The 226,751-nt window shown below is 41.0% G+C and overlaps 4 protein-coding genes across 11 annotated transcripts; 2 read left to right on the forward strand and 2 right to left on the reverse strand.

Annotated features, from left to right (window-relative positions):
• Positions 1-23,692: 23,692 nt before the first annotated feature.
• Positions 23,693-91,988, reverse strand: NUDCD1 (NudC domain containing 1). Of its 2 annotated transcripts, XM_042464629.1 has the most exons (11): positions 91,813-91,988; positions 86,148-86,302; positions 74,544-74,729; positions 67,552-67,599; positions 67,416-67,428; positions 63,880-64,065; positions 58,378-58,585; positions 47,879-48,023; positions 40,235-40,360; positions 26,765-26,921; positions 23,693-24,864 (listed from the first exon to the last, which is right to left on the reverse strand). In XM_042464629.1, the coding sequence occupies exons 1-11, from the start codon at positions 91,928-91,930 to the stop codon at positions 24,572-24,574; spliced, it is 1,635 nt and encodes a 544-aa protein (XP_042320563.1). In that variant the 5' UTR covers positions 91,931-91,988; the 3' UTR covers positions 23,693-24,571. The 2 variants fall into 2 exon arrangements, with proteins under 2 accessions (XP_042320563.1, XP_042320562.1); XM_042464628.1 differs by having other exon boundaries at positions 67,416-67,599.
• An 893-nt stretch (positions 91,989-92,881) lies between these two features.
• Positions 92,882-101,792, forward strand: ENY2 (ENY2 transcription and export complex 2 subunit). Of its 2 annotated transcripts, none has more exons than XM_042465949.1 (5): positions 92,882-93,025; positions 94,861-94,958; positions 97,524-97,594; positions 99,601-99,675; positions 101,470-101,792. In XM_042465949.1, the coding sequence occupies exons 2-5, from the start codon at positions 94,891-94,893 to the stop codon at positions 101,544-101,546; spliced, it is 291 nt and encodes a 96-aa protein (XP_042321883.1). In that variant the 5' UTR covers positions 92,882-93,025; positions 94,861-94,890; the 3' UTR covers positions 101,547-101,792. The 2 variants fall into 2 exon arrangements, with proteins under 2 accessions (XP_042321883.1, XP_042321884.1); XM_042465950.1 differs by having other exon boundaries at positions 92,930-93,029.
• Positions 101,793-106,254: 4,462 nt separating this feature from the next.
• EBAG9 (estrogen receptor binding site associated antigen 9) lies at positions 106,255-130,992 on the forward strand. 2 transcript variants are annotated; one of them, XM_042466048.1, is made up of 7 exons: positions 106,255-106,437; positions 113,293-113,390; positions 118,979-119,057; positions 119,184-119,342; positions 121,685-121,792; positions 123,247-123,338; positions 130,467-130,992. In XM_042466048.1, exons 2-7 carry the CDS (start codon positions 113,308-113,310, stop codon positions 130,585-130,587), a joined length of 642 nt encoding a protein of 213 aa, XP_042321982.1. In that variant the 5' UTR covers positions 106,255-106,437; positions 113,293-113,307; the 3' UTR covers positions 130,588-130,992. The 2 variants fall into 2 exon arrangements, with proteins under 2 accessions (XP_042321982.1, XP_042321981.1); XM_042466047.1 differs by lacking the exon at positions 106,255-106,437 and adding an exon at positions 107,888-108,096.
• Positions 130,993-133,423: 2,431 nt separating this feature from the next.
• SYBU (syntabulin) lies at positions 133,424-190,930 on the reverse strand. 5 transcript variants are annotated; one of them, XM_042466044.1, is made up of 7 exons: positions 190,722-190,930; positions 186,712-186,919; positions 158,766-158,966; positions 143,545-143,647; positions 140,219-140,326; positions 136,909-137,058; positions 133,424-135,242 (listed from the first exon to the last, which is right to left on the reverse strand). In XM_042466044.1, the coding sequence occupies exons 1-7, from the start codon at positions 190,749-190,751 to the stop codon at positions 134,132-134,134; spliced, it is 1,911 nt and encodes a 636-aa protein (XP_042321978.1). In that variant the 5' UTR covers positions 190,752-190,930; the 3' UTR covers positions 133,424-134,131. The 5 variants fall into 5 exon arrangements, with proteins under 5 accessions (XP_042321978.1, XP_042321976.1, XP_042321977.1 ...); XM_042466042.1 differs by having other exon boundaries at positions 136,909-137,091; positions 140,120-140,326; XM_042466043.1 differs by having other exon boundaries at positions 140,120-140,326; positions 190,722-190,874.
• Between the last annotated feature and the right edge of the window lie 35,821 nt (positions 190,931-226,751).

Raw genomic sequence — 226,751 nt, forward strand, 5'->3', positions numbered from 1 at the left:
TTTTATTTGTATATCGCTTTTCCATAGATCAAAGCGGTTTACAGACCATATAAAAACTATTAAAAACATCTCATAAAAATAGATAAAAATAGATAAAATCCACTAATACAAATTATACAAAATCTGAACACAATCATTCAACAGCGTAAGGCAGAGAATCGATGGGAACGGGAATACACAGCTTCATTTTACAGGGGGGAAGCGAATAGGCAGCCAGTGGAGATCTTTCAGAATAGGTGTTATATGGTCAAACCTGGATGCACCAGTGACCAATCTGGCTGCCATGTTTTGTACTAGCTGAAGCTTCCGGGCTTGGTACAAGGGTAGCCCCATGTAGAGCGCATTACAGAAATCTAGACGAGAGGTTACTAGAGCGTGTACCACAGTTTCAAGGTCCCTTTGGCCCAGGTAGGGTCGCAGTTGGCGTATCAACCGAAGTTGATAGCAAGCACTTCTGACTGTCACATCTATTTGAGATGTCAACTGTAGAGACGAGTCCAGAAGTACTCCTAAACTGTGAACTTCGTCCTTCAGGGGAAGTGTGACCCCATTCAGGACAGGTGGATAAACTTCCTTCCCCGGGCCTGGGGAACCTATCACAAGCACTTCCGTTTTCTCTGGATTCAGACTGAGTTTGTTTTCCCTCATCCAACCCATTACCAACTCCAGGCAGGCGTTCAGAGGAGAGACTGCATCCTTAGTCACTGCATCAGTCGGAGAGACAGAGAAGCATATTTGGGTGTCATCAGCATACTGATAACACTGTGCCCCGTGTCTCCGGATGATCTCTCCCAGCGGCTTCATGTAAATGTTAAGCAAAGTGGGGGACAAGATAGCTCCCTGAGAGACACCAGGAGACTGTACTACATGATCAAGAAGAAATAAAAAAGAAGATGGAAACAATACATTGAAAAACTATATAAAAGATGAAAGGATGTCGGATTCATTCAAGAAGAGCCATTTGGATAGGAACCCACAATTTTAGAAAGTGTTTAGAAAGGCACTTGGGAGAAATAACCAGGAACAGATTGCACACCAATGGAGCTGTTTCAGGCTACAGAGCCAGAATGTACCCTGCTTCTAACTGAAAATTATCAACAGATATGGAAAACAAAACCTATTTTTTAATAGACAACCCCCACCCCATAGGAATATGAGAGCATTTTTATCCCCCCTCCCCCCCAGCTTTTTTAGGCTAAGGGAGCTTTTTACAAAACTGGAAATGACTTACTGGGAAAAATAATTCACCTGATTATTAAAGAGAAGTTCCCTTACTCAGATAGATTTGAAAGCATGCACATATACATGTACAACGCACTTCTGAGAGCAAATGAAATTGATTTTTCTTTTACTATTTACTACAAAAACCCACACATTTGTCAACATCTTGTATTTATAACCAAACTATAAACTGGAAATTAAGGCTGCAATCCTAAACAAGATCTCTTGAAAATTAACTCTTATCAAAATCAATATAAATTATTTAAGGGAAAGTTCTGTTCCCTTATACGTCAGACTGGAGCATTCTATGAAATAATCACTTTTTTTTTCTCCTTTAGAAATGTAATATAACATGAGATAAGACTATTTTTAATGGAAAGTTTGGGAAACCAAGAGGGACTAATCAGATTATTGGAGATATATAAACAAACTGAGATAGATTTTCTGTGGTTTTTTGGGGCTATGTGACTGTGTTCTGAGACTTTATTTCCAATGTTTCACCTGCATCTGTGGCTGGCATCTTCAGAGAATGGTAGCATGGATGGTGGCCATGAAAGCCTTCAGCTGCACAAACTGAGGTAGAGCTAGATCTTAGCTTTTGGCTGCCTTCCATCTTGATTGTGTCAACCATTATATCTGCTTTTTTAGTAGTCAAATCTGCTCATATCTCAATGTTGATAGAAATGCAGATGCTCTAGCCAGAATTAGGATGTCTCTTTATTTCCATTATAGGATGAGTGTCCTTTTTTCAAAATACTCCAAAGTCCAAAACGTTACTGAGTGGCTGACATAGTGACACCTTTGTTCTCTGATGGTCCTGTGTACAAGAATTTTGTTTCATGCACAAAAAAATTAAAAATACTATATATAAAGTGGCCTTCAGGCTGTATAATATAAGATGTATAGAAAACATAAATGAATTTCATGCTTAGACTTGGGTCTCCAAGATACATCAAAATTTCCAAAATCTGACAAAATCCAAAATCCAAAACAGTTCTGGTCCAAAGCGTTTTGTATAAAGGAGAGTCAACTTGTAACACATCTTCTAACACATATAGTTTCCTGCTTTCTATTTTAGATCTTATTTTAGCTATCTCCTGAACTCATTGGCGGGCTACAGACCGCCGAAAAGCGGCGCTCTGTCGCCGCTGCCGGTTGCTGCGTCCGGGAACCACAGCAGCCAAACCGTGCGGTTCCTGGACGCAGTGAAGAAGAAGCGCCAAAATGGCACTTCTTCTTGCACCCCGTATGGGAAGCCGCGAGGCGCTACTCACACACTCGCGGCGTCACATCCGGGGTGCAACATGCGGATGCTATGCGTCCAAAACGTCAAAATGGCGGTGCCCATGTGTATGGACGCTAGGTCCTCGGCCAACCCCTAGCACGTGACGGGGGCGCCGCAAAGGTCCGTTTGTAAAGGGCCATTATTTACATTTTCAGACCTTAAATAACCCAGATTAGCATCCAAACTGTATCAGAGTACCTGTGGATTCGTTCTCATCACTGTTGTGTTTTTCTGTCTCCCTTTTTCTGTTCATTACCAGACAATGATCCTGGTGTCTTTTGTCTTTGAGCTCATGTCTAGGTGCATTGCTGCAGTGGTACCTGGCAGGATCCCTAGAGAAAACATCTGACTTAAACCAAGATTGTCACTTATGCTTCTTTGTTAATTTCTTTGACAATGGTGCAAGATTAGTTATTAAAACATGCAAATTAACAATGTAATATAACATTTTACAGTTTTGATGTTGTGAACCTTCAAGTTGCTTCTGACTTACAGCAGACCCTAAGGCAAACAGGGGTTTCTTGGAAAGATTGATTCAGAAGAGGTTCACTATTGCTTTCCTCTAAGGTGAAGAGAGCATAACTTGCACAAGGTCACCCAATGGGTTTCTATGGCTGAGCAGGGATTTGAACTCTAGTCTCCTGGACTCCTAGTCCAACACTCAAACCACTACACGCAGTGGCTGTCTATTTTATAATTACCTTGTACTTTAAATAACTTTGATTTTTATTAATTTAGAAAACTTCACAGGGTGCCTGGTTAATCATTTCCACCAGCTCAGACAATGGATTTTGAGCAAAACATTGTCTGTAAACATGCATTGTGCTTAAATGGTTCTTCTCCAACCTTGAAATTTATCGTAACTGACAGAACTGAGGAGTGGTTTTGAAAAGTTTGTATCACTGCAGCAGCAACCTCTTCAGAAGTTAGGCATCAGCCTTTATTTCAGGGAAGCCATAGTGCTTGACCCATTTGTTTCTTTATTGCCTGCAGTTTCACTTTCTAGTTAGGCTTTTCTTTCTTCAGCGTAGCTTGAAGTCACTGGTACCCCCACCCCTAGTGTCACCCAGGTGTGTGTGTGTGTGTGTGTGGTGGGGGCTGCCAGGGTTGTGGCTGCAGCCCAAAGGATGCGTTTGGCCCTCTCCTTTAACATAGTGGCAGAGGTCTCTTCTTGAGGAAATCTCCATTTCCATGGCAAAGCCAGGATAAGGGTTCTTGGCTCTCTCTGCCACTGTAGTGGAGGTCTTCTCATGAGGAGGCCTCCACCATGACGGCAAAGTCAGGAGAGGGATGTTTGGCACTCCCTCACTCCCCTGGTGACACTACTGCTTGAAGTGCATTTGATATTCAACAACATTAGCAACACTGCACTAGTTTTCTTAAGGCTATGGATGTTGTTGTTGGTATTATTATGATTAGGTAGGGAACATAATGACATGAAACAGATTAAAAAACGTATATCATCTATACACAATAAAGCAAACAATTCATAATTTTAAAATGTAGGCTAGTATGCTAAGCATATCCTCCACACTCCTCTTTAACCTAGGAATGAGCTCAATGAAGTTTAGACAATAGGAGGTAACTTGAAGGTACAAAAATCTGTAACAATTTGCATAAAATATGCACATGTAAAATAAAAAAACCAGAAGGAAACTCCATAGTAATTATCATTCCCTCTAACCCATGACTAACCCCAACCCCCAGCTATCCAACCTTTCACACTTTTCTGTTATTTTTTAATGGTTCTTAAGTTTGCATTGATTTTGTGTGTTTGCAGGCACCTTTGCATATTTCTAAATAAAATTCTTTTATTCATTAAAACCAAAGTGTCTCTGCAGTTTGTTTTGGTATATATAGGTGGAAAGTTCTCTTTAAATTCTCTATTTCTCACAGGCCTCCTTTTGAAGTAATAATTTACCCAAAACACTGAACCCTGCAGTCACTTTGTTCCAGCAACAATAAGTTAGCTTCATGTTCCTTTGGTGGCTACAGTTGGCCAACTAAGGCATTTTAATCTGGTTGTGGATTTATAGACAAGAAAGGATTACTATATATGGGCTAATGGCTTTCAGTCTACTATAATGTTAAAATGGCTGCCTAAATTCCTGCTGCCCTCAAAATTACTGTCAGTAACAACACATGTGGAAACAGAGTCAATTCTTCCCTACCTCCTTTGTCCTTTTAATTTGAAACATACTAATTGACTGATGTCACTCTAGCTGGCATGATGGAAAATTCTGTTTCTGAAGTGGCATTGGTCAATACCATTTTTTGTCTGAGTTTTCTTATACAAATTAGCATGGATGTCTGAGGGAAGGAAGCCTTCCTAGGTAGATGTCCACATCAATAGGGGTCCCTAAACTGGAGGCTCTTGATCGTATAAGTCTAGCCAAATAGATGTCTCTACAGGTTGGTTTCCACATGTGACATTCTAATGTATGGAGCATGTGTCTGCTGGAGATGGTAGCTGTGCATCATCAAGCATGAACTCTTGTAGTCAATTTGTCATTTCATATGAGTACTATATGAGTCAGGATCTCCAGATGGTAATTCATTCTTCCAGAGTCCATCTATCTCCAGAGAAAGGGGAACTGACTTAAAAGGAAAGTGATGAAGTTGTAGGAATATGTGTGAAGAACATGAACAAGGAGAAGCTTTGCTCCTTCTCTCAATAGTACTAGGATCATCCACTAAAGCTGACTGTTGTGAGATTCAGGTCATGTAAAAGGAAATGCATCACATAGTGAAGAGTTAAATAGTGGTATCTGTCAGGGATGATGGGAGTTGTGGCTCTTCACCTGGCCTGGAACTCACCACCTGGTTGTGCACCACGCTGACCAGTTTTGGCCAGTTGTTGTATCTTTGCAAGAGTTGCAGAGAACTGGCTGAAGACCCCGACAAACTCTCCAAGCCTTCTCACTCTTGCTTCCACAGAAGTCTTCACCCTTCTTCACCAGGGTCCTGCTGGTTCTTGTAGCTTCACCCAAGACACCAGACAACTCAGTAGTCTTATATAAAAGATCTACTTTATTCTACTATATACACAGCTCCAAACAATACTCAACTCCTCACTCTTCAATCCACTCTACAACCACTACTCCAACCCACAAAATGCACTGGGATCTATAGTCATTATTATAGCCATATCATGGCACCACCTACTGTTTTCTGTTTCCACCCAGTAGGCGTGTACAACATTCTCATTGGTTCTCCTTGTTCATCCCACAATTAATGATTTCATCATCTCAGCCTTGACCACTTAACAATTGTCAGGTGTGTCCAATTATCCACTATGCATTTCTTGTCCTTGGCATTCAGGACCTGTTAATTGCTTTACCATTCACACCTGTGTGGTTCTCAATTGGCTTCTGCTGAGTCACTCTGACTCTCACATACAAGTTTTATTTCTCTTACTGTATGTCCCATGTTGCTTTTTCCTTAACAGTATCCACTTCCACAAAAAGTACAGGCATATCTCAGTGCCTCTGACTGTAAAGCACAAAGGCTTTTTACACCCTCCATGGCCCCTTTTCCTCTTCATTCTCTGTCTAGCTGGAAGGGTGTATGTTTGTTTGTTTGTAGCATTGACATAGGGAAGATGATAAAAGTGAGCTGGAGATACATGCACTTTCAGTGTCAGTAAACTCTGCAGTAAGCAATGCAATAAAACTTGAGTTGAGAAAGAATGAGATTCTGTTGTAGCTAATGCCACTACAGTTATCTGTGTCTGTCTACACCAGGGGTGGGCAACCCGCGGGCTGGAGGCGGCCCGCGGAGGCAGCAGGACCGGCCCCAGCCCGGTCCTGCCGCCGCCGCCGCCGCCGCCACCACCACCACCTCCTCCACCTCCTCCTGGGCCGCTTGACCGCACTGCCCTCCTCCTCCTCCACCACATGGAGGAGGAAGAGGAGGGCTGCGTGGCCTGGGGCAGAGGAGGCAAAGGGGGAAGCCCCGTGCCGCCCTCCCTGCCTCCCCGTGCGGGCCCGCGCCGCCCACCTCCTTCTCCTCTGCTTCCTCCGCCCCGCCCCCAGGCCACGCGGCGCATGGAGGAGGGGGGAGGAGGAAGAGGAGGAGGGGGGAGCAGAAGGAGCAGAAGGAGGAGGAGGAAGAGGAGGAAGGAAGAGGTGGTGAGTGGCCAGAGGCCTCAAGGTTTTTTAAATTTTTATTTTGTGTGCTTTTAATGCTAACAAGTCTCCCTTGTTTTGACAGTGATAGTGTGGTGATGATGATGATGATGATGATGATGGTATGAGTCAGCTTGAGAGGCATGCAGGCACTGTTTCTTAAGCCGAGAGTGTGTCACCTTCCAAAGTGTGTTTTGGGTGCTTTTAATGCTAACAGGTCTCCCTTGTTTTGACAGTGATAGTGTGATGATGATGATGATGATGATGATGATGATGATGATGATGATGATGATATGAGTCAGCTTGAGAGGCATGCACACACTGTTTCTGAAGCCAAGAGAGTGTGACTTTCCAAAGTGCCTTTTCTGTGTCTTTTTGGTTCTTTAATGGTGATATTGATATCAGAAAGCCTCTGAGGCAAGGTCCAATGTAAATTGCTGCGATTTTTACAAACTCATGCGCAGTGAAGAAAAACCAAAGTCCCTTGACCAAGTACACACTTCTGAGAAGTACACTTGGTGCAAGAACTGTGAAACCACCTTGACATGTCCAATATGCATAGCCATGTGAACCCATGTTCAGTGTGAAACCCAAAGAGTTTGGTTATGCAATAAGCCTCTGAAATATGCAAGAGGCCATCTTAAGTAAAGCCATGTTCAATGTCCAAATGTGCTGTTTGGAATGGGGGGAGGGGGGGTTGGCCAGAAAGGGAAGTACATTTCTGCCATCAGTCTAGGAATAATGCCCAAATGTCCTCCATTTTGATCATGCCTAAGAAACATGCATTTATATTAACATTTTTTAAAAATCATCAATTTTTTGTCATGTCCTCCATTTTTAAAAAATGTGTCCTACATTTGAAAATGTTGTCCTATATTATTTATTTATTTATTTATTTATTAGCGCCCCCCCCCCCGTTGTCTGGGGGACACCAACCCGGCCCCTGGCTCAAAAAGGTTGCCTACCCCTGATTTACACAGGCAAAGTAAACAGCAGTTGCATCCAGAATCCCTTACCAAGCATGCATGAGCAGCAAAACAGAGAGAACAGAGGTGGACAGATAAGTTTGCTTTATCATTTCCCCCACAACATGTTCAAAAAGCAAAATCTAGAAATTTGCCCACTATAGTAGTAAACAAAAGAAAAGTGAAAACTGGTGGGGCAAAAAACCCTTATTTCTGGGTGAGTCTTTAAGTGGTCTCTAGCTGGTTGAAATTTTTTTCTTTACTTATGCAAGGTTTATCTGACCTGATTGTTTCATTTTATGTGTGTGTGTTGTTAGTTTAGAACCAAAAACTTGCTGAAACATGATGAACAGCTCTCCATTTTGTTGTGTAGGAACCTATCTCTATTCTTTCCATATTATTTCACCCTCTAATTCCAAATTGTCTGTTAAAGATGTAATGCCCAGCAATACGTTTACTTTGTTAACTGAGGTGTATCTGTGCTAATTGCTCCCAAACTGGATGGCTTTAAGAGGGAATTGGACAAATTCATGGGAAATGGCCTTATCAGTGACTATTATGTCCCACTGGTGGGATTTCCATAAGCAACTGACTAGCCACTGTATGAACAGAATGCTGGTTTGGGCAGGACTTTTGTTGTGTACAGACACAAATCCCTCCTATAATTGTTCTTTATTATTCTTTATAATAAAATAAAATACCCCCCCCCCCCAATTTCTTGCTACATTCCTTGCAATATTCAGTGCCTGAAGCAGGGCACAAAATGAAACTTTCCAATGAAAATCCTCCAGTGTCTTCCAAACTGTACACAAGCTGACTTCCTAAAAGACTAACTCCGATATTGAACAATAAAAACAGCATGACAAATTCAAAAAGTCAAGAACACATATGAAGACAAGTCAAGCAGCAGAAAATCCTTTATAAACATCAAAATTCAGTACAAATCTCAACATTGTCTGAAACTCTGGGGAGACTTAGAACTAAGAGAGAAAAGCCCTAAGAGAAACGAAATGGGGTTTCCAAGAACAATGTTCCAAACTCAACTATAACTTTAAAAGATAACTTTAAAAAAAGAAAAGAAAAAGAAGGGATTGAGATTTCTTTAACTGTTCCTATTGTAAAAAACTGTTTTCATGCTTGTCTATTGTGTCCTCCTTTATACAATCGTATCAGTAGATGTTTACCTAGTATTTTCCTCCCTGTTAATTTATACATGTGTTTTCTTCTATTTAGCTACAAGATGCTTTAGAGGTAGCAGTGATAACATCACCTTCTTGAATGCCAGTCAAGGCAATCCTTAAGCAAACTTTGGAGAATTATTTTTTTAAAAAAAATACAGTACTAGTTTGAGGGCTCAAAGAAGTAGTTAATTACTGTTATAGGTAGTTAGAATTTCAGAAAAATAATGCTTCCATTAAAAAAAAAATGCAATTAAAATAGTTACTTTTGGTTAAGTTTTTTAATTTAAAAAAACATACCCTGAATGCTACAAGTCACTACTGTATGGTACAAAACATACTCTCCTCCCATCCACCTCTTTGTCAATTCAACACCCACAAGAAAATACAAAGCAGCAGCCAGAAACACCTGAAAACCAGCCCTTGAACTATTAAAAGGTAAGAATTAATAGCTAGAACTGAATAAAGTTGCTTTTTCAGCTTCTCAGAATCCTCAACTGGTCATGCTGGCTGGGGGGGGGGGTCTGGGAACTGTAGTCCAAAAAAGGACCAGAGATACATTCTACTGCCAGCTTTTCAGCCTGGGAATCACTTGGAGAATGTAAGGGAAATGGCATGCAAACTAATTTATGTGTGTGTGTGTGTGTGCAAGCAGAAAACTGGCTTGACATTTAATGTCAGTCTAGGGAAAATATCAGATCCACTGGAATGTAAATAAGACAAAGGTGACCAGAAACAACCCTGTCATCTGGTACTAGATGACACTAGAGGATAAACCATATTGGAGAGCAGCAAAAGAGATCAAAGTGCACCATGATCACTAGATAAAGACCTCTATTTCATTTGGATAAGAGATAGTGAACCCTTTAGATGTGATTTATGTTCATTGGCCAGTTGATAAGTGGAGTGTGCTGAGGAGATGATAGGAGGAGTTCATATAAAGCTCAAGTCAGACTACCTTTGGGTAAATCTGCACCATATGAAAAGAAGGCAAGCCTGTCTCATTGAAGGTACTGTATACTATTCCTGATAAACTGATAGCCCTATGATTTGCCCAGCATGCTTCACAAAAATGCTGATTTATGCTGATATTGATAAGGCTATGCAAGATGCCTTACATACAATGTAATACAATATAATGAAATTATACACGCAGACATTGCCATGTCTGTTTCTCCCTAAGGGGAATATCATGTTCACATACCTATGTATGTATATATAAATAGCCTAAAGAGTACAAAAGAGTCTGTGCACTTCCCATATAAATATCCAGAAAGTCCAATATTTAAGAATGCTTAAGAGGAGTTTTGATAGTAACTCTGCCTATCTGGTTTAACCATTTTCACAGTTTAGATGCACAGCTGTCCATAATGGGGATGACCCCAAACAGAATGTAGAAATAGCTGACATCTGGCAGTGGGGTGGGGAAAATAATGCCCGTTTCAAAAGGAACTTTCTTAAAACTAATAAATAGCCAGATCCTTAAGAGTTAGGGATTTGAGTTTGATCCAGAACAGGTTTTTACTTGGTCTTCACATTCGTGCCTGTGGGAAGCCAACCAAGGAGGAAAAAGGAAGAATTCTGATACTTTTTTTTTTTCAGATCATAAGAGGCAGAGATGTTCTCTTATTTTGCCTGTTCTGGTCTCATGTATTGGAGCCAGGTTTGCAACTGGGTATATGAGATGACAGTTGGCTATATCAGATGATAGAACAACCATTTTTTGACCCTTGGTTGAGGAAAACAAATGAGACCCCCAATTCATTGTTGTACCATCCCAGGCTTGTCCTGTGCCATCCAGTCATATCCTTAAAAATATGTGTGTGAAACAACTCCCCAGAAGGTCAACTACTGATCCTGGAGGCTTTAAGGTATGGTGGTTGATCTTGAAACTCCTACACCTCCACTCAAAAAAGTTGGAAATCACAGCTAGTCAACATTTCCATTTGCAATTAGAAGATTTTGAGGCTTAAAATGAGGAGGTGTGGCCTACAGCAAAAACTATCTCCCCACAGTGCAGTTGCCCACCCATCCAAGGCAGCTTCGTGAATGTGCTAGAATGTGCAATACCTTCTACACCAGTGGTGGGAAGCAGGTGATACTCCAAATTTTGTTGGACTTGCAAATCACAGCATTCCTTGCCATTGACTATGATGGCCAGATGGAAGTTGCAGTCCAACCAAATCTGGAAGGCCATGTACACACCGTCCTCGCCTTACGCGGGGGATCCATTCCGGATCCCTCCGCATAAGGCGAATTCCGCCTATGCTCGAGCCCCATTGGAAACAATGGGGCTCGTGCACGGCGGTGTGGCAGCGCGGGCGCGCGCAGGGCACAATGGGCGCACACACCCATTCAATTGAATGGGACGCGCCGCCCCTTCCGCCCCGCGCGCACCCCACGGCTTGAGCACGTATGCTCAAGGCCGTGTATGGCGCGCCCGCATATGGCGCGGGCACGCTGTAATTCCCACCCCTGTTCTGTCACAAGAATGAGATCTGTTGTGCTGGCAGAGGGTCCAAATTAATAGAAGCAACATGAGCAAAGTATAGGGGGGAAAGTTTATTATCCAGAAATAGGTCCATCTAGAAAGTTCCAAACTGAGACAACTGAAAGGTTCTCAGAGTCCGACTTTTATGCCATTTTACAGCTTTGAAACAGTAACATTTTAGACCAACACATATCCTCTCTGTCTGTCATTCATCAACGCCTTTGGGTTGTCTAGAGATGGCTACGTATGTTCTATAATAATAATAAATAAATAAAAGTTTAATTTATATCCCGCTTTTTGTTTCCACAGTCAAAGTGGTGTACAACCTTTAAAAAATACAATATATACAATATATACAATATATACAGTCAAAGTGGTGTACAACCTTTAAAAATACAATATATACAATTCCCCCCTTAAAAAAGGATTAAACAATTCCATCCATTAAAATTACAGACAATAAAAATCTAAAAACAATACTACAATAATAAAATAACGGTGGGCAGAGTCTTCGCTTGTATATGACTGTGGGGGGAGCGTTACATGCCCGGGATCTATTTCGGGAAGAGATCCGTCTTGACAGCTTTCTTGAAGCTCTCAAGGTTGGCAATTTGACGGATCTTGTCTGGCAGGCCATTCCATAAAGTGGGAGCGATCGCGGAAAAAGTCCTCTGGGAGGTCGCCATCTATCTGGTCTTTGTGGACTGCAACAAATTCATCCCAGAGGATCTGAGAGTACGGGGCGGACTGTATGGAAGGAGGTGATCCCTTAAGTAGGTTGGGCCAAGCCATGGAGGGCTTTAAAGGTAACGACCAACACCATGTACTGTGCCCGGAAACGAATAGGCAGCCAGTGGAGTGATTTCAATATAGGTGTAATATGGTCACTCCTAGTTGTTCCTGTAATCAATCTGGCTGCCATATTCTGTACCAGTTGAAGTTTCCGGACTAGGCACAAGGGTAGCCCCATGTAGAGCGCATTGCAAAAATCAAGTCTTGAGGTTACCAGTGCATGTACTACCGTTTCAAGGTCACCCCGTTCCAGTAAAGGGCTCAGCTGACATATCAGCCGGAGCTGATAACAGGCACTCTTGACCGTTGCATTCACCTGATCTCTCATCTGAAGCGATGAGTCAAGAAGCACCCCTAAGCTGCGAACACAGTCCTTTGAGGGGAACGTGACTGGAGGTTGCGGCCCGATACCTGGTTTGGGGGCCCCTACTATAAGTACTTCCGTTTTGTCTGGATTCAGCTTGAGCTTGTTTTCCCTCATCCAGTCCATTACTGCTGCAAGACATTGACTGAGGGGAGAAATGCCATCTGTCGTCATTGCTGATGACTGAGACATGGAGAAGTATATTTGGGTGTCATCAGCATACTGATAACACCCTGCTCCATGTCTATGGATGATTTCTCCCAGCGGCTTCATATAGATGTTGAATAAAATCGGGGACAGGATGGCGCCCTGAGGGACGCCACAATTAAGCTCTGTTTTGAAGAGCAACAGTCCCCAAACATCACCCTCTGGAATCTACTTGAGAGGAAGGAACGGAACCACTGCAAAGCAGTACCTCCAATTCCTAGCTCTCTCAGGAGTTCCAAGAGGATGTTGTGGTCTATTGTGTCAAATGCTGCTGAGAGGTCTAATAGCACCAACAGGGTCATGCTTCCTCTGTTGATGCATAGATGAAGGTCATCAGTTAAGGCGACCATGGCAGTCTCCACTCCATATCCCGTCCTGAAGCCAGTTTGAAATGGATTTAAAAAATCGGCTTCATCCAAGACCACTTCTAATCTGTTTATCGAAATAAAAGCTATGTAAAAATCAGTCAACAAGAACTTTGGATGTTTACAACAAGGTGTCTGTGATTTAAATGACAAATGTCTTGATTAACATGTTTTTGGTGGGTTTTTCAGGCTATGTGGCCATGTTCTAGAAGATTTTCTTTTTGACGTTTTGCCAGCATCGGTGGCTGGTGACTTGATTAACACTTGTGAATCCAGCAGGAAGTTTACCTCCATATCTCTGTTATGTGTGTGAGAAGCCAAAGCTCATCCATTACCTACTACTGAGTTACCCACTACCAAATAATGGAGATTTCAGTCCAGTTTGAGAATAGGAAAAATCTAACTAGGATTGAAGGCTTCCATTTTTATTATTTTCATCATAGTTCTATACCTTCAGCTAGCCCTGACAGAAATTTTTGTATATGGAAAACCACATATAGGAGAACTGGCTTTCAGCATAATGCGAATTTATTGTGAGTAACTTCCTTTTGCTCACTGTTGTCAGCTAGCAAGTGAGCTCTTGAACCTGTAAAGAATACAGAGAGCCAAATTATCTCAGAGTACCTTGGCCAAGCCCATCACTCTCCTGTTAAGTAAGAAACTAGCTTTTACGATTAATCTCTTAAAACAGGTATCTGTATGAGTGCACAGCTCTCCAGTGATAACTAGGCTACCAAAATGCATCATGACCTATAGAAATAATTCAAAGAAGACAGATGTTTCTACCTGCAGATGTAAAATCTAAATTAAGCATTAAAAAAGCAGGAATTGTGGAATATGTTGATTCAAAGAGAAAAAGATATTTCACTCCTAATTGTCCATAGAATTATAGAGTTGGAAGAGACCACAAGGGCCATCTAGTCCAACCCTCTGCCATGCAGGAAGACACAATCGAAGCACTCCTGACAGATGGCCATCCATCCTTTTTAAAAGTAGCCAGAAACCTTGAGTTTTCTAGCATTACCAAGATCTCTAGCACTGGGCAGAGTTTGGTGACTGCCTCAGGCAGCGGATTTAGGGGGCAGCACAGGAAGCTTCAAGAACTTCCCAGCTGTTTTTCTCTGTTGGAGGACAGGGCTGTGTATGGCAACCAACCTGACTCAGATTGTGATGTTGCTTCAAGTGTGATGCTCTGCAGTCTGCAATGAATTACCAGTCTAGTTAGCTTCCATCTATAGACTGAGGAATGAGTACCCTCTTGTCCTTAACCCGAGGCCACAAACCATCCTGGGATGACCCTGTTTAGCAGGCACCAGTTGGAACAACTTTCTCCCATGTCTTTTTAAACCCTTTGCCATCTGCCCGGCAACAGCCATTAAGAAGAGTATTAATAACACAGTTAACAAATTATACCTACTGCTGAGGTTATTTTGTAATGGCCTCTGTTCTCTTCATGGCCTCTGCCTTACATGGTTTTTTTTTCCTGCCCTCAGGACTTCCATTACAATGCATGCCCTCTCAGGAAGCAGCTAGAACATGTTTGTCTGCAGTTTATAAATAGGCTTAATGGTGGGTTTGATAAAATGTCTACAACTTGAATAGCGCTAGGCAGTAATGAGCCTGATACACATCCAAAAAGAAGCAATAAAAGAAAAGAAATCAGAGAGAAAAACATCTGAGAAGATTCAAGTGCAGGCATTACTTTATTAGACAAAGGTCACTTTGGGGGATTTTAGGTATTATATAGGCAAGTTTTTTAAGTCAAAGGGTCCTAGCAACTGTTTTAAAGGTATGTTGAGGAGCTCAACATTTGCAGATAGGTTGTTATAGATTTTGCCTACTTGCAGGAAGACAAATTACTTTTTGATCAAATGTCGTGCCAACATCCATAAATATGAAGAATCTTACAAACCGAGTGCATACTCAGAAGGGCTTTCTGTGTGTTCTGTGTAGCTTACTTCCAAGTAAGTGTGCATAAAATAGATTTCATGCAGCCTTTCTTATTCCGGGGGGGGGGGGGGTTCACTAACAGTTGCTAAGTTAGTATTTCTTAGAGCTTTATCATTTACTGCCTTTCCAATTGATAATTCCTGAGGGGCCTCAAATACATATTGTATATACTCGTCTATTGTCTAAAAATGTATGCCCAAAAATTGACCCCAAAATCCCAGGTCAACTTAATTACGGGTCACTATGGTAATGTGTTAACAGCTCTTTCAGATTTCTATGCAGTTTATTTCTCTCTTGAGCCAGGCAGAGAGTCCTGGGTGACTGATGGAAATTGCTGTTTGTTTAAGAGTCTCTCTCCTGCCCACACACCTCTCTATCTGAAGGCTGCAACAAAAGCTGAACACTGGAGCAAAAAGTCACAATGAAAGTCCCTCCTACCACATGCACACATACACACACTGAAGGAGTCTCCAAGTTTTACCCTCAACTTATCCATGGGCCATGGCAAAATCCATAATTTTGGCCCCAAAACCTGCCCTTGACTTATACATGAGGTTGACTTATAGTTGAGTATATACGGTAGACGACTTGGTGGTGGAATGTTGCCTGATCATTTCAAGGGGAGCTCAGCAGCCCCAGCCTAGTTTTGGGGAGAAGAATGAGCCTTTCTGCACCCCATGTACTGAGGTCCATGTCTGACAGCTGAGATAACATGTAGCTATCTTGACTAAAACCATAACCCTTATTTTTCAAAACGGCACTCAATGTTCTGTAAGAATAATAGTCTTTTTGGCTTTTTTTTTCTTTGGAAGTCTTTAAAGAGAGGTTGGAAGGCCATCTCTTGAGAGTATTTTCATTGTGTATTCTTGTGTGGCAGAAATGTGGACAATGGCCTTTCTATCATTCTATGATTCTATAATGATGATTGCTTTACTCTCTTTAGAATATATAAGTGTTTTTATGATCCAGTTTTGCCAGATTTTGAGCAAGCCAATTGTTAGGGGGTTGACTTTCCAGTGTCCTTATCTGCCTCCCTCATTTCAGGGTTGTTAGAGCCCAGAATGCAGATTTCAGGATTCCACTATCCCCAGATTTAATATCTTGCAGAGGGATAATATCTTGTAAGGGAAGACTAGATGTACTACTGTTCAGCTTCCAAACACAGCCTATGTTTTGCCATTAGCAAAGTTAAATGAGCAGGCTTGATATAAATTGAGTATGACATATTTCACAATAGATAGCAGCTCTGCCAACTGCAGGGTAACATTTCCATATTAAATAAACCCAATTGGGTGTTTTGGTGCATAGTTTATAACTTTTTTGCCAAGTAAAGATGTGGCCCAAGCACATATAAAACACTGAAGCTGAAATAGTTGCCGACAACATCATTTGCCTGAAAACCATTGCTTCCTGCAGATGTCACAAAATGTAAACCAAATGACTAAGAAATCATCAGAACGTCTGATCCTGCAGGCCTCTCCTTCCTTTGGTATAATATTTTGTCTCCTTCGAGCACACTTTAATTGATGCCGCCCTTGTGGCTCTCAAATTAACCTTCCACATGATATGTAACTGCAATTATGAATCACATAATGAGCTCTTTATACCATTTATGGACAGTACTGACTAGTGGCTCACATGCCAGTGGGGTAATAAATCCACTATGGGTTTTAGTTTGATCTTTATAGCTATCCAAGTTGGCAGAGTCTGAACCTATTTGAGAAATAGGATTCAGCACTTTCAGTAGAAGAATAGAATCATAGAATTGGAAGAGATGGCAAGACTCACCCAGTCCAACCCCCTGCCATGCAAGAGCACAGAGTCAAAGTACCTGACAGATGGCTATCCAGCCTCTGTTTACAAATCTCCAAACAAGGAGGCTCTACTACACACAGCATGTTTGCTGTCAAACAGCTCTTACTTTCAGGAAGTTCTTCCTGATATTTAGGTGGAATCTCTTTTCCTGTAGTTTGAATTCATTGCTCCGGGTCCTATTCTCTGGAGAAGCAGGAAACACGCTTGCTCCATCCTCAGTATGACATAGTTTCAAATATTTAAAGAGGGCTATCGTATCACCTCTTAACCTTCTCTTCTCCAGGCTAAACATACCCAGCTCCCTAAGCTGGTTCTCATACGGCATGCTTTCCAGTCCTTTCATCATTTTGGTTGCCTTCATTGGCACACATTGCAGCTTATCCATATCCTTCTTGAATACCTCCTTTGGACAGGGTGGATTCACCACTGCATTGAAACAGAAGCTATCAATAACTACTGTTCAGAAATGCTTGTTTTTACGCACTCACTTCAATTAGTGGAAATATGAACTTGCTGTTCCAGTATTTTGATGTAGGCATCCTGATAAACCTGCCCCCAATCCAGTCTTGGCCCAATGCATTTTAGTACATGAAGACCATTGCAAGAGACCCTTCTCATGTCCATTCCATGTGTGAAAATGAATTGGACTGGTACTAGAATTTTACCTCAACAATGGCAACAGGATAGCATGCTCCATTCTACCACTGGGTGGTTTAGGGCAACCTGTGCAATATAAAGCACACAAGGAAGTTGTGCAGCAAGACTGGTGGGGGAATAGTTTCCCACTACTACTGCTCAATGCAGGGTTTGGCATATTTTGGAGCCCAGAGGATGCCATTTCTCCTTTGTTGACTCCCCAGGAGCTCCAGAGGGCCACATGACCACCATTTTGATCACCTGGAAGTGACAATGTTGGCACTTCTAAACCCTTCCTAGACCATTTAGGAGTTGTTGCTTTTTGTGTGTCCAAGGTGGGGAGCCCCTTACCCAAAACAGCATGTAACAGCCACACAGATTTTTAGAAAACATTTTAATCCACTTCTTTGCACCAAGAAACCCTGACTTTCCTCAGTCAGGGCATTCAGAGATTTTTCTGAGAATCCTCAGGGCTGCACTGGACCCATTCCAGGGCTCTCTGTGGACAAAACAATTTCCACTCTTGGCTAATATTAGAGCATGCTCTGCCAGAAGCATTATATTTTTGGATATGCCCCTTAAATTGCATGAATGTGAGTTTGATGATTCGATACAAGATGTATCTTGACACTTTCCTAGCATTTTCAGAAAGGGTCTTTGGGAAGCACAAAAAGCTAAGATCTGAAGGGATTCTTATTTATTCAATATATCCCAACTAACCAAATTACACAGAAGGTGTCAGAAAATGGATTGCATCTGTAAAAAGCAGCATATGACCATTGTTGCAAAGTATTTGCCTTGTAAGTTAAATTGTTCTATGGGTTTGGAACCACTTTTCTTTTTCAGTGGCAGTTCCTGAAAAATAGTCATAATAGCATTAACCACTCATACAAATCTATTTCCACTTGGTTGGAAATAAAGTAAAAATTCACATAATGAAAGCACTTATCAGAGTTGTGAAGAGCTGTTGTGGTTATACCAATAAGTCAAAAAGTCCCTGGTTTCCCATCTAATTTCTATCATGAAATAAGTCTCTACATGGCCTTAAACAAGCCAAAAGGACAATTTATAGAAAAATAAAGGCAAGACAACTGCTTTAACTTTAAACAGTTGATCACTTCCTTCCATATCTTAAAATAAGGGATTTTGAGTTATGGGATCTGAATATATAGTCTCCTTTTTTGGTTTTAAGCCTGCCTTCTGAACCACTTTCCTGGGTGTCCCTGCCAAATAAAATGTGGCAGATGGCAACAAAAGGACCTTTTGAGAGGTGGCACCCTGGTTGCACTTTGTCATTCAGAGACAGGACAACTTCCTTGGAGTCCACACTCTAATAATTTTGGAGCTAAATAAAACATCTTTTCATTTTTCCAGCCTTAAAGAAAGGTAGATGTAATTAAGAATGCAAGTCCCAAAATACTTTATGAATCAAAGGGAATCACCATTCATGCAATGACACTCTCTTACACACACAGCCAAGAACTAAATGTATAGAAGTTGCCAGCAGACAGTGATTTAAGGGGTTGCTGGGAGCTACACTGTACTATTTCCAGATGTGGAGCTCCAATGGGGTGGGCATTGTGATGTGGAAGCTGCCTGGGAATTGTGATGTGGCCAGCAATGCTGAGGAGTCAAGCAAGATACTGACAAAGGCGGGATACAAACCGCCGCTTTGCGGCGGTCTGCCGCCGCCGCCGGTTAGTCTACAGGGGAGCCGGAGCCTCCACACGGCGCGGCTCCCGTGCAGACAGAAAAAGAAGCTCCAAAATGGAGCTTCTTTTTCAGTCGCGTTTGCGACGTAGCGAGGCGCCTGGGGCGCACTCGCTACGTCACAAGGGACGCGACGCGTACGGACGCTCAGCGTCCGATACGCAAAGATGGCGCCGGCCATGTAGAAGGGCCGGCGCCATCTTGTACGGACGGAGTCCGTATTAGGCACAGGGGCGTCTATAAGAGACGCCCCTTTTTTAAAATAGGACGTCCTCCGGACGTCCCAAATGCCGGTGCAGAAAGCACCTATGTGTCTTTCTGACCTCAAGCAAGACCAAATTGGTACTGCAAAAACTAAGCTGGCACAGGATTCAGTTGAATGGATTTTCCAAAAGGGAAGAATGGAAAAGGGAGGTAGCAATGGTTGGGCAATCCATGCAGAGGTCTCTGGATAAAAGAATATCCCTTCCTGAGTCTCTGATTTTGTTTCACTTGTAAACACAGAGGCCAGCTCCGAGGACTACACCCATATATGAAAGGACTATGCAGATTCCAACCTTAATTAGTTGCTTCCTGGCTATGGGCTCTGCATGGCTGATTTCTCCAGGTGCCAAATATGGTCCTGGATCTCTCTATACAGTAAGGAGGCTTCCTCTGCGCTGAGAGTGCTTCCATGGCTACGTGCCTCAGCTAGCCTTTTGATGCCAATGTATCAGAAAAGGAGAGGGTGCATGGTGACAATCCACTGTCCATCTTATCGTCCCACTTGCTGTTGTAAGTCTTATACCAGCTAATGATTACAAACATTCCAGCTGTGTTTAGAAAATTAATGCAAGTGTAATGGATCAGAGCCAGTATATACTTTATATTGGCAACAACCTTATGGGGAAAACAATAGGACTGGCTGAGAAAGACTGTCCGAAGTTTACTCAATAAATTTGGTGGGAACTAGATCCTGGATCTCCCATATCCCAGTCCAACATTCTCCACCAGACACAACCTGCTCTCTTTTTTGTTCAGTGTTGCCACAGTACACTGTTATGCCCAATATGCTAGGTTTATAAGCTAATTTGTCTGGTTTTTATTTTGAGGTATTTGCTGAAGATTTGCTGAAAGCAACACTTTCTTTTAATGTGAAGTCGAAGGCTTCCATAGCCTGAAAAACCCACAAAAACTTTCATTTAAATTTATTTTTAGTGAAACACATTGGAATAACAACATAAAAAAGCCAGTAGGTTTACAACAGGAGAGAAATAGAGAATGTCTAATAATAGTTACTGTACTATCAAGTTTTACATGAAGAAACTGATCCAAAAAGATTTGATCAGAAATTATGTAGGGTTCAGAAGGACCAAAGGGAGATGACTCCTGACAAGTTTATGTACTCAGGCTTGCATCCTTCCGAGGTCGCTAAAATGAGTACCCAGACTGTTGGGGGCAAATTAGCTTACTTGCTAATTAGCTTACTTGCTGTTCACCGCTATGATCTCTGGAATAGTGGTATATATATAAAACAATTAATTAATTAATTAATTAATTAAAAGGATGCTAAATCAAAATGAAATTTTCTTTTTGGTCATTGTTTCTAGAAGAAGACAATTGGGACGACAGCTTCTCTAGCAGAGAAACATTCTAAGTCCTATTTATCTGATTTTTGAAAGACAAATTGCTTACAGACCTCCTGTTTCCAGCTATCCTAGGGTTTATCCACACTGCAGAAATAAGGTAATTTGACACCACTTTAACTGCCATGACTCTATACTACTGAACACTGGGATTTGTAGTTTGGTAAAAAAAATTCCATGATAGAGTCAGAAAAGACATGAAGGCATACAACAACAACAATGGCATCAGAACTCTATGACAGAACCAGGTGATCCTCACCAAACTAGAAATCACAGGATTCTGTAGCATAACATCATGGTAGTTAAAGTGGTCTCAAACTGTTTTAATTCTGCAGTGTGAATACATCTGTAGTCTTGCAGTAGAAAGCAATAAAGATATTAAATATTTACTAGACAGAATCTCAAGGATCAACACTTTAATTTCAAGATTGTACTACAGCATACATAGTGTATTTTGTCTGTAGCCTTGGCTTTAGTCTAGTTTACAGGCCTGCATTCACCTCTTGGACATGAAATATGACTGAAATTTTCAGTGGCAGCCTATTCACTGGTCATCCACAACTTCCAATTGCATCCTGTCAAGGGCAATGGTTTTACAAATGATAATTAATTAAATAAGCATTATCCTACTGGCACAGATTTCTTGTACCTAGCTTGTCAAATGTCCAAAGGTAGGGCTTACTTTCCCTTGTAATACGTGTTTTAGATCACTTGATTCAGTTTAATTGCTTTACTAAACTATCCCATAAAGTGGCTAAAGAGCTTTTGGAAATGTGACTACTCCATATTTTCCTCAGAGAAATTTAGTGCATGGTGTAGAGTTAAGTTTGCTTGGAAAACTTGGATTGAACTCCTGGTATCCCCCCCCCCCATTAGATTCAGGGGGGACAAAGCAGTCCTTCACATGCAAATGAACTGTCAGTCCCATCAGTCCTAACAAGCCAGTCATGAGGACTATTGGGAGTTGCAGTCGAACAACATGTGGAGATGCACACTTTTGAGACATTGCAAAACCATCATTCATTGAAACTACATATCCACTCTCAACGAGTGTGCAGAAATATCATTAAGAGAAAAGAAAATCCAGTTCTGTTTAGATGTGCTTTGTCAGTAACTTCCTTTTGAAGTCAAGGTACATTTACTGTGTTTTCCCTTTATTGTCTGATATAATAAAAACTGTGTGGAAAAAAGAATAGAGTGTTGCTTTGCTGTGTTTAATCTGTCACAGGAGATAAAGAAAATTAGCTTTCCACAATTCCTGACATATAAATGCAATTCTAGACGAAGAGGAATCGTTGTATAATAAATGAATTGTTTTTTTATCTTGGAACTTTTTTCCATATCATGAAATCTAGTTTCACAGCTAGTCAAGCTGACATGCTGAGTTTTACTTAGTCTGTAGAAGCTGATCTTCCATGCATTACATCTACAAACTATAATTTTTTAGGATGTAAAATGAGATATAATAAATTTTCTAGATATGAATTACTACACCCTTTTGAGAAGAACAACCACAACTGCTTGGTGCCACACCATGTTATGAAGAACATACAGCTAGTTTGAATTCGGAAGCTCATTTATTCTCTTTTAGTGTTTTTCATCTATCTTTTCCATAAACTCTGCTGTAAATTTTCAGACTTCAACCCTTCAGAAACTAAAGTTACGTAACAGGTTAATTGCATCCATGTATATTCTTCTCAATAATACTCTTCCCTCTTTCTTTTACTTGGTTGAAATGTATCTTGTTAAGATCCTTAAGGCAAGAACTTTTTTCTCTTGCTATGCAGTGCATCATACACATAAATAGCACTGAATAAAAATATATAATAACCATAAAAGCAAAATATGTATGTGCCAAAAATTTGCAATAATTCTCATAAATATGTAGAGAGATCTTGTAGCACCTTTGAGACTAACTGAAAGAAAGACATTGGCAGCATAAGCTTTCATAGACTTAAGTCGACGAAAGCTCATGCTGCCAACGTCTTTCTTTCAGTTAATCTCAAAGGTGCTACAAGATCTCCCTTTACATACTGATTCCACAGACTAATATGGTTATATCTTTGAATTCTACCTCATGAAATTGGCTAGTGGATGTTTGGGAAGTGGGAACTTAAGTTTGAACTTGAATGTGAACTGATAGGTTTAATTGACAGTAATTCTGGGTAGAAGGGGGTAAAAGGACAGAGCAGAATAGGGCATATAACAACTTTGTTGTTTTTTTTAACCTCAGAGCATCTCTCTAAGAATCTCTAGGTCTTCCAGAGCAACTTTATGGTCAACATCCACCAGAGGTGACCACAGAACTGTGCTGAAGAACCTACAAATGCCTAGAGAAATGTTTCCTCTAGGAATCTCTAGGGCCTCCAGCGTGACTCTACGGTCAACATCTGGCAGAGTCACATTAAAGTACCTAGGGAGTCCTAAAGAAAACATATTAATGAAATCCATGAATAATCAAATTTGCAAAAGTCAAAACCAAAAATGTGGAGGGCTGACTGTATTTTTTAATGAGATATCTTGGAAATGGGACTCAAATCTGAACACAAAATTCATTCATGTTTCATATACACCTTATAAGCATAGCCAGAAGCGTTATTTTATACATACCATAATAATTTTAATAATTTTGTGCATGAAACCATCAGAAAGCAAAGGTCTTGCTGTTTCAGCCACCCATGAAAAATGTTTTGGTTTTTGGAGTATTTCAGATTTCAGAATTCCAGGTACGGGAGACTCAGCCTGTATAGCTTTTATGTTGTAAATCATATATTTCTGATGTCTGCACATTGCTCTTTCAAGTATGCCACATTTACACTCACCTACAGTAAAGTTTAAAATAACTGCCTCACACCCTTCCAAGAGTGTTAACAACTGCACAACTGAGAGACTTCAAAGCATATAGACCTTCCAAATATGAACTTCAGTCTCACTGTTTGACGGGAGAAAACCACTGGAACATTTTTTTTAAAAAAAGAATCCCACTTTATTTCTAAAATGTTTATAGATTTTCATAAGGAACACAATCCACATATGATTACCACATTTGCACATAATGAGAGTCTTTAGCTTACATTAAATGTATGCCTGAGAAAAGAAAATGTTCATAGCATCATTTATCCAATGGGCCAATGCAAGAATTAAATGAAAGCATTTAAAAGGAAATGAAAACCCAAATTTAAAAACAGTCATTAGTAAGCTGCAAATTAGATTTTAATTATTTGGTAAATTTCCATTACAAAAAACCCCCAGTAAGGAACTGAATTAATGTGAAGTTGAAGGCTTTCATGGCTGGAATTCATAGATTTTTGTGGGTTTTTCAGGCTATGTGGCCATGTTCTAGAAGAGTTTGTTTGGCGAAATGTCAGAAACTAACTCTTCTAGAACATGGCCATATAGCCCGAAAAACCCATAAAAAACTATGAACAGATTTAAGTTAGGAGGCCAGACAGAAACTAGCATGACAAAATTTTTAAAAAACTGAAAGACATACTATTGAAAAAACTGTGAAGTAGAAAAAAGAATATTTGGAAACACAGAAAATTATCTATTTCATAAAGGCAAATTCTACCACTAGTACCTAGTAAGGAAGGGGAGGATTGCTTAATATTCTCAATAGAATTGAACTGTTTGCACAAATTATGACCTGTTTATTAAAATAAAGCAACATACTTTATTCTTCTTAAGTATAGGCAAATGTAAAGATACATGTAAAGATACATTTTCGTCAAACTTCAGAAAAGGGTACATATGACATGTTGCTTTTGCACACCTCTGCACTTTCCTACTAATTTATAGTCATTATTTCAGCCAATTTTGTGTATAGGATGTATTTAGTCATTAATTCTCGGTGCTTACTTTTATTATAAACAAGACTTTTGTTGTGAGAACAAATAATCTCTCGTTTGTTGCCTGAAATCCCAAAACAGGATCATGGGTTTCCAGAGTTGCTACCAACTGCTTAGCAACTTGCCCGACTTGTCTTCCCTCCTTTCTGTTGTAGAGAACAGTAGACAAAGGAGCTGGTTGCCGATAGATGAACACTCTCCGCACACACTCACACAGGGCAGAATAAGAATGATTTGGGGCACAGGCCATGAATTTCTTGTCTTGCTTTGACGCTTGCACATAACCTGGAATAAAAAAAGCCAATAAAAGCGCATTCATTATGGGATAGTAGTTTAAGTGTTGGACTATGACTCTGGAGACGGGGTCTGAATCCATGCTTTGCAATGAAAATCCACTTGGTGGCCATGGGCCAGTCACACTTTCTCGGAGAAGGGCAAGGGCAACCCCCCTGAGCAAATCTGGATGACAAAACCCTATTATAGGGTTGACTTAAGAGTTGCCATAAGTCAAATAAGACTTGAAGACACACAACAACATAGTTAAAACATGCTGCACCCTTTCTGAGTTAGAAGTCTGCAAGTCTCACTTTTGGCATCGGACTTGCTTATAAGGAATCTAGCCTTCAGGACACCAAAGCACAGAAAATATTTATAGTGTCATCAGGACTAGATTTCTATAATGCATTGCAGGTAGTGCTGCCCTTTAATAATACATTGTATACACAACTGGAGACAGGACAATGTGGTGACTTGCACCCTGATAGGGAAGAGCAGTCAGAAAAATATCATACCAATGTCCACATGTCTCAAATGCACCTCTGCAGCTTTTGAGTGTGCCATTTGAATTTTTTGACGACTAACTGCTTAAAACTGTCCACATTCTAGTTTAACGTAGACAAAAAGTCAAAGAGATGTCCCATATTAAAGAGAAATACATTTTTTATATTTGCTACATTTTGGCAAGCCCTGGTTTTACACAGGTGGCAAGGTGTTTCTAATGTTTGGTTCTTCACAGCTAAATTGATGTCATGTTTTCCTCTGAAAATAGTAACTGAAGGAGATTAACATGAAAGTGTTATTTTGATATGATATTGCAAAATGGAACCAAGTAGGAGAGCAGTGCTACATTTTGAAAAGTACTAAAATGAATCCAGTATGAGAGCATCAGGGGAGCCTAAAAGCTTCACTAGCAAACTTAAACTGGTAATGGGGGGAAAAAATCAACAGTGATGGTGGAGGGCCAGTTTGGCTGGTAACTTCCCAGTGCACTCTGGAGCCAAACAGTGACTATTCTGGTCATGAGGGATGGGTTTGTGTGTTTTGCACTGTATCTATGTGTTTACTTCACTGCAAGCAGGGAACTGTTTGAATAAGAGGGTACAAGACACCTTTTTAAGCAAGTCTGTTAAAGGCTAACTGCTACTGCAACCAGGATTCCAGCCTCAGATTCCTTTGCATCTATTTGCAAACTAACAGAATTCCTAATGATTTGATAATAAAAAGCATACTAAAAGGCCACCTACAAAATCTGAGCTTACTTATTTTCTGTATTTCTTACTGCTTCTCTGTGTCAATCTCCCCCACTAAACCCCCCAAAGCAGTTTACAGTTTAAAATAAACAATTCCAAAGATAAAATATCACAAATATAATGACATAAAATATTAAGTACTGGCAACTTCAACTACAGACAAGTATCAGCAAATTAAAAGCAGATTCAGTAATTCTGAATCCTACCCAATGAAACAATCCCTAGTGACAAAATCAACCAAGTTTAAATCACAGAACTTTTTGTCATAATTTTTATTGGATTTTATTACATATAATGCATAAAGGAAAAAGAAGAGACAACTCCAAAAAAGAAAAAGGGGAAAGGGAGGAAAAGGATTATACATTAATATATGCTTGTAATCTATAACATGAGTATTCCTAACCAAAAATAAAGAAAATTATACGTATACGTATATATTTCCATAAATTATGTGTCTGTATTTATAGTCATGTAATCCAAAAAACAAAACAAAACAAAACAAAAAACTAACATTGGTTATGTTCTTCATTGTTTCATCTTTAGTCTAATCTGTCCCTGCAACTTCTGAAATCACAGAACTTTGATGAATGAGAGCAAGGATGATTGAACTGTATTTTGATAAGGAAGAGAAATACTACATAGGCTTCCTTCCATACCTAGTGCATTGAAAGTAGAAATGTGCTCCCATTTGTCCTGCTGATCAGGGCGTGGCTGCCAGAGAAGAGCATCAACATCGTGGCGTAAGCAGAAACATGGCATTTCCTTAGGATCTACCACTGTCGAGAAAAGATATTGGTTGCTTCCAAGATTTACCTGTGCAATAAAAACAATAAATAAAACAAAATTCAGCACCAATTTCAAATTCATCTTTTTTATTACATCAACCACTTGTGGATTAATTTCATCTTTGAACAAAATAGCAGAAAAGCAAATGGTCCAGCATAGTCCAAGTCCAGGCTGCTAAGCTTTGCATTACTATCAGCCTAGCTGTCATCTGAATATTCCTGAAAGCGAGATCATTTATACCTAGAAATGTTTTAACACTAGATTTTATCTTGGTGGTTCCAGGCTTGTTCAAATACTGTCTTCATGAGCCAGTGTGGTAGAGTGATTTCAGTGTTGGAGCAGAACCTGAGAAATATGTTCAAATCTCCGCATGGACATCAGATCACTATTTTTAGGTGTATTCTTCATCACCAGGCTGTTTTAAGATTGTGAGCCTGAGAGCAGGGAACTGTTTTTGTGTGTTTGTTTGTTTTTACCTGTAAAGGGCCATGTATAGTGAAAATGCTAAATAAATTAATAAAGATAATATATAAACTTGCCCAAGCTCTTCAGATGAATGGTGGAAAAAAAACCCTCTAATTGTTCATAAAAAATCATTGGCACGTTTCCATTATTTTCATACACTTAGTTTTGGTATTTTTGCTCTGTATTTTTGTTTTGTATGTTTTGGAATTTTCTGGGGCATACTGTAGAACACAATGGCTGCTTATACTTCATGAAACAGAGATGTCATCATAGGTTCCTTTAAAAATAGTCATACACATCAGAATCTCTCATTAGCATCTCACACAAACTTACTACATACATTTAAGAGCATTATAATTATGATACTATTGTTTACTTTTGCCAGAAATAATATTGTGTCAAGATCGCATCTAAACCAATTTAAACACATTCCCACTTTTCAGGCTTAATAGTATAAGAAATAAATCATCCTGTCTTGCATGTGAAGAAGGATCTAAGTTCAGGTAGTTCAGATAGAAACAAAAGCTATAGAATCAGCAGATAGTTTTAAGGAAAAGGGCAATCTGATCACTTCAACCCTGAAAAGAATCTGTTCTGAAGGGCAGGTTGTTAAGCCCAGAGAAAAAAGAATACTGTACCACTCATTTGCTCTGGGACTAGTTCATTATACAGTGGTCCCTCCATATTTGCTGGGGTCAGGGTTGAAGTATCCCCATGAATGTGTGTGGGGGGGGTGGAAACACACCATTCTTTTACACCTCTCTAGAAATCTCCAGGTCCTCCAGTGCAACTCTGTAATCAGCATCTGTCAGAGGTTGACGAGAGAATCATGTTGGAGGACATACATATGCCTAGAGAAGTGAATTCTAGGTCCACTAGCACAATTCTATGGCCAACTTCTGGCAGAATTGCACTGGAGGACCTTCATGCCTAGAGAAGTGCTTTCTTTCATAATCTCTAGGTCTTCCAGTGCAACTCTACGATCAACTTCCAGCAGAGTTGCGCTGGAGAACCTAGAGATTCCTAGACAGGGCATATTAATTGAAATCCACAAATAATCAAATCTACAAAAGGGCCAATTGTACTGAATATTAAGAATTTTTGGCTTCTCTTAACTTTTGCTTCTGAAACATGTTTCTTCTTTGGTTGCCATGCATTTTTCATTTGTTTGTTTCAAGAAGCACAATGAATTCCCTGGAGTGATAGTAAAGACACTAAGGAACAAGCTGTCAATCAGGGAAGAGGGGGAAAATATGGTAGATAGGAGGAGGTGGAGAGGAAGTAGAACACAAATGAATGATGGTGTGGGAGTGAGGACTTGACATATTCGCTAAAGCTGTGGATATCCCTCTCTTCAGTGATACCTCATCATTCCCTTGGCTAGCCAATAAGATCTTGAGGAATTACATGTGTGGAAACATAGCGCCCATCTTCAAGTTCACCATCCCCAGCTGTAAATGGAAAATTCATGGAGTGTGAGACCTCTGCTGTGTTCATGGTGTTAATGGTGTCTACTATGATGGTGCCTTTATTAGTGACTGGACCTACCCGAGATTCAACACTGTAAAGGAACAGTATAAAGAAACAACATATGGTAGCCACAGCATACTTTAACTCCCTTTTGGTATCCTTCCAGAAATACTCTTTATATCTTTGATTTCTAACTGTTCTTCCCCACTTTTGCTGTTCTCAATCTTTCTTCTAAATTCTTCAGAAGCTTCCCCTAAAGTTCTACAGCACTTTCACTTAAACTTAAGAAGGAGAGAGGGAAGGATATAACTGACAAATATAAAACAGATAAATGTATCTGATTCTAAGGTGCTGTTAGATCCCTCCTTTTAATTTTTTAATATTCCCAGTCTTACATTAGTTATGAAGATTTTTTTTACACACCAGGTACAGAAATGTTACACAGAGCATCAGTGTACAGAGAAAAAGTTGTACTATGCTAAGGAGAATTTCTGCAAGTGGTACCACACCTATTATTGATGTTAAAGGTCCCCAATTTGGGGCAGAAGTGCTATTAAGACTAATTATCCAAGTCCTGGCATAAAATTTTAAAATTGCCATTTATCAAGGGAACTGTTTAATCTATTTCCTCTACAGAAGTTTATAAAACTATGGAGTTTAATTTCAAGCAGTTAATTGTAGTTTCAAAAAAGTCCCAAGAGCCAGACTGGTATATTGCACACAGTAGTCGATCAAGAATCGATGGTGGTGGGAGGAACAGATTTGAATTTCACACACTCTCATCCTCAGGGGGAAGAATTGGCAAACCCTCTCTGAACAAAACTTTCCAAGAAAAAACTATGATAGGTTTGTCTTAGGGCTGCCATAAATCGGAAACGACTTAACCTTGGGCTGGTGATTGTCTCTTTGCTTAAAGGTACTTCACAGGGTTAATGAAAAGAATCAAGGGAGGGGCAGAACCAGGTATGGCACCTTGAAGATTTTCAAAGGAATAGTGGAATATAAGTAAAAGGACTCTTCTGAAAAGATCTAATGTGTTTTTAATTCACACTTCAGGATTATTATAGGGAAAAAAAAGATTTGTTCTTGTTATTTGCTGTCAAGCTGGCTTTGACTTATGACAACCCTATGAATGAGAGACCTCCAAGAGCCCTGATCATCAGGACTCCTGATCAGATTTAGCAGACTCATGGCTGTGTCTTCCTTGATTGAATCAATCCATCTGTAATGAGGTCTTCCTCTTTCTCTACTGCTTTTCGTTTTACTGAGAATTATTGCCTTTTCCAACAAGTCATGGCACCTTATGACGCATTGAAAGCACAGTAGTCTAAATTTAGTCATTTTGTCTTCTAGTGAGAGTTCAGGCTTGATTTGCCTATGTATTTATCCTTTCTTTTTTCACAAGCATTTATCCTTTCTTTTTCTTTTCTTTTCTTTAGCAGTCCATAGTATCCCTAGAACTCTACTCCAGTACCAGATATCAAATGAAGTGAATCTGTTCAATATTTTATTTGGATCTCACAAGGTAGGGCACAGAAAGAACTTAATACGTTGAATAAAGATAGTAGTTGAAAAAGGATTCAGGAAATGTGACTGATAGACTTACAAAACTATTAAAAAGTTGGTTCTAGGTATTTGCCTATATACCTTACAGGCACAAGATCCTGTCTGGTCTTGGAAGTGAAGTAGGATCAGCCCTGGTTATTAGTTGGATGGGAGACCACCAATGAAAACCAGATGCTGTATATTTCAGAGGAAGGAGTTTGCAAAACCACCTCTTAGTATATTTAGACAAATATTTGTTGCCTAAGAAAACCCTATGAAAAATTCATGGGGTAGCCATAAATTGACAGATGACTTGAAGGTACATATGTGAAAAAACATACACAACTAGACATGTTGTACACTCTGATCTAATTTTTATTGCACTTTCACTGTCAGCTCAAGAGAGTATCCTGCATTGACAAAATCACTTTTGCTTCTCGGAAAGAGCACTCCTGACTGTTTGCAGATTATTCCAATGTTTCATAGTTTTTGCTGCAACAGAGCCTTACAGTGGCTTAAACATTATGAAGTGGTTCTAGCTACTTAAGAGTCAATTTATTAGATTTTAAGGACCTTGTGTAAGTCACACTCTCTAAGCCTCAGAGGATGGCAATGGCAAACCCCCTCTGAACAAAATTTGCCAAGAAAACCCTATGATAGGTTTGCCTCAGGGTCGCCATAAGCTGGAAATGACTTAAAAGCACACAACAACAAACTCTCTTACTTTCACTGCTGAGCGATTCAGGAAGGCAGAATAATTTTTTTTCAGCATTCCAATTGTCTTCTCTGACCTAGTCTCTAAAAGTAATCACAAATTCAAATCTTTTACAAGAATAATCCCACAATTAATTCATTGGAAAAGTGTCTCTTAGAATGCAATGCGGGTACCTGCTGAGCATGCAAGAGCCAATTTGAACTTTTATTCTAATTTTTAAATCTCTTCTGCCTTCAAGACAAGACATGGGCAAAATCAGGAACTACAAATGTGTGAAAGAGGGATACATAGCCACTGCTACTGTTAAGTTTAGAAAAAAGACCAAGAGAATTTGAGCAGAGGCAGCACACAGAGCTACTTCTCTGCAATACAGCCGTTAGGATAAACAGATTCTTCAGATTCTGTCCATGCATTTATTTGTTTGTATCTGTAGCCCACTACATGGTTCTAGTAAGCCCTCCAGGCAGCTTATAACTAAAAGCACAGTATGAATAGAGGAATTAAAACCAGAGACCCAATCAGAAAGGCATAGAACAGTATATTACAGGCTGGGAAGAAACTGCAGAGTAAAAGTCACCTTCCATGTATGCTGGAAAAGGAAAATGTGTCTGACTGCCTAAAGATAAACAGCAGAGCAAGCCTGCTGAGCTTCTTTGCAGGAAAAAAGTGCCATAGCGCATCAGCCAGCAGTGGAAAATTTACACCCACTCTCTCACCCCATCTTATCAGGAATATATGTGCTGGAAATTAGTCAGCCTTTTCTGAGAACAGCAAATTCATCAAAGTATTTATATATTTTAAAAGGATGCAAAAAGAATGATCTTTTCAGACTTGTGATGAAATTATGCACAAATGGATTGTATTTAAAAAAGGGACTAAAATGTGATTATGGGAAGTGGACCACCCAAGTGCTGGGCATAATGTTGGCCTGGATGCCCCCATATCAGTGAGGCTATTTGCAATGAAGAAATTTACATGTGATCTTCATGGATACAGAAGGCTCACACTATTTCTTGAAGGGTCAATTTTAAGCCAAATTAACAACGAGAAAAAAACACAACATTAGATAAGCAGATTGGTTTTAGCTGACTTGCTATTGCTAGAGTATAACTCAATTAGTGACTTAAGCAACAATGCCATCTTTGCAATGGCCCTGTAATACCTCAACATTATTAATTATTGTTTATTAATTAAACTATTTACATCTTGCCCTATATTGTAGAATTGCATGAGGGTATACAGCAAAAATTTCTCTTTACCACAGTAATAATATTTCCATAAGCTATAGCCTGGCATCTTGTTAGTGACATCTGCAGCCATTAAGTAACACTACTCATGCAGAGTCAGGGTGACCAGACATCCAAACCACAAAGGAGGACAACTCACTGTGTAATGTAGGACATTCAAGAGAAATGTAGTACATTCCAAAATAAAAGCTAGAAGCACTCATAGAAATGTAAATTTGTACTTCTTAGTCATGCACAAAATGGAGGGCATTTTGAAATTCCTCTTGGACAGAAGGTTGAAATGTAGGAGATGTCCTGGAAAATGAGGATGTCTGGTCACCCTGTGCAGAGTGAATTTTTTGCACAATGCACAATAGTCGTATCCATAAGACATGCAACCATTGTACATGTAGTAGCACTTTAAGTATGCAGAGTAAATTGTGAAAGCCATTTACACAATTCCACAATAGTTTGCAAGCCATGTACATTGACTACTGACCCACATACATTGTACTATGCTAGTATTCAATATAAGGGTTGTGTAATGTGACTCCTCTGATAGATGCTACTCTGAAGCAATGTATTGTATGTGTAGTGTAAACTATAGGGTGACCGATGTTTTTAATGGGATGTTGTCTCTGAATTACCTCAATTTAACCCATTCATTTCTTCTTTCAACTGGTTAAAAAACAGACAAGACATAAGATAAACAATGAAAAATATCTTGACTGTGATGATGGTGAAGTTCTGCCATGGAAACTGAATCCATCAGAAAGAAAGAGAGAAGGTTGGTGTAGTAGAACAGCAGAAGTGATTAAAACCATATTCAATAGGCAGAGTTCATGGGGGCCTATTTTCTTGCCTCTGCCATGCTGATGCAATTTCTCTTCCTTATGCGAGAAATACTGTACAAATGAACATAATATGGTGTCAGACCGGACTGCCTATCTTATTTAGACATATTTATGAGGGACATAAAACAGGAGATAGAATGAGGTGCAGATGTACAAGGGAGTGCAGAATGATGGGAAAGAAGGAAGAAGCTTGTCACCAGGGACAGGAGAAGAAAACACGATTATCAACCTACAGGAAAAGGCAGGCAACTTTGCAACTGGAATTTATCAAATGAAACAGTGGGCTGAAAGCCTCTAGCTAAAGAACAGAAGTTCTATGAAACAGAAAATGTTCTAGCTAGTCTGCAAATATACAGTTATACACAAGAAAGTAATAGCCTATTTTTGAGACATGAGGGGGAAAATGGAAGCAATCAATATGAATGCATTGATCACCATGGAAGGGGGAAGAAAACATCAATAGCCACTAATGACTGCTATTTCCCTTCATCTCTCAGTAAATGGGGATATCTGTTGTGAATATATATATATATATATATATATATATATATATATATATATATATATATTTTTCTATTCGGAACATCACTTAAATTGTATGCTGAATAAATTCAATTACATCTAAACTCTCTTTTTTTAAGAATGGTCTTTAAATTGAGGCACACTTCATTTAATTGTTAACTGCATCAACAACTTAATTGTATTTTGCTATGCCTATTGCATTTAATAGTGGGGATATATAACTGAACCACATTCAAAATTTCCACCTTTACTTTTGTTTTGTTTGGTTTTTTTGTTGAGAAGTTAATTCCAAACTAAAATATGGAATGGTTTAACTGGGGATCTCTCATATGTAGCAATAATGCATAGTATCCTGAATTAATTTTTGTTCCTTTTCTTCAGTGAATGTGCACTCACAGTATAAGACAGCTGTTTCATACGATCAGTACTTTTTGGGGTGGCAAATCTTTATTCTACTAATAAAAGGTTGTCAAAGCTCTCCTCTTATATTTTTTTCAAAACCCAACCTGGATTGACAAGGGCATGTTGGACACACACTGGAGAATATTCTATGCCAAAGGTGAGCTGATTCTGAAGTAGTAGGCTTCCCTTTTAACTATGCTTATACAAGACTGCTGATGCTTAATGTTAAAAAGACTGTTTGTAAGGTATATGAACTAAGAGTGATTGAGTCTTACATATTTGGTTTATTTTTAACCCCTCCCTTCAAGATTAGAGACATCTACAGAAGAACATTCTATTCACAGTTGGCTATAACAGCTTCAAACGCTATTAAGTCCACAGATAAAATAATTTCAATTTCAATTTCAATTATTACATGCTAGGGACAAATATTTGTTATTAATCTTGGCAGGGTTATCAAAATAATCCAAGAATGACAATGCAAATGAAAATATCCAACACTACAGGGCTATGCAGACCGGCAGGAAAAGCCAGGTTGGGGGCAAAGTCGGGGCATGACATCCACATGACGCATGCCCCAGCTCTGCCCCCAGGCCAATGTGATGCTGCACACCATGGCACATGGCGTCATGGTGCTCCTCAGGCACTGCATCATCATGATGCAGCACTGAAGGAGCCATGTAGAGCTGCAATGCCGTGGCTATCGCGCCCTTTGCAGGGAGCAAAAAGGAGCCACTTTTTGCAGGTCCTTTCTGCACCCTGCAAAGGCCAGATCAGCAGCATGTGGTTGACATGGCTCCGATCCGGGGAAAATGGAGGCAGCTGCAGGCTGACCCTTCAGGGGGCTGTCTATACAGTGTCTTAGTTCTCATAACTGTATGCAGCAGAGATAGAGATAGCAAGGACTTGGAAGAATTTGGGTTTATCCATCTGCCAGTACCTTGATAGAGTCTGGAATGTTACATGATTGGAGAAGTAGACTTTTAAACTTTTCCTTGTTAGAGGCAGAATAGCTAAAGATACTTTGGGGCTCACATGACCCTTGTGGTCTCTTCCAACTCTATGATTCTATGATTCTATGACAACCATTTGTATTAAAATGTATTCACAGTGGAAGAATGAAAGGAGACAGTCCCACACGTAATTGTGAGACTTTGCCTCCTTTCATTCTTCATGTAACTTCTGGTAAAAACAAATGGGGAAGGTTCTCTTTGCAATTTCCGTATATTGTCCAACATCAAAAGATATGGTGCTCTGGAAGCTTTCACAGTTAGCACTTTTGGATAGCAGCCAGGGTGTGTTACCTGGTTTTGCTTGTGATTTTTTAACTGAATTTTGAATTCATGAAATGTTGCATGAAGGAGAGGGAAAGGTGGGGAAGGGATAATTTACAATTGTTCTATGCAAATCTTTAATAAAAATAAATAGTAAAAATATTTTCCCTCAGTATTCATGCTCTGCAATATTAAACTAATAACAATTACAACCAGTTGGAACAGCAAATGAAAATAGTTTTTTTAAAAAAGAAAAAATGAAATAAATTATCCTATTAAAACAGCATCAGCTGAAAGGTCTGCAATCCCCACTAAAAGACTCTTTTTCAGCAACCAGTTAATAGCCAAAGGGCTATCTCAATAAAAATGTCTTTGCCTATTGGTTAAAGGAGAGGAGAGGTGGCCAAACCTAGTGTCCCACGGGAGGGAGCTCCACAGCTCAGAAATAGCTGTGATGGTTGTATGTTCCCTGTAACCAGTCCCAGTTACCATTGGCTGTTAAAATTACAGAGAAGAAATTATTTAAAAGGGGTCTGACTAATGGATCTATATCCTAGATCTATAATTTCATAATCAAAACAATCTCCAATGCTGTAATCTAATCTGACCACTTAATTTTATTCTTAACCTATGGTATTTTAATGTATTTTAACCTAATCTCTTTATTTTATATTGATTTATATATTACACAACCTTTCCATTTATGTGTTCTAAGTTACTGTATGCCTTGACAGGTCTACTGATCATTAATAAAGATTGACTGATCGACTGATTGATGGTACATCTCACTGAACTTAACAGTGCTTACCTGGGAAAAGATAAGGTTGCATTCTATGAACCCATGTTTTGCCTACACAATTTAAGAGAAGCAAATGCCATTAGAATCAGACACTTTAAGCAACTTGCTTGGAAGGAGCCTATTTGTGTTCTCTCAAAAATTAGCAAACAGGTATTAGGAACAAAACTATTTGCATTGAGCTTGTCTTCCTTGGTTGCTAAGTGGCAATTATTTGATCTTGTGCTAAAAGATGAGCTCACTTCTCTTATGAAAATGCACTGGTTGTTATCCATGTCAGCGCCTCTCTGTTTCTGTTGCAGTTAATGATCTTTCTACATAAGGTTTCCCCCCCAGTAATGATTGCAACAACCTTTTTGGCTTAGATGCAAACAAGAAGAGGGGTTATTCTCACATACAACTACTTAACAAAACAAAAAGAGAAAAAAGACATTGACTAAAGTCTTGTAAAAATGGTGTTGATGTGGAAAAGAAGAAGTCTACTTTTGGATAGCAGGTGTATTTTATTTAGAAAACTATGGACATAATAGAGCACAAGGGGCTTTGATTAATTGTGGAAATGCAGCATGCCTCTAAATTAGGAGGGTGTTAAGGTGCAATGCTAGCCCGGGCTGAACATGAGCCACTTTCAATCAAGGAAAAAAAGGAGTGAAGTGTCCTGAAGTGTAGCTAAACTGAATTAAAAACAGATGGCTTGGCTGATTATGTTCATGTCTTGGGACTGCTGTAGGCAGATAAAATATTAATGGGAAAGTACAATCCTCTATGGGCCAAACCTTAGACGAACAGCTCCAAAAAGGTAACAGTCCATAAAAATCAAAAACCATCTCACCAACTCCAGGAATTGCCAATCAATACATGCTGACCAATGAAGGGAACACCTGCTTTCTCCCTACTGTTTGACAATGAGCTCAAAAATATGACAAGGAGTGTTTGAAGTAGTAGTATCGTGCCATTTCTCTTTGTCCAGAGCCAAAAGCCTGTAGGAGCTCGACACACATAGCATTTCATTTACAGAGCCATACAGTCTATTTATATGCTATCAATTTCAACTTTTCCATGCTGCCTTTTAGGGCAACAGTTCAAAGGTAGCTCATGACAAACTAAAACCATAAAATTAATCACAATGTAGCACAAAACCATAACAATAAGACACCACAAAAATACTGCCACAGTAGCAGTTCAAAATAGTATCAACATTACTTGTATCAACAAATGCAGCTAAAAATATGACATTAAGAAAGACACTAAAATATCATCTGTTTAAGCACAGCACATTAATGTGGTTATTTAAAACACTGTGAAACAGAAATCCCTTTAAAGAGTGTATTGTTCATAAGATCCAATAGATAAAGAACCATATTCTGTCTAGAGAGGGAGTTCCATAAAATATGAGGCCACAACTTGAAAGACCTAATTTCTGTGCTCAGGTGAATCCTGAAACCAGCACACTTTAAGCTATTCTTCAAATTTCTAAACTCTATCTTTGAATTTTAGTCTAACAATAAACCCTACAGCTTCAACATTAGGATTTTGGGACTCTTGTTGTTTCTCCCATTCTCAGAGTCACAGATAACCCAGAAAGACTTTGAAAATTGCCTTTTTAAGGATATTTTAATGGTCCAATAAAGGTATTCCTCAATCATGGTGACTGATTTTGTTCATGGACTACATGGCCCTATTTCTTTTTCTTTTACATAGGCGGGGTACAGACCGCTAGAAAGAGGCGGCCAGTGGCCACCTCTCTTTTCTGCATAACAGCACCGCAGCAACCAAATTGCGCAGTGCAGCTACGTGAAAACAAAAGGACAGCTAAAAAGCGGCTCCTTTTAGCGCTGCCGCAAACTGCCTGCGGCGGCACGAGCACATAGCTGCCATGCGCGCCCATCTGGAAGGCGCGCAGCAGTGATGTCACAGCTGTGCATGCCATGTATACGGCGCCGCACAGCTGTGATGTCCTGGTGACGTCCTAGGGTTGTGGGGCGTCTGGAATCTGTGGCAAGGAAGGTACACATTCTCCAGTTACAGGCTGGTAATCCATGCAAATTGATAAAATACACTTCTGCTCACCAATGCCCTCTGCAACTCTAATGAAACAGCAGAATCCATGAGGATCTTCAAGCTGGGAACATGATCTTCTGTGAAGAGCATAATCCTATCAAAATTTGGTGGCAAGAATCCTCCCAGATGAGCTGTTAACCCGCAATACCACCACTTATATAGATTAAGTTTCATATTATTTGTTTTTATTCCTTCCCAAATTGTCTCCAATGTTTTCATTTGAACTTCTAGATGGGGATAAGAGGTTGAACAGAATGTCATTCATATGGCTTTGCCAGTGATTTTATGTAGACGCTAAAGGCATGGGGGATAAAATGAAACCTGCAAAATTCCAAAGATCTCTGGATATGAGATAGAACAATACCCCAGTACCACCTAATCTTGTCCCTCCAGAAAGGGCTAGAGTTACAGCAAAACCATATTTTCTAGCCCAGCCTATAAGAAAACCACTGTTCATGGTAATCTTTGGTCCATAGGGCCCACCAATTAGAGAAAATCTCTATCACTGGGTGTAGAATCTCCATTCTTACTTCTGATCAATCAACTAAAATAAAAGAAGCATTTCCACTTCTAATGCTAGAAAATGGTAGTCTTATTTTTTATTTTTGCTAAGAACTGGTCCTCAATGCAGAGAGAACAATTGCTTTACACCTTTCTCTGCAGGTGAAACAAGATATTTTTTTTAATTTATTAAAAATAATATTAGTAATACAACATTATTACATATATACAATCTTTCAAATAATAACAAAAAGAAAAACTGATACACTAATAATATTCTTATTCTACTTTAAACTACTATATCTTCCAGTCGGTTCTTCGGTGTTTCTTACTTCACCTCCTTCAATAAGTGCTCCTATGTAATTTCCAATCTCATCTTCATATACAGTGGTACCCCGGGATACGAATTGATCGCGTTACGAAATTTCCGGGATACGAAAAAGTTCCATTGGAAAAAACTTTTCCGGGATACGAAGGTTTTTTCGGGTTACGATTTTTTTTTCGGCGCGAAATTCAAACGCGCAGCTTGCCAGCGCTAACGGAAAGCCCTTTTCGGCTTGCGAAATGCATCGGGTTACGAACGCCACGGCGGAACGAATTAATTTCGTAACCCGAGGGAGCACTGTACAGCGAACAACATTGATATTATTCCTCAATGTCCATAATTATAAATACTCTCCCATCTCACTGTAATATCTATTCTTTTTGCCATTCTTCTGTGCAGTCTATGTTACCCTGGCTTTATTTATTACTATCGCATCTTATTCTCTTTTTGTTAAAGGGAAATTGCTTTTAATCTTCCCCTTGTCTTCGAATTTGTGATGTCGTATTATAATTTATATATACACTCATCAATTACTACGGAGCGCCTTTATGTCAAATTTGACCATTAAAGAGAATGTATACTTCCTCTGATCAATTGATATTCCCTCTTGCCTCAGCATTCATTTCCAAATTAAGCCTATGTTCATCCTCCAATGATCAATTACAAATGCATGATAATACAAGATATATAGGTGATGATAAACACATTACGATAAACTGTTCTTTCACACTTGAGGGAGCATCTCTTCTAAATACATGCTAGATATATATTATATTTGACCTTTAATGGAGAAAAAAGCCAAATTTGCTGCACAAAAAGGCTTGGAGCGTTCAGTTCATGATTTTCTCTGTATAGATGGGCCAAGCCCTTTCTGCACAAACAGAGAGGCATCAGAAAATCAGTCCATGGCTCTCTCTGCATATAAAAAGGGACTCCTATGCGGCCGGGGGAGTGGCATGATTCTTATATAATTTCACTTTTAAGATGTGAACTGGAAAGTAATCCAGTCTTAACAGGTAGAACCTTTGCCCAGCCCACTCTAGTCAAAGGTATGTCCAGAGGAGCAGTGCTGTATTTCACTGCATTCATTCCCTGGCCATGGACTGCCAAGTGGATACAATATATTAGTGGCACAAGAGAGACCAAAGTTATTAAAAAGTTTAAGAATGTTATTTTATACTTACCACATGAGTGACATTCAATGTATTACCATCAAATCTACACAAACTTGTGCTGTCCTCAAGGAAAATGTCACATTCTTCCAGCTCCTGGGCATTACATGGAGGATTTTCTTTGTTAGGGTCTGGATTCTGAAATGAGAAATTTATGCTCTTTAGATTTTGAGGCACTCCGAACCTGCATGAAGGTAACACTGCTGAAAAACAGAAGAACTACACAGTAAAGCCATTATGATAACATATACACTTATTATTATATGGTATGATCTTAATTAAATATTTCAAATGTAGGTCAAACAAGTTCTTTTATAATCACTTTTGAAAGAGGATTGATTCAAAATGAGCAAAGAAAATACACAGCAACCCTTCCTAAGGGTATGTCATTTCAGGCTGAAGATCGAAAGACAATTGCTTCTTTTGTTTTTTGTGGGTTTTTCGAGCTATGTGGCCATGTTCTAGAACAGTGATGGTGAAACTATGGCACGCGTGCAAGAGGTGACACTCAGAGCCCTCTCTGCGGGCACGTGTGCCATCACCCCAGCACAGATTTTGCCAGAGTTTGTTACTAGAAAGCCAGAGGGACATGGCAATTTGCAATAAATAAGTGGCTTTTGGGTTGCAGTTTGGGCACTCGGCCTCTAAAAGGTTCACCCTCACTGTTCTAGAAGAGTTTATTCGTGACGTTTCGCCAGCATCTGTGGCTGGCATCTTCAGAGAATGTTTGCCTGGAAAGGAGTTGGGCATATATATATATATATATATATATATATATTGTGTGAACCTGGGAAGGCAGCAGTGCTTTGCATGTGTATTGCTCTGTTGCTAATGGCAGGCCTCAGGGTGGGAGGGTCTGCAAAAGAGGATTAGTGTCTGCTTGATTAGTGCTCATTGTCTGCTGGGAAACCCCTGACCCTGGGAGTAGACAATGAGCTGAGACTGCCTTGGATTGTTCTGGAGGTCCTTGGTGATGATGTCAATTGCTGTGTGTTCAGCTATAGGAAAATAGCTGGCACTTTTCTCTCCCACACCATATCTCTTGGCCAGGAAATGAATATGATATTGGGGAGCTGCAGCAGAGGAAAGGTGGGGTGGGGCCTGAATGGGAAATGTACTTTAGTAACACATGGTTATGTTACCCACTCCTGGCTTTCAGTCATGATTTTGGGAAGGCAATTATGTCATCTTAGCTCTGCAAATTTCAACCAGTTTTTAGATACTTCCAAGTTTGAAGGAAAACTCACAGCTGGAGAACAAACTCCAAACACATGTTTTCTATTATACAGAATGGGAGCACAGAGAAAATATTGCTCCCTGTGAAATTCTGAATTCAAGATTTACAACAGTAGGCTATATCTACAGTTTCTAGGGACCAATTTTCTAGGACTCAAACCACAATGCTGCTGCAGGATACAAAGGCATACCCACCTCCATTAAGACTAGACAGTTTAGATTCTCAAGACAAAACAGTAAGCAAGCAGTTAGTGCAAAGCAGACTGGGATTTTGGCACATAAAAGTGCAGAAGACTGAAAAACAAGGTTATAAAAGCAGAGGTGATGCAGCATCTTACCGTGGCCCATGCCTGCCCACAGATTATACAATCAGCCCTTCTTATACACGGACTTTTTATACACAGATTCAAGCATCCACGATTTGAAAATGTTCAAAAAAAAGTATAAATTCACCTTGATTTTCTATTTTTTATAAGGGACACCATTTTGCTATGTCAATCTATTTAATGGTACTTGAGCATACACGGATTTTGTTATACACGAGTGATCTTGGAACCAAACCCCAGCGTATAACAAGGGTCCACTGTACTACCAAGGTGCTAGAGTAGGGGAAATGCTGCCCTCCAGATGTTGCTGAACTGCAACTCCTAGTCAGCAAAGCCAATGGTGAGGATGCTAGAAGCTGAAATTCAGCAGCACCTGCAGAGCTGCATTTTGCCCGCTTGCAAGCAACAAAGGTGTTCTGTTGCAATACAACCAGCCACCTTCGAATGTTATGTTGTCAAAACAGAGTACTCAAATAAAAAATCAAAACTGGAGATTTAAAAAAAGGATGTTAGATAGAAAAGTGATGTGGACAACTGCTTGTTAAGATCCAAAACACATTCTGCAGTTTGCCCCAGCTAATTAACTGCAATTATCAAACTTATCACTTGCTTTCACTGCTAGTGCTGCATTAATGTTTTGATGTCATACCTGGAAAAAAAGGTAAAGTAGCTAAATAGTCCTTTTTTCTCTTCAAGGCGTTCCTGTTCATCATGAATAACGGATTTCTAATGTAGAATATCCTGCATCTCAAACTACAATCCAATAGATTCTTTGGCAGAAGTTGGGACAATTAAATGGTATGAAACCCAAGTTTACATAATGGTATACATTATGAATGGACAATCCATGGTCCTCCAGATGTTTTTGGAATATAATTCATAAAATTATCTGCAATGTCCAAAATATTAACTCAAATTCAACCTACCATGTGTAGAACAGGGAGGACACAGCCACAGGTTTACAGAAGAATCATAGAATCATAGAGTTGGAAGAGACCACAAGGGCCATCCAGTCCAACCCTCTGCCATGCAGGAAATCACAATCAAAGCATCCCTGACAGATGGCCATCCAGCCTCTGTTTAAAGACCTCTAAGGAAGGAAACTCCAATACACTTTGAGGAAAAGTGTTCCACTGTCAAACAGCCCTTACTGTCAGGAAGTTCCTCCTAATGTTGAGGTGGAATCTCTTTTCCTGTAGCTTGCATCCATTGCTCTTGGTCCTAGTCTCTGGAGCAGCAGAAAACAAGCTGGCTCCCTCCTCAATATGACATCCCTTCAAGTATTTAAACAGGGCTATCATATCACCTCTTAACCTTCTCTTCTCCAGGCTAAACATCCCCAGTTCCCTGAGTCTTTCCTCATAGGGCATGGTTTCCAGACCCTTCACCATGATATAGCAGTTTGGGAAGAGATATAATACTGTGCTAGAGCAATGAGCAATTTATTAACAACAGCACATGAACATATCAATCAGCTGTTAAATGAATGGTTACATTTTTCACTCTGTATGTGTATAATGATTTGCATTAAGTGTAGCTGACATTTAAACGCTTCAGTAAGACTCTTCACACTGACATTAAAAAGGATAATATTCTAATTTTGCTTATGAACAGAATAGGAATGTGAATAAAAATCAGCACTGTTTGGATTGTTTACCACTTACCATGCTTACCTTATCTGAATATTCAAAGGTTATATAGTAATAGGCAGTTACAATATCATTTTATACTTGTCTCGGTAATTTTAAAGCAGGCAACTATGACAGATCCATTGTACCTGGGTTGAAAAAGATTGTGTGGGTGGATGCCAGTCATCAAATATAACCTTCACAGCCATGTCTGAGAGTACAGTCATGAACTCTGTCACCCTGTGTACAACTGCACCAGTGGAAGTGTCTGCATTACACATGCAGCTCATTTTCTGATTTTCATTTTACTGAATTATTCCTCTGTCTTTATTGTGCAAACTTCTCTGAGTACCTAGGGCTCCAGGAAACTTAAAGATTTAAATCAGGGGTGGATGATATGAGATCCACATACAGTTCCCTGGCCATTTTCATGAAATTTGGTCACTTCCAAATCTGATGGCATACCACCACGTTAGTAAAAGAAGCCATGCTTTTTTTCCTCATTTGAACAAGATGTTGAGGGAAAAGGTTTCTTTTTTTCAAGGATAGTATGATTATACTCTAAGACAAGGCATCTACTCTGAGCACCTCATTTTGGCAAAAATAAATAAGCTTCCAGCAAACTGGAAATTGATTTCCAATGTCACGCTGCCAAATTTCAGTGGCACAAAATGGAAGGGCAGAGTGTAAAATTTGGCCCCAAACTTTGCAAACTGGCTCAGCACTGGGTTAAATCAACTTCATTACCCTCAATGTTGGCTGACCTATTATAAGTAAGACAAGAATTTTCACCTACATTGTTTTATACAAAAGTGCTAGGGGGGAAAGAGAATGCACTTACCCAGCACCTGATATTTACTAAAAGAGTGTAGCTTTCTGAATTACTCTCAACTGCTCCAAAATGGAAAACAATTTCTTGTAAAAGGAAAAGATACTTGGCCAAAGGAGATTATCTCAGACTGAAAGACTAAAGTTAAAGCCGAAGGAAGAATTTAGAAGACAAGCTCAGGAAAGACAATATAATATTTTCCTTCTTTCTTTACTATACTGGACAAGACACAAGGGGGGAGGCATGGCTTTGGCTCACACACACACACACACACAGCAAGAAACAATTCTGTCCTTTACTTTTAATTTACATGATCAGCCATTTTTGGCATCACTACATTGCTATGGTTCAATAATTATTTTTAACAGTGTAAAGATATTTAAGGTCAGTAACAGATTTCATAGATATAATGAATTCCTTGTAATATTGTTGATATAGTGGGCTCCTGGTATCCACTGGCATTTGGTTCCAGGAGGATCCTTGGATACCAAAATGCATGGATGTTCAAGCCCCTTTAAATACAAAAGCATAGTAAAATGGTGCCCCTTATATAGGGTTGCCATAACCCTCCTGCCGGCAGGACAATCCCGGTTTTTCACCACTAGGGGGCATCCCTGCACGGTTTCCTCCTTGACTCCTGGCCTGTTGCCAATCTGGTGATTTTCACACCAAAATGGGTACTTTTCAGAGCCTTTGGTGTGATTTTGGTGGTTGGTTTTAATGGTAATTTTGAGAGTTGAAATAAGTTCCAATTATTTTTATTCAATTAAGGCTACGTTTTATTGCCATATTAACATTACAGGGACTTTTCAGGGATTTTGACTGAATATTTGATGAGATACGGGGGATTTGGTAAGTTTTGGCCAAACGTTTGGGGAATTATCTTCGAGGCTTGTTGGCAACAGGAGGTTGCCAGACTCAGGAAGAAGAGCTCCTCCTCTGTTTGGTCCCCACCACGTGGACCGGTCCCAGCAAGGCAGCAGAGGGTAGAGGGCCATTTCCTTCAGCACTGAGGCGAGGATGATGATGAGGAGGAGGAAGAGGAGGAGGAGGAAGAGGAGGTGGTGCCCCTGTGTATTTTTTCTAACTATGACTGCCAGGGCTCAATGCTCTGGAATTCTGGTGTCTGTGAGGCATTTGGCCTTCTCTGTCAGAGAGCTCTGGTGCCACAATAAACTACAATTCCCAGGATTCCATAGCACTGAGCCCTGGCAGTCAAAGCAGTGTGTTTTGGACACAGATATCCTCCTTTTGTGAGTTAATGAATGAATCCAGTCCCTAGCCTTTCTATCTCTCTCACACACTGCAGGAGTAATAACCCACTTTGAGACTGCTTTAACTCAATGGTAGGGAATCCTGGGAATGCTAGTGTTTGGGAGACATTGAGACTTCTCTGTCATAGATGGCTCTGAGGCCACAATAGACTACAATTCCCAGGATTCCCCAGCACTGAGCAGTCTCAAACTGGACCATTTCCTCAGTGTGGATGCAACTGGTGAGGCATTCTGGGCACTGCAGTTCAACTACGTTTGGAGGGTTATGTGACTCCCTGTCAGAGATAGCTCTGGGGCCACAGTGTACTACAATTCCTAGCACTTCCCAGCACTAACCCAGGACAGTTAAGTCACTCTCGAACTGGATTATTTCCTCAGTGTGGATGCAGCTTTGGTGAGGAACTCTGGGCATTTCAGTCCAGCTATGTTTTATTTATGCAGTGTATTTTGGACCAGAGACAAGGTGACCAGACATCCTCCTCCTTTTCCAGGACATGTCCTCTTCTGTCAAATTTCAAAATGTCCTCCATTTTGATCATGCCTAAGAAACATGCATTTATATTAACATTTAAAAAATCATCAATTTTTTTTGCGTGTCCTCCATTTATTAAAACTGTGTCCTACATTTGAAAATGTTGTCCTACATTTGTCCCGGTTTGGAGGTCCTGACTTATGGCAACCCTACTCTTATATAAAATGTCAAAATCAAGATTTGCTCTTTGTGTGTAGACAGACAGACACACAGACAGATAGAGTTCAACCTGTAGATAGTTGAATCTGTGGATAAAGTATCCATAGATAAAGAGGACTGACTGTGATTTAATTCTATTTTAATGCTGAAATCTTTAACTATGGTCCAAAACTCACTGCAGAAATAATCCAGTTTGAGACTGCTTTAACTGCCCTAGCTCAATGCTAGGAAATTCTGGTTATTGTAGTTTTGTGAGACATTTAGCTTCCTCTGTCAGTGAGCTCTGGTGCCACAATAAACTACAATTCCCAGGATTCCTTAGCACTGAGCCAGGGCAGTTAAAGCAGTGTGCTTTGGGCCTATATGGTATTTATTTTAATTTATAAGCCATTTGACTCACGTTCTGGGGGATAGGCAGGGTATAAAGAAAATCATAATACATTTACTAAAACTCTTGGTTGCTTTTAATCTGGAAAACCTTTCTGATGAACTAGGTTGCATCTATAAAAGCTTATGCCAAATAAACTTGGTTAGACTTTCAGGTACTGATAGAGTTATTGTTGTTGGTTTTGTGGCAACATATTCATACGGCTACTTCAATTTCTAAACTAACTAACACTAAGAAAAAGCTTTTGTACCATTAATTTCATACCTAGGTCTTTTTAGTTTATCTCTTCCAGAATGAAGAAGAGAGAAGGGAAGCATGACATAGCTATTGAATTTTTTTCTGCATAAAGGTTGAATTTTCTTAAAAGAAAATGCTCCTATCTCCATCTGTTAAATGTTGGAGCTAAGTTATCTTTTCATCTCCTGAAGCAGTGAAAGAGACGTCTGGGCCACAACAGCTAAATGCCACAATAGATTTGCTGGCCTTTCAGAGGTGCCATGAGAGAGGCTCTCACAGCACTATCAGCATCGCTTGAAGCCCTGGAAACACAAAACCTAAATTGCCTTTCAAGCAATAAAGCAATCACTGATGAAGGAAACAACATCAAAACTACTGCAGAGCCGTGTTGTGCTCAGTCACTACAGCTTCAACTGCTGTCCCTATAACTCTTAGAAGAAAGTAATCAGCACAAACTTCTTGTAATTTAGCACTGTAATCAAGACACTCATCTCCTCACCAGCTCAGACTAAGCAAAAGTGAATTATCTTCTGTGGGCAGAATTAGATATGATGAGAAACACATGGAGGCTACTGAAGACAGTAAGCCTTCCCCATCCTAGTCTATGATGCATAGTTATAGAAATATGTGTGCCCATTCCCCACCTGCACTCCACATAATACACCAAGAAAAAGTGGAAGGAGCAGTGCAGTGATACAATTACATCTTTCCATTACCATACATCATGGACAGAGGAGTTGCTTTCAGCCACTCTTTGTGGTCATCAAATTCTACCCTGTTTTGCTTGATTTATAAAAGTAGGATAGATATATCCCATAGAACAGATTCATGTTTACAAGATGCATACCAATAGGTAAGATCAATAACACATCCATTTCTGAGTCATGTTAGATTCAACAATTACTAGGAAACAAGATGCACAGTGACATAATAGGCTATTTCTGCAGACTATGCTTATGTAATAAACATGCAAAAGACTGAACTGTTATCTTGCATGTCTGCAGTTCTCTCTTAAAAATCAAAAGTCTTATTTTATTATCATTTTACCATTTCATCAGAGGTAAGATGCATCAGATGCTCAGCTATTGCAGCACTCTGGGTTGGGTCTATGATCAATTCCCCTTGTGAGTCACCAATGATCAGTTCTGGCCATAAGCATCCCTCTTCCATTTTAATCAATGAAATCTCCAAACTGGGAAGAGATAAAAGATGGACAAGTTGGAAGATCAGAAACATGGGTCTTTTACTGAGGTCTGCAGTGTTTAGTCAATCAAGACGATTAATCTCACCAAGACATTTTGGGCAACTTAAAATATTTAGATTGATAGGATCAGTTAGCAGGCTTTTATTTAAAAATATAAACACTTTCATAACATTCAAATTGTAAGCATAACTTTAAGCAGTATTTTCTCCCGAGGAAGATATTAAAAAATCCAAGGAATAGTATTTCTAATATGCCAGCAGGGACACATGCATGTTTCATGTAAAAAGAAAGATACGGGCTGAGTTTCACTTGTCCAAAATGGTTAGTACTAGAAGTGTTTTGGATTTTGGAATATTTGCATACATATAATGAGTAGTCTTGGGGATGGGTCCCAAGTCTAACATTAAATTCATTTATGTTTCATATACTCCTTATACACCATAGCCTGAAGGTAATTTTATACACAAAGTTTTTAATAATTTTGTGCTCTAAACAAAGTTTGGCTACACCATAAGAAAGCAAAGGTGTCACTATCTCACCTATCCATTTGGGTGATTTTGGAATATTTCAGATTTCAGATAAGCAAGACCCAACCTGTATATGCTTCCTCCAATCCCCTTCAGGCAATTTTTCCCCTCGTTCATAAGATTATACAGATATATAACATTCAGCTGAGGCTTTTCCTAACTGGAAATATTGTTTAACCACCTTCATACCACTATTAAACAGCAAGAACAGAGGAAGCTGTTCTGTTTTAAATACAAACCTCTCTTTATCTAGCTAACCCTTGTCTATACTGACTTGCACAGACTGTGTGTCACTTCAGACAAGAGGTATTCCGACCTCTGCCCCAACAGTGTCAAGGATCCTTCTAAATGTGATTGATTTTACAGCAGTCCACAAAGCCCTAAGAGATCTGTGGAGTTTCAGATCTCAAACACCATGAGCAGGTTTTAATATTTAAAGAGGGAAAAAGTACCACTTGATTGCATTCAAACAGAGGCTAGGAACAGTTAATAAACATATTTTTTCCACTGAGGAAGAAAGCCTCTCTCACTGTACTCCAAATCTTAAGGACACATTGATCCAATGGAACCATCAGATGGGGACTTGTTTAATGGCAAAGAAAAATACTTTACTTGGCACTTCATGACAACCTGATCATTACAGAGCCACTCTGTTTTACATGTAAATTCATCATTTAGATAAGTTTCTTATGCTCCCTTCCCCACATCCATTATAAAAAATAATCACAGGACTTTAAATGCATCTAGCTTTTCATCTGTTAACTCTCATACTGGCAGTGAAGAAAAGAGAAACTTTCAAACATCCCACTTTTCATGGGACTGCAAAAGGAGAAACCGAAAGCTATGATAACAAAAATTACTATGAATGGGCAAAACACAGCTGCAGCATGATTGGTACTATGCTGGTAATCTAGAACAATTCCAAATCAGTTATGAAAACAAGATGAAAACTTCTAACAGGTAACATGAACAGAAATCTAAAAACAAGGAAGATAGGTCCTCTAATCTGCACCTTCCCACTTAGTTACCCATCTTCATCTCAGCTGCCAAATTAGACCCAGCATTACTCCTCCTTCTGACTCCCCATTATTCAAACCATCTCTAGTCCCTTAGTTTTTGCAGCTGCACTCTAGATTTAATGACTGAAAATAAGAAGAGAAAGAAAGCCATCAAGTCAAGCATGCTGTTTGGTATAGTGTAAAGCCAGATGCATCTAGTAAGCATACAATCAAGAGCCTGCCTTCGCTGTTTGCATCCAATAACTGGAATTCAGATCTGAATTTCAGATTTAGTGGTAAAAATATCTTGTAATAAAACATGAATCCCTTTGGGAAGGTGAAAATGTTTACTATCGGTATACAGTGGTACCTCGGGATACGAATTACCCAGGTTACGAATTTTTCGGGATACGAATAAATCCCATAGGGATTTATTGTTTCGGGTTACGAAGGTTTTTTCGGGTTACGAAAAAACCCTGGCGCTGTTTAAATGGAGCCGCGGCGGAGCCGCGGCTTTTTTTCCCATTAGCGCCTATGGCAATTCAGGTTACGAAGGTTTTTCGGGTTACGAAATTAGCCGCGGAACGAATTAATTTCGTAACCCGAGGCACCACTGTAATAGCAAACTGTTAGTTCCAACTAAACTAGACTCATTGAATCAATGTAATTTACTTTAGTGCTGACTCACCAAAGTCCCACTGATTCAATAGCTTTACAGTTGTCCCTCCATATTCGCTAGAGTTAGGGGAAGAAGACCCCTGTGAATATGGAAAAACTGCAAATAACAAAAACACTGTTTTTACCTGAGAGGACACCTCTCTAGGAATCTCTAGGTCCTCCAGTGCAACACTGTGGTCAATGTCCAACATACACTGACCACAGAATGGCACTGGAGTAGCTACAAATGGTCTTTCAGTGCAACCTTTAGTTAAAGTTGACTACAGAGTTGCACTGGAGAACCTAGAGAGTCCTAAAGAGAACATATTAATGAAATCCGTGAATAATCAAATCCGTAAATATCAAATCCGCAAATATGGAGGGATGACTGTGCTCTGGTATGCCAAGAGCACAGCTTTTCTCCTTTTAATCTTCACAATCAGAATGTTATTTTTTTTAGTATAGCATCTATGCGAGCTAGGCAGGAATAAATGTCAGGATCCATTGATAGACCCCTAGGCAGTTTCCAGTAAATTGGTGAGTTTCTGATTTCCAAGTGTTTTAACAACAGCAGCTAATAAAACTGTTTTGTGACACACACACATACACACACATTAAATGTTTTCCTTTTTCACCTGGCTCTGGTTGGTGGACCTGGGGTTCTAATAAACAATCCAATAAACCCCAAGTTTCCTCACCCCAATCTACACAGTGTGTACTTTTTGTTTTTATTTTGTTTAAATAATGTATTTTCAATAGAGAGATTTCAATACAATGTGTGACCTGATCTGGGAGGCTCTTGGGAATATAGAATACAAATCAGCAATCTTTTGTGAAGCTATATGTTAAATTAAAATGCTTTACTTTAGAAAAAAATGAAAGCCTGTGATCCATATGCAGAAAGTAAATCTGTAAACCTGAGTGTGTGTAAACATATTTTTCCTCTGATTTACACCTGTTTCACTCTTCCTGCATCTTCCCAAATCACACTCTTCTGGAAAAAGGGGTGGGGTGTAATGGGAAGTTTGTGCATAAGCAACTTTAGAGGGAAGGAAAAGACAAGAAAGCTCTGTTCTGGAAAGAGAATTCATTCTGTGAACAAAACAGATAAAGGTTTTCAAGCCAGACCACTAAATTACTGCAATGTAAACAACACTGCACAAGGAAATCATTACATGAGAAAATAGGAATAGTTAAAGAGTTCCCATATCTAGGATTAAACACTGGTCAGAATGGTGATTGCAGTCAAGAAATAAGAAGAATAGGAATGGGAAGGGCTGCTATGAAAGAACTAGCCAAGATGCTAAAGAGTGAAGTTATACAACTGAGCACTAAAGTTAGAATCGATGAAGGCATTGTTTGAAGGTATACACAGTGTTTTACTCAGAAAATTAAAATCTAAGAAGAAATGAGGTGGCATTATTAGTGAGGAGAGATGCAAATACATGACCAGGGGCAGACTGTGGCAAAGACAATGAAATGTCAATTTAAAAAATTAGAATAAAAATAAAAATAACTCTAAATCAACAATCATGCCAAAATATAACTTAATGGACATCCTTCCAGAATAGTGATTCCCAACCTTTTCTATGCCCCACAACCCTAGAAAATGTTTGATTAATGTTGCTCATAAAGAAATGGTTGTGCCACAATATTTGATTCTCCTAATGTCTTGACTGTCAATATTTGATTGTCCTTGTCCTGTACTAATAGGCTACCATTAGGACAGAATACCGAGAAATGGAATGGTTTCCAATTGGCAAGGGGGTCAGGCAAGGCTGCATATTATCACCCTATCTCCGTGATGACGAACCTATGCCACGTGTGCTGGAAGTGGCACTCCAGGCCATTTTGCTGGGCACGGGGACCGGGGAAAGTAAAAACAGGCACGTGCGTACCCATTCCTCCTTCTCCCCACCATTTTCGGACCTCCCGCTGTCTCTCAGAGACAGCGGGAAGGCAGAAAATGGCACTGGAGGGAAGGAGCCAGAGGCATGCGTGTATGGCTCCTTCTCTCAGCCTTCTCCCGGCGGCGTGTCACGTCCTGGGCTCGCTCGCGGCCCTTCCAGCCCCAGACTTCCCTCCGAAGAGAGAGGTCTGGGGCTGGAAGGGCCATGAAAGAGACGAGGATAGCGGCGTGCCGGGTCCTGGGCTACATCGCGGCCCTTCCAGCCCCAGACCTCCCTCTGAAGAGAGAGGTCTGGGGCTGGAAGGGCCGTGAAAGAGCCCAGGATGGTGGCGTGCCGGGTCCTGGGCTACATCGCAGCCCTTCCAGCCCCAGATCTCACTCTGAAAGAGAGTCTGGAGCTGGAAGGGCCGTGAAAGAGCCCAGGACGGCGGGGTGCGGGTCCTGGGCTCTGTCGCGGCCTTCAGCCCCAGACCCCTCCGAAGAGAGAGGTCTGGGGCTGGAAGGGCCATGAAACAGCCCAGATGGCGGCGTGTGCCGGACCTGGGCTCCGTCGCGGCCCTTCCAACCCCAGACCTCCCTCTGAGGAGAGAGGTCTGGGGCTGGAAGGGAAGTGAAAGAGCCCTGGACGGCGGCGTGCTGGGTCCTGGTTCCGTCGCAGCCCTTCCAACCCAGATCTCCCCGAAGAGAGAGATCGGGGGCTGGAAGGGCCATGAAAGAGCCCAGGACGGCAGCTGCCGGGTTCCTGGGCTCCGTCGCGGCCCTTCCAACCCCAGACCTCCCTCCGAAGAGAGAGATCTGGGACTGTAAGGAATCCGAAGGAAAGGGCCTTGGATGGGTGCCCAAGGCCTTCCGTTCGGCTTTCCTTCCCTTCGGCCAAACGGGCCCCTTGGAGCCCGTTCAGCCGAAGGGAAAGGAGGCCGAAGGGAAGGGCCTGGGATGGGTCCCCCCGAAGGGACTCTCAGAGGCCAGCAAGCCTTGGAGGATGGAGCCCAACGGTTCCTGCTGCTGGGCGCCATCCTCCGAGGACTGTTTGCCGGTCTGTGACAGCCCCAAAGGGACTCTCAGAGGCCAGCAAACCTTGGAGGACGGGCGCAGTTCTCCAAGGTCTGTTTGCCAGCTTCTGACAGCCCCAAAGGGACTCTCAGAGGCCGGTAAACCTCAGAGGATGGAGCCCAACGGCTCCCGCTGCTGGGCGCTGTCCTCCAAGGCCTATTTGCTGGTCTCTGAGAGTCCCAAAGGGACCCTTAGAGGCCAGCAAATGCCGGGGGGAGCGAAAAGGGGGACAGAAGCTCCACCTCTGGCACCCAGCCCCCATCCTGAGGGTAGAAGCCCCGCCCCCGGCACGCGAACTAAAAAAGGTTCACCATCACTGCCCTATCTATTTAACCTGTACATTGTACAGTCCTGTTAAGCAGGACTAAACTTGGAAGAAGGAGGCATCAAAATGGTAGGAAAAAACAGTACTAAAGTTAGGATTGTCCAACACCATCATTTTTCCAATATCTACATATGGCTGCGAAAGCTGGATTGTGAAAGCAGGACACCAGTGAGCCCTAGTGATGCAGTGGTTAAATGCCAGTACTGCAGTCACAAGGTTGTGAATTCGATCCCAGGCAGGGCTCCACGGTCCACTCAACCTTCTATCCTTTTGTATGTTGGTAAAATGAGTACCCAGTTTGTTGGGGGCAATTGGCTTACACATTGTAAGCTGTTCAAGGAATGTTAGTTTACTGATAAGCAATATAGAAATGTACTTGCTATTGCTATTGAGGAAATCTGATAGGAAGAAAATCAACTGATCTTAAATGTGATGCTGAACAATTCTACAGATACCGAGGATGAGTAAAAAGACAAGAAATGGATGCTAGAATAAATGAAGCCCAGAAGCCAAAATGACTAAACTGAAACTGTCATACTTTGGAAATATCATGAGAAGAGTAAGCCACAGCCCCGAGTCTGCAAGATCTAAGCGTCCGTCGCGTCTGTCACATGCTAGGGGTGAGGCACGTATGGGTGGTGCGCCCTCGGCCAACCCCTAGCATGTGACGAGGGTGCACTATAGATCCGTCTAGATTGGGCCATAGAGAACCATATTTGGGTGTCATCAGCGTACTGATAACACCACACTCCATGTCTCCAAATGATCTCACCCAGCGGTTAAAATGCAAGGAAGTCCAAAGCAGAGAGTGGTCTCTACTATCTAACAGTCTTGGCAGTACCCAACAGTCTTGGAAATTATGTTGAAATCAGTTGCTAATATGCCTGTAGAATTAGAATGTCCAAATGTGACTGCATATGTGGCTATGTTTCCTTACCTGATAAATAGACTGAGGAAAATATGAAATGCATGCAACCACAGGAAAAAAACCACATAAAGTGATTTGTTTTGAAAGTTCACGTGAAAAGAACCCTAATTTAGTATAAGCTTTCAACCATAACAACTTTCAATGCTGTATCCATTTCATGAAACTGACTTATACTGAATTAGAAGGCCCATCTGGAGGACCACAGTTTTCGCATCCCCAAAGTCTGCAGTGTGTCATACAGTGGCCATCCCTAGCCCTACTTAGAAATCTGGGCATTGAATACCAGACACTTTCTTCAGTTCCTAAACATGAAAAACCATTACTACACGTTTATTTTCGAATGGTTATATTGGGAAATACTGTTAAAGCATGTTTGTTGTCAAAGCTAATCCTCACAAATGGCATAATTGGCTGTACTGAAAGCAAAAGCTAGCCAAATTATACTGGAACACTGACAGCTGAAGGAGATATACTGGTGACACGAACAGCATTAACATACTACTATTACTTTCAGCAAGTGAATTTAGATAAAGTGTTTTTGTAAGCAAAACAATTACAGTACAATAAACTATTATTCATTTTCCATGTTTCAGATGATCACACTTTAAGAGAATGCATACTCTAAGTGATATATTCAATCTCACTGTGATAAATTCTGCCAACATTCTAGCAATAGTTAGTCAGAATGCAGAAGCTGGATAATTTTAGTCACACCATCTGTTCAGCCATAGGTTACCTGAGTGGTTCTAGACCAGTGGTCCCCAAGCTTTTTTGGGCTACCGGTCCCTTTCTTCTTGGGTGACAACCCTAATACCCCCAATCAGGGACGTAGCTAGGATTTTAGGAAGGGGGGGTCCAGACTAAGTGCCACCATTATAATGGGGCTTGGGTGTGGCGGCACAGCAGCATACACCATTCATTTTTCTAATGGAAGGGGGAGTCCGGACCCCAAGAACCCCCCCCCCCCGGCAACGTCCCTGCCCCAATGCTTATTTCTTGATATTAGGTTTACTGTTTGTTCAGCAACCAGCTGGCCAGTGGCATCTACCTCAGCTATGCCCAGCTCACCACTGCCTCTTTCTCACCTGTGCTGGCCTTACAGCAAAAAGAAGGCTGGCTGGTTGGCTGCTTCTCCCAGGGTGACTGAGTGCAAAGTGAGCAGCAACCAAACAGCTGGTTGAGCAGTGACCGAGATAATTATTATTATAAATATTGTGTATAACATTTCTTTCAGGCTATGTGTATAAGGTACATGTGAAACATAAATTAATTTCATGTTTAGATATGGGCCCCATCTCCAAAATATGTCCTTATGTATATACAAATATTCCAAACTCCACCCACACCCCAAATACAAATCAAAACCACTTCTGGTTCCAAGCATTTTAGATAATGGAGTCTCAACCTATATTATCAGGCATTTCTACTTAGGGCTTGGAAAGAATCCCTTCTGAGCCCTGGAGAGCAAGTGTTGGGTAAGATAGGCCAATAGTCTGATTTAAAAGGCAGCTTCCTACATTCCTATGCTTCTTCCTCTGATTTTTTTTTTAATCTGTGTCCAGGATCTCAAAGACAGGGCACTGAATAGCATGGATCTCTGGCAGGAATAGGAAAGAATCCTACTGAAACTCTGCAGAATGGCTGACAGTCAGACAGGCTAGAAAGACCAATAAGTTGATGCAGTATTAGGCAGCTTCCTCTGTCCTTAAGCTACTAAAAATGTATGCCTGATTGGCCTGAGGGATGCAAATTGCTGGAATTGCTGAACTGAGAGACAAATCGAGTTTCAAGTTAACAGCTGGCTGCAATGTTAAATATTTTGGAAATAGCCTATGCTTAATCTTAGCCAGAAGGACAAAAGCTAATAGAGTTCCTAGACGGCTACGGTTTGAATTTTTATAATTGTGACTGTTTATTTTATACACTAATGGGGCTGCTGTACCAACCAGCATAAAAGTAAAAAAGATAATTATATTCCTACTGTAGGGACATATTTTATGAATAATTCCAAACCAAGAACAAATACCCTGGAAGAGCTTTAGCCTTTATAGGAACTCTGGTCAAATTCCATCCTCTTTCTAAGGCAACAAAACAATCAGCTTTAAGTTAGGCTTTGTGTGACCACTTCTCTTTCAAAAAATCACTCTGGGGAGAAAAAGAGCCAGCTTTCCATGAAAAGAAAAATCAAAAGAAGTATACTCCTGCTTGCTTAGTAGTGGAAAAATTGTGCTTTTCTTTAAGAAAAAAAGTGTCTTTCAGCATTAAAAGATGGTTAGCCATGGGTCATTCATGAAGACTACCAAAGGACTAATTTCCTCTTTACTGTCACAACACCACTTTGAACTGTGCCTGGAAACAGATCAGCCAGTGAAGCTCTTTCAGCAAGGGAGTTATATGCGCCCTATAGCCACGCTGTACATATTGGCCATTATGGCCAGGGCACCAGAAGAATTTTAGCAACAAACCAAGTAAACCAAGCTCCCTTCTAAAGCTGTAGCTGGAGAGGGAAGAACTGCACAACAGTCAGAATGAACACCTCCTGGTTCAGCAGGTCAAAAGTTGGGAAGAAGTTGCTCATTATAGTCAGATGCAGGAGTACATTAGCTATGAAGAGCAAGTGAAAATGTAAAAGTATTTTATAAGGATGAAGGACAACTGTTATATTAATTAAAATCATTTATGATAATTCAGGGAGCTGCCTTAAACCAAGATACCAGTTTTTGTTCTTTTGAGGAAGATTTTTAAGGTCAGATCCTGTGCTAGCAGGACAGGAAGGAAATCTTCATCTCCTCTTTCTGCTGGAAGCCCCTGTAAATCTTATTTCACAAAATGGGAGACCTGTGACAATTACACATAATGAAATATGGGATGCTACTAGAGGATGGGGAAAATCCATCAAAATCAGCCTCTGCTTGTGGAAAAAAGAAGCATGGGCAATTTTAGGCAACCCCCCCCCCCCCAAAAAAAAAAAAAACAGGCACTAATCTGATCCCATACCACTGTACAGGTTTCCTAGCACCCAGGAGAGGCTTCTTAAGGCCACCTAGAGAATATCATAAGAAGCAGATTACTTACTTGCACAAAGCTTCTCCAATTAGCATTAGATCCAACCCATTTTCCCATTATTTTGCAACACAGTGCTTTTGAAACTTTCCTGATTTTCAAAGGCAGCTTTGCTTGCTAGGAAGGTGTTCACATAGGAGAGGACAAAGAATTCAGAATTTATTCTAGGCATATGCAGTGATATTGTAGTTGTCTTAAAAGTGGCCATGGAAGGAGACAGTGCTGCTGGCTTCTGTAGCTCTGGTACAAAAAGGCATAATTTCAAACTGCTAAAATCTTGTTCAGTGCAAAGGATCAGATGTTCAGAAATTATCAGCTGACTGGTGTGTCTAGAATTCAATTCTACCTTTGCTTTACTGGCCATGTAGGCTTAACTTTAATAACTAGATCAATTATGTAGTACCAGGAGGGCTTTCTCTCAGTTCCGTCACAATCACAGGTATGTTTGGTTACAACAGAATATAATCCTTTTAGTGGCTGCTTCTATATTGTGGAACTCCCTTCCACAGGAAGTCTGACTGGTTGCCTCCCTGCTGTCTTACCACTGGCAAGCATTTGGCTTTTAATTTGTTGCACCTGATACAGATAGGGGACGTATTTCTATTTACTATGTTTTTAAACTGCTTTTAACTTGTGCATTTTAAACAGAACTGTGGTTTAATTCTTTTAACTTTTGCAGTAATAGTATCCCCCCCCCATTGTACCTTGTTTTAAATGGTTATGAGCTGCTTTCAATCCTGTGCTGAGATAAAGATGGCATATAATTTAAATTAATTAATTAATTACCTTTTTATTAATTATTATGGATAATAATGAATTATAAATGAATTATTTATAAATTAATCCATTTAATTAATTAATTAATTAAACAGCACTAATTACCTATTTTCTTTTATGAGCCATGTGGAGCTTTCATGGTCAATCAGTGAAAAAAGGGAGCCTTCTAATACAGGGTGAAGTGGATCTTTCAGCGACACGCTAAGACGATTAGGAGAAAAATGCACTTGGATATCATCTTTGGTGAAGTTTTCACATAGGTGAAAAGTGACAGTCAAATCATCTTCAGTCTGTTGCCAATAGTACAGAGGCTCTACACAAGGAAACATAAGAAGTAAATATGAAATAGGTTCCAGATGAAATATGAATTAAGTATACTTGCAAGAGTTATCTGTGGAAGTATGTTAATAAAACCAGCTGTTTTCACATTGAAGAAAAAAGCAACTAGAAAATAGTAGTTATTGGAGTGTGTTACATTTATATTCTGTCTTTTCTCCAATAATGTCAAGGTGGTGTAGATTAAAGTGGTCTATGGATGGGGTGCCAGTCCATGAAATGTGGTCCTTTGTGAGTTTCCATGAAAGAACCAATTGTAGCCAATGGGAACAAATATGGTATCAGTCCCTAGCATGCTGAGAAAAAACAGTACATGTCCCTCACACCAGACAAACAAATAAGCAAACAAGCTTCATACCGCCTAAGCAGTGTCTAAGGGGTTTACAACTGTAAGCTAATTTGCCCCCAACAGTCTGGGTACTCATTTTAGCGCCCTCGGAAGGATGCAAGCCTGAGTCGAGCTTGAGCCCTTTTGCTGGTCTTGAACTCGCAACCTTATGGTTTTGAGTGAGTGGCTGCAGTACAGGCATTTAACCACTGCGCCACCAGGCATTTAACCACTGCAGATGGTTCTCCTATTCATTTTCCTTTACAAAAACCCTCCATACCTCTTATCATCCTTATTGCTCTTTTCTGAACTCATATCTAAAATGAGGCACCTAGAACTGAGCACAATATTCCAGATGAGGCCTAAGCAGCACAGAATATAGTCAACTATTACTTCCCTTGACTTGAAACCCATGCTTCTGCTAATGTTGGCTATAGTACCATTAGCCTTCTTTGATGCAGCATCACACTGCTGGCCTATGCTCAATGATCTATGATCAACAATAATCCTGAAGTTTTTTGTGGTTTTTTTTTGGGGGGGGGGGCTATGTGGCTATGTTCTAGAAGAGTTTATACCTGATGTTTCACCAGCATCTGTGGCTGACTTGGAAGAGAGTGGATATATATATATTCTGTATATACTGTGTGATCCTGGGTAAGGAGGAGTGATTCCCATATTAATCTGTGTATTGTTCTGTTGTTGATGGCAGGGCCTCAGGGTGGGAGGATATGCAAAAGAGGATTAGTGTCTGATAATTGGTGATCACTGGGAAAGCCCCTGAGCCTGGGTGGTTTCTCATTTGCATTTGCTGAGTGCTGATTTTGCTATTTTGCTGGACTGGTAGCCAAACTTTGTTTACTTTAAGGGTCTCTGTGCATTCTGACCTGATAGTTGTTGGCACGGGCCAGAATTTCAGTGTTTTCAAACAACATTTTGTGCCCAATATGGTTTATAATGTGTTCTGCTACTGCTGACTTTTCTGGCTGACCTAGTCTGTAGTGTGTCTCATGTTCCTTGACTCATGTTTGAACACTGCATTTGGTGGTCCCTATGTAGACATGTCTGTAGCTGCACGGTATGCAGTAAACTCCTGTGGCTGTGAGAGGATCTCTCCTGTCCTTTGCTGAGCGTAGCATTTGCTGTATTTTCTTGGTCAGTTTGTAAACCATTTGGAGGTTGTGTTTCCTCACCACTTTCCCTATTCTGTCTGTGACTCCTTTGATGTATGGTAAAAATACCTTCCCTTTGGGTGGTTGCTTGTCTTCGCTCCTCTGGTTTTTTCTGGGTCTGGCAGCCCTTCTGATGTTTGAGCTGGAATAACCATTCGCCTCTACAGCCCATTCAAGGTGATTTAATTCATCTTCCAAGAAAGGGGGTGGGTGGGTTTCACAGATGCGTTTTGCCCAGTCTACCAGTGTTTTGATTGTGCTTCTTTTTTGTCCTGGGTGATGGTTGGAGTTCGTGTGCAGGTATCTGTCTGTATGTGTAGGTTTTCTCTATATTGTGTGACCCAAACATTGGTTCAGTTTGCAGATGACTAGGACATCCAAGAATGGCAGTGTTCCTTCCTTTTCTCCCCCCCCCCTCCTGAAATCACTGTATCTTCCCCATGCCTATAGTACATTATCATCCATAGACATCATTAGGACTACTGGAATGCACATCACAAACTAAGGGCATGACCAAGTCATACCAGATGCTACAGAATGGGGAACAGTTGTCACTTTTGACTGTAATTATCTGTATGCTGCCAATTCCAACTTTAGAAGAATTGTGCCTGAGAAACAGAAAAACTACTGAAATTTCCTGCTAGTATGAGAGGTCACTCATACAACAGAGATTGGCTCTGATACATGGGACAAGCATTTATTCACACCATGCAGACCACATCCTGTGCTTCACAAATATCAGAAAAACAACTGAATTAAAAGCAGATTGAAGACACAGCATGGTGTAGTGGTTTGAGCGCTGGAGACCAGGGTTTGAATCCTGGCTCCGCCATGCAATAGCCACTGAGTGATCTTGGGCGAGTCACACTCTCTCAGCTTCAAAAGATGGCAATGTCAACCTCCCTCTGATGAAAGTTGCCAAGAATATCCCATCATAAGTTTGCCTTAGGGTCACCATAAGTCAGAAATGGCTTGAAGGCACACAACAACAACAAAGACACATCGGTAAATAAGTACACCAACCCATTGGAAGCAATTCTTGAAGTACGCTGTCAATGGCCAAAAGCTTGCCTACAGAAAGACAACAAGCCAGCCTAGCATCCTTTGCAGGGAAGTTCTAAACCCTGGGAACAGCTATGGAGAAGGCCTTTCATTAGCAGATTTGGCTAGTATGTCAAAATGATATAACATGGAAGTCAGCAACTTCTGGTATGTCTGGCAGCAGCTCTCCGGGATGCAGGCAAGAGTCTTTTGCAGCCTTGTCTGGAGATTCGAAGGAGTGAATCAGGGACTTTTCACATGAATAAGGCATGCTGCTGTACTGTTAAACTATGGCCCTTCCCAGTTACAGCCTGGCAGAAAATCACAATCATAATTCATAGGCCTTGCCATGGACTAAAACCCATAGCTCAGTCAGCTGGATGGAGATTTACCCTCTTAGAAGCAATTGAGGTTAAAATGCATGTTACTAAAGTGGGTCTTTGGCATCTGCTGGGGTTTGATTGCAGGACCCCCATGAACACCAAAATTTGTGGATGCTCAAATTCCATTAAATACAATGGTTTAGCGAAATGGTGTCCCTTATGGAAAATAGAAAAATCAAGGTTTGCTTTAATTCAAGCTGTGGATGGTTGAATTCATGGATAAGGAATTGGTGGATACGGACGGCCAACTGTTCTTACATGCACTGAGCTGAGTTTCAGCCCCAAATGCTGACTTCTGTCAAGACTGTGAAGTAGCTTTACAGCTCTGTAAGACACATACACACCTCTACTCTCTACCATTTGTGGACAAGCAAAAAAGCCAAAATTTAGAGGAGACAATTTACATAAAACAAATCTGTGCAGGATTATCCTGTTGTGCTGTCAAACTATCATCCCAACTACTCCCTGTGGCTTTAGAAGCCAACACTGTTTCTTCTAATCAATTGTATGAAATGCTGTGCATGTGGAGAAAGGGAACAGTAATTTTTTCTAACCCCCCTGCATGTTATCAGTTTATATCTTCAGGCATGGCCTTGTTAATCTGCCATATCCTGGGGTAAGAGTCTGCTATACCCTGAGGTAATGGCGATCAAGCTGCTCAGCTTTTATTCAAGTAAAAAGTATTTTGTTCATTTCTGAAGTTGGTTTCTGCATAGGTAACTTTAAAAGCCTTCTCCTAAAAGTGAACAACTGCAATGAATGCACAATGCCCTAAATTTTAATACAAATGCATGACTTTGTTCAGATTCCCTAATAAAAATTGTAACAAATAAATAATTTAATTGGGTGTGGGCAAAGTGCAATTTGTGGGTAGCATGGACTTTCCAAGTCCTATTTGCAGGCCTCCAGAGCCCTACAAATGTTTATATATATATATTTTAATGACATTAGAGTTTGCTGAAAAAAATCAGCAAGAAACTGCAAAATGCACTACAATCTATAAACCACTGTGAGGTAGCGGTTTAAGCACTGAATTACATACATCTCTGGAGAAAAGGGTTTGAACCCCAGCTCAGCAATGGAAACCCCCTAAGTGACCTTGAATAAGTCACATTCTCTCAGCCTCAGAGGCAAAGGTAAATCCCCTCTGGACAAATCTTACCAAGAAAACCCGGTGGTAAATTCACCTTAGGGTCACCGTAATTTGGAAATGACTTCCAGAAGGCACACAACAACTATAAGCTAAATGTATTCCATTAATGGGGAAGGGAAATAAATGAATTATGGATCAATCAATATCACAGTCATTTTTAATTCAATGTTAATAGTAACACATTAAAGTCAATTTAAGTACATTTATTTATTTGTTTTTAAAATGTGTCCTCACCATTAACAGGAAGATCTTGAATTACTAATTGAACATTGTGTAGTGTCTCCCTACAGTTTTTTGGATTTACTTGTTATAGATTGTGGCATATAGAGGCGGTTCTTCCCATCCATAGATTTTTTTTTTATCCACAGATTCAACTATCCAGAGCTTGAAAACATTTTTTAAAAATATACATTCCAAAAAACAAACCTTGATTTTGTCATTTTAAATAAGAGACACCATTTTATTATGTCATCATATTTAATGGGACCATTTTATTATGCCATCATATTTAATGAGACATCATATTTAATTGGATTTTGGTATTCACAAGGGGTCCTGGAACCAAATTTTAGCAGATACCAAGGGCCCACTGTAGAGCCTTGTACTGATAGAGCCTATCATGTCTAGAATACTGAACCAAGGAAGGTTCGGCTGGAAAACTCTTTCCCATCACAGCCCTGAAGTCTTTCCATCATCATATAGAATACTTTTTTTTAATTCAAATAGGCTTTTGACAATAGGTGATAGCTGAGGACAAGACCTGTTACCAGCTGAATGCTTACTTTTCCTTGTAATGTGTATTTTCAATTCTGTTTTTAATTTAATTTTAATTGTTTGTTTTGTGTAATAAATTGTATCTTTCTAATTAATGTTACTGTGAGTCACTTTGAATCCCATGTTTGAGCAAAAGAGAGAATATAAATCCAATCAATCAGTATTTGAGAGATTAGACTGTGGAGTTCAGTACATCAGTAACCTTTACTTAAACTTAAAATAAGTACAGTACATCAAATTAGGGCCACAACTCTGAAGCCAGAATACTTTTTGGAAGGTGGTTTTGATGGTCTAAGATAGGGAGACACAAAAACTTTTAACCTTTTCAATGTCATCTGATTGTAAACACGTTTTCTACATGGCAGCTTCAGGACAGAAGAGATGGCAATGGAAGAAAACAGCTATGGTCAAATGCAAAGTTACCTTTCTTATTTTCTTCTGCTTTCTCCTTGTCACTTTCATCATACTTGCTCTGACTGTCCTGTGCAAGTGTGTAAGGCTTATAAGAGATAACCATTAGTCCATCACCACTTGGTTCTAGAGCCGCATAATGAGGAACTGACTTTCCTTGAAGTACTCTCTGTTTGCAGATTTCATAGCCTTGATCACCTGATTAAAAACAAACAAACCCCATTTGAATGTGTTGATTACCCTGTTTTTAAAAGGGCAAATATTCATTGAAGAAATTGATTTGTTTTCTCACCATGCTTAACTTAGAATGTCTTGATCATAGTCAGTCAGTGCACAGATACTGAAAGAAATGTCTTAAATTTCCCTGTATAACACAATATTCTTTGCATTAAGTGTAAAAGATTTCTTACAATTTTTTTTTAAAAAAAACTTACAATTTTTCGTGGTACCAGCATCGACCAGGTTAGGTTAAAAAAGAACAAACTGAAAATCCTGCCCACCCTAGTCTATTCTGCTCAAGCCATCTTTGCACATAGGTAGTGTTGGAACTCTTATGACCCTCACCTGCAGGGTTACAGGGAGGACTGTTTCTATGCAAATGGTCTCCAGAGTAATTGTGCTGTTCCCACCTAGTAGCACTGATGTTATTTTTAAAGCTTGAAATGGGCTGCTGTTTCACTCAATAAATGGGAGTCAACCTATTGAACATTCATTTTTTCTGTTATATTTTACAATCACAGAGTTGGCAGAGACCACAACGGCATCCAGTCCAAACCCCTGCCATACAGGAATACACAATCAAAGCACTCCTGACAGATGGCCATCTAGCCTGTTTAAAACCCTCCAGAGGAGGAGACTCCACCACTCTCTGTATATCCCACTGTTTGATAGTATATCCCACCATCAAACAACTCTTATGGTCAGTGGTTCATCCTAATGTTTAGATGCAATCTCTTTTCCTGTAGTTTGAATCTACTGCTCTGTGTCCTATTCTTTGGAATGAAAAAAACAAGCTTGCTCCATCCTAAATATTACATTCCTTCAAATATTTAAACAGGACACCCCTTAAACTTTGTTTCTCCATGCTAAACATATCTAACTCCCTAGGCCACTCCCCATAGGATATGGTTTTCAGACCTTTCACCACTTTGGTCGCCCTCGTCTGGACATGCTCCAACTTGTTAACATCCTTTTTGAATTATGTTGTCCAGAACTGGATGCAGTATTCCAGGTGAGGTTTGATCAAAGCTGCATAGAGTGGCACTATTACTTCCCTTGATCTAGACACAGTACTCCTATTGATGCAGCCTGGAATTGCATTGGCTTTCTTAGCTGCTGGATTATATTACTGATACATGTACAGTCTGTGGTTTACTAAGACTTAGAGATCCATAGTTTTTTGTGGGTTTTTCGGGCGATGTGGCCATGTTATAGCAGTTTCTTTCTAGAAAGAAACTCTGCTAGAACATGGCCACATAGCCCGAAAAACCCACAAAAAACTATGGATGCCGGCCATGAAAGCCTTCGATTTTACACTTAGAGATCCCTTTTGCATGTACTGCCATCAAGCCATGAGTCACCAATCCTATATCTGTGTATTTCATTTTTACTGTCCAAGTGTAGTATCCTACATTTCTCCCTGTTGAAATTAATTGTTAGTTTTGGTACAGCTTTCCAGTTGGTTAAGGTCATTTTGAATTCTCATCTTGTTACTCTGGGGTACTAGCTACCCTTATTTGATGGTGACTAGTACTACGTAGCATACATGGAACACCTCCCCACCCATCCTTTTGGCATCCATGCTAAAACTAGAATATTAAACTTCTATTAAATGGCAAATTAAATTTTGGTGTCTCTGCTCTAGTGAAATATGAGATTTGTCTTGTTTCCAAAGTGGATTCCTTGGACTACTGCAAAAGAGCAGCAGAACTAATCTGAGAAGTAACTCTCTGTTGTCAATCAAAAATCAAAAGAAAAGCTTCCTTAAATATACTAATTTATGATGATAGCCAGACATGTCCAATTAGTGTGGCCTTAAACTATTTGCAGACAACTTTGTGACATCTACATTCATTTTTACAATGAGAGGCAGTTCTGTAATCACAATGTAACCTCTTAAACCACTCAGGAAGGCACCTTGACAGGTTGAAGGATCCTACAGTGTAGCATTTGATGCAACGTAAATGGCTGTAGTTATAAAATGGTCAAGTACTTCTTGACCCCAGTGTTCCATCCAATAGTTTCCAGGCCAGGGCTGTGTGCACACCAAATGCATGAGGAGTCTCATACTCCTACATTTTCTCATTAATGCTGAATGCAGTCTGTAAAGTTGGATGACCTCATAGAGATGTTGTAGTGAAAATGAAACTTTGTGAGTGAGAACAAAGAGGCCTGATTGATAAAGGCTAGCTGCACAAATTGTTTTCTTCCTAAAGAAATCGATACACAGCTCTTTCAGTAAGCCTGAATAACCTTGTTGCCCCTAAAGAAAAATAGTAATACCTCAGTCTGCTAGATGTTCGCTGGATTTTTCCTTTTTACATTTATTGTTTGTAATTAAAATAATCTTCAGTGCATTCTTGAGAGAGTAAACATTATTGTGTCTGAAAGAGCTAAGAAAATGTGTAACATCAGATGCCAACAATAGCTGCCAGACAGAAATATAAAGACGGCATTAATTTTTATTCCAAGGTTCCTTGTATCAGCAGGTCAGCTATTTTACAAGACAATTCCCCAGCAACAGAGAAACTCGGTTCTAGGCAGCAAGAACTGGTGCCTGAAGGCATAAGAATGGGGGAGTCAGATCAACACTACTTTGATCTTGGTTATCTTCTATGTGAGATGCACAGGAGCTATGCACTCTGTTTCGTTTTGTTTTTTAAGTACAATTCAAAGAAAGATGGTAGTAACAGTGATGGGAATTATCAAAATATCTGTACTGTGGACACTACGGTCCTGTTTTTGCCTCTGGAATTCTGAATTAAAAATGCACAGATTGCATGGTGTAGTGGTTTGAGCACTGAACTGTGATTCTGGAGACCAGGGTCTGAATTCTAACTCAGCCATGGAAACTCACTGGGCAGCATACCTGGCTTTTCTGCTCCAGTAAAAAGGTAAAGGCATAGGTTTTCCCTTGACATGAATGTCTAGTCGTAACTGACTACAGGGGGCAGGGGCTCATCTCCATTACTAAGCCAAAGAGCCAGTGTTGTCTGAAAACAACTCCACTGGTAATGTGGCCAGTATGACTGCACAAAACACTGCTACCTTCCCACCAAAGTGGTACCTATTTATCTATTTGCATTTGCATGCTTTTAAACTGCTAGGTTGGTAGAAGCTAGGACTAGTGACAGGAGCTCACCCCATCATGTGGTACTTGGGCCTCAAATGGCCAGCCTTACAATTGTCAGAACTGGCATCTTAACCACTAAGCCACCACATCCCATTGTTCCAGTACCTAACCAGAATCAGTGGAATAGCAACTTTATAAATATGTATGATTTTATGAGGTGTTTTTCCTTACACAAGAAATCAAGTGAAATACTCACCCTCCTTAGCCATTTTCACAACTGTAACCCATGCCAAGGAAACGTGGAAACCACTGCCTTGTACATCCATTTCATCTTTTTCAACACGGAGAAGTAACACACCCACTGAATGTGCATCTGACTGCAGGAAGGAGATGCTGTGAACTATAATGAAGGGAGTCTCAAATTCTCCACTGAATAGTATCTAGAGGAGAGAAGGGTTCTTGTAAGCTACTGAAGTTTCTGAATGCACAACACATGCTTCCAATCAAACAATAAACTCAGGGTTAAAAGATGATTATACTACTAGAGAGAAAAAGATGACATCCCAGATTTCTAGTTTGTTCGTTGTCAAGAATGCTTTGATAGCAACCTTGTGCCTGCTCATACTGCCCAACTTCAACCTAGGTTTCGGGTGATTAACTACTTTTAGGAGTCATACTGATGAGGTACATACCGTAGTAACTATTTTAAGATACCCAGACAGGCCATGAGGATGATTATTTGAGGCATTTAAAACTTGCTTAAATTTTACCATGCTTGGCCATTTTTTTCATCCTAAATTATTATCTCTGCTCCATTTTTACACAGACTTTACACCTACATTTTAAACAAAAAATGTGGTCAATTTGTTCTTATGAATTTCACACATAGATTAATTTCAGTTAGTCCAAATATATAATGAATTACTAGGCAATATATGACTTGCAACAAAAAAGATGTAACACTGACAGATAGATCCACATTTTCCTTTCCATAATCAGGTTATGGATTTGCAAATGAAACCTGAGGTATCACCAGCTTTAATGTCAACATAGGTAGAATTGGCTGCAATTGTTCACTAACAGTAATTTGCCACAATAATTTCCCATGGAACAAATGTTTTGTTGCTAGAGTTTCCAGTCTGACACATAGTTTTAGTGAACAAGTGGTTGGCATCACACCAAGCAGTATGTCCACATCAAATTGAAGACACTGAAACTCAACCATCAAGCTCATATTTCAATTACATCCTTAGAATCTACCCTTAATGTGGACTCCAGGTCAGAATGGATCCAAATGTTTTCTTTTAAAATGTTTTGGAAATTCATCACAGAGAGTTTCTGAAGGCGCCTCTCCAGAATGAACTCTATGTAGAACATAACTTCTTAGCCACACAAAGCAATTGTACTGAATGATATTAAATGGATACAATGTAAGCACCAAAGAGCATGGTTTTGGTTTCCTTTACCACTGTCAGATAGCCTCTAATCCCCTTTCCAATTGGACTTGTCTCAAGTCTTTTTCTAGTCATTCAGCCACCCATAAAAGCCCTTTAATGCTTGAGCTCCATGGAGAATCAAGTATCCCATGCTTTGCTAAAAAGGATGCTTAGTAACCTAGCCCACACACATCATTCAAAGAAACCTTTTTTGACAGAAGGAAAATGCTATTCCAGTCAAAAGCAAACTCCTTCTGAACAATCTTCTCAAAGAAAAATTCACCAAGATCACTCAACATCCAGAAATATAACTAGCCTACCAGAGCCAATGCTCACACTATCCTAAAATGCTCTACAGAAGAGATGGGATTGGCCCATCAGACATTTTAGAATATAAATTCCATAATAACTTACAACTGGCCATGCTAATTGAAGCTGCAGGGTGTTGGGAGGCCAAAACATAGATGGGAGGAGTTTCCCCAGCTCTGCTTTGCTTGTTTGGGCTGACTACAAGTCTCTTGTCCACTGTACTAATCCAGCCCCAAGGCATATTGTGAATCTTTAATGAATATATTACCAGCAGCTCAACTTATTCAGTGGAAGAAGTTCAACTGCTCAGTATTATACAAGCTTCCAACATATAAATGTAGTAACTTTGACATAGTGTCTCCTCCTCAAATTTCAGCTCACTCACAAGGCGGGCTTAGGCACAACACTGTATAATTTCTCTGAATTCCCATTTTCAAGAGAGAGGAAATATTGATTTATACAACACTGTAAAGTAAATAATAAACACAAAGCTCACTGAACTCTGCAAAGCATTATATAGTGTTGCATGTTACAAGTACTACTAGGTTTCTCGCTGTGAAGCAAGGAAGAACAATAGTTAAAATTTCTGTCTTGTATTATTCTCTCCAAGAAATGGTTGAGGTAATCATTTCTGATGAAATTGCTCAGAGAATTTAGGCTGTTGGGAAATAAGACAAGCAAAGAGTATTTGTCAATGCTCAATAAAACTACTTCTGGGATACTATTATGATCAGTGCCATCAAAATTCAATGTATGTTAATATGATATTCACAAATTACTTCTGCTGTATATACGTATTAATATCTAATTCTCCCAGTGAGTTCAGTTGCAAATTTATGATGTGTGAACAAAATCAAATTTCACATTTCAAGAAACAACTAAATTACAGAACACACTGAAAGGCACACTTCAAAGAAGATCAACCATAACAGACGCCTTAGAATTTATTTCTAAGGTTCATAATCCTTTACATTTAATGTCTTTTAATTTGCTTCATTTCTTGTCAAGTACAGCTTTGTCACAAAATAATTGACCTAGGCCCTTTACAAACTGGCCTGAAAGGCCAACATGGGGTCAGAGTCGGGGCGTAGTGTCCTCACAATGCATGCCTGACTCTGCCCCCCCCCCCCAGGGCACCCTGATGCTGCACGCTGCTCCACACGGCTTGTGGCATCATGGTGTGCCTCTGGTGCTGCGTCCAGATGATACAGCACTGAAGGAGCACCAGACAGCCATGCCACAGTGGCTATGGCACCCTTCCAAAGGTGCAAAAAGGAGCCGCTTTTTGCGCCCCTGAAAGACCGGATCAGGGCCGCGACATAAGGTTGCCATGGTCCCGATCCAGCAAGGAAAGGCGCGGTCTGTCGAGCCCCTTAGTACCATTACATGTAACAGGAGAGGCCACTAGTCAGTAGAGGAACAGCAGTATTACATGCAAAGGTTCTACTCATAACACTGAAGAAGTGCTCTTAGCCAGAGTGGGCAATACTGAGATACCTATTTAACTTAAAAGAAGGTAGCCTCATATGTAAACATATCATTTTGAGTAAACAACTTTCTATTTGCTATGTTAATGGTCTCCACTCTATTGTTAATCCCTATTGGAGCAGATCCAGTGAATCAGTGGGATTAGTAAGTGTTGACTCACCATTCAATTGTTGATTCAATACGTCTTCCCTAACTGAAACTATCAACAGCATTCAGGTCCACTGAGTAAAAATTCTAATTTGAGTCATCTGCATATATCTGTATTTACTAAGCAGATGTGCAGTTAACCTCACTATGCGCACACAACACCAACAGCTAAATAGGACATCACAGAACATTTGGAGAAACTCAGTATCCAGTGCAAATGTTAGCAGCCCTGCAAAGTCTTGACTATGGGCCGGAGCAGACGGGCGGGAATGAGCAGCCTGAGGCTGCTCCAGCTACAGGTGGCCCGGGATTGTGGCAATGGCAAAGCATGCTCCCAAACAGGGCAGCTGCCCCAGGACTCAAGCCAGGTTGCCGGGAGCTGAATTATCCTGGCTCCTTTTTGCTCCAGTCAAAAAGGACCGGAGTGCGGCATTGAAGCAACTTCAGGTCATTTGGGGGGGCATTTGTCATGTAAATGCCATGCCCCAAAGCGGCCAGAAGTTGCTTCATTTGGTCTGTCTGTTCTGGGCCTATGATATCACAATGCTGTGTAGAGGGACTCCAAGGTCCTATGGGAGCGAATAAGCCCCCCAACCTAGTTCCCAATTCCAACTTTGGCATGTGTAAGGAAGGATAAAGACTCACTCCATTTCCCTGAAAGACACTGTTCCAGTTCCTGAGCTCTCTGAGGTTCAGTACAAAGTGAGACTGTTCACCTTTCTTTAAGGTTCAGAATTTTAAAAATAAAATAAAATTGCCTCTGGCTCCCTGTTGAAATGAAATTTGCCCAATCAGAGGTTGTATATATGGGTTATTGTTGTGTTTTTCCCTTTTAAATTTCATCTTTCGGGCCGTTGAGGAGGAGCAGGCCGGCCCAGCGTCATCAGGGGCTGGCCTGAAGACTGAGCGCCCTCCCTATAACGGTCTCTTTCGGCCGTTGAGGGAGAGAGCAGGCCGGCCCAGCGTCATCAGGGGCTGGCCTGAAGACTGAGCGCCCTCCCTCCATAACTGTCATGTCGGCCGTTGAGGGAGAGAGCAGGCCGGCCCAGCGCATCAGGGCTGGCCTGAAGACGGAAGCGCCCTCCCTCCATAACTGTCATCTTTCGCCGTTGAAAGGAGAGAGCAGGCCGGCCCACGTCATCAGGGGCTGGCCTGAAGACTTGAGCGCACCTACACTCCATAAAACTGTCACTTTCGGCCGTTGAGGAGAGAGCAGGCCGGCCCAGCGTCCATCAGGGCTGGCCTGAAGACTGAGCGCCCTCCCTCCATAACTGTCATCTTCGGCCGTTGAGGGAAGAGAGCAGGCCGCCCAGCGTCATCAGGGGCTGGCCTGAAGACTGAGCGCCCTCCCTCCATAACTGTCATCTTTCGGCCGTTGAGGAGAGAGCAGGCCGGCCCAGGCGTCATCAGGGGCTGGCCTGAAGACTGAGCTCCCATCCACTCCATAACTGTCATCTTCGGCGTTGAGGAGAGAGGCAGGCCGGCCCAGCGTCATCAGGGACTGGCCAGAAGACTGAGCGCCCTCCCTCCATAAACTGTCATCTTTCGGCCGTTGAGGAGAGAGCAGGCCGGCCCAGCGTCATCAGGGGCTGGCCTGAAGATACAGTGTATCTTAATTGTAGATTTTTCTTGTATTGTTATATAATTTTCTTGTACACCGCTATGATCTATTTGGAATAGCGGTTTATAAATAAAACATATTATTATTATATTATATATCTGAATGCTAGATAGTGAGTGACACTACAGTGAGTGGCTCCTGCCATATGTTGTTCTAGTAAGTTTCACATGCATTATGGAAATTCCTCAACCCTGAGCTGTGCATGGCTTAAACTCTAATTTTTTCAACTTATGTAGTTTGGATTGATTTTTGTTTGAAATTTAAAGAGCCAAACAGACTGCCCCTTTTAGTGCCAGATCGGGGCCATGGCAACTACATGCCTTGGCCTTGATCTGGCCTTTCTGCGGTGCAAAAGGAGCCACAAAAAACTGTGGAAAGGGCACCATAGCCACCAGAAAAGCTGTGGTGCCAGTGGCTATGGTGCTTTTTGCAGCTCCTTTTTGCACCGCAGAAACGTCAGATCAGGGCTGAGACATGTAGTTGCCAAAGCGTCGATCTGGCGCTAAAAGGGGCAGTCTGTTTAGCTGTCCACCGTGTGGTGGGGCACTTGGTGTCATGCTGGGATGGGGCGGAGTCAGGCCGTGCGTCATGCAGATGCCATGCCCCCACTCTGCCCCTATGCTGTCCTTTATGACTGGTCTGTCGAGGCTCTAAGTTTTTCAATTCTAATTTTAACATTAATAAACTATACAGAGCTTTGACATTTTTGTTTGTTAGGTATTTTTTGTTATATTTTAACTGACCAATGCTTAAACCATTGTTTTTGTACTGCTTTCTAATTATTGTAAATTGGTTTGGTGATATTTATTTTTACCATCATGGGAATGATCTTGCAAGGACTATTTTCCAAAAGGCAGTCTATCAATACTCACATAAAATAACAAACAACAAACCTCAGTGGCACCTATTGGAAACTGAATGTTGTACATTTGATCTAGAATCATAGTGCTGTAAAGAACCACAAGAACCTTCTAGTCCAACTCTAGTCCTGCAAAACCACACAATAAAAGCACCTGTGAAATATGACTATCTAGCCACTGTTTAAAGATCTCAGAAAATGTAGAGAACCTCATCCTGCGAGGCAATAACAGCTCTTACAGTAAAATAAAAAAGTCGTCCCTCATGTTTAGAAGAAATCTCTTTACTTGGCTCAGCAAGTCAAACTTGTGCCAGTTTAACTTCACTTTGCACAAACAAAAAGCTTGGTTAAGTCACCATGACTAGTCTCACTGGATTTGCTACAATTTTCATGGAGCATGCTGCAAAAATAAAACATATTGCAAAGTAATGCATATGCACCAGCGAACCCAGGAACTCCTGAGAATGTGTTGCTTCAGTTCCAATCCCATTCTCTCAATTTAAAATGGAAATTACAAGGCATCTTTCATCCTCCTTAGCCCATTTCAGCAGGACAGTTCTCATTCTATCACAGTCTGTTTTTCTCTTCCACATTCCTAGTTTTATAACTGAATCTGTCTTCTCCACACACAGTCATAGCCTTACTAAAAAGTTGCTTTGTTTTAAAATGTTTAACATTGCAATTTTTTTGTCCTTTAAGCTGCCCAGAGTATACATGTTCATGGGCAACCAAATAAATTTCATAAATAAATTTATCTTCTCAGTTTGGAAGGCATTCCCAGGCTGTTGACAGATTGTAAACAACTTAGAGAGTGCTGAGTTCACTGATACGTGGTATAAAAATGTTAATGCTATTGCTACTGCTGATACCCTTGCAGCCATGAAGATAGCATAGCCTAGCTACCATATACAGTGGGCCCTCCACATTCGCTAGCATTAGAGGTAAAGGGCCCCTGTGAATTGGACAAACTGCAAATAAAAAAACCATGTTCTTTTTACCTACGAGAATACCTCTCTAGGAATCTACAGGCTCTCTGGTGCAACTCTATGATCAGCATCTGCCAGAGGCTGATCATAGAATCATGCTGGAGGACCTGCAAATGCCTAGGGAAGTGTTTTCTCTAGGAACTTCTAGGTTCTCCAGCACAACTCAATGATCAACAACCAGCAGAACGACACTGGAGGACTTAGAGATTCCTAGAGAGAACATATTAATCAAAATCGCAAATAATCAAAGCTGCAAAAGTCAAAGCTGCAAATGGGGAGGGCCAACTGTAGTTGTATAAAGGAAAGTCATGATCTGGAGGATTGTGAATCCTTATCAAGAAAGAGAAAAAGGGAACATACTTATCCAAAGAGCTATTACAAGCACATGTAAGAAGGCTGACCTGCTCATGCTAAGGCATGGAGGAGGCAGTAGCTTTTGGCTCCACCAAGCACCCTCGAACATCTCAAAAACACAAAAGATAGAATCCAAAGCATATTCTAAAAGTTTATATAGTTGGTAGAAACTTGCAATGCTTACTTCCCACTTTTCACATGAGTCGTTGCCACGCTTGCCTGTCCGAATGAGATACAGCCTTCCTGTTCCATCTGAAAGGGTAACCCAGGTGGAAGAAGTGAAATGTATCGATGCACACAGGCGATTATCACAAGCTGTTAAGTCTGCAGGGAGCCTGAACACTTCTCTTGCCTTTTTAAAGGCAGTTTCCTGTAGGAAGAAATTAGAACACAAAACTGAAGTAGCAAGACAACTAACATGCATACATTGATGAGAAGTAGGTTGTTGAGCCTATTGTTGTGTGTGTGAAATAAATGTTCACATAGTGCTTGGAAAATTTACATTTTTGCATTCCTCAACCAATATGGACACTGGCTGGATGACTCTGGGGACTATAATCCAAAGAAGTACTTTTTCCATATTCTTATTTTCCCTTCCATGTATCTGCAAATTTATTCACATATAATTTGGACTGTGAGAAGAGAATCCTCCACCCCATCTCAAGAGTATCAAGAAGGACAATCTATGAACAGAACAACAGAACCATAAGAAATGCATGCTACAAAGAGCACTGCATTTAAAGAAAATATTACAGCTAAATTACACTCAAATGAATTTAAAAATTATCAGTAAAAGATAAATATTCTAGAGGTGACTTCAGCACTCTTAGACAGGAAGCTTTAAGTTCCATGCTATCTAGGAAACAAGATTGGCATATAAACATTCAGTTTAGCATGTTTAGAAGGAATACTAGGATTATATGTGTGTACATGTGCATGTTTTGCAAGCACTCTTGTACATGTTGCACTTACATTGAAAGAGGGACATAAATATTTTAAGAGTAGAACTAGAAAAATTACTTTTAGAGACAACAAAAAAGTCATGCTGGCTGGGACGTTCTGAGAACTGCAGCCCAAAAAAGTAACTTTTTCTAGCCCTGGTTAATATAAATTTGAACATGATGTACTTTTTTCAGAGAGAAAGGAAATTGCTTCATTGTCATTATTAATACCTTTGATTTGGATTCTTTTTTTTTTTTTACTATTCTTTTAAGAAATCTAGTACTACATATTCTTCAAATGTGTATTTTTGTCTAGGATTAATTAACATCTATTTGAGTTTAGGATTAAGCCTTGTTAAATAGCAATGACAGAACAGACATTACTAAAATTGACAGAGAATTTATATTGCTCTAAAAATATCACTATGCCTATTTTCTATTCCCTCCTATCTAGAGCATTAAAAAAATCCCTTTTGGACTCCAGTTCCCAAATTCCCCTAGTCAGCATGGCCAAAAGAGTAACTTTTCCAAACTCTGGCCTCATCGCCAGATACAAGAGAAGACTTCATGTCCTCTCTCTCAAAAGCATCTAGGTAGCCAGCCAGTGCTGAAATCAGAAAGCTGGAGTGTATAGAACCTTGGTTTGATCCTATGGTTCTAGCAAAATAGAAGGCAATCTACTAGCCTCTATCCATCATAACTCTCTTCAGATGTGTTGGACTATGGCTCTTCTCACTAGCCAGCACGACCACTGACAGTATAAAATAAGAGCCAGCTTGGAGAAGGGCTGTATTACATTGCTTACCAAGCTGTTAGGTATTTCTATCAGTGTAAACTGACTTACAAGCATATAAGATGAATTCCAGGAGTCAGTATGGGATAGTGGTTGGAGTGTTGGGCTACAATTTTGGAGACCAGTGTTTAATTCCCAGCTTGGCCATGAAGCCTACTAGGTAACCTTGGGTGTGTCACATGCTTTCAGTGTCAGGGGAAAGTAATGGCAAACCTCCTCTGATCAAATCTTGCTAAGAAAAAAACATGATAGGGTCGCCATAAGTCAGACATGACTTGAAGGCACACCACCACCACCACAGTACCAACAACGAACCACAATGATTTGCAAGATTTGTATTATCAAGAGGGGAGCATGAATCTAGCTGCATCTTTGGGACCGCTGCACAAGTGGGTTACAATCAAAGAATCATAGAACTAGAAGTTACCACAAGGGCCATCCAGTCCAACCCCTTGCCATGCAGGAATTCACAATCAAAGCACCCTGACAGATGCCCATTGAGACTCTGTTTAAAAACCTCCAAAGAAGGAGACTGCACCACACTCTGAGGGAGTGTGTTCCACTGTTGAACTGCTCTTATTGTTAGGAAGTTACTCCTCCTCCTCCTCCTCCTCCTATTATTATTATTATTATATTTTATTTTAACAAACACCAACTTATAAAACATAATATGCAATAAACAAAAACAAGCCAATCAAGCATAAACACAAACCAAACAATTACTAATCTACAAGCATGAAGTCCTTCCTTCCCATTTATCACAGTGTCTAAAAATACAGTAACAAACATGTACGTTTCACCTCATTCATTCTAACTGATTTCCTGTCCTATTTATAGACTGATTCTGTAAAAACTGTTAAATTAAAAAGTTATTTTCTCCTTCTAAATTGTTACTATTGCAAAACATGTTACAAATAGTGACACAATATGAACCATCATATTCCTAACATTTTCTTTCTATTAACTTATTTATCTGGATAGAGGTGGAATCTCTTTTCCTGTAGCTTGATCTGTTTCCAATTCTCTGGAGCAGCAGGAAACAATATGACACCCTTTCAAATACTTTAACAGGGCTGTCATATCACCTCTTAACCATCTCTTCTCCCAAGATAAACATACACAGCTCCCTAAGTCTTTTCTCATAAGGTATGGTTTCCAGATCCTTCACTATTTTGGTCGCCTTCCTCTGGACTCACTTCAGTTTGTCAGCATCCTTCTTCAATTTCTTCAATCTTATGCAGTGACCGAGGATGGCGTCTCTCCTCTCGTGGCGTGCCTGGAGTCAGTAATGGGCTGGATGAGGGAAAACCGACTCAAATTGAATCCAGAGAAAACGGAGGTACTTGTGATAGGTTCCCCTGGTCCAGGAATGGCGGTGGTTCGACCTGTCCTGAACGGGGTCACGCTCCCTGTGAAGGACTCCGTGCGCAGTCTGGGGGTGCTTCTTGACTCGTCGCTTCACCTGACTGCTCAGGTGAATGCGACGGTCAAGAGCACCTGTTATCAGCTTCGACTTATTCGCCAGCTGCGCCCATACCTGGCCCAGAGGAACCTTGAAACTGTTGTACATGCTCTGGTAACCTCGAGATTGGATTTCTGCAACGCACTCTACATGGGGCAACCCTTATACCAAACCTGGAAGCTACAAATGGTACAGAATATGGCAGCCAGGCTGGTTACTGGTACTTCCAGGGCCAGCCACATAACACCGGTGCTACAAGATCTGCATTGGCTGCCTATTCGCTTCCGGGCACAATATAAGGTGTTGGTAATGACCTATAAAGTCCTAAATGACTTGGGCCCAGGATACCTGAAGGACCGCCTCTCCCCGTACATTCCGTCCCGCACCCTCAGAACATCTGGGCAGCAATTACTTAGGGTGCCAGGGGCTAGGCTTACCTCAACCACAAGGAAGTCTTTTTCAATCGCAGCCCCGGCCCTTTGGAACACGCTGCCCACAGAGCTCCACTCGGCCACCTCCCTGGCCCAATTTAGAAAGGGTTTAAAAACCTTTCTATTTAAGACCGCATTCCCCCAAGCAGAGTCCTAGTAGGCCTCCCCTCCTTCGTATTCCGCAAGAGGACCGGCTAACGGGGCTTTTATCCTGTTTATTATTTGTGTATTTTTCTGATGTTTTTTATTGTGAGTGTGATGTTTTATTGTAATTGTAAACCGCCCTGATCTCTGGAAGGGCGATATATAAATAAAAATATTATTATTATTATTATTATTATTATTATTATTATTAATTGTGGTCCCCAGAACTGAACACAGTACAGTGGTACCTCGGGATACGAAATACCCAGGTTACGAAATTTTCGGGATACGAAAAAATCCCATTGGAAATCATTGTTCCGGGTTACGAATGTTTTTTCGAGATACGAAGAAAATTTTTGGTGCTTTTCGGCGCTTTTTCGCACGAAACGCGGCTTTTCCCCATTAGCGCCTATGGCAATTCGGCTTACGAAGGCTTTTCGGGTTACGAAAGCGGCCGCGGAACGAATTACTTTCGTAACCCGAGGCACCACTGTATTCTAGGGGAGGCCTGACCAAAACAGAAGAAAGTGGCACTATTACTTCCTTTGATCTTGACTCTATACTTCTATTGATGCAGCCTTAAATCGCATTGGCCTTTTTAGCTACCACATCACACTGTTGACTCATGTTCAACTTGTGGTCTATTAGGGTTTATGTACTCAAGATGGGGATGACATGTTTATTGTACCATGAGGAGTTAAGAGCCGCTGAGGCTAGGATAGGCTGCTGTGAGGGGCAGCTGGAAAGAGTTTTTAGGTATCCAAGATAGGGATGAGGAAAGTTTGCAATTAAATTGTTGTGGTAGTATCCTGAGATATAGTGCTTGGTGACTAGTGGAGTCACAGATAACTGAAAGGGTTGAAAAAAACAGAAGATAAAAGCTCTGTGAGAACTTAGACCGTAAAGAAACATTTATAAGGCTATAAAGACATTTACAAAAATAAGCTAAAGAAACTGTTAAACTGTGTAACTATTAAAGTATTTATACATTGTATCCATACTGAATGCCATCCACTAAGATACTGTTTTCAACCTGATTTGTAAATAAAGTCCTTTTGTTTTTTGTCTGAAGTGCTTAAGGAAACATATTCAAAACTCTACCAATAGAGAGAAAATACTTTTATTAGTTGGGTCACATCAGAGATCGGGTGTGTAGTTATCTATTAATAATTGGTGCCAAGCTGTTGGGATTTTAATAACTCAGAGGGCTAGCATGCGAAGGGAGTTACAGTGTGGGAGACATGAGGGTAGAGATCTGAGTTCAAGTGTCACGTCACAAATCAGGTGACAAGCTGGTGGGCTAGTTGCCATCCTATTACATATTGACGGCAGAGGTGGGATCTAAAAGACCCATTGGGCTGCCATCCAAGAAAAGTAGTTAGGTGGGTGAGTCTCACCTTCACACTTCCAAATACTTAAACAGGGCTATCATATCACCTCTTAACCATCTCTTATGGATCCTGTTGCATGTTGGCCATCATATTGCTCTCGGTTCCACTGCACAATGGGATAATTCATGAGATGCCCCTGTACATATCATCACAATCCACTAGTAGGGTTATGTATCATGTCGGGGATGTAGCTCACCATTGTAAAGTTAGGTGCCACTGGCTCTGATGAAAGATCTTGGCCATACTATTTTGCTCCAATTCCAGCAACCTTAGAATTGAATAGGAATACTACCTTCTTTAAGATGTCCCTTTCAGTTATGGATGGGTCTGAGGACAAGCTCCTGAACAAGCTCCCACCCACTCTCTTAAAATATCGAGCTCCATCTTGAAGTCAGCTCCCATTTTTCAGGGACCAAGAAGTATTTCCATATCATGGTCTCCTAGGCAACAACTTTGCAAAAGCATTACTACGAGTGGAAGGTTTCTGGTACATACCCACACAGGATGACTTTCTGACCTTTTTTTTTAATGGCTTACAAATAATTCTGGGGCAGCACTTCACTCAGAGCTGTAATTTCCAAGTCTATAGCAGACATGATGAGGAGAAATCTCACATCATCAGGGCTAGAAGCATATGTATCATGTTTTGAAAGTGAAAGAAAAATAGCAGCTTCTTTTTCAGAGACATGATTGATATGTGCAGGGAGAAGGAGGAAAATTAGACTATGGCGGGATATAGACCGCCGCTTTGCGGTAGTCTCCCGCCGGTGCCATTTGCTCCGCGCGGGAGCCGCAGCAGCCAAACTGCGCGGCTCCCGCGCGGATCAAAAAAGAAGCTCCATTTTGGAGCTTCTTTTTGCAGCGCCTTTATGACGTTGCGAGGCGCCGCTGGCGCATTCGCGACGTCATAGGCGCCGCGACACGTCTGGACGCTATGCGTCCAGTACGTAAACATGGCAGCCCCCATGTGCAAGGGGCGCCGGCATGTTGTACGTATTCTATACGTACTAGGGTTAGGGGGGTGCGGAAGCACCGCCACTTCCTAACCCTAGTACGTATAATAAATAAATAAATAATAAAGTTTTTATTTATATACCGCACCTTCCATAGATCAGGGCGGTTTACATAAATTACAGTACGCGTACAATAGTTAAAAACAACACCATACAATATACAAAAAATAAAATAAAACCAGCAAAAGCCCCAGTAGCCCATTTTAGACTCAGTTGAGGCCTTCGACTGTTCCATTTCACCCAGCCTTCCTTGATCTTCCTGACTCTGTTCTTCTTTCAACTCAAGGCTTTGCTTCTGGCGAAGGCATTCTTCCTCTAGTTTTTTAATCTTTAAGGTTGTTTCTTTCTCAAGATCTCTGAATGATTCTCTCTCTGTTTGTATAGAAGACGTACTATATGGCGGTTTGTATCCCGCCAATGTATTGCATCTAAAAGGTTCAGACAAACATCCCATTTTATATTTTATTCCTTTTACTTATTAGAAAGCTATCTGGCAAAAAATTACAATATTTTTGATTTCTCTGCAGATATAGATTCTTCTCATTGACAATCTCTTTTTTTACATATAATAATAATAATAATAATAAATTGTTCATTTATTAACTTCTTTTCCAACGATCAAAGCGGTGTACAGAAATTGTTAAAAACAGACAACAAGAACAGTAAAAACCACATCTTAAAAGTAGATAATTAAAATAGATTAAATGCGAGCAAAATTTTAAAACATCCAATGACATTGTTAAAATCAAAAATCATAAATACTATACATCAATAGGGGAATATATTCTTAAACGGGATTAGGAGGGAAGGCTTGAAGGAAGAGATGAGTTTTTAAAGCCTTCTTAAAGACTTCCACTGATCCACTAAGACGGATCCCTTCAGGTAAGGCATTCCATAGAGAGGGCGCCACGGCCAAAAAGGCCCTTTGTTGAGTGGACGCCAACCTCACCTTAGGTTGGTTAAGAGACAGTTTTCCAGAAATTCTGAGTGTGCGGGGAGGATTATGCAGGGAGAGGCGTTCCCTCAAGTAACCCGGGCCCAAGCCATTTAGGGCTTTAAAGGTAATAACCAACACTTTGTACTGGGACCGGAAACGAATTGGCAGCCAGTGTAGAGATTTTAAAATAGGTGTTATATGATCAAATCTCGTTGTGCCCATAATTAGCCTGGCTGCTGCATTTTGGATCAGTTGAAGTTTCCGAACCTGATACAAAGGTAGCCCCATGTAGAGCGCATTGCAGAAATCCAAACGAGAAGTTACCAGTGCATGTACTACTTTTTCTAGGTCCCCTCGGCCCAGACAGGGACGCAGCTGGCGTATCAGCCGAAGCTGATACCAGGCACTCCTGGCCATCGCATCTATTTGAGATGATAAACATAGGGATGGATCCAGGAGTACTCCCAAACTACGTACTTTGTCCTTCAGGGGAAGTTTAATCCCATCAAGGACAGGATGACAAATTTCCCTGCCCGGGCCAGGCGAACCTATCATGAGTACCTCTGTTTTCTCTGGATTCAATCTGAGTTTGTTTTTCCTCATCCAACCCATTACTGACCCCAGGCAGGCGTCCAGAGGAGAGATGCCATCCTCAGTCACTGTGTCAGTCGGAGACATGGAGAGATAGATCTGGGTGTCATCAGCGTACTGATAACACCGAGCTCCATGGCTCCGGATGATCTCTCCCAGCGGCTTCATGTAAATATTAAATAGCATGGGGGACAGAATGGCACCTTGAGGGATGCCCGATGTAAGCTCTCTTTTCCGAGAGCAGCTGTCCCCCAGCCTCACCATCTGGAACCTTCCCGAGAGATAGGACCGGAACCATTGGAGCGCAGTGCCCCCGATGCCTAATTCTCCCAGGCGTTCCAGAAGGATACCATGGTCGATGGTATCGAAGGCCGCTGAGATGTCCAAGAGCACCAACAGAGTTATATCTCCTCTGTCGGTGGCCAGACGGAGGTCATCGACTAAGGCGACCATGGCAGTCTGAACTCCGTAGCCCGCCCTGAAACTAGTTTGAAATGGGTCAAGATAATCGGTTTCATCCAAGACCGCCTGGAGCTGAAAAGCGACTGCCCTCTCAATCACCTTGCCCAAAAATGGTAACAAGGAGACAGGTCTATAATTGCTCATGGATAGGGGATCAAGGGAAGGTTTCTTCAGCAAAGGCCTTACTATTGCCTGTTTCAGAGATGTTGGTACAATGCCTTCCCGAAGAGATGTATTTATTATTTGGTGGAGAGCAGATGTTATAACATCTCCTCCCTGTACGGTCAACCAAGAAGGGCAAGGGTCAAGAGGGCAAGTCATCTTTTTCATGCATCCAAGAAGCTTGTCTACGTCCTCGGTACTCACAAACTCGAACTGATCCAGAATAACCTTGTTACCAGAGGTGCTGGATACCTCTACTAAAGGTTCTGCTCGAAAATTGGCGTCAAGATCAGCCCTTATCTGAGAGACTTTATCAGCAAAGAAGTTGTTAAAAGCGTCACAGCAGGCAATAGTTGGTTCAAGCAAAGGGTTCTGGGTGGCCGGGGTTTGAGTTAATTCCCTGACCACCCTGAATAGCTCTGCTGGACGAGACTCTGCTGACGCAATCCGTGCAGCACAGTATGCATCCCTGGCTGCACTGACTGCCACTCCGTAGGAACGCAACAAGTTCTCATGGAGTGTTCTGTCAGATAATTTCTGATGTTTCCGCCAATAGCGCTCTAGCTATTGCGCAGCCCGCTTCATCTGGCGAAGATCTTCTGTATACCAGGGTCTTTTCTTTGGAGCAGGCCGGCAAGGGTGCTCGGGAGCAATACTGTCTATAGCCTCGGATAAATTACTATCCCAGTTATCAACCAGGGTTTCGACAGTATCACCATCGTTCCGAAACACAATACCCTCTAAGGCGTCTTGGAACCTTTTGGGTTCCATCAGCCTTCGAGGGCGGACCATTATAATAGGTCCACCAACCCCGGGGGTTTTTTGGATAGTGGCATCCAGTCCTATCACGACTAGGAAATGGCCCGTCCATGACAGGGGGGAGATGGCATTAATTCCCACCCACGGACGTTCTTGGACCATACTGAAGACAACATTGAGTGTATTACCAGCACAGTGTGTTGGCCCTGAAACCAATTGGGACAGGCCCATGGCTGTCATGGATTCCATGAACAACCGAGCCGCACCTATTGGATCTGTTGAGCCGGCCTCGAAGGGGATGTTGAGGTCCCCCAAGACAAGAAGCCTGGGGGACTCCAACACCAGCTCCGAGACCAGCTGTGTCAGCTCGGCCAGGGAGTCTGTTAGGTTACGGGGTGGACGATAAACCAACAGAATCCCCGTACTGTCCTTGGCTTTCAGGGTCAGGTAGATGCACTCGATGTGCCTCAGTTCGGCACCGAGTTCCTAGTCAAGGTGATGTGACTTTTATGGACCATTGCCACTCCCCCCCCCCCCCCCCGCCCACATTCCCTAACCTGTTCTTTCAGAGTATACCTGGCTGGGAGGGCTTTGGCCCAAGTTACAGAGCTATCCTCCCCCAGCCAGGTTTCTGTGATACATGCCAGGTCGGGAGCTTGCTCATCTAAGAGGTCGTATATAATATGAGATTTGTTCTTCACCGACCTGGCATTACAGAGAAACAAGGTAAGGGACTGTGGTATGTTTGGGACGATCCTTGGTTCTTTTGGGCTAACAGAGGAGAATTTTACAAAGCCATTGCCACTCACTATCCTAGGACAGGATTATTGTCACTGTCCTCATCAGTTGTCTTAATTCTTAATCACATTACTTTGAAAAGCACTACTGGGATGTTATATAGTAACAATGAACTTTATATTTTGCTGTTTGATCCAACCCAGATATAAAGTTCCAAGACCATTTTTGGTATTTGTTTCTTTGGCTCTCCTACCACACAGATCCCACCAAGCGGCAGAATATCCTTTCTTATGTATTTGCTTCCTATCAGTTTCATTCCCAGAAATCCAACTATTTCCATTTCTTTTCTTTACTTTTCTACCCTCGTGTCTTCTTCTACCTGCCTCTTGCATCCAGGCTACAGTAGTATGCAGACTACTGTATATCAGTTCTGTCAAGCATCAATTGGGCAAACTTCAACCATCATGCCTGCTTAACAATACTAAATCTTCTTTCTCCTTCTTCCCAGGATTGCACAGCCCTACACAGTAAGACAAAGAACAGCCTTGGGGTTCAGACAATTGCCACCAAAACCTGCCTCCTCACCTTTACCTTAGCTATGAAGTTGGGGAGGGCCTCCATTTTGGTTTGTAAAAATATAACATTTTTTTAATTGTCACAATTTTGAAGGGGTTGGAAATGATGTATGCCTCCAGAAGCTGTTAGATCGCGATTACCATGATCTCCCATCATTAGCTATGTTCCCAATACTTGATGAAAGTAGAGCCTAACAACATCTAGAGGGCCACAAATTGCACTTTTCTGTTTTAGAAGAATATTAATACAGTACCTCATACGTAAGCAGGTTTGCTAAAACAAAGCTTCTAGGAATAAAAAAACTACAGAGTGATAAATTCGTGGAATTCATGATGTTCACTTGTCTTCTGGGAGTGTTTGAATGTATTAATCTTAGTAATTAGCAGAATAGCCAATTATCTATTTATCTTAGTAATTAGCAGAATAGCAGTCTATTTTTCAAAATAGAAATAAGAAAGAAAATGCTCCATTAAATTATGAATTGGTCCGTGAAATTAATAGCAGTGCAATCCTGAGAAGCCAAGATGACCAATGGCCAGTTCAGTTCACCCCAGGATGGTTGAAGCCTACTGGATCCAAACATTCTACCAGCTTACAAGTACTAGAACTTACTTAGGCTTACCCTTAGGCAATGGCCTACACTTGTGCCAGCGTGGTGGCTGTGTTCCTGGAGTGTAAGTGGTTTGGATATGTCATTACTCACTCCACTCCTTCTCCACTCACGTTTTGGCTCTCATACCAGCAAATCATAGCCAGCAAAACACTTTTGCTGGCAAGCTGCATTGGCAGCAGAACTCTGAGATGAGATAACAGATGAGGGTTCTGCTAGCAGAAGAGTATTTCTTCTTAACCTCCTATAGCTGGGAGGTCCATATGTACAATGACCAGCACAGATACCACAAAGAACATTTGGGTTCATTTCTTTAAAACAACAAACAACCCCAACAATATCCCTTTCTTTAAAGTAAAAAAATATCATCAACTATGACTTAAAACTAACATGACACTAACTGAAATACTGAGCCTTTCCACCCTGTCACCCCCTAACTCTTTGTACAGAAAACCTGCTCTCGATCACTTCTATATGGCATTCCCTCCCTTTTTCTCATCAGTGTGAGAAACTGCTAGGCAAAATGAACAGAGATTGTTCAACTAATTGAGGGAAAAGAAAAGAACAAGCTTCTGAGCAAACTGCAATTGATTTTTTTGCTAATCAAGTTCAAAAGAATTCATGTTATATTTGGAAAGTAGCAGAACAAAACAGAAATTGCCACATTAAAAGGCCTTGTTTTGCACTGCATTACCTACAAAGAAGCGTAACAGGTAGAATCCTTGCACCTTTGGCAATCCTACTTCAGGTATCTTATTTTTTTTAATTGTAGTCTTACCAGAGTAACACTTAGATTCATCACTCTTCCAAGTTGGTCAACATAATAAACGTTATCTTGGTACCATGAATCAAGGTGTAAATAATTATACATCCCAAAGGCACGCATGTGGTCCAAGGTATACTGATCATCTCGAAGTTTGACTTCTGCTACAGCTGCAGGGAACACACACACACACATAGAGAGACAATATGAGACTGCATACCTATTTTAAGTTGAGTGGTATATAAAAATGAGGCTGCATCCACACTGCAGAAATAATCTAGACTGACACCACTTTAACTGTCATAATTATAATATTTACTAGAGAACCATTCTTTGTCACTGAGAGTTAAAAATAAGAGATGCTGTAAAAATTAGATTTTTCTTATAAGGAATTGTGTTCTGCTTAATATAAACTTTTTCCAGAGCATTTAAAACACACAAATACTTTGAAGCTGGTACATAATAACTTAAAAAGGAATATCAGAGTGCCACCTGCTGATTATGGCAAAAGTTGCATTTACAGAAGACGTAAGTTGGTAAATATTTTAGAGACTTTTACCTATTGTCTTCAGGGATTTCATTTTCTTGGCAATGAATAATATTACAGAGCCATATTAAGTAAAGGCTGGCAGATCTTAAGTGTTTTCCATTTGGCAACAAGTCATGCTTCCTTATCCATGGTATTTTTACAGATTCAGACATAACAAATTATTGCAGATATTTGGGCATGTACGTTCACTGACATCCCAAACCCAATTTATATATACATCAACCATTTTTAAAAGAGTGCAGTTCAGAGCCAGTATGATGTAGGGATTTGAGTGCTGGACTAGGACTCTGGAGACCAGGGTTTTATTCCCAGCTGAGCCATGGAAACCCAATGGGTGACCATGGGCAAATCACACTCTCTCAGCCTCAGAGAACAGCCATGGCAAACCTCTGAAGAAACCTTGTCAAGAAAACCCGATGATAGGTTCGCTTTAGGGTTGCCATAAGGCGGACATGACTTGAAGGCACACAAAATCAACAAACAGTTCATAATAATAAATGTGCATTTTACAACTGTTGGAATAAAACAGAAAATAGCATATTTAAAATTAAATGATATATTAATTGTTCAGTTCTCATAGCTCTGTTGATACACAATCCCTTCTAACCATTAAACCTATCAAATGGAATAGCCCCAAGTATTCCAGTTACCCTGGAAAAAAAATGTCAAGTCAACTTGTAAAGTAAGTACATTATGCTAACCAGGTTATGGGACCAGATGCTCACTTATGTTGTCCTGTGGCTCATGGAAGTCATTTTATATAAACTTGCCGCCCAGAAACAGAGCTAACTTTCTGCTGAATACATCCCAATTTATGACCCTTTGGCATTCCACTCCTTGTTAAAGAAATATAGGATGGCTTGTTAGGTTTTTTTTAGTTGGGGCAGCATTAGGATGTTATACTTTTTTGTTGTTGTAACACCCAAAAGGTTTTCCTGATACAAAGGCATAGAAGCTTCCTGAGAAATACAGTGTTCTCTGCCTAACAAAGAGGCTTCTAGCCCCACAAAGAGCACCAGCATTGCGTAGTGCAGGGGTAGGCAACCTTTTTGAGCCGGGGGCCGGGTTGCTGTCCCTCAGACAACTGGGGGGCCGAAGCCAAAAAATAAATAAGTAAATAAAAATTTTTTTTAATTAATTAAATAAATAAAACGGGACAAATGCAGCACAAAAATTTCAAATGGAGGACACTTTTTTAAAATGTGGAGGACACGCTAAAAATTTGCTGATTTTTTAAAAAATGTTAATATAAATGCATGTTTCGGAGGCTTCTATAGACAATTGCTCCCCTTGCATGCCGCTTGCCCCCCTTGCCCGCCTCCTCCTGATAGGCCAAAGGCTCCGGCGGCAATTGGTGGCAGGACCGGGCTGGGGCCGGTCCCAAGGCCTTGCCGGGCCGCATCCGGCCCGCGGGCCGCAGGTTGCCTACCCCTGGTGTAGTGGTTTGAGCATTGGTCTATGGAGAACAGGGTTCAATTCCCAGCATGGCCATGAAACCTACTGGGTGAGCTTGGACAAGTCACATGCTCTCAGCCTCAGGGAAAGGCAATGGCAAACCTCCTCTGGACAAATCTTGCCAAGAAAACCCCATTGCCTTAGGATCACCATAAGTCAGAAACAACTTGAAGGTACACACCACCACCAGCAGCCTCACAAAAGGATGGAAACTGGATCTCAAAGGGAGTGTCTTTTTGTCTTGCCAATTTAAATTTTATTTCCTGGACTTTAATCTCCCAGTACCCACATGGCTAGGAGGAGAAGGGATCTTTCTGCATGAATACCCTTTCATGCCATCTGAACTGAGAACAACCACCACAACATCTGGACAAAATGCAAGCCTATGATTAACATCATCATTTCCCCCCCTCCTGTGCAATTTTAACACCTTTGTGTGGTGAAGAGGCTTGCAACATATATATTGTGCATTTTGATTGGCCCCATAAAAGTATCACTGTTTTGTGGATTCTGGGTGTTATTGTACTTTGCTATATGGCCAACACTGCTACCCTGGACAAAAACACAAAGACACACCAATGGATAATTTTCTCTCTTAACTTTTAGCATAAACTAACTAGAGCATTAATGATGCTTCCAAAGACTATTCATCACTTTATAGTGACACCCTGTGGATAAAATCTGTCATAGCTATAAATACAGTGATTAGTAAAATGCAATATCACAGACATTTCCACTATCTGTAGCACAGGTCCCACTATTTGAATCATAAACTGATCCCCCCCCCCCAGGTCTATATGCTTAATAGAATATTAAGATAATTCAAGAAAGTATATCACATGGAGCTTTTTGGTGGTGTTGTGGCTCAGTTCCAGACTTCTGAAGTGACTGCACTTCCAATGATGCGGTTTCATGTCATAAACTGACTGTTTTATCAGACGCCATTGATTTCTGTGGGAGCTGCTTGCGAATTGCTTCAGCAGTGTTTCTGAAGTCACCCCTCATTTTGGTAAAAAGGGGGGGGGGGAGTGACTACAGAGAATTCGCTTCCAGGCTGCCTTCGATTGCACTGCGATTTGGTCTGGTGTGGAAAAGCACTCCGATGCCACCCCCCTTGGCCCCTGCGTCCTGCTCTGTCATCCCCCTCCTCCTCCTTCATATCACCTCCTCCTCTCTACCAACCAGCCGATCCCATCATCCCCTGCGTCCCCTGTGTCCTCCTAGACCCCGATCTGTTCCACTCCTTCAGCCTCCCACCAATCCCATCATCCCTGCCTTCTCCTAGACCCCAATCTGCTCCACTCCTTCACCCTGCCACCAATCCCATCATCCCCTGACTGCTCCTGCATCCCGATCCTGGCCCCAGGGACCCCCAGCGACCTATCCCATCATCCTGACTGCTCCTAGACCCCGATCTGCTCCTCTCCTTCAACCTGCCACCGATCCCATCATCCCCTGCCTCCTCCTTCACCTTGATGAAGGATGACAGCTAAGGAGGGGGCAGGGAAGGAGTCCAGAGCCCCACTGAGCATGCCCAAGGGTGCCGGTTTGAATCGTTGAACCCTCAAAGTATGCTCTGGTGTGGTAATACAATGTGCACTCACTCCCCTTTGCTTGAGTCCACATCACGTGACTTGCTTGGAATCGAACTGACTTCGCTTGCCCCTCACTTCGGAAGGACAACAGAAAGGCAACCAGGTGTGGAAAAACATCACATTTTAACCTCAATCCGCATTGCTAGGGAAGAGTGACTCTGGATCTGGTGTGGAAAAACATCACGCTTTGCATTGCTAGAACAGGAGTGACTGCGGTTCTGAGCTGCAACCCCCCCCCCCCATGTGTGATAAGGTCCAATGTGATTTCAGATTACAGCTGTGTTTTGCTGTTCTGTTTTAATGCTGCAATAGTTTAATTCAATTTTAATTGTCATTTTTGTAAGTTATCAATTGTACAGTACTCTGTTTTTAGACATTTTTGGAGAAAAGTGGGATACAAATCAAAATAAATAAATTGCTGTTGTTGCTACTATTACTAACAAAGCATACTGGTACCTTGCATCAGAGATTAGCCCATTTCCAGTAACTGGTTCACAAGCTACTGTAATGCAGAGACACAGAATGATTTCAAGTACACCAGTGGCCTTTTAATGTATTTTAATTTTACAAAGCCAAGTGGCATAACCAGGATCTCTTCATATTTACAGCAAAGTAATAGTAACAATAATATAAAAATAAAATCCTTTTGACATCTGAATGGCTGAGGTCAAAACGTTTTTAGTCACCTTTGAAAGAATACATTCTTAGGTAACTTTCCTAGGTCCAAAACAGACTGCAGAAATAATCCAGTTTGGATTATTTAACTGCCATGGCTCAGTGCTAGGGAATCCTGGGAATTGTAGTTTATTGTGGCAGCAAAGCTCTCTGACAGAGAATGCTAAATGTCTCACAAAACTACAGCTCCCAGAACTCCCTAGCATTGAGCCAGGGCAGTTAAAGCGGTCTCAAACTGGATTGTTTCTGGAGTATGTTTTCGACCATAATAAGCAATGACAGCATGCTCTGAACCCTCTGGAGAGCATAGCATCTAGAACCACACAAATATCTCAGGCTTTTTTTACTAACTCAGAGCCCATACAGACAGGCCAAAATAAAGCTGCTTCGGGTCACTTTGGCGGTATCTTGTTTAAATGACACGTGCATCTTAAGAGGCCAGAAGCCGTGCCAAAACCACTCTCCAGGCCTAAAGACTGGAGCGCAGCTTTGGTGCAGCTTCTGCCCTCTTAAGATGCATGTGTCATTTAAACAGCATACCTCCAAAGTGACCCGAAGCAGCTTTATTTTGGCCTGTCTGTATGGGCCCTCAGGTAGGAAATGAGCCACTCCTGGGGTATAAGAGAGATTTCTGATACTCCTCTTTGTTGTGTGTATTCAAGTTGTTTCTGACCTATCACAAGGTTTTCTTGGCAAGTTTCTTCAGAGGGGGCTAGCCCTTGCCAAAGTGAGGCTGAGAGAGTGTGGCTCACCCAAGGTCACCCAATGGGCTTCCATGGCTGAGTCAGGATTCGAATCCTGGTCTCCAGAGTTGTAGCTCAAACCACTATAATGACACGTGACATGTTCATAAATTATAAAAGTTTCTACATCTGTTCCATGCTACTTGTGTATGCGCCAGAAGATGCAGGGGAGCATGGGGGGAGGATAATTGGTGATGGTCACAAACAATGGTTAGCTAAGAAACTGAGGCACCATTTGTGGGCCCCAGAAATGTATGGCCTGAATGTTAGACTAGGACACTGGAGTGGGGTGGAGTCTCTCCTTCTTTGGCGGTTTCTAAACCGAGGATGGATGGCCATCTGTCAGGGATGCTTTGACTGAGAGTTCCTGCATGGCAGGGGATGGAGTTGTGGTCTCTTCCAACTCTGTGACTCTATGAGACACAGTGGGCCCTTGGTATCTGCGGAGGTTTGATTCCAGGGCTGTCTGTGGTGGGTAGCAAAATCTGTTAAAGACAACAACGTAATATAATGCTGTCCTTTATATAAAGTGTCAGAAACCAAGGCTTGCTCCGGGAACGTGTGTGTGTGTGTGTGTGTGTATACACACACACTTGCCTTCCCCAGGGGCTGAGAGAGTGTGGCTCCTCCTTCTCCTACTCCCCCAAGTCACAGCAACTTACGGGCGTCCAGTGCCACTTGGTAACAGGCCAGAGGCTCCAGCGACAGCTTGTAGCCCTCGAACTTGGGGTCCAAAAGCGGGCGGTGGACCCTCAAGGAGCAGTTGGCCGCCGTCTCCATTCCCTCCTCCCTTTGACTCTGGCGCTTGATGCTTCCGTCTCTCTTTGACCCGAATCAGGTTGAGAGGCGGCCGCGGAGGCCTCTGGGTAAAGTAGTACCGCGAGGCACGCTGGGAAAGGTAGTTTTTCAGAACTACTCTGCTCTTGGATTAGAAAATGGCCGCTATGTTTTATCTTTAGCTCCCCAAATTCCTGGCTGTTGGCCAATCTAACTGGGGCTAGGACTTAAAATCCAAAACACCTGGAGGAGTGGAGTTTGGGAACCAAAGGTTCAAAACACACTGCAGAATCCAGTTTGAGACTGCTTTAGTTGCCCAGGCTCAGTGCTAGGGAATTCTGGGAAGTATAGTTTTGTGAGAAATTTAGCCTCCTCTGTCAGAGAGCTCTGGTGTCAAAATAAACTACAATTCCCAGGACTTCTTAGCACTGAGCTAGGAGAGCTAAAGCTGTCTCAAACAGAATTATTACTGCAGTATGTTTTGGACCTACATCTGCACAGCAGAAATAATGCAGTTTGACGTCGCTTTAACTGCCCTGGCTCAGAGCTAGGGAATCCTGGGAACTGTAGTTTGCTGTGGCACCAGACTGACAAGGCTACATGCCTCACATAAATTTTGTGACCAAACTACAGTTCCCAGAATTCCTCAGCATTGAGCCAGGGCAGTTAAAGCGGTCTCAGACTGGATTATTGCTGCAGTGTGTTTTGACACTAAAGTGGTCACAACAAACTGGATCATTTCTGCCTTGCGGCGGCAACCTAACAAAGCCATAAATCTCTGAGTCCTAACCCCTATAACAGAATGGGGTTATGGGAGTCGTAGTTTCATTGTGAGGTAACTGGAGATGGAGACTTAGGAGGCGATGATGGGTAGAGAAGACGGCTTTCTGAGACTTGTAGTTCGCTTAAGGCGCTCAGGGCCGGGAAAGGGTTGGTGAAGGACTACGTTTCCCGAAGTGCTCTGCGAGAATGGAACGTTGCGAAGGGGGCGGGGCAGCCGTGGGCGTTTCTGCGGCTGCGCGACTGGCCCTTGGAGGCTCCTTTGGCTCCTGCAGCCTCTGAGCAAAGAGCCGGGAGCGGCGAGGAGATCTTTGGGAGGCAGGTTTGGGGTCCTTCCTCCTCCAGACGGAGGGTTTCTCTGCCTCTCGGTCACTGTCTTCCATTTCTAGTCCGTTGGGTTGCTTGGGAAAGTCTTTTTGACTGCATCCACACTGAGAATTAATGCGGTTTGGCACCGGTTTAACAAGCTGAGTTAAGATGGGGAACATTTGGCTCTCCAGATTAGTCCCCCACAAACCCATGGCGTTGTCCACGGCTGCATCCACACTGCAGAAATAACCCAGTTTGACACGACTTTAACTTCTAAGGGTCAGTGTTATGGAATTCTAGGAACCGTAGTTTGTTGTAGCACCAGAGCCCTCTCTGACAGAGAAGGCTAAATGTCTCACATGACTGCAGTTCCCAGAATTCCATAGCACTGAGCCATGGCAAGTTAAAGTGGTGCCAAACTGGGTTATTTCTGCAGTGCAGATGCAGCCATTGAGTTCTGGGATTTCTAATATTGTGAGATACTTAGAGCTCTGGTGCCCCAGCAAACTACAAATCCCAGGGTTCCATAGCATGGAGCCATGGCAGTTAAAGCAGTATCAAACTGCATTAAAAGTGCTAGAATATGACATTCGGATTCATGCGACCGCTCTCTTTCTTTAAGGGACTTTTCAAAATGTTCCTTTGATTACAGTTTAAACTAAAAGGTAGACAACTGCAGTTGAAGATATATTTTTACAAGAGGATGTTTTTCATCTGGGCGCTGCATCCGCACTATGGAAATAATCCAGGGTGACACCACTTTAACTGCCATGGTTGAATGCTATGGAATTCTGGGGCTTGTAAAACAGTGCGTTGAACCTAGGCCTAATCTGCACTGCAGAAATAATCCACTGCTTTAACTGCCATGGCTCAATGCGATGAGATTTGTAGGAGTTTTTTGTGGCAAGGGAGCTCTCTGACCTAGAAGACCAAAACTACAAGCCTCAGAATTCCCTAGCATTGAGCCAGGGCAGTTAAAGCAGCATCAAACTAGATTACTTCTGCAGTGTGGAAGTGGGATAGATCACCTCGAAAGGATGGTGGACTCCCCAACTTCTGCTGCTGCTGTTGTTGTTTGCCTTCTAGTCATTTCCAACTTATGGCGACCCAAAGGGGAACCTCACATGGGGTTTTCATGGAAAAGATGTGTTCAAAGGGGCTTTGCCATTGCTATCCTCTGAGGCTGAGAGAATGTGACTTACCTAAGGTCACCCAGTGGGTTTCCCATAGAGGAGCTGGGACCCTCACCCTGGTCACCAGAGTTGTAGTCTAGCCATCGTGCCACACTGCCTCAGAAATACCCAGATTGATTTATGAATTTAAAACTGAATCTTATCTTTTTCCAAGTAACAGTTTGGAAGTCATTGGCCTTTATTTTTATAACATTGTTTGTGGTTCTTTGAATCGGCAACAGGCATTGATGTTCCGCTGCTGGGGCCTGTGTAAGGTGGAAGGATCATTTTATTTTGATAGGGCTGGGGGGAAATACAATGAATAAGGCATTTGAAAGGCTTAGAATGAATTCATACAGGCCATCCAGCTGTGAACTTTGGGCTGCCCATGCTGGATAGCCTCTCTTTTAGCAAACTTCTGGCAAGCAACCTTACATAGTAATCAGTTTGCAGTCAGTATCCTTGGGAGAGTTTGAATTGCAATTCCCAGAATCCCCAACCTACAAATAGTTGTGTTGGCTGGGGATTCTGGGATATGAAATCCAAACTTCTCTAGCTTTAGTCCTGGATCCCAAATTGTACCTACCTGGCTTAGATGGAAAGTATGTTTTCTATGAAAATAAGACACACCTATGTGTTCCTCACCCTTTTTTTCCTTTCCTTTTTAAATAGATTGATTGTGTTTGGCCTTAGGGGGGAAAAATGAACAAAGATGCACAAATGAGAGCAACTATTAACCAAAAGCTGATTGAAACAGGAGAACGAGAACGGTAAGTAGGTTTTAATTACCTATAAAGCCCTAAATGGCTTGGGCCCAGGGTACTTGGAGGACCGCCTCTCCCCATATAATCCGCCCCACGCTCTCAGGTCAACCGCAAAGCAACTGTTGAGGGTTCCAGATACGAAATATTCTGTGACTGCACAGAGGGCATTTTCCAGCTCAGCCCCGCAGCTTTGGAACTCTCTTCCCGGTGAGCTCTGCTCAGTTACTTCCCTTGACTTATTTAGGAAGAGGTTAAAAACCTTCCTCTTCCAACAGGCTTTCCCCCAGACAATGTAATACCTGCTCTCTCCCCGCTGTACCGTTGCACCTGCACTTTAGGCTAGTTATTGTTGTGATTTTAATCTGTAAGTTTTTATCTTGTTTTTATTTGTATTATTGTATTGTTCGGGTTTTTATATGATACTGTTTGTAAAATCGTACATCGCTGTACTTCTGTGTAACCTGCTTTGATCTATTAAGGAAAAGCGGGCTATAAATAAACAGATGATGATGATGATGATGATGATGATGATGATGATGATGATGATTTCCTGTTCTAGCAACAGCAGTATATTGCATTATTTGTATCAGGTCTGTTGGTGTTTGTGGGGTAGGGGGAGTTGTTCCCAATGGTTGGACACAGGTTCTTCAACTCTGTGGTATTCATTTTCTGAGAGTAAGCCTGACTTAACTCAGTGGACAGTAAGTAGACAAGTATAAGATGGTGCTTTTAGTGGCTATTGTGTTTACATACAGAAGGTGTTTGCCTTGATCATCCTTAAATTCTGTAATCCCCACCTGCAGCCCACACTATTCCCAGCTGTCCCCCAACATCCAGAAACAAATTTGAAGGAGGAACAGAGGATGAAGGAAAAAACACTGTCAGGTGAACTGTTTACAGATGGACAGTTAGGATCAAAAGCAATATCTTCTATAAACATCCACAAATAATAATTTACACAGAGAAGTTCATCTTTTTTCCTTTCCCTCTTTAAAGTTCTCAGGTTTGATCTGGTATACCTCTTTCTATCAAATCAAGAGTATGTAAATCTGAGACAGGGAATGTGCAACCCTCTGGGTGTTGATCTATTTCTGCCCCTATTCATGCTAGCTATTCATGCTAGCTGAATTTTGGATTCCTAATGACTATTTGCCCCAGCTAGAACAGCCCGTTCTAGCTGGGGCAAATAGTCATTAGGAATCCAAAACATCTGGAAAACCACCAATTCCACATCCTTGAAGCTTTACAATTGAAGGAGACCGCAATTGTTTTCAGAATACAACAGAAACATTGGGAGTAGAAAACATTTACACTCAGGATTTTCAGTTACTGTTTGTTAGATTTATATCCAAGCCAGTTTGAGAAAGAGAAGAGTTTGCAATAAGTGCAGCTGTTAAGATGTGTTGGGGATCAAAGAGTTCCATGACCTAAACAACAAGTATGCTATAAGTAAAAATGTCTCCTCCAGATCACCTGCAACAAGTATAGCAGTGGTTAGAGTGCTAGGACTGAAGAGATCTCAGCTGCTGCCACACTGATGAATTAATGCAGTTTGTCACCACTTTAACTATCATGGCTCCATCCTATGGAATCCTGGGATTTGTAGTTTGTTGTAGCACCAGAGTGCTCTAACAGATAAGGCTAAATGTCACAAAACTCAAGTCCCAGATTTCCATAGCATTAGGCCATGACAGTTAAAGCTGCAGTGCAGATGCAGACCTAAATTCAGACTTCCTACTCGGCTATGAAATTTTGTGGGTGACTTTGGATAAGTCAACAGAACATTGTGGGAACTCTAGACTAACAGATTTATTTTAGCATGAACTTCATTTATTACTATCCATCACAGATGCATGAAATATAATATAGCTTTGTGTTTATATGTACATGCTCGAGCATAGGATCAGAGTGGAATTGGACTATCAGGATTGTTGTGAGGATAAAACTGGATACTTTGTATGCAGATGTGAACTCCCGGAAAAAAATATAAATAGCAACCATTTTTATTTTGTCTTACTAGCTACTTTTTAACCACATGTTGTAAATAATTTATTATAAATGAATATGGTGGCTCTAATTCATTAACATTTTCAAAAATAAAATTTGTTACTTTAGTTATTCAGTGCCAGTGGTATTACATTTCTGAGTACCAATTAATGTTTCACATCTTAATTCATTAGTTTAGTGAGGATAATTTGGGAAGGGTTTGGATCTTTAATTTCATTGTAAGTGCTTTTATTTAGTGCTTTTATTTAATTACTTTGTAAATAACACATTTAAAGATTGATGTTAAATTAAATAGTTTATGGTCATAGAATTAAATTTATTTAATGCTTCAACATTAACACAGTAGGGCTAACACTTACTGATCTTAGCTTCCCAATTACTAGAGTTTAGTATGTAGGTGCCACATCTTAAGCATTTGTTTAGGATAATACCTCTTAGGTATGGAAGTTTCTATTTCTATGGTTCAGTAGTTTTAGAAAGCAAATTAAAGTTGTCCTATTAACTTTTGCATGCAGCATATATTAACTGACTCCCATAAATCTCTAATTCAATGCCTTTTTACAGCCTTAAGGAATTACTGAGAGCCAAATTAATTGAATGTGGTTGGAAAGACCAGTTGAAGGCACACTGTAAAGGTAATTCTGAGTTAATCTCAATCTCAAAAGTACTGGTGAATTTGTCAGTCCAATATGTGTGAATACAATGTGTGTGGAACTTGTAACATCAAGATTTTTATTATATATTTATGCATTTTAACAAAATTAATATCCAGCCCTTAGGCTAAACAAGGCATTGCAAAGGATTGCAGAGCCAGTACTTTGCAGAGCAAAATTTACATCTCTATCCATCAGAACAAAAAATACAGTTGAAATTTCCATATTTAAAAATGATAATTTGTTCCCTTCTTTACTGTATCTGGATGGGGCAGTACTAACTCTGCATGTTAATTGATAAATCCAGTAATATTTTGTGAGGATATCAGTATTGTGTTGGCCTAAGCTTCCTCATTTAATACTTCACAGAATTATAAAAGTAACTAAAATTGGAGCACCTTGAGTTTGTGGTCCAGCTACCTGAGAGTAAGCCCCACTAATCTCAGTGGAATTTATTTCTATGTAGACATACATAGGATTGCACTGGAATTCAAGTTGCTGGGGTGTTTTTTTTAAACATTCTGTATAGGTGTAGTGCACACATAATGCTTCTGGTCTCTTAAACCTGGTTAAGTCAGGGATGTCCAGGGAACATGCCGTCAGTTATCTCTCTTTTCTATTATCTGTGTATTGTTAGCATTATTTGTGTATTTGTGTATTGTTTGCATGTACCCTGAAGGTTATGCAAACCATAGTTACATACCCTCCTGCATTTCACAGGTGAAAACTGGGACACATGTATGGTCCGGATCACAGAAATCATTAATGAGGAAGAATACACAAGCTAGGAGGGGCCAAGCGCTTTTCTTTTGCCTGACTGTACTACAGACAAGGGCAAAATTCTGGCCCCTCCTTTCCTCTCTCTCAGCCGAGTTAATCAAATGCAAAGTGCTTTTGCACTTTGAAAATAGTTTGCAGAAACTGAATTTAAGCTGAGAACAATGGGGTAAAGTGGAAGGAGGAGAGAGAAACTGGGACCTTTTAAAAAATATCTGGAAAAATGAGATGATAGAGGATTAATTTAGATCAGTCCTGCTGAATCAGGACAGATGGACGATAAGCAATTAATGCTGAAAAAATGGAATGGAAATGGAGAGTATGAACCAAAAAAGATTTTGATTTAAATTTGAGGAACCTTTCACCAAGACATTGGCCTGTTACAGACTGCCAAAATAAAGCTGCTTCGGGTCTCTTTGGAGGTATGCTGTTTAAATGATGCACGTATCTTAAGAATCCGAAAGGTGCACCAAAGCTGCACTCCAGTGCTTAGGAATGGAGTGTGGCTTTGGTGCGACCTTCCATCTCTGAATGCCTGGAATAAAGTGGTGACAGCATGTTTTCTTTTGATTTTTTCGGTGGGGAGGGATTCTGGCACAGATTAGTATAGGGAGTAAATTCTAATGTAAGGGTGAACCTCTCCTAGTGAAGGTGAACCTCTCCTAGTTCTCCAGATGTTGCTAGACTGCAGCTCCCATTATTGTTACCTAGAAGAGCCAAAGGTGAGAAATGATGGGAGTTGTAATTCAATGTATGGAAGATCATGTGTTCACCATCCCTGTTTGAGTTACATGTACTGTAATAGTGTATGCTGCTTGTAATTACAATATGCTCTAACTCAGTGGATCCCAAACTCTGCTCCTCCAGGTGTTCTGCACTTCAGTTCCTAGAATCCTTGACCAATGGTCAAGGCGACTGAGGTTTCTGGAAGCTGCAGTCCAAAACACCTGGAGGACCAGAGTTTGGGAATCACTGCCGGTACGTTGAACATGCTGGAAGGGAAGAGGGCTGCAACGCACCAGTTGTTATTGGACTCTCAGTACCCATCACCTTTGACCTTTAACCTTGCTGGCTGGAACTGATGGGATATGGTAGTCCAGTGACACCTGGAGGGCTATAGCTTCCCCAGTTCTATTTTATACATGACATGAATAGGCCTCTTATTTCAAGTCATTTAAAAACCTGTATGTGGTTCTGTTGACTTTGCTTAGATGTTATCAAGGAGAAGGGATTAGAGCATGTCACAGTTGATGATTTGGTGGCAGAAATCACTCCGAAAGGCAGAGGTAAGAAAAATAACATTACTTTATCTCAGGTTCATACATCAATGGTTTGTATGTTATCTATGTCCTGGATAAGCTGGGGAAAGTTACTTTTTATTATAACTCCCAGAACCTCCAACCAGTGTATTCATTGATCATGATTGTTGAGTTGTAGTCCAAAAAAATAATTTTCCCAAACTTTGATCCTGGCTCCCCACCTCCCTTTCATAGAACGGACTTTGGTATGCACTGAGTTCCCAAGAAGTCTGTCCTCTGGTTATTTGACTCATATCCAGGTGCCTACAGTGCAGCTTAGCATTCATTTACACTGTGTTCTGGAATTTGGACTTCAGCTAAATTTGTTTACTATTGCATCTATGTGATGATCAGAGCTTTTTATAAACAGGTTCTCAGAATCTTCTCTTTCATTTTGATGCATTGTTAAAATATATTTATCAACTAAATGGCTAAGAAATACGAGTCCCATATTGAGAAAAGGGAATGATATAAATAAAAAATAAAATAAACCCTTTTGGCCAGCATCAGTCATATGCTATTGCAAAGAAGAAAGAAAGAAAAAGAAAACTTACATAAGATACTAAGAAATAATAAGTAATATAAAATAATTAAAACAGTGGCACCAATATAATTTTAGTTACGGATAACCAATTATGCATCTTCAGTCATGTTGGAAGAACCATGTATCCTGTTCAGTAGTAACCAGGTGACACTTGTGTTCTGTACAGGGAGATGTATGTAGATGTACATCTTTGGTGGCTACACATATTTATGTTTATATTATTTCATTCATCTTCCAAGGAGCTGAAGGTGGTAAATATAGCAATTCACCTTGACAATAAATATCTTCAGGAGAATGGCTATCCCAGCTTCATCCAATAAGATTCATGGTTGAGTTGGGGCTTTGAACCTAGATCTCCTCAGTCCTGGTCCCCTACAATAGGGGTTCCCAACCTTTTGACTCACAGAGCCCTTATTTCTATCTATGGTGGACCCCTAAGGCCTACCTACCCTATGTCATAGAAGCTAATGATGTTTAGGGGCATATATTATAATATAGTCTTACTCTTTAATTTCATTCAATTTTTATTTAATTTTCTCGGAGCAGCAGCAGAGCACCTGAGAAGTGCATGCAAGAGCCCTAAGGGCTCCTTGGAGCGCAGGTTGGGAACCCCTGCTCTACTCCATGCAGGGCTTCTGTTGTGGAACATTTCTTCCAGATTGTGATTTCACAGCATGAAAGTATTTTAGACTTTATTTCACAGCTGTGGGTTTCTCTTGGAAGAAACTTTTCCAAATATGGTTTCATGAACCTATTCAGCCACAATCTGACTGCCTTTTGTAACCTATCATGTGCTTGACAGTTCTGCCTTTTTATTTTTGCTTTTCCAGGCAGGCAGGAAAACAGACGGTATCAAGTACATAATGGGCCTCAACATATTTCTGTTGGGGTTTGTACAGCTTGTTATGCACAGGTTGTAAAAAGCTTTCTTGACCAAATGCGTGGTGCAGTGGTTAAATGCCAATAATACAACCACTCATTCACAGTTTCAAGGTTGTGAGTTCGATATCAGCCAGGAGCTCCAGGGTTGACTCAGCCTGGCATCCTTCCGAGCTTGTTGGAGACAATTAGCTTATACATTGTAAACCAGTTAATGAGTGCTTAAGTGCACTGATAAGCAGTATAGAAATGTACTTGCTATTGCTCTCTTGGGATTGCTAGCTTGGCTTTCTGGTATACATGTGGGAATTGCATTTCTGACACCTTTGACTCACCCCCTGTTACTATTTATTTTTCAGCCTTGGTACCTGACAGTGTAAAGAAAGAACTTCTACAAAGAATAAGAACATTCCTTGCCCAGCATGCCAGCCTTTGATTCTTTCATTTGAGTTGTACTGTATTCTTTTGAGTGAATTATGCCAGAAACTGGAAGACATTTTTTCCATGCTTTGCAGTTAAAAATTCACTTTTTTTTAAATTTTCAGTTACTGGAAGCATACTTTGTTACATTGATTTCTTAATCTTGGTATTTTAATAAAAAAATGAAATTAACCTTTGGGGTGTATGTTGGAAAGAAATTGCATTTCTTGCCATTAAAAGGATGTTGCATGGGTTAACACAACTGGCATGTATCTGTATTTTTTCCCATTTCTTTCAAAGATTCTCAAAATGCACCAGCAGAAATGGTAGCAGTACAACACTTGTTAGATTAACTGTTTGGGCTTAATTACAAAATAGTACAGTAACAGAGCAAGACAAAAGAACTGAGTCTTTGAGACAGTCAAGAGCACAGAATACAGGGGTGCATGGGGGGAAATATCTTATGTTTCAGCATTCTTGCCAGATTCTGTCTGTTTTCAGCCTCTTGACAGTTACTGTCTTTACCAATTAGTACTTTGGGTGAGGATGAACTTAAAGCGGCCTTTCTAAAGTAAAGCAATGAGATTCGAAGGGATGTGCAGTTGCTATGGCAACAGAAGCCAGATTCTGTGATGTGCACTATATTTTTAGCCATTCACTAAGTTGTTATCCCTGTGTTCAAGACAGATTGGAAAATGACCTCGGAAAGCAAGTCTTTCTCTAACATTCAAAGTCTGTGTCACCAGGACCAAGGGGGCATTTAGATAAAAGAGTTGTGTGTTTGAGTCCTGGTGTCCCAGAAGCTTTAAAACATAACAAGTCCACAATCCTGTTTACCTAGACCAGAATCCTGTGGGTGACATACCCTATGTAATTTTGGGGGACATTTTGGGAGAAGGTATTTAATATCCCCCCACAAGGCATCTTCCCGCAAACATTTAGTAAATAGGCACCCAGACAGCATCCAGCTGCAATTCCAAAAGCTTTAGTTCAGAGTGGAGAGATACTCGGCTTCGCCAGATATGTGAGCATAATGCTGCAATATTTCCAATCTTAGTACATAGGTAGTTCTCATTGATTCAGTGGATCTACTCTATTTTATATTATCAGCAAGATTCAGGCTATAGTGCAGTGCAACCTTTCTTTGTAATAGAGTCCAAAGATGCATTAGATATACTCAATTGACAGGGCTGAGTACAAATGTATTTCTGTCTCTATAGAAACAGAAATGAAATTGAAGTAGCTGTAATGAAGAACTGAATTGCCTCTTCCCAACAGCAGTTACTAGGATAAGTACATCTGTAGGTTTTAGTTTTTTTCTTTTTGTGACCAAGAAAAGGGATTGTGGCTAATTTTTTAATTTTTCTTAATTTTTTTAAAAAAATTATTAGCATTGACATGGTCCAATGGGGACAATCTTAAAAGCCTGAAATCTTACATACCTTGGCTTGGTAACTGAACTCAGCTCTGAGTGAAGACACATGAGGTTAAGTTCTTGATGTGGTCAGGATTGCAGTCATGTATTTCAAACCATTTTGCTAGGGAAGAATGGGGACAAGTCCCAACTATGACATTTTTAATGTTTGTTTTGAGCAGTTCACAGTGTATGAGTGAAGTGTGTGTGAACCTAAGAACCTATGCTTGTGGGGTGGGAACAACTCCCAATTTTACCCTTTTCTCATCTTTTAAAAGTTATTGGACAACACCATAGCTACACATATAAATGTGTATGTATATATTGTAGATATACATACCTACCTGTTTTATCTGGAGATTGTAGAGAGGAGAGTGAAATGTCTTCCTATAACACTCCAATAGTGATACTAACAAATACATATTCCAGGGGTGTAGCTACAGGAGAAAGGCAAATGAGAGCTCTATTGCCACAAATTCTGCCTCGTGACATTTTCCTTTACTGCCCAAATTTCTATAACTGCAGGAACTAAAAACTTCATTTGAACATTTGGAAATACAATTTAGGTATCCCAAAAATTTTTAGCTAAGCAAAGTTGCTAAGGGAATGCAAACAGCAAAATAAGAGTACTAGGTGGTAAAGAATTGAAAAGCACAATAAATATATCACACCACACAGTACTTTCTCAAAACTGAATATTTTTAATCAATGTGTTACTTAGGCCCGTTACAAATGGGCACCCTAGGATGGACTCAGTCCGTGCTAGGGTTAGAAAGGGGCGTCTCTTCCAGATGACCCTAACCCTAGCATGGAGTGAGTCCGTAAAAAATGGTGGTGGCCGTTCCACATGGCCGCCGCCATTTTGACGTAACAGACGCTCTGCGTCCACACGTCACGCAGCGTAAGTGACGCCGTGAGTGTGCGACTAGCGCCTCAAGGCGTCTCTTCCGGGCTGCAAGAAGGAGCGTGATTTTCGCGCTCCTTTGCTGCGTCCGGGAACCGTGCTGTTTGGCTGCTGCGGTTCCCAGACACAGCAACCGGCGGCGGCAGCAGACCGCTGCAATCCAGCGGCCTGTAACGCGCCTCAATTTCTTTCCATACTCTATGGATTTTTTAATTGCTTTTAAGTGGATCTTTGTGTTTCACATCAGTGTATTAAATTGTTTTTAAAGTCTACTGTAACCCCTTTCTTAGGGTGCATCTACACTGTAGAAATAATGCAGTTTATTCAAACTTTTAAGTGCTGCGGATCCACCCTATAAAACCCTGGGATTTGCAGTTTTACAAGGTCTTTACCTTCTCTGCCAAACAGTGCTGGTGCCTCACAAGACTATGGGCCCATACAGACAGGCCCAAATAAAGCTGCTTTGGGTCACTTTGGAAGTATGCTGTTTAAATGATGCATGCGTCCTAACAAGCCAGAAGCCGTGCCAAAGGTGTGGTCCAACCCCCTGCCATGGAGGAGTCAGGACCTCTCAATCAAAGCATCCCTGACAGATGGCCATCCAGCTTCTGTTTAAAGACCTCTAAGGAAGGAGACTCCACTACACTCTGAGGGAGTTTGTTCCACTGTCGAACAGCCCTTACTGTCAGGAAGTTCCTCCTAATGTTGAGGTGGAATCTGTTTTCCTGCAGCTTGCATCCATTGCTCTGGGTCCTAGTCTCTGGAGCAGCAGAAAACAAGCTTGCTCCCTCCTCAATATGACATCCCTTCAAGTATTTAAACAGGACTATCATATCACCTCTTAACCATCTCTTCTCTAGGCTAAACATCCCCAGCTCCCTCTTTCCTCATAGGACATGGTTTCCAGACCCTTCACCATTTTAGTCACCCTCTTTTGGACACGTTCCAGTGTCCTTTTTAAATTGCAGTACCCAGAACTGGACACAATATTCCAGGTGAGGCCTGACCACCTGACCAGAATAGAGTGGCACTATTACTTCCCTTGATGTAGACACTATACTTTTATTGACACAGCCTAATATTTCATTGGCCTTTTTAGCTGCTGTGTCGCACTGTTGACTCATGTTCAACTTGTGTTCTACTTGGACTCCCAGATCCCTTTCACATGCAGTCTTGTTCAGTCAGATGTCACCCATCCTATATCTCTGCATTTCATTTTTCCGCCCTAAGTGCAGTACCTTACATTTCTCCGTGTTGAATTTCATTTTGTTAGCTTTGGCCCAGCTTTCTAGTCTATTCAGGTCATTTTGAATCTTGATCCTGTCCTCTGGGGTATTAGCTATTCTCCCTAATTTGGTATCATCTGCAAATTTGATAAGTATGCTCCCAGTTCTGTCATCCAGGTCATTGATAAAGATGTTGAATAGCACCGGGCCCAGGACAGAGCCCTGTGGGACCCCACTGGTCACTTCTATCCAGGATGAAAAGGAGCATTGTTGAGCACCCTTTGGGTTCGGCCAGTCAACCAATTATGAATCCATGTAACAGTTGCCACTACAATTCCCAGAATTCCCTAGCATGTTGTTTTTATGTACAGCGCTGTGCAAATCTACAGCGCTATATAAATAAATAATAATAACAATGAGCCAAGGCAGTTAAAGCGGTCTCAAACTGGATTATTTCCACAGTGTGTTTTGAGTTTAGGACTCTGGGGACCAGGGTTCAAATCCTGGCTTTGCCACTTGGGCAAGTCACACTCTCTCAGCCTCAGAGAGCAAAAACCCTCTGTGAAGAAACTTGCCAAGGAAACCCCAGCATAGGGTGGCCTTAGGGCAGTGGTTCTCAACCTTTTGGACTTCAGTTCCCAGGAGTCCCAGTCAGTAGGCTCATTGTTCAGGAATTCTGGGAATTGAAGTCTTAAAAAAAATCTAGAGGATCAAAGATTGAGAACCACTGCCTTACAGTCTCCCTAAGTACCCCACTGCACTCTTATGATGCGGCTATTTCCACTTTAACTGCCTCCTGTTGCATTATGGGATTTGCAGTTTAGGGAGAGGGGCGTTTAGAATTCTCAGCCGGAGAGCCATTCGGCTTCGTTGAACTACAAAGCCCAGAGTGCAACAGGAGGCGGCCATAGAGCAGTTAAAGGGGAACAGCAGCAAGAGTGTAGTGTCACTTTAAGGCTGTGCCCTTTAAGAGCTATTGGACTTCAGCTCCCAGAAGCCTCAGCCATGTTGCTCAATAGCCTGGGATTCTGGGAGCTGAAGTCCAAAATCCCTTAAAGAGACCAGCTTTAAAGGCCCGAGAAGAAGAGGAGGCGGGTAGAGGTGTCTCCTGTGTGCGCATGCGCAAGAGCCCACTTCCTGACATCTTCCCCCTTCCCCGTTCGGTTGACGGAAATGGCCGACCCGCGTGGCCGGAAGAGGCGGGGCTAAAGCAGCGGGTCTCCCCGGCGACAGCGAGGCGGTGGCCTAGGAGTGGGAGGCTATGGCCAAGCCCACCGCAGCGGCTGAAGAGCGGGAGGCCGCGCCTGCCTTTGAATGAAGGGAGCTCGCCGTCGCCGAGGGAAGCGGCTCGTCGGAGGGCAAGGTGAGGAAAGGAAGGAACGAGGGAGACGGAGAGGGAGGGAGAGAGAGAGGGCGCAGTCCTCCAGAGGAGTCGAGTCGCCTTCCTAGAGCGGACCTCTCTTCCTGAGGGGAAAGAAAGAAAAGGGCTCCTGAGTCAGTCGCTCCAGGTTCCTCAGGAGGCGGCTTTAGGCAGTGGCCTCTCCTCCTGTGCCTTTCGCTCTTTCCCCTTTATTCCTGGCTGCCTTCTTGTTTCCGCAGAGGCTGGGCGGCCATCTGTCATCGGGATGCTTTGGCTGAGAGTCCCTGCATGGAGGGATGCGGTGGGACTCTTCCAGCTCTATGGTTCCAAAGCCCGGAATCCCACAGCACTGAGCCAAGCGCGTTCAAGTGGAGTCACGCTGCATTAACTTCTGCAGCGCAGATGCACTGATGCTTTCCACCTCAGGGGCCCCTTGAGAATGACGCTTGGGAAGCTTCTCTGATGGATGTCGCTCTTTGTCCCTTTGGGGTCTTTCTCAGCCCCCTTCTCTGGAATGCAGATCTATGCAGGACCAGTTAGGGATGGCGCTGAACAGCCTGCTCTGGGCTAGCAGACACATATTGGACAGGTCCTAGCCCAGTGGGTCTCAACCTCCCTAATGCCTCAGCCATTTAATGCAGGTCCTCATGTGGCACTCAACCCCAAAATTATTTTCACCTCAGTTCCTAAGACCATTGGAAATATGTGAAAGGGTCCCAAAGGAGTCGCAACCCACAGGCTGAGAACCACTCTTCTAGTCACACAGATTCTGCTTTCTATTTCTAGAGATATGATCAGGAGAATTTGCTCTGGAGCAGAGGCGTCACATAGGGCCTGAACAGACAGGCCAAGAGAAAGCTGCTTCGTGTCACTTCGGAGGTACATGCATCTTAAGAAGCCAGAAGCTGCGCCAAAGCTGCACTCCAGTCCTTAGGATTGGAGCATGGCTTCCAGCCTCTTAGGACGCATGCATCATTTAAACAGCATACCTCCAAAGTGAACCGAAGCAGCTTTATTTTGGCCTGTCTGTTCAGGCCCATAGAGAGAGAAAAGTCCCTGGGCTGGACCTGTTTAGATCTGGCTGCAGACCAACCCATATTTCTTTAGATGCATCTGAGATGTACTCACCCAGTGTCTGAGAAGCCACGCTTCATCTACCCTGTCAGATGGTTTTGTCCTGCTATGTTGTGGCATATTAAGGACACTGGGAATTGGTGGACGCTTGCTTTGTTTCAGTCCAGCCAACAAATACAGGGGAAATTGGGTGAATCCTTTCCCCCTTCATATTATGCATGCTTTGTCATACCCACTCCTGACTTGTCTAATCCCTAAACTTAACAGCTTCAAATACAGTAACCAATAACCTTCCTTCATTAGGACAGGTGTCCCATTCCCTGGTCATCTTGATTGCCTTTTTCTGCATCGTTTGAAAGTCTACATAGAGATTGTGTTGCTGATAAACAAGATTGTTGACATTCTCAATAGAGTTCTGAATGGTTCCTGAAGTAGGGTTTACCTTGAAGAAACCATAATGACCTTTTTCCATCAAGACCTGCCCTTCTGTTCCAGAATCAGGCTGACCATGGGCTACATCCCAGGCAACCAGTTCCTTCTCATCCATCAAAAATGAATAAATAAATGAGAGTTGCCATACCTAGAAAGGTAATCTTCAAGCCCTTAGGAGGACTGATTCTCCTTTAAAACATGACATAGGCGCATTACAAACCGCCATAAGGGACGTCCTCAGGATGTCCTAGGTTTAAAAAGGGGCGTCACTTCTTGACGCCCCCAAGCCTAATACGTCCTGAGGACGTACAAGATGGCAGCACCCCATCTACATGGGGGCTGCCATGATGGCGTCATGAACGCGCCACCTCCAAACAAGGCGGTGCGGACATGACGCTGTTGCACCATGCGATGGCGCTTAGTGCGCCCTTTCGTCAGAGCAGGAAGGAGCTCCGAAACGGAGCTCCTTCCTAGTCTTGCATCGCTGGGCACAGCCTTTAGATGGCTGCGCCCAGTGACGCAAGGGAGAAAGGGGTCAAGCGGCCCCTTTCTTCTCCCCGCCACCGTGAGGTGTCCTTGGGGCTTGAAGCCCCAAGGACACCCCTTTCCAGGCCTCGGGGAAGGGGCCTTTTGCCGCTTACCTGCAGCCTGGAAAGTGACGGATCGGGGCCTCAGCGGCTGCTGCTCTGGCCGCTGAGGCCCCGATCCAGCAGGGAAAGGGGCAGGTGTAGGCCGCTGCTTTTCGGCGGTCTGTAACACGCCATAGTCACCGCTTGTCTAAATTCTTCACATTCCCTGCCTGCTTGGAAAGCACTCTGTACAGTGGTACCTCGGGTTACGAAATTAATTCGTTCCGCGGCTAATTTCGTAACCCGAAAAACCTTCGTAACCTGAATTGCCATAGGCGCTAATGGAAAAAAAGCCGCGGCTCCGCCGCGGCTCCATTGAAAATAGCGCCGAGGTTTTTTCGTAACCCGAAAAAACCTTCGTAAGCCGAAACAATAAATCCCTATGGGATTTTTTCGTATCCCGAAAAATTCGTAAGCTGGGTAATTCGTATCCCGGGGTACCACTGTACATGGAATTTGGCAGAACAGTGGGGAGAATTCATTGTTATCCAATACTGCCATGCACACTTCTTACTGACTTGCCCAAGATTTTGTAGATGCACCAGAAATTAGCCTTATGGATGTTTATAGTTGAACTTATATGAAAACCATTATATATTTTAGGGTGAAAGCTTTGGGAATTACAGTTGTGCAAGTTAGACTTACCATATTGCAGCTCACTTTTTTGGTTGTGGAGTTTTGCATGTTGTTCTGACCGTACAATAGCCAAAATCCTTTGCAAAATCAACCTTGTACAAACAGCATAGCACTCATGTGTCATTTCTGTGTCATAGGAAAACAGTGGGACTTACAGGGCCACTTCCAGCTATTTTCCTCTAGCAGGATGTGCTCCATGAATGTCACTTGGAGGGATGCTACATGTCTCCCAGTGCAGAATCTCAACCAGCATCTTGGCTCATAAATTCATGCAACATCATTGTGATGCCATGGTGAATTTGAATTCCAGTCAGTTGATTGATAGAAAGAAATGCTTGACTACCAGGCTGAACCATAATTTGTTGGTTATAATTTATTAATAAAATGCTCATTGGTCTTATTGATTCAACAACTATTTAGTTGTAATGAGAAACTGGAAATATTAGTTGCTTTCAAAGCTACAGACATAACTTATTTGCTAATTCTTGACACTTTATATTGGTGGAAAGCAGCTTTGTGTAATATTTGAGCGTTCTGAAGTTAAGTATTCATATTTTATTATGTGATTTGCCCGTCGTCCTTCTTTTATTGACTGCACATTGCTGCAGCTGGTAAAACCTGTTAGTTGAGAAAGGTTATTGACATTGAACAGTTTCATGCTTGTTAAAACTCTGTAGAACTCTTCCTGAGCTTTGGGATTTGCAGGGTATTTGCTATGAAAGATTCTGAATTTGTCCCTAATTTGTAGGACAGATTAAAGATACCTGGGTTAACTGTATCAGCTGTTCCATTTTCACAGACTTTCCTGCATGAACTGTATGACTGTACTACACAACAGGGCTAAAATAGTCCCCCCCCCCAGATGTTTATAATACCTTTTATTTAAAGGAGAAAAAGACTTACACATGTCTGTGTGCCTAATAGCATGCCAGCCAGTGCGTGCTGAAGTAAATGTGTTTGTCTTTGAACAACTGATGCATAATGTAGACATGCCCCAGGCTACATCTACACTGCAGAATAAATACAGTTTTGACACCACTTTGACTGCTGTGGCTCAGTGCTATGGAATTCTGGGATTTGTAGTTTTGTGAGATATTTAGCCTTCTCTGTCAGAGAGCTCTGGTGCCACAACAAACTGCAAATCTCCAGATTCCATAAAATGGAGCCATGGCAGTTAAAAGTGGTGTCAAACTGCATTAATTCTGCAATGTGGCAGCAGCAGCAGTTAACAAAGCTCCCAACATTTTACAAAGTATAAAGTTATAACTGTGTCCATTAAAAAGGAAACCATAAGAAAAGTGAAGCCTGTTAAAAGAAAAAAGTCTCCCTAAATCATTTTTGAAAAGAAGGTTCAGGTGGACTCTCAAAGGTTCAAAATGTTTTTATCTACTTACGTCAGGCTTATCTGACCTGGTTATTTCATTTCATGCATGCATTTTGTTAGTTTTAAACATGAAGTTTACTGAATTGCTCTTCTTTTTGGTGGTGCAGCATCATATCCTTTCCAATTTTTTCTGCCCCTGTTCCAATTAATTTTTTTTTATTAGAAAAGTAATGTCCAGGAACACATCTACTGTACAGTACTTCATTAACTGAGATATATTCATACTTGCAGCCTTTGTTTCTAAGCCCTTTCTTTCCTACATAAACTCCTTTAATTATTTTTCTATTATTCTGAACAGTGGTCCTGGTTGAATTCAAGTTGTTAGACAAATGTTTAAGAAATGTGGTGGTCATTATTTTTGTTGTTGGGTTTTTTCCAACAGTATAAGAACATTTTTCTATCTCTGAAATTATTTCTAAGCAGTAATTTGTAAATCAGTGCTGTGCTTCCTTTCAGGTAAGTATGTATAGCAGTGTACAACTCATAAACATTATGCAAAGTGCTGTCTCATTCTGCAGCTCCTTGAGGATCTCTTACTGTTGCTGCTGATGTTTGGTGGCAAAAAGTATTATTTTGCTTCAAAACCACATTTTCCCCCTTTAAGCAAGGGCCTTATCAAGCCACATAAGTCAAAGAGCCTATGATTTCAGTCTTAATGTTGCCCAGTGCAAGTAAATTGGGGTCTTCTGAAGTATAATAACTTATCACTCTGGCTTTCATTAGGCAGTTGTTATAGCTGGGGTGTTTTGAGTGTGTGATTGTAGGAAAAAGCTCATAGTTTAGGAATATCCCTTGGCACAAGCCATTTTATGAGCATGATTCCATTAAGAGCCTTAGTACTGTTCACTGAATTGATAGAATGATCTTCTGAATAAGGGGGAAATAGGACTAGAGAGCCAGCATGGTGTAGAGGTTTGAGTGTTGGATTAGGACTCTGGAGACCAGAAACCCACTGGGTGATTTTGGGTGAGTTACAAACTCTCAGCCTCAGGAAACCCCATGGGAACTAATTCATTTTTACTTACATTTTTAAGATTCTCTTGTAAAGCACCTTTGAAGGAAGTCTTTAAATCTACTCACTTGATTGTTGCATGCTTTCAAGTCATTTCTGACTTATGGTGACCCTAAGGTGAACCTACCATGCGGTTGTCTTGGCAAAATTTATCTAGAGGAGGTTTGCCATTGTCTTCCCCTGACTTGCCTCAGGTCACTCAGTGGGTTTCATGGCTGAGCTGGGAATCGAACCCTGGTCTCTAGAGTCATAGTACTCGATAGTCTGTGGCAAATAAGAATTGCTTTGAGGTCTCAGTGGGTAGCGCAGTTGGTTCTTTTCTTATTTCTGGTTGTCCGTGTGCCAGCAATAATTTACATAGGGCCCAAACAGACAGGCCAAAATAAAGCTGCTTTGGGTCACTTGGAAGTATGCTGTTTAAATGCTGAATGTGTCCTAAGAGGCTGGAAGTTGTGCCAAAGCCATGCTCCAGTCCTAAGGACTAGAGTGCAGCTTCTGGCTTCTTAAGATGCATGTGTCGTTTAAACAGCATACCTCCAAAGTGATCTAAAGCAGCTTTATTTTGGCCTGTCTGTTCGAGCCCATAGACACATAGTAGATAAATTAGTAATCTTGACATTGTAAAGTCGAAGGCTTTCATGGCCGCATCTATAGTTTTTTGTGGGTTTTTTGGGCTATGTGGCCATGTTTTAGCAGAGTTTCTTTCTCACGTTTCGCCAGCATCTGTTTCTGGCATCTTCAGAGAATGCTTTGCCTGGAAAAATGCAAAGCATGAGTCCTAAGAGGCTGGAAGCCATGCCAAAGCCATGCTCCAGTCCTAAGGACTGCAGCGTAGATTTGGCGCAGCTTCTGGCCTCTAAGGATGCATACAGCATTTAAACAGCATACCTCCAAAGTGACCCAAAGCAATTTTATTTTGGCCTGTCTGTATGGGCCCATTTCTTTATTGCCTATGGTTATTAACTACTGGTTGGACCTACTGTATATACTCAACTATAAAACGACCTCATGTAAAAGTCGAGAGCAAGTTTTGGGGACAAAATTAGGGATTTTGATATGACTCATGGATAAGTCGAGGGTAAAGCCTATGGGCATGTAACAAAGGATCTTAAGGATGAAGGAAAGGAAAACAGTGCCAAAGAACTTAAGAAATCCCAGCAGACATAGCTCTTTGTGCTCACCCTAAAAGCTAGATGACTGTGAGAGCTGAGGGGGGTGGGCAGTGCTTCCAAAACAGATCATATTCTTGACTTTTACTTGGGGATGTTTTCTTTTTTAATAAGAGAGTAAATACAGTATATTAATATCATATTGGATGTCTGTACACTCTACAAGCTGTTGTTGCAGTCCCACTAAGTGTACTTGAAAAATCCACAATCACTGCTATTTTTGTTTGAGAAAAGTCCCAAAGCTCCCTGAAAAGAAGTGATTGTGTTCTTTGGGTTCATTTGCTCTGGCTTTCGGATATCAACTAGGATTTGTTATTGAAGTAGCAGAGGAACATAGTTTTCTACTTTAAAACATATTCCTGGGTATGCAAATACACATTTTGGATGCCTTCAGACCATGCCTATGGATCCTAGTTGTATTAATGTATATGCACTGACTTTCTCCAGCATTGGATAATAAACGTAATACATTTATATGAAGATGTATTATACTTGTAAGCATACTCTTCTTTCTTCTTACAGACAAAGACTTTCATCATGGCCATTACACAGTTCCGTCTGTTTAAAATTTGTACTTGTCTGGCAGCAGTACTGTCTTTTTTTAAGCGGTTAATATGCAGGTAAATAGAAAATCTTGCTTGTGACCTTGGTTTAATTGGAACATTTTTTTGACTTTCTCTTCTTCCTTTTCCTTTTTAAAGTAGCTTGTATTACATTTTAATTGGGGTCTGTGTGTGTTAAGCCAATGTTTTAAAGGTTTCTCATAACTTGTACAGCAATAAATGTAACCTGTTTTTGTCCTAAAAGTTCTTTTTATAGCTTTTTTTTATAGGTGAAGGTTCAGAATCATGTAACTTTTTTTAAAAAATCTGAACACTGCATGTTATTTAATTGGATTGATATCAGTAACCCACCTTTGTGTGTGTGTAGAAATTGTAGCTTTATTTTGTTTTTTAAATGCACCTGCTTAACTTTCCCTTTTAATTTTGTTTAGATAAAATTTTCTGAAACTTCTGGGACTGGGGAGAAGTTAGGATCTTTAGCAGTACAGTGTTACCCCGGGATACGAATGCGCCGCCTTACGAAATTTCCGGGTTACGAAAAAATCCAATTGAAAAAAACTGTTCCGGGTTACGAAGGTTATTTCGGGTTACGAAAGAAATTTTGGTGCTTTTCGGCGCTTTTTCGCACCAAATCGCGGCTTTTCCCCATTAGCGCCTATGGGGTTTCGGCTTGCGAAAGCCTTTCGGGTTACGAAAGCGGCGGCGGAACGAATTATTTTCGTAACCCGGGGTAACACTGTATAGACATTGTTTGAAACCAGGGGAGAAATTATTAACATGATAAAACTGTTTGGAAATGTAGAAATGCTATTTTTCAAAAGCAACAAACAATCCCGTGACGTCTCTAAAATTACACACTTACTGTGTTATAAAGTTTTTATTTAATTTCTTTCTGAGGTCCTCAAATGAGTTCTAATAGGTAGTGTGCTTGTGGGTCTATATTTGTGGGTGTGTGGGTCTATAGATATATTTTTAAAAGTTCCAAAAATCAAAGAATGGATGATAATAGAACAGTTAGATTCCATTGTCTTTGTCAAAAGAACATCTCATCAGTAGTGACTAGAACTTTTATTCATTTGATCAAATTCTATGTTCATGGTTCACGGACCAAGAGAAAGCCATCCCTGGACGATCTTACAGCTCTAGTAGATTCATATGAGGAGATAAGGTTTCTCAGATAGTCTGGACCTAAGCCGTGTAGCACTTTATAAGTCATAACCAACACTTTGAATTGTGTCCGGAAAGGAAGTGGTAGTCAACTAAGCTGTTCCAACAAGGAATTTACTTGCTCCTTGTAACTGGCCCCAGTTAGCAGTCTCGCTGTGGCATTTTGCACGCACTGAAGTTTCCGAACAGTTTCCAAAGGCAGCCCCACATAGAGTGCATTACAGTATTCCAAATGAGATGTAATCAAGGCATGTGTCACTATAGTCAAATTGGACATCTTAAGAAACAGGCACAGCTGGTACACTGGTTCTAACTGCAAATGCACTTCTGGCCACTGCTGAGACCTGGACATCCAGGCTCAGAGTGGAGTCCACGAGCACACCCAAGCTGCGAGCCTCCAGCAGAGGTGGAGTCCTTATTCCCTGATCTTCCTTATGGCTGACTAGGAGCACCTCTGTCTTGTCTGGGTTAAGTTTCAATTTGTTTGTCCTCATACAGTGCATTACTGACAGCAGACACTGGTTCAGTACAGAGACAGCTTCCTTGGAATCAGATGGAAAGGAGAGATTTTATTTATTTATTTATTTATTTATTTATAGATAGTATTTATACCCCACTCTTCAGCCAAAAGGCTCTAGGAGCAGTTAAATAATAATAATAATAATAATAATATTTTTACAGTGGTGCCTCGGGTTACGAAAGTAATTCGTTCCGCGGCCGCTTTCGTAACCCGAAAAGCCTTCGTAAGCCGAAATGCCATAGGCGCTAATGGGGAAAAGCCGCGATTCCGTGCGAAAAAGCCGAAAAAAGCACCAAAAGTTTTTTCGTAACCCGAAAAAACATTCGTAACCCGGAACAATAATTCCCTATGGGATTTTTTCGTATCCCGAAAATTTCGTAACCTGGGTATTTCGTATCCCGAGGTACCACTGTATTTATATCCCGCCCTTCCTGCGATCAGGGCGGCTTACAACAGGGTTAAAAACAACAAACCATATAATACAAAAAGATTAAAATACAAAAACATCAAACCATACAATAAAATAACAGACAAAAAGCCCCATAGCCCAACCTCTTGGCCGCGGAAGAGGAGGGAGGCCCACAGGATTTTATTCGGGGAATGCCTGTTGAAACAGGAAGGTTTTTAGGTCCGTCCTGAATTGGGCCAGGGTGGTAGACGAGCGGAGCTCAGTGGGCAGCGTATTCCAAAGGGCTGGGGCAGCCGTGGAGAATGTCCTCCGTGCGGTGGAGGCTAACCTAGCCCCAGGCACCTTCAGTAATTGCTGCCCAGACGTTCTGAGGGTGCGAGGCGGAATGTACGGGGAGAGGCAGTCCTTTAGGTATCCTGGGCCCAAGCCATTTAGGGCTTTATAGGTAATCACCAACACCTTATATTGAGCTCGGAAGCGGATGGGCAGCCAATGGAGGTCTTTCAGCACCGGTGTTATATGGCTGGTCCTGGGAGCACCAGTGACCAGCCGGGCTGCCATATTCTGCACCATTTGCAGCTTCCGAGTTTGGTATAAGGGTTGCCCCATGTAGAGTACATTGCAGAAATCCAGTCTCGAAGTTACCAGAGCATGTACAACAGTTTCTAGGTCCCTCTGGGCCAGGTATGGGCGCAGCTGGCGAATCAGCCGAAGCTGATAACAGGTGCTCTTGACCGTCGCATTCACCTGAGCTGTCAGGTGAAGCGACGAGTCAAGAAGCACCCCCAGACTGCGCACGGAGTCCTTCACAGGGAGCGTGACCCCGTTCAGGACAGGTGGAACCACCGCCATTCCTGGACCAGGAGAACCTATCACTAGTACCTCCGTTTTCTCTGGATTCAATTTGAGTCGATTTTCCCTCATCCAGTCCATTACTAACAGGCCACGAGAGGAGAGACGCCATCCCCAGTCACTGCATCAGTCGGAGACATAGAGAAAATAATTTGGGTGTCATCAGCGTACTGATAACCCCGCGCCTCATGTCTCCGGATGATCTCTCCCAGCGGTTTCATGTAAATGTTAAATAGCATGGGAGACAGAATGGCTCCTTGAGGGACCCCGGTTTTAAGGGGCCTCTCGTCGGAGCACACGTCTCCCAGCTGCACCATCTGGGACCTCCCGGAGAGGTAGGAGCGGAACCACTGGAGCGCAGTGCCCCCGATCCCCACCTCTGCCAGGCGTCCCAGAAGGATACCATGGTCTATGATATCGAAAGCCGCTGAGATGTCCAAGAGCACCAACAGGGACACACTTCCCCTGTCGATGCTCAGACGGAGATCATCGACCAAGGCGACCATGGCCGTCTCAACCCCGTAACCCGCCCGGAAGCCAGTTTGAAATGGGTCCAGATAATCCATTTCATACAAGACCGCCTGAAGCTGGATCGCAACCGCCCTCTCGATCACCTTCCCCAAAAATGGTAGCAGCAAAACAGGCCGATAATTATTATATACCAGGGGGTCGAGGGAGGGCTTTTTTAAAATAGGTTTTACAAAGGCCAATTTGAGTTGAGATGGGAATAGCCCATCCCTCAGAGATGTGTTAACTATCCGGCGTAACAATAATGTTACTGCCGGTCCCCCCTGGGCCGCTAACCACGAGGGACAGGGATCAAGAGAGCAGGTTGTTTTCCGAACGCTTCCGAGGATCTTGTCCACATCCTCGGTACTCACCAACTCAAACTGATCCAGTTTAACATAGTCCACGGAGGCTCTGGACACTTCTACCCTAGGTTCTGCTATAATGTCGGCGTTCAGACCTTCGCTTATACGAGAGGTTTTATCCGCAAAAAAGTCGTTAAACAAGTCATAGCAGGCCTTAGAAGGTTCAAGGATCTGGTTCAGGGCGGGAGGGAGCTGAGTTAGCTCCCTGACCACCCTGAACAACTCTGCCGGACGCGACTCAGCGGACGCAATACGAGCACCATAGAACGAGTTCTTTGTTGCTCGTATTGCCTCTCCGTAGTCCTTTAACAGTTGGACTAGGAGAGTCTTGTCGTCTAAGCAAAGGTGTTTCCGCCAACGGTACTCTAGCCATCGCAGAACCCGCTTCCTTGCCCGGAGATCTTCTGTATACCAGGGCTTACGTTTAGAAGCAGGCCTGAGAGGGCGCTTGGGAGCGATACTGTGTATAGCCCTAGAAAGACCGGTATTCCAAATACCGGTGAGGGCATCAACAGAGTCGCCGTCATTTCCAACCGTGAGCCCCTCTAAGGCTTCTTGGGACCTCTCAGGTTCCATCAGCCTTCGAGGGTGGACCATCCTAACAGGTCCACCACCCCCGGGGGGGATCTGGGTAGAGGCCTTGATTTTCACCTCTACCAGGAAGTGATCCGTCCATGGCAGGGGGGAAACATTAGCTATTTCCACCCATGGATTTTCCGCCTCCGAACAGAAGACCAAATCGAGAGTATTACCCGCACAATGCGTAGGACCCTGTATCAGCTGGGACAGGCCCATGGCCGCCATGGTATCCATGAATTCCCGAGCTGCACCAGATGGAACATGGCTGGCCGTGAGGGAGATGTTGAAGTCACCCAGGACAAGAAGCCTGGGCGTCTCCAACATCAGCTCAGCGACCAGCTGTGTCAGCTCGTTAAGGGAGTCCACTAATGCACGGGGTGGCCGATACACTAACAGAATCCCTAGACTGTCCCTAGCCTTTAGGGTCAGGTAAATACACTCGATATAGGAGGTCTGTCGGATGTGGTTCCTGGTGAGGGACACGGTGTTCCTATGTATCAAGGCCACACCCTTGATTAGACATTTCTCTGCCCTCAGGCTTACAATCTAAAAAGACAAGACAGAAAGGGAGAAGGCAATGGCAGTGGGTAAGGGGTTCAAGTCCAGCAGATCTTCTTTCCCTCTGAGGTCTGAACCAAGGCAGATGGACTGGAGGGAGGGCACTTCTTCTTAATCTGGTTAGGCCCGATGGAGCTGGCTTGCCCATCTCTCCCTCTGGATTATGGTGGACAGAGATAGAGATAGAGCTGAGTGTCATTGGCATGCTGATGACACTGCACCCCAAAACTCCAGATGACCTTTCCCAGTGGTTTCATGTAGATGTTAAATAACATGGGGGACAGAACAGAACCTTGTGGGACCCCACAGGCAAATGGCCAAGGGGTTGAAAAGGAATTCCCCAATGCCACTTTCTGGATCTGCCTCTCCAGGAAAGACCAGAACCACTGCATAACAGTGCCTCAAAGTCCCATCCCAGAAAGGCGGCTCTGAAGAATATCATAGTCGATGGTATCGAAAGCCACTGAGAGGTCTAGCAGGATCAACAGGGACGCACTCTCCCTGTCCTGTTCCCGGCATAGGTCATTCACCAAGGCTACAAAAGCTGCCTCTAATTTATTGGCCTTTCTCAGGTTGTGACATATCTAATTAGCTTTTACACTCATTTTAAAATGTATTTTGCCTCTACAGCAGCTCCTATAGTGCCGATATTTTAAAATTTAGAAGGAATCCTGCATTTCTTTTTCAGGACTGGAAGGGGGAGAAAGCTTAGTGGAGACCAAATAACATTGCCAACTACTGTAGACTATTCATCTGTTCCAAAACAGGTAATATATATCTAGATGTCAGTGATTAAACAGTAGCTCTGCTAAATGACACATTAAAATACAGATGATCAATGATGAATGTTTATTCTGAACTAGAAGATTAAAGATTTGTTGTTGGCTCTTTAGTCAGAAGTTGAAGATTGGACTTCATGGGATGAAGATGCACCTACAAGTGTGAAAATTGAAGGTGGCAATGGCAGTGTTGCCAACCAGCAAAACGGTTTGGAAGAAATGGAACCAGACTACTTTAAGGATATGACACCAACAATAAGGAAAACACAGAAAGTATGTTACTAGCATTCATTATGTTTTAAAATGTTACACTGTGCCCTGTGAGGTAATGATTATGATTTAGCAGCTGTATTTTGTGCACAGAAAGTGGATTCTACATACAGACTTATGGATCAGTGGCACTGGTTTGCTTTTGTACTGACAGAACTTGATCACATCTGATGTAGAGTTTTGTGTTGTCTCATCTTGATCTCTTGCTTACCACAGTTGCTTCAAATTTAATAGCATGGATAGTTGCCTTGCTGCTTCGAGAGCCAGATTTGGAAACTCCAGAAAGAATTTGTTGTTTCTTGTTTTATATCACATATTTATATTATTTCCCTGTCAGTTTTTGTGTCAGTTTTGCCATATTGGGGGGGGGGGGAGTTATAAAAAGAAGTTATAAGAAATAAAATCACAAGGTGATTAAAGCTCTATAAAAAAGTCTAGTTAATGTGAATTTATCATATATACTTGACCATAAGTGGGCTTCAAAGCTGAGGTCAAATTTTAGGGCCGAGATTTTGGATTTTGATATGACCCATGAATAAATTGAAAGTAAAACTGAGGGGCTTGTAACAAAGGATGTAAAGGATGAAGCAAAAGAAACGGATGCCAAAGAACTTACAAAATCCTAGCAGGCATAACTGTATGTACTTGGGGCTTGGTCATTGCCCACAAAGCTGCACATTGGCCTGTAATATTCATTTGTGGCATAACATTGCATCATTACAGTAACTAAGTCTTACATCCATCCCCTTATCTTTATGGCAAAAGAGTTACATGAGGGGGTGATAGGCCCTTAAATAGCCTCTCTCTCTCATCTGCACATTATCTTCAAAGCCCGCTTCCTCTTGGTACTTCTTTGAGCAGAATTGCCAAAGAGCTGCCTCCACAACCATTTTCTGGTCCAGGCACTCAAACTGATTAGAAACAGTGTTGAGGGAAAAGAGTAGAGAGAGTTGATCCTGGGTGCTCCCAGGGTAGACTAACCTCTCACCATTTGCCACTCTACTCCACATTCGCTGGGGTTAGGGGCACAGGACCCCCGTGAATGTGGAAAAACCACAGATAACAAAAACACTATTTTTTTACTTGAGAGAACACTTCTCTAGATCCTCCAGTGCAACTCTGTGGTCAACATATGCCAGACATTGACAACAGAATTGAAATGTAGTCGCTACAAATGCATAGTGGAGTGTTCTCTCTAGGAATCTCTAGGTCGTTCAGTGCAACGTTTGGTTAAAGTTGACCATAGAGTTGCACTGGAGGACCTAGGTATTCCTAGAGAGAACATATTAATAAAATCTGTGAATAATCAAAGCTGAAAAAGTCAAAGCCGCAAATGTGGAGGGATGAGTGTACATCCATTGACCCGTGGATAAGTCAACCCAGTTTTTTGAGTACCGTAATTTTTTAAACTAAAATTTCTAGACTTACACATGGGTATATACATTATGTGGATTGAATGGGACTGAGTTGTATGCAGACTCATAATGGTAACATTTTCTTGATTATTTGTACTAAAACCTCATCTCATTCCATCAGGCAGGCAGACACAGTTTGCAATATGCTCTTGGATTTACATCTTTAAACTGCTGTGCATCACAGCACGAGTGCTGCATTGCTTTCTACTAGCACAGATAGACTGTTGTTGATTTGTAATTGAGTGAGCTATACAAATGTCACAAAGCGTGCCCAAGAGAAATGCAAAAGGATAGGGTTTTCCCAACATTTCCTGGGAGTATTCTGTTGAAAGGGTTAATGCAATTAAGCATTCCAAAATAATATTGACTTAGTTCAGAACTGAATGATTGTGCACAAAGTTCAAACTCTCATAAGCTCCTCCTGCTTCTTTTGTAGATACAAGATTTAAAAAAATGGTTTCTACTTACAAATCACAATTTCCCATTATGTCTGGATTTGCAAAACTGTTTTGATTAAACTCTAGACTGTGGGGATAGATCAAGATCAGAAACTACAGTTAGATCCTGGGTTGTTCTTTATAACTACAGTTTAAACAGATCATTGTTTCCGAAGTTCAAAGGCAATGGAGAACTGCATTTTGTTTAAAAGTGAAATTAGATTCTTCTGATGGCCTCATAACTACAAAAGGGAATGAATAAGCAGAGGAAATTCACATAGTGAATCTGAAACAGGCCATTGTGTTAGAAGTAGAAGCAGAACTGTGCAGTGTTGTCACAGACCTTTGTAAAGAAGTAGGCAGAGAAGGCACTTTCATGAGGCAACAATTGTTGTGGGCAACAGTAAGTTAACATACTGAATAAATTTCTGTTGTATGTAATGGTAGTGTTTGTAATTAGTTGCGATTTCTTTCCTTCAATTTTATTTTTCAGATTATAATTAAAAAACGTGAACCCTTAAATTTTGGTAACCAGGATGGCACTGCAGGATTTTCTAGTAGATTAGCAGCTACACAGGATGTTCCTTTTATTCACCAGTCTGTAAGTATCTTCTCCATACTGATCATTTTGATTTTTTTCACCGAGAATAAAGTGTTGCTCTTTTGTGCTTGTTCAAATCTGTTTCAAAATGTAGATGCGGTCTTGGGTCAATCTAGAAGCTTGTCTGAAAATACATGCAAGTAGAATACCAAAATAACAGTATATATAAATGTATCAAAATCCGAATCAGTGAAGATTCTGCTAAGGAACTACATGTGTCTGTAAGACAGAGGTGAGAATCATGTGGCTCAAGGTCCACATTCTGTCTCCAAATCTTGCAAAGTGCAATCTCTCCCTGCTTGCCTGCAGAACAATCATAATTTATCAGTACTGTGGCGGGAATTGCTGTTCCTGGAATACACAAGCTATAATAATACAAATAAAATAATAAAAGATTTATTTTTACCTCACCTCTCTGTCGGAGACAATCGAGGCGGCTTACAATTAAAACAAGAACATACATACCTCATATCTCAATCAATCCCCCCCTAAAACAACAATTAAACAGATTAAACATTAAAAGCAATACAATTAAAATAATCGGAAACAGACACAAGTACTCATTGGGGTGGTAGATTTGGATTTGGTTGGTGGCTGGGTTTGCTATTCAGAGAAGGCCTGCCAAAAGAGATCCATCTTGACAACCTTTTTAAAGCTGTCCAAGGTGGTAATATGACGGATCTCCTCTGGTAGGCCATTCCATAATCTTGGAGTGGTTGAAGAGAAGGCCCTCTGGGAAGTTGCAGTTAACCTAGTCTTTATAGGTTGCAATAAATTCTTCCCAGAGGACTTGAGTGCGCAGGGTGGATTATACGGAAGGAGGCACCACAGTTTCTAGGTCCCCCGGTTCCAGGAAAGGACGCAGCTGGCATATTAGCTGAAGCTGATAACAGGCACTCCTGACCGTTGCATTTACCTGATTTGACATCTGGAGCGATGGGTCTAAGAGCACACCCAGACTGCGAATACAATCCTTTAAGGATGGGACCCCTTTTAGGACCAGTTGGTGAATCTCATAATTTCATAATGATCGAAAGCAAGGTGTAGGGGTATTTCAGAATTGGAAGAAAACTTCTAGTCACTTTCTGTGTAGAAAAATTGTGATGTAATCATTACTTGGGAGGGAAAATGCTGGGAGTCAGGTATGGAGTCAGATATCATGGAACATGGAAGGAGTGTTGTATACATAATTAATGAAGTTTTTGATTAGAATTTGAAAGCAGGTGGGTTTCTTGAATGTTTAGTTGTTAGTTTGTTCAGCAGATATCTGTGTCCAGTAAGCTTTCTCCCAGGGATGGATAAATATGAAACTGTAAAAGTAAAATTTACCTGAATGTAGAATTACATTGCTGTTGATAGGGTAGGTCATCCCTAATGTAGATAAATAATGTTCTCAAATCTGGCAAATTTTTCAGGTGATAATTTTGTGTGTTGAATTCTTTCATTTATATCAGCCAGAATTGGGAGACCTGGAGACGTGGCAGGAAAACAGAAATGCTTGGGAAGAGGAGGAAGATGCCTCCTGGCAAGCAGAAGAAGTTCTCAGGTAACTGTACACAGCTGTGTAATTGAATATGTTGCTTGTGCGAGAATATACTGTGCCTGATTTTGGATGTAGTGATAAATTGTAGGAATGAGCAGGTGTTAGCTTCTATGGTTCTCCATTAATGTTCAGTTCGTTGGACATTCAGAAAGTTTTGAACTTATCTTGTTTCAGTAAATCATAGTTAAAGCTGAGCACACTTGTAGCATTGGACATGATGCTAAATTACCATTAATCAGAAACACTGTTTTATCAGTCTGTTCGCATCCACATTGAGGCGGAGGGATCATACATCCTGAAGTTCGCTGGGTTCATTCCTGTAATGGAATTACAGGAGTAAAGAGACCATAAAATAGATGCTAAGATCATAACCATAAAATCTTTCAATATGAAATGGCCCAAAACCATTTCAGATATAATTATGGAATGCTCTCTCTAGGGCTGCTCAATAATGAGTGCCAGTCCAGTACCCAGCAAGATATTTGATTGATTTTAGCTGTTGCTTGTATGCTGCTCTTCTGAGGCAGCTTTTATGTTGTACATTTTAGTGTGCATAATTTTCTTAAAGTCAATTTCGGTCTTGGTGATAAACTTTTTATTTTATTTTTGGAAAATCATAATATCTGCCATAGAGCAGGTGAAATATGTTTTGGACAAATACTAGAATATTCAGTTCTCTCCACGTTAACACTGAGCTACAGAGCCTTAGAAGTAACTTCTCCAATATTTCCTATGGTATACAATCAACACAAGAATATAAATGGTATATACAAAATATATCCAGTGTAAGTCAGGCATAGAAATGCATAAAAGGAAAACAAGTGTATAAAAGTGGCTAACATTCTGTTAATCCATTTGCATGAAATTAGTATTTAAATGAAAGAAGGTAGGTTGAATGTTGTGTTAAAAAAAGTATGGCAGCACAATTTACCAGCTAGTGAGACACTGATTCCAGTACTATCCATCTCCATTGTTAGTAGATGGCACACAAGCTGTTTAGCCAGATGCTCAAGCATTTCCATCTGATGTCAAAATCTCGACTCATAACTGAGACAAATATTGTCTACTACATTTGGTATTAGTGTGCTGTAACTTGTCTTCCACTTGTCAATTGCTTCTGCTTCTGGTCATGGCTTCTCTTTTTACCCAAACCTTTATTTGCTAGGATGGTGCTTGTTAAAGCATGGACAAAAACTTGGTTTGGCTAAGAAAGTGCTTTTTTCTCAACCTACCCTCAGTCTTCAGTCTGCTGATTATTATCTCACCCTTGCTCATAGAAGCTCAGGAAATATATGTTGTTGCCTTATTCACCATACAATTGTGAATCTGGTTAGGCTCAGAGGAGAAAAAGTGATGGGGCCAAGTGGTACATTCACCCTTGGTTTTCCAGATTTTAATTCAGCACTGACAATTAAGCCACACTGGCTTTCCTAGTGGATCTTTCCCAATTTAGAGTTAAATAGATCTGCTTGATAGTAGTGATTCTGTAGCAATGCTGGGAACAAAGTAGGATGTGTAAGAAACGTGTCCTCATTGACATTTCAGTCCTATTCATCTGTCCAGAAACAAAACCCATTGATTTCAGGGGGCTTTTAAGGGAACATGTAGGATTACAGCCTTAACTGGAATTTACATTTCACTACACTAATTTGTCTGTTAGTATACTAGCTTTTATTTTGTTCTATTTTTATCTTCCATTGATTTGAAAGTAACAAGATCTTGAAGGGCATACTGTAGTTGTCTAAAGTGGTGTTGCAAGTTGTGGAATTAGTAAATCTACAAAATAATATCTTGACCTAGCCAGCAGAGGGCCCTGTACACAACTAAGCTAGTTTATCAAATCTTACTCCTGTCTTTTCACTACTTGAAGATTATTGTTCCTGTTAGTGCCGTGAATCTCATAGAGATTAGCTTTTCCCCCTCCATTATGGTCAAAATGGGATGCCTCATTTTTATTTATTTTTAAATTATGCCTTTTCTCCTAGCATAATATTTTACTTGGAGGGGAAAGCCTACTACTGTTATACTGAGTTTTTCATTTCTATGATAACATATCCACAATATCTTAGCAACTTGTGTCATTTCTTAACTTTTCATTATATACAGTCGCACTTACCATTGTTCCTAAATAGATTATCTTTCATAGTATGTCCCATTGGTTTTGTGGTCCTGTGCCTGGGGACCATTATGTTTATACACACCCTGTGTATTGCAAAGTCTTTACACAGAACCTTCCGTTCCTCACATCCATTTCTTTAAATTTAATCTGGATGTTTGTGAGATTTTTAAAACTCCAGAAGTAACCCTTTTACATTAGCTGTGCTTGTGTAAATGTTTCTTTTAAATACCATTCTGATATTCATGCATGTATTAAATCCAGATCAAAATGACTCAAGTACAGATGGGTGATCTTATTCAGAACCCCTTGCAAATATAGAAAACCAGTAGTGTTTCTATGCTAGGCTAGCTTTTTATTTGCAGAGATTTTCATACCAGACTATACCTCCTCTAGTTTGTATTCACTCTCCTATATGTGTACATGGGAATTTGTGATCTACCAGTTCTAATGCTGCAGCATTGAACAGAAAATATGGAATCATTCATCAATAAAGAAGAAAGCTAAATAATTGTATTATATAAAACTTTATTTAACTAACTTCCCTTCTCTTCACAGACCTCATTTGTTGTGTACTAACTGAAAAAGAAATGTATGCCTGTCACTTTGTAAATACAAGTATATCGGGAGACTCATTAGCTACTTGAGTGAAAATATATGTTGAGCTTAACTCATTAGTGAATTAGCTTCACTAATGAATCACAAGGGGTTTTTTTTATGGTCGAGGCTGGGAGGACACCTATCCCTAGTCTGAAAAGCAGCAACAACTGCTTCTGAAAATTGCTTTTTATCTTTGGCATCTCAAAAATGACTTCAAGAGGACTATCAAAGCAGTCCCAACTTCAGTTTGTAGGAGACTGGAAGCAAAGCAATAGACAGGAATGTCACGCTCTTTCACCTGGAATTATTTTTGGGAAATGAAGCACTTCTATAGAGTCAAAATACAGAACTGTTCTGGATTTTTGTTTTTGTTTTTTTACCTGAAATATTCATTATATCAATCTATCTATATCGATCGATCAAGTTTAGGATGGACACATTGTGGCTAAAATCTTTAATCTTTTTGTAAGTCGCCCTGATTGCATCTTGTAGAGGGGCGGGATATAATAAATTTATATATGATTAAAAAACAACAAATTCTATTTTAGTAGTAGTTTTTTACCCCATGTATGGTACAGTGAACCCTTGTTATACGCTGGGGTTTGGTTCCAAGATCCCCCCGTGTATAACAAAATCGTGTATGCTCAAGTCCCATTAAAATAATGACAAGCAAAATGGTGTCCCTAAAAAAAAATGGAAAATCAAGGTAAATTTATACTTTTTTTGGACCTTTTCAAACCGTGGATGCTTGAATCCGTGTATAAAAAACCGTGTATAAGAAGGACCGACTGTACCCCCTGATTTTTTACAGGCTGTGTACTGAGCAAAATATTCTTTTTTAACGACATTTACGTGTGGCTTTTTATTTTTATAGCTGGTTTCAGAAGAATACCCAGTTAACTGAAATCATAATTGGGGGGGGATTTGGGTTGAGGGAAAATGAGGGAAAGGTTGGTCCATTTAGAAATGGAAATGTACCATAAAAAAAATTCTTTTTCTCGAGGGACCGAGTGATAAGAAATTTACTTTTATTCTTAATATTTAACCTTGAGAGACACAACCTATGTGTATGACATGAACCCAAAATAACTGTGGCTTATAAATTGTACGGTGAAATTACAATGTTGTATATACGGTATATATTGGAAAAATAAAAAAATATTAAAAAGTATTTTTTAAAAAACTATCCCTTCAGATTTTGCATTGGTTGACCTAGACCTAGAATTATAGAGTTGAAAGGGACCTTTTAGTCAGTGGTTCCCAAACTTAGTCCTCCAATGTTGTGGACTTCAGGCCGAGAAGCTCAACCACTTGGCCAGCAAAGAGCCCTCCTCCTGACCACCATCTTGAGGGGGAGAGAGGCCTGGCCTAAGACAAAGAGCCCTCCTCCTGACCACCACTTGAGAAGAGAGCCTGGGCCTTGAGACAAAGTGCCCTCCTCCTGACCACCATCTTGGGGGGAGAGAGTCTGGCCTGAAGACAAAGAGCCCTCCTCCTGACCACCATCTTGATGGGGAGAGAGGCCGGGCCTTGAAGACAAGTGGCCCTCCTCCTGACCACGCATCGGATGGGGAGAGGAGGACGGGCCTTGAAGACATTATCCCCCCTCCTTACCACCACTTGAGGGGAGAGAGGCCTGGCCTTGAAACAAAGAGCCCTCTCCTGACCACCATCTTGAGGGAGAGAGGCCTGGCCTGAAGACAAAAGCCTTCCTCCTGACCACCATCTGAGGGGGAGAGAGCCTGGCCTTGAAGACAAAGTGCCCTTCCTGACCACCCTCTTGAGGGGAAGAGGCCTGGCCTGAAGACAAAGTGCCCTCCCCTGACCACCATCTTAGGGGGAGAGAGGCAGGCAAGCAACAACAGCCTCACCTGAAGACAACATTTTTTTTATTAATCAATTATTATTAATTTCAATTATCAATTAATATCAATTTTTATCTTGTATTGTAATGTTTTAAATTTTGTAAGCCGCCTTGATCATATTTATGGAAGGCGGGTAGAAATAAAATTTATTATTTATTATTAGCATGTAGGATGGTAGGAACTGAAGTACAAAACATCGGAGGGTCAAATTTGGGAACCATTGACTAGTCCAATCTTCTCCCAGAAGAATCACAACTAAAGTACTCGTGGAAGATATTCATTCCAAGTATGCTTACAGACCTCCAAGCTAAGAGTCCACCACCCTGCGAAGTAGTCTTTCCATTTCAAACATCTGTAAAAAAATTTTCCCTAATGTTTGGTAAAATTGGTTTTTTTGGCTCAGCAAGTCCAATCTGTGCCACTTTAGCTCCAGTTAGCACAACAAAAAGGATGGTTAAGTCACCAGACTGGTCTCACTGGATTGCTACACTTTTCATGCAACATTTCAGCTGCAAAAATTAAACATATTGTAGGCTAATACATTTTGATCCATGAATCCAAGAAGTCTAAGAATGTGTTGCTGCAGTTCCCATTCCTTTCTCTAATTTAAAATGTGAATTGAGGGCATCTTGAAATGTTTTCTGTTTTTAACTGTTAAATATTGCATTTTAATTTGCTATTTCATTTTTGCTTGTTAAGTGCCTAGAACATGTATGTTAATGGGCAACCATATAAATTTCATAAATACATTTATCTTCTCAGCCTGGCAGGCTTTCCCAGGCTGCTGATGCCTGCAGCCATGAAGGTAGCATAGTCTAGCTGCCATATAATTGTATAAAGGAAATTCTGATTTGGAGGATTGTGAATCCTTTTCCAAGAAAGAGAAAATGGAAAGTATTTATCTAAAGAGTATTATATGCAAGGCTGGCTGCTCAACTGAAGCAAGGAGGGGCAGTAGCTTTTGGCACCACCAAGCACATGAAAACATCTAGGGAAACACAAAGGTAAATCCAAAGCATATCTAAAGTTCGTATAGTTTGCATGAACCTTCAAATCTTACTTCCCACATTTCACATGTTGTTCTGCACTTGCCTGTTTAAAAGGATACAATTGCTGAATTAATGGTTGATTTTTTTTGGTTCCTATGAAAATCAATACAATTTAAATAGCTATTTCAAAGTTAACATATTTGTAGTGCTGCAAAATTATCTCTAGAGAGTCAGCATGGTGTAATGCTTTGAACATTGGACCATGACTCTGGGGACCAGGGTTCAAATCCCCACTTGGCCATGGAAATTCACTGGGTGACCTTGGGCAAGTCACATTCTCTCAGCAAGAGCAAAATCCCTTCTGAACAAATCCCAAGAAAACCCCATGATAGCTTGCTGTAAATTGGAAAATACTTGAAGAGACACAACAAGAAATGTATAGCACATAAGCAGCTCTTCCAAATCTTGGATCCTCAGATGTTGTTGAATGAAAATAATGTAAAAAGCTAACATAAAGAGATTGTAATTATAGTTTTAACATAAAACATGTTTTTTCTTATTTTTTTTCCAGTCTAGAGAACAAAGGGGGAAAACAATTGGTACCAGCAGTTACTTAAACATAGTTACTAAAGCTACACTGAAGATTAACTTTGGCCTGAGACAAATGGGCCAAAAGCGGTGTGGCGGCAGCAATACTAGGGTTCTGGAGTGTGCAGCAACCGTGTGGTCTGGAACCCTAGTGTGTAATGGTGACAGTTTAATGGTGGCGTCCCGTCCACACAGGCACCACCATCTTGACATAAGGGACACACAGTGTCCGCATGTCGCTGTGCATCACTTACGTCACAAGTGCGCCAGTGGCGCACTCGCAATATAACCCAGGCTCCGCAAAAAGAACCCAGGAGAACTGGGTTCCTTTTATGCCGGAGGGACATTGCGTGGTTTGGTGGCTGCGGCTTCCCTCTTTGTAAAGAATAAGGGGAACGGCAGGAAAAAATGGGGGAGGACACATTCTACTTTTTCACAAACATGATGTGATATGGTTCACATTCTTGAGTATTCACATAAGGCCTTTTCTCTACTACTGTTTTACAGCCCAGAAAATTCTACATGAGATTTGAGTTTATACTCATGTCTTGTCATGTAGTAAAATGGGCATATTATTACCTACTTATGCAAAGGATGATGGTTTAGGTTAAACATGTGTCTAATCCAGCAAGGTTATATGGCAGTGCACATTGAGATGCACTTAAAATGGATCAGATATGCTATAGTAATAGATCAGGATACTTGTGTTATGCTTGGCAATTTAAAAGACTGGGGATTCTTTTGTTATTTTTTTTAAAAAAAAACATGATAGGCAGGATCAGACTATGGTCAGCATGCCCCTTCTGTGTTTTGTCTTTTGTATTCTTGCCTAAACAGGCTAAAGCAAGTTTACAAAATGACTGCAGTGTAGTGTGATGTTAAGTTGTTGACAAAAAGTGATCATTTGAAAATTGGCTGCCTAACGAAGTATCATGGCTCAGTATTTAATTCTACATCTTCTATGAAATTTCAGGCAGCAGAAAATAGCAGAAAGGGAAAAACGAGCAGCTGAGCAGCAAAGGAAGAAAATGGAAAAAGAAGCGCAGCGGTTAATGAAGAAAGAACAGAATAAAATTGGTGTGAAGCTGTCTTAACACCACTTGTGTTGGTTTCACAGTGCCAGCTGAGAGGAGAGAATTCAGCTTCTAAACCATATGCATCATTTTGTATTGGAACTCAGTATTTTTAGAACTGCTCACTGCTTCATTTTAAAACCCATTTTGGAAGAGACAGTTCTTCCATAAGGTAACTTTAGCTGGACAGTTGAATCAACAAATTCATCATCCCACTAAATCCTACCATGACAGGACAGTGTTTCCTGCAGAAGCCCTATACCAAATCACTCCTATTTCAAGAAGAGATACGACTGCATAAACTCTTCAACTGCCTGTTTTGATGCTAAAGGGAAAACTCATGTAAATAATTGAATGATGGCAATCTACTCTATTGTCTATTCTGCTTATTACCAGAAAGGTGTGTAATTAAATAATTTTAAAGAAGGTGGTGTTTTTCTTGCTTTTTCCTTATAAACTTTGCCTTTACTTTAATAGTAAGTGCCCCTTTGTAGATTTTAGGGAAGCCAGGCTGCAAGTGATAGGAAACTGACATCATCATGCATAGAAGAAAACATTATTTATGAACTCTAGTACATAGTTGCTTTTCTGTAGACAGGTGGGCTTGCCATCTATGAATTGGAGTTCCTGCGAATTGCCCACTCCATATTAGCCAGTGGTGGCATGTATCCATGGGCATGCACATGTCAGTGCCTATTGACTAATATGGCCTTAAGCTTCCATGCTTTTTCCCACCTGAATGAGGGCCCACTTTATTTTGAATGACTGCCGAAAGCATTGTAGGGTTGTGGAAATCGTGCTTTCTTATTCCATTTCTTCAAGAACCAATGCAATGTACTTTTGGCATCTAAACATTTTTAAAAAGTGCTCACACTGAGATAGCAGGGGGCATTTTGCACTCTGCATAGAGAAGCAACAGATGTCTACCTGCTTTCTTTGAAAGACTCCAGAATTTTCAGGTGCCATTTCAAAGCTTACAATATTTCAGGAATGATGATGCAGCTTAACTTGATAATGTATCTCTCTGAATGTTGAAATCAGGTTTTATGATAAACAGCTACCTAGCATCTTTCAATAAATAGTTGTATCCATCAATAGTAAACCCATCAATGCAGCTGAAGTGTCTTCTAGGCCTTACATACAAAGTTAGGCTGGGATATCTAATGCAAAGTGCATTCATAAAGTAAACAAGAGGATAAGCTTAATTTCCTGGTTACTTGTTTCTGTGCTGAACAGCCTAAGCTTTGAGGAGAAATACAGAAATCATGAAATCTTATGTATCTGTTTGAACCAGGCTTCCCTTCAAGGTGGTGGTGGAGAGGGTGGCCAGTTGCAAGGCCAGGAATAATTTATTCAGTGTCTTTATTTAGCATGCTGATTCTTGGGCCATTCGTCAAAGTCAAGGGCAGCTGTCATGGGTGGACATTGTTTTCCTATGGTTTCTTGCTTAGGAATGTGTCATGACCTTGTCATGTATTGTGACCTTTTTGTTTGATCTGCTTACTACAGGACTGTTAACAAGAGATGCCATATAAAGTATATCAGTTCTAGCCTGTTCATTTCCATAGAAGAAACTAGGAACAACTATCCTGAAATAGATTCTCCATGCCAGTGCTCTTATATGTAGCACTGACCTTTGTGACCTCCTTCTCCAGGTGGGGGCTTTCTGTAGCATTGCCAAGGCGTGTAGGAGGTTATCACACAAGGCTAAAAAGTGTAATTAAAGCAAGATAGATGTGTCCATGGCTGAACCTTATCAGATAACGCCGTGGCTGAGTTGTAGTGGTCACTTTTCCATCCATAATGATTACACATCTTTTCATTGATGAGATTTCCTCAACTGTTATCTGTATTGCTGCTGTAGTCTTAAATTTGTGTGTGATAATGTCTGGGCTGCAGTGATATGGTGTCAGTTTCCTCCTTTCCCTCACTTCCCTTTTCCTGCTATTTCAAAGCAACCTGTTTTTCCTTTTTTTAAAAAAAACTTCCCTTCTTAACCTTAGTCCCATTGTCATAATGCCTAAATTGTGTAAATTGTGTTTTTCCTTTTAAAAAAAGCCTGCTCGTAAAGCAATAGGGCAGGGAGCATGCTGGGAAAGATAACAATGGCTGCTACAGTGATTGTAGACATGTGTGATAGGGACAGCTCCCAGGATGGCATCTATGAGTTTCTTTCATTAATGCAATCACGGCAAAAATGGGGGCTCATATCCATAGGGAGAGGCAGGATATAAATAAAAAAATATTATTTATTATTATGTGGTAATCATAGTCATCTGTTATGGGTAGTTTTGAAAATATTTTTCATTCACTTCAGGGAAATTTATTTTAGGGCTATAAGCTTTAAGTATAACTTGTGATTTAGGAGGACTCTTCCTTTTGAATCTTTTGAGTGACCTCCTTATGATCCCAGTAAGACTTTGGCAAAGACTTAAAATAACCTTTCAAAAAAACAGGGCAATTCAAAAAGAATGGTGCAAAACCAAGTAAGAACAACTTCACATTTGTACCATTCTTTTTGAATTGCCTTGTATATTTACAACTAGTAGACCAAGACTGAATGGTACTTTCTTCCCTCTCTCATCATGTAGCATCACAACCTGCTCCAAATGATTTTCCAGATCAGGTTATTAAGGTGCATAGGGAGCTGCAGAAAGGATTGCCAGTTCAGGTGGAAACAACAGGCCAAAACCTAAGTAGAACAGAGCAACTTGTGATTCTCCAGATCATGTTGGACTGCAGCTCCTATTCTTCTGAACCATTAGCTCTCCTGACAAACTGGTGAGATGCAGGACTCCAAGCTGCAGCAAATGCCTGTACAATGTATATTCTACACAACAAAAACAAAGACACCAGCTCAGTTTTAACATGCTTTACTTATAACTTGTGATTATAAAGGGCTTTCTTTCTCTTAAAAGATTTAACAAAAAAAAATAAATAATAAGTTAGTACAACATACATTTAAAATAGTCCTTCATATGCTTGTGTGACATCATTATGTTCCAAGTAAGACTTCATTTAAGACTTAAAAACAAATTTCATAAAATATATTAACAGCCATATTTATACATAAAATAACAAGATTCAAGACTCCCACCAATTTACAATAATGCATTTCATGTTTTTTTCTTTCTTTTTGGCTACAATCCCCTTGTACAAAGGAGCAGTGGAATGCAGGGTGATTACATCATTAAAGCGCCACTACAAAGCACAGACAGTACATGCCAGGATTATGTAAGCTGACCTTGAAAGAATGAACTTCTCACACCTGAAAACATTTGGTATAACATCCCGTACATCTGACAACAGAACAAGGAGCACTTAGCATGCTTTTCTTTAATGCACTTGTGTTTACACATAGTGGAAACAAGTCTCCATGCCACCAAGAGCCTTTTTTATTTTTTTCAGTTTCAAACAATGAACATGTTTTCAACGAGATATAGTGCAAATCAAACATTAAAGAGCAAAATGTACAGGTCCACCAATACATACACAACCTTTCTTCATGGCCTCACTACACCCACCAGAACTCAGCCTTTTTGGCCACCATACAGGACAGTCACATCTAGGGTTGGACATTGATGGGGATCCGGCGAAGGGAATTCAGGGCTAGCAGGCAGCAGCCTCGGAGCAACGCTCCAAAATTGTAGACTGGGTTCACTCCTCCTCTCTGAGTACTGAACATCCACATTACTGTTGGCACCATGGGGGCCGCTACAGCCAAAAGATCTACAAAGAAGTTGCTGCTCCAGTATCTTTTTACAATGGCCCCGTCAGACAACATCCTAGCATTCCCATACACTTCAGAGTGACAATCAATGAAATCCAGCTCTTTCATGACTCGGTTTTCATAGTACCTGGAATCCACATCACCACACAATGGTTCCATAGGGGATAAAAGGATAGCAGAATTTGGATCACATGGAGTTAAATCCACAAGCAAATCTGTGTCACTCTCAGCACAAGATACATCAATTTCTTTCAGAGCTGGAGATGGCGTCATGGAGCAATCATCTTGTGCTTTGAATATATTTTGAATAAGCTGTTCCATGCTACTGCTATACAGTAACACATCAGCCTGGACTGCCTGCTCCATTGCCATGCTACAACTGCGGTTGTCATCCTCTTCTTTGGTGTTTGCTAGGTTTTTGACAAACTCCAGATGGTTGAAGGAAGAGGCAGTAAAGAGAGTGGGACAACCAAGTTCAGGGGTCGTAGTGATCATTGTCTCTTCAAATATATCATTCCCATTAGCCACATCATCACTCAGTAGCACACCACTATCTGCCATATCCTCCAATAAGTGGTCCTCTGTAAACATGCTTTCTGCCATTTTGGAATGGGCTGTACTCAGAGATAAAGACTTATCAGGAGATCCATACACATACTCTAGACTCTGATCCTCGTTAGAAGAGCCATTCTGCGCTATTTCCATACTCTGAAGCAAAGACTCCAGTTTCTTGTTCTGGATATTGATGTCCACAAAATACTTCTGAATCCCTTTGTCTTTCTCAGCCAAGCTGTTTTTCATGGTTTCGATAACTTGCTTGAGCTGCTTGATCTCCTTCCTTGCTTCTTTCAAAGCAAGCTGGGCCTCCACACGATGACATTCTTCTTCAATCCAGTCTTCCCTCATGCGTGCCAGCTGAGATTTCAGCTCCTTGATCTCTGTTTCTCTGAGGAGAAGGAAAGACAGAAACAAACACACCCCATAAATTTCTCATCTGAGTCCTACTGGTAGTCTCACTCAGAGTAGACCTATAGGTGTTGATGCATCATTCAATTATTTACTCAGTGGGTTTACCAAAAGCACGGTTGGGAAATATGCAGTCATCCAGCGACTGCTGCACTAGAAGTCCCAGCAACTTTAGCCAAACCAGGCTCTGATTGATGAGATTCAGATACATGTGAGCAAAAACCTCATCTGGAATTCAGTATTGCAATTGCAGTTTCATAACAGTTACAGATTTGAAATTGATTTGTATTCACAAGACCTACATATTTATGATGATCATGGCACTATTGCCACGATTGTATAAGTCAATCCTGCTTTACCAGGCATCAGCCACTGCCAGCAATTGTCCTGTCAATCAGGGTATAATAGGCTGGCATTTCCATCCCCTTCCTGCCAGCAAACTCTGATGCAAGGAACTGTGACAGAGATCCTGCTTCTGATCACATGTGAAGATCACTGGTGGGAGGCAAGAGGAAATGTAAATCTGCTGCACTCTGATCAACAGAAAAACAGACCCCTGACATTCACAATAGCTGATGTCCCGTAAAGCAAGAGTGAGGGTTGGGACATGATCTAGGATTTCAGTCTTGATCTTTTTAAGGTTACCAAAAGGTTACCAAAATGTGACTCTGAATAACTGGTGGCAAATGGACAAGATGCAGAAAGTTGGAGTTTCTTTCCCACTCCAGGTGGCTCATAGATTAGAGATATCCACAGGTAGAGATGGTGCCTTTTAAACAAACTATGGCGGGATACAGACCACCCATTTGGGGCGGGCTACAGCTGCCCCTTTGTGCCACATATTGGGGCCAGGGCAGCCACAGCGGCAGCCCAGAGGCCCCAATCCAGCCCTTTTGGGACCAGGGTGAAGCAACTGCCAGGAGAGAAAGGGGCCGCTTGACCCCTTTCCCCTGGCTTCGTTCCCACAGCCGTTTAGTGGCTGTGGGAACAAGGCACTCCCCAAGAAGGAGCTCCATTTCGAAGCTCCTTCCAGCACCACTGAAAGGGCGCCCCAAGTGTCCTGCAGCGTTGCGGGGATGTCACGCCCGCGCAGCGCCGTTTGGCTGCGGTGTGGGCGTGATGTGATAATGGCGGTGCCCATGTATACAGGGCGCCGCCATTATCATGTCGCCACGACATGCTAGGGTTGTGGGGCATGCGGTGGCGCCACCCTCGGGCAACCCTAATGTGTATCCAGGCCGGTGCAAAGCACTGGTCTGGAAAACACCTGTATTCACTTTTTTCTAGGCTACTAATTGTCCTCACTTTTAAGCTAAAATCATGGAGCAGGGCATTCATACTAGTGCCCCCCCCCAAAAAAAACCTAAAATTCACTCCATCACTAGGTTTGTATAGCTAAGACATTATTGATCTTTAAAAAAAATATGCTACCATGACTTTTTAATTGCTGTCCTGAGATTTCTTTGTCTTGTTTCATTTTAAAGATACAGTATTCCTTGATCTTCTAAGAATTATGATTTTATAGTGTATTATTTATTGTTCGCCCAATACCTTCTGAGAGATTTAAGCTGAAGACTGCATTTTCCCAAATAAATGCTATATTTTAATGTTATTTTATGAAGCCTGTTTTCAGCAGGAGCACTTACCTTTCTTGAAGTCTGCTCTCTGACTCTTTCAGTTTTGTTTTTAAATGCCTCACTGTCACTTCCTTTTGTTGGAGGGGAGTCAAGTACTGCTCTGGACTGGGTGGTTTAATGCCATGGTTCTCACCACAAGAGGTGTATCTGGCTGGCCGCCTGCAATAGAAAAACCTTGTTGTACCTGCAAAGCTGTGTTCACAGCAAGGACAAGTAAAGCGATTTAAGATAAAATGCCCATATGACAGCCTTCTCCTATTCAGTACTGAATGTGTTGGAGTTAGGGATGGAAAGTATATTTGAAAATTGTGTTTTTCACATGTTGAGAACCCCTGATAAGAATATTCCTGGACTGGCAAAGACCTTTGCAATTCAGGACTTATTCTGTGCAAAATTTGCATGTGGTTGTTTTGCACAGAAATCAGATTTTTCTATGGACAAAAAAGCATTTTCAACATGGAAAATATTTCAGTGCAGAAATATTAATTCCTGCACAGAAAATACTGTAATAAGATACTGTAATAAGAGGTTTCATTCTGCATAAAATTCACATGTGGTTGATTAGCATAGAAAACAATAATTTCTGCACAGAAAGCAGGATTTTTTTCCACATAAATTAATAATTCGGGATTGAAATATTATCTCACATGGAGAAAATGCTGTTTCCTGTGCAGAAAAAGCTAATCTCTTGCAAAACAACCATGTACAAATTTTGCACACAATAAATTCCTAATTGTAGCAGGAAAAAAATTGCTGAAATTACTCATTTCTATCTTTGAGAAGAAACACAGTGAAGAGTTACATTCCTAGTTGAAGTTCCATTTCCATTGTTCCCTGCCAGCATGGCCAAGCTAGATAAAGGAAGATAACAGGGCATCCTAGGGGGAAAAATCAGTATACCACTGGCTGAGCCTGATAGGAGTTGTAGTTCAACAATCTGTAGATTATAGGATACACTGAACTAATTCCTTTATTCTTTGATGTTTTTCAAAAACAACTCTGGGATGTTTTTTGACTGCTGTATTATTATTTTTACTTCCCCCGAACCTGATGATGATGAAGATGCCAGCCACAGATGCTGGTGAAATATCAGGAACAAACACTTCTAAAACATGGCCACATATCCCGAAAAACCCACAAAAACTAAAGATGTGAAAAGATGTTTCATATCTTTGCTCAGTTATCATTCAAAATGGATATCAGAAGAAGACTTGGACTTGGAAGGTAAAGTATGAAGGAAGTAAAATCCTCAAGTGTAAAGATATGTCATTCAAGATCAAAATCAGGATTTTCCACAACAAGGTATTTCTGATGTTTATGTACAAATGTGAAAGCTGGACAATGAAGTAAGATGACAGAGTGAGGAAAAATCTGCTCATCTGAAATATGGTGCCGAGGTAGACTTCTACGGATGCCATGGATCACCAAAGAGCAAAGCAAGCCTGAATTCCCACTAGAAGCCAAAATTACTAAACTGATAGTATCATGCTTTGGATGTATTTATAAGAAAAGAGGACTCATAGAGAAGACAATAATGCTACAAAAAATTAAGGCAGTGGGAAAAGGAACATTATAGATTCATTGAGTCAATTAAAAAAGCCACAGCCCTCTGTTTGCAAGACCTGAGCAAGATTTTGGAAACCTCTCATTCTGGGTTGCCATAACTTGAAGCTGACTTGAAGGCACGTAACAACAAGCCTTGGTTCTTTATTGTTTTATGGTTGATACAGCTGTGTGTCTAACTGTTATGTTATTGCTGTTATGTTAAGCCACCTTGGGCATGTTAAGGAATAGTGCAGAAATATTTTCAGTAATAAACAAAATTGACTGGACTTAGGACCGATTAAATATATATAGAATGTAATGATGGAGCAAAGTATCCTTTGGACATTTTGAGAGGAAACACTTCATAAAGAATTTGAGAACATGCCATGATTTAGCACCATTCCCAAGGGGCCTTGCATCCTAACCTATAAAGGGAATGCCACTAGACAGTTAAAGATAGCCAAGCGGCTTCTTGAAGTGATGGCAAATATTTTGTTGTTGTTTAAAATGAATCAGAAACACCCACGTACACCATCTTGCCATTAAAATAAAGCCACCCACACCAAAAGGTATTAGAATAAACAAATGGTTAGACTTTGGAGCTGTTCCATCTAGATTTTATATCTCTTCTCTCTGCAAGTAAACCATAATCAGGCAGCCATGGAAGACTCTAGCAGGCCTCCCTTGAATGACACACGCATCTTAAGAGTCCAGAAGATGCATGGGTTTGGCGCAGCTTCTGGCCTCTTAGGACACAAATAATTTAAACAGCATACCTCCAAAGTGACCCGAATCAGTTTTATTTTGGCCTGTCTTTTCAGGCCCTAATTTAGAATATGAGGACAGCCCTGCTCCCTCTGAATGAACATAGTTCTGTCCCTTCTAGAAACAGAAATGTTTAGAAGAATGGGCTTGGAAATAGTTGTCATTACTGCTTTCTCAGCTCCACTCTGTCTCACACTGTTAGTGTTGGCCCAGGACATTATGGCTGCAATCTTCATGCTGTTATTTCTTAAGGCTGACTATGCTCCAGTCTAAGCAGAGTGAAGTTAGCAGACAATACCCACTTGCCTCTAGTACAGATATCACACCAACAGGAAGCACACAGAAAGCAACACAAGACTTTGCAACAACATCGGGGGTTCTTTCTGCAGCAGCTGCAGGTCAAGGCAATGGTAACCACTACACCATTTGATTTTAGAACCAGAATCAGGTCTGACTAGTGCTGAAATGGTTGATTAAAATACTAGGGATCTCTAGATAGGACTAAAAAGATTTCAGCCCCAAACCTTGGAAAATTACCGCCAGTAAGAACTGACAATTCTGGGTTAGATGGATCAATGGGCTGACTTGATATGAGGCAGCTTCCTCAGATCTTATGCAAGTGCCATTTCTTTACCTAGTATCCCAAAGAATCTGGTTTCAAAGAAAAAAGTCAATGTATGCATTAAGTTAGTAGCCTTTTTGCAAAACTCCCTCCCTCCCAGGAAAAGAAACTGGTTTGAAGGGTGTTAGTTTTCTCAGCACATCTGCTCAAATGCTGAAGCATGCAACCAAAACCCTTACAGAATTATGATCCTGTGATAATATGTGAGGGGGGGGAACTCTTGTGTTACAGTTAAATCATCCAGTAAGTTCTGGAGATAGAAGGGACTTGTGGGGGAAGAACACTTGCCTCAAGATGGGGCTGCTATCACTTCCCTTGTATGAACCTGAATTGCTGCTGCTGGCTGAAGAAGCCCCATAATTCTGATGTGTGCTACTGGGACTCAACTGATTTTTGCACAACATTGACAGGAAGTCCTTCTCACGGGACGCGGTAGGAGGGCTAGACCCAGACTTGTAAGACGAAGTTCCATTATTTCTTCCATGAGGCCCCCGACTAGAATTGACAACAAGAACAAATGAGTTTTAGTACACCATTCAATATATACATTAGCATTGCGTCTGGGTGATTAATGAACAATATTCATAAGTTACAAACTTTTTGGTCTATTACAATTAACTGGGCAGAAATACATGACATGAATCAATTGTCAGTCCAAACAAGAGCAGACACACTGAATCAAGAGAATTTACATAAGTACTGACATTGAGTTCCCACTGATTCAGTCTATTCTAATTGGGATGAAACATTGGAGTTACTTATATGTTGCTTATATTTATTTTAGAAGTACTTACCTCATGTGACTGCTACCATTTTAGACAAAGTATTTGTCTTCCCTCAACAAGAGAAAATCTCCAATTTAAGATGGTTAATACGTGTACAACATATTCCATGGACCTCTTCCAAAGCAAGCATAGGCAACACAAATTCTGCATGTGCTCCAGGACTGGTTTTTGTGCCCTGTACCATAGCCAACAAACCAATTTTGAACAAAGCCGGAGGGGGAAAAAACATGAAATCATGTTCTCCCCATCCCTTCCTAAATGGAGAGTTACTGCCCTATAAACTAGAAAGGTTCTATGGAACCTTTCTGAAACACAGAGAACTTCCACAATTGTGGGAAAATCAGTACCCACTACTGAATAATGGCAGAGATTATGCATTTCCCAATGGTATAAAAGAAATCCTGTGTACCAACTCCTGGACATTTTCTATCTCTGCTCAACAGGCAAAGGCCTAAATAGTCATTGCACCAGAGCTATTGTTTTATTCACATGCAAACATATGCACAATTGCACAATATGCATCAATTAATGAAGAGATCAACTTGCTGCTGAACAAGGGATTTCATATACAGTGGACCCTTGTTATACACTGGGGTTTGGGTCCAACTGCAGTTTGCCATAGCAAAGGCAACAAACACCAAACTGAAACTTTCTGCCTGCAGGCCTAGATTCCTTTACCTGCAAATAACCCTCATTCAAATGACTGTAGCTGGAGTACAAGTGGACACATGGGTTCTTAAAAAGGAGAAACGGAAAAACAGTTTTCTGTGTATTTTACGCAGCAGAGGCATTTTGGCAAGTGTAAAGGACTCAAGGCTGTATTTAAAAGAATATTTGGCTCAAGAGATGTATTTGAAAAAAATATTATGGAGGCTTTGGGAAAATTTCAAGGCTTGGCCCTGTGGTTTTCTTTGCTATACCTCCCTGCTTGAACAATTTTAAAATGAAATCTTTGGACATATATTTAATTTACACATTTCAGGCTGTAATTCTAACTTTCTGAGGCAAGGGAAAACTGATAGACGTTTGCCAAGCTGCTCATATAATGCAAATTAATCAAATTTTCAATTCCAGAAGATCTAGTATTTAATTACCATAAAATGACTGATGTGCTTCAGCTTGAGAGCTTTGCTAGGAGGAGGGAGAGAAAGCGAGTACAGTTCTATGGAAAGAGTGATGTACCGCAGTCATTGGCTGTCACAGACCCTTCTGAGAAAGTCTCACTCATTGCTCTCTGCTATCAACCTTTCATCAGAGTATCCATCTGCACCACCTCCTTTAATTTTTGCACATTAACATACAGATGTTACAACAGTGTGGGGGCTGTTCAACATACAGTAAGACACAGGCTGGGCTGCTAAAGTGTTACTGCACAGAAACAAATAGGTGCTGACCAGAGGGCTAAGGTCAATTGCTTTGAGTGAGTTCAGCAAAGAGACTCCAGTTCCAGTTTAATCCCTGCTCTTTGCATGCTAATTGTTTTCATTCATTTTGTTAGCTTTCAAAACAAATATGTATAGAGGGTTAAATCCACCCATCAAGCACACAGTTGCTTTGCTGTCTTTTATTAATATTAATACAATTTTTAAAAGATAAAGTTTTTAAAGAACAGGCTGGAGGGGGTGTATGGTAATGTTTTAACAAGTGTTTTTAAGAGCTTTTGTCTTAAAAATTATTCTTATGCAGTTTGTTTTAACACTGCAATGGCTTAATTCTATTTTAATGCTAACTTTTTCTGTATTTTAAATTGCATTATTCTTTTAAATTATGAGCCATGTTGAGTCTCAGTTTTTGGGAGAAGTGGGATATAATAATGATAATAACAACAAACATAGGATAATACTCTTCTGCTGCAAACCAACCAACGTAAAATAATGCCTAATCCAAATACCTAATAATACCCAATCCAATAAAGTATTTACTGGGGGGAACAGAACTGAAATCTCATGCTAAAAGATGGAAGCTTGTGAAAAATTAAATCCCCCCCCCCCCCAAAGTATCACAAAAAGCTCCTCCCCCCCTTCCCCTGTATACTGAAATAGACTTTGGAGTTTATCACACAGGAGGCTAAGTGGCTCAATAGACCACCCCTAATGGGTGGCCTGCAGATGCTCCTTTCATTGCTGGATTGGGCTGAGGCATGTATGTGCTGTGGGCCTAATCTCTGCTTTCCATAACCATAGCTGCCAGTACACACCTTTTCCGTGCTTCTTTGGTACTGCGTCAAGTAGACATAGTGCCAGAGGAGCTCTGTGACACCGCGTGCCATGTGGTGTGGCATGTGGCATCACGCTGGCCTGGGGGCGGAGTTGGGGCATGTGTCATGTGGACACCACGCCCTAACTCTGCCCCCCCAAGCTGGCCTTAATTGCCAGTCTGTACAGCCCCCAAGTACCCAAATTATGTGCAGAAATGGAATTTAAATCCTGCAAAAGCAGGATTGTTTTCAGACAGATCAGGGTCCCTGAGCATTAATCCGACATTAATTCACACAGAAAGTGGACAAAATCCTGAAAGTAAAAAGTGGGCGATTTTGTCCACTTTCTGTGCAGGCTAATGTTGGATTAATGCCCACATTGTCTGAAAACGATCCCGCTTTTGCGGGATTTGTCTACTTGCTGTGCAGGATGTCCCTCCATTATCTGAAAAAGATCTCGCTTTTGCAGGATTTTCCCAATTTAAATCCTGTTTCTGCATGGGATAACCTCTGTGTGATAAACTCCAATATCTCTTTGAAAACTTGCCTAGACATCAGATTTGTGTTTGTACCACCAGGCTGGTACAGAAAATAATTAGATGGATGGTGAGAGAATCCAGGCCAACCAACCCTGTGTGCATATGCCCCCCAGTCTGGGCCAATAAAGTTGGGCCATCTTCCATACAAGCAAAATTGATTGGAAAGAGATGGGGTAAGATGCTGTTGCATACTTGCGGGAAAATGATGATCTCTTGCTTCCAGCAGTGGACATATGGACCTCAGGAGCTGAAATGCTGCCTGTGCTGCTTGAAGAGCTAAAATCAGCCTCACTTCCTGGAAAGGAAAAGGGTGGAATAAAAATTTGATGGAAAATTTAACTCAACCAATCCTGCAGTTTTCAAAATAGTAAGGGTGAGTCCCTTTCAGATTCTGAACATTTCTGCCAAGTGGATGAGCCAAGAGAGAAATATGATGCAAAAGTTATTTGGAAGGAAGGTTAATATCTACTGTACAGTTTGAGGGGAATGACAATCACTATCCATCAGGTATATGTGAAAAAGTAGAGACTAGCACTAGACTTTATTTACACATGTACATCTTTATAAAATTACACCACGTCTCATAAAATGTCCAAATTGGATACACAAATAAAGAACTATAATAATACATAAGACCAATTGAAACAGGCAAAGTTCCAGAACAGTAGCAAAATGAATCAAGCAGTAAAGTCTGCTTGGGTTTCTTAGCTCAGCCATGAAACCCACTAGGGTACCTTGGGAAAGTCACATGCTCTCAGCCTTAGGGGAAGGCAATGGCAAACTTCTTCTAAAGAAATTTTGCCAAAAAACAAACAAACCCCAAAACAAAAACATGATAGGATCGCCTTAGGGTCACCATAAGTCAGAAACAACTTGAAGGCACGCAACAACAAAATGCAAAGAATTTCACAAAACATCTTCACTCACTCTATATGTTAGAGGTAGCAACCAGTACTCAGTAGCCACTATATGTTTCTCTAAGGCTGCTGTCACACTGCAGAAATATAGCAGTTTGACACCACTTTAACTGGCATGAGTCATTACTATGGAATTTTGGGATTTGTAGTTTTGTGAGATATTAGCCTTCCCTGTCAGAGAGCTCTGGTGCTTCACCAAACTGCAAACCCCAGAATTCCACAGCATTGAGTCATGGCAGTTAAAGTGGTGTCAAACTGCTAAATTTCTGCAGTGTGACAGCAGCTTAAGAGTCTGGTCATAGCATATATTCATATTATTTGTTGTTTCTGGGTCACAGCCACACTCTCTTTCCTCCTGAATCAGTTATTCAGCAGTTTGCAGAATGCAATTTATATATCCTCCATTTTATAGCTTGCAGTTCTTTCCTGTGTTTGCAAAGCATGTTACAGTGCATCTCACTGTGAGATGTTATGAAAATTTATTACTATTATTATTATTATTATTATTATTAGGTATTTATACCCTGTTTTTCAGCCCTAAAGGCTATCAGCGGCTTACAATTATTATTTTTAATTAGACAGTTCCCTGCCCTCAGGCTTACAATCTAAAATTTTAGGCTTTGTAAGTAAGCCTGAGAGCCAGTGTGGCACAGTGGTTTGAGTATTGGGCTACAACTCTGGAGATCAAGGTTTAATTCACAGCTTGGCTATGAAATTCATTGGGTGACCTTGGGCAAGGCAAATGCTCTCAGCCTGAAGGGAAGGCAATGGCAAACATTCTCTGAACAAATCTTGCCAAGAAAACCCTACGGTAGGTTCACCTAGGGTCACCATAAGACAGAAATGAAGGCACACAACACAAGTAAGCCTACTTCATATGATTTTAGAAAGAAGAATAAGCTTGCTTTATTTCTCTGCTGGATAATATGTGTGGTGGCAGTGGAACTAGTTGTTACTCACCTTCTGCTTGTGAGATACACTATTATCTCTCACATTCCACAACAAATAGGCTTTTAAAATGTGTAAAGACAGGGCTAACCCTACTATGAGGAAGAATGAGGAGGTTATCTCAGGTGATAGATGTTGGGGTAATAGCAGTATTATGGCATTAGAATACACAATTGTGCCTGGCCTGCCCCTCCTAAAATGATCTGCTGCCTTAATTGTGGTACTGTATAGGTTACTCTCTTAATGCCAGAGACAACATAAGATTTTACTGCCAACTTGAATCAGTTCTTTGATTCAGTCAGCCAAGTGTCTTGGGCTGGTCCTGCATAGCCTTTAACCACCAATGCCAGCAGTAAGTATAACCACATTCTTCCCATATTAAGAAAAAAATCATTGCAGTACTCTACAAAAGTGCAATGTTTCTTTTGTATCAATCTTGAAAAGGAATGCACCGTGGAGGGGGGAAAAAACCAAAGAAAGAGATGGGAAAAAAGAGAAGTAAACAGACAAGCTGAAAGCCATGCTCTGGGTCAGCCTTTTGCATATTTCAAAATCAATGGCAGATTGTGCGAAGCGCTTATGGCACCAGTTTCATATTTTTGTTGGCTCTGTGTCATCCTAGATCAGTGAAGTGGAAAGGATGTTGCTGCAGTCTAAAGTACTATTTTTCCCTCTCATGAACCACATGGTTTTCATATCTTAGTCCCCTTTAACAGTACCACACATACTATCAAAGCACATTCTTGCATAGAATCATGAATTCCCACTCTGGGAAATTAAGCTGGTCCTTTTGCAAGCACTTTACAGAACAGGGAAGTATTACATTTTCTTTTTTGTAGGTTGGTGGGTGGCTTTCCAACTAAGGTCCAAAGCAGACTACAAAAATAATCCAGTTTGAGACCACTTTAACTGCCCTGGCTCAATGCTAGGGAATCCTGGGGATTGTAGTTTATTGTGGCACCAGAGCTCTCTGACAGAGAAGGCTACATGTCTCACAAAACTATAGTTCCAAGAATTCCCTAGCATTGAGCCAGGGCAGTTACAGGGGCCATTCAGACTACCTTTTACCCCAGTTCAGAAACCGGATGAACCGCAGGAGGTTAATATTGGCCCCGATCCTTCCACAAGCAAAATTGAGGTTTTCACACCCGTTGAGGGGCAAATGCCCCTTGGCATGGGGCTTTTGAAAGCGGAGTAAAAGCTGTATCTTTTGAGAAAACCCGGGTCTGGAAAATATGAACTTCACCCCGGTCATGATCAGGTCAAATTCAGGGGAGGGATTTAGGTCAGAGGGAGGGCAGAGGGCAGAACATGCCTCCCCTTCATCGGGGTGAAGGAGGAGGAAGAGGAGAAGGAAGGAGCCGGAGAAAGGGTGCCAAGGGCAGAATCGGGGCTAAGGAGGAGGAGGAGGATGGAGCTGGAGAAAGGGTCCAGTTCAGGGGAGGGATGGTCAGCAGGAGAGCAGAGAATGGAACATGTCTGCCTCTCATAGGCAGCTTTCTCTCTCTCTTTTTATTTTTTATTTTTTTATTTTTTTTTAATTTTATTGATAGCGATAAACAATACAATACATATACACATACACACAAATAAAACACCAAACATACCCATTCCCCCCCTATACATATATTCACTCTCCCCAAATATTAACATCCCACCCCCCCTTAACCACAATCTTACTTCTTACTTCTTACCTACACTCATTCCTTTGACTTCCTTCCTCCTTAGATAATCTTGTTTCTCTGTGAATCTCTTATTCTGTTACTTAACTATCAATACTATACCTTATTTATTGTACTTATATCAATTCCTCCATCACGAATGCTATGCTTTCTTCAGCATACATACAATCACATTTCTCTTTATAACACAAATCAGCCCGACATTGTTTCTCATATTCTATTAACTCACTTAGTATCTACAAACATTTCACCATATTGCTTCCTCATATACTCAAAGACCAGTGTCCATTCATCATTAACTCTTCTTGTTATATTCCCCATTTTTTCGTCTCTTATTGTTTGTGTCATTTTATCCAATACTATTATTTCCATAAGCTTTGAAATCCATTGATCTACCTCTGGAATAGTTTTTGTTTTCCAGTTCTGTGCAATTAAAGTTCTCGCTATTGTTGTCATATAGAATAATTGTTTCCCATATTTCCTTTCATTTTTGATGTCAAATATTCCTAATAGGAAGCTTTCAGGTTTTAAATCTAACTTTATTTGTAATATTTCTTCCATTAAGTCTCTGATTTGCTTCCAGTATTTTTTATAGCTTTGCAGTTCCACCAGCAGTGTATAAATGTACCTTCTGTTTCGCCACATTTCCAACATTTGTTACTTCTATTTTTATAGATTTTGGCTAGTCTTTCTGGAGTTAAATACCATTGGTAGAACATTTTATACCAATTTTCTTTAATATTTTGTGCTGCACTATACTTCAAACTTTTTGTCCACACATGCTCCCATTGGTCTAGTTGTATGTTGTGTCCAATAAAGTTAGCCCATTTGATCATAGTATCCTTTAACACTTCACCTTCCATTTCCCACTCTAACAACTTTTTATATAATTTTCCAATTAGTTTATCTTGGTCCTTGGTTAATAATCTCTCTAATTCTGTTTTTTCCTCTACCTCTCCATACACCTTTAAATCCTTTAAGGTCCTCTCATAAATTCTTCTATAAGCATACCATCCCATATCGAAACCTATTTGCTCTAATTCTTCCTGTGATTTTATTATTAACTTACCTTTATCTTTCTTTAGCAATTCGTCATATTTAAACCACTTTTCCCGTCGAATCATTTCTTTCCTGTAAATAGCCTCATGTGGTGAGAGCCACATAGGAATTTTATGAATAATTCTATTCTTATATTTATTCCACACCCTCAATAAATTTTTCCTAATACTATGGTTATTTATTATTTGGTTGACTTTTTCCTTATCATATGCCAAGTACAGTGGTGCCTCGGGTTACGAAAATAATTCGTTCCGCGGCCGCTTTCGTAACCCGAAAAGCCTTCGTAAGCCGAAAACCCATAGGCGCTAATGGGGAAAAAAGCCGCGGCTCCGCCGCGGCTCCATTTAAAATAGCGCCGGAGTTTTTTCGTAACCCGAAAAAACTTTCGTAACCCGAAACAATAAATCCCTATGGGATTTTTTCGTATCATGATTTCGTATCCCGAGGTACCACTGTATGCGTGAAATCCGTAACTTAGACCCTCACCCTCCAATTCTAACATTCTTCTATCTTCCAAGTTTACCCATTCTTTTAACCATACTAAACTACATGCCTCTGCATATAGTTGTAAGTTTGGAACAGCCAGTCCCCCTCTTTCCTGGGCGTCCTGTAACAATTTTAACTTTATCCTTGGTCTCTTCCCTTGCCAAATGAATTTCACAATATCTTTATCCCAATTTTTGAACGGTTTCTTTGATTGTATAATAGGGATCATTTGGAATAAAAAGAGTATCTTTGGTAATACGCTCATTTTTATTGCTGCTATCCTACCTAGTAAGGATAATTGTAATTTCCCCCATTTCATGAAATCTTTTTTTATTTCTGTCCATAATTTTACATAATTATTTTCAAATAGTTCATTTGTTTTCTTTGATATCCAGATTCCCAAATATTTTACTTTTTTATTTATCTTGATCCTTGCCTTTTCTTGTAATCTTGTCTCTTCTTCCAACTTCAAATTCTTTGTTACAATTGCCGATTTATGTTTATTAATTTTACACCCCGTAAATTCTCCAAATTCTTCAATTGTTTCCATTAATTCTTCTATATTATTTAGTGGATCTTCCAAATTTATCACGATGTCATCAGCAAATGCACGAATTTTATAATGAAATTGTTTTATTTTCTTTTTATTTTTTATTTTTGACAGACTATGCAAATACTTTTTGCTACAGGGTGATACGTATAGATAGAATGTGTGTGTACTTGTGCTACATTTCCCTTTCATTTCCTTGCTCCCATCAGAGCACCTCACTTTGCAAGAGGCTTTTCATTATTATTATTTTTGTGTGTGTGTAAGATGCGAATGCTACAATGCGAATGTTACAAATGTTTCCCTTTCAGTTTGGCAAATTGATGCAATATGTGAATGCTTTTGCTACGCACAACACACACACACATCTGGAGGTTTTTAAATCTGACAGAATATGTGCACACTGCCTTTTAAAAAAAGGAGGGAGAAAAGCACCCATTCCATTGGGCAATGGTTGTAGGATATATCACCTTTGACGAAAGCGGAAGTGAATTTGATTGACAGCAAAGAAGCCTTCATTTTAAACCGGTACCGCAAATGTGAACTTCGGAGGGGTAAATTACCCCGATTAAGGTAAATGATAGTGGGCTCTTGCTTCCAGAGAGATTCAGGAGGGGGGGGGGACACGGATCTACCCAGTTCCATCCAGGGCAAATGGGCCAGTGGGAATGGGGCCAAAGTAGACCTAAGGAAGTTAAGTGGGCCCCATCTCTTTTAAGGTTCCAGCAGGCAACAATAATATTAAGATGTACTTAGATGCAATTTCTGACTATTTCAAATCAAGTATGTCTCTAGATGGCTGGTTGCCCACCAGTTGATAAATGATCTCATGTCACCAGTTACCCTTCCTGCCCCCCCTCCTGAGCACATGAAAGCCTGCCAGTTTCAGGAAACTTGAGCATTAACAAACCACAGTATATTTAAGGGCTGCAATTCATTCAGAGCTATGCAATACCAGGCCCACAGATCTCAGTGGAAAAGAAAAATCTCTCTCTCCTGCTAAAGTCAATGGTAGAGCAAAGAGATAACCAATATGACTATGAGTTCACTTCAAACATGCTGATACCTCTCTCATGCTTCCCAATGACTCTGCCTTGGTTCTACATCTGTCAGCACCATCATTACTTTAGCTTGTTATTAGGGAGTGAGCCTGTTACTTATATCTCACTAGCAGCCACTGAAATTTGAATTTGTTCTGATCTACACAGCTTTGCCTCTTCATCAGCACAATTTTTCTTCTGTCTGCTTAGATGCATTCCTTTCCCCCATTTTAAGATCATTTTATGGCTTCACACGAACAGTATACTGGGACTGATTTTTAACAAGGTTTGGAAAAATTACTCTTTGGATTACACTTTCCAGTTTCCTTCAGTTACCATGATCAGTGGGGGGTTCTATTACTTATAGCCTCCCCCAAACATTCTGTATGCAAATGGATCTTGTAGCACCTTTGAGACTATCTGAAAGAAAGAAGCTGGTAACATAAGCGTTCATAGACTTGAATCTACTTCCCCATGCATCTGAGGAAGTAGGCTCATGTCTACGAAAGCTCAAGCTACCAACTTTTTTCCTTTAATTAGTTTAAAAAATACCACAAGAACCCTTTGCATACTGATTTCCCAGACTAACACAGCAATATCTTTGGATTTTACCAAGCTCTGGCTTTTATACATAGGATGCTTACACATAAGTACATTTGCACAAGGGAGATTCTTGTATCAAAATGTCTATGCTGATCATCCCACAGGATTTAAATTTCCAAGAGAGAACAAGTGTATGTGTATGTGTCTGGGGGGTGGGTGGGTGGCAAACAAGAGATAGATTAAAAGTTTAAGAGAGTGTTGCTCTCATTGCTGACATTTTGGATGATGTGTTTACTTAAGCTTTGGGAATGGGGAAAGTCTATACTCCTGTACGTAAACAATGGTATTTTTATTCTTTTTTCTAGCGAGATGTGTGTATTTAATGCTTTCTGCAGAGTATAGTTTCATACTGGTGTATCCATGGAGACAGATCCCTTAATAACTCCTCCAGTTAGCGGGTCAAGTAAGCAAACCTACACAGCTCCATAGCAACAGACTTGAGAGTAAAAGGGAGCCTATCAGCAAATGAGCAGCATCTCTCTGTCTCCTTCTCTTGGGAACTGGTGGTGCAGCATGTTATCATGATGTGCAGGCTGGTTCAGGCAAAAGGGGCACCATCCATTTTAAGAAGGTGGAAGAGGAAACAAAGAACAGAGCAAGTGATCAGCACCTTCTGCCTTACAATATGATCAGATGCCAACAGCTTTTTGTGTGTGTCTCTGAGTGTGTGTGCATGCACACACACATGTACATGCAACTGGTGTTAAGGAGCAAAATTATTCCAGAAAATAAAGTGCTATAATTGGGAAGAGTATAATACATGACAGAAAGCCTAACTCTGAAAGTCTCTACCTCTCGGTGTAGGGTAGGTCGGATTCTTCCATGAAATAGAATAAAGTGGGTGCAAATTTGGGGCATCAATAAGGAGCAGCAAATTTTAAGTTATTATGTTTGTGGCTATGGTATTTTGACTACCAGATACAGGGAAAGATAGAACTGCCAAAATACCCTGAAGGTACCCTGATCTTGGAAGCTAAGCAGGGTCAGCTTTTGTTAATATTTGGAAGAGAGAATACCAGGCACTCTGGGCTGTATTTCAGAGGAAAGTAATGGCAGACCAATTATTCTTGCCATGGAGACCCTGTAATGCTGCTGCTATAAGGTGGAGAAGGGACACATTAACAACAACACAGGGAGACACTTGTGGGATTAGTTGTCTCTTGTGCCAATATATCTTCTCTGGGTTTCAGTATTATTCATATATATATATATATATATATATATATATATTGGGGGTGGGGAGGTAAGCAAAATATTTTGGGCTGGCTTAGTTTACGGTCCTTTAATTTTGGATTTGCTCTTTTGATTTAAACTCACTGTCATTCAGCAGAGCTTTTTAATTAATGAAGGCATATCCATTTCTTCAGTTATGGCTATTGTGTATTATCTCCTCCAGTTGTTCAGCTGTAATTGGCTGAAAAGCCATTGAATATCACAAAGACCTCGTGAAAGGAGACGTCAAAAGGCAGAACCATTTATTCTAAGCAAACTTCTCCACCTCTGTATGTGCTAACTAGTGCTCATTAAGTTTCAAATCTTTCAATCTGGACTGCACCAGGTTCGGGAAGGCAGATTTTAATAATGGAAATTCTATATGATTGTTACTGTTTTAGGTAACAACAACACACAGCAACAACGAAAGATCCTGCCCCAAGAAGCTTACAGTCTAGACTATGACCCTGGGGGGAAAAAAGAGAGTGGAGGAACTGAAAGGAGATGAGAATTTTAATTGACTTTGGCTGGCATTCTGCTTGGGACTTAAGTCTTCATAAATGACATTATTATTATTATTATTATTATTATTATTAACCTTTATTTATAAAGCGCTGTAAATTTACATAGCGCTGTACATACAATCTTTTTAATTGGACGGTTCCCTGCCCTCAGGCTTACAATCTAAAAATGTGAGCACAAAACTGAACTGAGTAGTTTCACAATGTATGTATTCACCTTGAAGCTGCCATGATGTTATAGAACAGAATAGAAAATAGAATAGAATAGAACAGAGAAAGAAGGGAATGATGAGAATGAATGGTGAATAATATACAAAGGAGAATCGTGTTAGATTACTTGAAGAAGAAGAGAAGAAAAAGAAATAGGTGAGAAAATAAAATATAATTAAAATATTAAATATAATAAAATATAATAAAAGGAAACCAAAGATGATGTGTTAGATAATAATGATATTGATATGTTAACTGTTGTACACAATAGAATGTAAATATTTGTTGTAATTACTTAAATAATTTTTCTTTGCTCTAATAAAATATTAATTAAAAAAAGCTGTCATGATGTTGCAATGTATGGGCATCCATTGTACAATGGTGGAGTGACTGGTAACTCATAATCCAATGCACAATGGGCACCAACCTACATTGGGGCACTCCCCAATGTACATCAGGACCCCAGCTAGGAAGCGCCAGAGCACATGATGTACATCAGAAATGCCAATGTGCATCAGAAGTACCCAGTGCTCATTAGGAGTGCCCAAAGTGGATCAAAATACCCAATGTGAACCATAGGTGCCTGATCCACACTGCAACACTCTTTCTGGTTCATAGATGTGCATCTTCAGAATTCACTAACATGGTTGCATTGCATTTTTGCAATATAGGAGCCAGTGTGGCATAGTGGTTTGAGTACTGGACTCTGACTTTGGAGACCAGGGTTTAATTCCCAGTTTGGCCATGAAACCCGCTGGGGGACTCTGAGCAAGCCACATGCTCTCAGGCTCAGGGGAAGGCAATGGCAAACCTCCTCTGAGCAAATCTTGCCAAGAAAACCCCATGATAGGGTTGCCGTCAGGTCACCATAAGTCAGAAACAATTTGAAGGCACACAACGCACCCATACATATTCAGAGTTACAAAATGTAATGTAAGAACCTGATCATAGTTTCTAAGAAGACTTTACCAAAATTCACAGTGGGAGGTACAGTAGGAATGAATGCATATGGCTGTTTGAACTGACTGAACAGTAAGGTCTGACATAACTCAGGTTGAATATCATTGTTGGATCTAAGGACTGAAACTTGTTAAAGCACTTGCAGTTGGCCCTCCATATCCATGGATTCTTTATGGATTCAAGCATCCATGAATTGAAAATATTCAAAAGATATATAGCTTCCGAAAAGCAAACCTTGATTTCACCATTTTATATAAGGTACACTATTTCACCACATCACTGTATTTAATGGGACTTGAACATCCATAGATTTTTATATGCATGGGGTGATCCTGGAACTAATCCCCAGAGATTACCAAGGACCCCACTGTACTGTATTATAAACCACATTAATTCTCTTGTTATTTTGTTAACTATAACTCAGACTTTTTTTTCACCCTGAATCAATGGATGGTCATGCTTACCATAAAGAACACAAAGCTAAAACACACACTAGTTCATTGTGACTGGAAACCCAGGCACCCCAAATCCAAGGAAGGATTCAGAAAAGAGACCTTGTGCTAAGGTGAAAGTGGCAGGATCCAAGGCTAGAAACTGCAGGGCCAGTGTCGTGAAGGCCAACATCACAGTAATAATTTTGATCCATTTTCTTTTTTTGTATGAACATGCCATTTTTTTCTATTTGTAACAAATGATTTCTGTAGAGATTGTAAAAAAAAAAAGTGTGAGAGAGAGATTTTGAAGTTTTAAAAGAATATGACAACTTTAAAAAAATAGACATAAAAGAAAGCAAAATGGACAGGTCTAATTGGAAAAAAAGGTGAGCAAGCAAGGATAGCCATATCACTCAGCAGAGGTGAAGTAGCGAGTTTGGGGTGTCAAAGTGCAGCAATCAATTATTTATTTTATAAATAAACATAATTTATCAAGGGTGGTTGTAAGATTTTCTGCCTCAATTACAGAAGTAACCAGACTAGCCCTGGATATTAGGTGGCTTGTGTGAAGGGACCATTTGCTGTTCTGTCTCAGGCTGCAAAATAATTTCATCTTCTTCAGAGGAGCAAGAAGAGCAAACAGTAAATTGAGATGCAGGAGGAATCAGATACCACCACATGGGTTAAATATATGATCACAACTTTATTGAACTTTTACACACCTGTTGCACAAAGTGAAGACAGATTAGAATTTGCATACACTTTCCCAAGCATGCCTGTCTGATGACCCAATCTAGTGCTATTGCTTCTAGGTGCTCTATCTCAGGAAGTGTGGGTTCAATTCTACAACAGGAGCTGTGTCTGTGAATCTTGATTTCCTCTACACCGAAGCATTGTGTGGTAGGGGATCATTTATCTCTGCTTCTATATTTCACCTGCAAAGAAACCTGGCTTTCTTCTACAGAGAGCATCAGATGGATTTTTTTTTCTTCAAAAAATGACAGAACCACCACTATTTTGTTTATTTATTCCTCCTTCTACACCTCTGGGTAGACCCAGGTCAAATTTGAAACAACCATATTATCTAGCAGCACCTAATTTTGATGCTTGCAGACTCTTCTTCTTATTTTAGGACTTTGGCTATATGCCAACATCATCACCAAGTTGTTTTTTCCTCCTGTCTGTACACCTCCCCCAAATCTTATCTTTGTAGCATCTTGTCTGATGAAGTGGTCTCGAGATCTCAGAAACTTACATTTCTTGGCATCCTCTGGTCTGACCTTATAAAGCAGAAATGACAATATAGGCATGTCCAGAGGCTAATTTTGAAACATTGGCACCTGATATGAGGACATGACCCTACTAATAATGTGCTTTTATTTCACACACACACACACACACACAATCCAAACTGGAAGCGACCAGAACTTTCTTTTTTTGAAGCGGCCACGGATTCTCTCCACATACCTTCTGATATATGGCCTTGTACTTTTAGTGGAGAGTCACAACTCTTAGAAGCATCCATTCTCCTTTTTGACACACATACACAAGGGTATTATGTATACATGTATTTATGGTATTACAGTTCCTATCCTAATGTGGATTTTGGGTTTCTAAAGCAAATACCTTGCAATGGATGTGGAAGGACAGTGGGACTCCAATGGTGATTCAGTGTTGGCCCAAGAAGAAATACTCCTTTAACTGATTTATCACTATCACTACATGTAACCAATTCTCTCACTAATACTTCAGATCAATACTTGTCCAGTGGTCCCACAAACATTACTTTGTGAACTTGCCATCCTCCCTCCAACCCATCTTGAACCACCTTGAACTGACAAGCAAAACTGTCTGCAGAGTGAGATCAACTGAAGTGGTTCAGATGACAGCCAGAATATGTTTGATCATACAGATAATTTCTCCAAAGCTTTCATTCTGCTGTACATATCAAGAGATGCTATAAAATAAAGGGTTGCAGAAGAGCCCACTAAGAACACAAATAGAAATGAAAATAGGGCCAGGATTTTTCTATTAGGGATCATATGGGGTGAAAAATAAAAATGAAACACTCCTAAAAGTCTAACTTATCAGTAAAACAGAGCAATGCTATCTTTCAATTTAACCTCCAGTAAGGGTGCACTACACAGCATTTTTATGTGACAACTGGTCAGTGCAAAGCTATTATCTAAAACCTTTCAACTGTTCCCATGACAAAGGCACTATTCAATTTAGTACATTCTGTGTCTGGGTCTGAACAGCACACAAACTATTTCCCCCCACAGTTTGCTGATCTTTGCAGCAAATAAAGAACAAAAAGCAGCAATCCAAGCACATTATTACAAATGTCATTTTATAAAACTATTTGCCAAGTGACACCCTACAGATTGCAAGCTCTTTCTGCAAACTCATGCCAAAGGAAAGGTGGCATACTTGTCAGTGGGATGTGGCCATTTTTCACATTCAGAATCCAATCTTTATTTCATAGAATTGTAGAAACATAGAGTTGGATGAAATTCTAAGGACCATGTACCCCAACTTCCTAAGAGTGCAGGAATTCTAAAACTGACAGATGACCAACCAACCTCCCTTTAAAGACACTAAATGAATGGGGGTCCATCACCTTCTGAGGCAGACTGTTTTAACAACTTTTACTGGCAGGAGGTGCTTCCTCATATTTAGTCATGATTTCCTCTTTTGTAATTTCAATCGACTGGATCAGATTTTAACCTCTGGAGTAGCAGAAAACAAATATGTTATCTCTTCAACATTTACTATCCAAACAAATCTGAACCAAACAACTGTGTCACTCAACTATATATCAAGGATCTAACCTGCACTGCAGAAATAAAGCAGTTTGACACAACTTTAACTGCCATAGCTCCATGCTATGGAGTCCTGGGATTTGGAGTTTGTTGTGGCACTAAAGTTTACTGTCAAAGGAGGCTAAATATCTCACAAGCTTGTTTTCTGCTGCTCCAGAGAACAGGACCCGGAACAATGGATGCAAGCTACAGGAAAAAAGATTCCACCTCAACATTAGGAAGAACTTCCTGACAGTAAGGGCTGTTCGACAGTGGAACACACTCCTTCCTCAGAGTGTGGTGGAGGCTCCCTCCTTGGAAGTCTTTAAGCAGAGGCTGGATGGACATCTGTAACGAATGCTTTGACTGAGATTTCCTGCATGGCAGGGGGTTGGACTGGATGACTCTTGTGGTCTCTTCCAACTTTATGATTCTATGAAAATTACAAATCCCAGAATTCCATAGCATTGAGCCATAGCAGTTAAAGAGGCGTCAAATTGCATTATTTCTGCAGTGCACGTAAGACCAATAAAATATACAGTATTAGGCAGGATCCAGTTTTACATATGCAGCACTTAGACCTAGAGCTTGGAATTATAACAGTGGTATTATTGTTTCAAAATAATGTTACTACTGGCAATGTTGTTACCTTTTTTGTTTCACAAGTTGTATAACTTGTTACTTTTTTTCTACTTCTGATTGCCGAAAATGCCTTGGAGGCTTTTTAAATAGTTTATACCGTATTTTCCAGCGTATTAGACAACTGGGCGTATAAGACGACCCCCAACTTTTCCAGTTAAAATATAGAGTTTGGGATATACTTGGCGTATAAGACTACCCCTCTTCCAATGCATACCAAATAAAAATTTTAAAAAATCAGATTTGATTTCAATATGGTAATTTTAATACAAATGCTCATGACATGCAGGTACTTAGCAGGAAAACTTGTATACAAAGCCTGCTTGGATTGGTCAGCTCTCCCTTGCCTGCCCAGCCCTCCCTGTCTCCAAGACTATCGGAGCGGTATTGCAAACACGGCTGTTTTTTCCATACCCCGGGCATCTCAGATGCCTGCAGCTTGCTCCGCCCTTCAGTTACATATGTGGCGACTACAGATTTTCCAGTCTGGCTCGGAAGTTTCAGCATCTGCGCTACAAGATGACACCCAGCGTATAAGACGACCCCCAACTTTTGAGAAGATTTTCCTGGGTTAAAAAGTAGTCTTATATGCCAGAAAATACAGTATTTCAAATATTACACCATTTTCTTCCATAGATGGATTCCCTTGCCCCCAAAGAAAATTAAAACAAATGAAAAGAAAGAAGTGATGTAATATGTTATCTAACAAGCCGCCTGGGTGCATGGGTAGTTCAGTGATAACAAATTACTTTTGTGGGACTTCACAATGAGTTACATAAGGATTTCCTTTTTAAAAGTAACTTCCCAAGCTTTGCTAGACCCACTGGTAAAATGAATGACGCACTAATGTGTTGGTTGGCAGCCACCATTTTAAATGGAGAGAAATTTATCTCTGCAGTAAATCCTGCCTAAATGAAGTAAAAATGACAGAACAATGACAAAAATAAAATGCAGATCATAGTAGCTTTTAAATGAATTTGGATTTCATTCAAAGTCTTGAAAGCTTGATAGAAGCTACACCGAGGCCTCAAAAGATTCAAACATTTCATGTTCATTATTGACTTTCTGATTATCATTTTAAAAATAATAAAATTATGGTTCATTTATTTTTATGTCTTACCCCAATGCCATTTCCAAGTTGTGTTTTTTTTTTAAAAAATTGCATTATTAAAAAATCAGGCAGCATCTTAAAACACAAAGATCTAGAAAACTACATATAATGGTAAATACAGACTATGTAATCTGATTTAGTATAAATGGATGTTCTACGTAATTTAAAAATTTGACAATAAAACAAAAGCAAAACAAGAACAAAGCTGGCATCTGAACATGCAGAAATCCAAAGTGATCTTACCCGGCTTTATGAGGCTTGTCTTTGTTTCCTTCTTATATCGAGCCGATTGTTGAGTTCCATCCCCCATTGTTCCTGAATTAAATTTATTTCTTGTATAATCTCCTCCATCATTGCCTGTACAGAAACCGACTGGACTGTTTCCAGTATCAGGAGGAGTCTTAACTGGAGATACTGACTGGCTACTGGGGCAACCTGTGTCATCTGAAAATAGAAGACCAAAAAAAGAAAGAGAAAGGCAGGAAAAAAGGTTATTGGCCAGCTTAAATACAGGTTGGGCAGAGAATCAGTTTGGAGGGGGGAACATTACATTGTACAGCTCCTGTTTTCCAAGAAAGCACACAAACCCTGCATTAGTTGATCAGGCTTTTGTCTTTCATGAGGCAATTCTTTACCCTCCTTTCTCTGTTTAAAGATAGACAGGAGGCACAATTAGGAGGTGGTTATTTGAATGTCTAGGGACTGTAAAAAGTCACACCAAATTCCTTAACCTGCTCAAGTGTGCTGAAGACTTAAAAATGAAAGTAGACCTATTGAAGCTGTTTGTTGAAACTCATCTCCTTCTGTTTAATACAGTAACGATATATGTTCTACTGACACAGAGAAAAAGGTCTGCTTGTAATAAGGAGTAACAATAATGAAATAATTGTAATAAAGTAAGATTATTACTTTATTAAAGGAGATTTGGCTTAAGGGCAGTGTACCTTGCTGGACCTTTTGTCCAAGCCATTATTACTCTCACACATGCCCCTCACAAGATGGTCCTCTGAGCCTGGGAATGTTGCTTCTACAATCCCCAAAATCTCCTAACTCAGGCGAGGTTTCTGAGAGTCACAGACTATAAAGGTAACACTTCTTCCAAACTCTTCTGTTGTTGTGAAGTCAAAGGCTTTCACAGCCGACATCCATAGTTTTTGTGGGTTTTTCAAGCTATGAAGTTATGTTCCAGAAGAGTTTATTCCTGACGTTTCACCAGCAGCTGTGAAGATGCCAGCCACAGCTGCTGGCAAAACATCAGGAATAAACTCTTCTGGAACATGGCTTCATAGCCTGAAAAACCCACGAAAAAAATTCTTCTGCTATTGTCCTTTGTCTCAGGAAATGGGCCAGTGGTTTCATGCCCTCCAGCTGTTCTAGTTTGGCATGGATATTTTCAATTAATCCTCTGTCATCCCACTGTTTTGGTTACTTTTAACATGCCCCAGTTTTTCTCTCCTCCCATTTTATCCCTTTGTTCTCAGCTTACTTCCATTGGTGCAAACTGAGTTCAAATTGCAAAAGTAGTTTGTGGTCAATTAATTCATTGGAGGGAGAGTACAGGAGGGGGCAGTGCTTTGCCCTTCCCTGTGGAGTCAGCCAAAAGAAAAGTGTTGCAGCCTTTCCTAGTTGTGTTCTTCCTCATTAATAACTTTTGCCATCTTAACTATACTCTGATGTAGCTCAGCCACATACGTCCTGGTTTTCATCTGTGAAATGTCAGAAGAGGCACATAATAAATGACCAAGAAGAAATAAAAAAATTATGGAAGCAATACACAGAAGACCCATTTAAAAGAGATGAAAGAATGAAAGACACAAAAATGAACCCCAAATTTTGGAAAGTGAAGTGAAAGCTGCACTTAGAGCAATTAAGAATCAATCACCAGGAACAAAATGCCAGGGTCCCGGAAGGGCACCCACAATTAATATTCAACAGGGGAAGTTTATTAACTCAATTAAAAGCAACCCAGAGGGCTCAGGGAACTCAAAGTGGGGATCAAGACCGTGTATACTGATTCCAAGAAACAGAACTCCAGAGTGCAAGTTCTAAAATAGTTTTATTTATGAATCATAGTTGTATTTATGAATCATTCATGCAAGGACTCATCCAAGAACTAATAATATAGATGGTGGTAGCAGATAGCAATTTAAGGGTTTGCAGAGAGCAATACATTACTGATTCCAAAAGCAGAGCTACAATTGGGGGGGGGGGGGGGCAAGAACACAGTGAAATGGAAGTGGCTCAGCAAATTGCCTTAGGATTGTGTGTGGTCAGCAATGTTGAGGAGTCAAGCAAGATATGGACAAAAAGTCTGTCTGAACTCAAGTGAGACCAAATTATTAATGCCGAAGTGGGCAAAACTTTTCCCAGGGCAGAATTTGGGATTAAAGTAGAGTTTCCATGAGAGAAAAATGGGAAGGGAAGTTTGTGAATGGCTGGACCATTAGCGCAAATGTCTCTGGACAAAGTAATATCACTTCTAGAGGGAAGAGTTCTTGACTTTTTGTTCACTTGTGAAGACAAGGTCTATTACCCACCATCACTCCTATCAGTGAAGGGATAATGCAGATTCCGATCTTGATTCCTCTATCCTTAGCTATGTGCTCTGGTATTTCTCCCACTCTGAGCATCCTGGATCCCCAGCTATAGTCCCAGATCTCCTTATATTACATGGCTAGTTTCCTGCACAAGGGGTACCTTCATGGCTATTTGCAACACATCCCTTTTAATATCAGTTTCATATTGAAAAGAAGGAGGGGTGCATGGATGCTAGACCTTGGGATAACAAAAGGACATATCAATAGAGTTGCTACCATCCTCAAAAACAGAATCAACTTTAGTTTTAACTAAAATCTGCCAACAAATATGGAAAACAAAACAGTGGCCTACAGATTGGAAACAATCATAATACATTCCCTTTTGAGAAAAAAAGGGGAAACTAAAGGTTGCAGCAATTGCAAGACTATTTCACTTATCTCCCATGCAAGCAAAATCATGCTCAAAATTCTGCAGCAAAGACTCCTACCATACATGTAAAGAGAAATTACAAAGGTGCAAATTGTGTTCAAGAAAGGAAAAAACAAAAACAAAAAAACACTAGGGATCACATTGCAAACATAAGATGGATAATGGAGCCCACCAGGCAATTTCAAAAAACAAAAAACCAAAACCAAAAAAATACTAAAGAACACCATCATGTACTTTAAAGATTACAGCAAAGCCAGTGATTGCATAGATCACAAAAAAACTATGGACTGCTCTTAAAGTAATGGGAGTATCATTACACTTGATTGTCCTGATGCAAAACCTATAAACAGGACAAAAGGCAACTGTGAGAAGAGAATATGGTGCAACAGAATGGTTTCCAATTGGGGGGAAACTGGAAACCATTTCCAATGGGGGGCCAGGGGGCCAGGCAAGGACCTCTGGTGGTGCAGTGGTTAAATGCCAGTACTACAGCCACTCACACACAAGCCATAATGTTGTGAGTTCAATGCCAGCCAGGGGCTCCAGAATTTACCCAGCCTGGCATTCTTCCAGCTTGTTGGGGGTACCCAGTTTGTTGGGAGAAATTAGCATACACATTGTAAATTGCTTAGGGAGTGCTTAAGTGCACTGATAACCGGTATAGAAATATAGTTGCTATTGCTATTCCATAACCCTACATGTTGAACTTGTATGCAGGAAATAACATACACAGATCCGATTTAGACTTGGAGAAAGCAGAAGTGAAGAATGGAGGAAGAAAATGCAACCATCTAAGATATCCAGCAGAAAACTACAAAGCTTTGGAACAATTACTTTAAAAAACAAAGAGAGTTCTAAGACAAGCTTAATGATTAACACTGGGGGTGGGGGGGATAACCACGGAAGACTTACATAAATTCAATGTAGATGATGAGAAAACTGAAATAGATTTCTCCTATTTTGGATTGATCACTGACCATAAAAAGACTAGGACTGGGAATGGCAGCTATGAAAGAACTAGACAAGTTCCTAAAGTGCAAAGACATAAAACTAAATTCTAAGGTCAAGATTGTCCAAGCCACTGTACTCCACATCAGCAAGAGCTGGACAGTGAAGAGAACTGATAGAAAGGAAATCAACTCATTTGAGATGTGATGCTGGAGAAGAGTGCTGAGGATTCTGTGGAAGGCCAAAAACACGAACAAATGAGTAATTGAACAGATAAGGCCCAAATTCTCTCTGGACACCAAGTCCAGGTACAGATCGCCCAAAAAGGGTGGTCTGCTGGCGCCTGGTTTTGCTCCGCAGGGAATCGGCAGCCTCCAGACCATGAGACTTCTCTGCAGAGCAAAAAGAACCCATGGAGCAAAAAGTACTTCTTGCGCACCATTATGACACCACAATGCACCAATGGTACACTCGCAATGTCATAATGGCACTGTGACATGTGGACGCTAAGCGTCCATCACGTCAAAATGGCAGTGCCCATCTGTACAGGGCACCGCCATTTTGATGTATGGAATATGTGCTAGGGTTGTGGGGCGTCTGTAAGTGACACCCTGAGGCAACCCTAGCATGTCGCCAGGACGTGTTAAAGGTACCATCCGGACCGGGCCCAAGATGACTAAATTGAGATTGTACCTCAGCCCCATCAGAGAAGATAGGATTCACTGGAAAAGACAACAATGCTAGGAAATAGGCAGTGAGGTAGAGGAAGATCACATACCAGATGGATAGAACCAATCAAGGAGACCACAACCTTGGACCTGCAAGACTTGAGCAAAATGATTGAGGATGGAGGGTGACGGGCCTGGAGATATCTCATATGCAGGGTCATCATGAGTTGAAGTTGACTTGAGGGCAGTTAATAACAACAAGCTAGGTAAACCTTAAGGTAGGCATATATCAGAAATGACTTGAAGGCCCAAAACAACAACAAGAAAATGTAGCTTTTGAAATAACCTTGTGTAGGTAGATTTGTCTTGATTTCTGCCGTGTTTCTGTACATGTTTAGTCTCCAAGCCAGAAAGAAGCAATGGCAGGCTTCCTTCCGCCTCTCAGACTTGATGGCCGAGGATTCATTCCTAAAGGCTGTTTTCTGTTACCAGGGATATTCCTTGGCAGTTGGACAGCAGGTTGCTCACACAGCTATCAGCTTCCCCCAGTTTTTCACATTATGTGGAAGAAAAACAAGGGGTCTTGCCCTTCCCTAATACTTTTTAGCCTATCTCAATCACCAGCTAGACACGCACAAGTGGAAATGGATAGTGAAGTTATTTAAATGAATTCTGAAGTACAGTGGATCCTTGTTATACGCTGGGGTTTGGTTCTAAAATCCCCCATGGATAACAAAATTTGTGGATGCTCAAGTCCCATTAAATATAATGACACAGCAAAATGGTGTCCCTTATAAAAAATGGAAAATCAAGGTTTGATATTTGAAATTTATACTTTTTTGAACATTTTCAAACCGTGTATGCTTGAATCCGTGTATAAAAAATCCATGTATAAGAATGGCCGACTGTACTGATCCATACTTTGACAGCTGGTAGCTCCCATGTCAGTGGGGCAATGAAACCTATCCCTCTTTAATACAGTGGTAGGCAATTTTAAATCCAGAGACCATTTCTGTTATATTCCAGACCTTGACAAGCCATTCTTTTCACCCTGCCTCCCACATCCATCCATCCATCCATCCATCCATCCATCCATCCATCCATCCATTCATCCAGTCTAAAATGGCAAACTGCAATCCCAGAAACTTCTTGGGTGTGTACAATTTGCTATTTAAATATATTTTCCCCCAAGTCTATTATAAATCCCCTAAAGGGATGATTTAGAAACAAGAAGTGACTGGATGGTCATTTCTGGTTAGCCTGGGCCCCAGGTTGTCAAAATTATACATATTTAAATTTCAGATTTCACAGCCAGCCGCTCAAGCTTCTGGGGTGAAATTTGCCAGTGGAGGAGATATTTTTTTATTTCAAGGTTTGGAGGAGTTTTGGAAGGGGCCATACGGGTTACACTTCGCCACCCATGACTTAAAGGGTTACTAGGTATTCCTTCTTACTTGCCTTTATCATATTGCTTTAAAAAGCAAGCTCCTCCCAGACGTATTAGGAAGGGTGGAATTTACACTGATTGCTCTATCCCCCCCCCCAAAAGCTATCAAGTGTTTTAAACCCAGAAATCTTATACTTTTTGCAATCAGTGAATTGAATTGCTGCAAAAAGAACACATCAAGACTGCAGCCTAGTTTACAGAAAACTTATTCTTTGCAAATGGTTTGTGGGAATAATCAGTTAGGCATTTTTGCACTTTGAAGACTGTTTAGTCAAAGTGAATGCAGCAGGTGTTAGGAACAAGCGAGTATATTACAGGGAACAGAATTTCATCAGCCAAGGGAAGGCCTTCAAAACCCAACACCCATTTTCTAGGTTTCCATTTCACAGTGGGAATTGAGATTCCTCATCCCAGCAGGGAGAGTGGAAGGCATTTGAAAGAAAATTTCAACGGGAAGGCTATCTGTATCAGTCACTGGGGGGAGGCATATATAGGGTGGGGAGATATTGCAATACTAGATGTGTCAATCAAACTAGACAAAGAGGTCAGCATATTACACCATAATTTTTTTAGTCTTTTGTTACCACCAAAGAAATATAGCAAATTATAATATTTATTTGCATATTTGATATGTGTCATTTATTTTTGCAGCCTTCGTCTACATTTTTATCTTAACAACAATCCTAGGAGTTAGGTTGGGTCAAGAGACAGTGACTAATCCTAAATCAAACAGTGAAATTGATACTCAAAGAGGAACTTGAACTTGGGTCTTATCTGTCTTAATCCAGTGCTCAAACCATTAAAGCATCATGGCTTCCTCAGCAGACTGACTCCTTTATTCCTGCATATATAATAAATGAATTTGCCCCATGCTTGGTGGTTTTCTTCTGCCTTGAGGGATGGGTGTTCACCATTATCTCTGTGACACTATTGTCTTGTAATGAAATGGTTGCTTTTTCCTTTTCTTTATAGATTTATTTGTTTAAATTCTATGCAATGAGCCATCTTCAATAATTTTCCTAAAGCGGAAAATGAAGTATGTATTTTCTAAATAGTATAGGATTTTTAGAGTATTTAAAGCAATCATTTGTTCATTTCTTTCTTTAAATATATCTGTACTGCCTTTCTAAAACTCACAAAAGCACTATACCAGTTTTATAGCTATCTATCTAGACAGACTGATGAGTAAACATCTATAAAATCATAGCAAAGGACCATTAAGAGTGTTAGAAACTATTAAAGTTTTTCAATTTATGTATTTATTTATTTATTGAATTTATACTGTGAAAAGTCGATAAAACTGGGAAGTAATTCACGACAGGGACAGCTGTTGCCTGTTTTGAATTACTTTCTGGTGCAGTGGGTTAAAAGCCACTGTAGCCTAGGGGTTTCAGTGTTGGACTATGACTCTGGAAATCAGGGTTCAATTCTCAGAACAGGCATGAAACTCACAAGCAACACCAGCTGAAATACCCTCCTCTACACAACCATGAAAGGTACAGGAGCTCTTTCCAGTTTTCAGTCTAGAAACCACAAAGGAGGTATAATGTATTTTTCTATTTTAAAACTTGTGGGGGGAAAAGGTCTGTATCACAGAGCAGTGCAAGATTCTGTCATTCTCTGATGCAATGTTTTCACCTCCTCCAACCAAGCATTCCTTGGGAGGTGCATGAATGCTAGAGTGGATCCCAGGAAATATTGGGTTGCATCTGTGGAAGAAAGAGGGCATGTATATACTTCAAAAATCTTACCTGGCCATGTGCCAGCAGCTGGCACCCTTGGGCAGCTTCCAGGTCCCAGAACCCCAGTAAAGCCCACCAATGATGCCAACCCTAACTCCCACTCCCTTTTCATTTTTCCGCACACAGACTCTCCAAGATGCATGACAGTGGGCTGAGCTGCCATTTTAATTTCACACAACTTCCAAACATAGAGGTTCTCAGGGCACTGTGGAGAATTTAAACGGTGACTCCAAGATACACCACACGTCTTGGATCACTGCTGTCTATTACTAGCACCAGTCAATAGATGAGGAGGCCCATGGGTACTTTTCCCTTTCAAACCTGGAGCCAGCCTTGAAAGTTATGCTTCACAGCCCATTTCTCCATTTTAATTAAAACTACTTAAGCTCTCCAGCTCTCTTGGACAGCAGGCTGCTTATCACAGGAACACAATGAACTTGGCACAGACATCAGTTCCTCCTCTTGGCTCTTATCATTAATGACCTTTAGACATACCAATAACTAAGCCAGGCTTTTGAAATCAGCTGCAGACAATAAAAGGATTACAATCCTCTTTCCTATTGCTGTTCAGTTATTTTTAACGAAGTGTAATAGGACTAGTACCAGAGTACGCTCCAAACAAACATACTGTATGGAAAACATGCAGCTGTACAGTTGTGATGGTCATCTCATTTTCCCAGAGGATACTTCACCCAATCCACATTTAGGTATCAGATGTACATGTAAATGCTATGTCTTTTGCAGGATCAAAATTTTCACTGTAACCCAAAATAGCAGCTGCACAGCGCTGTCCATCACTGAAAGCAAAGTCATTTCTTGACTTACAATAGAGGTTTTATTTCTTTATATGAAAACAATTTTTGGAGAAAATGGTAAGGCTAAGTGGTAAGTTATCTACTGAAGAATGAGATGCTTTCATCTGAAGGGGCATCGAAGGTGTTGTCTTTTTGAAATAAAAGAGAGGTTTGAATAATTTCTTTATTGGGTCCCAGTATGTCCCAAACATTTTCAAAGTCACCAGAACTCATTTTCAATATTAGATTATATAAAATTGGAGGTGGGAGAACATGAGAAGGAGTAAAAATGCAAATAATAATAATAATAATAATAATAATAATAATAATAATAATAATGCAAAAAACAAACCCAAAACAAACAGCCAAACAACTGGCTAAATATAGGGATGACTGTCAGTTTGCCTTCAGTTAACCCTCTCCCCCTTTTTCATCTTACTGCAACAACTGAATTGAATTTCCAGCTTTGTTGACATAGAGACTGGTGCATTGCTTTTGTGTTTCTGCTGTATTTTAGGTCTTTTTGTGTTTCAGCTAAGGGAAAGACTTGATACCTAGAGGTTTGCAGCCAGTCCAGCAGTAAACCTTAGGGCTCATGGCCCAGAGACAAAAATTACAAATTCTCACCCTCTATGTCCCCTTTGCATATATCCCACTGCCTCCTCCACCCAAGGAGAGCCAAAGATCAGCCTTTACACTGCTCTTTGTGTTGGCACCCCTTCCTCCTATAAATAAGCATGCATGCCCACACATCTCCACCTGTACTTCTGCACTCACCAAACCAAGCAAGGAGGAAAAGAGGAAGACTGTGGTAGCAAATACATCCACTGGAGATACTGCCATGTGTTCCTCTTTTTCCGTTCTTCCTTTCAATGGCAGAGACTCTGTGTGGGTATTGGTGATTGTGGCAGCTTCCAATAGCTCTTAAGAGCTTAGTCTATGGGTGAGTCTACACCAGCTAGAATACTCCAGGCTGCTCCCAGAGTATTCTAGCTCTGGAACTGTCCCAAATCCCCCCCCCTCCCTGGTTGCCTCCACATTCCAAAGCAACACCAGGCAGCTATCTACACACACATTCAACTGTGCCACCTGGCACCACTGCTCCTGACCGAAGTCACTCCCTGTGAAGTCAAAAATGAGGAATCCAGTCTTGTCTGGGCAACTACTACTGATTTCAGAGAGTGACTTGCCCCAGTGGCAGTGGCACCAGGTGGCAATGGACAGCACAGTGAGATGTGTAAGTAGACAGCTTCCAGTGTGATTCCAGAGTGTTCTGGATTTTCCAGGAAAATATAAAGCAAAAGGTAAGTCATTTTAATGCAGTTTAAGGTAGGGATGGAGCAGATTCAATGCAGAACTGACCTCACATCAAGAAGACTGCCTTCAGTCAAATTGGGACTTTGGCCCTATGTTCCTATGTTGTGAAGACAAGTTGCAGCAAAGGCAGGGGAAAACCAATTAATTTGGCCCCAGTAGACATGCTGTATGCATCTGAACAGCATACTGTCCACCAAGAGGAGAGACACTAAACACACACTTCAACACCTATTGGATCTCTTTCAATAGGCCTTCCCTGAATAATCCACCTGGTCTTCCATGGACACAGACTATCGTAGAGATTAGTCAAATTGCCCATCCCCTTGTCTCAGACTGGCAAAGCAAATGAAAAGCTTAAGGAGTAGGGGCATAAACTGAAAAAAAATATTAAGAAGTATGAATACACAGAAAAATATGAGTAAAAAATAGAACAGTCCAGATCTTGTCTGATTCTTGCTTGGGCAACATTTGTTATATTTTTATGAGCACTGTTTTTTGATAGCAAAATCTCTCTTCCAGAAAGTAGGTTGTCAGCCACTGAAGTCATGGAAAAACAGGACAATGACAAACCTTGTGCCAGCCTATTTTTTGCTGATGAATTTCCTCCTTTTAAAGGCTAGTCCAGAATATACTGAACATTTAATGCTACTGCTTACATATTTATTCACCATTCTCCCAAGAGCAAAAAATTACACACATGGTTCTCTCTCCCCCTTTTATCCTCATATCAAACTTGTAAGGTAGATTATTTAAAAGATATCATAAAATAATTGAGTTAGCCATCCAGTCCAACCCCCTGCCATGAAGGGACTCACAAGCAAAGCACTCCGACAGATGACCATCTAGCCTCTGTTTAAAAACCTCCAAAGAAAGAGACTCCACTACTCTCTGATGGAGTGTGTTCCACTGTCGAACAGCTCTTACTGTTTTCAGCTCATGGTATTCTGGTGAGTTTCATAGGTTCAGTGGAGATATGAATTCCAGTCTTCCCATTCCCAGTAGCTTAAACACTCTAAATAGTATGCCACATTATCTTACAATGAGAAGGATAATCTCAATTTCATATCTACCACCAAAGTTAATTTAGTATGTATGTTATTGTATATTTTGTATGTCTTTTAATAGATAAAATAAAAAAAATAAAAATAAAAAATTAGTATTCATTCACACACATATTCACACAGAGACCAGCTTCCAAAGAAAGTGAAGCATAAAGGAACCTTTAGACTTCATTTTGCCATAATAATCCTTGTTTTTTGCAGAACAAATTTTCTGGACAAAAATTTCACTGATTTAGAAAGAATATTTGGTATACGGACCTGAAATCTGGTTACATCTGGTAACACTGAAGCAATTAAACTTGGTTTGAGATCAAAGAAATCTTGTTTAAAGTGGTTATTTTGTGTTTCCCTTACACAGAATGATAATAAAATGCTATTAGGTTGATGGAGCAGATTTATTTCTCATTGCATTGTCAGAGAGAATCCAAAGTAACAAGTCCAAATGATATGAGGGCGACTTTGACAAAGCACTAGAAATTACTTACAGAATGCACAAGCTGGTTGTCTGTGGAACAGGCCACCTCAAAAGGTGATGAACTTTACTATATAAGAAGTTTTAAAGCCAAGGCTGGATAGCCTCCTATCAAGGAAATTATAGTAATTCCATAGACCTAAATTCAAAAATTTAGTTAAAAGGATTGCAACCTTAGTTCACAGTTCTGCAGAATGTGAATTTCATTTATGTTACTCTTCTGCAAATAGTTGTTATGACAATAAATAAAAGTATTCTGCATCATGATGATGATAATTGTCGACTTCCGAAATAGAGCACAATAAAATCTTCAGAAGGAATACATGCATTGCATAAACTCCTGGCTGAATTCATACCCACAAATGCTTTCAAAGTAAGTGAAATCTCTAGATTCTTACAGAATAATATTTAATTGCACTAATACATGTCATTGGGAAAAATCAGCCAAAAGATAGTCAGACAGGAATTGTAGCAAAACAAATATACAGTACGATGATACTCTGGCCTGTTACAGACAGCCAAAATAAAGCTGCTTCGAGTCACTTTGGAGGTATGGTATTTCAATGATACATGAGTCCTAAGAGTCTGGAAGCTGCACCAAAGCTGCACTCCAGTCCTTAGGACTGGAGTGTGGCTTTGGTGTGGCTTTTGGACTCTTAGGATGCATGCATCATTGAAATACCATACCTCCAAAGTGACTCAAAGCAGCTTTATTTTGGCTGTCTGTAACAGGCCAGAGTATCTAGGATTAAGACCTTTTGAGCAAATTTCCATACGCTAATAACAGGGCTAATAACAACAAGCCTATACCATAAGCTGATATTTTGTTGCTAAAGGCTGTCAAGTTGACTTCCCATTATGCTGAGACCTCCAAGCTGTTATTACTTAACCCCATGTTGCAGATGGAGAGGTAGCAGAAGACACCAATGTTGAGAGATAATGGATTATTTAAGATGGTATTCTGAATTCATGGTCAAGGTGAGATGTGAGCAGTGGACAGCCAGAATCAGCTAACAGAGACAAAATTGGGGGTGTAGCTCTGGGGGCAGAGAATGGCATTATCCCCCCAAATTCTGCCCCTCTAAATGTTTGCATTGGTTCCCAAATTTCTAGCAATTCTGTAACTGAAAATTTCTGTTGAGCATTTAGAATAGAGTTCAGGCATCTAAAGAAAGGGGACAGGTAAAGTTACTACATGAATATGAAAACAGTAATGCTAGAAATGTGGGGTCAGAAAGTAAATTTCGTAATTTCAGAGGAAATACCCTCATCCCATCTTGCTGTAGCTGCAGCCCAGACATGCTGATCACCAACCACCATTTTTACAGTTTCATAAAGAAAGCAGACAAAAAAGAAGTCCCTTCTTATCCCAAGACAAGCTCTAAAATCACTTGTTAAGATCTGTAGTCAGCTTTCATTTTTGCTGCCTACCTTGAACAGCCTGGTCACAATTTGTCCTTCAAGTCAGAGGTTCCTGCCTAATAAATCGTGATGAACAGTTTGCTGGCTCAGATGAAGATTCTTGATTATAGTTATCCAAGCCTACATTGCCAACTAAGCATCTCTGCTGCCAAACCCAGTAACTTATCAGAAACCCTCATCCCAAACAGAAAATAAAAACACTCTGTTTATCAAAGGGAATATCCAAAAGAGGCTTCTATAGCTGATAAAAGAAGCAATTACCAGATTGTGGAGTCACGGCTGGGACACAGGAAATTTCCATGTCCTCTTTTGGTAACCAGACAGAACATTTTCCTATGTGAGAAAAACTCCCTGGGGTGAAGTAGTCCAGAAAAGTAATGAGCAGAATAGGGAAGGATGAGACTTGGCGATAGCAGAACAATCTACAAGCTTAGCACAGAATGGGTTTTTACTCCTCCTCTGTTCACCTGATCATACCATGTATGTTTTATGAGGGGTGGGGAGGAAATGCATGTGTAATTTCTTTTTTAAAGATTCATTCTGTCAACTTTCCCCTTCCCCCACTTGGCAGCACTTAATCTTGGATGGCACAAAATGTTTTCACTCCATACTACTCCCCCCCCCCCCAACCCTTCTGTTACAGACAGTTTCTAATAGACGTCAGCTGGAACTTGGCTGACTACTCTGGCAGGATGTGTTCAAGTTAACCTCTTAACAGAGTAAGTGCTTCAAAATCTTCTGTTGCTTGGGAATTAGGGATCTGCTCCATTTCTTTCACCTCCACCATCCACCCCCATACACATTGAAAATAATTTTTGTGCAATGATATTAGTATTACAAGTCAATGACTGTGATGACTCAACTGAAACACCAAGGTTCAAGTCATACCTTGATACTGAATAACTCAGACTCATTTCACCAACCCTTTCTGCACAAAATAGCAAACTTTCTTTGTAGAAAATTGTGTTTTCTTCACCAAAAAAGTTTCGTGCTTTAAAGTTTCCTGCACAGAAAATTTCATTACCATGGGTGGTACTCTTACACCTGTATCTAATTCCGCCCCAAAATAGAGAGGGCCCTTCTCCTCACAAAATTTGTGTGTGCGCATGTGCCTTCAAGTCACCTGATGACTGACAGAGTTTTCTTAGATAAGAAATACCCAGAGGTGGATTTTCCACTTCCTTCTATGAAAATATAGCCTGTAGCACCTGTTATCAATTGGTTGCCTTCCATCCAGGTACTAACCAGAAATGACCCTGCTTAGCTTTCAAGTTCAGAATGGATCTTGTGCCTTTAGGGTACTTAGGACCTTTTTGGCCAAATTATCTGCTGAAAATACAACCCCAAAATTCCACTTTAGACTGTTTTGTTTTTTCCGGCTGATTTTATTTAAAAGGTTTTCTTGCAACTGTGGGGATGAGGGGTATTAAAGAACAAATTACTAAGTTTGGTGGTGATTTGGAGACCTTGGGAGGGCTATTTTAGAACATTTTGCCTTAATTTTTTATTTGGGGATTTAGAGACTTTGAGGATGAAAAAAAAAAGGGTTGGAAGTCACATGTGGTAAACACTTTCAACTCCTTTTCAAATCGCCGTATCTCTCACCTTTTTGCTCTCAGGTTACTTCAGTTGCTGCAAACTTGTATTCAGAGTGCAAAGGAAGTTTGCACTCAATTCAACATGGAAAAGAGAAGAAGAACGAAAAGAATCTTGTCCTTCCTTGTAAGTTTAGGCAAAAGCACAGTGCTTCAGCCATTCCTAGGTTGTGTTTCTTCCCACTTGTTTACAATTTTTGGCATCTTGACAACACACCGAAGTTGCTTGGCCACATGTGTCCCAGTTTTCATCTGTGAAATGTTGGAGGGTATGATGGAATATACATGAATTAAGAAAGAGAATGACACTTGAAATGATGCAAGGAAAACTGACTTCTTATTGGCAAAGCTAGGGAGCACTCAGTGTATCAGTCTAAAAGAAAGTAGCTGGTATGATGCAGTGGTTAGTGTTTTGGATTAGGGAGGTGGGAGATCCATGTCCGAAATTCACTTGAGTGGCCAGTGATTCTCTCTCAAGATGACCTACCTCACAGGGTTTTTGGAGGAGTTTTTTAGTATAAATTTTTAGTATAAATTATACCACTTTGAACTCAATGGATGATAGGCCAATTGAACTAATGAATTAGCAGAACAAATAAACTATCAGCATGCAGCATTCTGTTTCATAGAATATCACTGCATTCCTTTTGCACGCAGCTGGGATACAAGGAAGAAAAGAGAGGAGAATATACACCAATTCCTTGTCCTGGAGTTCAAGGGAAACAGAAAATTTGGGACATTCTTAAATTGAATGTCAGGGATTTCTTCCTCAGAATCAAGGGGAAATTTTCTTGGTGGAAATAGTAAGAATTAGCAACCCCTGATATATTTCCCTTTTGGCATCTTAGCCAGGTGAAAAGAAGGAGACGGTTCCCACACTTTTTATGACTGTGTAAATTTTAGCAAGTACAGTATAGTTTGTATGATATGCTACACAATTCCATCTTCTATCTCAGGGTGGGGAAAATGAGGCCCTAAGGCTAAAGTTGGACCTCTTGAGATTCCATTCTGTCCCTTCCGGTCCCCCAACACCATGACACCATCATGGTTAGGATTGCCAAGTCAGGAGTATCCTAGGCATGGATATTGCTCAGTTCTGCCCACCAATGAAATTTTCCTACAGTTCCTCTCTCTTTTCAGGGTACCTTGGTGAGTATTGGCATCAATTCTTGTTTTGTAGATCTATGTTTCTTTCCTTGAGAAGGGGGGTGTTTTCTGTGCAGGAACACTGATGTATATCTCTATAGCCATTTGGTCAGTGTCCTTGTGAAGAGGTCATTTCCCATACTACTCCCTTTTCTTGGGGTCAATAAAGTGTATTACCCTTTGTTCTCTGTTCTCTTCCTCTCTCTGCTCGTACCAAGCATGGATTCAGAAACCAGGTTGTGCTACTAAACATGTGTTTCTTCTTACACACATGAGAGTCAGCTCTGAGGACTCTTGTATCAAGTATAGTTTTCTCTACTGAGTAGTTATTTTTATAGAACCTAGATGTAGCAATAAAGTAAGTTTCTTTATACCTACCAATGTATCCTGTTTATTTGCCAGAAGCTCAGATCTAGTTGTTTTTACCAAAAACCTGTCGCTGTGTTGCTGCAGCAGCGGTGACTCAACTGATTTAACCACAAATAACTAAACCATAATAATTTTTCTAACACTTGGTACCTTCTAAATAGCTCACAAAATTACAAATCTTCATAGAATGGAACCAGAACAGTTGAAATTGTATCAAACCAGTATAGTTTTGCAGTATGGATATACTCTTACTTACTGGTAATAAGAGTTAAGTTAAACCATGCTGATCATTTTGGTCCTACCCTTTTCACTTTGGCACCACCCACCACAGGAATATACTCCCTCATCCTTCCTCAAACTGAATTTGGCCCTTGGGCTTAAAGAATCCCCTCTCCTTGCACTCCCAACAATAAAAAGTACAGTAGTGTAAAACTGTCTTATTTTTCCCCATCTCTCTTGGAAAGTCAGGGAAATGCCTATTAAACCAGTTTAGGTTTGCAATGAAGCTATGATCTAAGCCCCGTAGAGCTCACTCCCAATTAAAGGGAAGCATGTTTATCTTAAGTCTACTGAACTTTGCAACCTTTCATCAACACAAAAGCCTGCTTTGTGATCATTTCAATGGAATAATAGGGTGTATCTCTAGGCCTGGATCTTGTGATTAAACCTTTGCACCAAGTTTTGTGCGTACAATGTACACTTAGAAAGAAATGGACAGAAGGAGGGAGTGGATGGAGGATGAGGATACAGTGCCAGTCAGTGTTCTTTCTCAGCTCTATATGGTGATGGATGGACAAAGCAGGTGAAGACAGAGGCAAAGGTCAGTTGGCTCAGCTACCCAAGCAGGTGCACAGGACATTGATAGGAAGAAAATCACTCAGCAGCAGAGTTCAGACTACATGAAGCAAACCTGCAGGTGCCAGGCAAAATAATAAAAGATTAATTTCTGTTCATGTGACACAGGAGTTTCAAGCAAGAATGCTGCTGTAACATTAGGGTTGCAGTAGAGGCTTGACATTTTCTGACTTTGCCTTTGACCCTCCCAATTAAAGGGAAGCATGTTTGTTTAATTCACAAAAAAACCAGTCAGCATGGGCTCCTGTCACAATACACAATGCAGTTTGACACTGTCATGGTTCCATACTATTGAACTCTGGGATTTGTAGTTTGTTGTGGCACCAGAGTGCTTTGACAGAGAAGATCAAAGGGCTCACAAAACTACAAACCCCAGAATTCCATAGCATGGAACCATGGGAATCAATTCTGCAGTATAGATGCAGCCATGGACAACGACATGGGGTTTGGGGGACTAAACTAAAACATCTGGAGAGCCACATGTTCACTATGAATTTAGCTTGTCCACAATAGTTCAGCCCTCTTGCTTATGACAGCCAGAATGAAGTGGTCACATTTCTGTATAGAATCTTATGTTCAGAACATTTAACTTCTAGTTGTAAAAAAAAGGGGGGTGGGTGGGAACAAGCAAGAGATGTGAAATAGTGGTTCTTAGTCATTAGTCCTCTAGATGTTTTGGATTTCAGTTCCCATAAGCACCATCTAGTATGGCCAGGAGTCATGGATTCTGGAAACTGAAATCCGAAACAACTGGAGGGCCAAATGTTGAGAAACATGGGTGTGAAATAAGACATCTGAGGAATCTGAAGAGAGCCTGAAGAATCTTTTTACTTGGGATAGACAAGGCACAATGAAAATATAGCCCTCTAGTTGTTGTTGGAATATAGTTTCCATGGTCTATAACTATAGAGTATGCTGGCTAGGGATGATGGGAGCTGTAGCCCAGCAACTGGAAGTGTCATGTTCTCCAACATGGGATTGACGATACTCAGTTTCATGGGCAAGCAGTCTGATCTGGTATGAGCTAGCTTGTTATATTTGGTCATTTAGCTTTTCAGTTGGATCAGGTTGGGGAAACAGCAAACATACATAAATTTCTTGATTTCTATGAAGACATTGTTGTATATCTGTCCCAGGAGGCTGCTGCTTGGTATAGTCTCTTCTGCTTAATCTCGCTAGGACTGATTTTACCTTTATTATCATGGTGCCTGGAGCAAAACCATGTCCTTCAAGGCTACACTGTCATCTTCTGCTGTCCCTCCTGGCAAAATCTGCACTCTGCCACCATACCCTGTGCAGACTGTACATATACTCACCATTCCTCTTCCTGTTCATCAGCCCAAATACTAGTGTCATTTGTTTTTGTTTTTTTAAGTAAGCAAATATGTACATATCCACACATTTGTTTGCCAAGAGTGGGGAAAGTTCAGCCCTCCAGATGTTTTTAGATTGCAACTCTCACAGCTTCCTGTCAGTATAGCTGATGAAAACAAATGATGACAATCCCAATTTAAAAACATCTTCAGGGCAGCATGTTCCCCATCCCTTCTACCAATCAGCTGTTGCTACATGCCTTCAATTTGACTTTACCTTATGGTGACTCGATTGCAGGATTTTCTTGGCAAGACTTATACAGAAGAGATTTGCCATTGTTTTTTTTTTCTTAGAATGAGCGAGTGTAACATCCTGAAGGTCATTCAATTGGTATTCATGGCCAAGTGGGGACCCAAACCCCGGATGCCCGGAGTTCTAGTCTAATACTCAAACCACGACACTATGCTAACTATCAGTACCAATCAGTTGTTGCTGTTGTGTGCCTTCAAGTCATTTCTGACTTATGGTGACCCTAAGGTCTTTCTTGACAAGCTTTGTTCAAAGGGGGTTTGCCTTTGAACCTGAGAGAGTGTGACTTCACCCACTGGGTTTCAATGGCTGAGTGGGAATTTGAATCCTGGCCTTCAGAACTATTTTCCAGTGTTCAAACCACTGCATCACACTGACTCTATACTCAATATATCCAATCAGTACATATGTGTATATTTGGTGATGTATACATGTGTATTTTATATAAGATAATACAGACTCTGTGTGTGTGTTTGCGCATATCCACATATGTGTGCATGTGCCTTCAAGTTGCTTGTTGACTTATGGCAACTCTATGAGTCTCACAAGGTTTTCTTAGGCAAGGAATACTCATTGTTTTGCCTTTTCCTTCCTCTGAACTGTAGCCCACTGCAACTAATATTCATTGCTGGTTTCTCATCCAAGAACTAAGCAGAGGTGATCCTGCTTCGCTTCCAAGATCTGATGTGATCTGGTGTCTTTAAAATATTTAAGACCTGTCAGACTAGATATGCACAATTTTCTATGCTGAATTACACTGATCACTGAAATTTGCAATTTTGTGAAGTAGCTGACCAGAGAATTTACAGATAGTTTCAGAATGGTAACAGTGCTTGGTATTCTTCTCATCTATTCTGACAGCTGTAGACATTTTAAGCATGGCTGGCTCTACCATTAGGCAGAGAAGTAAGACTGGCATATTTTGTATGTCTTGGGGGACAGAAAACTGTTAAGTGATTTTCTTCACTGCTGTTACTATATTTTCACTAGATGGAAAGGAGTGGTTGTGGAAATTGCTGTCTCCTGGCCAAACTAACTTGGTTGCTTTAGATGGTATGACTTGGGGAACAGTGCCATTTGCTGCTTTGCTTCAGGCAGCAAAGTATCTTAAGCCAGCCCTGTAAAAAGCAAAAGGAATGAGACAGGAGAGAAAATGATAAGAGGTACAGCAAGGGGAGGGAATGGTGGTGGAACTTTCAAGATTTACAGTAATTTCTTCAGGATCTAGTTCTTTCACAGTGAAGGTTTAATGTCCTCCTGGGTTTTGGGGGACAATTTTTTTCTATGTTGGAAGCAACAACTGAGCTGAGGGGACATTAAAAAAACTGGGTGGCTAACCCTTGTTAAAGCATACTCTTTTTTTCTGATTGATAATATAACAGTCGTGCTTTGCAAGAGGCACTCCAAAAAAAAGCAGTGCTGTTTATGAAGAAAACAGCCCCGATGTGAGGAATCCCGCAGCACATGTGCCAGCTGATGCTGCTGGGAGAATGTTTTCCTCGGCTTGACATCTGACTCTTGCAGCTGAAATGCAAACCAAAGGGTGAAAGGCAGGAGAGGGAGGGGGAGGGAGGGAACCAGGGAGGGTGCCTGTTTCAATGTCAGATGACGGACAGCATGCCCCAAAGCAATTGTTTCATTTTTATTGAATGCTGCCATCCAGCTGGAAGTTTTGTATTGAGCTGAATTAATGAACTATACACACAATTGCAAGAATAATTGCACATTTTGAAAAGGTCCCCCCTGTCCCCACTCATTAATAATAACATGAAAGAAACTGTGTTATTAAAATGGCATGTTGTAACTTTTTGCAGTCCTGCTAAATTCAAAAGGATTTGCTCCCATGCTGCTGAACCATTTTCAGTATCAAGGTACTGTTAAGGATGCCACCTACAAATGGAAGGATCCTCAGTGTTCTCATTGCTACACATCTACAGAACATTATGCAAAAGCACTGTGGCATAGTTATAGAGTTGAATTAGAAATTGGGAGGTCCAGTTTTAAGTCACCATTGATCCATGATCATACTCTTTGAACCAGTCATTTTCTCTCAGTCTGACCTACCCATACTTTTTAGCATAAAGTACAGAAGAGGAAAGCTCTATACACTGATTTAGGCACATTGGAAGAAAGGTGACATATAAAAGTAACTCTATCCATCCATCCATCCATCCATCCATGTAGGTTGCATGTTCCTGTGGGATCTTCTGCACCCAAGTTCAGAGTTTCATTAAGAGGAAATAATGATGATGGAGCAGCGCTATATAAATAAAACTTAATAATAATAATAATAATAATAATAATAATAATAATAATAAACTACAGGAAAAGAAATTCCATCTCAACCTTAGGAAGACATTCCTGACAGTAAGAGCTGTTTCACAATGGAATATTCTGCCTCAGAATGTGGTGAAGTCTCCTTCTTTGGAGGTTTTTAAACAGAGGCTGGGTGGCCATCCGTAAGAGGTGCTTTGATTGTGTAGCCCTGTATGGCAGAGGGTTGGATTTTATGGCCCTTGTGGTCTCTTCCAACTCTATGATTTAAAAGTCCAACTCAAGGGCTCAACTACATCCTGTGATAGCACACCCTCCATCCCAGTTTTCATGGACAATTCAACTTAATCTGCTATTATCCCACTTTTTCAGCTGCTTTTCAGATGTCTCGGTTTCTTTCTCCTCCTCCCACATTCCCTGTTCATGAGCAGCTTACTCCATTTTCTGCACACTGAGTTCAAAATGTAAAAGTAACTTGCACTAAATTATGGGTGCATCTACACTGTAGAAACAATGCAGTTTGATCCCACTTTAACTGTCATGGCTCCATCCTACAGAAACCTAGGATTTGTAGTTTTGTGATGAACCAAAACTCTTTGGCAGAGAAGGCTAAAGTCCTTGTAAAATTACATATCCCAGGATTTCGTAGGGGGCAGCTACAACACAATGGGGTGTAAAACTGCATTATTTCTACAGTGTACATGTGCACTAAACCAGCAGGAGGGAGAGGAGAGGAGGTGGAATCTTTCCCTTCCAAGTAAGCTCAGGCAAAAGCAGTATGCTTCAGCCTCCCCTAGCTTGTCTGTTCTTCCTCATTAATACATTTTGCCATCTTGTCCACACTCTGATGTTGCCTGTTCACATGTGTCCCAGTTTTCATCTGTGAAATATTGGGAGATATGTATTAAACATGGAATGTGAAATTTAGGATCACTTTGTTGTTCATTTTTACATTCAAATAATGCATAGGCCAGGTCTGGATTTGGACCAGCAGATCCAAAGGGGGGGGGGGGATTTAAACTTTTGCCCTCCAGCTGGTTATCCTTTCAAACTTCACAAACACAGCCACATTGGATCTAAAGCCTTCACTTCCACCAATGGGTTTTCCCCTCTTTTTCTAATTCCCATGTGGAGTAGATAAGAAGTTAAACCTCCTCCAGGTGCACACAACAGTTCTGATCCAAAGCAGGGTCACACACACTTTACTGAAATGCAGGAAAATAAGAGTCCTATTCTGTTATGTGCCTTCCAGTTCGTTTCAACTTATGAAACAAGAGACATCCAAGAGACCCTATTAACAGTCCTGCTCAGGGCTTGCAAACTCAGGGCTTTGGCTTTTTTAGTTGAGTTGATCCACCTAAGCTGAATAACACTTATTAGCATAATACATAGTTTAGAAATAGGTTCAAAGGAGCTGAAGAGTGGAGCTCATATATTATATTATGCAGGGGGGAAAAAATCCAAGCAGTCTCATGTCATATTTTACAATATTTGTCAATAAGAGCTGTACCAGCATACCTACTTATTATTGTTGTTGTTTTAAAGACTGTAGCCTGCACATCACCTATGACATCATTTGGTAGGGAGGAGGAATGAATAACTGCTAACGCAAATGTACAATTACAGAGTTCAGTAGTGTTATTTTCTAAAATGAAAAATGCCAGGAAGCAATACTCACAGACTAAGGCCAGATTAACAATAGAGACAAACTACACAATGGCTTGGCGTGGTAAAATGCATGAGTACCAGACTTGCCACTGCAGTGATGCAAATACCTTAGGCAGTTTAAAGGTTACTTAAGCCGGAGAAGAACTCTTTTATTCTGGGAAATAACATTGTTTAATCTGAATTAAATAGTTCCAAAATCAGGGGGTGGGAGAAATTCTCCTGCTCAAAGAACATTTGTGTAATAATTAAACTCAAAGGGAAATGGGGGGAAATGAAGTTAATGAGCACATGGAAGCTTTACAGAGAAAATAAGGAAACAGCATCCTGGTCAGTGATGATTTAGTACTGCAATTTTTGAGATCATAACATAACACATCCTGGCAGTGAATGAGACACAAACAGAGCAGCAAAAATAAATTGGGCCAGCTTGACATCTGTCCTAGAAGCTCTGCTCCCACTACATGGAAAAGTTACTTTTCTAGATCAGAATCCCCAGCCATCATGGCTCCAAAAAGTAACCTTTCTAAGTTGTGTCCCTGTCATACTTATAGGCATGAATTGGTAAGAGTGCTGAACTAGGGGATGACCAGATTCAAATCCCCACTCAACCTTGAAATTGCCAGGGCTGTTATAAGGGCAAAATGGGGGCACAGAACTGTGTCTGTTGCATTGGAGGATCTCCTTTGTGTAAGGGTGGGATAAAAATGAATGCATAAAAATGGGGCCAGAAGACTCTTTGTGTATGCTCAGAGACTTCCTTCGCTATATGTTTAACATTTGAGACTTGACATTGGTTAAGCCTTCAAGCTCTTCCAGAATGCTAAGTTCTAATAGCTTCTGCTCATGTTCTTAATACAAGCATACTTCAGTTAACAAAGCCTCTGACAGTGAAGGTCCTTTTTACAAAGGCTTTTTACACCCATCCCCTTTCCTCCTCCTCATTTGTTCAGCAGCATCAGCTTTGGGAAGATGTTGATGGCAAACAGACTTTGGATACTGGGTGGCAGCAGCATGCCCGCTGTAAACAATGTGATAAACAAACTGAGCTAGGAAACAGCAGAATTCTTACTCTAGCCAATTCTGCTATAGTTATGTGTGTCTGACTATAACAGACAAAGTGAACACAACACAGAGGGAAACAGGGAGAGCAGATAAGCCTTCCTCACCGGTTACTCCAAGCACGATTACTTTTTAAATAGATATGTAAGCATAATGTAGTGGTTTGAGCATCAGACTATTGACTCTGGAGATCAGGATTCAATTCTCCAATTGGCCATGAACACCCACTGGGTGTCCTTGGGCAAGTTGGAACACTCTCACCCCAGAAAACCCCATGATAGGTTCATGTTAGGGTTGCCATGAATCAGAAATAACTTGAAGGTACACAACAAAAACCAGTCGCTTTGCTTAAATATCCCAGCTTACCTCATCCAAATTCAAGCCTAATTGGGAGGCAGCCAGGTCCTACTGCAAGTATTTTGCCACCGAAGCTGCTGGACAAGTACAGTCTGGCTGCAGCTTGAGTCCCAGGAAAGTTCTGGCAGCCATTTTTCCAAGTCGGAAAGCTTCTGGCTTTGAAATAAGGTCGTCGGAGCTCACCTGGGATCCAGGCTGCAGCTGGGCTGTACTTGCCTGGCAGCTTCGGTGGCAAAATCCTTGCAGTAGGACTTGGCTGCCTCCCAATTTAGGCTTGAATTTGGATGAGATAAGCTGGGTTGTTTAAGCAGAGTGATAGGCTCCTTACTTGGCCAGCAAAATAGAACTAATAAGTGGACGCTTGTGAAAGAAAAACCTATCTCAGGGCCCTAACAGACAGGCCAAAATAAAGCTGCTTCGGGTCACTTTGGAAGTATGTTGTTTAAATGACACACATTTTAAGAGGCCAGAACCTGCAGCAAAGTTGCACTCCAGTCCTTAGGACTAGAGCACAACTTTGGTGCAGCTTCCGGCCTCTTAGGATGCATGGATCATTCAAACAGCATACATCCAAAGTGGCCTGAAGCAGCTTTATTTTGGCCTATCTGTTGGGGCCCTTAGATACATTTTGGAACAGGCTTTCAAGTGGTCTCTGCAAGGCTCAACATGGTTTTCTTTGCCAATGTAAGGCTTCACTTGACCCAGCTTTTTAATGTCACATGTGCTTATTGTTAGTTTTGAATGAAAAGTCTGGTGAAATACATTGAACTGCTCATCTCTGTATGTGTGTGACATAGGAACCTAATTATTCTTTCCATGTTACTTTTGTTATACATGCATAGATGTGTGTGCATGGATACATATAACTACATGTATGTGTGCATGCGCGTGCGCACACACACACACACACACGACGCTGTAGAAGATATATGTTAATTGCATTTATTTTTACCAATATTGGTTTAGTATAATATAGCCTTCCCTAACCTAATGCTCTTTAGATGTGTTGGACCACAGTTTCCATAAGCCATCTGCCTATTATTCTGATGAATTATGGAAACTGTAGTCCAACAATTTTAAAATCACCATGCTGGCAAAGTCAAGCATAAACAAATATTTCTATATATTTTTAAAATATTGTGGATGACTAGACTTTACAAAAAGTAAATGCTGATTATTGTTCATCCAACAGTGCTTGGGTTTTATGAGAGCTGCAATCCAACATATGCCTGGAAGGCACTAGTTTGGGAAAGGATGATATAATATATTGTCAACGTACACTAGACTGTTGGTATCTGCTGGAGTTTGGTTCCAAGACTACCATGAATGGTATTTTGGTATTCCATGAATACCAAAATCTGTGGACGCTGAAGTCCCATTAAATGCCATGGCATAGTAAAATGGTGCCCCTTATATAAAATGGCAAAATCAAGGTTTGCTTTTTGGAGGGGTGTGTGTGTATTTTTCAAGCCATGAATGGTTGAATACATGGATGCAGAACACATGGACATGGAGGGCTGATTGTATTTCCATATTTTGGTTGATCTATTCTTTACCTTTTAATTTGGGTCTGTATAGGTCTTTCTCTACAAGACAGAAGTGGGTAGTCTCTTAAAATCAGGGGACAGTGTTGGACTACTTAGAACTTGCTGCAAGAAATCAAAAGCTATGGCTGATTTTCCTGCCACTACAGTTACTACATAATAATGATGTAGACTTGAGTCAATTAACTTGGACTTAAGTCATACTTAAGTCACTTTGGTGATTTGGACTTGACTTGGCAAAAATGACACACTGACTTGACTTGACTCAAGACTTGTATTTTTTTTTCAGTGACTGATTTGCTAGTGCCGTTCACTTCAAGCAGCATGCAAGACCTGCCCCCAAAGTGTGGGGCACATTTCTTGGAAGGGAACAGCAAATATGTTAGGCAATAGACTTGAGGTGGAAAGAAAAACTTTAGGAGGCTTCACTGATGTACTGTGGGGACAGGCTTCCAAGTAGCCCCCAAACCCTGTTTCAAGCCCATTGCCTGGCACACTTAATGTTCCCTCTGAAAAACACACCCTGCTTCCTTTTTTTCTGTTAAAAGCTGGCTCCCAGATTTGAGACTAAACTTGAGACTCAACTTGAAAGTATCTTGCAAGGACTTGAGATCTGTCTTGAGGCTTTGACTAAAAGACTTGGATACAGCACTGCTACATACATCACTGCTACATACCCTCCAACATTTCACAGATGAAACTTGGGATAGGGGTGATCAAGCAACATCAGAATGTGGTCAAGGTGGCAAACGTTATGTACACTGTCTTTTAGTGAAACAACTTTCCAGATTTTCTTATACAGAACCAGTGTTCTTAAGCTATTGTATGGCTGTAGATTGTTAATTTCCATGAATCAATTAGCACCAGTGTTTTCATTTGTATACTGTAATTTCCAATTTTGCTATTGACCCACACAATTGATGCAATGAACAGCAGGCGGTTCGATCTTGAAAATCAATATTACATGACTCAGGACTAGTTTGTCAATCCTTATTAATGAGATAAAGACTTTAGATACTTTAGAAAACTTACAAAATCATAACATAAATAATCTTCTGGAATCTTAAACATTAATACATTAATTATAGCACAAATATTCATGGACAATATTCTACTTCATCAGATTCATGAACATCAGAATTCTGAGCTGAGTTAAAGATTTCTTTTATAAGCAACAGTTTGATTACTGTTAACATAATGTTACTGCCACTGTAATTAATTTCCACCTAAATTCACTGTGTATAGTCCCACTTGAAGCATACATACTTGGAATTCTGTACAGAATTTCAAGTATCAAATTACTTGATTAATGAAACAATATGCTATAATAAATGCATTAGTCTTTTATGTACACTAGACTCTGTTGTTTTTGCTTGAAAAAACAAACACAACTACCTCTTTGGAAATTACCATGGAGAATTGGTAAGCTCACACACTTTTGTGATGTGTGGTTTTAATAAGGCTGGTACTCAACTCTGGTTTTGTTTTGACTCATGGACTACATGGTTAATCGTTTGTTTTTAAAGGAATCCTAAGTCCCCAATTCCCTAGCCCACTTACCCCTGACTTTTTATACGTACGTTTGGCAGTTCTTGAACTTTAAACCTTTTAAACCTGTCAGAGGATGTAAACCTCAGCTCTGTTAAAACAGCCATGGCAATTTTTCATGCAGCAGTTAAGATAAACACTTAGCAATTGAAACAGTAACATCTGATTTCAGTCAGAGACACGTGCTTTAATATGTTCAGAACTGAATTTTACTAACAACTTTGTTTTTCTCTAAGCTGTACTGTACCTAGCCGTAACTAAATCAGCATACAGAAAAATACAGCAAAGTACAAACAGAATGTACTGGGTGACACACTGCTGATAGATACAATGATTATAAACAAAAAACAGTGAGAAGTTGAAGGCTTTTGTGATTTTTTACAAGTTTCAGTTTATAGACTTGCTAGCATTGACTCCTTCTGAAAGTTATTCCATATATTTGTGTGGAAATGGCTATCATGATATCTAGCCTAATGTCATGGCCAGGGGGTACCCAATTAAGATTAAGAAGGTTGCCAGATCTGTTGCTCTTACCATTATGAAATTCCTCCTAATGTTTAGTTGAAATCTCTTTTCTTATAATTTGAACCCACTGGTTTTCTGGACCAGGAGAAAATAAGCTTTAAAGAGAGGCTGGATGGCCATCTGTCAGGGATGCTTTGATTGTGAGTTCCTGTATGGCAGGGGTTTTGGACTGGATGGTCCTTGTGGTCTCTTCTAATTGTATGGTTCTATGATTCTAAGCTTGCCCCTTCTTCCATATGTGCCAACCTTTCAAATATTTGACCTCACAGTTTTCTTCTCTCCAGTCTAAATATGCCCAACTCACTCAACAGTTCCTCAAAAGGTTTTGTTTAGAAATCCTTTATTGTTATTTTCTAAATACATTACATCTGGTTAATATCTCTCTTAAACTAGACACAGTATTTCAGGTGATGTCTGATAAAAACAGATAATACTTTTTTTTCTCTTATATGAACACCATACTTTTGGTGGTGCAGCCTAGAAAAACATTTGTTTCCTCATTGTACCATGGTATGATACTGATGACTTTTGTTTAATATATGTTCTAGAAAGAACTTTCTACATCTTCTGCACACATACAACTGCCAGACATGTAGTGGAAGTATTTAAACAGAGGTTGGACAGCCATCTATTAGGGATGTTGTAATTACATCCTGCGTTGCAGATCCTGCATTCAACAGAGAGCTGACCAACAACTCCTACTCCAAATCTATAATTATATTTAAAAACTGAAAACTGAAATCAAGTTAGAAGAACAATATTCTCATGTATGCATTTTCATCATATACCTGAACAAAAGCTGGTGCTGCTCATTGTCCTTGCAGAACCTCCAGAAGAGCTGAGAGGATTGAATTCTCTGCTCTCCTCTTCGGAGAAAGGGGACTCAGATGCTGGGGACACTTTCTGGTGATGGGCATGTTGCTGGGGGAGATGAGGTCTGAGGATCAAGCGAGGGATACGGCTGCGGCACATCTCCTTGTCTTGCATTTTGTGCTCCTGACAATGACAACAAGATAAGATGGGTCATACCTTCCTGTCTCTCAGTCCCATCAAAGGTCTGACTCAAATTGTGATGTTAACATAGTGTTTGGCCTGTTACAGACTGCCAAAATAAAGCTGCTTCAGGTCTCTTTGGAGGTATGCTATTTAAATGATGCATGCATCCTAAGACTCCGTAAGCTGCACCAAAGCTGCACTCCAGTGCTTAGGAATGGAGTGTGGCTTTGGCGCGACCTCCAGACTCTTAGGACCCATGCATCATTTAAATAGCATACCTCCAAAGAGACCCGAAGCAGCTTTATTTGGGCAGTCTGTAACAGGCCTTTGTCACTGAAAAGTGCTTCTTTCATATGGGTGGAACTTCATATGACTAACATCCCAGTTGTAAATACTTAACCATGTGATTCGGCAGCAATGAATGAAATCAACACAGCACACACACACGCACACAGCAGTGGAAGTTGGAAAGAGGTGAAAAGGGATATGTTTCAGTACTAGTTATATGTAGAAGGTCCTAGGACTGATCTCTTTGTATTTCCAGATAAGGCTGGAAAGGACTCTGAGAGATATGCTGCCAGACAGTATTGAACTAGATGAATGAATTGTCTGCTTGGCATGAGGCATTTTCCTACAACAATGCAGAACAAAAAGTCTGGGAATGTTACTGTATTGGACTATTTCTTCTAGAATCCACAATCAACCTGCACTCTGGTTATGCTGGTTGGGGGGATTATGGGAGTCACAGTCCATAAAGGGTAGTTCTGTGCAATGCTGGTAATATGCTGCACTGTTCACTAACCATGACATCACTGGCATGGAGGCCTGCCCACAGCAAAGCAATATTCAGCAGTTGTCATGTCACTCATTTAGCTCTTGGATCGGGCTGGTGCTTTGGGTCACTGTTTCCCAAATGCAACAAATATGACTGCGAGCATATCTAATGTATAAGTCCAAAGCTGGGCTGGGCTGGGCTTCGGCTCTCTGCTAAGAGTATGTGGGCTCTGGGCAAGTTTACTATAATGTTTATGAAAATGAATGAAAGCCAGTGTGTTTTAGTGGTTTGAGCATTGGATTATGACTCTGGAAACTAGGGTTCAAATCCCCGCTCAGCCATGGAAACCCACTGGGTGACATTGGGTAAGTCACACTGTTTCAGCCTCAGAGGAAGACAAAGGCAAACCTCCTCTGAACAAATTTTGACAATAAATCCCTGTGCTAGGGTTCTCGGATCACTATAAGCTGGAAATGACTTGAAGGCACACAAGATAGACACATATGAAAAGTCCTTTGAGACTTCAATAATAACGTGTGGATGTGTTCAAGTACTGCAGTAGTGGCTTAGTTCTATGAAACCCTGTTGGCTCCTTCAAGACCATTTTTTTTCGGGATAAAAAAACCTCAGCCTTTTAAATAGGTTTTTGAAAGCAGGAGAGCCTACTCCATTTAACATTTAAAATGCTCATTTTTCAAAAGCAGAAGTAGACTTCTACCCATTTCTTTAGGGGGGCATTTCTACCTTTCTGAGGAGCCCCTAGAAGGTCCCAGGGTTATAAAATTGCCCCCTGGACCTACTACAGTTGTCCATCCCTACCCTGCCACATTTCAGCCCTTCTGCAACACCACAGTCCACAATTCCAGTCATCAACAGTAAATACCACAATGTTATAACCACACTTGGTTGAGGGACCAAGAAGAAATCTATTTAGAGGTGGATTTTCAGGACGAGAAAGAGAGAGAGAGAGAGAGAGAGAGAGACTGAGCAGATGTCAACTAATTAAAAATGAATTATTTCCTAACCCAGACAACGATGGATCCTGTGCACCAGCTGAATAATGGTTCTGCATTTGCAGTGGAGCAGCTGCTAAGGGTCTATCAAGGCAATTACCTGAGTCTGCATCCACATTTCTGCCACATGTACTGCCCCTTCAGCCCCCCAAGAGACTGCTGTGGCACATCGGTAAGGGTGAGGATGGGGGGGGGGAGGAGAGTCAAGCCAAATGGAGAAACTGAGGAAACTCCCTAGTTTGGGGGTGACGTCATTCCTAAGCTTGATTCCCCCCCCCCCCCAAAAAAAACCCTATGGGAAAAAGATCTGCAGCAGCAACAGCAGCAGGGATGATGTCAGACTCTTTCAGGGATGGAGGAAGGATGAGGGGAGAAGAAAAGGAAGCCCTCTGCAAACCATCCTTTGCTGTGTGTGATGGTGGTGATGGTGGTGGTGTGATGGACCCCTCACAAACATAGGGTTCCCTACACCCTACTTTCTCAGCACCCTTCCCAATTCGCACTCACCCAACCCATCCAAACCTTGTACATCCCCTCAAAAGAGTCCATACATCCTACCTTCTCAGCATCCTTCCCAATTCACACTCCACCCATTCCACTCAAACCTTTTACCCCTTCCCCATCCATAGGGGTCCACACATCATGTTTTCTCAGCACCCTTCCCAACCCACCCAAGCTATGTTCCCAGCCATAGGGGTCCTTACACCTTACTTTCTTAGCACCCTTCCCAATTCACACCAATACCTTGTAAACCCCCACCCTCCAGAGGGGTTCACATTCCCTGCTTTTCCAGCACCCTTCCCAATTTACACACCACCCAACCCACCCAAGCTATGTACTCTCCCAAGCATCCATAGGGGTCCATACACCTTACTTTCTCAGCACCCTTCCCAATTCTCACTATCCCACCCAAACCTTATACCCCTTCCCCAATAGGGTTCTATTGGGATTACAATAGACCTTACAATACACCTTGCTTTCTCAGCAACCTTCCCAGTTCACATCTCACTCAGACCACCTAAAACACCCTCGCCCCCAGGGATCCATAAACCTCACTTTCTCATTACCCTTCCCAATTCCCACTCACCCAACCCACCCCATAGGAGTCTATATACACTCCTGTCTCAGCACTCTCCCCAATTCACACCCACCCAAAACATGCCCCCCTCCATCCTACACAAATTCCACCTCAGGTCTTCCAAGTGGACAATGATGCCACAAGCCTGTCACAGGCGCCAAGGAAAGGAACAGCCCTTCTTCTTTTTCCAAGCTGCTTGCTGCTTGGCGGGCATTTTGGGGGTGGGTTGGAGGGGGGGCAATGAATGGCCTCGTCATCCTCTCTGGGCTGGCGGGGAAGGATAGAAGGAAGGGAAGAAAGAGGGAGAGAGGGGGATGCAAATATATTTTCCTGACTCAGAAGCCCTCTAAGAGCCCCTTCCCAGCCAGAGCCATGGGGAGTGTCAACCTGCTTCAGGGGCACCAGGTGTCCTCACCTCAAAGGAGGGCCAGGCCCCCTAAAATGGAGGGCAGGCCCATGAAGGGGGAGGACATGACTGAAAAACAAAATCTAGAAACACTCCTAAATACAATCCCTGCCCTTTAGTCCTGCTCCAAATGGAGGACACTTTGGGAATTCCAGGGTGCCCAGGGTGCCCAAGGCAAGGCAAAATGTAGGACATTCGGGCGGATGGAAAGCTCAAAAAGCTCCTTAAAGATTAATGCCTGCTTCTCAGTCTTGTTCCAAACGGAGGGCGTTTGGGGATCCCTCCCTGAAGAGAGAGAGAGAGAGGGAGGGAGAGAGAAGGCTGAAACGGAGGACCTGTCTTGTCAAAGGAGGACGCCTGGGCAGCCTGGGAATTCCTGCTGGAAAGCAGGACTTCTGATCCCCCTACAAAGTCCTCCCGGGGAAAAGGCTGGACTGGAGGAGGCGTCCTGGCCAAGGAGGGCCCCCGGCCAGCCTGCCTGCTGAGGGGCTTCTCCGGAGGCCTCCCCGTCCCCTTCCTCCCCAGCTCACCTTGCTGCTTTCCTTGAGGGGCCCCATCATCCCTCTGGAGGCCGAGGGGGCACGGGGCTGGTGGGCGCTGCTGCTCCTGCTGCTGCTGCTGCTGCCAAGGGCTCTGCGGCTCCTGCTCCCGCTGCCAGCCTCAGCCTCCGCCTGGCCCAGCCCCGCCGCGCTCTCGCCCCGCCTTTGCACGTGTAGACGCCACTGCTGCTGCTTCTGCTGCTGCCTGACTCTTGGAGTCCCTGCCTTGCCTTGCCTTGCCTTGGCTGGGCTCAAGCTGCTGCTGCTGCTGGTGGCGGCAGAGTGCCTTTTGGAGGCTTCTTTGACGAGGACTTGCTGCCAGATTGATGGATTGACTGATTGATTGCCTTGCTGTAGGAACAGTGGTTGTTGTTGTTGTTATTGTTGTTGTGTGTCTTCAAGTCGTTTATCATGGCCACCTGTATGCCAGTGTGGCTAGGGGCTTCTAGGACTTTTCCATCCCGAAATTGGTTCAAGGCAAGCGCTGGCCTCCCAGGAAAGCAAGCCAATTCGCTAATGCTTATCACACACGGAGCACAACAAGGGGTTAAAAGCACACTACCTAGGAGGACTTTATCACACAGGGAAAGACACACTCTATTGGAATTCATAGGAATTTATCACATGGGACGGGAGGCTCTCAATTTTGAAAGAGAAGATAGCGCAGGCAATTCTAAAATTCACGCAATTACGTGATTACTTATCACAACTTAAATATGCTGTAATGGCCTCCCTGAATGCAACCCAGATTCTGTGTGAAGTAAGCCATCACATCGGTGGGTTCTTAATTGCAAATTGGCACCCTTGCGCATGCTCAGTAAGACCCCAGATGACTGGAGCATAGCATATTTAGGCGAGTGCGAGAGAGGAACCAAGGAACCCCACAATTTACAAAAGAGGTTGGGGGGGGGGGGAAGAATGGTTGAAAGAACATGCACTATACACGTTAAAACGAGCATATACTCACTCTTGTCATGTTAAAACATGAATATAATGGTTATCCAATAGCTCCCGGTCCATCCAATGCTGAAGGACAAGCAGAAGCAAAATTGAAGTGGAATTGCAGCGTGGCTTCATGGGAAACCCCTCCTTCCAGATTGGGGGGGGGGGGTGGCGGAACCAGGACTAAAGGAGACATGCACATCACACCAAACAACAGCGCACAGTGCAAAGTTGCCTAGGAACAGGGTTTGTGACCTCGCTGGTTCACCGAATTTACTTAAGTGTGGATTGGTGCGTGATTGCATTCGGAATGCGTTCAGACTGCCAGCGATTGAGTGTGGTAAACTTTGTGCAATAACATGAATATGCATGATTCCGTTCAGGATGACACTGGATTATAATTTCAATTTCATTTGTGTGATATCGTCCATACAGAAAGGATTTGTAATTTGTATTGACATCTCCACATACCAATGGCCGCCTGTACCTGGCTTCCACTCCACCAAATGCATCTGAGGAAGTAGACTGCTGCCAACTTCTTTCTTTCAGCTGCTCTCAAAGTTGTTACAAGATCTCTCTTGTTCTTAGCTGATCTCACTCTTCTTCTGGCAGCACTTTTATTCACATCTCGAAGGCAGCATGAAAGACCCCTGAGAAATACTGTTTTAACTGAAGCCATTGAATAGAGTTGCTAAATCTCAGTGCCTCGTCCTGAGTTTTGTGGGTCATCTCCAAATGAGAGACAAAGGCTGCGTCCGCACTGCAGAAATAATCCGGTTTGATGCCACTTCAACTGCCATGGCTCAGTGCTATGGAATTCTGGGAACTGTAGTTTATTGTGGCACCAAAGCTCTCTGACAGAGAAGGCTAAACGTCTCACAAAACTACAGTCCCCAGAATTCCATAACATTGTGCCATGGCAATTAAAGTGGTGTCAAACTGGATTATTTCTGCAGTATGGATAGTGCCAAAGACACAATTTCCCTGATTTGGGAAGGCTCCACTCCAGTCAAGAAGAAATCTCCAGTTTAGCTAGGAGCTTAAGTGATTTGTTGCTGTAACTTTCAAAGACTCTGTGGAGCAGGAAGGAGGTGTGCATATGGCTTTACTTAGCTTCCTCATTCCTTCCCAGTCATTGTGGTGCCAGGGCTCACCTTCTGTTCTGCTCCTTGGTAGAAACAAATAGGCTAGAAGATAATACTGTACATTCCTTATCCTGTCTTCCTAAATATGTCAGAAAGCATAATCTCATTTCAGTTTGCTCTGAAAACAGCCCCCAGCTAAGATTTCTGTCTCTACGTCCAAACAGGAACATATGGTCTCTCTGTCTCTCTCTCTGTCTCTCTTTGCATGTTTGAATGATAGGTTGTAAGCAACTATGGTTGGTATTTAATATATAACACTTAATGACATCACCAGGAAACATTCCTAGGTCTCAGGTTTTAGCCAGGAACAACCATGATCTGGTATGCCAATCACCAAGATGTTGTTGTGTACCTTCAAGTTGTTTCAGACATGGCGACTCTAAAGTGACTCTAGCACAGGGTTTTCTTGGCACAATTTGTTCAGAGGGAGGTTGAGAGAATGCCACTTGCCTAAGGTCGCCCAGTGGGTTTCCGTGGCCAATCAGGATCCAAACCCTGACCTCCAGCGTTGTAGTCCAATGCTGAAACCACTACACCATGCTCATCTCTCTACCACTGGAATATATTGACTGAAAATGTAAGGCTGCTTTCTAGGAAGGATTCTTAGCCCTGTTCACTTGAAGCAAAAAGCAAAGACAAGAACAAGACAAAACAACATCAGGAATTGTAACACTTTTAAATTTATTGTGTTGTTGTAAGCCATCTTGGAGCAGCAATTAGTCATATGTGTGAAATGGTAACCTGGTGGAGATATTTATTTGTTGTTTATTTAAATTACAAAGGAGAGGAAACACAACAGCTGGGATATCTGGACTAGGCCTCTTTGCTGCTTTGGACTTTTAGGCTGCATCCACACTGGAGAAATAACCCAGTTTGGCACCGCTTTAACTGCCCTGGCTCAAGGCTATGGTATTCTGGGAGTTGGAGTTTGTTGTGGGCCCAGAGCGGATGCAGCCCTAGTCTCCCCTCCACTTCTACCCAGTGAAGAGTGAATTAGGACCTGAAGATCCTTTTCAACTTGAGTACAAATTGCTGCTGTTTAAGCAAGGCTCACCATATAACTTCACTGCCCAGCTTTCACAACCACACACAGAAATCAGAATGTATGTTTTTGTAGAGCAGTAAAAACACACAATACAGCTAGCAGAAGTAATATCAGCTGAAGGAGTTAACAGCATGACTGCCATGAAGACAGTGACAAAATAATGAATGAAATTTTATAAAATTGTTTAAAGTGTAACATAAATATAGCAAGGAAAACAGATCCTATTAAATGAATATAAAGATGGCTATAAACTAGGACACTTTTGATTGAGAGGGTGCTGCTCAACTATACAGAAATGCTACTAGTCTTTATTCTTCATGCCTGATCATTTCATGAGCTGAGCCTTAAGGGCTCAAGTCCCCTGACCCCATGGAGCCCATGGTTATTGTTGTTGTTGTTGTTCTATGCCTCCAAGTTGTTTCTGACTTATGGTGACTCTAAGGCGACTCTGTCATGGGGTTTTCTTAGAAAGTTTTTTTCAGAGGGCATTTCTGAGGCTGAGAGCATGTGACTTGCCCAAGGTCACCCAGTGGGTCTCCATGGCTGAGCTGGGATTTGAACCCTGATCCCCAAAGTCCTAGTCCAACGCTCAAATCACTAGACCATGTTGGCGTCCAAGGTAGGTGAAGTGAAATTCTGAGATCCAGAGGAGTCTCTGCCATTGAGAGTAAACAGTGGCCCGGTGCAGACAGGCAAAATGTGGTGTGGCGGTAGTAGGATTAGGTAGTGCGCACCATGCAGACGATCCCTAACCCTAGTATGTATTCCGTACATCAAAATGGCAGCACCCCGTACACACGGACAGGATCAAGATTCACGATGACCTGAATAGACTAGAAAGCTGGGCCAAAGCTAACAAAATGAAATTCAACACAGAGAAATGTAAGGTACTGCACTTAGGGCGGACAAATGAAATGCACAGATATAGGATGGGCGACACCTGGCTGAATGAAACTACATGTGAAAGGGATCTGGGAGTCCAAGTAGACCACAAGTTGAACATGAGTCAACAGTGCGACGCAACAGCTAAAAAGGCCAATGCAATTTTAGGCTGCATCAATAAAAGTATAGTGTCATCAAGGGAAGTAATAGTGACACTCTATGCTGCTCTGGTCAGGCCCCACTTGGAATATTGTGTCCAGTTCTGGGCACCACAATTTAAAAAGGATGTGGAGAAACTGGAGCATGTCCAAAGGAGAGTGACTAAAATGGCGAAGGGTTTGGAAGCCATGCCCTACGAGGAACGACTTAGGGAGCTGGGGGTGTTTAGCCTGGAGAAGAGAAGGTTAAGAGGTGATATGATAGCCCTGTTTAAATATAAGAAGGGATGTCATATTGAGGAGGGAGCAAGCTTGTTTTCTGCTGCTCCAGAGACTAGGACCCGGAACAATGGATGCAAGCTACAGCAAAAGAGATTCCACCTCAACATTAGGAAGAACTTTCTGACAGTAAGGGCTGTCCAACAGTGGAATACACTCCCTTGGAGTGTAGTGGAATCTCCCTCCTTGGAGGTCTTTAAACAGAGGCTAGATGGCCATCTGTCGGGGATGCTTTGATTGTGATTTCCTGCATGGCAAGGGGTTGGATTGGATGGCCCTTGCGGTCTCTTCCAACTCTATTATTCTATGATTCTATGATCATTTTGACGTGATGGACACTTAGCATCCGCACGTCGTGGCACACCTGTGATGTCCCAAGTGTGCCATTGGCGCACTTGGGTGTCACAACCGCGCCACAAAAAGAACCTGCTTTTTGAGGGTTCTTTTTTTGCCGGCAGGAAACCGTGCAGTTTATCTGCTGTGGTTTCCCGCCGGAGGAAAAGGAGGCACAGGCAGACTGCCCTTTTTGTGCTGTCTGTATCCCGCCAGTGTTGAGCAACTCAGACAAATATCTGGAGACTTTTACACTACAAATATGTAACATGTTTCTCTGTTAGATCATCTGAAAATTCACGCAAAAACAAGCCCCTGACATTTCATACAACCAGAAACTCTGCGGCCAGAGCCTGGGGAAGGTCTTTTTTAAAAAAAACAAAACATAAAACAAAAAATAACTTCTACATTATGACTGGCCATATGGATTAAGACATTTTGGGAACTGTAATACAAAACAACAACAACAACAACAACAACAAAACCCCACCAATATTCCCAAACTTGAATGTATGCTTCACTGATGTCCTCAGCAAATTGATGGACTTTTGTGTGATTAATTCACCAACATCATTATTCATGCCCATTCATCCTTCCTATAGTTCTTTAGAGAAAAGGCAGGCAAATGTGGCAAGAGTATTGAACTTGGCAACTTTGCATATGAGTAAAATCCTCTACAAAGCTGTGGTGACCTACCCTTTTTTTTGCATGTGAGACTTGCTGATTGATTTCCGGAAATACTTGACATGTTGGAGTGATAAATATGAATATGTAAAAAAATACACTTTACTTTATTTCCATTTTTGGCATAAAGGCATAAAGGGTGACCACATTAGTACTTCTTCAGAATGCTTGTTTACTAGTACCCTCTTCTGGCTGTCAAACATGATGACATTGCTACCTTGAAAGAAGTATGTAGGCTTTGGAGTTCCTCAAAATTTTTGTGCTACAAAACATTCATCTTTACTTCAGGTGCTACAAGGCTCTTTCTTGTTTTGGGGTTCCATGAAATTTGACATGCACACAATGTGCAGACATATATTAGAAGACAGAAAGAAATGGAGATAGAATGAAAAGGACCTTTTCCATTCCACAAGAAAATGATACTGTTAGATTCTCTCTCTCTCTCTTTTCTCTTTGAAGCTTTAGACAGAAACAAAAGGGAAAACAATGTAGTGCACAAGGAAATCCAGTTCCTTAACATGAATAATTTAGGTATATGTGCAAGAGACTACTATTTAAGCCTTTTCAAATGTAGGTCAGTGCTGACAAAAAGTAGATTGTTCACTTCAGTAACTATGACCCACTGCAATTCCACTGTATAGAATGTTACATATTTATTATGTATTTATTTAGAATACTCACTTCCCCTCTTTATAGCGTCAAGAGGTTCTCAAAGCAGCTTACATGATTTACAATATAAAAATCACACATCAGTCTAGTCTCAAGAGCTGAAATAACAAAAAGTCCATATGGTACCAGGATGATTCATGAATCATTTTCTTTCGGTGACCTCCACCTTCCAGGAACATCTGAGGGAAAAAAGAAAAGGAAAAAGAAAAAGGGACTGATTTACTGGAATTTACTCAGCCCATGGAAACCTAGTATCAAGACTTCACTGAGGACACCACAACCACCACCACCACCACCGATGTCTAGAGCAAAGAGAAAACCTTCACAGTCCTTGTGACAGAAGTGCAGAATCCCAGGTCCTGTAGTAAAATCTGGTAATGAAAATGACCCTTTGAGGGTCTTCAGATAGCCACACACTTGATATCCAGGGTTTTTATGTCCCCCATTCATGCCTCTCCTGAGACTTAGGCGGGATACAGACCGCCCAAAAGGGCAGTCTCCCGCTGCCCTAGTTTGCTGCATGAGGGAGTTGCAGTGGAAAAACCACGTGGCTCCCTCGTGCAGCAAAAAGTACCCGCAAAAAGCGGGTTCTTTTTGTGGCGCCGTTGTGACGGCACAAGGCGCCAATGGCGCACTTGCGGCATCATAAAGGCGCCGAAGCATGCGGACGCTAGGCATCCATCACGTTAAAATGGCAGCACCCATGTGTATAGGGCACCACCATTTTTACTCTCCCATCACGTGCGAGGGGCATTTGAAAGCGCCACCCCTCGCACGTGATGCGGTGCCTCATAGCGCCCGTTTAAATCGGGCCTTAGTTAATTACAGAAAGGGCTTTAAGCTAATATATTGATATGTTTAGTCCCACCCTTTTGCTTTTGACCCTACCTAAGAATCATCATCATCATCATCATCATCATCATCATCATCATCATCATTGTCACCATCCTCTTATTTTATTCATTTATATCCCATCTTTTCCTTAATGATGAGACTCAAAGTGACTTACAAGTTATTAAAACCTGTACAAATTAAAAATCATATGTTTGGGAGCACCCACCAAGAAGGACCTATTTCTTGTTCCCACCAAATGAGCCCAAGAAGGTAGTAGGACACAGAGAAGGACATCTTCTGAAGATGTTAGATCTTAGATCTCAAATGGAATGTTGTCTCTGAGAACTTCTCCCAATTTTAATTCATCGCTCAGGGTGAAAGAGGTTTCCTATCATTGCATTATAGTTTGGTAGCTCTATCCATACCCTCTTTCATTATGAGATTTTTTTTTTAGCAATCATGCAAAAATCTAGGACATACAACCCTCAGTATGTTTTTTGCTTGTCAGTCATGATTATTGTTCCTTCTCCTCCTAACTCTGTAACTCTAGCTCTGTTTTCCTTCACTCTCTCTAACCAGGTTTATCATTTCACTTTGAGCTTAAGGCAAGAATACACAGAAGGCCAGTGTGCTATCTGTATCTTCTGAAGCTGGGAGATAGAAATAAGTGCTTATTGTACATGACACCATTCAAAAGCAGAAGCTTAATCATTATGAAAGCTTCAACCTTCAGGCCAAGAACCTGTGTTGCTCAGGAGCCTCTTTCTGACAAGAAGAGACAGAGGTGATTTACTTTTGCTCATTAAGGGAATGACAGAGAACAGCATAAAGGCATATTGATTGTTTTCCATTTCTTTAAATCACCCAAACTGTTAATGTCAGATGCATTTTCTGCATAAGCAACAAAAATAAACATTAATGCTATAATTAAACAGCAAGCAAGCCTTTAAAAATTTCCTGCCAGATAATATTTTGAGTCTTGCAGCTGTAAAAAATGAAATTTGAATCTGGCTTTAGGCCTGGTTATGGAACAGAGACAGTTTTGGTTGGATTGATGGATAATCTATGAAGGGAACTGGATGAAAGAGTGTGTCCTTTTTGGTTTGGCTGGCTGTTGGTTCTGCTCTCAGTAGCTTTTGTTATGATTGACCTCTCTGAGATGAGATTTTGGGGCACTGTTAAGCAGCGGTTCTGGTCTTTCTTGGAGAGGTGAACTCAGAAGGTGATGTTAGGGGGCTTATGGTTGACTCCCCAGCCATTGGACTGCAGAGTCCCACAGGGTTCTGTTTTGTTTCCCATGCTGTTTAACACCTACATGAAACTGCTGGGACAGGTCATCCGGAGTTTAGGGGTGCAGTGTCACCAGTATGCTGATGATACCCAGCACTATCTCTCCTTTCCATCTGATTCCAAGTAAACCGTCTGAACCAGTGTCTGTTGTCAGTAATGGACTGGACGAGGGCATTCAGTCCTGCCCCCAGTAACATTTCAAAGTTCTCTGCTTCCTGATATGTCCTTCATTCCCTAAATGGTCCTAGATCTGTAGATTTTATGTCTCCATCTGAACATGAAGCTATCATAACCAAAACAATTTAAAATATAAAACAATGTGGGCTGAACTTCAGAAGGTGGGGAGGGCTATCATTTAGGAAGACCCCAGGATGGTCCCAATAATACTGTTCTTCACCCTTTGCAGATGGCACCCAATAAGTGGCACAAAAGGATTCTCTGTTGCTATGACACATTTCTATTTTAAATATAACACTGATGTTAAAAAAAAGTCCATAGACTAGAAGGAAAGCTGAGCTATGGCAGCCCCTGGAAGCATGAAATGGACAAACAAACAAACAACAAAAAAGGACCCAGATTCTGTGCTAAATCATTTTCTTCCTTTACTCTGTTACCATGGTGATACACTTTTTCTGCTGCTTCGCAGCCTCCTGATGAAACTGCTTTTGATCATTTGCACATCTTCTAGCTGTCATTGCACAGGAAAACTGAAGCAGTATGGTGGGTAAGGATGATCGCTCAAATAGGACACCTCTGGTTCAAAATCCCTCAGATAAACTCAAATTATGTATGAGGAAACGTAGCATGGGAGAGATCATAGTTCAGTGACAGAGGACTGCTTTGTATGCCAGAAGTGCCAGATTCACTCCAAGGCATTTCAACTAAGGGGGGCAGGGAAGTGAAGGCATTACGTGATGTGAAAGATCTCAGCATGAGGTTCTGGAGAGCTGCTCCCAGAAAATCAGGCTCGTAAAAATATCTGAACTGGTATAAGCTAGTTTCCTATGCTAGGCAAAGCATAAGGAACCTCAGGATATGTTGAAATCTAGAGCTTGAATATTTCCTTGGGGGGGGGGGGGGGTCACAAAGCTCTTGGAATCTCCCAGCCAGCAGATCCAATGGCTACAGTCACAAGGGGAATCCTTGAACTGTGATCTAAAATATGTGCTGCAACATATTCCAAAACAAATGCCTCCTTAAAGTAAAAAAAAAGTCTTTACCTGTTAGTGAGAAAACAACAGGAAAAGAGCGAACAGAACCTCCTGGGAAAGAGTGGGGGATGTTGGGAGCCTTAGTGGGAGCCCCTTGACCATGTCCTCCAGCTCCACTTTGCCACTATCCTCTTTGGGAGGACAGAGCTTTGTATGTCAGTTGACCTGTACTGCCTTCATTTGTAATGGAGGAAGGCATTGGAAAAACACCTCTCAGTACTCCTTGCCTAAGAAACCCTTATGAAATTCATGGGATCCCCATAAGTCAACAGGTGACTTGAAAGCACATGAATGCATGCGTACACTGATACACACACACACACATGGTTGGTCTACAAAAAGAAGAATAAGAATGTGTGTGTATTCACCACTACTATATAGACACTGGTATGTGGGTACACAATGCAAATGTTTTATCACATGGAGGCTCCTTTTGAGAATTCACAAGTCCTTTTAGTTAAGGTGGCAAGAACTACTTAAAGTTCGACTTCACATGGTTAGGTGTTCAAAACAAGCACCTGGTGAATGCTAATAGCAGGAGTGGGCAACTACAACAAGATCCAGTTGGGCATTTTTGTGCCCCAGGACCTTCTAGGGGATGCATGAACTATAGAAAAACCCTAAAATCCAAAGTAGTTAAGTCTACTTCTGCTTCTCCAAAATGAGATTTTTAAAAAAATGTTAAACAGCACAGGGAGGTTTTGCAACCTTTTAAAAAATGTAAATTGTTGCACCAGGAACAATACTTCACTATTTTGATTTACCAGAGTCTGGGGATTCTAGAGACGTCAAGAGTCACAGAAGCATCGGGGGGGGGGGGGGGGGGGCGTAATGATAATGACGACAACATGTGGCCCCAAAGGACTGCACTTTGCCCACCCCTGATTTACTGGATTTGATGCTGTTTCCCTAGCATCTAATCTAATCAAGTACTTATATCAACCCAACACAAGACAAGGTTCATTGCCCACCAAGATACACACACACACACACACACACACACACACACATGCAATGGAATCTAGAAATAATTTGCCATTCATAGAAAACAAACTGATATGTTAAGAGAGCATCAGATTTGGATATCATGCTGTTACAGACCTTTGCATTAGGTTGTAACCCAGCTCAGCTGGATACAGGTCCATGCCTAAGACTCTTTCTAGAATATATGAAATCTAATTCTCCCTAACATTCATTCCACTGCTGGCATATGACATAAAACACTATGCCTCCAGCTGGTGAGCAGAATGAAAGCAAAGGAAGCTCAAGAGACAAATATTTGCTGACAATTTCATGGCAACACACTGACCTCATTATGCCAGTCTCATCTCAGCATATTTACTACAGTGTAGGCATAAAGCTATTTTTTTATAATTAAAAAAATATATACACTGCATCCTTATAAAGTAAATGCTCAGTGAAGTAATTAGGCACAATCCAGTGGGAAAGCCTTTCTGCGCCAGTGGATTTGGACTGAAGTGGATTTTAAGGGAATGGATGCTAAGAAGGCAGGCATATGAGCCTGCATCACATTAAATTAGTTTATTGGTCCATCCACCAACTCAGATCAAGTCTTGCCTAGAGAGTCTTTCCTATGAAATAGGCATAGTTCCCACTCCTGACTGTTTACATTGAGGGATTGAGGGTCCTTTGCTGTTTGTCAGTTAGCTTGCATCTGTTTGGGGGTCCCTCTTGTCACCTTCTGATTATCTGGGCTTCTAACTTGTGATCAGTGGTATAGTCCAAACAGGCAAATTTAGTATCAACACTCCACTCAAGGACTTCACTCAAGTACTCCACTCAAGTACTGGACTTCAGGATTTTTAATATGGGAGAATGAGTGAGCAGCCTAATGAACTTTTAGGCTATTTTATTAAAATGAACTTAAATGTATGCATTACTCTTCCTGGGAAGTAACACAGACATCTCATTGTCTAGTTACATAACTTGTATATTTACGCTATAGTTCTAGTAAGCCTCAAACATCTTAGAACCTGTTATTTGCTTCACTTCTAGCAGGCATCTCTAAACATTAATTTGTAGAGGAATGTAGACATCTAAATTATTATAGCCTGTAATGCAGCCTATTAAATATTTAGAGAAGAGGCTGACTTATCTCTTACCGATACTATAAGCAACATAATGGGTCTGTCCTCATTGGAGGCTGTTTAAACAGCCTAACTTTCATGTCCTCAGTAAATATGTCTGTTTTGATTTGTCTTCTTAGTAACCATACTTTATGTGATAGTTTTTCGTATAATGCAACATTATGCCCCACATGGCTTTGAAGGTCTATAGATGTTTTTTAGACTAAAACATTCCATATCACATGCTAAGGAGTTTTAAAAACCAAAGGGAGTTACAATCATTATCATGCGGCACAATGGGACCTGTATTTGAAGAAAATGCTAAGGAATATTTATGGATATTCCAAAATATTGGGCTGCTTAAGGAATCTCTTTGAATCCCATCAAAAATTTTCAGTATAAATCCACAGCTTCATTCTGTCTTAAATATGTTTTTTTCTGCTTCCATAAAAGCGATGACTTCTCTGTCTGGGAGGCTAGACAGAATGTTGAGTGAATGCTAAACAGAATTTTCAGAATTATTTTATTCATCCTTGAAAATAATTCAAAGCACATCAGGGATTTTATAGAAGCAGAAAGAATTTTCAAAGTGTAGAACTGGGTTGATTAATAATGGGAAAAAACTTCATACTTTAGTATTTTCTTAAGACAGTATATATTATTTCAACAGTGTTAAATCAGTCAGCACTGTAGCTTGCAGAACTTGAAAAAAAAAAAAACCAAAACCAAAACCTTTTTTCTACTATATCTCCTAGAATTTTACCAGCTAGCATGGTTAGTAGACTTGCTGGCTGAGGGATTGTGTAGTCACAAAAAATAACTTTTCCAAGCTCTAATAGATGATTCACTTATGTAGCATCCATACAGCTATTTTTTTCTGAGGTCAAAGTGGGAATGATCATAAAATCATAGAATCATAGAGTTGGAAGAGACCACAAGGGCCATCCAGTCCACCCCCTGCCATGCAGGAACTCTCAATCAAAGCATACGCGACAGATGGCCATCCAGCCTCTGTTTAAAGATCTCCAAAGAAGGAGATGTTTTTATTTGCTTGATACCAGACTGCTGTTCCTCTTATATTGACATTTCACTGTATTAAAAGGCCAAACAGACCATTTGTTTGGGATTTTCTTGAGATGAAATGTCAAGATTGCCATTTCAGTTTGCTAAATTTCTGCCTTGTTGGTTTCTGTTAGAGAAAATGTCACATGACCTTTGAAGTTCCTTCCAACTCTATGAGCTTGATATTTCATACATTTCCACATAGAGTTCCATCAGTTCATGCGATCCCATACTCCAGAATGAAGAGATGACACAATAACATTTGTCTCTTTCACACTACAAAAAATATTACTTTCACTGCTATTGGTCCATCTTGTAGTATCCTGAAATTTGTAGTTTGGTGAAGGATTCCTAGTCTTTGGTTCTCCATATTGTTTTTTACTTCAACCTCCGGACACTCCTACCAACATGGCCAATGGTCACTACTGGGAGATGAAGTCAAAAAACATCTGGCTGGCTAAATGATGAGAACTACTAAACTAGAGATCTCTGGCAGAGAGTTCAAAGTTTCCCATGATACTACAGATCCTAGGATTCCATAGGATGGAGCATAACAATTAAAGTAGTATAAGAATGCCATAATTGTGTAGTGTGATGGATTCTGCAATAGTTCTGCAATAGTATCCACCTTTATGGATACTCCAGTCCCCAACAACTATTTCATTCCTCCACAGCTTGGAATAGTTACTTTCCTGATTATTACTCTCAGAGTACCCTCCTGCTGGTTGGAGGTATTTGGGGACTTGTGTATTTCAAAAAGTAACATTTCTAAGCTCTGGATTTCTATAATACTTTTACCTCTGGGCTGATGGGTGCATTTTCTGTTCCTTAAGTAAAGAGCAAGGATGCAACTCTCAGCCTTAGAACTATCTCAAGGCATTTTACTGCCTGAGATAAAGATAAAGGTTGAGATGGAAACCACTTTTCTGTTCATGGAAGCAAACAGGACTGGCAACTGAATTTTACTTCATCATTGACAACGACAGTGTACTCCACTGCATGTTCCGCATGCAAGTTTTGGGGGTGCAGGAGAGGCAGTGTGGTAAACTGTTCTGTTGCCTGACATAAGGGAATGGATGGGGGCTTAGCTACTGATAGCCGGAAAGCTACTATATGTACGCCTGAGGATTGAGGTCCATTGTGAGGGGCTTTCCTTTGTGCCCCACATGTGAGATCAATACACTGTGACATGGGAAAGGACCTTTGCAGTCATGGCATTCCAGTTGTGGAATGCCCTCCCTTTGGAGGCCTGATTGGCAACAACACTGATGAACTTGGCTGTTCTTCGAGGCCTTTGGACCTCACTGATTGATACATCTCAAATCCTGGTGGGCATAGTTTTAAATTTTTAAATTTTAATCTGTTTCATTTTATTAGGGTCTTAAAACCATGCCTTATGAGGAACGACTTAGGGAGATGGGGATGTTTAGCTTGGAGAAGAGAAGGTTAAGAGGTGATATGATAGTGCTGTTTAAATACTTGAAGGGATGTCATATTGTGGATGGCGCAAGCTTGTTTTCTGCTGCTCCAGAGAACAGGACCTGGAACAATGGATGCAAGCTCCAGGAAAAGAGATTCCACCTCAACATTAGGAGGAACTTCCTGACAGTAAGGGCTGTTCGAAAGTGGAACACACTCCCTCAGAGTGTAGTGGAATTTCCTTCTTTGGAGTTCTTTAAGCAGAGGCTGGATGGACATCTGTTGCGGATGCTTTGATTTAAATTTCCTGCATGGCAGAATGGGGTTGGAATGGATGGCCCTTGTGGTCTCTTCCAACTCTATGATTCTATGATTCTATTATGTTTGATGTGTTTTTAGTACAGTCATCCCTCCATATACAGTTGTCCCTTCCTTTTCACAGACTTAGAGTTTGCAGTCTCACTCTTGTGGGAGGGACAAAATGGAGGCACACACCTGCATGCAACTCCCCTCCACACACACCTTGGGTGCATTATTTTCAATGGAACTCAATATTTTCAAGTCACTATTTTTTTGTGTATGGGGGGGTCCAGAATGGATCCCACACAAATTGGGGGGGGAGTCTACTGTACATGGATTATCCATCCACAGATTTAACCATCTACAATTTGAAAATATATTTGTCAAAACACACACACACACACACACACACACACACACAAAACAACCTTTGATTTTGCCATAAGGGACACCATTTTGCTACCTCATTGTATACAGTGGAACTTGAGCATTTTTTGGTATCCATGGGGTGGGTGGGTTCTAGAACCAAACCCTAGCAGATATCAATGGCTCACTGTATATTTAAATTATTTTTATTGTTATAACTTTTTTTTAAAATTACTTGCAAACCACCTTGAGATCTTTTTGATATACAGTAGAGCAGAAAGAGCCAGCATGGTGTAGTGGTTTGACTATGGAGAGCTTGTGTGGGCACCTTAGGCAACTTACCTACATCTAAAGCTCCACCATTGTTTGAGACTGGGTCTTATTTCCATTGCTTTATTTGGTAAACATTAATGCACACAGTTTTTATAATACCCACACACTTATAAAAACAAATAAAGATTAGACAATCACAGTTATTTCTGGCTAACCAAGAACAAAGCTTGGAAATAACTAAAAGAGAGGTGGGCAAAGTACTTTTGTGACCCTTGACTCTTTCATAATCTGTGGACTAACATTTTTCTGGCCAAAACAGAAGGTGAAGCCTCCCGCTGCAACAATTTAATTTATAAATAGGCTGTAATGCCTCCCTGTAATGTTTAGCATCAAAAATTCCCCATTTTGTAGAACTAAAAATGGACTTTTCACCACTTTGGGGTGTTTTGTTTTATTTTCTGGTAGTCCATGACACCGCTGGATGATCCCAGGATATAAAAGTGGATCCTAGAGCTGTCCCAGTTGCCCACCCCTGAACAAAACATTAGAAATGATTGCATAGTAACTTGTTGTATAGCAACCTGCACAATGGGCGGTTCATCAAAGTTGAATCATTGAGATAATCTCAGGCAATTGATAAGAATGGAAATCTTCTAAAACCAGAGTGGTGCCTATTGTTGTCTTTATCAAATATTATGGGATTCTGCCTTCATTTCCCCCCCTCAAAATATAACCCTCTTGATAAGCTGCATACATTATGCTACAAATAATGCCCTTATGGTGGTCTCCTTGTAGAGAAAAATGTGAAAGAGCACCTAGCCATCACGGATGAGATGTTTGAAATAAATTAAGGAAAGAGCAAATACTGACACCTAGAGGCAACAAAGTAGACTTGGTCTTATAGCCAACATGCCACTTAACAAAAGGCTATAAAATGAATGTGGCTGCCCCTGTATTGTGGAACACCTGGCCCCTAGAGCATGGGTGGCCCCATCTCTAGATCTTTTACCCATTTGTGAAGATATTTCTATTCCAGCCTGCATGCTTTAGCTTGCTAAAGTGCTTGTTTTATTTTACTACTGGTTTATCAATGTCTCCATATTTTTGTACTGTCATTGTAATTTTACATTTGTTTAGATCCTATACTTCAGCCAACATGGTGTAGTGGTTTGAGTGTTGGCCTATGATTCTGGAGATCAAGATTCGATTGCTTGTTGAGCCATGGATGACCTTGGGTGAGTCACATACTCTCAGCCCCATAAAACTCTCTGATAGATTTGGTTTGCCTGAGGGTCACCATAGGTCAGACACTACTTCAAGGGACACAGCAACAACAATACTTCAGCCAGCGCAGAGACAGAGAAGCTGAAATCAGGAAGTATGAGTGTCAAAATCTGGAACCTAAAGGCAGGCATTGTTTCAGTAACTTTCTGTCTGGAATTTGAAAGATTTTAAGCCTGTACCTTCAGATCCCACATGGGGTACAGCTCTAGGCATTCAGAGTCATCTGAAGACAGGTCCACTCTTGTATCATTCTTTGTTCATAAAATGTCTGCATTCCTAAAGGAGGCACTTCATTCCAAGGCAGCTGGTGGCTTCCATGTCAGTGGGGCAGCTACTCAATTTGTCAAAATAGGTTAAAAATAGGTTCAGCACAGTGGACAGATGCTTTAAAATTCAGGCTAAACATGGAATGATTCACTGCATGAAAGCCACTGATTCACTTCTTAATGGTCAATGAAATTTGCGCCTTTAGATGCCTGTTACTTCCTGAAAACAGATGGCTGCTTATCCTCTGCCTCTGAATCTGAAAGGGTGTTCTCCACAGTTTGATAGAACAATTGGATGTTGTCTCTCCTAAGCACCCCAGAACTCCCTAATCAGAACTTGGAAAGTTAAAAAGTAATCAGGTCCTTTTAATCATTTCAGTGCCTCAGTGGGTTGAATTAGTTGTAATTAGTTGTGAATAATTAACTCTCATTTATTTCAATGGAACATATCCAGGGGTAGCCATGTTGGCCATATAGCAAAATACAATAATATAAAAAATCCACAAAACAGAGATATTGGGAAAACTGAAATGAAGAAAATACACGTCCCAAACTTTTGAAGCTCCACTGGCTTCTTCATCAGGCAAAGGTATAAAATAAAATAAATATCTGTTTGAAACATAAAATGGATGCAGAAAAATATTTAAAACATTAAAAATAGTATCTGTTAAACGGGCAATAGTAATTAGGTCTGGTCTGTGACACGGGTCACCATCTGACAAATCTTTAGTGCTGCTGCACAGAACCCAGCAACATTGGATATTATACCAGGATTAATGTCTGAAAGCAACAGGAAAATATCAAATTGCCCTGAGTATCCTGGATATTTATACAAAAAGGGGAGATGAGGCTAATGTAGATGTCACTATTGTACAGGCACTGGAGTAACACATACTCTATTATTTTTAATTTTTTGTAATTTTTCATTTATTTACATCCTATACTTCAGCCAACATGGTGTCGTGGTTATAGTGTTGGCCTATGACTCTGCAGATCTATATGACCAGTCTCATAGGGTCTCCCCAAATATGGGAACTTGTTATATCGGTCTTATATCTGCCTAGAAGGCTAGAGTAAAGGCCTTCTGATGTTGTGGTACTTCTAGATTAATTAAATATGCCACGGAGAAGGCAAAAATACCTGTTAGAGTCATTAACAATAAAAGCTGGAGATGATATGATTGACACTCTATATCAGTATAGTTTAGTATATCTGCTATGTTGACTGTGTAAAATGTGCCAAATATGTTACTAGTACTGTTTATATATATATATAATACAAATTACAGTTGGTCCTCCACATTTGTGGCTTTTACTTTTGTGGATTTGATTATTCATGGATTTGATTAATCTGTTTTCTAGAAATCACTAGGTCCTCCAGTGTATCTCTGTCGTCAATGTCTGCCAAAAGTCATGCTGAAGAACCTAGAGATTCATAGAGAGAACACATCTCTAGGCATTTATAGATCCTCCAGCGGAATTCTGTGATCAATGCCTGGCAGATGTTGACCACAGAGTTGCCCCGAAGAACCTAGAGATTCCTAGGTTAAAAAAAGTGGTTTTTATTTGTAGTTTTGCCACTTTCATGGGGGTCCTGTGCCTCCAACCTCAGTGAATGTGGAGGACCTGCTGTAGATGGGATACATTAAAGAGCAGATTGTACAAAATTATTTATCTGCCAAGGAAGGTACAACCCCACTGTACAGTACTTGGAACTTCTTTCCCACTGGAAAATCCTGCTATTGACCACAAGATGGCATATGGAAATAAGATTAGGATGTATGACTGGATAGAGTCAACGGAAAATCAGTTTGCCAAGCTGTCTAGCCTCTCTAAATACTAAATAAAAGTTTTCACTAGTGTAGACAAAAACCTAAGTCATGTTTAAATGGTGGGACTTAAGCATGATATAACATGAGCATGTCCATGTTGTTTTTGCTGTTTTTGTTACCTTTTTAAAATGCAAATCCTCACAAAGATTCCACAGTTAACAAAGCCTCTGACACTGAAGCTCCTTTTTAGGGAGCCTTTTTACACACACACAGCCCTCCCCTCCTTTCTTCCTTATTCTCTGTTTAGCTGGAAGGTTTTGTTTGTTTGTTTAGTAGCCTTGGCATTGGGAGAATGGGAGAAAAGCATTCCACATCAGGTTGCAGCAGCATGTCTGTCGTAAACAACACAGTAAAGCTTCAGCTTAAAGCTTAAGTTGGAAAAGAATAGGAGCCAGTGCTACTGTAGCCATATGTGCAAGCCTACAACAGGTGTGTGATAAAATGAAGGGGGGAAATACCATAAAATGCTTGGAGATGATTTTTTCCTCCTATCTTTGTTAAGCTATTATTTATAACAAAACTTTATTTTATTCAGGTTCAAAATAGGTTCAGCACAGTGGACAGCTCCTTTAAAATTCAGGCTAAACTTGGAATGATTCACTGCATGAAACTTGTACATTCATTTCTTATTGGTCTGTGAAACTTGTACATTTAGATGCCTTTTACTTCCTCAGAACAGACAGCTGCTTGGCCTCAGCCTTTGAATATGAAAGGGAGTTCTGCCCAGTATGAAAGAACGATTTGAATGTTGTCTTTCCTAAGCACCCAGGAGCTCCCTAATAGAACATGGAATTTAGATGCCCATTTAAAGTGATTCATTCCTTTTACCTTTTACTTATTTCAGAGCCTCAGCAGGTTGAATTAGTTATAATTAGTTATGAGTAATTAACTCTCATTTATTCAGTGGAACATATCCAGAGGTAGCTGTGTTAGCCAAATAGAAAATACAATAACACCCCAAATCCACAAAAACAGGGATACCTTTATTGGAACAACAGAAATGCACAAAATAGATGTCACAAGCTTTCAATGCTCTGCTGGCTTCTTCATCAGGAAAAGGTGTAAAGTAAAACAGACATCTGTTTAAACATAAAATAGATATAGGAAAACATTAAAAACATTAAAAATAATATATGGAGCACCCTAACTATCTGTTTACAGAGGAATAGTCATTAGGTTTGGTCTGTGACACTGAACATCATCCTCTGAAAAATTTTAAGTATTGCTGTACAAAATCTTGGGGAGAAACACAGACGTTCAGCCTCAGGTAGCAGTAGCCTGTCTGCAGTAAACAACACAGTAAAGCTTAAGCTTAAAGCTTAAGCTGGAAAAGAATAGGGCCAGTCTTCCTGTAGCAGTGCGTGCCAGCCTACAAATACATGGAGGAAGACTGAAACCTGCCTCATACATCTATACTGATCTAGTTTGAGACACTTTTTAATTTTGGCTAAAAAGAAGTGATTTTTGTAGCATGATACATAATTAACTTAGTGCATAATTTATCCCTTATCCACTTATACTGCCTCCTCACACCCCTCTTTGGATTTTAGATATAGAAGAGAGCATACACTTGCGGCTTATGTTAGGCTTGATTAAGCCAGAGGCTCAGGGGCCCCAGACAGTGCATCTCCACTGTAGGAATAATGCAGTTTGAAATCATTAAGTGCTATTGCTCCATCCTATGGAATCCTGAGATGTCTAGTTTTACAAGGTATTTAACCTTCTTCGCCAAAGAGTGCTGGTGTGCCTTACAAAACTACAAATACCAGGATTCTGTAGGATGGAGCCATGACAGTTAAAGTGGTGTCAAATTGCATTGTTTCTTCAGTGTAGATTCAACTAAGAATGACAGAATTAGGCCTTGTAGGCCAGAATGGGGATTACATTTATGTAACTGGAAAGCTTGGGTGTTGCCACAGGGAGCCAGGATTTGGCTTAGGCATGCCATGCCATGCCATGCCATGTCATGCCACACCATCTCATCTTCTACCATCCTTTCCTCTGTTTCAGAGCTGTTGCTGTCCCAGAATAAAGCCATTGCACATGTAGCTCTTTTCACAGATGAAAACTAGGAAAGAACAAATGCTCACTCAGTTCTTTTCTCTTGGCAATGATTCCTCCAAAACTGAGGAACCACTGCTGCAGCGACTGGTTCTCCTGTATGGAGTCTGCAGTTCCTCAAAGGAATCCTCAGAAAGGGGTCTGTGAAAGGGGAAAGGGGGAAACTTCCCCTTTCTAAATGGCCTAGAGTTGAAGAACCAGGCGTTCAAGAAGCAAGTGGCCCTATTTCTTTATTTGGTTTGGATGTGGTTATAGTGGAGGTGAAAGGAAGGCAGGAGTGAGTGAGTGAGTGAGTGAGTGAGTGAGTAGCAAGACAGCGGCTGCAGACATGTGATGGCAACCCTTGTCCTCTCATCATCATTGCTGCTTTGCTGTAGTCCTTTTGTCCCCTGAACCTTCCCTCCCCTTGCTTTCACCAAGCAATGTGTGAACAGCTTCCTGTTTACCTGCAGAAAAGGTAAAGCTAGTGGGAAATAAGGCAGCATGGGATATGAAGTGGCAAATATCATAATAAACAAGTAGTAGCACTGCCACCTTTGCTACCTCCATCACATTCCTCCTTTTCCTGTAACTGGGAAGATGTAGAGGCATCACCATCACCAGAGAGGAGAAAAAATTGCAGTTAGTGGCAGTTTGCAGTTAATGGTGACAACCAACAATAAGTAAAGTAAACAATACTAAGGAGAGGGTGGCTGAATCTGGGCACTTGAGCCCCCTCTGAAAAATGGAGGCTTTGTCTACACAGGTGATTTACCCCAAATTTCCCCCAGGTTTACCGCATCCTGTCTACATGACACAGGTCCCAAACCCTGAACTGGGTGCAGACTGTCTTCATGATGTCCACACCTGATTTGATCTTTTCTTCCTTAACTTGCATTTAAATAACTCACTTTTTGCTGCAGATTTTCATCCCTCTCTGCATCAATGGCAACAGATGCTTTTTCACTCATAGTCCCTGCAAGCTGCCTGGTGCTGTTGCTGCGAGTGCAAGCTACTCTGAGGTCAGAACAAGGCATCCAGCATTGATAGCATGGCTGGGCACTTTGTTCTGACATCAGCAATGGTGCCAGGTGATGAATGGGGACCGTGTGGAAAGGGAGCTGCCCTTTATTCACTGCAAGAGCTGAACACCCTCAGGAAAAAAGAGCAGATTAGGGGTGTGTGAGTGGAATTTGAGGCCAGGATACTGCAAGGGCAATTTTGGCCAATGTAGGCAAACTGGGAATGCAGAGGATTAACCTTGATCATCCCGGCAAATCTGTAGCACTTGAGAGGTATGCTGTTGGTCTTGGTGATTCCCAAGACTTGCTGCTGGGGACTATGGAATCTATGCAAAGGGTACAGATCCCATTTGGAGCTATCTACCCTTTGTTGTGCAGCACACACTGTGCATTTGTTTAGGATATGGGTGTGAAGCAAAGGGTTCTCCTGATGTTGTTGCTCTGCAACTACCAGAAGAAATAAAATAATGCTGAAGCATGCTGGGAGTTTCATTCAAAATCTGGAGGGCTGCATGATCCTCATCCTTGGCTTAAGCTAAGCAATGCAAATGAATTGCCCCCTGTCTTCCTGGACAGGGGCAGATTTAATCTGAATAACTCATCACTGGCATGACCCTAAAGTGGTTTGGTCCCAAAGCCTGGGCTCCGTTATTGCTAGGCAACAGATATTTGGACGCTGTGGTGGCAGCCTCCTAGTTATTCCCTCTGAATATTCTGGTGGTTGCTTTCTGTCAGAGCAGAGCTCTGTATGTTCTGTGGTGACTAAATTGGACTTTTGACTTATGTGAGGTGGATGATACTCATCAGGTAAGATAAGGTTCATTTGGTAGCCTGGACAGTTTCTGTAGTAGGGATGAGGATGGGCATTAGCTTGCCATTCATTTAGGTATTAATGTCTTGAGCCAACCCCCATAGTTACCTCTGCTGTTCGTATTGTTAACCTAAAGAAATGAGGCCTTGGTTCAACCATTCCCTTGTGTTTTGCATCTTTATATCTCAGTATGTTTGCACAAAACAATTCTAACCATTTAAAATTTACAAGTTATTGTAAAGGTCAAAGCATTTTCCTGCAGTCCTAAAATTCATTTTGTACTTAATCTGCAACATTTGTGGTAGGGAGTGAGGAAAAGAAAGCACTATCTAGGGAAATATATAGACTGTACAATGTTTTGACATATAGATCATGAGTAAGTGTGGCATTTTATAATTGTCAACTCTATTGCGCAAGCAGGATAATTTATTCCAATGCTTCATTTTTGTCCTATGCCAACAGTTATAGTGAGGGATCATTTTATTTAGATGTGCAAAATTTCAAAAGGGTTACTACAGACTTTGGGGGTAAAGAAGTAGTGTCAAAATGGTATATTTTGGGAGGATTGCTTCCATTTCTTCTGCCTCTCTGGATTTTTTTTTTTTTTTTTTGGTAATTTGGCAATTGCAAATGACAAAATGGTTGCCAAGAAACCTGCAAAATTTCAGAAGAATACACACAGAAGCTTAGCAAGTTACTAGAAAGTAAAGATTGCTTTCATTGTTGTGTTTTTTGCTCAGCACCTGAACTACAGACAGTGGAGTAGGATGGAGTGAATGATGGAACATACATTGGCAGAAGAAAGACATCTTTGACAACCAGCATTTTCTGATCAAGGACCCAATGTACACCCATAGATTGACCCCAAATAATTTCAATATCCCTCCTTTTATGAGGGAGAACTAGCAAAAATCATTGAATCCTGGATCAGTCTTGTGATATATTACCAATATCCTTTCCTCAAAGTTCTCAGATTAAAGAGCCTTGATAAAACCATTTATAGTGAATAGAAGCTGAAGTTGCCAATCACAAAGCTATTCCCTTCATCTCTGAACTCTGGTCTTTTATTTATATGGTGAACATTGGGATAATTTTATCAGTTTTTGTGGACCCACTCAGTGGCATCCCTAGGGTTTGTGTCACTCGGTGTGGCCACTCATGGGGGAGGGGACTTATGGGGGCAGGACTTCCAGTGTGCAACTTTTGGTCTGTGGAGTAGTGTGAGCACTTGGCCAGAGATGGTATGTGCAGCCCCAGGGTCCCAGGGCACCGGGACCCCGGGGCGGGGGCATGAAAAGCCCCATGCACCCCCAGGGATCAGGCCTGTGGACACAGGGAGCCCCATTAACCAGGCCTGTGGCCACAGGAAAACTCCATAGGGGTGGAGGACTGGCTGGGTCTCATCTCCTCTTCTGGGGTCTCACCCCCTTATGGGGGTGTCACGTGCTGCAATCCGCACTCCCCACACCCCCAGTGATGCTACTGGATCTACTGTGTCTCTGTGAATCCAAATTCAATGAGTTTCTGGATGCATTCAGTTATAAATGTATCTCATTTTGAAGGATTCTACTTTTGATCCAGAATCTGTCCAGTTTAATTCTTGATTCAGGATAGTTCAAATCCAAATTACATTCCCAAAATTTTTGATGTTCCTTAGCATCTGAGACAAGATTAATTACATTATTTTGATGAAAGCTGAAATCACCATCATGTCATTCTTTGCAAGACTTCCAAATTGTTGACAAGTGGGTGAAATGTCCCCAGGGCTAATTCTCACTTTACATTTTGTACTTAAGAACAGATGCCAAGTACAAAATACAGAGGGTTTGTATTAATTTGGAAAGGCATGTGTACTTCCCACCCATCACTACCTGACAAAATACATGTTGTTACTGGGGGGAAATATGATCCATGTTACCATGTATTTTAGTAAGAATGAGTTAAATCAGGTTATCACATACTCTATCTTGAAGAATATATGCAGGGCTGCCACAACCACTGTAACATCACTAATTGTTATGCAACCAGCATTTGTCACAAACTGTCTGTGATAAGTGAAGGAGGGCAAGGGAGCAGGGAGAAAAAGCCCAATTTGGAATTTCACATCCCCCACTTGTTTCAAACAATGTGGATGACTGGGTCGCAAGATCTTTTCATGTTCATAACTGTACACACCCTTTTGTTGCCCATTCTCCAGTTTGTTTTAATTCTAATTAAGGTCCTCTGCCTCATTATAGTGGTTGTCCTTATTCATTAACGATTCCACAGAAGCTATATTTATCTCTGTATGTTTAAGGTGAATTTATAAAATCTTTCCTGTGGATGAAAACTGTACATCATCACCATCATTCAGTAACTTCTTGATTTAGTTCTAACAACTTTTCTTTCCCAGCCCTATTCATAGAATCATAGAGTTGAAAGGGACCACAAGAGCCATCCAGTCCAACCCCCTGCTATGCAGGAAGTCACAATCAAAGCACCCCTGACAGATGGCCATCCAGACTCTGTTTAAAGACTTCTAAGAAGGAGACTCCACTACATTCCGAGGGAGTGTGTACAACTGTCGAACAGCTCTTACTGTCAGGAAGTTCCTCCTAAAGTTGAATCTCTTTTCCTATAGCTTCCATCCATTGTTCTAGGTCCTATTCTCTGGAGCAGCAGAAAATAAGCTTGCTCCCTCCTCAATATGACATCCCTTCAAATATTTAAACAAAGCTATCATATCACCACTCAATCTTCTCTTCTCCAGGCTAAATATACTGAGCTTCCTAAGTCTCTCTTAATAGGGCATGATTTCCAAACCCTTTACCATTTTGGTTGTCCTTCTCTAGACATCATTCACCTTTTCAACAACCTTTTTGAATGGTGGTACCCAGAACTGGACACATTATTCCAGGTGAGGCCTGGCCAAGGCATAATAGAGTGGCACTATTACTTCCCTTGATCTAGATACTATACTTGTACTGATGCAGCCTAGAATTGAATTGGCCTTTTCAGCTGCTGCTTGACTCATGTTCAACGTGGTTTACTAGGAATCCTAGATCCCCTTCACATGTAGTCTCCTTAAGCCAGGTGTCCCCCATCCTATACCTATGCATTTCATTTTTTTGTTAGCTTTGGTCCAGTTTTCTAATCTATTGAGGTCATTTTGAATTTTGATCCTGTCCTCTGGGCTATTAGCTGTTCCGGTGTCACCTGCAAATTGGATAAGCATGCTCCCTGTTCTTTCATCTAAGTCATCTAATGTTTTAAGGACATTACTGTACACAGCTTTTAAATTGCAATTACCCCAGGAAAAAAGTGGCTTTGGTGAAACGTCTTTGACACTGTTGCCTCTAGCCCATAACTGCTCTGTCCTTGAAACCCATCAGTGAACTCACAATCACACAAGTCCCAAGGTTTCACCATAGCTCCCAAGGCAGTTATGTGATTGCCAGTCATGTGGTATCAGTGTCCCAGCCTCTCCCTTGTTCTGTTGGTGGAAGGGGTCTGCTCATGAAAGGCACTTTCATTTTGAGGGCTCCTCTTCCTACACAACTCACTTCTTTCAACAGGAATCTCCAGTCTTCTCTGTATAGTATTGACTGGGTGCTGGATAGACTGCCATGGACAGGAGAGTGAGGGGAAATATCCTTCCATCAGCCCAGTTGCAAACATCTAAATCTGGATACAGTCCAGTATAAATAAAATATTCACTTAGATCCTACCTTCAGGAGGTAAAGCATAGCTTTAGGCTCATAGAGTTACATGGCAGTTGTGCAACACTATTAGAAAATTGTGATATTGCACCACAAAAACACCAGTTTGACATAGTGCAACAAAAGTCACCACACGTCCACAACCTTGGACTGAATATGTTGAGTCCTCAGCAGGGAAATGTCCAGGCAACATTTTGTAGGGAAACTGACATCTGTTGATGTTCCCAATGGGATTCTACCTATTATTTCCTTTCTTTAGGGCTCCTAGGTTAGAACTGTGTTGGTGATTCACACTGGTTGAATTCTCACTTCTATCTGTGTAAGTCTTTTTTTGATCAAATTGTAGCAGCAGCTGTGAGATGCTAGCAAAAGCATCTCAGTCAGGGGATACAGCTGCCTTTCCATCTCCAAAGCAGCCTGGGAGCCAGCAGAGCAATTTTATCTCCAGATGGTAGAGGTTTCACAATTGCCTGCTTCCCTCTGTTGCTGCACTGCCTCTGCCTTCCCCTCTTCCACTGGTGTAGCTATGCTGGCAAATAGGGTGTTGTTTTCAGCTGCCATCAAACACTGACCACACCAATGAGGAGGATAGTATTTTGTTTTGTTTCAAATATGATCATTGGACTGGATTGCAGTGTGCTGAATTATTCAAGGGCTAAGACAGATATTAAATGGGTAATACATGGCAACGGGTGAATGAATAAATGATTCTAATATTGAAATAATCGCTAAACCAACATTTCACTGATACATTACTGAGAGGAACATTTAATGGGTGGCAAACTCTCTTTCTGTAGCAGTCTTTAAACCTTTAAAGTACGGGCTGTTCGACAGTGGAACAAACTCCCTCGGAGTATAGTGGAGTCTTCTTCCTTGGAGGTCTGGATGGCCATCTGTCGAAGATGCTTTGATTTGGATTTCCTGCATGGCAGGGGATTGGACTGGATGGCCCTTGTGGTTTCTTCCAACTCTATGATTCTATGATTCTAAACAGATGTTGGATAGGCATCTTTTAAAAGTGTTGTACTGTATGCTTGTATTTCTGCATGGCAGGGTGTTGGCAAGATGGCCCAATACAAACCCTTCCAACGTCAAGATTCTTCAAACTACAGGAAAAGTGATTCCACCTAAACATTAGGAAGAACTCCAGAGTTTCAGAGGCATTTCTGCACACAAGACTCAGTATCTCAAATATTTCAAAATTAGTAGGCAATTTCAACCACTAAGGCACAACTCTTAATTCAATAGACTAGAGAAGGGAAAGGTTTTTTTTAAAAATGAGGATACCTTTTGATTAAAAACATAAACATTGTTGATAATGACACTTCTATCTACAGATAGGCTGAGCAAAGATAAAATTGCTTTCTTTGTTGTTGCTGCTTATGGCATTTGTTTCTTATGCAAATGTTGTCCTGTTTGCTTGATAATTAATCACATGGAAGTATTTGTATTGTTTAGTGTTGCACTTCAGCGTTATCTCATCAGTATCTAGACATGCTGCAGGAGCAGTTAACAAAGCCTCTGTTCAAGGAAGAGAGAATGAGAGCAAGACAGAAAAAGGAATGAGAATTATTTCAAGACCTACAGCCCTTGACAATTAATCTTGAAACACAAGGAGGACCTATTCTTCATGATGGATGTAAACATCTCCCAGTCACATCTCCCAGCATTTGCATAATCCTCCCCCCAAATTTAGTAAAAACCTAGGCCAACTTATCCACAGGTCACTTTAAGTACAGTACTTTAGCTCTTATAAAAAAAAAAACCATCCCCTGGTGAAAGGAGAGAGAATCACCAACCCCCTTTACTCTGTCATCCAGCCTTTGGAGCAAGGACAAATACTTATGCTTGCTGGAATAGTAGAAATGCAAATGCACATCCAAATGGCCACCTGTGAAGTGTTTGAGCATACATATTCAATATAATAGAATGAGAAACCTTTGGCCCTCCAAATGTTTTGAAATACAGCTCACATATTCTGCACCATCAGTCATACCAACTGAGGCTGGTTGAGGTGATTCTGGGAACTGCACTGAAAAATATCAACAAGCCCACATGTCCCCCACATTGAGAGGACATTTCACAGTGGAGATACAGATTTCAACCTTTGTTGCAATACGGATGGGAATGCCTAGTCTAATCACTATCATTGTGTGCATCAGAGACACTACTTGGATTCCGATCTCTATATATGACACTTATTAAGCAGGTAAAATTTACCAATGGATTTCATAGATTTTTGCAAGCTGAGCAATAAAAGAAAGAAGAAAATATGAAGGTAATGAACAAAAAGTGGAAACCAGCTAATGCAAATTTCCAAAGAATAAAGAGGTAATGTCTAATGCAAAGCATGGCAGCAGGCCATTTGGGAGAGAATGGGAGAATTGACAGAAACAAAATGGAAATGGTAGACCCATTATGGTTGCTTTTCACTATACTTTAATAACTTAGCTTTATGACTTTTGGGGGGCGGCATTCAGAAGTCTGAAGGAATGATATAAGTGATGGCAGCATAGATTGCAAAAGTACAAAGCAGTTTTGATGCTCATTTCCCCAAAAGAAATTTGGGCCATTTCCCCTCTTTGTGGCAAGTGTTATTAAGAATAAGGCAATGGACATTCGGTGGAGACTCCATTGATTTTTGCCTTGAGCAGAACAATATCCATTTATTGAAGCTTCCTGTTCTCTAAGCAGGAAGGATGAATTCTCAAGGGAAACACTCAGCTGAGAACAGAGTGTTGTAATTTTCAGAGAGCTTTCTCATAAAACAAGAGCTATCAGCTAAAACAGTGGTCTGACTAAATGCAAGGAACAGAGAAATAATGACAGTTTCAACTGAGGCAAGCATGGATGACATGTGACTCTCAAAGCCAACTGCAAATGGGACATCTACATCTGCAAAGTCTGTGCCCAAAGTTCCTTCTTTGTTCATCTCGTTATCCAGTCCATGACCTGTCACTCTTGTTGAGGTGCTTTTTTAATGGGATGAAATCAATCCTTGTCTTCCATGTTTTTCAAATGTGCCCATGTTTTATTGTTGCATATATTGACTAAAGCATGTTTTTTAGTGTTTTCTGAAGTACAGGAAAAAAAAGTTTCCACCTAAACATTAGGAAGAATGTCTTGAAATTAAGAGCTGTTTGACAGTGGAATATGCAACCTTGGAGCTTAGTGGAGTCTCTTTTTAAAGAGAGGCTGGATGGCCATCTGTCGGAAGTGCTTTGACTGTGTATTCTTTCATGACAGGGGTTGGACTAGATGGCCCTTGTAGTCTATGATTCTATGCATATTTTTCTATCTGCACATTTCTAATATGATCCCCCTCTCAGCCATTTGTAAATGTGCAAATTTGTGTATATATTAAATTTGATTTTAAATCCATCTGAGAAGTGAGAACAGAGTTAAGAATATTAGTTCTCAAAAGCAATTTGTTATAGTGCCAAGGCCCCAAAGTGCAGTTAGTTACCATTATTGTTATAATTTTAAAAACAACAATTTACTTTCACATTTCTCTAAAACAATTAAAATAGATATTCCTGATGTAGCAGATATCCTGGAACAGACTGAGAACAAGACCCCAGATGGGATGGAAAGTACAGACTTTATTTCCAGCCAGCTGTGTCTCAGAGAGATCTTTCCTCAAAGCCTGAACTCTATTGCCCTGGGACAAGATCTTTTACACATCATCAATATACAAGGGTTGGCCTCAACATACGGCCTATACATTCCATTCTGTAATTGATTATTCACTTTACACAATTTCCTGATCCAACTTTACACAGCATGTTAGTGTATCAGCACGTTCTGTCTTTTTACATTTCCCTTTCACCTATCTAGCAAAGCGTGGGCCAGGCCTGTGCATCTTGCCCAAGAGTCTCTCACTTACTGCCACATGAGTAACAAACTTACAAACACTGGATGTGTATGCAGTCAAAGTTTACTCAACACCAACTCCAACAGAACAACTCTGAAAGAACTTTCCCAACACCAACAACGTATTTTCCCAACACAACACCTCTTCAGGGTTTGCTTTCCGCTTCTTCTGACCGATGAGGCCTGTATTTCTCCAGCGGCTCTGGTTCCGACTTGTCCCACTCTGTGGGGGCAGGGGCTTGCTCCCAGCATTCCCCTTTTGGGTCCCACCACTCCTTCTCTAAGGTGCCGCCTTCCTTCTCTTTCCACTCACCCTCTCAAGGGTATCTAAAGTCCCCCTCCTCCTTAGGGTCCCGTAGATTTACCTCCATGTGGGGGCCCACTCTCAACAGCCCATGTTGTCCTTGCAAGGAGACGGGACGACTTTCCCTCTTCGGGCTTCTGGTAACCTTTCCTCTCCCTCTTCCGACTGCCTCTCCACAACCAATTCTTCCGCGTCTTCCCTTCCACCCCACGATTACCTCTCCCTCTGCTTTTATACCTGCCCCAAGGGCTCTTTCCTCCGCCTCCAGCTCTTCCCCCAGGACCTCCTCTCTCACTCTCCTCATCTTGCTCCGACCAACTCTTCCCTCATCCTCCCCCACCTCACTACACAAAGTTCTTGTACTCATATTTTTTTCATACTGTTATCTAGACATGCAAGGACTAGATTTGCATAAGCAAGAAAGGACAAGCTAGTAGTACAATCAACATCTTCTTTTCAGCTGGGACTTTTTACCCACAACCTTCGTCCTGCTATGGTCTTCTCACTAAATGTTCCCCGGTGTGTTCTAGCGTGCCTGTGCGGGTGTGCGCACGGAATGTGATGGGAACACGATGGGGCCAAGAACCCAATTTTACTGCACACTGGAACACCGTCTTTGCCACTGGGCATACCAATCGCATTCCCGAGGCCGCCATTTCTGGGGACGCTTAGAAACAGTTCCCAAAAATGGCGCCCTCTGGAACGCAAGGGGAACCCGATTGGAATGCCCGGCAGCAAAGGCAATGTTCCAGTGTGCGGTAAAATGGGGTTCTTGGCCCCACCGCGTTTCCATCACGTTCCGTATGAGAAAGACATTGAGACACCAAATTTGGTTTTAAACACCATGCATGTAACATTTATTGAATCACACAAGTAACACAAACATTGATTATCAAGAGCTCTTTCACTCACACATTCATACAATACTCACACACACTTTCCTTCCGCCGAACATTGATCAGTTGTTCTCGAAGGCTGGGGATGACACCGTTGCCGCGGTAGATGCCAACAAAATGGAGATGAAAGTCCAGGGTCTTTATACTTTTTCTTCTCTCTGGCTCTCGTTCTGTTCAAAGTCCTCCATTGTCCTGTCAGTTCCTCATCAGGGTGACTCAGGAGATAAGGTTCTTCCCGGTCATGGTTCGTCACACCTGGACGGCACCCTGCTTCAGCTTCCAAGTTTCAGACTTTCCTCGCCTCGGTTGCCAAATACTTTCGTCACATCAATGCTCTGCACGGAACCATCTTGTTTGGTCCTTTAGCTATGTTTAAAGCACAATTCCTTGGTTCTTCGGTTCTTCAGCTCTGGGTTTAAGTCAGAGCTCACTCATTCGTCTTACAGTTTCACATATTGCCCCTGAGGATACAGTGGGCCCTTGGTATTTGCTGAGGTTTGGTTCCACCCCCCTCCCCCATGGATACCAAAATCCATGGATACTCAAGTCCCATTAAATACAATGGCATAGTAAAATGGTATCCTTCATATAAAATGGCAAAATCAACACTTGCCTTTGGAATATTTTCAAACCATGGATGCTCAAATCTGTGGATAAAAAATTCTGTGGATATGGAAGGCCATTGGATGGATTACATAGGCTGAAATGCACAGGGCTTGTTTCAAATTTAAAAATAAAATAAAAATAAAAACCCTTTATAGAACATTTGGAGACTATTCTCCCCTTTTTTCTTATGGGCTTCTTAATGGTAGTCAGATGATATAATAAGTAACTAAAATACAGATGTAGATTTGTAATGATTGTAATACAGCCAGATGTTATTCTCCTTTGGCTAACATCAGCTATTAGCACCAATTAGAGAAAGTCTCCGTTCATTCCATGGGACTCCGACACATGATGATGAAACAGGTCCTATTCATTCAATGGGTCTATTCTACTGAGACTAACACTTGGATTTAGCTCAGACATGACTGACCCTCCAGATGTTGAATTGCAGTTGTCAGCAGCCCTAGACAGAATAGGTAATTGTGAAGAATGATGGGGGCTGCAGCCTTAGGAGATCGGTTTCATTCCTTTAAAAACTGGGAAACGACAAAGTGATGGTGCCAGAGGAAAGAGGGTATGGCCAAATCCAGAAGGTTAAATTGAGTTAGAATGATGTTTTGGCTGGACCCAGCATGACAATTTATAGGCTAAGGTGATGAGTACAGATTTGAATCACATAAAAAGTCCACATTTTTTTTACATTTTTGTCATACTCTTGTGCAAATTAGTTAATTATCTTCCTTGCATTTCTCTAGTTTAGTTGGTGACAACAATTTCTCAGTCAACATTGCCAAGTTTGATGCTTTGGCAGCTCAGCCAAATCAGAGGGTACTGTAAGCTTCACGTTAAGCAACACTGCTAGGCATGAGATGAGCTCATATGGATTCTGCCATCTGTGACAAATGGATGTATGCTGGAGAATGGGTGGGGGAAGGTGTCTCTCAGGCAAAAATGTATGTTCATTTGCAACCTAGAGCGTTTTAGAATAAAATGGAAGATGAAGGACTGGGGGAATGTGGTGATAAGATGCTGAATTCCATAATATGACAGGTAAAGGAGAAATGGGTAGCACAGTGTATTTGGAATGTAGGGAAAAAAAGAAAAAAGGAAATACCAAACAGAAGGAAAAATAGGTTACAGTGACAGAGACAGAGCTAGTTCCAAGGACATCCTTTATTTAGACTCCCACTCTTAAATCTGTTGTGCTTGGTTAATATGCTGAGTTTCCTTTTGCTCTCCAGAGTTAATGGGGAATCTGTATTGTAATATTTTCAAGGATGTTATGGAAGTAGTCCCAAGGTGCCTGGCAGTGATTGGAGGATTAAGGGACAGAACATGTGGAAAGCTATTGGACAAGGAGCTCTAAGGGGTGTGACAGGCAAAAGAAAGAGCAGCACAGTAAAGGAGGCCAGGTATCTTGGAAAGTAGTAAGGGAAATCATAAAGGAAATAAAAATGGACTAGAAGCTGCCAGCTTTCAGAAGTGTACACAAAAAACAAAATAGCTGGGATGATTCTGACGTTTATTTTTATTTTTTTGCAAAAATTCTAACATGAGTGGATCATTTTCTCAACAGTATGTCTTTATATACTGAGACACCTTTTCTTGTGCAGGAGTAAAACGAAATCTCTGATTCTTTACATGCATTTTTACACCCCTAGTGCCAAACAAGATCCAGTAACTCCTTCACTGATGTAAGAGTTCCAGAAACTCTAGATGAAGTGATTGAAAGCTCATGTTTAAAGTTTAATGACCCCAAAGAGCCAAGGCAATGATTCAGTCCCCTGTTGAAAATTTAGACCGTGCCACTTAAGAGCTGGGAAATCATCTTTTATTGATCAAGGCAACTCTCTCCACCTCCACTGCTACAAACAGCAAACCTGCACTTCAGTCGATTCTGCCACATGGCACAAAATGACAAACACTGTGAACAGGAGTAGGAAAACAGGAACAGATGTTCTCACTTGTCTTCCAGCTCTGGAGAGAAAAGATTCAATTTCACCCAGCCATTTTATAATTAAACTGTATTTCACTCTGAAGAATCAGCAGTTATACTGACATTTGGAAAAGTAATGCTTTTTTTCTGCCTCCCAGCTATAGGGTGGAAAACAAAATAATTAATTTTGTAAAATATAGGTTTGTGTTAGAAATTTTGAATATACTAGTTCTACAATACAGTATTGTAGAGATGTAGTGTGTGATTCTGATGGTACAGGAGCAGAAGAATGGGACTAGCATTGGAGAAACCTAACTTTGCACAAATGAAAACTGGGAAGCATTTATAGCCTATTTGTTATTTTACCAAGAATACCTCTGCAAAGCTTTTCCTCATTCCCCTCTCCTCCTTTCCTCTTCCTTCTTGAATCTAAATTTCTCCCTAAAACTGGAATTCAAAGTAATTTACAAATTTAGATGCATATAATATAGTATACTATAAACCTATGAAGGATCAACATGAAAATAATTAAATTATTAACACTATTAAACTATTAACAGTGCAATGATATATCACTGAAGATTGGGGTGACCATGTAACTCATCAGTATCTAGACAAGCAACAGAAAATAAAGAGAGAGAAAGAGAGAAGGTGAGACAGTAAGACAGAAAAAGAAGATAGATACAGTGCTGGCACAAGACATTTGGGAAGGAAAAACGTGGACAAAAAGTTTCATAGTAAATGAAATAAATTTTAATAATTATTTATGAACTGCTGAAGCAGCAGGTTAGATTACAAATGCACTGCAGAATGAAGTCTAAGGCATGCACAATTCTGTGTTCCAATATCTTCCCACTGCTTTGTGGCCTTACAGCATTTGCCACTTGAGGTGGCTTTGGCTAACGAAAGGGCTGGCTCTGATTAGACAAACATAAATCTTTATATGCCTACATTTGCCCACATTTTATCAAGATGTTCTTATAGTGTTTTTCTGTTAGGATGATACAGAAGGATATCTGTATCATCTTACCATGAAATAAAATTTCTCCCAGAGCCTGCAGGGCCAAGGAGAAGTAATGGTCTCTGCCTACATGCATATTCCTCTGTACCATCTTAACTGAGAACAACTAAAACAACATTTTGGTAAAAATGTATGCATATGACTACAGCAACTTCATTTTTAACCCCTCCAGTTTGACTGTTACCATCTTGGCCTGATGAAGAAGGCAGTTAAGGTTCAAAAGCTTGCATCATGTATTTTGTGCATTTTGGTTGACCAATACAGGTATTGCTGTTTTGTGGATATTGGATATTATAAATCTTTATAGTTAGTCCTTCCAAATAGAGATTTAGTCTTTGCTTGTTGGATCAAATTATGTCGCATTCTTATTTTAGCCTTAGGATAATCTTCTCCAAAGGTCACATTTCAATGGTGGGAGTATTGCCATGCAACATGCAATGAAGAATTTCCTTACACCTGATTTGATCTTAGAAAGTATCCCCTTAAAAGAAAAGAAAGTATTAACAAGAAAAGAAAAGAAAAGAAAAGAAGGTCAAGCTATCTAAAACCTGTATGACCTGTACCCCACCCCATGTGTCCTATACAGGGGATAGTCCTCTATTTGAAAGTACTCTCTCTTTGAAAGGCTGTGTCCAGTCAAGTCTATTTTAAATATGAAGACCCCTATGAAGGGAGGGCAATACTTTGAGGTTACCCATCAATATTAGCACTTGAAGACAGACCAAACTGGTCCACAGCTCATCTGCTCAATCTTTCTCACTTTCTCACTCTTCCAAAAGATGTTGGAAATGTTGGAAAGAGAAAGGGACATTGTTCCATCTCTAGAAAAAGCTAAAAAAAATATTGGACAAAAATATTACAAGTAAAATTGAAGTTTTGTCCAGAATTGTTCTTATTGAACATTGTAGAAGATGAACTAGAGAAAAAAAAAAGGGAGAATCTTGTATTATATCTTAACGACAGCTAGGATGATCTATGAGAAAGACCGGAAACTACCCAAAACACCCGAGAAAGAAGACTGACTGATAAAGCTCTTGTAGGTGTTGGAAATGGACAGATTTAAAAGACTTTTGCAAAACCAGAAAGAAAGTAGATTAATGAAAAACTGGTATAAAGTGATAAACTTCTTAAAGAAAGAATGGGGGAATTTGATGTTATTGATTTATAAATCTTAGTAATGTTATAAATTTATAATTTTAATGTACTCTGGCTCATTAAAGTTTTTCTAAATGAATAGGTAAACATAAATAAGAGACAGAAGGCATAGAGTTATGTTTAGATATAGCAACCAGATGTAAGGACTTAAATAGTCTGCAACTAAACATAATCGCAAATACAAGGATTCAACTGAAAACAAGTTACATATCTTGTACTCCTCTTCATTATAACCTCTGTGTGCTAAATATAATAATAATAATAATAATAATAATAATAATAATAATAATAATAATAAT

Source organism: Sceloporus undulatus, chromosome 4 (assembly GCF_019175285.1).
Source record: "Sceloporus undulatus isolate JIND9_A2432 ecotype Alabama chromosome 4, SceUnd_v1.1, whole genome shotgun sequence".
Taxonomy (NCBI): domain Eukaryota; kingdom Metazoa; phylum Chordata; class Lepidosauria; order Squamata; family Phrynosomatidae; genus Sceloporus; species Sceloporus undulatus.

What these genes read in the sequence shown, in the direction of transcription:
- SYBU (XM_042466042.1), bottom strand. Translation starts at nt 190,751, where the DNA reads ATGATGGGGCCCCTCAAGGAAAGCAGCAAG. An exon ending in CCCTCAAGGAAAGCAGCAAG is followed by an intron (nt 186,920 to 190,721) that starts GTGAGCTGGGGA and finishes TGTCATTGTCAG; the next exon opens with GAGCACAAAATGCAAGACAA. An exon ending in CAGCACCAGCTTTTGTTCAG is followed by an intron (nt 158,967 to 186,711) that starts GTATATGATGAA and finishes TTCTATTTTCAG; the next exon opens with ATGACACAGGTTGCCCCAGT.
- ENY2 (XM_042465949.1), top strand. Translation starts at nt 94,891, where the DNA reads ATGAACAAAGATGCACAAATGAGAGCAACTATTAACCAAAAGCTGATT. An exon ending in GTTGAAGGCACACTGTAAAG is followed by an intron (nt 97,595 to 99,600) that starts GTAATTCTGAGT and finishes GACTTTGCTTAG; the next exon opens with ATGTTATCAAGGAGAAGGGA. An exon ending in AATCACTCCGAAAGGCAGAG is followed by an intron (nt 99,676 to 101,469) that starts GTAAGAAAAATA and finishes TTTATTTTTCAG; the next exon opens with CCTTGGTACCTGACAGTGTA.
- NUDCD1 (XM_042464628.1), bottom strand. Translation starts at nt 91,930, where the DNA reads ATGGAGACGGCGGCCAACTGCTCCTTGAGGGTCCACCGCCCGCTTTTG. An exon ending in CCAAGTGGCACTGGACGCCC is followed by an intron (nt 86,303 to 91,812) that starts GTAAGTTGCTGT and finishes TGTTCCCTGCAG; the next exon opens with CTGTAGCAGAAGTCAAACTT. An exon ending in CATTGAATGTCACTCATGTG is followed by an intron (nt 26,922 to 40,234) that starts GTAAGTATAAAA and finishes TTTATTGCACAG; the next exon opens with GTAAATCTTGGAAGCAACCA.
- EBAG9 (XM_042466047.1), top strand. Translation starts at nt 108,073, where the DNA reads ATGAGAGTTGCCATACCTAGAAAG. An exon ending in TTTAAGCGGTTAATATGCAG is followed by an intron (nt 113,391 to 118,978) that starts GTAAATAGAAAA and finishes TTTCTTTTTCAG; the next exon opens with GACTGGAAGGGGGAGAAAGC. An exon ending in ATTCATCTGTTCCAAAACAG is followed by an intron (nt 119,058 to 119,183) that starts GTAATATATATC and finishes TTGGCTCTTTAG; the next exon opens with TCAGAAGTTGAAGATTGGAC.